Here is a 226,363-nt window from a genome sequence, read left to right as displayed (position 1 = left end):
TGACTGGATGGAAAGAAAAATACCGCCCAGCTCAGATGTCTTCGCGGAGAAAGGGCAGATCCCGGGGATTTTTCCATCCTCAGCAAGGTTGCAGCGCTTCCCGCGAGGCCTCTGGCTTCACTGCCTTGGCCGGGATACGGGACCCAGCTCGGGTGGCAGTGGTGCCCATGCGCTGGGAGCCGGATGCTCTGGGATGCTCAAGGAGGCTGCGGGTCTCCGTTTTCCAGGCCGGGAATGGTCCTGGCCGTGGCTGGGCAGCAGGCCCTGGGGCGGCAGGTTTTCCCCTTCGAAGGGAGAGGCAGCGGTGGAAATTTTGCGGCCAGCCGCCCCCGCGCGCTTCCTGCGGCAGCGGCCACCTCCCCGGCCTGCACGTTTGGCATCGGCTTCGCCAGCTGCGCGGGGGAACGCGGAGGCGCCAGGCCCGGCTGCCCAAAGTGCCGCATGGAGAGAGCTGCGATGCTGCAACGTGGAAAGCATCCGGCCTTCCCAAAGCAGCCCAGCTTTCCCCAAGCACCCCACCATTCCCAAAAGCTTCCTGCCTCCCCGAAAGCCACAGTCGAGCCCCAGCCCCGTTGCCTGCAGAGGCGGCACATCCCTGCGTGCAGCTCCAGGAAGCGTGGGGCATTTTTTTGCACTTGCCACGAGCCAAAGGCCGTGACCGGGCGCAGCAATGATGCACACAGCGCTTCCCGCCGGGAGCATCCAGGCCAAGCTTGGAGCTGGGGCCAGGAGCTTTCAAGTAAACTGGAGGATTAGAGGTTGGACAAGGACCCAGAATCTCCATTTCACAGGAAATCGCATCAGCTTGATCCCCGGGCTTCAACCAAAGCGGAGCAAAAGGTTAAAACACAAATTCCGCATGTGAAAACAAAGAGGGGGCGATGCCCCACATTGCCCCACATGAACCGAGGCCCAGGGAATGCTCAGCTGCTGCATCCCAGGAGAGGGATTGAAGATTCCCTGGGGGGGGGGGGGGTTGAAGATCCCCTGGGATACTGCCCCTCCCCAATCGCACCGCCTGCCCCAGAGCCCTCTGTCCCGGGGGCACCAGCGGTTCCTCCAGCAGTGCCCGACCTCCCTCCTCATCCCGGGCACACGGCTCCCTCTGGAGCCTCCCAGCTCCTGGCACGTCCCCCCGGCAGTGGCAGCCTGCGGCCCGGCTGGCTCGGCCTCACCGCGTGATGCAAGCCGAAAAAATCCAGGGGCCGCTTCCCAATAGAGGAGTCAGCGGCAGGAAGGAGGGAATTAACTCCACAGCGCAGGGCCCTGGGGGCCCCGGGACCAGCAGGGCTGGGCCGAGATTCCAGCGCTGTGTCCTGGAGAGATCCCTGCTCTGCCTGTGAGGGGGTGAACCACGGGCCTCGTGCTCCCCCTTTCCCCATTCCTACCATGGCAAAGAAGCAGGAGGACGGCAGAGCCGGAGCCCGGTGCACCCAGGGCAGGTGCCGGGCGCTCCTGCAGCCAAAGGCAACACAAACTTCCTCCCGCAGAAAGCGCTCAGAGCCGCCCCGCTCAGCCCGTTTTAGAGCCGCTGTTAATGCAGCCGCTCTGGCCATGCCTTAAACGTGGGGATGAGTTAAACCGAGCTGGTTTTAGCCACTTTTTGGAGGTGGCGGGACGTGACGCAGCCTTCTGCCCTCCTGCCTCCACCTGGCAGCGGGAGGAGAGGGAGGGTCGGGCTGTGGGACAGGAGGCTGTGAGATATGGGGATCTGGGATATGGGATGTAAGGAGTGGGATGTAGGACATGGGAATGCAGGACACACATAGGGATATGGGACATGGGGATGTGGGACATGGAGGGGATGCAGGACATGGTGACATGAAATGTGAGCTCTGAGGATGCAGGCTTTAGGGAATATGAGCCCTGGGGATGCAGGATATGGGCATGTGGACCCCAACTCCATTTGCTTTTGACCAGGAGCGCTTTGACTGAGCAAGTCCAAGCAGATGCCTGTGTCGAGGAGCAGCTGTTCGAGGGTGATTCCAGTCGTGTGGATGGTGCATCTTGTGAAACAGGCCAGGAAGCAAAAACAGCTCTTAAAAAACAAACCCACAAACAGGGGCCTGAAGCTTGGGAAGACGTGAAAGGAAGAAGGGGGGGGGGGGGGGCGAGCAGGAAGGCCGGGGCGCTTGGCCCGACATCACTCACGACACGAATGGCGGCGGGCGGCACCCGACCCGGGACGCGCGCGGCGGCGCAGAGGAGCCGCCGATTCCCAGCGGGATCAAAGCGCGGCCGCCCGGCAGCGCCCGCCGTGCCCAGCACCTGCGCGGCCGCCCGGGAAGGGGCCCGGCGCCCCCGGGGATGCCGGGGCGCGGGAAGCACCGCCGCCTTCCCGGAGCGGCTCCGAAGCGCCGCAGCCCTGGGAACAAAGCGGCCTTTCACAGCAGCAACGTGCACAAATAAACCTGGAAATGGCTCCAGCACAGGCTTCCAAGCGGCACGGTACTTTGATCCTGGCCACAGGCGGGATGGGGTTTTTTTTTCCCTTCCTCTCTGCTCCAAGGCACGATTCCCAGCAGTGGCCGTAACCGCTCCAAGGAGCTGCTCGTTGCTGGGCCAGCTGCCGGGGCCTGCCCATTCCTGGTGCTGTCGGAGGCTCCCACACGTGTCCATGTGGGAAGGAGACAGCCCAGGGAGCCCCGAGATGCCCGGCCCTTGGAGCCCTGCTCAGATTAAGCCTCCAGCTGCCTTTAGTGCCGCATTGCCAAGTTTCCTCCCACGGGTTTTGGTGCTAGGATCCGCCCAAGTCTTCACCTCTGCTTTGGGTAGGCTTTTGCTAAACCCTTTCAATAAACCCCAGCCCAGCTGCAAGGCAACAGCAACCCCAGCGATGTGGTGATGAGGAAGAGCATCTTCCTCCCCCTCTCCCAAGCCGCAAAGCTGCTGGGTTTTCTCTTTCCCCACAAAGGAGCTCTGGACCTTGTGCACTTGCAGGGCCATGATACACATGGTCCATAAGTGTCCCCCTCCTTTCCCAGGGCTGTGAGGCCTCGCTGAACGAGAGGGGAAAAAGGACCCGTGGGAGCCCTGGTGCTCCCACATGAGCATGGGGTGGCAGCAGCAGCTGGGAACTGCACAGAGCAACAGGGAGGCAGCAGCCTAGAAGGGAATGGAAGAAAAAAAACTGGGAAGAGTGGCCGACACTCCCAAGGGCTGTGCTGCCATTCGGAGCGACCTAGACGGGATGGAGAGTTGGGCACAGAGGAACCTCATGAGGTTCAACAAGGAGAAGTGCAGGGTCCTGCCCCTGGGCAGGAATAACCCCAGGCACCAGTACAGATCAGGGGTTGACCTGCTGGAAAGCAGCTCCGCAGAGAGGGATTTGGGAGTCCTGGTTGACAACAAGTTAACCATGAGGCAGCAATGTGCCCTCATGGCCAAGAAGGCCAATGGGATCCTGGCTGCAGCAGGAGGAGCATTGCCAGCAGGTGGAGGTGGGTGATCCTGCCCCTCTGCTCAGCTCTGGTGAGGCCGCACCTGGAGTATTGGGTGCAGTTCTGGGCTCCTCAGTGTAAGAGGGATGTGGAACTTCTAGAAAGGGTCTAATGTAGAGCAACAAAGATGGTTAAGGGACTGGAGCATCTCTCATATGAGGAAAGACTAAGCGAGCTGGGCATGTTTGGTCTGGAGAAGGCTGAGAGAGGACCTTGTCAACAAGTACAAATACCTGAGGGGAGAATGTAGGGAGGATGGGGCCAAACTCTTCTCGGTGGTGAGCAGTGACAGGACAAGGGGTAGGGGATACAAACTGAAACACGGGAAGTTCCATCTCCATATGAGGAAAAACTTCTTTCCTGTGAGGGTGACAGAGCCCTGAAATAGGCTGCCCAGAGAGGCTGTGGAGTCTTCTGCTCTGGAGATCTTCCAAACCTGCCTGGATGCCACCCTGTGCCACGTGCTCTGGGTGTCCCTGCTGGAGCAGGGGGGTTGGGCTAGATGATCTCTAGAGGTCCCTTCCAAACTCAACCAGTCTGTGAGTCTGTGTCCAAAGGAGGGCAACGAAGCCAGTGAAAGGGCTGGAGCACAGACCTTACAGGGAGTGGCTGAGGGAGCCGGGGTTACTTAGTCTGGAGGAGGCGCAGGGGAGACCTTATCACGCTCTGCAACTACCTGAAAGGAGGTAATTCTTCTCCAGAATAGCTACTGACAGGACAAGAGGAAATGGCCTCAAGTTGCCTCAGGTTCAGGTTAGGCATTAGGAAGAATTTCTACCTGGAAAGAATAGTCAAGCATTGGAACAGGCTGCCCAGGGAAGTGGTGGTGTCACCGTCCTTGGAAGTGTTCAAGAAACGTGTAGCTGAGGCACTTAGGGGCATGGTTTAGCCCGTGTGGTGGTGATGGGTTTATGGCTGGACACGATATCTTGAAGGTCTTTCCCAACCATAACAGATCCATGGTTCTGTAAACCCGACTCCTCTGGGCCCATCGCCAGGAGCAGGATGCTCCCTCGGGCCCCTGTGCTGAGGAAGGGGTTGAAGGTGAAGACGCCCGGGGCGGAGGATGCTCAGAGGCTGTTGGCGCTAAGGCAGCTTAGCCCATGCGCGCCCACTGGATTAGCAGGCAGACGGACGTGACCATGAGGCCGTCGCCCAGTGCTAATTAAAGAACCGGTATCTTTAGGCACCCGCTTATCCACCCCATTTCATGTATTTTTAGCCCCGGCACGAGGAGGGAAGCAGCCCAGGCCAGAGCTGCACACGGGCAGCAGCATCTGCCTGCGCGCGGGAGCGGGTGCCACATGGCACCGACTGGGCTGGCCGCTTTTCCCACAAGTCCCACGTTGGGAAGCGCCGGGCGGGTGGGAGATGCTCCGTAACGTGGCCGGAGAGGGGGCTGCGGGCGGCGGGAGCGAGGTGGCTGCTCTGCACCTTAGAGATACTGAAACTGAGGAGAAACCCAAACATGGGAGCAGCTGCTGAGGCAGCAGGTTAAACCCAGCCAGAAAGCAGAATTCTGGACTGACGTGTGAGCTGAGGTGGTGTTTAGGCCTCATCCACATGGGGACTTCACACCAGTGAAGCGTTTGCACTCCAGAACAGCTCCCACCCAAGTGCTGTCCCCGGGAAGCCACCGTGTCCACAGGGATGATGGTGGCAAAGCCCCTTCCTGAGGCAGGCGCTTGGCGAGGGCAGCCAGTGCCAGAGCCTTTCTAAGGATCCCCTGGCTCCGGGGACCAGCGCTCTGGCTGGCTCGGGATCCAAATGCAGCATCAGTCTCCTCCCCATGCTTGAGCCAAAGGGATCCCAGGAAGGTCCTGGGCCTTTGCAAGATCTCCAGCGACGGCCCCACGGAGTGAAGAGACACAAAGGGACGAGTTGGGGCTGTCACTTGGTCACTTCCCCCCTCTCTTGAGGGATCAGTGGGATGCAGTAGATTTTGGACAATTTTGCTATTGAATCCTGACTCTCTGCCCTTGGGCAGCAGAAAGTTGAGTTCTGAAGCTCAGGACGAGCTGCAGCCCAAAATCCATGCAGGCACCGGGGGCTGTGTGCTTTGAAGGACTCAGGTTGAAAAATGCAATTACAGAAACATCCCTTGGCCCCAGGAGCCTGAAACCACAGAATTTGGAGGAAACCACAGCTCCGGGCTCGCTCCCGTCGCCGCAGCCCACGGTCAGCCCCGTTTCCCTGCCCCAATGAGGAGGAGCCGCCTATTTGAGCAGTTCATTGTAATCACCAAATAACGGCTTCATCGACAGCATGTCGGACTGTGCAGACCAACTGAGCCCTCTCTTGCCAATTGCTAATTAGCTTAACATTGCTAATCCCTCATTAGCGACTATGAAGTAAGCTCCAAAATGTGAGGTCAGCCCTAAGCAGCGGTTAAAATGTAAAGCTCACTGGCCTGTGGTGGGGGCAGCAGGGACAGGGCAACCCAGGGCCGGTGGGACCGCAGGTATCTCTAGGCCTCAGATTTCCCCCAAATTCTCGTCCTCGAAATGCTGCCCCATTCTGCCCCTAAGGATCACCCCAATGACGAGCAGCCGGTTTGCAGGACGCTGCAAAGCCCAGACTCTGCCCGGCAGCTTTTCTGGATGCAGGACGCAGAGGAACCGGGAGAGCAGAGCCAGTGTCGCAGGCTGGGCCCAGATCCACTGGCGTCACTGCAGCCTGTTGGGCCCAAGGGCAGAAATAATCCCTGGAGGCTTTTCCCAAGGCCCAGCACTAAGGCAAAGGATACCCAGATATCCTGATACTCAGGATACCCCTTGCCGCCTGTTTTCCGCCTTGCCGGATGGTCTCTGTGTTTCAGGCACAGCCGTGTCCCAACTCTGGTGAGAAGAAAAAGGAAAAATCCAAGAAACGAACATAGAGGCTTGAATTTATGTAAAAAAAAAAAAAATTTATTTTGGAGGAGGATTTGAACATCGACATGCAGGTACAACATGAATAAAAATTATTGCACCGCTATTATGTGGCAATTGTTCAAGTTTCTAAAAACACGTAAGTTCCACACTTTTCTCTTTTCTAGCTAATGCCGAGGGACGCAGCTCGGCAGCGCCCGGCCGCAGAGGGGCTCGCGAGCCACCTGGATATGGAGACTGAACACAACGTAAACACACACCGCTGTCAAATCTTCTACTAGAAGTACAGGTTTATCCTTCACAGCCAGTAAGAGAAAACCAGAGAAAGACTTTATCCTCCCCTCTTCGGAAGAAAAACAACAAAAAAATACTCCAAATCACACTTTTTTTGCAAGTGTGGAAACCAAACCCACTGCTCACTCCTACCCATTCCCCCAGCAAGCGCTCTTTAGTATATTAGCAGCCAAAGGCCTCTGACATTCAGACCCAGGAGTGGCCATTACAATGCTAAAGTCTAATATTTACAATAAATATCATCCATTTCTCTTAGTTTGCAACAGTAAGAGACAGAGGGGAAAGCAACACTGAAACGAAGCATGGTGCAGGAATGCATCAGCCGGGTACAGACATGAAGAAGGGCAAGGATGGCAACTGGCTTCTCCGCTGCGGTTCCCAGACCGCCGAGAGGCGAGAAACGCATCCCAACCCGCAGGACGGGATGGGGAAGGGGGCCGGGGAAGCAACACGGAGCCGAGATGGGCATGTGCATCTGTCCCTCCCCAAGCACGCGGCCCCCGCGCGCCTGCCCGCTGCCTGCCCTGCCGCGCTTATCCAGGGAGCGCAGATCCTGCCGGCGGCTCCGTGCGGGAGCCCTGGCCCTCGCCGGGCGCCGGCACCGCTCACTCCTCACACACGGAGCCTTCTGACACCTCCTCACTGCGAGGTGAGCAGAGGAGCTGTTTAAGCAAAACTCAGCAGAACAAGTAATAAAAACTGGTGGACGCGCCTGCCTTAGTACCTCGTTTCCACCTCTAAATGAGAAGTGCTGCTACGACGCACGGTGACACGTGGAAGGAGAGGAGCTGGGAGGACATCCTGGGCTGCAGGGGGCAGGGGCACGAGGCTCCGCTAGGAACAGGCGCTTTCCCTGCTCTGCTGTGTGGCTTTGGCTTCCAAGGAAACAGGGTTTTAAAAATTGCACTGGTCACTGTCTGTACCGTAGCTACAAAGGAGGTGACTAAACATATATCTCACCTCTTCTTTGGCCAATTCAGGCAAAAGCAGCAACAGCTGTGACATACCAAGGTTTTTCACTCATTAAAGAAGAAAAAAAAAAAAAAGGAAAGAAAAAAAGAAGAAAAACGAGGCTAACACTGAAATTCACCACTGGAACTATCGGCTGCAAAGAGGGAGTCAGCAGCTACCACCGCTGGTCCCTCTAGACGGTCACATCCCAATCTGCTCGTCCCATGACAGGCACCATGACCCCAGCGGGCCTGGCACAGACTTCACCCCCTTTCCCGGGCTAGAGCTGCCAGAGCCCTTCGGCACCGTGCTGAAAAGGCGCTCAGAAGCGCTGGCGTACACTGCGTGCCTTGGAAAACGGGGCTTCGGTCCTCCCTTCCCTCTGTCACGGTGCCCCAGACGAGGACTCAAAGCCCCCGCGGGTCAGCGCAGAGAGCACCTCCGTTCCCCGCCGCCCCCTCGGCCCTGCCCCAGCCAGCACCCAGCAACAACCTGCTCTGTGTTCAGGCTCGCCCAGCTAAGGGGCGAGCTCTGAACAACCCCGGCTACAGAGCCCTCTCTCAGGAGCAGCCGTTCGCTTCCCTGTCACCTTTTTAAACCCAAATCCCCTCACGGGAGCTCAGAGGGCACCATGAAGCCCCGTGAGCAGCAGGGCTGAATCGCGTCCTCGCGCAACCCCGGCCTGCTACGTGTTTTATACGGACTTCGTGGGTTACGTCTCGCCACAGACAGCCGCTCTCTAGGGATAAACTCGAGACTCCTCTTCAAAATTAACCACAGCTTCATGATGCCGAATACATTTTTCATTACACTCACAAAATTTATTTTACGCCAATTCGACCTCATTTCTCAGCAACTTTTTAGATCAACCCATCAGGGAGAAAAACAGCCAGATCAAGTATCAGATCCTGCCAGATCTGTTCCTTACTTGCTATTGCTCCAGAATCAGCACAGAATGATACTCATCAGCAAGAGTCCTTTCGAAGGCTGGAAATGCCCAGAACCCTGAGAGGATGGTGGAAATATTGTGGCTTATAATTGCAAACTGAGTGTATACAAATAGCCTACGAATTCCAGCAGAAAGAGCAAAGAGACAGTCCAGCAGGCCCTGCTCTCAATACTGTCACAGCAAGATTTATTTACATGTTATCTGGGAGCTTTGAGGCTTTTGCTAGTGTATTAAAAACACCAAACATGTTCACACAGACACAGAGTAAACACTACTTTAAACATGTTAAAGAAAAGCTCAAACCAAATCAAAACTTGGTCCAGAAATGAAATCCAAGCAGCCAAAAATCAAATATGGATTAGAAAAAACAAAAAAAAAGGTTATACAGAAAGGGACAGGGCAAGATTACAGATATTTTTTGTGATCTGTAGCTTGAGTTGAAATCAAGTCGAAAGAGATGGAAAAAATATATTCCTATATATATAAAAAAACAAAAAACTATTTACATTTAGGGAAAGTGAATCAAAACTTCAAGTTTCAAAGAGGGAAAAGGCAGCAGTATTAATGAAACCAGACCCACAGATGCAGTTTTTAGCCTTGAGATACTGTTGCACAGTCACTCTGCTTCTAACAGAGTAAGCCAGTGAGCAGGACACTAGAGACTGAGGGTGATCCACAGGAAGATTTACTCAGACAAGACTAGATTAAAGCTGAGCACGATCCGGGAGAAATGTTGGGAGTGTCCATAGACAGGAACCTTTAATTGGGTGAAGAAATGGCTTACAGTGCGACAGGCTTCACCATTCAACACATTTACTGGTGTATTATTATTGATCTAATCCTCAGCAAAGAGCACTGTTATCCAGAGCTGGTCACGCTTAAAGCAAAGCAATGGCTAAACCTAAGAGTGAAGAGTAATTTTGAAAGGAACCAAGTGACCTCAGCAGTGGAAATGACCTAGCTGTCAAAGCTGAAATCCTGAAATATCGTATGTGTTTTGAAGTCTGCTTGCAGCTTGTCCACAGAACTCAAGGAGTCAGGACTCCTCAAAGATTTTTTCTCTTTTTTATTAAAAACAGGCAGATTTGGAAAACTTGTTGTGTTTTCCAACCCCTAGTCGAGAACTCTTAAGAAACACCTTAAAATCCCTACCTAGTTAGGCTCACCAAGAGAAGGAAAGGTCTCCAAAGCTCTTTTATCACTGAGGTAACTTTGCCCAAGCCGTATTTTGAAGAGCACATGACTATAAACTTCCCTACTTTAAAAACAACCTACAAGGCACCCCTTTCCTTGGGATCATTTATTCTGAGGCAGGGCAATTTGCAAATTGAGGCCAGAGAAGGGAAGATAAAATGTCATTAAAATTTTAAAAATGCAGGGGGAAAGTCACCTTGTGTCCCATAAAGGATAAGTGAAAACAATCAACCTCCTTCCCCCCCAAAATAGCTTTTCTCTCTGATAATTCCACTGAAAAATATTTGTACTTGGTTTAAAGGCAAGACAGAAATAATCCTCTCTCTGTTCCCCTAGTAGCACAGAAGAGGGTTTGTATTTCCAGAATAACTCGTGGACAAGAAACTCGTGTCCACCTTGTCAAAGGAAATTGGCCTGTAAATTCACAGCAAATACTTGCAATTTGTGAATTTCAATGACATTTTAAAGAGAAGGGTTGAAAAGTAAAGATTTTCAAGTAAGCTGCCTTTTTTTTGCACTCAGAATTTTGGGGATCTGAACACAGAATTGGAGAAGAGCAAAAAGTCTCTAAACTCAGGGCAAAATAAAAGGGCAGGAAGGGAAAAAATCAGCACACTGTTTCTTAAGCCCTGCTTTAAAGATACCCTGTTCTAAAGAGACCTCAAATGGCAAGCATTACCGTGTACAAAAATAGAATAGCAAGGATGAAAAAAAACACAAAAAACAGTATGAAAAAAACCCTCCCAAAAATAGATGTACACAAGTTCTATTTTATATTAGTGTATATTACAAAATTCAAACATGCAGTCTCTATTTTGGATGTGGAACGCTCCAGTCCGGGTGTACCAGGGATGCTGCTATGTTTTCTTCGCAGCACCATCACAGGACAGAGGAAAGTCTGGCACTTTTAACTGACTTCCAGCCTCTTTGTCTTTTCCTTGTGCGAGGGTCCCGTCCTTCCAGGGCCTCGTGCTGCTGTCTGGCAGAGGAGAGGCCCCCAGGGCGGGCTGCCCCGGGGCGTGCGGGAGCTCCGTGGAGGAGGCGCTTTTGCAGCTGCTTCCCAAAGCTTCGGATGATTTAGAACTGCAAAAGGTTGGCTCCTTTTTTGCCCCCATGGGACACGCCGCCTCCCACGTCTTCGCTGCGTGCAAGGACTCTGTGCAGGATCCGCTCCTGGTGGGCAGGCTGCCGGTGCTGGGGGCTTTGGCTCTCTCTTGACACGGTCCTGCTTGCAAAGCTTCCTGCTTTTTTTGTTTGGAATCCCTCTCCTCTTGACAAGAGGCCCCCAAATGGTGGAAATCCTTCCTCTTTTCCGGCTCGCCAGATCCGGCCATGCTGAGCTTCAGAGGGCCCAGGACGCTCTGCGCGAGCGGCGACACGGAGAGCGCTCGTTCCGCGGCGCCGGGGACGGGGAGCGGGGAGGACCCCAGAGCCGGGGCACTGCCCTGGCTCGTTTTGCTAGCAGCTGAAACACTCTCCGTCTGCAATGAGCTGGGCTGCTTTCTGTCGGTACTGGGACTTCTGGGGGGTGTTTCACTCCTGCTTGCAGGATGCAGAAAGGGGCTGCTGCGCTCGACAGGCTGCAGCGTCTCCTTGGGAGCCTCGGCACTGCTGTCGCCGCGGCTCGTTGAGAGCGTAATGCTCACGCTCGCCGTGCAACATGGAGAAAGAACAAGCAGAGGCTTCGAGTCATGTTTTTTCTGACTGATTTCTGGGAGCAGAGAGTCTTTCGGGTCAAGTTTACCACAGGAGGCCCCTGAAGAGTCACCTTGTTCAAGTTTAAGAGGTTTCATAGATGGGTGCTGTATGTGTTCGGTATGATCTATTGGTTTTAGAGTACTAGTAGTTTTCCCTAAGTCTTTGATTGCTTCATGAGATTTGCCTTCTTGACTAAAATGTTCTGATTTTTTGTTTTCTGGCACTTTAGGTTCCTTTGCAGTAGTTTCTGACCTTAGGAATGGCTTTTCTGAGCTGGGTAAGATAGGCAATTTCTCTGGAGAAGTTCTTGGGAGGGCCCCTGATGAGGAAGGGTGCACACTGGTTTGCAGCAGCTCTGAAACAGCCTTGTCTTGCTGATTATTTACCTTTTGCAATTCTTCTGTACCTTTTGGATCTTCAGGCAGAAAGGCATCATCTTCAATACTATCTTTGCTTTCTAATTTAGAAGAAAATTTATCCTCATTAAAAGAATCAGAGCCTCGGTCTCCATTGCCAGGTGGCTTGTCCAGTCTTCTTCCATCCTGACTATCCTCTGAACCATCATCCGTTTCATCTTCTGAGGAATCTACTTCCCTTATGGCCTCCTGCTTTTGCAGGGACTCTCTCCTCTCCACCCTGTCCTGTCGAATAGCACCCAGCTTCCTGGAGCCTGGCTTCTGCAACATGACCTTTTCTGCTAGTCCAAGTTTTCCACTTGTTGTTTCATTCGCAGACTCTTGTAAGCTCTGGAGACTAGGATCCCTCTGCAGCATTTCCTTCTTGAATTCCGAATGAGAGATATCCAGGCTATGCTTCCGTGAGGAACCCAGCTTCTTCTCAGAAGACGACAGCGAGGCAGCCAGTTTTTCTGCCGACTGGACTCTCTTCAGCAAAGGAGACCTAGGGGGCTCAGCACTTTTAGGCCGAGAAATTTGCCTTACCAGTGGTGGAGAGGAGTGTAGTTTCACTGGAAATGACTGAATAACACTGGAACTGCCAACTGAATGCCCTGGTAAAGGGGAAGGGGAGCGTTGCGGAGATGTGGACTGTGGTGTTGGTGATGGAGTGTGAGCTAGTGGCGACAGAGGGATGTTTCCTGCAGATTTACGCCTCGGAGACCGATACTGCCTTTGGAGCTTCGGCGCCAGGCCATGCAGAGAGCTGGGTCGGATGTGTCCAGAGCTGGCTGGAGAATTGGGGACACTGGAACTGGGAGAGCTGCTCTGGGAAGAATTGCCACCAACTTAAAAAAAAAAGAAAGAACAGACCAAAAAGATTATTATATATTGATTAAAACTACTTCTTGAAAACAAGACAGGCAAAGGCAACACAAAATGCCATGTTATTATGAACCACTGCAGTAATATTACAAAGCTTCCACTGAAAATTCACACCATCGTCATGACACCATAACACAGGAAAAAAACATTCTGCTAACATAATATTTTCTCTGCAAAAACTCCAAGCAGATAAGCCATGTGTTTCAACGCTATTCTCAGGATGCAAATCCCGTTATTCTGTCAGCTAATCTAATTTTCAAATATGATTTTTCCATAGTGTTTTGATTCCTTTCTTCAGAACTAATACAGAAAATGTGTCAAACAGCTATAAAAACATTGCAACTTACAACACACATTTGCATCAAGGCAAAAGGATAACGTAGCTCAGCATTTGCATTCTTAAAAGGACATACGGATTTTCTTTTTATTTTGTCACGAACAAATGAATGAGAATACATCCTTACACATACACCTTACGGTAACCTATGTAGCAATTGTAATTTTATTTCAAAAACAGACCTACCATCTGCTGCTGCGTATTTTATTTCAAAAATGAATCAGTAAGTAAACATCAAAATTTTCTCCAAATCTTGTCCATTGGCCCCCTTTCACACCCCTCCGCCCCTGTTTTTTTTTTGTTTGTTTGTTTTTGTGTATGTTTGCTTGTTTTGTTTTTATTTTTACCTGAATGTACAGACTCGGGTGTGGATCTGTAGCTCTGCGTAGGTGAGCGAGGAGACAGATTGTGAGTTGGAGAACCAGGTACACTTTCTCCAGAAGAGAGTGAGCGGTTTAGAGAAGATAAACTACGGCTGGTGTGAAGCAGTGATGCTTGTTTAGTGATCTTCCTGAACAAAGAACTCTTCTTCTTACTGTGGAAAAGCATTAAAACGATGTTTAAAAGCCCCAAAGTCTTATATTTATCAGCACATTTCACTCAATTTAATAGCACTCTTAAAGAACAAAGGAAAACAAAAAGAAAGTAAAAACAAAGAGTGTTCCTGCTGGCAGACATCAGGTGCAAATTGCTTTGACAACACTTCTGTTCCATCATCTTGGTTACCACCTAATTTTCAACACTAACCTTTCCTGCCCATCTTTAGTTTTGCTTTTCTTGTTCCTACGAGCCATCTTGGATTTGTAGCTGGCCTTTCGGGCTGGCCCAACTTTGATCGACGTGTTCTCAAATGGTGTGGTCGAGATGGACACTTTATTTCCACTCTGTCAGAAACACGGAGCAGACACATTTTAAAACACGACCTCTTGAAGCAGATTTGCAGGCTAAGCAGGTAGACAGTTTATTGCTGACTGCCATTTTGTAATCCTATGTCAAACTCCATTTCCCTCTTTGCATTTCCACCTATCATTTATTAGGGAAGAGCTGAGAGAGAGCCCTCTTTAGTCAGGCTTTCACAAATGATTAAATCAGATCCCAGCTGGTGGGTGAAGCTTCACAGAGCAGGAGAACATGGCATCTGACCTCTCCCATTGACATCCCAACCGGCTCAGTTTAATACTCATACAGCATCAAAATGCAATGGTGCTAGACGCTGAAGAAATGCTATTAAATGATACCATCAGGCATCTTCTGTTTGGAAACTTGAACAAAGTGATATTCTGTCACCAATCCTACTTGCTCTTTCCAGTGTGCTGACTGATGGCAGATGTGAGCGTATCAGGCATCTGTCAAGACGAATCTGTGCCACAGAGCAAGGCTTGTCTCACTCAGCTCAGAGTGGGGAAAAATGGCTCCTATATCTGTGATCCCAAAGACTTCTTGGAACTATCTAAAACTTCAGGTTTTATTTAAATAAATGAATTCAGCTTAGAGAAGGTATCAAAATGCAAGTCATTTATCTGGATAATTTTAAAACCAACCATTACAAAGCTGCTTTTAAATACCACTGGGAATAATCCTTGAGAAAGCAGTATTAAGAGCTAATAACATTAGCACAGCCTAAAGCCAAAAAAAAAAAAAAAAAAGCAATTTGGAAAATTTTGAAGGTATTTGTTTCTTAAAGTGATGCTTGAGGAAAGGTATACTTAAATCTCATTAACCTTTCTCGCTGATGCTGCTAACTGTGCATCTGGTGAGCCCTATTTCTCACAAAAGAGCTTGGAATTCTGCTGAAATTACATGCAGACAATTTTGCAGATATAGGGATCAGGTTACATCAGTAAGCTTTTGCAAAACAAAGGCCAGGTGCCGCGTGCTTAGTTTGTACTTCAAAAAAGTGGAAATTAGATAGCTACAGTGTTTAAAAGAAGCTGTTTCATATTTTGCATATTGCCCATCTCCCAGAATAGGCCAGCGCTGAGCACCCACCTTCAGGATCAGCTCCACCACCTCCGTGTGCACCAGGCCGTGGACGGGCTCCCCGTTGACGTGTGTGATGAGATCCCCTTCACGCAGGCCAGCCTCGTGCGCCGGGCCGCCGTCCTCCACGTGCTGGCAGGGAGAAGGAAGCACCGGTTTGAGAGGAGGCAGCTACGAGCCCGCCGGCCGGCTCGTGCTGTGGCCGGCACCGGCCACTTCGCGGGTGGCCAGAAGCCCTTGGCCAGCACAGCTGAACGCTCGTCTCTGCGCCCTTCCTCTCCCTGGTGCTCGTCTCCTGATCCCAGGCGGATTTCCGGGACGGTTAAGCTGATCGAAAGACCAGCTCCTCCCAAAGCAGGAATCTTAACCCACTTTTGAAACTTTTCATCATTCAGAAATGCTAACTCAAGACTCTCAATTTGCAGGTAAGTATTCAGTCCTTTTCAAGACCTTTGCTGTTCCAAATCCAGCAGCTTAACAGGTACTTGCTAGCAACTGAGAAGGCTCCTAAATAAGATTCCATGCCATGCACTTAGGTTGTCTATATTGCATGTAATCCCAAACAGGGTTTTTCCACTTTCCATCCCTTATTAGCCTACACAAAACAAGCCCTTTTCCCTGACCACATTGCCTCTCCCCCACCACTGTGCAGAATGGGGAGCTGCCTTTAAAGTGGCTGACAGTTATGCTTGACAATACTTCAACTCTCCCTCCAGCCAGAAGAAGTTACAAATCAGTATCTTGATAAATTTGGCATTTTCCCAACAGCACAAAGGAATACGGGAAGAAATGCAGCTCCAGATTATGTCTGTATGCACAAATGAGTGTTAAGTGACGATCAACACACATGAAGTCCAAATAATCTAATGAACACAGAGAGACACATGAAAAATAACGAGCCACCTTTACCCAGGCTCCCTCCTCTCTAACAGTTCACATAACATTGCTCCAGGGAGACGATCAGTCCTATAAGTCATATACATTAACAAACAACATAGAGATCAAGTGCCACAATTTATGTGAAGGAAGAGATATGGACAAGGAAACCAGCCCTTGTGAGATAGCACACAGCTGAACCAAGGGCTAAATCCCTAGGCAATCAGCACGGCAGCATGATGCTTGAAGGCTTGTAATCAATTCCAAGCATCTGCTTTGAGGACGCCGGCAGGCTGATGTCGAGCAGACCATCCTTGCTAACACAGGCCTGAAAAAAAATAGCTCTAACTGACCCTCGTGCAACAACCCCAACAGAAATAAAGAGGCCATGTGCAAAGAAACATGCTTTAAAATATGAGTTACAGGAGAAAGGAAGTGGATTCATGTAACCAGGAAGAAAGAAAGAAAGAAGGTGGCTGTGATTCTGTGAGGGGCTTGAAAACTGCTATACTTAAACTCAAAATGCTGTTATTGTTTTTTAAGGATTTCCCCCACCCCGAAAACATATCTTCGGGTCCAAATAAGGATAGCGGAAATAGAGTGACAAAACACAATGTATAAAGCTAGACCCCCCAGTCATGGCAGAGAGCATTTGTGGACCCCAGGGTACTCTTTTGAGAAAAGCAGAGACATACCCAGACCATGTGATGCACAGTGTAGATATCACTGTCACCCATATAGACGCGAATGGCACGGAGAGTGAAACCGTATTTCTTTCCAGCCCGATGGATGATGATTGGTGGTTTCAGGTTTGCGATAGCAGGAGAAAAGTCGCGGCTGGGTGAGGAGTCCCTCGAAGATGGGTTTGAGGATAGAGAATGAGGTGACATTGGACTAGCCAATGGGGAACACGTGTGGTGATCTACAGCGATGACACAAAGGTGTGCAAAAATTAGGAAACCAGGCCTCCAAAAGAGATAAAAATCTTGTTAGAGAACAGCTAGGAAACCATCTCTCCCAACGCCCTTAAGAGCTGGTGGTCTTCACAAGCAGGGCTTTTCCTGCAGCATTAATTAATCCATGCTACAAATATGAAAATCAGTGGAGTTTCCAAAGAGCACATTTGGTAATAGGTATTTAATATAGCAGCTCTGCTCATCTAGAATTATGGCTGGGTTACACTATTTACTTCTTCTGTTTCAGGGATTTATAACCCACCATAAATATTTGCTCTAGGCACAATCTTAGAATACTCCATTTAAAGGTTATGAAATACTGCCCCTCTCCAAAAGATCTGGTACTTTCTAGATCTTGATGCAAATTGCATATTTGTGCTGAGATACGTCAAAGCCAGTTACTATTAAAAAAAAAAAAGGGGGGGGGGAAGCAATCAGACAACACCTGTATCTAGGTAATTTTGGTAATTTTTAAACTCATAGGAGCAAAAATATTTAACCCTAAAAAAGTAGCTAATGCAGGAACACTGTTACTTATAACATCACGAGTGTACTTTAGGGAGCCTTGTGGATCTCAGTTCTCACTGATGTGGCTGTGACTCAGCTGGGCTACTGAATAAAATATCTGACTTTGCTTGGTGACATAACAATATCCACACATAAAAAACACAGAGCAAATACATAACTCTTATTTTAAAGTGAAGCTGGTCAATATCAGTAAAAAAAACCCCAAACAGTAGGAGTATTAAATGCAGCTGTAAAAAGAAATCCTACATCCGTTAAGAAACTGAATCACCCAGCATATATTTACCTGGTGGATGAGAGCAGCTCTGGCAGAACCTTTGCTGGGTGACTAAATACCATTTTAGAGATTTTCAGAAGGCAATTTGTAGTTAAAAAAACAACCATGGCCCAGACCATAGGACATGAAATGTGCATCATCCCAGTGGTGCCAAGAAGCAATTTCAGGGCTGTCTTCATTTGAGTCAGGTGAGCAGGTACTGCTCAACCTGCTGGGCTGGCACTCATGGCCCAAATGCAATTCCCAGCTCCAACCCAGGCTGGGTCAGGTAGAGCCTGGGAACACTGGGAAAGGTCTTTTCCTCTGGAGAGAGGGACAAATCCCTGGTAGGGAAAGTCTCCTGCTGAACCAATCTTTCATAGTTCTGCTTGTCAGGGCTGCTGTTAGCGTCCAGCATTAGGAATTGTCAAGGTTTGTCTTAGGGACAGAGCTGGACAACAGCGTTAAGTCACTCAGCATTAACTTCCTTGGTGAGTCACTTACACTATCGAATTCTTGAACGCTCAATAGCATTTAACCAAGATATCTGAAGTTATGGAAACTTCCCTGTGCATGAATGCACCAGAGGCCCCAAACAACACAGGGATCAGGTGCTGGCGTGTGACAACGAAACAGCACCTTGAGGGTTAAAGGCATTCCCAGGCTATATCCCTCCTCGCTGCACCGCTGCCTGGGGACCAGCTTATGCTCCAGGAGCCAATTTAAATAAAACACTACTCCTGGAAATAGCAAGGGCCAGCTGCCATTTACAGAAGCTGCAGTCAGACCCCCCCAACAAACACTCCTTGTCTTTGCCGGAGCAATATTCGTTATCCTAGCAAGCCATAAATATTCACCAGCTGTAAAGTCGGGATCACTCCCCGCTGCCAGCTATGGCTTTGCCGCAGGAGCGCGGACGGGGGGAGGCCCTATCTGCAGATCTTTTGTTCGGTGCTTGCTGACTCTCGCAATGCCTAACACAAGGCATTTCTTACCTGAGGGAATCAGGAGAGACAAGGCAGTAGCGGATGCTGATTTAATCACTTTATTGACAGGTCTCGAGGTACGTTTCTCCCCTGATTCCCCAGAGAGCAACCTGTGTCGTGCCCGCCGCACTGCCAAATCGCTGATGGCTTTTGGAGTGGTAAAGTCTGGGCCTTCATTGCTATTACTGCGAGCGCGTGGATCAGAGAAATCTGCAGTGCTCCCAGCTACAGTTTAAATTAAAACAGATTAGAACCACAGGGAATTCCTAACAGTCTATTCCCCTACAGGCAAAATACATTAAATCAAAGTCATGTTTACATGAAGTCCAAGAGTAAATTCTCCTAAGAAGAAACCCCAGGGCTTGAATTCTTATTTACAGAAATGGTGTTATTCTGAAAACAGAAAATTAGCAGCTTCTGTTCTGTTGGAAAAGCTTGCTAATGAAATCACATTGCTCAGTAGCAGAGTTGCTTGAATCTTAAATCTATGGCGAAGCTCTGCACATAAACCCTTTCAATAGAATTGTTCACAGATGGAAACAAAGTTTATGGCAAGTGCTCCATTTTTACAACCAGCAAGAACTGTCAATCTTAAAATTAAAACCTGTCTATAATAGAAGAGCCAGGTTTTATTGTACTTGCACATAAAAATCCACTTTAAGAGAATAGTAAGATACTAAATTCAGGGAAAGCAAAAAATCACAATTCAGCTTTGAATTACTTAACCTTCTATAACTGTATATATAAATGCAAAGTAAACTGCAAAATGAGGCCAAGCCTCTCAATCTGGGCATGCAGCATTAGCAGATACAGGAGGGGAGGGTGTCCCCAAGCTCTATGCCTCAGGTCCCCAGCCGATACCTTAAAGGGGCATCATGAAAATACATTAATTAGAACTTGCAAGGTGCTCGGAAATGCAAGCGGTGAGCAACGCAGCAAGTCCATGAGGGAAATTAATCATTCTGTCTTCAAAAGCAAATTTGGAGAGGCGTGCAATAAATAAAGCCTAAGGGCCACAATTTGAACAAGGAGGACAGAACAAAACATTGATCACTGTGATTTAAGCGAGCACCACTGCTCTGCATACTAAAAGCAGGGAGTACCATGGAAAGAAAAATGCACAGCACCATTCCCATAGCCTGCAGTACCAAATGCCAGTTCAACACTTCAGAGCCACAGTTTCAAATTAGGCCCCCACACAATGAGGAACCCAGAACTGGAGGCTGTATGTGAAAAGGCCAAATTAGGCATTAAAGGAGCACTCCGAGGCAGTGATGGGAATGAAATTCCTTTTCCTTCAATCTCCTGCCTCTGACTTTACTTTGCAGGCAGAGGATGCTCTGAAGCAATGGCACTAACTGAGGCACTGGAAGATCTGAGGAGCACGGAATTAAAGACTAGTAAAGCCTGCACAAGGGTGCAGGCTGCCCAGAGAAGCTTCATTTTTGCATAACAACTTCAGGATACTCAGATTTGTAATGAGAGTATTCTTGTATTTTTATTTTCATGTAGGCTTTCAGTATGAAATGGAGAGGCTAAGATCTTTATCCCACACTTTCACCATGACGCTTGCGTCATCTGAGGCTGTTGCAGATCACTTCAATCATACCTAAGCCTTTTCACATGAATTAATGGAATAAGCGTAGGCACTAACAGGCTCTCATCTACTGGCATAGAGAGGCAGTCACAGAGGTGAATGGGACAACTTGTGAGCAAACTACACTCAGAAGGGATTTCAGAGAGGAATAACAAGAGGTGGAACCTCAGGTTTTACTCCAGGCTTGGAAGCAAGCTTGCTCTAAAGTCTTTCCACCTCCTGCCATCCATCCACCATCACAGCTGCTCAGTGCCCCTCACTGTGTTCCTGTCCAGTCTCACTGCCACTCCTTGTTCCCTGTCCCTTTCCTCACCACCCTCAATGCATCCACAATCTCCCTGCCTGCTTGCTCCCAGTTTACTCTAGCAACTTGTTTCTTATTCTCTTATCCAGTTAGCCCTTTTTCCTCAATGCTGCACTCTAGTGCTGCAGTGCGGGCAGAGTCATCTGAGAATCCAAGCACTGATTCTAAACCTAAGCAAGTTGCATGTTTTTCAGCTTATAACTTGGCTGAATTTGGGTATATTCAGCTGAGGTAGCAAAGAGTGTGTCCCTGACATAAGAGACACTCCTTAGGCAAATCTCAAGTCTTTGCTCCAAAGACTTGGAGTCTTTTCAGAGGGAAAAAAAATTCACGGGAAATGCTTTTTCATTAATGAGTTAAACATCCTCATTCTCCAGCCTCAATCAGAAGTGACCTGCTCTGATTACTGCTTAAAAATTTCTGCCTCAGGTAGGTGCAGATCTTATTAAGAGTAAATGGGTCATGAGAAGACCTTAATCAATTTGAAATGACAGGACTGCAATAAGGGATGCAATTTTGACAAGATTAAGCTACTGGCATTACTTTGAAGGCAAGCAGAGCCACCAAACCGTGGTAAAACACTACTTAGCATGAGGCAGTCGCAGCCCCAAATCCACATTGCTACACAGCCTGTACCTACAGAACGAAGCGGGCTTCCTTGGGGCCGCCGCGCCGCATACGTACCCGTGAGCGTGGAGGCGCTGCTGGCGGCCGCGGACGGCGCGGCGGGTCCCGCGTCGCCCTCGAGCTGCAGCTCCTGCTCCAGGGGCTGCTCGGGGATGGGCAGCGGCAGCCCCTCGCGGGCCGGCCCGGCGCACAGCAGCAGCCCCTCGGCCTGCGGCCGCTTGAGCGCGCCGGCCTCCTCCTCGGCCGAGATGGCGAAGCGGGGCATGTCGAGGAGCCCCGAGCAGCGCCGGCGCACCGTCAGCGGCGGGCTCGAGTCGCTCTCCGTGTGCGACGACTCCGACATGGAGAGGCGCTTCCGCAGGCTAGGGGGAAAAACAAGACGGATCTCCTGGTTATGTTACAGGAATGACAAATTTCAACGGCCTGGCGAGAGTCCTGGAGCAGAGGCAGTGAGATGCCCAACTCCCCGTGTGGTCAAAGGCCATTTCAGATATGGCTTGGAGGCCAAGCTATGTCATGAAGATGCAAACCAGCAAAAGGCTGGGGACATTGCCTGAGTTTGAATTTCCAAAATACTCCATTATTAACCTCCTAAGGAAGGAATAAAAAGAAACAAAAGATAATACAATGAATATGGAATCAAGTATTATTCCAATTAATCATAAGAAAATGGCAGATGCAATCATCACCCACATTGCTTTTGGAATTCCATTGCTAATTTTGCTTTCAAAATTACTGTACATTTAAAGCAAGGAAGGCCTGATACAAGATAAAGCCTGTATCAGTTAAACATGTAATCGATAATATGATTTCTGAATGGAGTCATACAGATGAGATCACAACCACATTTTATTATCTTTATAATGCCACATATTAGTATAAAAGCTTTACAGGAGTTAGAAAAAAGTGTAAGATATTCCTTCATAAGATAAGTTTGACAATTATTTCAGTCCTACTGGATGCATGGTGGGGTATCCAAATTCCAAGCAATCACATATTTTATTGACATTTTTACCTGAAGAAAAATTTTTAGGGGTTATATTTAGGGGTTAAACTTCAGAAAATTTGGATTATCTAACAGTTCATCTTCAACAGAGACGAATGCTGGCAACACCAGATTTTGGATTTCTTGATGTTTAAAAAAAAAAATCTTTCGGCATTTTTCTAACTAGCCTGTCTGCAAATGAAAGGCTTTCTTAAGGTTAGAATTCCTTTAATTTCATTTGAAGTATTTACTACAACTTTAGGAGATGCTAGTACTTAAGTGGATATACTTAAGGAGTACATCACTTCTACATATTTGTTTTCTATTTATTCTACTCGCCAAGCTCCACCTTTGGAAATAACACTGTATGAAGCATTTCTGACCTAAGATTGACAAGAAGAAGGCACAAGGCTTTCTCATATACTGCAGGAAAACCAAAAGATTCAGTTCCACTAAACTTACATTTCAGGAGACCCAATGACCCAGCTGCGGTCCCGACCCTTCAAGCCACCAAGGCTGTCTAATCGGTCGTCTTTTTCTTCACTTAGGCTCCGTTTAGTTGGTGGCGGAGTCTTCCTCTCTTCATGGATGGAAAGACGCTCCATGCTGCTGTACACCTGCACATAGCAAAATATTCTTCTGTTTCAAGAATAGAGAAAATCCTATGTGACCCTTCCCGGCCAAGGATATGAGCTCCTCAAAATGGCAGATATTCACTGAAAGCATGAACTTGGCAACGACCCTTGACTGAATAACACAGAATCTGGTATTGCTGTGACATGCTCTTAGTATGCCGTGGAGAAAAGGAAAAAGATAAACTTCAGAAACATCAAATATTCTTTTCTACAACAGTAGCCATCACCTGTTCTCTGTAAACAGCACAATACCATGGCAATAGGAAGACTTTTTAAATAGAGGTTTTTTATTTTTTAAAAGCAATCCTCACATTTAAGCAAAAAAATTGCTAAAATAGGCTCCATGAGTCTGAAGGTTAGCATCTGGATCTTGAAATCTTACAACACAAATTCAATTTGGTGATAGGCATCATGCTCATGACCCCATTTCATTATCATCAGTCTATCAGCGTTGCCCTGAGCTCAATTCAGAACAAAAAAGTCCTGCCCTCCTCAAGGAATCTACTATAACGCTGACAGCTTAATGAAAGTGCCTCTCTTGGTTTTACAGCCGTCTTTAAATAATTAAATGATTAAGCAAAAAAATCCATGCTTTTAAAACTACACTTGACTGTAGACCTAATTTACATAAGAAGAGATTAATGAAAATAATGTTATTAAAAATTCAGAGCATCAACAAGATAACTATTAATAAATCATATGGCTGAATTGTCAGACAAGAATTTCAAAATATAATGAGCCTTTTATGCCTCCCACACTACAAATGCTGTATAATTTTCCAGGGCTTAAAATAAATTCATTAAAAGTGAACTTTTTCTCTTTGTGGCAAAAATACTTAACCCTAAAGAAAAGCCTCAGTCTAACAGATGAATAAATACTCACAGTGAGAAAAGAGGGCAGAAAAGAAAAAAAAAAGAGAGAGAGAAACCTTTAGATACTCATGAGAACTTTTTCAAAAATGCAACTAATGTTCAGGTCAATCTTAAGCATGCTTTTGGTGATGCAGATCAGGAGTAACTCCACAAAATTAATGGTAACTGTTACTCAAAACTACTGCAGCCCAGCTGAGAACAAAGAAGAGTGAACTTATGCTTCAAGTATGACCTCAGTATTGGAAACCTAGAGATACTGCTGTGCAAAAACTTAAACATCTTTCCAAGGCCCTGCATAAAATCCTTACCTCCATGCTTATCTAGAAAAGGAAAATACTGTTCATAGAGTGTTCCCATTCTTCCCTTCCCTGAACATACTTTGTTTCATCCAAGTTAATGGTGGAATTGTACTACTTCAAAATGTCTGGAATCCCAGCTTTTATTTCAGACCATCTGAATAAGAACTTCAGACCTGTGCAGACCTGGATAAGGCACATTCAATGCACAAAGTATGGCTAGAAGGGACATCCTCAGGGCATCCTGTCCATTTCCCTACCTCAAAGCAGAACCATCTCTTAATCACCAGGCAGATGTTCTTCCAAACTGTTCTAAAAAGCCGCCAGTGATGGCAGTTCTACAAATTCCCCAGGCAATTAGTGCCTGTGCTTAATTACATTCCAACACTGCAAACTTTTTCTTACCATTTATCCTGTAACTTCTTTGTGGCAGTTTATGCCCATGATTTCAATCCTGAATAAAATGGGAAAACTGTATTCTCTTCCTTCAGCAATTTTGTGTTTGAAAACTGCTATCTTGCCTTTCCCTCAGTCTTGTGTGCTCTAGACTGAACTCTCTCCAAGGTTTTCTTTCAAGCTTTATGTTTCGTAGACCTCTGATCATTCTTGTTCCTTCCCTCAGGTCTCCCTTTCACTGGTCCTCATTTATTTTCAAGAATATTGCCCAAAACAGGATAGAATGCTCCCCTAAGCACTTCCTACTGCTGAGCAGATGAAAAGGATTTCTTCATTTGCCATGCAGAAAATAATCTTCCTTGTCCAGTATGATAACTGCATTTAATAATTTCACATGCTTAACTCAAGATCCACTATAAGACCAGATTTTTCTCTTTGAAATTGTTGCCTCATCTTTTGTTCCTCATCCTGTATTTGAAATGATGAGAAGCACAGGTCTATACCTGCATACTTCACATTTGTTCTTACTGCATGCGATCCCTTTGATTTTTAATCACTATTCCAAGTTGTCAAAATCAATTTTCATCCTCCTACCATCTTCTCACCTACTGGAAGGCTCTTCCAGAACAATCCTGTCTGAAGGAAATAAGCACATCTCCCTGTGCCATTATATGAGTCTTCAGTGAAAACGCTGAGCAGCATCAGGAGCCGGGGAACCCTCTGCAGAACCCCACACATTAGTGAGACTTAAAAGGACAAGATCTGTCTCTTAAAGCAGTCTTGCACTTCTATTAGCACAGAGTAACCTAGAAGGTACACAGCTCTTTCCTTTCTCAGTGACTATTAGACAATATGTGGCTCCTGTATTATCATCCACACTGTTAAAATTACTTCATACAAAGCAATATTGGTCTGAGAAAAGATGTTCCTCTCTAGATTTTTCTTTCAACAAACCAGCCTGCTCTCACCTTGCTGAACCTTGGCGAGCACGAGGAGAACTGCCTAATTTCCACGTGATCGTCATCATTTGTGTCTTCCTCCTCTTCTGAATCCAGGTGTTGGTACCGTTCTGACCGGGCTGCGAACAAGACATGGCACATTTAATCAGTGCAGGAAGCCTTGATGACTCCTATAATATACCCTCAAGCAGCACATGCTTACGCAAGAGAGTCTTTGCACCAATTCCCACTTGTCTGCCTACAAAGAACTCTTGAGCGCTCACACAACACGAAGAGCATTTTCTTTAAAAGTGAAATCCACCCAGCCTGTTTTGCTCATCCTGTACAATAAGCAGTGAAGAATACTTCATTCTTTATACTGACTGAACTTAGCATAAGCCCCTGGCTATACTAGACGCTGAAAGCAATTGATTCTCAGCAGAAATCATATAGATATCTAATTCTGTAGATCATTCTTAATAAAAATATTTCCTAAGGCAAACAATAGTATGGAAGGAAACAGGAAAGCAACTCACTGTCCCAATTTCCAATGAAACGGCTTTGTAACACACAAAGTCCACTCACATATGAGTTGTTTTTGAAAAACAGAAATATTTATCCCCCAAATAGTTTCTCTTCTCCCCCTCACAACTAGCAAATGGATTAGATTTTGTGAAAGGAAATGGGCAAGTAGCCAGTATGCAAAGCTACTTTTTGATGCAAAAATCTAAAATGCCTCCAAAGAGATTTTGTGCTTTGAGATTTGCAATACTGTAATTCTAAGCCAGCCACACTGGATTTTATGATAGGGGTTAATAAATTTGGCTACAGAAAGCTGATAGCTGTACTGAGCCAAATTTGCTGCACTGTATGAGTCAGAAAGCTACTTTTGTAAATTATGATTTTTTCTGTGTTAGGGTTGAGAACAGCAATGCCAGCTCTTATCGGTGTCCATGTGAGACCTTTCCCAACATAAGGATCTTCCAGCCTTTAGGAAGGACGTGCTTCAAAGCTGCCATGCCAATGTCCCGAGTGTGCCTAGATACTCAGGGAGCTGCTGCGTGGCCATGGAGCAGAGCAGCAATGGGCTCACCGGGGGTCAGCAAGGCCCTGGGAGGAGGATGGAAGAGATCATTTGATGTAGGGCAGAAATTGCTGCAGCTCTGGGTCTGAAATACCCCAATATCATCTTACGCTGAAGCCGGAATAGGGGGAAGACTCCCTGAGTGGAGTCCAGCCTCCCCTCCAATAACTCTGACTCCTTGGCTGGGGCTAAGCTGGAAATACCACCAGCCACACATAACACGGCTACGTAACAATAAAATAAGGTGACTCTTATAATTTAATCAAACAATTTAAGTTACTTTAAAATTGTAAAGAATTTCCCCTTCTGATTTGTTTTCAAAGTTTGAGTTTTTTTCTAAAACCATTTTTTTCGCCTGAAAACAGTCACTAGGAGCTGGACATACCAACCTGCTCTGAAAGTACTGCAACAAATCCCATATAAAACACATTGCACTGTAGGGGAAAGGCAGGCAGAAGGCACCAGGGGAAAAACAGCAGATTTTACAACAATGTTTTCTATTTAAAACTAATTTGCTTTCAATATTTGGCCTTTGACAAAACTTTTTAAAGGAATTCCCATCAAGTGCTTTATTCGATATCTGTCAGTGATTTATACTTAACAATTTTTATAATAAAATAAAATATGCACAAAGAATATGATGTAATTTATGCTGAATCTTTAGTCTTACTGTCAAAATAGCTTGTGTCATCCTCAGATTCCAACTGTGGAATGAATTCGGCTTTCTGTCGAAGTAATCCATTCCAGTCCAAATCTTTAAAGAACCGGTGCTGTTTCACTTCAAAGGCACTACCTGAAATAAGCACCTTTTATTGCAGAGTTATTTCTTATAGCATTTCATAACAAGAAATACAAACCCTAAAAATATCAAGAGCCTGAAAGAAAACCTGAGCACACAAGTGATTCATTTTCCAAGAATTTTGAGAAATAACCTGTCTTTAATAAAATGTGAACAAATTTCGTCCTTCCCACCTCTTTTTCATATTTAATGACAGCACCTGACTAAATTGGCTGGAAGACAACATCTGCCATCACATTCCACACCAAGCTGCAAGATTAAGAACTAATTAACATCTTAATTTAAAATTTCCAAACTCTAAATACCATCTTGTTCACAGCTAAATAAAGAGTGCAAACTCAGAAAGGTACTTAGCCAGTGAATGGCTCTGCTCCAGTCAGTAACGTCATCTGTGTGCTTAAAATGAGGCAGGGGCTTAAATCTCTTTCTGAATTAGTACCTTTGTTATTAACCTCAGAAGCTTGGGTGCCCAGAAGGAAAAAAAAAGGATTATCTATCTGCTACTAGGTGTATTTTTGCTCAAATGAAATTAATATTTATAAAAGATACTACTGTCTTTAAAAAAATAGCAAAGGAAAAGATAAAAGGTTTGCTAAATGCCAGTGGCAGCCAAGTAGAACAGCAATCTCAGCAATACAGGTGTATAAGGAATCAAAAAATCAGCCATCAACTCATTTTATAAAGCAAGGAACTCTACAGCTTTTCCATGACAGCATCATCTTTCAACTAGATGGATCTGAAGCAGAGAAGAACATGTGAACACCATCTGATTATACTATTAACTCATGATCTGTTCATCAGCCTTGTTCGCACATGTGTTAAGTCTGCTGAATAAAAGGGCCTTTTAGAATTGTTACATATTTAGTTTTTATTTTATCCTTAAAATGTAATTTCCAATTAAAAGTCCAAAGTTAAATGAAACAAATGAAAACAACGAAACAGATAACCTGTGCTGTGAAGATGCAGCACTGAATCAAGGATTTTTAAACAGTAGGGTAGCTCGTGATTATTGATGGCTATTTTCGACGGGAAATAGAAAAGCTGCCTTGCAAAAGCTTAAATCTGACATTACAATGCAGAAAAAATGACATATGCACCTGACTTTGCCAAAGACACTATCAGATCTTTGGAGAACTGTACAGCACAGTCTTCTACAAATGGGCATGTTTTCATTTATTTTATTACACTCATGATTTCTCATCAGTATAAGGGACTACTCCCCTAGTCAAAGGGGGAATTTTTGAAGAAATCTGATCATAGACTGTTCAAATTGAGACACCAACCTCAAGCCTGGGATAGCACAAATAACTGGGACAACCCAAATTTGGAAAGTTAAGTTGCCAAGTTGAAGGCAAATTCCCTTAGTGGCTCTTTCCAGTTTCCCAGACAAGACAGCAATATCTGTCTGACTCATGCACAGTCTACACTGATTCTCAAACCTTCATCACAGAAGATTCATTCAGCTTAACAAAAATTGCTTCCCAGATCTAAAACAGCATTTTCAGCTCAATTTGGTATGCTTTACTAGTAAGGTAGACTCTTCAACTGTTTCTTGTGAGTACATTTCTGCACACAAGGTTCCTACCTGTTCCCATTCTTTCCAAAGGATTTTGCCGGAGAAGCTTAGAAATGAGGTCCTGGGCATCTGGAGGCAGCGCATCGTCACCATCTGGCCAGGCAATTTCATCTGGGAAGAAAAAGAGATTTGACATTTTCCACCTTGTTCATGAACGATTTGAATAATCATTCACATTCCTGTACCATAGGATGCAGTGTTCAATACTGCCCCAGAAACACAAATACCTTGAATTCAGCAGCTTGCATACTTAATATAATTCAAGCATTGACATTTTCCAAAATGCATAAAATTCAGCCTCAAATAAAGCTGCTGTCAATCCAAGCAGTGCTTGTGGAGGAAAAAAAGAAAAGCATTAAAAACTCTATTAATAAAGTATGAAATGGGACTTCCACGACAATCCATAAACAATGACAGTGACAATACTGCAGCTGTATCTCGTGCCTGCACATTCAAGCCAGTTATACTTGGAACAGCGAGAACAATTCACAGGTAACCATTTCATGCATCAAATTTTGCCCTTCACTGAAATTCGGTTTCCACAAAGCACGTTTGCAGAGTCTTAAAAAAAAAAATCTTACTGTTTCAGAAAATATTCCCAATAGGAAATGTTTTCACTTCATATTCACAGAGAGAACACAAAGCAAGCATTTGTCCAACTCCAAGCAGGAGACACGTTTAAAAACCCACAAGACATGAAGGTACTGAGCACAACAACATCCATTTGTTCGGGATATTTTTTTCGCTTCTACAGTGATTACTGATTGACTGACATTTGCACCTCCAGAAGGGATAACATAAGATCAAAGTGAATACACTACCTTTTATATTCTGCATTCTATAAATTCACAGACAGAACAGAAAACACCCAAATATTCCCCCCGGTCGCACAAGGAAAATTTCTTGTACAAATGTATGACTCTCATACCATGCACATTGATAGAAGTATCTCAGAAGGTGTTAAGCAACTCAAGACTTTGGGGATTTAGAATGAGCTTAATACTGTTTTTTTGACCCAGAAAGATAAGAACATTATTTTATAGTTAGTCTTTCCAGACTAAACTATCCTCAATATTTTCTAGATTTTATTTTACAGCACACTTGCAAAACCCTTCAGAAACAGAACAAAACTTACCACTGATCACTTGTCCAAAGAGCTCTTCAGGTGTGTCACCAAAGAAAGGGACACAGCCAACTAAAAACTCATAGAGAATAACTCCCATGGCCCACCAGTCCACTGGCTTCCCATAGCCCTGCCGCAGGATCACCTCTGGCGCAATGTATTCTGGAGTCCCACAGACCTCAAGAGAAACAGACAGCAAAGTCATGAACCTACAGATAGCCCAATTCACACGAAATTCACATAAAAGTTCCCTTTGGTCTATTTTATTGTTATTCTTTTTCAACTCATCACTTAAAAGGGAATTTAAGGCTTATCACTAATAATTTGAAGCTGCAAACTCTTTCCAGCAGTAAAAGTCTATACGAGGAACATATTCTGTCACAGAAATGATATCACGTACTACAAAACATTCCTAGTGAACTGGCTAAGCAGTTCCTTGGTGCCACTACAGTAAAGCATATGGGAAAAAATGCATATTCCATGTGCATAAATGTGTCTATATGATGGATTTCTACTGGCATAGCTATAGCTATGAGAGTCTGAACTTTCACAAATCCTGCACATCTGTCCTGGCAGAATTTAGCTCTACAGATGTAGAATCAGCACCAGAGTATGATTTCACTTCAGCACTTACAGCTATATACAAAGGGCTCAAACCTGTGAGATAGAGCTGGCACAGACAATGACTAGCATATCATATGGGAAGAACTAGGCTGCCTTGGGTTTAGAAGCAACAAAATAGTTGTAAAAAGCAAAACAAAAGCCCTAAAAATGCCAGGATGATGATCTAGTGACTATTAAATGTTCCTGCAACAAAACACAGCACTTCTTGGATGCAAAGGAAGCCTGAACTCTGAACGTGTGCTGCTTGCCACAAGAAGAACATGAATCAACACATAGCAAAGTTTAAAATAATGAAAAAAAATCAGTGGCAATCCTAGGATCTTTGCAGAAAAGATTTTTTTAATCCCATTATATAAGGTGAGTCTTCACCTATAGTGGATAGTTCCTCTCAGCTACGCTCAGGAAAGATTAACTCCAGCAGAAACAGGTGCATGGAAGAGCTGTTCATTTGGAAGAAAATTCTATCTTGTTATCTGAAAGAACTTAGTTGGTTAAGCCTAGCAAAATGAAGGCCATGGAGAAGAATGACCCTTGGTAAACATGATGAGGCTAAAAATCAACGTTTAAACCATTAGACAAAATCACAAAAAGAAACATATAGAAACTTGCCAAGGACTTTGTAAGGACCAGAAGGGGGAGACTGCGGAACAACCTTCCCACAAAATCAGTGACAAGTCCCTAAATAAACTAGTCTGTTCTCTGTTCTTGCACTGCAGCCCATAACATACCTTGGAAATGCTAAACTATGATCTGAAGTGCATCACTCCAGAACGAGAAGTTAGAATAAAAAGTAGAATGCAATTTTGTGCAGAAACATGGGACCAGAGTAGCATCTTCCCCCCATCATGTTCTACAGCACACAGCACAACGTCAAGGCAAATAAGCAGAGTTCTTCAAACTCTGATTCTGGCCCAAAAGGTTGCGTCTCTTAAGGTCCCATTTCTGCACCTGAGTCCACTCCAACAGACAAAATGTTTCAGCTTACCTGCTTGTCCAGGAATTCCCTGGTGTCTTTCTCAATGTGTCCCTCATAGAGATTAGTTGTAAGACTCATTAAACCGATTTTAGACAGTCCAAAGTCAGTTAGTTTAATGTGACCCATGGAAGTTATCAGAAGACTGGAAGAAAGAACAGCAGCAAAATAATCTAATACTTGTTTCCCAAAAGGAGTTAAAACAGAAAAAAAATCACAAGATAATGCTAAGCATAGCCTCAGCATAGACAGGTACCTTGAAGGAATCTCCTATGGCACTGAGTATCACAGTGAAGCTGCTTAGACAGCCACAAATGAGACTATCTTCTGGCAAATTTCACCACAGTAACAACAGGTTTGAGATGATAGGTGAACAAAACACTACTGTTTACTCTCATTTTTCTGCTGTAAAGTATAAATGAGGACAGCAAGTAGAGCACAGAGCACTATACATTTCCAATTCTGCACTGAGAGTTTCAACAGCACAGGGAAGAGAGCAGAAAGGACCCATTATAACCATGATCAACAGTTCTCAAAACCTTTATAGACCTTGTTTCCTGTTTTTCCAAAATGGTATGTGCATCCCATTGCTCTTACACTTGCACAGTTTCAAGGGGACCCTCAGACTACAGACAGTATTTTACAATACTGCCCAAAAATTCTTAATCTCCAATACCAACAGAGCTAGACCTGGTGAATTCCAGCCTAACTCCTATCCAAATTCTGTTCCTAGGCCTCAAAGACATTTCTCTGATTCTTTCTCACTGCCAAACCGGTTCTGTACATCAGGAGCCAGAGACTCCCTAAATCCTTCTATATTACTGGTCCCATCAAAACTTTCTTCTACTGTCTGTAGCTCCCATGTCCTCTTTCTTACAGAGAAAACCTCTGATCAACTGGGTCTCTCCACCCTCTTCTGAAGAGCTGAACACTTACTTGTCAGGTTTTAGGTCACGGTGAACGATTCCATAATTGTGTAGGTACTCCAACGCCAAAACAGTCTCAGCAAAATACATCCTGGCCATATCAACAGGTAGGGCACCGATGTTCTTCAGAAGTGTAGCACAGTCACCTCCTAGAATAAAGTTACAAATATGACACAGTGAAAAGAGAAGTATCAGTACGAAGCAAAAGCAATGACAGCACTACAATATTGGAAGAGAGTAAGCTTCCTAAAGGCTGTCTTTCTTAAATCTATTGACTGGGTTTCTAAAACTATCTCAGTTTTGAATCTCAAACAAATTTTAAAATCTTAAAAAAACCTGAGTTCCATAGACACTGGGCATGCTTGCACTCCTCTAGAAAGGCACACCACAGTATATTCCACACAGCAACAGGCACTGAAGTGCTGTTGAAATACAAAATGTAATTCAAGAGCAGATGGGCCTTGATCTCCAATTCCTGGGGTCTCATCTTCATCTGTAGCAAAAAACAGATAGGCCCCTGATTCAACTTTTGAAGGAACAGTGGCCACACATTTCTCTCTACAGCCTTCATCTCAGAAGCGATCAGCCAAGCAAGCCAGGTATACGAAATTAATCCTATCCATCAATGGAAATATATTCCTTACAATAAGATAAAGAGATAAAATCAAAGACAGTAAACAAGAAAAGGAAGAAAGACCACAACACAAAACACTATTTTTGAAAAAGCTTAGAAAGAACAAAGACTGTTTTGCTTGGTTGATGTTTCTTAACTTTCTTTTTCTAACCTTAATGCCAAGCATAGACAGCAGGCCATGGCCTCCTGCAAGAGAACCAAAGGATCTCTTTTCAGTGAAGACTGGAAAGTTCATGCTGACTTCTCACCCTAGCAACCTCTCTATATGTGGCTTTATGTTTCCTAAGCTCTGCTACAAACACATCGCATTAGTCACAGGGGTTTGCAAATGGAGTATCTCCTTACACAAAATCATGCTAGCAGGGTAGAATGACTCATTTCTCCAGCTCAGCCCAAGCAGTCCACACACGTCCTCCCTACATAAGTTTCATAATCTCCCTGCACCCGGGTGGAGGGACACAGCGCTGGCTCTGCTTACCTTACACCAAAAAGCAGCATCACACACACAAGACATTCCTCCTCATTACTTCCAGAGCACTGCTCTAATCAATGTTACACCCAAAAGTAGATATTTTATAAATCATGACGAAATGGCATTTTATATGATGGGAGACACTGTGTATACACTACATGCACATCCTATCTAAGGTCCCTTTGCAAGATTCAGTTATAACAAACATGCCGTCATTCAATAGTACCTTCCACGTACTCCATAACCATGCACAGATGGCGCTTGGTCTCGAAGGAGCAGAACATGCTGACTACAAAGGGGTTCTCAGCAAAAGTCAGGATATCTCTCTCCACAAAAGCCTGTTGGATCTGGTTTCTCAAAATTAGGTTCTGCTTGTTGATCTTCTTCATTGCAAAACGTTGCCGGGTGGTCTTGTGTCGTACCAAATACACCGCTCTAGAAAACCACACACCAAGAGCAAAGGATCATTTTCAGCTCATGCTATTTTAAAGAAATAGTGGACAGTAACTGTTTTGGATGGATTCTGACAAACTTATTTATGAGTCCATAAAATCCCTTCTTAATGCCAAACTCCCTCAGAAAGAAGCAATCCCATGATGATTTTCTTCCAAAAGCTACTCTGATCAGACCTCTTTGAATTAAGTAGCATTTGCATTGATGAGACTAACAAATGTCACAATTTTCCTTATGCATTAATACAAAGGTATTTATTTTTCAACATTATAGTCACCATTTTACTAAAACATTGTCCAAAATGCAAGGAACCAGCACAATTTATTTCCAGTTCCATAACATGGATTTGATGTAACACTGTCACCAGGGACTTCAATACAGCAAAGTATTTCTTACATTTCTATCATTTGCAGATCATTAGATTCCCGCATGTTAATAATATAGTTTGCAAATAAATTTTCCATCCAATTTGCCTGCCGTATTGAATCAATACTTGCTTCTTTTTCTCTGGGGTGTATTACATTTAACATGGTACTCGATCTCAGAAACAGATGACTATGAATTACAGCCAGTAAAAAGGCAGGATATGAATTACAGCAAAACCTCCACCCCTTCCATTTTTACAGAGGTATGTTTAAATTCATGAGGTCTATGCAGAAATATGACTGAAAGCATATAAACTCTTGTGTCCAGCAATATGGCTCTTCAATTGGCTCAACTGTGTTTTCACAGACTAAAAAAATATACTTAAACTCTTTCACATAATTTTTAAGAAATAAGTTGCTGTTAAATGAATGTCCACTTTAACAAAACACTTGAGTACATCCTCAAATTTTGCTGTTACAGCCTACTGAGTTTTGTTGCTTTTCAGTTATGGTCTACAAAATATCACTGATAAGAATTTATAAACTGCAAAGAGTCAGGATCTGTCTTTAATATTCTGGGTAGGTTTGTAGGAACAGTTAAAATTTTAACTTAGAAACTCCATTTTGGATTCATCAACAAGTAAATAAAATCTAATAGTACTTTTATTACATGACTTCTGAAGAAGATCTGCCACCATCTAATTTTAGCATTTATTTCAGTATTTCAAAGCTCACAGACATGTACCTTACATATATAATCTCAATACATGGAAAATCGTAACTTCTTTCAACATTTTTGTTGTTTAAATGAGTAGCCAATAGCATTTGCAACTTGAGAATTTCATCTACGCTCATTTAACGTCTACACAAACACACATCGCAGGACTTAACTACGTATCATGAAAGGAAACAGAGAATGCCCTAAAGCAATAAAAACGGGGTGAAAAATAATTTTCTCAATTTTCTACAGCTACATTTTTCTCTAAGAAATTTCCCAATTGGCTGTCTGACACTACTTCTCTTGGTGACAACATTCGGGTAAAACATTTTTGTCATCTCAGGCCAATGTTGCAGCAATAGATACAGAAAAAAGGTTTGAGGCCACAGCTAGGAAGGAGTTCAGCAGCTGTTCTGAGCGCTTTAATGCAGGGCAACCACTTTTAACAGAGGGTCACTGAGCTGAAGCTGTAAGTCGGCTGAACACAGCATGAGGCCTTCACAGCTGGTGATCACAGCAATGGTACTGCCTAAAAACCCAGAGAAGGTTAAAAAAATAGCATCTCCCGCAAGATATCATGAGTTTTGAACTTTCCTAAGGCCTAAGCACTATTCATTTTGATCTGGATCCAACAGCGAACAGTCATTTGCCTAACTTTGGAATAACCCTTCACTGCATACGATGATAATAGCATTTTCTTCTGAAGTAGACTATAAAAAGCGTTACCCATAAGCTCCATTACTGATCAGTTTAATATTTTCAAATTCTTCCTCAGATGGAGTTTTCTTTGATTGCACAGAGGCACCACGGCTCTGGGGAAGGAAACAAAAAAACAAACATAAACTAAGGAGCTGGAATGGCTTCACACTCTACACAACTTTTTTTGTTCTTCTCTTTTTTTTTAAGCAGAATTCATCCAAACACAACTCAATCCTATATCTCTAGAGTGCTCAGTTTTAGGATAACAATCTGTATCCTTAGGAGCCTTGCAGATTCCCTTCACAAATATTAGCACAATAAGTCACTAGACTATAAAATTCAGGCTTTTCCTCAGCATTATGTTTTTTAAATTAACTAAAAATACTAAGGATCTTTGAAAGCTGGTGAGTTATATAACAAAGCTTTTCGAACAGTCCATTGCTGAAGTCAACTTCCCTCAATTCCCAAAATGTTTCGCATACGCTATATAAAGAATCTTTTTTAGTTGAAATTAATGGAAAATTATTTTTGTTTGCAACTGTAAAGAAACATCAACAAAACTTAATGATAATGACTGCATCTTAAAAAGCATTTCAGCTCCACAGTATAGTCCAGTTTGATGAGTCTGTGCTTCAGTTTTAACATGTACTTTATATGTCAGTTCTTTTTTAATTAAAATTACTCTGCATTATAATTAATTCTTTACTGTAGACTACTCCTTTTCAGAGAAAAAAAGTGCTAGACAGTGTGCATGTATTACTACTTTACCTCAACTGAATCATCTGTCTCAGGAGTGTCTGGGCTGTCATAGCTATTCAGCTGGGCCATTTCTGAAAAGAAAGCAGAAAGATTACTCCTAATAATCTCAATCAAACTGTTCTCTTCATTTATACATGACAAACAGTATTTTAAGAGGTGCTTGTAGATTATGAAATGCATTTTTCCCCTCTGTAAAAAGTCACTCCAATTATACAGTGATAACCTTTCACATCTTGTGAGCTGCAGGCATTATTTTATATAGAGATGAATATAATTAACGGGTTTCTTCTCAGCATGAATTATTCTACATGGTTTCTTTAATAAGTAAAAGCAATAAATGCAATTTTGGGAAACTGTCAGATACTTAATGGCAAAGCCTATTGCATGCAGCCAGGTCTGTATATAGCCTGGGAGCTTCCACGTACCTCAGAAAAAAAAAGCACTACATTTCAAACAACATCTCTCCATGAAATGTGTGCAGTTCTGCAAAATGCAGAGCAGCAAACTGTGAGAAAGACCATTAGTTTAGGCTACTCAGCTGTCTTAGGAGACACTATAAACTTTGCAGAACCAAATCCTACATTAACTACTAGTCTCTGAACAGACATCATTGACATTTCTGGGTGCCCTCCTTACAGAAAGGAAATAAGGCACCTTGACATCTCCACACATTTCTAAAGAAATTTGACTTTAGTAAGGGGAATTAGTGATAGAAAGGTTCTCTCCCATGACAGGGATCAAAGGAAAATTCCCTTTAATGTCAGATTTCAACAAATGCTATTAAATTGCATTTAGCAATCTTCGGTAGAAATTTTCCTGAAGAGCTCTTTACTTGAAGTCAACCTGTCACTGTCATTCTAGTAAACACTGCAAAAGTTAAACTAGTCCTATCCAGAGTACTAATTTATGGTAAATTATGCCCTCCCGAGAAAACAAAAAGTACAGATCAACTGCTGAAATATTCCACAGTCACCTGCACTCTCTTCTGCGCTTCCTATTGCTGCTGAGCAAGCCCTGCCTGGGGCCAGAGTTTGTGCTCATAAAACTTGTCAGAGGGGAAGGGAATCAATGAGTAAAACGCAAGGAGAACTATTAATTCACAGCTTCCAAAGTTGAGATCTTCTGGGACTCTGTACATCTACAGCAGATTCATTTTACCATATGCAATGCTGGGACTTAGCAGAAAAGCTGTCAGATTTTTCTAAGACGTTACTTGTACAGTGCCTGGAAAAGCACTGTCATTTCACAGACCTTTTCTAAATCCAAAGTAATGGCTAGAAGGTAAATTTTTATGACCTTTCTTTAAAATGTATCAAATGTTTAAGTGTAATACCCAACATGTCTAAAAACTGTAAAACTTAAAATACCATCAGCACAAAAATAGTATTGCTCTGAACAATTAACATCTAGGTTAATTATTATAAATTGTTTGGTTAAATATCTTTTGGGACAAGAAATACAAGTTTTTGTATCCAAGTGAACTCCTAACTGAGTTCATGAATACCGTTTGTCCACTCTAGAAAACCATTCATGTATGTGTTTGCATATCCCACAGTAAGTCACAACAAATGCACTTTTCCCAGAAAGAACACAGTGGGATCACTGAATCCTTTCCAACCAGTGCAGGACAGCTCACAGCTTGCAGGCAGTGGCTGATCAGAAATAAAACAGATAAATTTAGCTTTACAGCTAAATTTACCCCCCATCACTACAGAAATATAGTTATCATGTAAAGTCATTTACTAAGAATTTTTCAGCTACAGTATAGGGAGGGATTACTAATCCCTCAAATAAAGAATTGTAACTGCTGATGTGTGATGCTAGCAACCCTCCTTTGAGACATATAGTTGGAAAGGATGGTTTAGAATTGGTCAGCAAACGGGAAAATAACGTGGGGGAAGGAAGTGAAGAGAAAGGCAGCAAAACCTGTATACGATAAAATGAAAGCGCCTTTTGTTTATGTAGTGACCAGCGGTCACTTAGTATCTGGAGATCTGATTATCCCTTTAGTAGTTTAGAGAGCATAAAAAGAAGAGTTCTCACCCTCCAGGGGATCCCTGGTAAGTCCCAGCTGGCTGATAATGTAGCGAGGAATGTCGCATTTAATTCCTTGCCCTTCCTTGGCATGGCCTTCTGCAGCTTCCAACAAGTGGTAAAACTCTTCAGGATCAAACTCCTAGAGCCACGACAGGGAGAGAGGCAGAGAGATGCAAATGATTCGGTCCCACAGTTACAAAAGGATCCTCTCCCATTGCACTGAGAAAGAGTATGGGTTGAGTCACTTGGATTCCTCAGAAATAGCCCAGGTCGATTGTGGGCTCAGCAGAGGGGCAAAACATTGCAGTTACAAAAAGCAAACCAGTGCATTAATCTGCTTGGGAAAAGCAAAGCTCTGTTTCACACATTTATACGGACTGATGGGTGTCTGCTGGCTGCCAATCAAACATTGCAAGGATTGTAGGGACTTTTCATAAACCAAAACTACCAGGTCAATGCAGTCCCAAATACAAGAATTTACTGGAACCCACCTGCTACTTTTGTCAGTCTTGGGATACGACAGCGAAAGGTCTGTGGTGAGGACTAAGTTCTGCCACCCTTGTCTGACAGCTTAGTGAAGCAAAGATGAAGCTCTCCTGATTTCAAACATCAGCTCTGATCAAATCTTAGACCTTCCCATCCAATTCTGTCCCAGTTACGGCAATTGCTAATAAAATAGCAAATTTCTTGGTTGTGCTACTTGGCTCGTATAGCCAAAGACAGCAGTGATTCAAAACACAGTGTTCCCCTCTCACTTGTCCGGAAGACAATTTACTAACTACCTCAGTAAGAACCCAGAGCAAGAACCATACTGAAAAGTACCATGGAACAATTGTAGGACATTTACTGGTAGGCAAAGGACAGTAGAAAAAAAAAAAAGTTAAAAAAAATTAAGCATATTAAAAAAATAGTAAGTTAAATAAATATATTTTATGCTTTCCTTTTGGTAGGATTATTTAATTCTCTGAATACAATTGCACCCAAATGAAAAACAATAGTTCTATAAAGGGACTAAGAGTCCTACGGAAAAGGAACCTGAGAAAAGAATAAACAACATACTTTTACAATCTAATAAGAAAACAATGAAGTTAAAGGTTAAATTACGAAAAATACACATTACAAAATGAAAATGAAACACAATTCCCAGGCTATTTAAGGAGTAGACTATCTATTGCTACAGATCTTGCTCCTTTAAGGGAGCAAAACTTAAGTTCATAGTTAAGTCTTCATGTCAGCAAAACAAAATCAACCAATAAATACCAAAAAAGAGAAAAATGGTAGAAGGATATTAAAGCTTAAAAAGAATAAATAATATACAGATCCACACATGACTTTCAGACTTTGGGATCCAGCCACTTAACTTTCAAGGTTGTCACTACATGACTTGAAGCTCATTCCTAAAATCTCAATGACTTTTCTGCTTCCACCTGCTCCCACACACTCTGCAGAACGGCAGGTGCAGGAGACAGTGCAGGAACCCAGGGGTCTCCTGATCTGCAGCTAAGAGGTGGTTCAAGTGTGGAACTGTTTCCAACTATAGAGACAGGTTCACAAAATCTGCCAAGGTTTTGTGCCTTCCTAGATGATACACTACTAACAGAGTGTGCTCAAGCCTAAAGATCAACCGTAAGCACAGCAAATACCGTAAGTTTTAATTCATTTGCTTTCTTTATTGTCTTCATTCCCTCCCCCCAAAAATTTAAAGACATCTTTGAAGTTAACTGAAATCACAAAACTCATCCAAATCATAAAAAGGGCTTTCAAAGCCAAAGAATTCCCAATACGGATGAAGTTGTGTCCAGGCTTTTCAGTGTAATCTCGTGAAAACCTCTTGCATAGGTAAGTGTAGGCATCTGTCTTATTAGATGGATGGCCTACTTCCTCACTGGAAGTAGTCTTCCTTGCACCAAATGGTTCACACAGTCCACCTGAGGTTGTAGGTGCTTTCTAAAATTAATGTCATTGGAAAGGTTGGACCATTCTCACCTACCTTATCAAGGAAAACTGCAAAATTCATTTATCTTCTCATGAGTCTAGTCATTCAAAACTCACCCCCGATATGCTAGCTTCAACATGCTTCAGTTGTTTGACCACATCTGTATTAATACCCAACCACGATTTGCTAGCTTAGACAACTTCTTAGTGCCTCAATCAGATGCACCTTCCCTCTCATTTTTATGTTAACAGAGGACCATCAGGTCATGGGCTTGGACCGGTCAAATAACACCAGCTAGGGAATTTCATCTGGTTATTCCTAAAATGTCATGTGCAACAACGCCTAGTTTCCAAAAAGCCATTCAGTTTAGATGTAAGGATTTACAAGAGAAAAAAATGGCTACTTCAGGGAAGCGATTTGCTATTACTATCAAAAATATGAATAGATCTATTTTCCATCCTTATGTCTCTGTTACTTGGATATATTTACAAAGCACAAGTAAATTTATCTTCACCCTCCTTCTGATAATGATAAATAGATGAAGTGTCTTAAAATTCCACTGTAAGCTGCTGGCATCTCCCATAAACATTTTTACTGCCTGCGCTCTCCAATCTTTCAACATCATTTTTAAATGCAGTCCCAGAAATTACCACCATAGTCAATTGCTGCAGAACATTGTATATAACACAGATATAATCACCTCTTTCCCTATATATCCAAACATACTAACCCTCTTGCCACCGCTTCACAGCTGGAATGCATATTAATGTTGCTTGTCTACTATATCTGACAAAAATAATTTCAGAGTTGCAAGTTTTTGGCATGCAGTGTCCTGTCCTTTTACCATTTTCTAGAACTAAATAAAGATATCTTCTTATTAGCCCAAAATTGTTGAAATGCATGATGAGACCTCTCTTCCTTCATTTAATTTGATTTTAGACTTATACTAGAACCATATTAGTTGTTGCAGCTGGCACCCTGTTAAAAAGATACTTCTATATTACTGTAAAAACTCCCTTTTTCTAAATGCTGGTTTATTTTTCATCAGTGGTTTCATCACAATTTAAGCTTTCCCTCAAGGCTATATGTTCCTTATCTCCTCAAACACACATCACATCGTGCCCTGGAGATCACGCTTACGCTCTCCCAAAGACCGAACTTACCAGGCACTCAAGCAGCCGAGCTGGTCGCGCAATGATAATCATCAGCTTCTTCACAAGTTGGGTAACGAAAGCAACCTCCGAGCTCTCGGACCGCTCGTGGGCCTGCAGAAAGCAACACAGCAGGTTATGGTCCCAGACAGTGAACTCCTCCTTCCTACACATCAAATACTGAATATGGAGCAATCGTCCCCTCCGTGCCCGTAATTCAGCGGCGAAGGCACGACCGAGGCCAGCCAGGCAATGAGCTCAGCTCGCTCAAGGATGCCAAGTTGCATATAGCTTTTCCATTACATCTGACTGCCTTTATCGAGTAAGACATATTCCAAAAGCTCTATTTGCATTATGTTGCTTATCAGTTTTATTAGATCTTTTTTAAATTGTAATTTAAAAGATTAAAATAGGAATACTGCTTTTTATATATATTCAACATTCCCATGATGCTGAAGTCTAGACAATTATCAACATCTACACACGTTTTGTAGCTTTACATTCAGATAGGATATGAACAACGTATGTTCAACATCTTGAAAAGACTGCCTTTTAATTTCTCTCCATTTCATTCCATAAATCCTGCCAAACAACCACTGCATTGTATGCTGTGTTCTACCAAACACACAACCAAATCTATAGTATACAAAAGCGTAATTCAGAGAATTTATTCTTGCCCATTTCTATTCTTTCACATTATTGGATTTCAGTAAAACTCAAGGCTTAGTTTCAAGGTGTACATGTGGCTGGCGAAGAGGCTTTTCTAGTACAATAAATACATTAAAAACTACTAATTAAAAATATAAATTAGAAAAACTAAAAAAAAAAGTTTTTTTTTTCTTTTTTTTTTTCCTCAGAGACACAACATGCACACTATGAGCCCTAAAGCACATATATTGCATTGCAGGCTAATAAAAGATGGTTACAGTAACATGAAAAACTGAAGCAAACTACAGTCAATTTTCAGAACGGTCTAAAAACAAGGCTTTAGCACTGTCACAGATGTAAAGTCCTAAACCAGCTCGATGACGAGCTTCACCACCAAGCTTTCCAGTTCCTTGCAGGAATGATAATTTAACCAAGAAGAATGCAAGCAGCAGGAAACAAAAAGGTTCACTTAGCATTGTTCATTAGCAACAGAAAGACATATATGTCTGAGAAGTCGAAACACTGATAGTCAGCTCAGTGAGCAATAAAAACACAAGGAAGCACAAATCCTGAGCTAGAAAACCGTAAGCGACATTTTTAAAATTACTTCTCTGATTTTTAACTAAATAAGAGAAAAAAAACAGTTAATTACTTCTTATTCTAACGTAGGTCCAAATAAGAAATTTGTTAGTTGTGCAATTCAGCATTGACGTGCTACAGCCAGACTTAACCTTGAAAAAAATTGTATAACTGCTATTCTAAAAACAATATCAGAGATGCTTCCTGGTTTTAATCATATAAAGAATTTTATTTAGAAAGCATTGAAATAACAAGCTGAGATTTTTGATTATGTAAAAGACATTTTCTAATTAGAAAAAAACAAAACAAAACCAAAAGCAGAAGATTAAAACGAAGACAAGTATTCACTGCCAATAAATTACTCAAACTTATGAATTAAAAAAAAAAGAAATTAATGATTCCATATTTGAACCGCCATCCTAGATCACCAAAGGTTAGGTGAGCTGGAATGAATAAATTACATATTAATATTCAAATATGAGCACACAACTGAAAAGCCCTTTTTTACTCTCCCAGATAAGTTATATTATGCAAAAAATACTAATTCATCTTTCTATTTCTAAGTGTCAAAGCCTACTTATTCTTTTAAATCAAATCCTTTTGTTTTCTCCCCTTCTCCTTTAGGCAAAGCAATGCGAAAATGGGACAGATTTAATCAGGTGCCTATCTGAAAAAATGAGAAGCTAACCCGATTTCAAAACGATATAGAGAAGCAAAAGAAGGGGGGCAAAAAAAAATGAAGCAGAGGGTTGGAAAAAGCGAACACAACTTGTAAGAGCCACTCAGCCATCATCTCCGCGCAGCGCTGCAGCCCCAGGAGCTCCAGGAGGGCGGCCTCGTCCCGCCGCGCTCTCTCGCAGGACAGCCCGGACATCTCCGCTGGCCGCGTCCCGAAATCCCGGGGTTGTGTAGGCACGCGGGATGCTCCCGGCCGCTGCTCCCGGGTGCTGCTGCCGGTGACGAGACGCTCGTCCGCAGGGTGCTGGGCCCTGCCGGGGCCTCCCTCTGCTGCCGCCCCCGGCGCGAGGGCCCCGCTGCCTTCCCGGCCCTCGCGGCCGCCCAGGTAGACGGGAGGCGGAGGAGGGTGATTTACCAGCCGAGTCCCCCGTGTGAAAGCGCCATCCGTCACCAAGTGTGGCTGCTGGGGCATGAAATTAAAATCACTGTCCTCCCCTGGGGTTCAGCAGGGCCGCTACCGGGGATATGCAAGTCACAGCACCGCAATTGAGCTAATATAGCGATGGAAACCAAAACACGGGAAGCGCGAGGCCAAGCTCCAATAAATTCACACTCAGGCTCTTGTTAGGAAAGCAATTGCAATCAGAATATCAATTTTCCGAAGTCAGTAGCAGTCAGCATAGTGTGCTACCATCACCTCCCCTTTCCCTTTTGTTCTGTGTACAGAAACACCTGTAATCCTTCACTCCCCTACCTGCAGAGAACCTGTGTCGACGCCATTACATCTTTTTTGACTAGATATTGCTCATTTTTGTCACTCAGCCAATTCAACCAGGTATTCATAAGTATTCACTAAATTCAACCAAGCAGCCATCGGTCTATACAAGTTCATGTTTTCAGGAATCTTAGCTCCTATCCCATCCCCTGGCCCTTCCCCCACAGTAAAATATAAAGAATCGACTGTCATATATGCCATATAGAAGTACTTTATCTTATTTTTCAATGTTTGTACTTTAAATGTAAAGCGCAACATTCAAGTCCATGTTTTTCAAAATGAATAAAATCTATTAAATTCATTTGTGCTTCAGGATCATTTAAATGATGCAATAAGCAATAGGTTTTTCTAGCGAAAAGACAATACTTCATGCTCACAAGCAAGAGAAATGATCTCATTTGCCATAACTAATGAGGTTTCTTGGTATTTAAAAACTTTAGAAAGCTTTCTGGTTGGGCATATTTAAAGAGTTTGTTATTTACATAACCAATTACTCTGTTTTATGGAGACATTTTCACAACATAAAGTAGCTTTAATTTGCAACACATTAATTTGAGTTTTCTTTCTATGGTTTGGAATGGCTGCACGAGTGTAGCTTGTTATCAAATGCTAGAATTAACTTATTAAAGAATGGAATTTCAGTAGAGTCGGTTCTTACAGAGGACAGCTATATGAACATCTGCATATGCTTCCCTTCTTGACAGTTACTGCTGTGCTGCCAGTCATTTCCTTTTTCACCAGAAAATCACCTGCCCAATCCTTCTGCATCTTATAAAAAAAAACTTCTTGTGATTGAGGTTAGTTCCCCAGAAGCTGTATCATTGCCAATTTCTACCTGTTTAATCTGAAATGCTCCATTGTTTTCTTTTAAAATGCAGCATAAAGGGGAAACACAATTGGCAAGCAGGGAAAAAAAGGAGTCTTTAAATATTACAATAGAAAAGTCAAAGAACTAGGAAAGAAAAAACAAATGAGAAAGATGTGGAAAGAAGTCTTTGGCATTCCTACATTGTCTTTAATTTTTTTGTCCTAATTCCTCCCACCCCAGTTCTATCTCCTTTATAGTTGTCTAGTTCACCTTACTTCCTTGAGAAAAATCAATTAAAATTAAGGATTGGCCCCTCTCCTACCCCAACCCTCAGGAGGTGTTAAGGAAGGAGCAAGGTAGCTCCTGAATGTCAATTACTGAGCAAGCACAGGGATAATCATTGCACCTTATCTAGATGAAGCTCAAAGTCATCTTTCCCCATGATAAGTATAATGAATGCAAGAGGAAAGAGAAAAGGACATAAGCGGATGTATTTTAGCCTTTTTTTTGCGGTTTTTGTTGGGTTTCTTTGAGGAAAGGGTTAAAAGGAAATGGTGTTTTTTTTTTTTTAAACTAAAACATCATTGCTCTACTCCTTTTGTCTATCCAAAACTCTGCACACTACTGAAATGCATCCACAGTGGTTACTGATATGTCATAGGCAGACAACTATAAAAGCCTTCCAAAGATATTCCGTACCTCATTACAGACCTCATCCAGGGAGAACATGACAAAAATAAACATGAGACATTTTTTCTGATACTTGTTATGCGTTACAGAAATGTACACCAGACTCATACAAATGGAGTAGAGTCTAAGATTTTAGCTGATACAAGGGGAGTCGTGGATGTTTTGCAAAACTTTTAAGTATAACAGTAATACATTAATATTTATACTCACTTGCCATTTTCTAATGGCTGGATGGAAGGGCAAATGTGTACAAACTAATGCAATTCACACCAGTTGGTTGACAATTGATGATGTATAAACACATAGCTTAAAAATAGATTAAAAACCACCAAGGAGCATTTCATGTGTTCTATTTCTAAGTCTCTCACTGACATTTGTGATCTGAGACCATACTCTTTAAAAACACTGTATTTTGAGCTTCAGTCAAAGCCAAAGATTAGGACATGTTCCTAAACCGAGGTCAGGCCCCAGCAACAAGGAGGACTCTCCACTGCCTCTTCACAACAGCTACAACATATTCCAGACACACCAGACCCTACTTCCAGTTAAACTGGTTCTCAAACTGCACTGACTTACTGCACAGTAAAGCTGGCATTAAGGAACACTAAATTCTAATGGATTTTTTGATTTTAATATTATTTTGGCTTTAGAGGCAAAGAGTGATTTTTAATGAGCAGTTGAAGCATTGAACATGCATTAAAGTTGTGCCCTCTTGTGTATTTTCATATGCTTTGAACACCACAAAATACATCGAAGCACTGAAAAAACCCACAACTGAATTAAGTTCAGCTCAAGAAAATCTTTTATGAAAAATTTATAGCAACACTACAAACCATGGTGTTTTCACTCCTCGAAGGCACTATTGTAATTAATAAGTCATCCAGAGTCTTGAAGCACATGAAAGAAATTTCAGTAATTTCCTTCATCTGAATGAGCCCAATTTTCCTAAGTGGAAAAGACTGCCTTTGAGTTACTCATATGCATATTCCACTTTTGTACAAACAAAGTACACAGGTGAAGTGACTTGCTCAAATCCGCCCATGATAGGATGCTGCTTCCAAGAGCAGACAGCAACAGCTCAGGTCTCTCGACACCACCACCCACTGCCCTCCCCATGGAGTCTGTGCCACCTCTCCTAAAATCAAAGCTCCAGCTTATTGTTTAGAATTTCAATCAAAATAATATATTCTACTTTCTAGGGAGCACTTACATCCTGGAGAAGTTTCTCCAAGTTTTCCTGCAGCTCATAAAAGTATCGAGAAGTAATAAGACCTTCACGTGATTTGTCTAGGCAGTCTCTGGCCAGTTCAATAACTTGGTGATGAATGAAACTTAGGACCCCATCTGCTAATTGCAGCACGTTCTCAGGAGCATTAGAGGCAATGAACTCAGCCAGCCGTTCCTCCATCTGCGCCGTGGCCTAAGAGGAAGGAATAAACAGGTTGCTTTTTAGGTATTACTGTCCCAGAAACTACTCGGTAAAACACATAGGAATGGCAGGTACTCTGGCCTCTAGAATATACACTCTTCAAAGCTTGAGTCTACAGATTTCAATACTTAACTTTTCAAAAACCTATTCTCATTGGAAATCAATTCAGGATTGAAACTGTTTACTTCTCTGAAAACCTCAGTCTATCTTCATTATTTCTGTGGTACCGAAAGCGCCAGTAGCAAACCTTGCTTTTGCCAAAAGCCCCCAGCATAATTTGGAATGACTTTAAAAGAGAACTTTGTGTTTCCAATATGAAAACATAAAGTCTACCAAAACCGAGGAACTTTGGATCAGTACAAAGCAAACTTAATGCAATTATACATGGAACATTGGGTGGATGTTATTCAACATATTTTTAAATTACTGTTTGAAATAGCTTTGTAAAGTATATATGAAGCTTATCTTTTAAAAGTTTACAGAAAACTAAGCAAATTATCCTTTTTCCAATCTTCATCTGCTTCAAAATTTGAAGCAAAAATCGAGGATTATTACAGAATATACGGAGATCCCCTCCAACAGTAACATTTACACTGGGCAGCCAGAGAATGGCTCTTGTCCTCGATTCTACACACATTTAGCATGCCAATAATGGACGCAAGAAATTTAATAAATATAAAATATAAGCAAAAATACACTAAGCCTTTCACACGCTTCTATCTGAGGCTGTCTACATATTCAATCTATTTTATTCTACTGCAAAATTAACATATGAAGCAGAGAGGACAGCTTCAAGCTCTCAGCAAGCTGCATTGCTTGAAAATAGGAGGTAAGATATGAAATCCTTCCCCCACGAGTATTACAAATTAACTCCGAGTTTTGTCATGAGTTCATGTACTGCACTATTAAAAAAGTGATTCCTTACCTTCGGAAACCTTTCTTTGTACACATGATTCATCATTATTATTTCACCGTCAAAGGAAACTGGGGAGCGACCCGGGCTAGAGAAGAAAAGAAAATACATTATCATTTGACAGCCGTCATATCAGAACTCTCAGAAACCCTGTGCTGGTCACAATGCTGCCAAATTGATAGCAGCCCTTCCAAGGCTTCACTTAAGTAATGGCATATTCTGAACTTCAGAGAAAAACCTAGCAAGAAAAGGCAATTGATACTCTTCCAAAAGTCATAGTTAACTCACTGGAAAACTATTAACACTGCTGTCTTCTTATGAATTCAGGCAAATAACACATCTGTTTTCAGTGAATACAGAACCTACCACACCAACATGTCAAAAATATCACATTTGTTCTGTTATTTCACATGTGTTCTCTTACTGCCCTCCACAGTGGTGGCAGGAGATGTGCACAGGAAACACAGTATCACTAGAGTCTGTAGGGCCAGAAAGGAGCAGAGTAAAATGAAACAAGGAATTTGAGGTGTCTTGCTTTTCTTGGTCTGAAAAACAGTACACTACAGTAGGGATTCACTTCATGAATAGTGTTATTCAGCTAAAAATAATATACTGAGGTACCACAAGCAATAGGAACAGAATACCTCCCTGGATTACACCACGGATGCACACGCACAGATGCACATTGAAAAACCAGGCACTAAATCTTGAAAAGCTGCATTTATATTGCTGTGTGGGTAACGCTAAAAGACGACTTGCATCTAATTGCATCACATCTGACGGCCTCTGACTCGCTCCGTCACGGAGGACGGCCTGAGAGGGCAGCGCAGAAAATCCCCAGCGACATCAGCGCTTACGGCATCTCATTTTTATGGTTACATTGTTTTAATATTCCGGACAAGCAAGGGCTTCAATTATGCGGCATACTACATGATTATTGTCTTTACAATCTTAAGACTACTACATATTGCTAAAAATATTTTCTCTATGTCAAAATATATAACTTTACCTTGAATCAGTTCAGACATATTTGAAAACTTTCTTGTGAAGGATGAAATGAATCGCTTTGAATGGAATAAATATTCTGAACTCTGACTGCATTAAAGCTACTACGTGCTTCTAACCTATTTAAAGGAAAAACATTATCTGAGGAACATGTATTTTCAATTCAGAGAAAATTTAACTCCCTGGCTCACAGAGGATAGCAATAACCACCTCTTTTCATGCAAGGTGCTGCAATTCCACAGATAATGCTCTGTCCTGTTTTTATTAAGGTTTATCCCTCAGCTTGAGAAAATGCACTTTCGACTACATCTCTTATTGAACTCTTATGTTAAAGGAGAAAATAAGCTGATTTTGATGTTCAGTGGTTATGCCAAAATACAATTGCCTTAGTATTTTTGTTGTTAGGAGAATTCACCATTAACAGGGTGAATAGCTATTTTTAATCAAGGAAAAATTTTCTAAAATTTTATATTCATATATATAATTTATATAATCATATATAATGTATGAAAGATAATAAAACAAGGCCAAAAACATTTAAATATAAAGGGCAACTGATGCCATGAAGGAGTTATAGAAAATTAAATATCCCATTCTCTTTCTGTAAAAATATACACACAGACACATGGCATTTGCATTCTGATATTTCTGATGGCTGAAGAATTTGGTAGAGAATTACTGAATAACTTATTTTTCTGTAACAAAACGATTTTCTCGGATGACTTGTGAGACATAAATCACAAGGATATATGAACACTTTGGAACCGACTTCAGAATTACGTAGGCATATGCATCCTTCCTTTTAACACTAAAGTGGCCCTAAAATTACTGCATGCTTAAGTATTTGCTGCCTTCGGGCTATAGTAAAACATGAGCTTTCCCTTCACCGCCAGACTCTGTATTCACGTGAATGTAGGAAGCTCAGAGCCCTGCAGAAAAGGGCTGCCTGGGCTGTCCTGCCAGCACAGCCCCTGGTTTCCTAAAAGCAACCACAGTCTTTTCTTTTTCTAGTTCTGAAACAATGTAATTCTCATTTTCTTTGTAGAAAAGTCTACCAATTAGCAAGAAAAAAAACACTTTCAGCTTTCTTGGGCATTGGCTGTTCTTTTAGTTACCTATAATGACAGAGCTTTCGAGCAGCTCGGATAAAACTTGGGATGAAGGATCATGTTGTCATTCTAAATAAAATTATCCCAGTATAATATGTCAAATTAAAAATCTAGCTGACTACGGCAAAATAACATACTGCACCGTAATCTTTTATGCCAAGCTTAAGCCTGGGAAACTACAGAAGAAATTATATGGATAACTGACTAACTAACCAAAGGCTACCTGCCAGGCACTACTGGTTATTTTTTGAGAAAAAAGAGTCCAGACTGGGTAGATAACGGGATACCACTTAGGGACAACGTAAGGGTGTTTAAAATAAGAGAGAGAAAAAAAAAAAGTGTTTTCAATGTATTTTATTGGCATGACAGCTTTCTGAAACGCAAAAGTTTACGAATCTGTATAACACAAATAATTTGACATACAGTGCTAAAACAGCCTAACATTTCAAGCTTCACAAAGGAATGCTTTTCTTTTTTTTTTTTTTTTCCGTAGGACAGGATACATACTGTGCACGGGCATAACCTTTCAAGACAAAAAGCAGGATTCTGCTGTCTCTTCTCTCGATATAAATGGGTAGGTCAAAGACACGATTATTGGCAGTGAGTTTTTCATGTTAGCAGAGCAGACATTAGAAGAAGAAGATCTGTCCCCTTAAGCTTAACAGCAGAATGAAAAACTACTCTCCCTTCCACACCCTCCCTACACTTTATGAAATTTCACAGCAGCAGACCTTCACTGACACATTTTCCTCTCAAAGGATTCTAGATTGCAACTTGTCAAAACTCATGTGTCTTTATCTGATGCTAGAAAGTGAAAAAAGCAAATAGATAGCTCTGTTTCAAGGAGTAACATTTACAATAATAATTAAGTCCTACAAAATCTAGTTTAACCATGCCTAAATAAAACTGGGATGTTCATGAATATGTAATTTTTCTTTCACTGTGGCAATTGCATTTATTAGAAAAATGTAGCTAAAAGCCCTCTTTCTCCTCTCATTTACCCCCCCCCGCAGGAAGGTTTCATGAGGATGTATGTACAGCATCTTTCAGAAGTCGTTGTCCACAGGAAAATTTAAACTACAGGCCTTTATCTGCAGTCATTTCAAAGGAGTTTTCACACTCTTCCTCTTCCCCTGAGAATTAAATATAGAAGTCTTTGACCTCAGAAAAACTGCATCCATGACAGGAAAAAAGGAGAAAACTCCCCTTGGAAAAAGAGAAGATAAAGAAGAAGCAAATATGGCCAACCCACATGTGCTGATCAAACTACAGAGCAGACCCATAGGATTCGATCCTGCACAAAGACAAGAGCAATCAGGCCTTGGGGTCTAATCCTCATTAGGACTGGGCACGACAGGGATCAAAAGAGAACTAAGCTGAGTTCTAAATTCTGAATACAAACTATATGCACAGTGCTAGCGAAATACTGCTCCACTGTAAGATTTTTTTTGGGCCCTGCTTTCTCACTGAGCACCTGGAAAAGTCAATTCTGAGTCTGCAATAGTGTGAATCTGCTTACGTAGGTTGTGATCTTGTGTTCATTCTGCAGACACTGAACCCCCAGGTATCTTTACTCTATGGACAAACACTGCCTGCAATTGGCTTTGTATATAAGCTGAATTGTCTTCCATAAGCCTTTGTTCATGCTAGGAATATTCTTACAAATGTGAATGAGGATTTAATATAGAGCTCAGAGAATGTTAAGGGAAAGAGAATGTATTTCACTCAAAATGGCTTTGAAAACAAGGACCTCATCAGATTTTTCTAAACACTTACACTGGGACTGCAACTGGCTCTCTTCAATACTACATTTTTTTTTTTAAAAATGTGTGCCAACAAAGACTGGGATTGCTTTAGACAGAAAACAAAACAAAGCTAAAGTAATGGCCAGTACAGAGGGCAAGTAATATATATTTCTTCCTCATAATAGAAAACCATGAGGATGTTGAGTGAAACTGAGAGTTATCAAATTTAGAAACGATCATTTTGAAGAATCCTCTTTTAAATCAAGTTCTTAGAATTTGCTGTTTTGAGAGAACAAAGAGACCGACATAATCCCCAAAACAGTTAGAATACATGTTTGTAAGATACACCCTTACGCTTCAGAATGTGGAACCGTCTCCCTTCTGAGCTGCCTCAGCAGCTGCCTGAGTCAGCACTCACTCGGAGTACGCGATGCTCCTCCTTGGCCTGCAGCAAACATAGGGATGTCTGGAGGCAGGAGTATTAAATGATGAAAAAAAACAAGATTATTTGAGCAGTTAAATCTGAAGCTTAAGTGTACTAAAATGAAAGAGCTCTACAACTTGTAGGACCAAATTTTAAGACAACAGTGGACAAGTGAGCCACTGCATAGTGTCATCCTATTCTTTGTTCCCATCACGGATGCTTAACTGTGAAAAGCTTTTCTTTGGTACTGGTATTCTCTAGGAAATGCCTCTGTATATTCTTAATGGCAAGACCTGGCACATCTGAAGTCAGGTTGCTGAATTGCATTTAACAAGCACTACCCAGCAAAGAGATGAAGCAGCATATCTGATGAAGGAAGATCTCATCCACTTCAGCTACCTAAAAATTCACTGCTACAACCTCCAATCTATTTTCCCTAGACAGCATTACCCCAACAAGCACAGAGAGATCAAGAAAAACGGACGGTTTGGTGGGTAAAGCAAGTGTACAAAGGCAACACTTGATGAAGTCTTTATTGGTTAATCCTGCTTTTATCTCAGAGGTCCTCCACACATTCCCACTTGTTAGCAACTCCTAACGGATGACAAGTGAAGGGAACTGGGACAGGGAGGAGGGCAGCACTGCTCCAACCACCTGAGCAAAGACGCCAACATCATGAATTTACTCTCTTTGCGCATCTTATTCCTGGAAGAAAATATCATTTCCAGGACTGTTCTAAAAGAAGTGAACTAGCTTCTCCCTGTTGGTTTTTGCAACATGATGTTGCAAGAAGAGCAATGGCTGAGATATGGTCCTTAGGAACTCTCCCTCCAAATACACAAATTTGCTCTTCTACTGCAGATGCACTGGAAGCATGAAAACATATCTGATGGGGTGGATCTCGGAGGACAAGGCCTCTGTTTAACATGGGAAAAATGGTGCTTTTGGAGATGGATAAAAGTACTGTCTCCTGGCAGCAGCAACCAGCTTTATAAACATATCACAGTTTTGGATTCCATAATTGGTATTGGGCCACCTCCTTTCCCCTGGCACAGGAAGGTAGCTGGAAAAAAATCACTACCATGGTGTAGAAAAGGTTTATTTACAAAATTGCTCTTCTGCTTCCCCATTCCTTAGCACTTCTTGTGAAAGATTAGCAAGGGACAAAATCCCATGAAAAAGAAGGAACCTGGCTTTTCTGTGTTCAGTACCTTGCTGTTTCTGTCACAAGGAGAAGAACCATCAGCGAAACATAAAAAAGTAACTTCTTTGTCCCCAAATCAAGGTCATGGATTTTCAAATCTCTCCACAACCTCAGCTTTTTTCAGCACAGAGAGGATGCAGACCCTCAGAGGAAGCGTTTTCTGCCTGCCCACTTCTTACTGAATTGGGCAGCATCTTCAGCCCCACCTCCAGCAACAGGGGAGCCCCAAACACATCAGAGTGTATCAGGCAGCGCTCCACTCTCCATGACTAAACACTTGGTTAATATTTTTATCCACCTTGATCACTTCTGTATGAAGTTCTTTAACATTCATCTGCAGCCAGATACTAGAATATTGTAGGCTGCAACTCAGAGAAGCGGATTTTCCCACAAGAGATCTTGGCACATCTAGGCAATACTCTTCTCTATCTAGGAGCATAAAGGGATGATCTGATACTTGTAAATTCTTAGGTTGCAGAAGCCCTCAAAAACCAGCAAAACTCAGCATGTGGAAGGGACATTTGAAAACACCAATTCTCCTTTCAGAAAGAGACAGTTAACTTTGCAGTCAAAGAATAAAAAATGAATTCATGTTAGCAATCACGTAAATATCAGATCATCTTTTAAATTACAAAACCATGACTGCCAATTAAGGCAAACATGCCTGATGTATTTTGTTCATCAATTTTTCATTAAAGTTGGTTAAATATGGGACCATTAAATGTTTATGAAAATACTGCATTTTGGGGAAATTCCTGCTTAATTTGCAGCACAACAACTGCTCAGACTTTTTTTTTTTTAATTTTAATTAAGTGGAAACATCTTACCAAGGGAGCTAACTCAATTGTATCAGCAAAAAAATAAGCAAGCTGAGCACTGAGTAAGGTCTGGTCTTCATACTCCAATATTAATCTGCTTTTGAAAACAAGTTATTCTGTCAAAGGGGGTAATTACTTCTGCAAATACTAATAAGTCAACCCAGCCAATTTTTCTTTTTGTGGTGCAAGGGCTAGTACATATCCCTAGTAGTGGTAGAGGTACTTTAGAGCCACTCAGCATCACAGAACTCCAAGCAATAAACAACATACTAAATAAAAATTAGCTAGCCATTTCATCCTAAGTTTTGGAATATTAAAAGGCTGACCACTGCGACCCCGAAAGCTGAACTAGAGAAAGCGCTCAGGAAAGAAAGCTCTATCACAGTCTTATAGCCTACTGAATTAATCTAGTCTTACCAGAAATTCTAAACCTACTGTATGAAAACTCTGCTTTTAAAGTGGCTCACAGAGGTAAAATTCTCAACAAGTTGATAATCCATGTTAATAGGAAAAAACAGAATTAGGATCTTCATTTTATTGTTTACATCACTCTTACGTTAGCAATTGTGCTTTATACTTCACTATGCCGCCAGTTACTAGGTCTGTGTTAGAAAGGACAATAATTACTTTATATTGTCTACCTACGGTAGCTGTCATCTATAATGAATTAGTATTACTAAAATTACACTAATCAGCAATAGCCAGTGTTAAGAGCAACAGCAACAGGACTGCAGCAAGACTCATTCAGAGACTTGAACAGTGTAGTTCAAATCATGTAACTAATCTCTCACTACATGGCAATTTGTAAAGATCGCAGACTATGTGTGCTACTACCTATAGCACTTACCTGCTCCTGTGGAATACTGTGTAACTACCCTTAGCTGATCCATATGCAATTACCATGCAGCCTGCACTGTGATTTAGAACACACAAATAATTACAAATAATGACGAAAAAACCCCAGCCTAGGTCCTGAATCAGTATTTCCAGCTGGCAGAGTTTCTGGATCTTGTCCAGTGACTTGAATGTGATATCTAGCTCTAATACCCTCTCAAATGAGAGACATAAGGAGGAGATCTCACCTCCTTAGCCCATGAATGTGAAAATTCATTTTGTTTCAAAAAATAGGAGGTGTACATCTCAGACTTGCACTTGCTTGGCACAGCACTAAAAGCATAGGATAACTCAAAGCTTTTATCATGACACAAAAACGTTTGTCTATTTTGTTTCATTTTCTTGAAATAACTAAGGGTTGCAGAGGCATGAAAGAAAGGTGAAGTTCTAGTTGCCTCCTATTTTTATGAATGGAAAAGTAATAGCAGAAGGAAATAACTCCTGATCTTTTAGCAACAAGCTTTCTAAAGCAACAATAAAAATTATTCAACTGCTAATGCAGGAAGATTGTTTTCACCACTATTACAAAATTACTCTTGGGTATTCATGCAATTCTACTCAAGGTTTTGACTTCATATACTCCTCTTTCCATACCCCTTCAGAGGCAGTTCTGGAAAAGTTATTAAAAGTGACTGTAACTATTTCCCTTTACTAATGCAGCAAAATTCCCAGAAGAAACTTCAGGGAATGAAACCCACACCCTGCAGCTTTAGTGTGTGATGCTAATGGATCATTGCATTACAGAGCTATGGTGAAGACATGAAAACAGGCTGTGCTGACCATTTTGCAACTCAGATCCTCAGTGTCATATTTCTTTAAAAAATCCTTTGTGATTACTCAAGATGGGGTAAATATCGATTAAATAATTCTAAAAACATCAGGAAACAACTACAAATTCTTATCCTTAGAACTGAAAGCACACATAAAAATGCAGTACACCTGTGCAGTAAAAAATGCAACCAGCAGCCCCCGGAGCTCACCTGAGACTGCGAGAGCGAGGCCGCAGGGCTGGCGAGTGGCGCCCTTCCTCATCCGTGATGCTCTCCGTACTGAAATGCTTGGTCAGGAAATGAAGCTCGTCTGCCGTGGGCTGAAAGGGCAGCTGGTGCAGCTTCTCCTGAGATGAGCATGATGACTGAGTACAGAAAAAAATACAGAAAAGAAATGCACTAAACGCATGCATAGGGGTCAGCTAATGAATGGAAGAGGAACGGATTCTGCCAGACACTGCACACTCCAGCGGAAAAGAAAGCTACTTATCAGACCAGGTGCCTCTATTGCTCTCATGAGGCCAAGCCAACCCACACGGACAGTGGAAGAGCTGGTGAGATCGGGACAACTTTGGGAGCAGATGGAGGGACCGCTGCATCTCCTTCTGGAATCACTGCAGCTGACTGGGAGGTGATTTACTACAAGGAGATGGGCAGAAGGCCCATGGGCAGCGGCGCTGCTCCGGACAGGACAAGGAGGTTCCTGGAGTGGTGAGCAACTTTCTTTCCTTTTCCCTCATGCTCCCTCTGCTCAGGATTTCACTGGCATGCAGAATGCTATGGAGCTGGGTAGGCAGGAGAGTTCCTACGATCATCGTCTCTCACTGGCAATCGCTATTGGAAATGGTCTGGATTTCACTTTTCCTCCTCTCTAGTCAGGAAGGCAAAAATAACACGAATGTAGCTGACTTTGCAGAGTTGAGAGTTAAACTGTTTCATCTGTTTAGCTGTTACAAAGAGTTACAAGAGTTTATTCATCTTTAAGTAGGTTGATGCACTTATACAACATGTGTCCTAGGATACCAACAGACATTAAACAGATTTAACACTTGAACCTCAAGAAAACTGAGGTTAAAAAAAAAAAAAAAGAAAAAGCTAAGTGGGACATGTGAAAAGGAATTCGAGTTACAAATTGAATATCGGGTCTTCACAGGGAAAAGTTGCAGGTCAACTAGTGAATGCAAGTAATGAATTCTTTGGGTTTTTTTTTTTTTTTTTTTTTTTTAATGCCCCTTGCCATCTTACAAAATCAAGGTGATTTATTAGGTCAGCATAAATTAAGAAATCTCTCTCCTTTTTTTTTATTAGAAAAGAAACAGCAGCACCAAACAATACTACTGGGCCTGAAGAAAAATGCAATTCTAATTTAAGAGCTAAAGCTCCCTATCAATCCGATTAAATTAATTACATATAATTTTCAAGTGGAAAAACCTATCTTTTTGCTACAACAACCCTTGCCCAAACTGGAAAGCAGAGAGTCCTGGTGCCAGAAGTAACAATACTATGGAATTATATGACCAAACTTTTCTCTCAGCTAGTGTGCATTTCTAGCCTTACTTGCTATCGGTGGCCTTTGAAAAAGAGAGCTAACAAGTAGGGCCAAGCAGGGAAAGCCAAATGCTGGCAAGATGTTCACTGAGTCCTGCATCTTTGTAATGCTAATAGCAAAGAGAACATGGCTTGAAATCTGCTAAACTAGGTGTATCCAAATTTGTCAAGAGAATAACAGCTACACATCTGAACTACAAAAAAATAAGCAGGGCACTGCAAATCCCACTACCTTACACAAACCTTTATCCCTAGAGAATCTTAGCCAAGGTGGAGATGGAGAATTGAACGTGAGCACTCATAAGACTATAGGCCACATCCTTTAACAAAAATATAATTGCCTCCAGAGCTCAGATCCCCTCCTTTTGCACTGTGTGGAGGTATTTTCAGAAAAGGGACCCACTGAAAGTCTTAAAACATGCACAAAATCCCCACCCACGGCTGAACAAGGAGTTGGCACTTGCTGCATCTTCCTTTAGGCAGCTCTAGGTACAGGGACCATGTTGGAAAGTCGTCTCCAGCACAGAGTCCCCAGAGTGACAATTATCCAGATGGCAATTCAGTTGACACTGGCCTAATCCACACTGAAGCCAGGACAGAGAATGTGAGGATTTGATGGCCACTTAGCCCACAGCTATTCTGCTGTGCACTCTGCTTATGCCAAATGAAGACTTGCTTTTATATTACAGATTTATGCAAGGCTCTCTGATCACCTGGCTTATACACCAGTGAGAGTGGGAAGAACCACCTGCTTGTGCAAAAACAGCTGCACTTTTCAAGGGGAAGATGTGTTGGACAGCATCCCTGCCATGCTAAATAGCAGGAATGCTGCAACAGGCCAAGGAGTACTAAAAACATTGTCTTACAAAGCACTGCAGTAACAGGTACTCAAGCGTTGACATAACTAATGTACCTCTTACTCAAACCAAAATTAAATTCAAGATATGACATTAAGGATAGCTGGCACATACCAAGTTACTAACATCAAGTTAGAAGGAGAAGACTGACATTCTAGAAAAAGCCTCAAAACCCTTTTGCCTTCCAACAGTAAAATCACTGGGGAAACAACGAAGTACTAGCCAATTTATGGATGACCCACCAAAATCCTCCTTCAGCTTTCTCTCCTTAGTAGTAATCAGATCATAAAGTAGGTAATTCCAGGGAATAATTAAGGAAAACCCTGATGATACAGACTGTGAGGAGAAACAGCCTTTCCTCTGCCAAGGGCTTCTCTAGCCGCCTTAAGGCATCAGCCTTCCACTGAAGCAGCAGGAGAGCAAAGCACTTCTGCATTATTGATTTTTAAGTAATCACATCACAGAATTCAATCTTCGCAGTAGATTAATACAAACATCCCCCTGGTGTCTTAATTACCGACACAGAATTAGCCAGCTCATCTCAAGTAAAAGCTAGTACTACAGTAGTAGAGTCTAGAAGGCTCTGAATCTAGAAAATAAATAGCAAATTCAATGTTTAAAGATAATTATACATTACTCCATTCAATTGACTGTTCTCCATTATCTAACTTGAACAGAGATAGTCTCCAAGTTTCTATTGTACAGAGAAGACAACTTGGCCGTGCCATATGCCTACAAGGATTTAACTTAAGACTATAAGGGCAAAAACAGAGCTCCTTTTAAATGGTTGCTCTCATGTACTTTAATATATAATATTGCTTGGCAGCGAAACCAAGAGGACCTTCTGCATGTGGCTAATGAACTTCTCACTTCACACACGCATTTCTCATACAGGAGTCTGAAATCAGGTCACCTGGCTTCTTACTCCCTTGACAAATTTGGATACACCTAGTTTAGCAGATTTCAAGTCAAAATGAAAAAAAAGAGACTGCAGAATTCATGCAAACTACAGTCTCAGGAACATGTCTAAACATATGAAACAATATAGATGATACAAAGACTGCACAGACTCTAATCATACCAACTCACACCTAAAATCAGTGCAAATTTTTGACTCAAATTGCTTCTCCTCATAAATGTACACACTGAATTTAGCACTCTCATCTCCCAAAGAAAGATAAATTTTATTTGAGAAGCACTAGAAAGTTTACGGACGAATTTAACAGAACAGCCCACAAGGATGAGAAAGATTCTGCATTTCAGAGTAAGAACTGTAGAGCACCAGCTGCTAATTAAATGCTGGTGTTAGTTATTAAGAATGTACTCTCAATAGTAAATATGAAAAAAAATACTCAGTAGAAGAAGAAGCACAGATATGGGACCACACAATTAAAAACAGTGACACATAGAAGTGTGTTGAATTAAATCTGCACAATATCCTTAATCCTAACATTTCTATTCTTTGAATGCTTGGCTTTGTAACATTACTAAATGTTCCCATAACACAGTTATGTGGATAACCACAGTATGTATTTCACATTAACTAAAAAAGAAGATTCACTGTATGAAGTTTCAGAGAGTTATAGGGGTTAAAAGAGTGCTGCTGCCTTACTGAGATTAATGACATATTAGCCTTTTGGAAGTACACTAGAATGCAGGTAAACTGCAGCCAGCCTTTAAAATCACATGTGTGAAATTAAAGCTTTGTTAGGAGGTTCAAATGACTAGAGTTAAGTAACAGATACATGTTATCAGTTTTCCCTCATGCTAGCAGAGGCCTTCACACTAACAACTCGAAGGCAGACAAGAATGTCAGTGCCCAGATATACAAAAATCTGTGTTTGTTGGCAGCTATTTACTCCGTCTCTGAGAGTCCTGTTATTTCTGACACATGGTGTCTCTCAACTGAGCAGTCGAGCCACGTGCTGCACTGGGATTTCACCAATGCTAAAGGCAAAGTGCAAGATGGTAGGAGCTGGGAAATGGAGGAAAAAGCAGCACAATCAACAATGAAAATAATTTTTAAAATAATTAGTATCTTTAAAAAATGTTAGCAAAACAATGAAGAAAGATCAGATATTTTAGTAAAGAATCAGAAGCTGATTTGTTAGGGTGTGTTTGTACAAACTGAATTGTTTGGAAAAATCTGTGCCACTTACTGAAACGGTTGAACTGGGAGTGTTTGTTCCATATCCAGATGAAGGGAGAGAGGCCAAGGACCAGCGACGTCCATCCGTCCTAGAGACAAGAGGCAGAAGAAATTAGTATTATGGCTAATATTTGGGCAAAATGAGAAATTCTTCCCCCAAATCCTCTAATCTCACATTTTGATTAAATGCCTCAAGATATTTAGGCAAACCAGTCATCCTATTTGCAATGAATTTTGTGAAAAAGCAAACAAGGCAAGTTTTTAGGAGCAAAATTAAGTGACCTTGAAAAAAAAAAAATCAAAGCAAATGGACATCAAATTCCTGCAATAGGTAAGTGGCTTGCAAAAAAGGTAGATGCTTGGCACAAAAAAAATGAAGTTGCAAGACAGACAAATGTGATCAGTTTATTTTAGACTTCTTTCAAACAGACATGCATAGGACCATTACTTACACAGTTGCTTAACTTCTAAGTAATGTTTAAAAATGAGGAAGGGAAAAATCCTATCAGATCAAGAAGGAACTAAAAGAGGACTCCTTTTTTTTTCCTGAGTCTAAATGCCTTCTGCCTATAGTGACACTGGTAACAGTGGGGAATTCAAGCTGCTATGGCAGTGCTGCACAGAGCCAATATGTCCTCTCGAAATACAAAGGTGATAGAAATAACACCTCAGGTCTCTTTGCCCTCCAATCACTATAATACTAGTAGTTATTTGCTATTATTAGCCAAGGAAAACTTTTTTCTTTCCTGGAGATAATGAGCATATCAAAAGGACTTAGAACAAAACACAACCTCAGGGAAAACAGCAAAAACACGCAGGAGGTATTGCAGAAAAGGTGGGCTTGTTTTACCGAAGCCAAAGCAGATGAACTGTGCAAGTGTTTTGAGGAGAATCAATATTTCTCTCCTTGAAATCCTCTTCTTCCCCCATCAAAAACATCTCAGGGAGGAAGGAAATTGAACTAATCCAGCACAGTCTTTTTCTGCCTCTGATTTCATTGCAATCTCACCTGCATTTTGTCTCACCAACAGACCAATGTATCCTGTTCTATGCTGGGATAAATGTTAGTCTTTTTTCCTATCAGTTTACATTTGGTTGTTTGTTTTATTAAGGCAAATCATCAGTAACAGATCATAAAGTAAAGCTAACCAGGAAGAGTTAGAACTTCTAACTTACTTTGCAAAGACTTTTTTTTTAAATATATGTAAGAGGTACAGTACATTTATGTAACCACATGAGAAAATAGGATGTTTGGTAGTTCTTGGTACAGGTCTAAAACAGTGCTTAAGAGTTTACAACACACACAACTTATTTTCACAATATCTTTTCTTATCCTACTATCCGCATGCCTAAGGCCTCACATCTGAACGCAGTGCACGTTCAGACAGAAGCACATGTTGCTTTATTTTCCAGAGCTAATTCATTTTACTGTCAGGTACTGACACATGCTCTTCCACTTTGCTATCTAACTTAGATCAAGAGGGAAATAATCCCACTACTTTATACTAGAAGAATATTATATAAAAGAGAGTTTTTAAAGAAGCTCATGCTACGTTCATAAAAAATATTGAAGCTGTGAAGTAGATTTCTATTGCATGCAGACTTTATAGCTAAACCCCATTTAGCCACAGATGATATTTTCTTTGGCAAGACAAACACATCTAAAAGCATGATCTCAAAAAAAATCCTGAAGAGATCCCATTCCTTTCCTAAGCCCCTAAAAGCAGGAAGTGTCAACACTACCAAGTCGCTGCATCATGTGGTCCGTGAAGGAATACCAACCTTCAACAACAGAGATCTTTGCTCACTGTCTGGATGAACTGCCAGTACCTCGTACCAGTTCTGGTACCAGTACCAGAACTCTAGTTCCATGGTATGACTACAGGTTTGTATCTTGCAAAACAGTAAACTGAGATACAAAAATTACTACTTTTTTCTGTAAAAGGAAAGCCTAAGCCTTTTGTGTATGTGTGTCTGTGTAGTCTAAATTGTGTATTGAAACTACTTCTGTATTTCGATAGTGATGTTAAAAAAAATAATCCTTCCCACATAGAAAATGACTTTTCCATCCTTAGTCTATTTTCCACTGATGCAATCTGGGCAAGCAATGTGCTAAGCAGTAAAGGCAATGAATATTAGCACTATATCCAGCACAGAGAAGTGGGACAAGAGTTGAAATCTTTCAAAGCAAAGTCACTGGTAGAAAGTCCTTAAAAAATTCTCTTTCAGGTATGCTAAACATTTCAAAATTATTTCAGTGTTTGGTTAACAACATACTTTTAGAGAGATCTTATGCAATATTGCTTTAAGAAAAGATACTGTGAAAGAAATTTTTAGGTCATTTGTTTTCAAACAACCTCTGCTAGCACACCAAAATCATGTGGGAGTAATTCATTTTGTCATCAAAATGACATTTTAATAAGAGATTTAAGGAAGTATTTTTAAGGCAAATATAATACTATTCAATGAACACTAGCCCAGTTTCAAAACAAGAAGGGGCTAGAAGAACACAGCACCTTCTGCAGAGCGTAGCCTACTAAGCATTTTAAAACAAAATGCAAAGATTTCTCATTTTCATCACCAAAGAATAAAAGCTCAATGCCTAAATGGGGTTATTACAGCACAAATTTGTTAGGGACAGAGGCTAGTGCCCACGTGCAAAAGCAGAGTTCCCCCCCACACACACACACACACCAGCAGCTCAATGCACGTTACCTGTCTGCTCTGTGTCCGTGGCTGTATGGAAAAAAATTGTACAGGGACAGTGAGGGAGAGGGAAGTGAAAGCAGCACTTGTCACTGCAGCAAACAACTCATCTTCTATTACTGGCATTCCTCTTACTGAGTAGGGGCAGGACGAATCATGCATTTTCTTTTACAGAGAAGAATTTTGTAGATATGACACCATCACTGAAAGTCTGTCTAGCAAGTGATCTATGATTAATCACAACATGGACTAAGAGCAGACCTGCAATGGTTTGTAGTGAAATTGGCTTTAAAGTAAAATGTGTTTTCCAAATGGGTTTCCCATTCTGTTCCGAGAACCAGCTCGTCACAGGGCCACACTAAACAAATGAGAACCACAAATGATGTTCAAACAGGATAATAACTGAAGAAATTACTTTAAAAGGCAGAAAAACAGCAACCAATCATTTCCAGGATGGCAAGGAGAATAAATCAGGTAAAATCATCTCTAAGACTAGGACAACACAGACCAAAATGGCACAATGCAATCTCCATTTCCCTGGGATGACAGAGCACAATATTTTCAATTACTTAATATCATCATGCAGAAGTTATTCTGATACAGCTATTTGATAATCCAATAAATATGCATTGGTACTACTATGATCAGTAATCTCCAGGATGCAATGCGAGTGAAAAACAGCTTGTTTGGGAAACTTATTTCTATGCTTAAACATTCATTTCGAAGACATAAAAGGTATACAGAGCAACACAAACAGTATAGAATGAGCTGCAGTGTTTGAAAGGGTAGATTTAATCTTTGATTCATTTCTTTTAAAATTAGGTAAGTAAGGAAGTATGAAAATGGGCTCTATGAAGTTTTATTATTGTAGCATTTAATTTTTACATGAAAATTTGTAAAAGAATAGTAGTAAAACAACTGAAATAGCCAACAAATGACGCAAGTTTTGATAATGGTTTCAGCTGCACATTTCCCCCTGCATTCCAGGATCCAGAACATAAAATGCTGTGAAAACTGGTTCACATTCAGTTGATTTCAGTAGTATGTCTTGAGTAGACCCAGATGAGGCTCAGATACCTCATTAAAAATAAAGGTGGATACACTGAGTACACTTGAATTGCTTCACCAGCAGCTAAAAAATTCATTTTTCTCTCCAAGGCAACAGGAGCAAACATAGCCTGTCTGTCATATTTCACATGATATTATAGTTTGTTCTTCCATGAGAAATAAAGGCTAAAGGCTGCTTCAAACAGTACTCAGAGAGACCAGGTTTTCCAGCAAATCACTCAACTGGAGAAACACTCCAGCATTTACCTGCCATTCAAATACAGGGGTTAACTTCAGCTTCTCTCTCCTATTCCTGAACTTGCCTGTTTCCAAACCTTTCTTCTTCTCGGTTTTGAGACGTGTTTTCTATCTAGTCCTCAAGCTAAATCTTTCATGTTCAGAAAACTTCCTTCCTCTCAGAAGGAGCACATTCTCGCTTTCCTTGATCACCAGATAACTCCTTTCAGCCAGGGAGACTGCAGCAAATCAAAACCACCATCCTCCCAGTGAATGTGAGGATCCCACAGAGATGCAGGTACCCCAGTCACGGCCGTTCTTCCTGCCACATGCCATGCTCCCAGGAGGGGCTTCCCTAGGCTGTCTGCATCAGTGTAATTCCTTGACTTTCTTCTGTGTCTGAAAGCCACCTGGTACCTTCTGGGTGATGCCAAGACCTGAACTAAAGCAAATAAAATAAATCTGGAAATGTCAGAGAAAGTAACTGGGACCAAGGGGCGTTACAGGAATACTCAATAAGATTTTCAGCCCTAAGCCTAAAGATTAGGCTCATGATGAAAGAGAATCCCCAAACTCCTAACCAGTAGCCAACTCTTGAATAAAAATACATGAGCTATGTGCTTGCCAATCCAGGGAAAATACGCACTGACTTACCTTCGGGCAGGAACAAAGGAAAAATGAGCAGGTGCATTTGGAGAGAAGTTCCTGGGACTGTCCAAAGGACTGCTACCTGTTTGAGAAAGAAAACATTTCATTTCCAACAAACTGATAAGTAGCTTTTCCTTGGGCAGAAATGCTTCGGGTTGTAGTCATAAATAATTGACAATATAGAGATCATTTGAGCACTTATTTGATAAAGAGATTTTTTGACCGATGTGGAAGCACCATTTTCTCTCCTTTTAAAATAATCCAAAATGGAAAGCCCACCTATACACAATCTATTCTCTTAATATTTTTTCAGTAATTCTTATATACAACTTCTTTTTAGCACTTCTCAATGAAAACTTGATTTAGAAATAACATTGATGACATTTTCAGGAATAATGAGCTAGAAAGTATCTCTCTACTTCTCTCACAATGTTTATCAATGCTGAATGCAGAACTCACTGCAGAAATAGGACATGCCAAAGGAACTGCACATGATAATGTAAGAATTACACACAGATCTAAGATGATCATGCCACAAGGCATTAGCATTCACTCTAACTACCAATATTCTAAAATAATTCTTCTCCCATGAAAACAAATATTCCAGTGAATAAAATGAGAAAAAAGTAACATTTTTATTCTCACTCAGCACAAGAATCTCCTCTCCAGGCTTTCTCATGTTTAGTGTATACATATGGTTGGTAAGTGGTGTGTTACAATGCATTTTCTTTCAAAGCAAGATGCAACCACTCCATAGAAAGCCTTTCTGAAAGTCAGAATCATTCAGAGAATAAGTGCAGAAACCTTTGAAATTCATAAGATGAATTAGAAGCTTTATGTCAATGAGCTCTTACTATTGGGCATATTCTTAAGTGGTTTGCTCTTTCTGATCCTTAGTACAAGCACAAAGAAAACCATACCTAGAATACACGTGTCAGAAGCAATTTCTCTGAGCTCAGAGAGTAAAATAACATTAAAATAAACAAGACAACAAAGGGATACTGGAGAAGCAATGTATTGCAGGATTCTTTCATCTCTGTATCTTCAAATTTCGATCCCATTTAAAAGGAATTTATTTTTAAAGTCATGTCAAACATGAGCACTAAGGTAAAAATGAGGATTTGTGAGAAGCGAAAGCTCCTCAGTGATGAGTCACCTGCCGAGGACTTGCCCCAGGCGCCGGGCTCCCCAAAGGAAGCCAACGCTGGGTGCACGTTCCACTGCAATGTGCACAAGCCTGTGCTTATGCTGCATTGATTTTGACACTAATTAATCACACACCTTGATTATCAGGCTAAGCAGAAACTGAATATACACACAGCACACAGCTGAGGGCAACTTCCACTCGCGCTTTGGCTATTCGAGTAGTTCCTGTGCAACCTCCTGCACCATGTCCCAACCTTTTCCTTCTCCCCGCGGCCCTGCGGAGCCACGCGGGCAGGGAAGCAGAGGGCAGCAGCCAGCGAGCTCCATCTGGCTGTGGGGCTGCAGGGGAAAGAGCAGCTGGGGGAGATCTCAGCAGCCCCGGGCTGAGCTACCACCTGTCCCGGGGCGATGACAGAACCAGAGGGGCGAGAGAAATCCAGACCACTCCACAATCTGCTTCACCAAGAGCAAGCTGGATTAAAAACAAAGGGTTTGAGCAACAGGTTTGGTCTCCTTTGAGTTGGTTTTCTTTTTTTTTTTTTTTCCCCTATTACGCATTAAAAACAAGTCCAGAGTGTGATATGACACAGTGCAAATCTTCAGCCTAAACCAAATACCATCTAACCATCCTATCACGTCCTAGGTAGAGAGCTCTGGGGACATAGGAGAGGTGTCAAAAATCTGTGATTTTTGCTGCTTTATTTATTGACTTTACACACATTTTAATTCCTCTGGTCACAGTGGAAAAACACGGCCTTTATACTACTTTTGCATTACAACACAACTGGGTGGCTTTGCAGTCTAGGTGGCACTGCAAATTTGCAAGAAAGATGGAAGAAAGCTGAGACAGCTGCGAGTGCACAGGCAGCACATGTGCTGGTAGCAGTACGTAGCTTTGGGTTGCCACCATTTACTTGATAGCAGAACAGAAAGCTTAAGGAGCATTTTAGATCCAAAGGAAATGTAGTAGTGAGGCCCTTTAGCGGCACTGAATATCTCAACAACAACACAAGGAACTAAACCAGTTCTGGTGGGAACCTCAGTCTTCATTCCATTTCTCAAGCTTCCCTGGAGATGAACCCAGCTGTGTGAAGGTGACCTTACCCAATAAGGAGCCCTTTGCTCAACACTGTCACGAACATGCAATGAGCTGTCATTGCCTTTTTTTATTTTTAATCAATCTTTTGTAAACTTTCCAGCTTACGATCAAAATACGACTCAGAATAACTCAAGAAATTGGGTAATGACAGTTTTAAAACTTTGAAATTACCTGTGTGGGTGTTCTAACTCTTCTGCGCCTGCACAATCTGGTACAAAGATATTACTAATATTTAAGCAACATCTTTTTCAGATTTATATGGCACATTTCCTTCCAGACACTGGAATTTTAATTAGATCCCCTGTGAGCTGCTTCTAGTTTTAAAATGAAAAGCAATTAGTTTTTCTACTCAACTCAAGTCTGGATGAAGCTTTTAAAACAACAACAGGGAGAAGGGGAATTCCTACTTTCCTTAAAATTTCCCAATATTACTGCATCTGCTAGAGTTGAAAGAATTTTAATAAGAGAAGCCTTAGTACAATGGTCTCATTCGCCAAGGATGATCGAAAGCCTCTTTACCACGTTAGCAAAGGTAAATTCTCCTGTTGCTCAAGGGTTAAGGTTGGCTACTGCTGAACCTGAAACGACTCGGTCTCAAGAGAGGCCGTTACACAGGATAATTACCCATTAGGTAAATCAACACGCTTACCAGAACATTAATGATTCAGGCATGAACCTTTACATTTCCTGGATACAGGAAGACGGATGTAGTCAGGCTACCCTCAAACACAAGAGCTGGACCCAACTGGCGAAATTTGGTGAAAGCAGCTACCCTCTATGAACATGACGTTCATCAGAGAGACTAATGAGTCCAAAAGCTCAGACTAGAATCTTTTTGTAAAACCTGCTGCTGAGATCTGTAAAAACAAAGATGAAAGGCACTTTTTTTCAGCTCCACAAGGGTAGAATGTTCTGTGCCTGTGCCTCCCAAAACACCATGCCCAGCCTTCCAGGTTAGGAACAGAGCCCTTTCCAGGGTACTGGTGACCTACATCACCTTTTGCAGCTATTAGCCTCAAAATCGTGTGCCTGAAGTTACCACAAGACACACGATTGAAGACAGAAAACAGCTCTGGGAAATGAGCAGGACAGGTTCTCTGACTTCAGAAAAGGCTCCTGCAACCAGAAACTTCACTGGGAAAGGCAGCTCCCTCACCTCCTCGATAACCAAAGTCCTATCAAGTCTAAGGACTCCATAAAGAAGGGAAAGGAAATTAAATTCTAAGAATTTCAGAAGTCACAGTATAAAGAACATTACCAATTCATAAGAAAAATATTTACCTGCTAGCAGACTATTACTTGCAAATAAAAGGGTACTAGTTGTTTTTTGTTGATGCTGGTGGTTTTTTTGGTTTGTTTAACGTGGCTGGAGTACTCCTCATTATTCTTAGAAGACTTTGTACATTTTGAGGGAGGAAGTACAAGGATATTTTAAAATGTATTTCCAGATGGTTTAAAAAGCAGAACTGTTTACAATTATGTGTCTAAATATTTGGGGGAAAAAATAGTAGATCAGCTTTCATTTCGTCCTTCTGCAAGAGAAAACATACAGCATTGCAGACATCCAAATCTTTCAGCAGCTACCATTCTATCTGCGTGAATCACTTGTTTTTTAGCTTCCACTAACCTAAATTCTAACCTTCTCTGCTCCACATCCTACCTTCTTTGGCCAGGTCCTACTTTTACCAAGTCTGATTTCTCAGCATGACTTTCAGTTTATTTTTCAAGCTCCTTCTCCTCCTCCCCTCAACGCTACCCAAATACGCCTCAATATTCTCTGCCAGCTTTGCATAATCTTCATACTGATACCGGCACCAGTATTAGATTTCATTTAAAGATATGAGTTTACTTATTGAAATAAATATTCTTAATAAGAACACCGACTGAAAGAAGTCTTATAGTATTGACACGTCAGCAATTTAACACTAGGGAAAAAGCCTGTGTCAAATGCTCTGCAGCCACTGTCTGCACATGCAGCACTCCACAGTAAATAGGAGAAACGAAGAGCAGCTCATTTTTAAGAAATAAGTGTAAAGCTGCCTCTCTCTTCCATGAACTATAAGTATTATAATATATCCACAGGACATTAATTAAAAAGCAGCTGTAGTCCAAAGATATGTTACCTGAGAGTAACTCCCTTTCTATGCCCAACTAACATACATCAATATAATCCTCTTTATATTGGGAATAGTGTGTAAGTACTAAACAGCTAACTGAAGAGATAACTCAGTTTTACTACAGAGAAAAGAGTAGTTTCAAGGTCCATTTCACTCCAGCAAACGCACTTGCAAGATGTCTAATGGCAGCTTCTCACTGGGATCTCAGCCTTTGCACCTTCCTGCTCTCTGAGCACGGCTTTCACGTTGCAGCTGCAGGGCTCAGGTTCCTCTCCCTGTTTCGGTGTGGGCGTTACAATGTCCTTACTGCATCTTCTTTTCTTCACCTGTTATATCCTATCTCTAGTTACTTACCACCCCTAATGAAAACTATGTATCTGACATTTAAACCAGGAAGTTTCTGCTGTAAGCAGCTCACTGCAGGATCTGGGGCTGCAGTAAAAATACTGAACATTTGCAGGGTCGCTGTGAGAAGAATCAGCCAGAGCACTAAAATTGTTATGAAGTGGTTTTTTTTTTTTCCCCGCCATGGTTTTCTACATAAGACATACAATTTGCTGAATGCTAACACAAATGGCCAAAAAATCTTACCAAACAATATGGAATTACCTGCCTTCCAGCACATATGAATCTTGAACTAATAAAAAAAAAGAAAAGTTTAAGCACTCTGAGTAGCACCTATTTCAAATATAAGGAATGCTGTGATCCTGTCGTGCCATCCTAGTGTCACACATATGAAACAGGAATGACTGATCAGCTTCAGCAACCAGAGGTGTGTGACACCCTTTGCCCACTTCTTCCCCCATCTTCACTGCAGAGACTCGCAGCCACCCCGAGCCCCGCACAGTAGCCACTCTCCAGTGAAGGAGGTTTGGGCCAGGAAGGAGAATCGTGCCTTTCTTTACCAGTGGGAATGGAAAAACGCACAAATAAAGAGAAGCCCTCATAATAAAAGCCATTTTTGCCAGAAGGAGGAATTGAACTTGCAGGGAAAGAGCACAGAAAGTTAATTCAGTGCTGCCCCTGCACACGGCATCGCAGCTGGGGACAGCGCAAACCCACAGGCAGTGACAAGGGTCTTCTCTGGAAGCCAGGGTGCATTACAGCAGTGGAAAATACATTTCAAAATAGCTTGAACTTCAATCCTCAAGCTGTAAGACTCCATCTCATTCCAACCGAATTATAAAGATGCTGTTGCTTCTGCTACTGTTTTGAAGCTTTTAATTTTAAAAAATAATCAAGCAGTAATTTAGGGTATTTCCCCTCCTGATGTGAGATTGCATACTGTAGCGACTGGACCGTGCACAATGTCTCTGCTTTCCAAATTGGAAAAAATCCCGAACATATCTATACATCTCTTCCACATGGAAACTTCAGAACTAATCAGAGGAAGACTCAGAGCAAGTAATTTAAATTACACATTGACAGATACAGAACTCATTTTCAAATAAATGAGATGTTTCAAATGTCAGCAGGTATTATGGGAGTTGCAGCAGAACAACTACCCAGTTTTAAGGGATTGCAGGAGGGTAAAACACAGGTATTAGTATTAAGAAGGAAAGCTTAATGCTGTAGGCTCATAAGAAACTGTTTTTATAGGTCAAATCCTCTCCTTTACAAAATTAACTGGCCATATACTGGGAAAGCATTCACACATGGTAATGCAGAACTAAAATTGAAGATAATAGAAAATTTGGAAATCAATACTAAAATTTTGGTTGGGATAAGAATACAAAAACAACCTTTACGAGGACTGAAATCTAGTAACGTTCAGTCTTCAATGGACTCCTACCACATTCTCCTGCAAGCACAAATTACATTTGAGAGCAAGTTTAATTGGTAGGTTCAGTTCCGCAAGACTAGCTGAGAAGCTCACTCTGGTGCTTCATTTGCATGGACCATTTATTCCCAAGTCCACCAGGTGTAATCTGAACTCATTTACGACATCCAATTGAGGGAGAAACACAAAAATTAAAACAATTTTCAAGCGCCTGATTTTGATGCATCACTCAGCAATCTCAGAATAAAATCATAACCATCTGCCAACAATTACAGGGAGGTGAACAGTTACCGGTTAACACATGCACAGCCGTACAAACTCCTGCAATAAAACTAAGAATAATGTGACACACTTCTCTAAAGGGAGCTAGAAATTCTTGAAAGTGATCGTGCCAAGTAAATGTTACTCCTCTGCATGTGTATGAATGCAGGGAAAAAAAACTCACTAGGGAAGCACTATCAAAATGTTGTATTTCAGTTTCTGCAATAATAGGAATTAATTGAGATATAATGGTTGGCATTTTCTTTTACTGTTTATTATCTGAATAACATGAGTTGTGTTTTTTTAAAAACAAAATTATAGAAATTAAAACAGAGTAATATTATTGATATTAATTTAATTTATAAATAAGTTTATAAAATTCTAAGAGTCTCTTTTGCCATGTGTCACAGTGCAGTAATGTATAAGTAGTGTTTCTCTTCTAATAATGCTGAGTATAACATACCTAATATTATAATAATGAAAGGCAATAAAATAAGCATCTAGGATTTTGATAGCAATAGGTGTATGCAGAGTTCAAAAATCTGAAGTGGATGTTAAGCTATTCTGTAGGGTAAGCAGAGCCCATGGGCAACTAAAATATTTGCAGCACTAAACATCTTACTATATATACAAGTCTCAATTTTGCAATTCCACCCAGACCATTTAAGAAGGACTCCAAGCATATGTGTATACTTTTTTTTCCTCTGATTTTGAAAGATTTAAAATCTGTATTTCTAAAACTTGGCACTTCAATACAAGTTCTCGTGACTAAATAAGCAGAGGGATGTTTGCTTGAAGTCAACAAGATGTAGTTTTCTATACTAAAATCCTAGGTCATTTTGGAAAATATTCAGGGATTACACACAGTTCAAAAACTGAATCAACTCACTTCACACACATTAGGAGCCCCTCAGTGACAAGTGAATTCATGTCATAGTTGAAGTTGCTTGGATCTATTTTCATTCATTTCAAACATTTAAGTCTCTTCACATACTATAGTTTCTTCAAATTTTCAAGCATTTTCAATGTTATGTTATCGCCTGACATCTCATCTTGATGCTCTTCAGATATTTTTTTTTAAATGGTGTCTTCTTGTATTTTCCCAGATCAGGGGTCATTAGGAGGTAGGTTTTTCGGCTAGACAGTTGACTGTCTTACATCACACCCACACATAGGTCGCATACAGAGGAGCAACTTCTGAAGCAGGTGCCATACAGAACTTGTTTTTAGAGTAATTTCAAATAGGAAAATTTTGGATGCCCCTCCAGTTTCTCTGCCTGCTCACGTTTCCTCTGATTCGTAGAAGAGCTTTAGGACAGACACCAAGAGGAGTTGCTCAAGATGGAAACCCCTGAGAGAAGCTCCTGCACTTCTTACCAGGTTAGGGACAGACTGACATACAGAGTTCAAACAAATAACATAGCTTATTCTCAAAGTCATAACATATATACAACATTTCTTCAGAAAAGCACTCGTTACTCTAAATTCCATCTACTTTTGTCTCTTGAATCCATGATTTTTCTCAGGGAAGACTGCTAAAGACATTACTGCACAAGAACTCCAATTGCCAGCACTTTCTCCTCCTGTTCTCTGCTGGCTACACTTGTAGGTCACAGAGGATGTCCTTTTAATTAATAGTTTTAACTCCCACGTGCAACATGAGAACCAAGTAATGGAAACGATTATTTGACAATTACAGCTAAAGAAAGACAACATATCACCCATTAGTCACCCTAGCTTATATGTTACTTAGTTACATCTAAGCTTGCAACCTGACAGAGCATCAAGAAAACTAACTTTTCATTATTAAAATAGACCAGAAAAGCTCATCAGAAGAAAAGAAAATAAAGTTGTTTCCAATATGTACATTTCTGCATTTTTTTTCTGGTCATATTTTTATTGTCAGTTTAGAATTTGTTCATTTCAACATATATATTAACTTTAAGAGCAAAGTAAAGAGCACAAAGTAACTAAGTAGGGAACTTCTACCAGTAAAACTTCTCTGTTAAAAATAAATAAATAAATAAAGTACAATTAAATTATTATTTTAAAGAGTCATTTAAAAAACAATATAATTGAAGTAGTTCCTGAGCCTTCCATGACTGGGTTTTCCAGCATCCCAAGCAAATATGACAATTTTTATGAAAGCTTAAATAACAGTTGTGGCTTTAGTGGGTAACCTTGGACAAAAAGCTAGTCTTTTTTTTTTTTTCCCCCTTTTGACAGGCTGGATGTCACCTCTCCAGATACAACGCTCTGCAAACAGAAGCAGATGGCTCCTGCTGCTGAACTACTATCAATTTGCTGTTTCCTCAGCGTTTCCTAAGTTTCCATCTCCAGAAAGTATTTACAGAACATATTGCCATGTAGTAGGAGGAGAGTCTGAATATAAGGAAAACAAGTTACTTTTGTCCCACACACAACTGTGCTGAGCTTCCAGGCAGGCTCTGCTGTTGATGCCTACGTGCCACAAACGTTCAAGCTGCTTCCTGCTACAGATGGGCGTCCATTAAGGCCACACCAGAAGCCCAACCAACTTCTCTTGTATTTGGAAACAGGAGAAACAAGGTAGTCACCGATCATCCACCCACCTCAGCCACAAGGACCCCAGGAAGGGCTGTTTGGGCAACCTGGAACATCGGCAGGGAGGACCCTTTCTGAGAATCCACAGCAACCACAGGATGAATAACAATTCTTTAATTTCCTTCAGAAAGTATCTCCACACATTCACCCTGACGACTAATAAGCAGTTGCCCAATTGCTTTGAAATGAGCACCTCCTAGCTGCTGAGATGATAAAAAGGGGGTTTTTTTGCAGAATGTGGTGGATCTAAAAGATTGAACCCTCCAGAAAGAGTGGAGGAAGGATAAGGTAGAGAAGTGGAGAACTCAGAACAGATAATGAAGAAGACACTCTTAGATTACTTCTATTTTTCTCAGAACAAAATCAGCTTTTTAGAAGTTGTTCCTTTTCATGGAAGCAGTATTTTTTTGGATATTGTTCATATCTAAAAAACAAAGTCCCAATAAAGTATCCCCCAAGTTTCAGTGTGGTCTAAATCATCTTCTGTATGAGAGCTTGCAGTAACCACAGTCTTAAGCATAACATACATTTATTTTGAAACTACATGGGCATTGTTATAAGTTTTAAAAAGTTAAAAACTTTGGTCAGATAAAGTTTCAAAGAGAGTGCTCTGATCTATCGGCATGTTCAAACTCACTGCAATGACCAAGGACATCACTAATGATTGCCAGGAAAGCCGTCCCGGAGCGTTACCTGTGTGTCCATGAAGAGGGGAGTGCGGTCGCGGGAGCGTTGGAGAAGTGCTGGAGGTCACAATCAAACTCTTTCTGTTGCTTGTCCGACAGCTGCAAGAAAGACATAAATTATAAGGCAGAGTCAGGAGAACGAGCACATCTCAAGGCAGGTCCTGCCAAATGTCTTTTAGCTAATGAGGGATCCCTCAGTATTTAGGTCAATGCCTTCCTCATGCACTGAATTTCGGCACCAAGTCTGCACAGGAGGAAACACGCAGGGCTCAAAGTTACTTGGTCAGCAATAAGAGGCTTAATATGTTGGAAGCAACACGCACCCTCCATCTCCTGCTGCACGGACCGCTCCAGAGAGCTGAGCAAACATTCCTCGCTCACAGCACATGGGCAGCTCACGCTTTCCAAAACACATAAACTCCCCGACTGGTGAAATACTCAAGTGCCTCAGATATTCTTAGCAATGCGCAACACAGCCTGTGAATTCATTACAGTTACTGGCTAATGCGGGGAGAAATTAGAGCACACTCCTTGGAAAGAGTTAAAATGACAAAGATGTTAGCACAAGGCAACAGATGAGCAGGTTTATTAACAAAATTCAAACCTGAGATTCCCAACTTTTCATGGGCACATGCAGAGACACTCAACTAACCCTGTGCAAAGCAAAGTGAGGTCGGAGCCCTTTTCTCATCAGCTCCCCTCACTTTGGCCAAGAAAAAGACACCTCAGCACGAGGGATCTGGGACATTTTTAATCAGAGTTTCAGAATTAGCCAAATGAAGTCGGATGTGTTTCTCCATGTGCTCACCGTAGTATGATTTCTCCTAACAAGCATTTCATTAGCTCTAAAGATCATAAAAGTAATTGGAATGGACAAGGGAAACATTTCCAGAGCAGGCAAGCTGTGAACAAGAGCAACAGGGTATTTAAATCCTGTTCCTACTCCCACTTTCTCTGTTGCTTCAGCTGAACAAGCAGCCTCAGATCCCCAGCAAAACCTCACAACCGGCCATTTACATTTATTAACTCTTAACTCCAGCTTTCTTCCAGGGTCACATGGACGTTTCTGCTTACACCAGGGGCTCTCCAAACAAGCTACAAACCCCACATGGAGCTGGATATGGGGCTGGTGGATAGACAGGAGCAGGGATGCAAATCAAAGCGAGCAAGGCGTGAACTTGCACAACTCGAGACGCGCAACGGGAAGCTCCTTCTTGGTTCAACCAACGCGACGCAGAGCCCGTCTGCTCGCACAGTTTCTCATCCCAACATCTGCCAGGATCCTTCCTGCGTTGCTAGATCTTCTGGAGCAGCCCAACAATAAATACCCTCATCAGACTGCCAATTACTGCGGCTTAATGCAAAATTACTTTGCTGCCACAGGACACAGTGTATGAATAATTACTGAGTCTTTTTTGTTGTTGTTCTATACAAAGATTGAGATCCATAAGTAGAAAAAAGAACACAACTGAACTGCCAGCTATAACAAACTGCAATAAGGCTAGAGCAATACTAACTGCCTTTCTGGCTCTTTAGTGTACTTAAAGCATTCCACAAAATTATCCAACTGATTCCACACCATCTTCATTTACAGTCATGAATTATTCAGCAAGAGTCCATGCAAAACCTGATTACCATTCTGCACATCATAAGCAAAAATTAACAGCCTGATTTTAAGGAGCTTAAAATCTCCGTTTATAGGTTTTTGGTATATCTTTGCTTGCTCTATTCCATTAACTGTTGAAAAAGAAACAGAACAATTCTAACATTAATACCAAACAATCATTACGTTCATGTTACTAGCAAATCTCTTCCACAATTAAAAAAAAAGGCGTGTTCATATACAAATTACCATGTAAGAAATTAAGATTTTGCTCAATATAAAATATTAGTACAATAAGAAAAGAAAGCTCCATCTACAGTCATATCCCCTTATTAAAAAGGGTTCCCAAAATACACTTTACCAGAGTGATGGCTGGAGCCTGCTATGGAAACTTGGTATATTTAAAAGACAATATAATGGGGAATATTAAGTATCCAAAACTCAGAGCTGCTTAAAAAAAAAAAAAAAAAAAGGGAAGAAAAATAAAAAACCTGCTTGCTTGCATTTGCCAAGTTGGACCAAGTTTTACAAACCCATTTTTTCTGCTATACTTGCAAAGATAAGGGACCACAAGAGAACAAGAGAAAGAGTTAAGTGGCTGGAGAGCAAGCACAACTGAGACCCATTAAAAGGTCGGGTTTACACGAACCACAGCAGAGGAGGGAATGGGTTTTGAGTGAAAGCCTAGACCCAATTTAGGAATAAACCATTATTCTCCTTACACCCCGAAAACTGGATAAATTTCAGTTTCCCTGGATCACTAGCCAGGGAAGGGGGAACATCTCTTAAAGCCATTTGGCCACTTCCACAAACCACGTCTGTTGCCAATAAGGAAAAGCTGAACATAAAGGCTAAAAACAGAATGTCCTGATTTCTTAAATCCATGTTACATGATGAGAAAAATATATACGCAGACACAGTATACTCCCTACTGGCTAAGAAAGGCCCTTGGGAAATAGGTACAATCTTTAATAGATCTTCAGGATCCTGAAGAAATTACAGAATAACAGCGATGAAGTTCTCGCACTTACAAAAAGTGAAAAAAAAGAGGAGGGGGAACATGAGGATTTCAACTGTGCCACCACTCCAAGAAGTCACTGTTACTCCATTTAAGAATCTCTCAAATAAAAGCAGCTAAATATTGAAGAAGCACAGCTAGCTTTAGCTAGAAAGTAATGCCAAAGAAATAGGACCTAATCATTTAATCTTTGGAATAGTTTGAATGAAGACAAAATGCTTTCCTGGAAGAGGCACTTAAGCTAGGCAGTAGTCTCAAAACTGAAATACTTGGGCTACGATAACGAGGAGCTTATACAATCAATCCTTTCAATTGCATTAATTATTGCTTACTACTGTTAACAAATTCTTCAGACAACATTAAGTTTCCCTGCCCCAAAACTACACAAAAAACAGCAGCAATGGGAAAAAGCAGAAAGGGAAAAGGTCATCTGTGCCTCACTGGGTATTTTAACGACAAAAATAAGGTTCTCCTCAGGCATTCCAAGCGTTATGATTTGTTTATAAGCCAAAGTTTTGCTATTTTAATTAAATGCAAAGTGAACCTAACCCTGACCTTCCTTCACTCTTGCGGTTTAATATTAAGTATGGGTCTCGTTAACATTTTTTTTTCTTAGATCCCACTTCATAATTTTAGAGACCACCCCCCCACCGCAGCTCTTCTCGTTTAAGCAGAGCCGGAGCTCAGTGGCGCGGGCTGCTCTCCTGCCCTGGCGCTGCAGGACCGTGTTCCCGGCAGCGAAGGCCGTTTGGGATGTGCTCAAAACCCAAACCCCAACTTGCATCGCTGCCCCCCGCCCCAGCCCTGCGCGGCCACCGGCACCTTGCTCGGAAGCTCGCAAACACACGGGCCACCGAATGGGGAAGCCCAGCAGAGCCCTGCAGCAACCCAAGTCTTCGCCATCTGGGGGAAAAAGCGAGATCTGTAAGAAGGCCTCTCTGCCATCGCCACAGAAACCCTGCTGCTTCTGGAGCTCACTTTGCTCCCTGTGGTAAAAATAACATGTGCTCCGTGGCCCGCGGTGCTGCAAGCGCATTCCTGAAACCGAACACTGCGGGACAGGGCACGGGGCGGCGGGAAGCGGGTCCTGGAGCCGCCGCAACGCGCCCTGCAGCTCGCGCCCTCGGAGCGCCGCGGGCAGCGCCCGCCCGCGCACCCGGCTATGCAGTGTTATACCGACCCGCTAAAAAGGGATTAATTATTACAATCTTTTGGCTTCAGCATAGATCAATATTTGATCCTTTATTTTAACAACTCACGGTGCGTCTCTGCCTCTCGCTGATGTTGCAAAGCAAAAGTGATTAATGTCTGCTGAGGCATTCACGTAATGAAAACAAGGGCCATAGAAAACCAATTTAAAAATAAACAACCAGCCACCAGGATCAAGTCATACCATAACATTGCTGGTTATTAGAAATGAACAATACTAATGAAGGTTTTCAAAAGCTATCTAAATTGATAGGCCTAAAAAAATACATCTCGTAGCAGAAAATCCTGAATGTGCAAGTAAACAAGATTAGCACCAGCAGCACGAGCCTGACTGTACACTTTGACAGAAAACCAGGCATCAGGTGAAAAGGATGTACAGAAAAATTACAGCTTAAAGCACTTTTAATTAGCAGCCATTAATATATATGAATCATAGTAGCAGTTTTTAATTACAGAATTTTAGCTTTGTAAATCACCCCAAGTTTCCCACGTTGAATAGATTCATGCATTAACTGCTAACTCTTCAAACGTGAATTTCAAGAGTCAGACACCCAACGTGACCCAGGTCATGTCTGCAATACAGCAAACCACAAAGCCACGGCACAGCTCAGAATGATTACACCTACAAAGGATGTTTGTGATTACTTGTATTGCTTAAGCATAATGTTGCCCAGGCAAGTTTAAGTAGTTTTTCCTCTGATGTTTTTAGAAAAGATTCGTTTTGGTTGATTTGTCTTATAAAGGCTTCCCCATCAGAAACAGCCATTTTGGAAATGAAAATATGCATTTAAAATTTTTGTTCACAAAAGCAAAAAATTTACAAAATCCAAAATCTGCATGTCAATGAATGCAGCAGCTGCACAGCAGTGTTAACTAGATGTGGAAGTTATCATCTTAATTATAGTAATTCAAAGATGGAAGCAATTTTGTAAGCTTTAATACCATCAACAACAGGAATAATTAGTTCTCCAAAATAGACAAGAATAAGTAAGCATCTGGTTCAACTGATCTTTTTTTTTCCATATTCAAGAATAGTTTAAAAGTTATTCATCCTAGAATAACTAGGGAAAAAATAGCATTATTGTTCAGGCTGTACAGATTGGGTAGTTTGCGCATTCCTATAATAAGCTTTTTTCCCTCTCCTCTCTTCCACCAGGTATCGCTGACCTCCAAGCTGCTTGTTCGAATTTATAAACAGTATTTGTAGACACAAATCTCGGCCTGATTTGTGCAAAAATCAGCCAGTGGTTTAATCATGCTGTTTTCTGTCACAGGCTTCATAGAGGTAGGGTTTTACCGACAAAGTCTAAATGCTGTCCATCTCTCCCTCTCCCTTAAATTAAAAGTGCTCCCTCAAATGCTCTCTTGCATTTCCATACCTTTTAGCACCAGAGGATGCAGCCCCATGAGAAAGGATTAAGCAGTCTCACCGTTCAGCCCCATCAAAAGTAGGAAATTCATTCTTCCCTTGCCAGCTAATCTTGCACAAGCTTCATCAGACCCTCCATGTGGCCTGGTACAAATTCATGGAGCATTTTGCTTCTTCAGTGAATTGATCAGGCCAATGAAAGAGGTCTGACCAGTGCCAAACAGGGTGCAAAAGGCAGACTGCACAACGGAGAGCAAACCCTCATTGAGATCAGAGATGTTTTCTTTCGTATGTAGGCTCAGTTTTTAACACTGACAAGTTCGGGAAATGTTATTATGCCCATTTAATACCAGAAGGATGGAAGCACAAGGTCAACAAGCCGCTTTCTAAAAATGGCAGACAGATTTTTCCATCACAACAGAATTAACTTTCCTCTTCCCAACGTTATCAGTCATCCAGCAACCCAGGCCAGGTTTCATCTCCGTAAGTCCCGTTATCAGGAATCACCTCTGACTTGGATCCTTTTCCAGTTATCTGGTCCAGACTAGATGAGTGCAGCTCCTTCCTGCAGTGCCTTTAACAGTCTTTCGCTGCCACACAGATAAACAGAACTCAACTTCCCAACATCCTCGTCTGTGGTGTTTACAAAGGCAAACTTACTCTATCTACAGTAATTAATTCGAAGTGCTTCTACTTTTCCAATTAAAAACATAACTGTTATTACTTTTTCCTTTGCATGCAACTAATGCAACTTTTAACAGCCTAAATCTTTATTGCCCATTTTTCATTGCTTTTTTTTTTTTTTTAGAAAGGGCTCCCTACAAGCATCCATCTAATCCACATGCAGTCCTCCTATAGATCTGTCCTGCTACAGGTTTACAGTGTTTTCCTTGAAAAGCAGCCTATTATAGCTTTTTCAATTGTCCCAGAAAAAGGTCCTGGGTATGACTTTATACCCCGAGCATAACTTTAAAAAGGGTATAACTTTATTACAAGGTCAAATTCTGATTCCTGTGACTTTGAAACAGGGACGTCATCTTCCTATATCTTCCTGCACCTTATCCAAGAATTTCAAATAGGATTTAACTCCGAAGCTGAAAGGAATTCAGCCTTAAAAAAAAACAACATGACCAAAAACGAGTGTAGAAATACATGAGCCTTCTCCACATCAAGCTTGCATGGACTAGTTACTACAGACAGACTGCAGATTCCCAACAGGAATAGCTGCAGTTAGTTCACCAAGGCAGACATGGGGCAGGCCCCACGTGCACAGAGCCGAGGCCTGTTCCTGCGCCTCACCCGGGATCCATGAGGCGAAGCCGCGGCGCGCGCGGCCGCAGGGACCGGCCTTGCCGCGAGACGCGGAGCGCAGAGACAAAACGATGCTGCCGACGAGGGCCGTGTGGGCTGCGCTTCCGCACAGACCCTCCGAGAGGGCCTGGGGAGAGGGCAGGAGGCTGTTCCTTTCCAAACGCCGCACGTTTCAGCGTGCTAACAAGTGCATTAGCTGAAGGGAGTAAGGTGACGGGCAATGCAAGACTTCCAAAGCAGGCAGGAAGTTGGCCATAGCGATTTCTTTACCCTTATTTAAGGAAAACAAATGCCTTAATATTCAAGAATTAATTTATCTTCATACAGAGGATGGTTTTAATTTCATCTAAATCAAGCTGTATGTTGGACAAACGCTGCTACTTCTTCATTTAGAACACCAATTCAAGATGCAGCATCACTTCAAGTTAAGCAATTACAAAAGAAAAGGGTAAAATTGCCAGTTAAGATCTAATTAATGTCCAAATTTCCCCGAGTTTCTGGCTGTCGCACACCTGCTTCAGCCCCACTGTACGGTCTAGACCCTTTGCATTATTCACGCCATGGGAAGGACTGTGCCAAGGCAAACAAAACAACCCGTCACTACGAATTAGAGTCAGCGCTCCAGCCACTCTCAACTCCATCCAACCACTTGGTTCTGAAATACTCCTTGCACACACACTCTAGCTCTAGCTCTTTTTATCCAAGAAAAAAAAATACAAAAATAAAATCTCTGCTAACAGAACAGAGTCCCCAGAGTGAATACAGACAGTATTTAAAGGCAAAAGGCCTACACGAACCTTCCTCGGCATCACCTTCTCCCACTTCAGTTGTGCTAGGCATTATACTGACATGAAATCACACCACAAAGTGTGAAAGGATGGATTTATCAAAAATAAACATAACTGGGTACTTTCATTTTCTATTTCTGTCAACTCCATAATTAAATATTTCACATATCATAAGTGCTTTTTAAATGGGTGTCTACTTGGCAGCTCTCCCAAAAGATAGATTATTACTTTTTTTTTTCCAAAAATTTCAATCAAATTCAAGGCTGATATGATAAAGTGAATTTATACTGTTTCAAATCCTTTCCCCATATAACTTATAATGACATACAGGTGTGCAATAAAACAGATCCATTTTAAACACTCTCCAAAGATGCATCCAGAAAGCTGAGCATACCAGCCAAAAATGGAGACACATTTTTCCAAAATTCAAAAGGGAAGAGTTTTAATATAAAACTTGCATAACAAAATATATGAAAGTCACTCAATTGCTGTAGAGCATACATTGTGAAGAGTTCTCCCATTTTGTCTCATGTCATTTTCTTAAAGTATCGAAAACGAAATAAATTATGTCTTTATGAGTTAATCGCAAGTTTCAAATCTCACTATAATAACGGACTGCATATATCATGTAAAAACTATTCTAGCAGTACTTTATTTTGGAAATAATCTTCAAATCGGACTGTCTCAATGGAGTTGCCATTCTGCACACAGGATGCAGATTTTAACACAACCACACAGTCGTGAGTTTTACATACAAACATAAGTGGGTCAAAGATGTTTATAATTATAAATATTTGCCACATTTTTGGAATATGGAATTTTGGAATATTTTTGGAATATATTCTGCATGTTAGACCAAAAAAAAAAAAACCAAAGGTGTGATAAAATCTACCGTTTTCCCAAATAAAATATTAAAAGCAGAAAGTATTTTTTTTTTCTGAAAGAAACAGTAGCAAGGGTTACTTTCCAGTGATGATTCACAGACAAAACCTTTTCAATAGACTGTTCAGAAGCTCATAACAGATGACGTGGTAAAGATGCTTTCATGGTTACATAGGCCACTCCATAGCCTTGAAAAGCCATCCCTCTAGTTCATGCAAATTATCAGGTCAGACTGAACTTAAATTATTGCCAGGAGAGGCCAGTGATGCAAAAAAAGAGGGAAATATGCATATACGTATGTGAAAAAAAATAGGTTTTTATCACACACGATATTTTTTCTCTTTCTCTATGTTTTTCCTGCAAAGAATCAAGTGTGGACATATTCGGGGCTGAGCAGACTGTGCTCTGGTGGCCATTTATTTTCTTCTTGCCTGCTGTGCGTATGAGCTAAACCCACAAATCTCGCTCTTTGCTTCACTTGGGCTTTTCGATCAAGACGAGGGGGACAAGCGGGGGCCGCGCTGCTGCCTCGGATGCTGCGGCTCTTTGGCCTGACGTCTTTCCGTGCTCAGCTCTCAAAGGGGATAGACGGGCAATCAGCTCTTCTAAAAATCCATCGCACATGTTTAATTAACAAGCACTTTCCAAGCCATTATAGTATAGAAAAACCCAAGCAGAACGAGTCACTGTAGCTGGAAACCAAGCACCGAGGCGCAGGCGGGGGGAGGACGTGTGCTTGTACACGTAAATCCACTTTCCACGGCCTCATCCACTTCCCAACTCCCCAGCCAGTTACGTAGCTTTCGGTAGAGACCCAAAGCTTTTGCAGTTCTACACAGCTTTTGATACGAAGGCTTCCTGAATGTTTTGGATTTATTTCAGAAGTGAAAGCCACCAAAGTATCTGACCTTTAAAAACCATGCTCTTAAGCAGCAGCACATATCACCACGCTGTGCCTGACCAGTGCACACACTCATGCTTCCACCTCGCTGCGTTTCCGACCACCCTTCTCCTCTGGAGTCCCCTTCGCTGCTTCGAGGCGGATGCGAATTTCCATGGGGGAGGAGGGTGGTCGTTCTTAGCCCCAAGCTACTCCAGGCCACCCTTGCAGCTCAGCAACAGCTCATCTAACTTTCTGGAAAAACAGGAGAGAATTTCTTTCCCATTTTTCCCTCCCATCTCTTTCTTAGTTGTGCAGAGCTTCAACATAAACAAACAAATTATTTATTGAAGCTATAAACTATTCACAAGCTCACTCCCTACATAGCAAAAGCACAGTAGATAACTTAGTTAATACAGGACACCAATGCCACAGTCTTAAACCACTTACCATACTGTGATACTTTAAATGCATATGTTTGCTTTCAAACTGCATGCTGAAAGTGTACTTTGCACTTTCATTACACAATACCCTGCCTTTGCTAAAGCAAATGACTGTTTTCTGACTCTCAGCAGCTTCTTAAAATATATTCACCAACCCCATCATAGCAACATTTCCTAACAAACACAGGTTGCATCTGCGAAAAAAATCCTAGCAACGTCCACAGGTGCTAAGGTAGGCTGCAAATAGTCTAATGGACATAACAGGAAAACAACTAGGCCAAGCATAATTGTAGTCTCAGCATGTGATGTACACAATTTCCATCACCATTCAAAATAGGTTGTCTTAGAATGGGAACATGGTGGGCTTCACCCCTCTCCACATGGGCTAAGTAAAACTGTCCCTGACCAAATCAAGAGGAAGGCGAGAAGTACGTGCTAGCACGTTGTTTTAATCCAAAACGAGCATTAAGAGCATGTATCGCTCACTTTGTTCTCCCCAGCTCTGCAAAAGAGAAGCTACATAAGACCTTGCCCATCAATACTTGTTGAATGGCAGACAGGGAAAAAATAGAGATAAGAGGTATCTCAAAAAGCCTAAAATGTTGACGCAAAAGATCTCCATTTCTGCAGACAAAAAATACGCTCAGAGTAGCAAGTAAAACAGATATTGAATCACATACAGAGATATGCTCCAATGGTACGGGTATTCAGCTATTTGGGCCTCACTTGCTTAAAAGGCTCATCTGACAAAGAAAATATACTTTAAGATATAAACAACAAACTGAAAGAAATTAAAAAAGACTTACAAAAGCACATTTCAACAATAAAGCTATAGTTAATGTAAAGTAATGTAGCAACTTACTTTAAAAAAAAAAAAAAGGAAAAAAGGAAAAAAGAAATGACTGCCCAGGCCATTTCAATCAACCCAAGCAGTGGAAATACCCATAGGCAATACAGGAGGCAGTGGCACACGAGGGGGATCCCACCTGACCACAAAGAAAAGGCTCAAAGAATTCACCCAGGGAAAGACTATAATTTTGAGATCAATAAGAACAAATACATGAATGTATGAAAAATACGTGAATGGCAGCAGTGATGACAGAGGAATCATTAAAAAAAAATCATTAAGATCATTGAGCCTTAATTAACATAAATGCTTTTAAAAGGCAGATAAAAATGTCTGTTCTAAATCTAAAATCACTGAAAGCTTCTTGAATGCTTTATGCACTTATTCATAATTCAAACAATTTAGAAGAAATAAGTTTCATTTTTATAAAGGATAAAAAATCGTCACAAACCCACAAGCACAGGAAAACATACCTCCTTTTTTTTTTTTTTGAGGCAAAGTAAGAAAAGCTAGGACTTAAATTTTAATAAAATCAGCCTATTTCTGCATAAGTAGCAGGCCATGTATAATACATTTCTGGAAGTGATGTGCTGTCATCGCCCAGCTTTTTACCCATCACTTTATCCCATCGTGAAGTCTGAAATCAACATGACCAACATGAAATGAAACAAGACCCAAGAAACAGAAGTAAAAAAACGAAGAGAAAAAGCAGCGCAAATGAGAATCCATAACACAAAGTCAGGTCTTCAAATTCCACAGCAAGCATGCTTAATTTAAATTAAGACGGCAAATTATAACATGCTATGGCACCACGCAAGCAAGATCTGAACAAAACGAAAGGGCAGAAATCTACACAAAATTCTGGAATATAAGCCAGCTCGATAAGCATTGCAGGAGTCAGACTAGTTTCCTGGGGACCAAATATTCGGGGAAAGACTATTCTTTGCTGGGTTTGCAAAACATTTTCATCTAGGGAAGCTCAATTCCCCGAGTCCTGAAGGCTCTGCCCTCCTACAGGCTCATGCACAATACCTCATCATACCAAAAGAAACTCCTTCAAAAAATATATATGTGAACTGATGTTTACATCTTCTACGAAGTAATTTACTGGAAAGGCAAAGGAAGATAAGTATTTGGACCAAAATGGCAAAACGTATCAGTTCTTCACAGGCCTTTGAGCTTCTTGACATGAATATAACTCATACAACACTACACAAGCTGCAGAATTTAATATAGGAAAAATATAATTTCTGGAGCCAGCTGCTGTATTGGCCAAGTCTCTATAAGCAAAAGCAACTTTGAAGCAGCCTGGAATAAGCTGAATTGTGAGTTTTCAATACTGAAATGTTTCCTACCCCAGACCTGCAAAGCTACTCTAAAAAGCACTTTGATATTACTGCGCAGTCCTGAAAATAATGACAAAAATTAAATAAAAAGCTCAGATCACGGACTGGGAAAAACTATTGAGGACACATCTTACCTTATCTACAAATGTAAATCAAAACACTTAAAAATGTTTTTCTTTACGCTTTGAAGAAAGTGTAAAGCCCAGTTTCTTCCAGAAGTTTTGCTTTCCATCACAGCATTTTGCCCTGCAGTATCTCGCTCCGCGCCAGCACCGCTCCCGAGCCCGGCGCCGCTGCCCGTCGCAGAGGCCAGGCCGGGAGCCAAGAGCACCAGGAGCCTCCCCAGGAACCAGAGCGGCCAACGCGCCCGCCTGCCGCCCAGCACCCCCGTGCCGAACCTGACGGGCAGCCCGGGCTTCAAACCCACTTGCTGGAGATGAACATCAGCAGAGATGAGCAGAGGTAACATGGTGGAAGGGCTGAGAAAGCCCGAGGCCTCCACTTTGATGGGTGGCAGGAACCGCAGGGCCCGGCCTCCCCGGCCCCGATGTGACCTGAGGGGGAAAGCCAGGCTCTTTGCGGGATTGTTTTGTATTCCGTAACCTCCCTTATGACCAAAATCCAAATAATTCCTCAAATCATCCGCGATTTGTTTGCTGCTTAGTTTTCTCTCCACCAAGGAAAGAAAAACTTGACCTGAAAAACTGGTTTGCACTGGGCAATAGCCAGATATTTGTACCAGAGTTTCCACCTGAGCAGGGAGCTTTCACAGCTTGAAACCTGAGCATTAACCCTGGAAGAGGCGCTGGCGTTTACTCTAATGGGGAGGTCAATGACAACGGTACTCAAAACTGTTTAAAAACCGAATCCCAAATCAACTAAAAATGGCAAGCAACACACGCAACTCCCTAAACCATTAAACATATTCTATATATTCTCTCTATATAATCTAGATTCTGTCTATACACAATTTAATATATTCATATAATATTCATACAGGTATTAGCATGACCTTCCTCCCGCCCATAGTGTTGAAGCTCCTGCACTGCCTCAAGAAGCACCAAGAGCCCGTGCGGGCTGAGCGCTCATCTCGGTTCACCCGCTGTCTGTCTCACCTGCACAAAACGTTTCCTACCTGCTGAGCACAAAAATGCTTTTTATGTCTTCACACAACACCAAAACACTTTGTTCTCATATTAGAGAGATTTCTGGGAGATTAGACAGGCTTTTTTTTTTATTCCTTCCCCCAAACACTGTCAGTGTTTTTGTCCTAAGGCTATACTGAAATATTAGCTGAAGTAATTTAAATGAAATTTCCTCTTCAATTAGGAGTGTCAAATTGGGGGCCATTTAATACTCTGGGCTAAGTCAGGCTTCCTACAAGCCTAAAAAATTAGAGCTAAATATTATCAGAAGTATCACATTTCCAAGTCTTTTACATTCTTCCCACCATAAAGGAAACATTTCTTATTTTACTCATTTGAGCAAGGAAACGTGTGGCATGACAGCTGTCACTTTTTAAGTTAATTATAGCATAGGCTCACATTTTTAAGATTAGTTTTCTGTTACCACATAAGAAAAAGTATTCTGCCAGTGTCAAACTAGTTGTTTTTCTTCCCAGTGACAATGTATAGATGGAGGAAGTGGCACCCTTCTGACACATGCACCTTTTAATGTCAATCTAAATGAATCAGCATAAAGAAGACCCTGAATCTGGTTAAAAGGATAAGGACACACAATCTAGCAAAATCCAGTTACGGCAGCTTAACCGCTTGCCACCAATACATCAATGCATCAAAAAGCACTGTTTGCAGCCCAATGAAAGGTGCCCTTTTTTATTGCTTGCAAATATTTAAGTCATGAAAAGCATTTTTCCTTAGTTCCTGGCAAACTAAGTTTATAATCAAATACGCCCACATTCACAAACCCACCGATTTTGGAAGAGTCTTGCCACTTAAAGATTGTTTTATGCTTGAAGGCGGTGTGACTGCAACGGTTTTGTACAGATTGTGGAATCACTGCAGCACTGGTGGCCTTTTCCTGAAGATAAATGAGGAAATGGAGAGTATCGGCGGCATTTTTTTTTTACATGAAAACAGCATTTTCCTGATGGAAATCCACCTTAGCAACTAAGCAAAGTTAGCTCACAAGTCCACATGCAGCTTTTTCTGCTTGATCTTTGCACAACAAAAACATGAAACAAAAAGGAATAATTCAAATAAATAGCCACGACCTGTTCACCCATGCAGGGTTAAACATTTCTGGAAAAATGAGGTAACACCATAGGTCATCGTTCTAAATCAGTTTGATTTTTTCCAATCCACAGCCATTTGCACAATTTTATATTGCAAAGCAAACTTTAAGAGTAAATTCAAGAGAAGCTACACCCAAAGCCCAGGGAAACAAAAGGATTTTAAAACAAAGGCATTTAATTTAAATATGTCAGAATCATGCTTTATCTTTCCATAATCCGATTTCAATACATAAAGGCCCGGTGCAGCTGATAGCAGCGTATCACCCCGCACGGCCTTTGAACCGCGGGATCCTCGTATTTCTTCTGCAACTCTAAATCATACGTAGTCAGCCCCAACCAGTTTGACAGGTAAATCTGATTTATGTTTACATCACCCCTCCCATGGCAAACTCTTATGTATTTACAGTTTGCTCTTGACTTTCCTATCCCTCTGGGAACGGGCTGGAGAAGAAACAAGCCGGCTCCTTTGACCGGAGGAACAGATGGTTCCCTTTTACCGAGCCATTAGCCCTGCCGAGAACCCCACCAGCTGCACACGGGAGCTCGCTTCCCCGTAATGCGGCTGGGAGAAGGCTGTCGGCCGTGCCATTTGCCTCCTAATGTAGGAAGAGCCATATGGGAGAGAAGCCCTTAAGGATTTTCAGAAGGCAGCGGAAGGCGCCATTAGAGAGAAGCACGTCGTGGGAGAGCGGGCGGAAGAGCAAGAGAAACTCGTCCTTGGGATGCGAAAGTCAGCAGGAAGAAAAATAAAAAGAGAAATTCAAGGTGGAAAGACCCAGAAAGAAAAAGCTTTTGCAGATATACTAGAACCACAAAAGCATTTTACAAGCATAAAAATCAGGAAATTTGTGTCAAACACTTGAGGCAGGAAAAAATCCCTATTGCTGAAGAAGTCCAAAGATTCCAACTCCGTGCAAGACATTTAAGGTGCAATCATAATTTTAAAAGGAAATTTACTAAAAATTTGACCTAACTCTGAAATGGAGACAATTTAAAACAGAAAAATACATAGTCAGTTAGTAAAACAGTACTTCTTCTGAAGGCCCAGATGCCACAATTCTGAGGACATTAAAGCTCAGAAACGCTCAGATCCCTGCTCTGCAAAGACCTAAATATCCAGTGGTTTCTCTCATACCAATAACGCCATTAAAGCACTTACTTGCACACATGTTCATATACAAATACCCACAGCCACAGGGAGTCCAGATACTCCTGGGAGCAGAGTCACCGCGTGGGCAGGTCCCCAGGACCAGTCCCCTGGTGAGACTCGTGTCCCCTCTGCACCAGCCCCTCTACCACAACCCACCTAAGCCCTGGCCAAGCCGCCCACCCACCACCCTAAGGAGAGCGGCTGCCCAGGCAGGCAAGGAGAGCAGGACAGAGGGTGATATCCCCAGCAAACAGCCACATGCCAGGAATGTGTGAAGTTAAACGAAGCTAAAATATTTTATTTTGAAAGCTGATTGAAGACTGGTTTCTGTGCTGCATGAAACGGGATTTCTACGGCATGCCTTGGCGCAGCACCTCTCTGCTATGAATTCTGACACAGCCGCTTGATCCTTTCAAAATACCTAATGTTCATTTATGTGATTAAATCAATAAAAAGTCATCTCTTCTCCATTAAGACGCACAGTAGATTTACAGATCAATTTCTTTCTTTTGGTATTTCGACTGCTAACAAACAAATGGAATGATAAATGTTGAGTAGGAGCTTTTTGACAATATGTCACATCGAAAATTGTGTTTTCTCTCAATGTGAGTCTCCCTCACGGTGTTTCTGATCTTGATGTCTAAGTTTAGATTGAAAATGGCACAGTAAAAAGCTGTTCAAAAATAAAAACATTTGATTTTGCAGAAACACTGGAAATGTCCGTTCTATATGGAAGTCCACAAGAGCTGGATTTTTCCCAAAGGAAAGAAATCATGGCAGCAGACTTTCAGCATGCAAAATGGAGTGAGACTTACAGAAATGAACTTGTATGTGCAATAGCAAGAGACCACCAGCTTGCTTTGTAAGTAGCATATCTAACAAAGTCTACTTTTTGTTAATGAAATAAAGCCCCCTCTCCTTCCCTGGCACTAACATCAACTCCCTTCTCCTCATTCTCCCCACCTAACCTGGGACTTCATTGCCAGCTGCGGGCATCATGACACTGTGCTGTCTGGCCAAGGGGCACCCAAAATCCATGTCCTACCTGTTTTGTCCCTCAGAAGACACTGACCTGCCTCCCACACTCTCTGACCATGTTCAATGCAGCTGGAGGGAAGGATGGAGCTTTCTCTGACACTGCTGTTCCGCCTTCCAACTGCTGTTGCAACCATTCAGTGAGTTTGAAAGCCAGGATGAAATGTGTGTTAGGGACAAACCCGTCAACCTGAAGCTCAAGGAGCTCTTTTCCTTTAAAAGAACAGGCTAAAAGGAACAAAGCTAGTATTTTTAAACCATGATTTCCAATACAATTCTTTGTGATCCCGATCGACATTTAAAATTTATGTTACAAAATCTTTCTGTGCTGTTGGTGAAATTTCTAAAGAAAAAAAGTCAGTGTCACCACAGAAGACAATTACAGTAAATTTTAAAGTCACAAATGGGGAACGATAGCAGGAAATGGTGTTCCAGCATGTAATATCTTTTCTATGTTGGAGTTCCCATCTCCTAAAAAAATCTTTACTTCTGATAGCAGATAAACACATTCTAAAAATCAAGGCAAAGCTTGTATTCTGAGTCGGAAATAGATTTCCAACAGTATCAAGCAAAAAGAAATTCTGATACTAGCTGTAATGGTTTACTCATGAATCCGAATATATAGTTTTAGTCAGGATTAGCTTCTACAAGTCTGTTCTTCCAGCAAGTTCTCAGGCCATCGCGGTGAGCTCCACAGGACACCTGATGAGCAATCCCTACCTACTGGTGATAGTTCCCAGGGTTTAAGGGGTGCCGCTGCCTGCACGGTGGCAGATCTGAGACCATCTATTAGTTCACACACTACAATGTGATTTATCAAAACCATGAGAGTAACATGACTAAAACCTGCCAACATAATAAATGCTACTGTAACTTACCCACATCTTCACAAAAAAAGGCTAAAACTGTTAAGAATGATTAAAAACGTAAGGTTATGCACAATTCTAAGAAAACTATGTACTGTAAGTCAAAACATTTGCAAGCCCTGCCTAGTGATGCCTTCATCATCACCAGACCGTTCTGCTACTTGGAATCCTAAGGAAGCTTATTCTCAGTAAAACATCAAGCCATCAGGTTGTGGAAACAACCCCCCTTCCACCCTCTATGCTATGAGAAAGAAGGAACAATGCGTTTAGATAGAAATCAAAAAAAAGGAACCATCAGTAGATCTGCACAATATGATTTTTACAATGAATACAGTTACAAATCATTAAGAAATCACAACTAATGTACTAGGAATATCCTTTCAAAAAATAAAAAGGAGAAGAAGAAAGCAAGCTTGAGCACTATTAAACAAGTAGCTGGGAAAAAAATATCATAAGAATTAGTAGCAAAAACCTTAGATTACCTTTTGGATCGCCTCAACATGCTGGTAGCAGGCAGAGAGAAATTGGACAGCACTGTCCAAAAGGAGTCAGACATGATCTTTAAAAGCTTTCATTGCTGGGAAAATACAGCACAATCAAGCCACTAGCAATAAATAAGGAACTAAATAATACCAGTGACAGAGCCAATGCAAATTCCCTGTGGACCTTGCAAGCTGTTCCATTAATGTGAGACGGGCAGGCGAGCGTACGTATTGCTGCTGCTTCCAGTGCCTCCCTTCCCTCCTGACTCCATCCTCGCTGCCTCTCTCTTCCTTAGGAGGCAGTGCAAAACACCGTATGTATTCCCTTCCTGCTATACATGCTTCAGCACCAGAGCTTTTTCTGTACATAACACACATGCTCTGTATATCCCATCTCTCTCCGTGCTCAACTGATTATAATCAAGAGAAACTGCAGCAAAAGCGTACCCGGTGTTATATTCTTCATCCCGAGGAAGATGCTGGTTTTAAGCGGTGCCGGCACGGAGCACGGCGCTTACTGCCTGGTTTGGGGTTTTATTCTGAAATGGAGGCCCCTCAGCTTTGCGACTACACGAGGCGCACGAGGGGCACGTTGTTTTTTTAATGAATCTTCCATCTTCATAAGAATCCTACCTTTTGTCTTTAAATATCCCGAATGGATTTTAAGTGAAAACAACAAAAATAACCCCGGCAGCACCCAGTGCCACCTAGGATCAGTGCAGAACCACAACCGCCCTCTCTCCGTGCAGCAGCCGTGCCACAGGCACCACAGCAAACCCCGCTGCCCGGCCCCGGCCCGACGGCACAACGCGAGCGAGGGGCCGGGGTGATGCACAGAGGCTCCCTGCGCTCCCTCTCCAAAGCTCCCCCTTTCCCCTCTGCCAGCACAGGCTCCTCACCGCGTTTTCGTTTTCTTCAAGGTCTAAACAAACGCTCCCTGTAGCTGCCTCCCCGCTCCCCGCTCAATATGCAATCTGTTTGCTCCTCGGGACTTTCTCTTGTGGCTTTTTAAGCACTTCTGCCAGGAGGAAAGCTAAGGACCTTCTCGAATTTCAGTGCTGTTGAGTGGTTCTTCATCAGAGACACAAGGAACAGGGATGGTGACCAATTGCAGGCAAAAACAGGAACTTCATCAAGAAAAGTGTCCCAGTTGGGTCAGATTATCTTCCTGACATCTCATTAAATAAAGCAACATGTTTATATACGTATATTTATAAGCACACCTATCCTGAACCACAGTGTCTGACTGAGCAAACCTCTGCCTCCCATCTGAGTTTCAAAATGAAGAAAAGTGACTTTGCACGCGGCAGGAGCCAAACTGCTGTTCATCAGCATCAGCCTTGCTAGTGCTTTTCTGCATCTGTATTTGCAGTGAATTCTGTTTTCATTTGACAAAATCAATTCAAGTACAACTGGACTAACCTCTGGCACTATCTGCTTCTGAGCAGAAAGAGCAAACACATTAATTTACGTAGCCACATAAGAACATGTAGTAATCAATACTAGAAACCAGAGAATAAACATTTTAACATCACATTCAAGATATTACTAAATGACCTTGCAATTAAGTACTGTTTTTTTGTTTTGTTTTGTTTTTTAAAGGGCATAGAAATCTCCATATTAACTCTGTCAACCAAAACATTAATTGCAATTGTAAAGTAGCAATAGCCCTAAAAAATATTAGTTAAGGTAATTAACAAAATAAACACATCAAAAGAGAATTAAGCTATGGGTTGCTTATGATTAGCAAATAAGATCTCTACCAGCTAAAAAACCAAAAATTATATTTATTGTGGTCTTTTGGAAGATGGGTGCCTAAGAATACTAACACTGCAGGACTCAGCGCTTCTACAACTCAACTTCGACATGTCTTACGGAAAGGATGCAAAAAGGAGAAGCTACTTTGGGAGAACAGTCGCTCCCAATGCTGATGACCAACTGTTCCACAGCAGCATCAACCAAACGCAAACTTCAGTTTTTCTTCTGGAATACAAGGCGTCCAGACAGGGCAAGGTATTGAGCTGTTGCTGCCACCTCCACCTTTTATCTAGTATGATTCTGCAGAGTGATTACCCAGGAAATACAAAAAGCACTCTGCAAATTACATAACGCTGGCTTACAAATCAGGGAAATTTCTTAAGCATTCACTATGCCTGCTTTTGCAAACCTGCCTTCCACATGCCAAAAATCAAAATTCTCATCCTAAAAATCAGCATTTGCAAAGCCCTTATTTGGGGATTGCCTCCATACAGTAAATGCAAAGTAAAGAGAAGTGAAGCGTAACTCTGAAACAACACCAACAACCTAGGACTAAAATCTCCAGAGAAAAACTTCTAAAAATCAGGATTAAAACAAACAAATGAGCTATTTCTATTTGAGGCATCATTATTATTTGAACAACGGCCTGCGCAAATCAGGACTCTCTTTGCTCTGAGGAGACCTGAGGCCTCAAGAAATGTAACAGTCTGACGTATGACATGAAGCTGAATTCAGCTTTAAGGCTCAATTTTCTGTCCCCACTTGCTGGGTTGCACAATCACGTCTTTCTTGCATTTGGCAGAGATCACCCCAACTCCTTTCACCTCCAACTCCCCAGCAGAATTCAAGTTCCTGTTACTATAGCGGATGCCTCAATTTCAGATGAAGGAATCAACGGCCGGTTTTGAGGGGGTGAAGAACAAGCAAACCCACCTCTGGGGCGCCTTTCCCATGCAGGTAACATCCTGGTGGCTGAATTAGTTCAGATAATGGTGCAAAGGATGCAAAGAACAGAACTGAGTCCGAATTGGTTATAAAGCATTATACCCACATCTTGTATATACGTGGGTAAAAACCACTGACTTTTCATGTGACTTAAATCCAGCACTGGCACTGAATTAGCAGGAGCTGCCAGCACACTAGGTATAATAAAATGCCAGCTAATTAATTCACCGTATCACAGCCCAGCCTATTCATAAGCAACCGCCTTGATCTCTTTAGTTCTAAACCACTTCTAAAACAGTACTAAATTAGACACAAAGGGTGCTAACTACAGCCCTATCATAAGGACTAGTATTTTCTATATGAAAACACTACCCAAAATAGCGATAGTAAGCAAGCATTGCCAAAGCACAAATTGTGTCCCAAATGTTACAAATATTTAGTAAGAAATATTCTTTGTACCTCTATTAAAAAAAAATTACTGGTGTGCTAATATTTCATGCTATTCTTCACAAATAACACTAGTAAGGTATTGGGCATCTTCAATATAGCATGCAGCTTAACCTGATTTCAAGCCTGCAAAATTGCTGATTGGGCTTAGATGCCACGGAAAGGTCAATTGTCCTCTTCGGATGAATTAATTGAACTTGCCTTCTTTCCCCAGCTCGGTCTTCTTTCAAGTAAGTGTGATTCAAATGTCAGTTCTCTTATTTAATCAAATGTAACCTCAATAAGCGAGTCAGGCAACATAAAAAATGAGAAGCCATTTTACAAATAACAATACTGAACATCAGGTTTGAAAATCTCTCTTCACATACAGAAATCTTCTACTGTCCAATCCAAAATGTCTGGTACTCAGCAGCACGTGCACGAAGCTCAGCATCAGAATGTGCCATAAGCTCAATATCCCAAACTTCCAGCCTTTCACCATCAGCCAAAATTTAGTCAAAGAAAAGCATAAATTGAGCCCTAGTGGCTTTTGTTTGTCTTTATCATGTATTATTTATTTTGATGCACTTAGAATATTGTAACCGGTAAAAGAGCCTTAGTAAATCCGCTGGGCAACAGCATTTGGAAGAAGGAAGCTCCCTTCTCCAATGAAGGTGTGTTGGCCTCATCACAAGGAGGGCAGCCCCAGCAGCTTGCGCTGGCCTCTGCTTTTCCCGACTTTTTCATCACTCCTTCCACTGCATTGAACAACGAAACCAGGCAAGTGTTGCGTGCTCCCGCAACAGGGTTTCCCATCTGTCCCAAAGACCTGTGACACACAGTCCCTGATGGACCTTGTCGAATCCCTCCAACACGAGGCAAGATCCTTCCCTCCGGCAAGACTGCCGTAACAGAGCAAATTTGAAAAAGCAAGTGTTATTAATCTCTCTTTTATGGGGAAACAACAGCACAGATCTTAAAGGACAATTTAAGAGAAAAGGCAGCTGCCACACGTGGTGCCTCTGGAGCGACTGAGGACTGCAAAACTCCCAGCAGCTTGTTGACACTAAACCACAGCCACGCACCAGTAATTAAAGTCAATCAAACAGAAAGCAAAGAAAGGAAACTGAGTTGTTAACACCCCAGGGAATTAGCCAGTGTTTCTTATTCCAGATCACAACTATTAGCTCGACAAAAAGGGCTCCCTTGCGTCTACAGGCGGCTGTTGACGTCCAACACTGCCCTCCCGGAGCATCAAGCGCCAGCGGAGCTGGGCCTGGGGCTGCGCCGGGGAGCAGCGAGCCCGGCGGCTGCTGCCTGCCTGGCCACGGATGTCCCAGAGGAGCAAGTGAAGCCTGAGCTCCAGAACCAGCACCGGCCTCCAGGCTGGCTCTACGCATGATTCAGGATGTCGGTTCCGACCTGAACCTTCAGCGCCGGCCCTTCCACACTGCAGCTTATTTCCCCATTTCTTGTCTAGCACACCTAGATTCAGCTGAAATGTTATGGATATTGTAAAATCCTTGCATTTACCGAGGCTTTTCTGAAAGAAATTCTTGTTTTGAAGGGTGTTGTTAAGGAGAGTTATCCTGGGAGCAAGTGCAATGCTAATGCAATGAACACACCAAGAGGATGAATTTTACATTTTCAGGCATAAATTCTTAATGAAGTTAGAGCATGGGATAAGAATAGACTTTGCAAAATAACTCATGCTACAGAAGAGACACGAGGAATCAAGACCATGCCAGGGAACACCTTCAGTTCTGAGATACAGATATATAGATACATATGGATAAAAAGTTCATTCAGTTTTAAAGGCAGAATTACATCCTAATTTGACTGGGTATTTACTAACAAAAATTGGACCCTATTTTAGTAATTCCTTTGGAATAATACGAAACTTCATAGCTAAAGCTTAGCATTTAATCTTAAAAGTCTGGGAGAACAGCGGTAGCGTATCATCAGGCAACGGGGAAACAAACTTTTCCAGGCTGCACGCTCCCGAGAAGTATATAATGCACAAGACAAAACAAACATGAGAACAAGTCTGGAATATTGATTTTTATACGGCCATAGACTGATGCATTTTGTTAAACTGTTCCACAGTAACCCTGGAGAACCCACAAAACCAATACATTTCCAAAGCAATATTCCCTAAAATAAACATAATATTCAGAAACTCTTCTAATAAAGACATATACATATATATGCACACACCATTACATAAATATATATGTAAGCAGGGACATACATTTTAGAAGTCTGGAACACAGAAGTAGATTTAATAATTTAAGATAAACCAGCCCAGATGGAATTCTGGCTTTTAAATAAAGATGAAGATTTGAAATAAAATACAAAATAGACAGACATAGAACGCAATGGTTTCTGTAGTCTCTAAAAAAATGTTAGAGCCAGAAATCAGGCATTTACAATGTCCCTGAAATTATTCTTTTCACTCAGGAGGGAAAATGGCACAGCAGGTATCCATCTTTGATATGATGAAATTAGTACTTACTTAAAACATTCTTTGAAAGTATAAATTCATTCTAAAATATTAAACACTACTTAAAAGTTTGCAATTCTAAATCTCATTACACTATTGAGTAAAACATTACAAAATGGCAAAAATAAATCTAGACTAATGCAACTAGCAGCAGAGAAATCTATCTGTGGCAACAGAATTGCTCATACATATTTTAAAAAGAAATATCCCTAACATAATCCCTCTTGACAATGAACTTTTAAAGCATCTCAAAGAAAAAAAAGAAAACGTACATAAAGAATATTTATCTCAATCATTTTACTGTCTTTTCTTCCAAGTTTTTACTAACAGAGCTATTGTTATATGGATTTGGCAAATTAAGGATTAAAGAAATAATAAGAAAGTTAAGCTACATTTAAGCAAACTCAGGAGCTTTTGTATTTCCAAATGAAAAGAAATTTAGGCTTCTGCCCTACCTATAAAAAGGCAGCTGATAACAAATGCAAGAAACATTTCCAGCTCTTCCTCCCGCAGCCCTGCTGATAAGCAGTAGCACGGCCAGGTGCTCCTGTACAAAACAAACTGCAGACCCACCAGGTGAGCGCAGGCAGCCCAGAGCATGCACAGAAACGAGCAGCACCTGCTTGTCCCAAGAATGCGCTTGGATGAGTGGGGAAATTCTTCAGCACAAAACTTCAGGCAACAGGGATCACTTACAAGAGCAGCACGCAGGGCGCGGAGCGCGGCGGGGCGCAGCGTCGCGGGCGGCTGCCCCAGGGCTGCGCGCGGAGGGGACGGCGGCAGGACACGGCCCTGGGATCCATCGCGGCTCGGGGAGGCTGCTCCGCTCAGCCATGGGGCACAGGCTCCAACACGCCTGCCCGGGCCGGCGGGAGCGCAGCCGGGATCCGCTCCATTTTGGCCAAGTTAACTGCAAGTTCTCAGCGAGCAAAATGAGGGCGTTTGCAACTTAAAGAAACCTTTCCGGTAAATATTTGTGTGTCGACTCACTTGGAAAATTGGGTATTTACCAGCAATGTAATCGTTTGATTCCTCATAAGCAGTATGGACAAACAGTTGGACTACAGTGAAGTACAGAGTAAAGTTGATATGGATTTTTGCCAGATTTCTTTGCGTTGGAATGCTCTTGCCCTACAAATTCACTGCGAATTATAACTTGACCTGTTTCGTCATTGTTTTAATTTTTCATCTATTTGACAAATAGAATTGAGAATCACGAGAACATCTAAAGAGGAACAACATAATAGCAAGCACCAAAAATATTATTCGTGTCTCAGACAAACTATAATCCAGGCTAATTTTATCACTCTGGGCATGCGACAGGTCTTCTAAAAGAAGCCAACGTTTTATTTCCAAAACATTTTTTCTTTTTGAGTGAAGTGCCTATGCAAATAAACCGATATGACAGCGATATGACAGTTACACTCCCAAGCATGAGAGCAGGGACTGAATGACAGGATAATAAACACTAGCCAAAGTAGCAAAATTTTAGGAGATACATTATGATAACAGAGAACTTAACTTGCAGCATTAGAATTAACATATTTGGATGAATTAACAACAATAGGAATAAAGAGATACTGGGGGGAGAGGGGGAATACGGATGTAGTCGTTAGAAAATAGTGTTTTAATCAGGAGCCTAAGTTTGAGACAGAACTTCAGGACAGACACAATTTTGAAAACTGTCATGCTTTCCAGAAGTCTACTTCCCTTCTTTTTATTCTGAACTTTCCTTAGGTTTTCAGTTTAATATTGTCCCACTGAATTGCTTAAATTAGACACTGCAACACACAAGTTCAAATGATAATTATTTAGGAAAGCAGTCTGGAAGGAATCTCTTGGTCGCAAGCAGAAATAGTCACCTGCAACTGCAAGCAGCTGTGTCATATAATCTTTGTTTTTCCCTAGCTGAGGCCTATTAAATTCACAGTAATACCCAATGTCAGTATTTCTCTGCCATCAGTAAGGGATGAAAATAGGCATGTCTACACACCACAGACTTTCCAAGTCAAAAAACAAAAATAGCACTTAGTTGCCCAGCAGTACAACTAAAAACAAATTTTGGAAGATACATCAAACTGTCTATGAAGATTTCAACAGTAAAGAAACGTGTAATATTTTTTCCTCCCTTGTCCAAGAGTCTTTCAGCACATATTTCAAGGCCACTGAGGAAGAGACTATGTGAAACCAAGAATCTGGTACAGAACAAAGCATACGGCTATTGCTTGAGGGAGCCAGTGTTATACAAGGATAAGGACAGAAGTAAAAGCTCCGTATGCACAGTATCTCGAGAAGCTTCAGAGCTTTTAGCTTCTCTCTAGAAGCTGCAAGCCTGTTTCCAACAAAAGCTCAAAACTGTTTGTATGGTGCAGGTGTAGTAAATGAGTCACCTCATATTCAGGGGTACAAGCAGAGCAGGGCCCTCAATCACAAGCATATGGAATGAAAAAGTGATGAATCAGTTAGTTTATAGGAGCAGAAATCTGGTAGAGATTTGTGACCCAAAGCAGAGAGACATCCTCCCCTCTGGAGCCTCTGATCTCCCATGCAGAATGACCAGGGCTCTGCACCAGCCGTGTTACTGATGGCAGCCGACGGGAGCTGGTGCCTCGGGATCCCAGCGCCCGGCCGAGCTGCTCCCTGCTGCGCCCCAGGCAGCACGCGGGGATCCCGGCATTTACACAGCGTCTTCACACGCACACACAAAGTGCTGCAGCCCAATTCAGAGCAGGACCGGCCATGTTCCTCCTGAAGACTGCAAGGGAAGCAGCCAGCCGTCCCCTCCACTGATGTTCGCATCCCCGAGAGTACGAGAGAACAAAGTGACTGTGCACAACTGAGATACGTCCCCCAAAACTGCCACGTTTCACTGGAATGGGCACATGCTGTGTCTCACACCCTACTGCTGCAATGAGAAGTGGCCAGTTCTGTGGACATCACAACAAGATGCCTTCAAGTTGTCCAGAAGAAATTACGGCTGATTTCTTGGCTCAATCTCAGCTGCACGGTGACATGAGGGAGCACAGCCATGGGGCCAGGAGCACCGTAAATGCTCTCGTCCAAACACTGTGCACAACACTCCACACCAAAAGTCACCATGTCTGATTATTTCCAAGCACATGGCAAGAAAATGGAGACTTTCCAAGCATCTTGAGAAAGATGGAAAATAATCTGAATCAGACAATTCTCTAGGCATGACCAACACGTCTTTCCTCCATAGCCTACATCTCCTGGACCAGAAGTGTTCCCAAGAGAAACAATTGGCACAAAAGAAAATACTGAAGAGAAAAACCTCCATTAAGAAAGGAAATGAATGGGAAATTCACTCATTCATTCATTCATTCAGTGAGCTCTAGATTAAAATTCAGTAGTCTTATGATTACCTACTCAAAATTCACCGTTGCACATTATGTATAACGATACAGCCACAAAGTTGCTCTATTACTCATTATTCCTGAATTGCTTATCTGCCTTGTTTTCTGAGTGCCATTATACTGTGCTGCAGTCAACTCCGACCAATTATTTAGGGCATTTAGGAAAGCAGAACCTGAAGTGAAGCTAGAATTAAACGCAGAAGATATCACTTGCTGCTGTAACAGAGCAATTTCCAAATGTCATTCAAGCTGAATAGAGTCCTCTTCATTAATCTGCCGATGTTTGTCAAATAGGAAATACTAATTAAAATAAACTCTCAAAAGCTCTATCAAGTGACTTTAAATTAAGAGGAAACTTAAATAGCAGTAGGATTCCATCACCAATTCTTGATAATTTGAGGTATTTCGAAATAAAATTATAAAGGAATCTTATCACACTTGAATTACAAGATTTATTTCATCTTCCTTAAAAACACAGAACTCTTGTTGTTCATACATGGTGTCACGCTCCTCAAACCAGAAGTTTCAGTAAGATTATTGTACAAATTTTGTTTTCCTAAGAGCCTCCACAATAATGGAGATGCGGTGCTGAAGGTCTGCGGAGCTGCCATGGTAGCACCGCAGCAGCCTGGCTTTTCCGGTATTTACACAGTGTACACACAATTATCAGTTCAGTGAAGTCGGCTAGGTTAATAAATGTACTTGCTGACACATTTTAAACACCACAGTTTTAGGCAATCTAATGTACACAGATAAGACATGTTTATTAAAGACTTCTGGTGGTTTCGCTCAAGGTACTTGTTAAAGCCAGGGCTGAATAAGTTTTCCTACTTAAAATGCTTTAATGGTGTGTTTTTTTAAAGACTATTAGTGTTTTAGCTATGCTGGAACTGTGGCCTTTTAAGCTGACTGGTTACCAAACCCCATTCACCATAGCATTAGGTTCACTCTGGTGCAGACATACAGTTAAAACCCAGAAAGCTTCAGAACACAGCTCAATTGGAGAGAAAAAAAAAACAACAACAACAAAAAAAAACACTTCCTTATAATATGGAAAGGATTTTGGGACCTGCCTTGAAATAAGGGGCAGCAAAACTCCTGGGCTGGAGTTACATGACCCTCATCAAGTAATCCCAGAATATGGAAGGGAAGCAAGCTCCGACGTCTGCCCCGAGGCCCCGTGCAGGCACAGGATATTTCTCCCTTTCTCCCAGTCTTCCAGCCCTCGGTGGGGCTGCAGGAGCCGGTGATGCAGGGAAACCCATCTGTTCCTGGGACGCTGCACTGCGCTCAGGCACCCAAACAAGCACAGCTCTAAATATAGGTCTCCCCAGAGCAACTGCAACAGCTTAATCAAGAACGGCTTTAAATAAAGGCAGGCAACTCTCCCGGTACATTTGTTGAATGTCTCTTGTATAATATATTCTTGTTGCTTATTCATTACCTGCTTGTTTCCTAGAATAGGGTTTTTAAAACAAATTAATAGATTCTTAAATTATATCACAGATGTCCATAAAATCATAACTACATAAAATGCATAAAACTGGAATTGTACATACATCAAATAATTATGTACTGTGCTGATATTTTGGGGCAATGTTAGATCTGACCACCATCAATTCAGAAATGGTCATCAGATTTTGTATGAGCTGGAGGAAACAATGAAACTGCAAAGCTACGAAAAATTGCTAGCTATTATCAATAAATTTTATTAGGGCTAGAACCTCCAGTAGAAAACATTCCTATAAAAATAAACTGCAGCATATATTCCTACAAAAACATGTCCCATAACTGGTGAGAATTCATGAAATCAAAATAGCATGAGAAAATATTCTTTAAATTCAGCTCATCACTGTCCCGGCCCAAAAATGATTTCCTTCATTTGCTAGGATAAAGCAAATTTCCAAGGAGAAATTTTCACCTCACCTGCAGTACCCAGAGAGACCAAAACTGAAGCACTTGGCCCCTTTTCACCCTTGTTACCACAAACAAAAATCTTTTCCAACTAAATTTAGATCTTCTGAGAGAGTCACTGAGAGCACAATATCCTTTGAGATACATATTCTTTTAAGTCTCAAGGCCCATCACTTCTAAGAACAATTAATACACATCTTTTAAGTAGTTTAATATCAAGAAATGCAGTAAATCCACATTTCAATTAAATTATGGGACAAGTATGGGTGTACAAAGACCTGCCAAGTCATAAAGAGGACCAGCTGTGAAACATGGCCTCATATTCTTCAGTAATTTGACTTCTCTGCTAACCCCAGAAGAGTACAAGCCAGATCCCCAATACGAGACCCAATACTTCAGTTTAATTTTGGACATCATTCTCTTTTCATCCTAAAGATACATGACCTTAATTCCAACCCACAGTTGCATCAACAGTAACAGTCTTATTTCACCTGCTAGCAATTTATTTTTATTGTAATTGTGCCATCTCAGATCTCCTTTTACTCATTTAAAATGCTAACATTATTTCCAATTGTTCAAAGGTTATGCATAAAATATTTCCAGTCCTAATTAGATTAATTCTTTGAAAAGCCAGGGAGTTTCATGCTAGCTGTAGAACGTGCTTGACGTCAGATGTATCGACAGTTGTTCATCTGTCCATGTAAAAACATCAACCCCACCCGGAAAAAAGGAAAGAAAGGGAAATTATAGAGATCCTTGCAAACGCAACACACTGAGGGTCAAAAAACAAGAAACATTTAACACTAATGTATGGATTTTTCTAGTTAGATTTTCCACCCGTTCGTGATGGCACTTGCAGCACGATGGAAACGAGCCTGGCTAACCTGAGAGTGTTAAGCTGAGTAGATCAATGACAGCAATAACTTGCCAAGATGAACCTTTGCTCTGAGCAAGCGGGAATGGCTATCGCTACTGTAACCAAGTAAACAAAACTACAACAAAGAGTGACAGGATAAAAACAGGATCAAAAGCTGCACAGGTGAAAGCAACAACTCACAGAGGGCAAAAATAAAAAGTTATTATAGTAGATCTAAGCTGCTACACACAGCCACGTAGCTGTGAATCATCAACCATTCAGTATGCAGGGAGCAGATGGCTGCAAGGTGCACATATGTGAAAAATATAATCAAGAAGAGTCATAGTAACAGTAGACCAGAACCGGACACTAAGACTTTTACTGAACTATTCTTAAGAGGAAATTATTCACTGAACCGCATCCGAGACCTCAAGACTAACAGATTCTCAGAAAAAAAGCAGGAAATACCAAAAAGGCTTACAAAAATAAAATAAAATAACCCCCCCCCCCCAAGAAAAAGATCAATAATCATTAGATGTCCCTTCCAAAAAAAAAAAAAACCTGACTTCACCAGTAATCTAGCTTTGATAAATAATTACTACTTACCAGCCAGTTAATTAGTCCCAATGCTAAACAGAAATAAATTGCACTTAATCAGTCTTGCACAGCACCATTGCCCAAGACTGGCTTTTAAACACTAAAAAAAAATTCAAAATTATATTAATAATGATGATATTAAAATCGTGAGAGGCTGTTCCTTAGTCACTGCCATTCACTGCATCGCATGCACTGCCAAAAGGAGCAGTGAGGATTTTCCCCAGCTCCTGCCCAGCTTGCAGGGAAGGCAGTGGCTGGGCCGGGCGACCACCTCTCCGCACAGCCCTGCACAACTGCCCAGGCACAGCTGCTGGCAGCAGCCCTTCCTTCACTGCCACCACATGTAATGAGCAACACTCTCCATAAGAGGGACAGGCCTAGAGAAGCTCAGCGTCACCTTTCCTGTTCGCCAGAGCTGGTGAGCAAGAGCAACCTCCCTCTGAAATAACAGTGTAGTTTCAGGGGCTGCTGCGCTACCATCTCATGAGTTACTGAAATTTGACCAGTTACATCCCTGCTGCAGCAGGAGAGCTTCCAAAGCAGCTTCTGCTGGCTCGCGAGCCCCAGTTTAAAGCAGGCACCACTTTGCTCCAGCTGCACATGCAAAGATCTCCAGCTTGTGCTAGGCTTCATCTCTGCTGCTTTGCCAGGACAATCTCACCGTGTGTCACTAGTGAAGGAAGGAACACATGGTCTCGCATGGTCCATATCATGGCACAAGGAGGATGAAGAGCTAATCTTCAAAGGGAAACAGGTCAGCCAAGCTCTCAAACACCTTAGTACCTTGTGTAGACCTGTGCTCGCAGACAGAGACTTCAGCCTACCCACTTCCATAAAGAGCTAACGTGGATTTAGTGAATAGAACACAGTGCCATAGCGGATCTGTGCAAAAGCTGGATTCTAGGCAGGACTTTTCACAGGTCATACTCAAGGTTAAGCTTCAAAAGCAGTAACTTAGAGAAGCAAGTGCTCATCCCACTGTACACACTTCTAGCACAAATTCGCTACAAAAACTAGAAAGAAGGAAGAGGCTTCCTATCTAGCACCAGGATAGTCAGGTTACACTGATGATTAGGATTCATGCCATACACTTAGGGTATACATAGTTTGTAGCTGTAACGTGTGTTAAATTCAAAAAGGCAAGCTATTTATAGGAAAGTATTTGAGAGAGGGTTTTTAATATTATCTAAAAATAGAAGAAAGAATGTGAAAGAGATAATAAGCCCAGGTCTATCTTTGCAAGCCTGGTGGCTCAACAAACTGAGTTTGCAGAATGACGATTTGGTGCAGAGCATTGGTGGAAGAAAACATGCTAGAGGCATACCTGGAGTGCATCTTCCAGGTTAAATTCGGCCAAAAGGAAGTCCTTTCATATGCTGCAAGCCTATACCCACTACGTGAAATAAAGCAAATTAAATGGGGACAACCAAGAGACTCACTTGATTAATTGTACCCCAGATCTGAACTCAAATACTAATCTCAGATGCCCTCTCACTCCTCCGTACCTAGACAGTGTTTGGAGCAGCAGGTCTCCAAGCACTCATATTTACCAGTTTTTCTGTGAAACTTAAATCACAGTGGAGTGAATTAATAACTAATCATTTAAATTCATAAGGATAAAAGCTTCCATTTTCATATTCAGACATGTTTTTATTTTAAGTTGGTTTTCTTAACCTTTATGATATCTGTGAGGACTCTTTTTTCTGCACATGCCCACACACGCCACCGGAAAAGTACAATTAGCAATCTAGGGACAAACGAAGGTGGGGAGGACTCCATTCCCTTACTCCATTTCCTCTTCTCTATTCAAGGCCACCAACTATTTGAGAACTAGAAAAACCTATGCAAACAAAAATCATCAAGTAAACTATGAAAACAAGACCAGAGCCTTCTGTTAGAGATTATTCTCAAACTACAAAGCTGTTAAATTCATATATGGTTACACCCATGCCAAACTGTTAGGAATTCCTCTTTGATACCTCTCCTTACCTCCACTGAAAAGGCTGGCTGTAGCATGGACTAGACGGATTGCTCTGGGCTTGGGAGTTCATATAAAATACTAGAGGAGAAGTAGCAAGTGCACAGTCAGCACTAAATGGGAACTTAAGGTGCTGCAGACCTGGAGCAGATGTAGGAGAAAACACGTGCTGATGAACATCGCTTCCTCGGCAGTGGGAGTACAAAGGAGAGGAGATTCTGACACGGTACCATGGCAGAAAAGAAAAGATGAGGGTCAGTTAAAACAAAAACACAAAAGAAAGAAAGAAAGAAAGAAAAAAACAAAGAAAGAAAGAAAGAAAAGAATGTACTTTCAAAATGTAAGTTATGCCTTCTTAATAAATGTAGTAAACTAAGTGGTCAAAAGTAATATTCTCAACTGTTGGCCAAACTAGTAACCAAAATTTATTTGGCAAACAACATAGTGTCTATTCAACATTACTTTCCCACTGTGAAAATTTTCTGATCTGGAATTATCCAAATCCTTCTTTGTAGTGATGCCCATGCTTTCTGGATCACACACCGTTCTCAATCCTTAGTGCTGGATGTTTTTACTTGAGAAAAATTAACATCACCATCAGATATGGGTCATTTATATCATACCCCTACAGATCAGTTTAGCTCTGTGCCATAGCTGTGGCAACAAAAAAAAATATTCAACTGTGAAAATGTGAATTACAAAAAGCATTAACTAGAAAACAACATTTAGCACTGGCGGTGTTTTATAACAACAAATAATTAAGCCTGAAAGCTCAATAGGTTTATTAAGCTGGGCATATTAAGCAAGACAGGCTTATTCTAACTTTAGTGAAGGGGAAACTGAGGCAGAGGTTAAGTGGCTCATTCATTGCACATCGATGGCAGCATCAGGACTACAACTGAGGACACTGATGCCCAGCTCTGTGCTCAGTTCTATAAACTATAGTGCTTCGACAAGGTTAGCAGCCAACATATATTCTTACAAAACAGAGAGCAAAGAAAATTTCTGAAAGTAGCTGCTTTCCAAAAAGCTGCGGACAGACTTCTACATAAATGTAAAGAAGAGCTTTAACACCTACTTTATTGAACTATACACGATCAGATGTCCTTGGCTAGAAACAAAGCAAAATTTAACTTACAAATATTGGTATTATAAAGAAACTCTGGACAACTAAAATAATGTATCAGAAGATAAATTTATATTTTGAAAGCATTTTCCTTGATTTTTAAACAGCAATAGGAAAAGTATGTTTGGGGTTTTAACATGAGAATTTAGACACAATCTAGTGAATTTTTCCTGTGCTATATCTAATTTACTTAAAGAGGGATAATTTTGTTTTTAATTGGTGATACCACCATGTTTATTTTTTAAATATAACATATCCGAATTGAATACGCAACTTGACCAATCAAAATATCATCTCACTTTGCAGTATTTTGTTTCTGCACATTACAACTATTGTATTCCAATCATGCAAAGTTATATGTGTAAATTGCAATGGAAAAGGAACTAAACAATAAAGATCAATCTTATAATAAATGTTAATTTGTCATGATTATCAGGAATTGCAAAGTTTGTTGAATCTAATCCTCAAAACTCCATGCTTGTATGTACAATGTCAAGAAGTATGTGTAGAGGGTCACGGCATGAACAGAGCATCTGCCACGTGTGCTTGGCAGCGCTGCTGCCAAGTACTGCTGAGACTTAAGTCTTTGGAGCACAAGTCTCCTTTTTTCTTTTTTTATAAGCTTGGACAGTGCTGAGAAAAATGGGGTCACGTGAAATATTCAGTGTGCTCATGAGCTGAAATACAAACTAACGTCATCACATTTTTATGAAGTATAACCTTGACTATGAGTGTGGGATGAAAAATGTTTCTATTTACCATATCGAAGCAATTAAGTCCAGCAAAAGGGAAACCAGAAATGTGCTTTCGTTCTTGTTTAATATTCAAGCACATTGTATTGAAAGTACAAGTAGTCTGGCATGTTTGTTAAGATTCCCTACTTTATATTTCCTAGTGAATCCAAACACCTCCTATCAGCAAGCAATCTTTGCATCCTGGAAATCCCCTCCATTAGCAATCTCTGCTTAAACAGCTGATGAGCAGCAGAGGCTGCTGACAGAGAAGGTTGACCCTCCTCTCTGCTCCTCCCTGGGATGGATTCATTTACCCTCCTCTACTTCCATGCCTAGTATTTAGTACACAGCGTCCTTAATTTTACCTAATAGCAACAATACTCAACATTGTTTGCTGCATCATCAGTAGCAATTTTCATTAGATTTCAAAGCATTTATAAAGGATACAAGCATTGAGTAGGATTAGCTTCTTTAAACGTAACTGATAAGGCATACATGGGGCAATGTAATTTTTTTTATCTAAATTTAGAAGTTTTCAAATGAAATCTTAATTTAAGAGGAAAATAAAGTTATCAAAGGCTTCTGTGGTTTGAGCTCTGTGACCATAATAGAGGTTCCCTTTAAATCTTGAATAGTAATCAGGCTAGAAAAAAGAACTACTCTAAAAATCCAGTTTTACTGCATTAACTAAGGCTAGTTATGAAACTTAACTACAACGAACCCAATCATAAACACTTTAAAATATATATATATATTTTTTAGCTCTACTTTATGCTTCATAGAGTTAAAACTATGAAGTTTTCAAAATGAGGTTTTGTATACGGCCAAACAAGCATGACTGAGAAATAAAACCAACAGAAATAAAAATGCTGTTTATTGGCCACAAGGAAACTCTATCTCGTTTCCTCGACAGCTTTAATCTACAACATTCAAGCGCGGGGTATTTTGCCCATCAGCCCTTACTGGATCCGCAGCGAAGGGGCTCCAAGCCGCTGCTTCCTCCGCTTCATCATGGTGCTGTGGGATGCCCAGCGCTTCCCCCGGAGCAGAGGGTTAAAGGCGGGAGGGAGCCCTGGTCCCAAGCGCCTCCGACACCCCCGGTGTCACCGACACCTTTCGACGTCGGCCACGGTCCAGCTCGATCACACGGCTCGCGTCAAAACCCTCATTCTTTTTGGAGACGTTCCGCGGCTCTATTTATAGCCGGCGAGAGGGAGCGCAGCCCACCAGGTCAGGGGGCGGCCGCGCGGGGCAGCCCAAGCCCTGAACTGGCCGCCGAAGCGGCCGTGGCGGCGTCGATCCTCTCCTGACAGCGCTCAGGAGGCAGTGCCAAACTTTCCCAGGGGCCTCGAGAAACAGGGACCAAATCAAAAGGAGCCGGGAGAGACGAGGGCCGCCGGGAAGGGCTCCGGCACCGACCTCCCGCAGCAGCTCGCAGCCTCTCGCTGAGGCGGCAGCGCGCGGCGGCCCCAAAGCCCTCGCGCAGCCGCCCGCGGTGCAGAGGAGCAGCTGCCCTCAGGCACCGAGGACACGCGCGGCCTGTGCCCCTCGCGCTCGGATCCACTTACACGCGAGCTGAACGGGGAGGCAGCTTTGGGGCCCGCGATTTCTCATCTCTTACTTTTCCTAACAGAATGCAACTACCAACCGTGCCGCAGCGGCCAAGTAATTTTAATTATAACCATAGTTTAACCATAATTTTAATACAGCAAACAGAGCAGCACAGAACAAGCAGGCAGCCCTGTCTGAGTAGTCTAATACTGAGAGAGGGGAGAAAAAACATTACTTTTTAAGGATGCAGTGTTCTCTGTATAATGAGAATCCTGCATTTTTGCTTGCAATGATAATTTCAATCAAGTCAAAATTGATCTCATGCTACTAATAAAGTTGCCGTAAAATGATGTCCAACAGTCTTAAAACACGGATTTGCAAAAAGCCAGCCTTCCAAAAAAGTTTCCAGATGCACCTCTTCGATAAGTTTTAACCAAACAGTTACCTCACTTTCTTTAAAAAACTTATTTAAAACAGGCATATAAAGCCTGCTATTCACCAGTACTCAAACAAGTCAAATTCCCAATTACAATTCATATCTTCAGATCCTCCCATGATTCAAATCACAGCCAGGTGCCCCATACTACAAGATCACAATCTCTCAACAGCTGAGAGATCTTGGCTTCCTTGGGTGCAATTTTATTATGGTGCTGAAATGAGAATTTGGATTAAGCAGGTGGAAATTTGATCATAGACGCTACAAAAAAGGTGCTTTTCTCACTTTTAAAGCTTTGAAGAAAACCTTCACAAACTCATCTCTGAGCGTACCGTATATGCACAACACCAAAATCCTCATCATGGAATATTCTCTTTTATTAAAACTATTCTTTTAAATGACCGTTCCACCAGGAAGGCTGCTGGTGAGTGCTGCAGGAGGGATTCCAGACCAGCCCCACACGTGGGGTTAGGAACATCAGGCTATTTTTGACTTTTTGCCTGCTCAGCAGGGCTGCATAAAGCAGTGGAGCCCAGAAAATCTTTTCCTGCCATCAGATTTGTTGTCACTGCAGAGGTCCAAGCACCAGTTTAAAACTAGTACAAGCAGAAGCTGATATAATCTGGGATTCAGCATATATCCTCTCAACAAATTTCCTTGGTGTCTATGCTATTTTACTGTCAGGAAGCTTGAGGTATACTTAAAATATTACTAAAACCTGTTTAATGCAGAATCCTATGAGATTTCTAGGGCTAAAGAGACTTAAGTTTTAAAAGAGCAGAAATGAGAGTGAACGGCAGAGAGACCACGAGCCCCACAAGGGGCTCAAATTACCTTACAGTAAATAGAGATTAAAAGGAATTAAGGCTACCATACTAGCTTTGCACGTATCTCTGTCAAACAGCATTGCACTACTTAACACATTTCATAAAGATAGACATAAAAATTTAAGGTAAATCAAAATGACTCTCTCTTCAAATTTAGATGTAATGTGGAAAAACAGTATTTTCTTTTTATAAAATTTTACTTTTAGATAGTACAAGTATTACAACAACCCAAGCTAGGAACCCTGCCTAAGAAATCATGAGGATTTTGGACATAAATCCATATCCTTCCCAAAAGAGCTGAACAGGTCGGTAAAGTTCTTGTTACAAACAACTGACTTTATGAAAAATGGGACATTGAACAAGAAAGCAGATGGCTCAAAGGCAACTCCAACTAAAATTCCTGACTACTGATTAGCCAAGGAGGTGATCAGAAAAAATAGCGAGCACCTTGTGTTGTTTATCTTGCAAACACGCTGAAAATCTGTGGTTTGCAGCCTGGTCTTTTGGATGCTGGGGTCCTGCTACATACATGACCACCCAACCGCTTCATCCAAGCCTCACCATGCTCCGTGGTCCACGAGACTGGAACGTCTCCAGTGGGCTTCACGTGCAGGTGCACATCAAAACCCTTCAGAAGCCAAAGCCAACAGCGCCAAAAACAGGGTCTGTGTAGCGGGAGCAAAGAATTGAATCAAATCCTAATAGGAAGCAGATCAACATTTGGGTCTCTCATTGCAAATTCACTATTTGAAATAATGGAAAATATCCATGAAGGGTAATTATATTTTGTACACACAATCATGGGGAAAAAAATATCTAATATATTTATATGCATCATTTACTGATGGAAAACTTTGAATGCAGATTGTTGAACCAAAGCAGGATAAAACAGGAACAAGTAATTACACTCTAATGCCTGTATTATGCATCATCTTTGCAGCCTACAACTCAGCTGAATACAATTTCCTTTAGCATTTTAGACATGCTTTACGTACTCGTAAAGGTAGAGCCATCACCCAGGCCGCGCGTGTGTTCTCGGTTGCTGCTCCTCACCCATCCCACCACGCACCCTCCTCAGCTTGCACTCGAGATCATCTTCAAGGGACAAATCTCAGGCTCTCTGGCCAAAAATACTGAGGCCTCTAACTCCGCTTCTCTTGCACAGTACAAGCAAGAGCAACCTCAGCTCTTGCCCAGGCCCACAATCAGCTCCCGCACAAAAATAGGGACTACTCATGCTGATCCGGGCAAATACGAAGGGATAAGAGTCAGATACAGAAAAATTTGGAAGCACTGTCAGGAAAGGCTTTCCCTTCTCCTTTCAGCAATGACAAAGGTGCTAACTAATCCACAGTTTAACACCGTTCTAACTCAACAGACAGCCAAAACCACTGCCAGCTACATCCAGGCTTCCTTCAGCTTCTGGGGTGCTGGAAAACATGGACCATTCCTCTCCAAAGACAATCTTTTCATAGCATTTAATGTGCCCCAGCCTCCAGGCTAGCACCCAAGGGAACACAGAGCTCTGTATCTCTCTCTACTGGAATTGCTACTGATTGCAAGGCAAAGGCAGGGTTTGTGCAGAAAATGGATGCACCTCTCGAGGGTCTCTGGCTTTGAGCCAGATACTTTATCCATCTGCCAACGCCTGCTTCTGTCAGCGAACAAAGTCAGTGAGCGACAGTCAGTGAATCCAGACCTAGCTGCATCCTTAACTATCCCTATCCATTAGCTACAGCACCACGTTATCTTTCAGAATAAATTTGATTTTCATATTTTTTAACCATATAAAATCCCCTGTTAATTCAAGCATAGGAAAATCCTTCAGAAGAACTGAGAGCAGCCTACAGTCTACATTTAAGTGCATATTGTTAAGCCATCCTTTTTGACAAGAATGGTTTAACCCATTTATATGTATAATTACTTCCTTCCTTGATAGGAATTTCTCTAATTCCTTATTCAAAGAGTAACGGTAGCTTTTTTTCTTTTTAATCAACCAAACACTCTGATACGGTGATATGTAAATCATGCACATCAGCTTCACAAGACGCTCTCAGCGAGTCTATATGCTAATCAGAATGACATGAGCAGAGATACATAAGCCACAATGCAGGACTGACTTGTTAAATATTTACACTTCTCAAACAAAAATCATTTGGTAGAAGCAACAACAGACTCTGTAACTCCAGAAAACAATATTAAATAATCGATTAGATAATGTCTGAAGATTACTAAACACTTTTCCATTCCTCAAAGATTTCACTCTTGCCAGTAGCTGTAAACTTGTGCTTAAAATCGATGGCATGGACACACACCTAAAATGTGGGGCTTGGACACAGATAGATTACTTTTTTTCTTATACTGATGGCTTAACAAGGCACTCACTCATGGAAGAAGATACAAGCGAAGTCATGAAAATTGAGTATGTTAAATCAAAGTAATAACACTGCTCAAACATTCAGCAAATCTCAGTTTTATTTAGTTGCTATACTACTGAATAATACACTGCATAATTGAAGTACTGTATTTGTATCTCAAATATTTCAAATGTAAATTCATAAGTAGTTTTGCATCATACCCACCTCCATGCTTGACCAAGGGAAGTGAAAACCTTTGGCATCCTCAATTTCAGTTTCAAGCGTTTTATACAAATGTATCTAAGTTATATTAAGGAAAAAACCTGCTGGTAACTCACTACTCCACCGTTCATTTATAATTGGATTGCATTCAGATATTCAAATTCACAGTCTTCAGATCACAAACAGCGCTGTTCTTAAAAATGCAGCGAATATAGTAAAGCTAGCACAGAAGTCACCCTGCTAAATTAATCAGCGAGAGTTCCATGGTCTGCTTTAAATAACTCAGTGACTGGTTTAACATTGTCATATGAACTGAACTAAAAAAGGTTTGGGCATGCCTCATCTAGAAGAAAAGAAAAAGCCTTTTGATCTACGGTATTGTTCAGTGGTGAATCACTGGCACTACACAGCATTTTCCAAACACTGCATCTTACACAAAGGGGTAAGCTTACATTAAAAGTTTGACAATTATTTCTCGTTAAAGCCAGAAACCTGAGGCAGAATTGTGATGTGCTTTTGTGAGCTTCATATTTGTAATATACAAGTTTTTGGAAAAAATTTTAAATCAAAATGCATATATAGCCAGCATGAATGCTTGCTTTTCTATACAGTGCAATCAATAATGCTATTTTGTTCCATCAGAAAACTGTAAGCCTAGCAGAAGCTGTATTACTGTAAATATAGTGATACAAAAAGTATAGCACTAAATAAATGCTATTTGTTTAAAGGACTATTTTAAAGCGTATTTTTTCAACATTTGCTACTTTGTGGACATCTCTGATTACATTAATTGCTCCCCAAACACCTGCATGGGCCAGCAGTTGTGTACTTAGCTACCTGTGAACACGGACTGCTTGAAAAGTACTGACCCAAGTTGTTCATAACACACACAAAAAATCCATGACTTCTGCTGAGTCAGTTCAGTGGTGTCAGCACAAGCAGCACTGAGGACTGCGACTTTGTACGAGGCTGCTGCTGAATGAGGATGAGCTCGAGCTGCTAATTAGCAGTAAGCTTACACTACTACTACTTCTCCTGCTACACTTCGGGAAATGAATGGAGGCTTTAAGCTCAGAGCAATGCAAGGAGGCTTCTCCAGTGTGTGAGAGAGGCTTTCAGAGAGAACGCAGTATCTGCCCATTTATGTCATTTACAACAACTCAACTGCTCTGTATGCTTAAAACAAAACAAGCAGTGAATGATTATTGATTATGATTAAAGAATAATTATACTTACAAGCTTCCTCTTCTGGGGAGACTGAGCTCCTTCTGGAAAAAAAAAAAAAAGAGAGAAAGAATGAAAACCTAGAGTTAACTTTTGTACATTTACTTTGTGTATCGCTCAGCTATTTATCAGTAAATGGCCAAGGCCAAACTAATGATAAACTGGCAATTTCTGAACACATGCTCGGTGTGTAATTGTGCCCTGCACTGCAGCACGTGAGAGGTGAATCTGTCCCACACTGGCGCAGCAGCCCAGGCTGGAAAAAGCTACAAATAGTCATGGCCTTTGCAGTCCCAACAGCACAAGCACTCAGTGGAGCACGCGCGGAGGCAAGGCCTGCGAGACCCAGCTCCCGCCTGGAATCAGCAGGTCTGAAATTCCCACCTCCTGCTGGTGCTTCCCGGCCGGGGAGGCCGCGGCCTGCGCTTTAGCGGGAAGCCGCTAGGTGGGAGCCGGCCCCCGCGCAGCGCCGCGCGCCAGCACCGCCACAGACACTGCGCCTGGCGTCAAGTGCAAATAATGCCCTCCCTTTTTTGGTTTTTTGTTTTGTTTTGGTTTTTTTGTGTGTTTTTTTTAACGCATTTTCTTTCAAATTTCCAAAATATACATTAATTTCCTCTGCACACTCGCAAGGATGACACGTCGAAGTCCAACACGACCAGCGTGTGAAGAAGAGGGCTAAGTTAGCAGGACCTGGAAAAGGCTCCCAAGCTTATGCTAGGCTGCTCGTTCCAGCTTTTCACAAGAAGGAAAAGCATGTGAGGGGACAATTTCCATTTATGATGCCCAGGAAACTGATCCCTGTGTTGTACTTTTCCTCAAAAAGAAAAAAAGAGAAAAAAAAAACTGTATTTTCTTAGAATGTTCACGAAAAAAAGCCAGTGCAAAGACATCCCCAAATTTTGATACTCTGTTCTCCTTAATTAGTTATGGAGTACATGTTGATTTAAGTGATTAAACAGTGTTATTTTTGAACTGTGAAAGATTGGATTGTTAAAAAACATACTGGAAATTACTCAAAGTTCTACAAGCTTTAGATGCTAGAATAAAAAAAAAGAAAGAAAGAAAGAATGAAACAGAAAGAAAACCACGCAAAACCTACAACATTTGTTATTACCTTCAAGTCTTTCCTACCAAATGAAATTCCAGTACAATTTAACAGTACGGAGCAAATTGCATGTGTGAATTATCACAAGCCTGACAGCTTACAGCATCAAGAAATAAATCCCCGTCATCAGACAAACTTGTCAAGATCTAATCAAAACATTTCAAGCATGTAAGATAATAAATCATTAGCATCTATAACAGGTTGTGTGTTTTATATTCTAAAAAGGTATTTCTTCTACTCTCATCTGATAGAAAGACTATGAAGTCTACACAGCAATGAAAGCTTCTTGCCACTGAAAATGGATAAATAGATAATGTCTAATTATTTACTATATACTATTATATGTGTTTGCATATATTTATAGCATACTGCTTACATCATGTGAGAAGACTTAATTAATTTCTCCATTTTAAAGACAACTCAATGTAACGAAAGTCTATTTTATTTCATATTTTAGTTCAAAGGGTATTTTTTTTCCATCTATATGACATATTTCCATTTATTCTAAAACTGTCAAACCCAGAAATTTTCAAAATGCATTTTTAAGCCTTGTAATTTCATGGTGTTGGCTGAAAAAGAAGAACTGTGATCTTTAAATCTCTTTATTAACCTTCAAGCCTAAGAGCCTTTAGGGTTCATGTTTACAAGACTTACTCTGGTCATTAGGGCTGAAAACTCACTTTAAAATACAACTAACACTTGCCGCAAGAGCAGTCTTCCCATAATGGTGGCTCTAAGGTGCAGACCTGATACTACAGGAACCATGATGCAAGAAGAACAGTTGGCAAACCGTGTCCTCTCTTGTACTGTACGCTTGTTTTACTTGTGTAATAGAGCTTTAATACTTCCTACAATTAAACTATTTCAGGATTAAATGCTTAAAAGGTTAAAAAAAAACTTGTTTTTGTTCACAAAATCATTTTTCAAAACCTGTGATCAACTGAATTTCAGGAAGCAAAAAGGTATTTGTAGATGAGATGCCAATGCAATTGAAAGAGAGATTCTTCTCTCCGCTGGTAGCCGCCCCCTGACGACCGCAGGGCAGCTGTGGAATCAACAGGCAGCAGTTTGGATTTAATACCTCCGTGCTCTTGACAGAGAGCACAATCAAAGCAATCAATTTTTACACCTGTTGTTCCACCGCACTTCACTTGCTATTAGCCCGAAAATCCCCTTCCTAAAACCCTATGAGCCATCCACCAAGCTGCTGCCCAAGCCGGCAGCACTTCTCCCGGCTCCTGGAGGAATCCCAAGCTCCCTCCTTCCACCTGCTCTCCCCCGCCTGCTCTTCCAAGGCACAACTGCTAACAGCGCTTCTTAAAATCCTCCCAGCCAAGCCAGGACAGGAGGGGCCAATGCAAAAGCATCAGAGCTGGAAATTAAGTGTCTGTGAGCAGCACGCTTGTGGGCTTGTTTTTCCTGACCCATCAGTGAGTTACGGACTAGAGTCACTTCTCAGGAAGAAGGAAGAAGATGCCTGGAAAAGGAAACAGGGAGGGAGCAGACGGCACTCAGAGCTGAGGACCTATTTCAGGACACTCATTTGGGGATGTTTCAGACAGCAAATGGTGAAGCAAGTGCTGTGCCTTGACTTGCTTCCACCCACTCAGAGGAGTTCAGCATTCCTTGTCCATGTGTCCATAAAAAAAAATCCCATTTAAAGAGGTAAGATAACTAATGCAACACGACTGAGCTGTGACTAAATAGTCTGAAATACTGTTTACAAGGTGCAGCAATAATCCTTGAAGAAAAAATGCTAGCTTATCCTAAGGATGCTTTTCATTTAAGACCGCCCTTCTGTTGAGAATAACTCATGAATATACAAAGCTTCAGACTGCCTCTTCTGCCAGCAGCACCTGCCTCCCTGAGCACTGTTCCTGCCAGCACCTGTACGTATCATGGACATTACTACTATTACTTCAGCCAACCTTTGTTCCTTCTACCCAATAGGTCAACCATGTAACTCCTAAAGGGGGAAATTAACCTTTTGCATTTAATTTATGCAAAGAGATAAATAGCATAAGGATGCAAAATTTCAGAAAGAAGTTTGTCACGCGTTATTCACACAGAAGTTTCAGAAGTGGGAACAAATAGTTACTGTCACAGATCTTCCGTCCCTAAAAACAAGAATTGTATTAAAAATCTTGCAATAGTTAAATGACAGGAACAGACTGTACTGAAAGTTTTTTTTTTGCCTAAGTTCCATATTTCAAGGCATAATTATTAAATGTGCAACCTGATCTCTACATGACAAAAGCAGCAGATTTTCAGACGACTAGTTAGAAAATGAATCTTAGGAAAGAAATGTAGCTGCATGGAATTTATAAAAGGATGGTTCTAATATCTTTCTTCAGCCCTTTATATTTTTTCCCCCTTATCTTCTCAAATTATGCAGACCTAAAATCAGGTGGACACCGTGACATCACGGTTCAGGTTCCATAACAGGACTGGGTTCTCCTCAGCCCTATCATTTTCTTTTGTAAGGTATATTTGCTATGGGAGAGGCAGCAAGAAAGCTAAAAGTGAAAATATATTGGCCAGTTTAAGGATGATTTGCCAGCTTATATGATATACACAATGAAAAAGTATTCCACTGTGATCTTTTGTATGAGGAAACTGTGTTTTAAAATAGAGTGTTTCATGGAGCAGAAAGAGTGCTGGCATTTTTTTTGAGTATACATATGCACGCTCTATGATACAGAAATAAAGCCTGGAAATTTATTTCATTGACCTGCAAGACAACTCACATCTTTTGAACAGAAAGTGCAAAGAAAACAGGAGCCCATCACTCAAAATTGTCACTTTCTCTCAATCTTGTAATTTGTCCTTGAATATGTAAGCTGCGCATATGGCACAGACCCACAGGCAAAGTTGGATGCTAGAGCGTGCACTGATGGCAGCTTAAACGTCGTCCTTTCAAATCAAAGTGAGAACCATCACTCCCGTCAGGATGGTCGGTATTTCTGCCAGAGCAGACGGCTGATTCCTGAGATTGCCTTTGACCTTGCCTTTCTTGCAGGGTACCTCACTATCATACCAGTTGGGACAAAAGGCAAATATTTTTACAGTTATAACAGTAAATACATTTCAGTTAGTAAGTTAATATTTCACAGATGATGAAATTCTACTGACACTCATTGACCTAGCACCGCACACTCATGTTTTAATTTTTTTTTCCTTTGTTGACTTTGTTTGCTTTAGGGTATATTACCAACCAGCAGGGGATTAATTAAATCTCTTTCCATATATAACCATTTGCATTACAGAAATGATATAATGAGGGTTACAATCTCCAATTCTGATGGAAAATACAACCTGGCTGTGCAAGGACACAAACTGTAATCCATCCATCAGATTAACAAGAAGGAATTTTTCATGGTGATTAAAAAAAAAGCATCCCACACTAAGCTTTTCTTTCTCCTATCAGAATCTGTCAAGAAAAATAATTTCCGTCTTTTCACTGTATCATTGTAAACGGTATTAAAAACAGTACCTTTCAATTTCTCTCTCAAGAAATGATTACATCTGAACTTATTTGCCAAACTCATCAGCAAAGAATTTTACACAGCAGCCCTAACACCATATCTGTGTTGAATGTCAGATTAATCTATACAATATACTGCAGATATTATTTTCTATAATTTAGAAACTAAAATCAGAATCATATTGTTATATCACCTGCTGAACTTCAGAAATGGTTAAAATACAGAAAACCGAGACCCAAAAGACTTTCTAGTCTCTTTCAAAATACTGAGTGGATACAGAGTTGAATGCCCAGAGGCTGCTCTGTGCTGTGCAGAGCTGATATCTACAATCGCATTGAACATAAATTACCTTGGATAACGTAGGCCCAGTATTAAGCATCTTCCCATATTCTATTAGCCAAAGGTTACAGAGCAGTCCTCTCCAAAGAAATCCCACCTTCATGGGTGCCAGACCCTTGAGGACACCGTACAACACACTGGAATAGTTATGAGCTTACCTACCTAGTATTCTCCTAAATATCCTATGGATATCAAAGTAAAGTGGATGTAAAACTTGGATTACTTCTCCACTTCAACCAAACTCATATGTTAGTAAAACTGTCATTTGCCAAGTGCATGAACACATTAAACCAACCAGGAAAAAAAAATAACATTTGGCTGTCAGGCAACCTTGTTTCTCTAAGTAATCAGTTTACATCAGCCTTCAAATCAAGAGGTCAAGCACCAGCCTTTGATGCTTTTAAAGCTTTCACCATCTTCTGGCCTTTCTACTCTCTAATTTAGAAGCTTTGGGATTTTCTTTCAAAATATATAGTTACTACAGAAGAAGGTAAGAAAAAAACCCTAAAACTAAAAGAAAATTCCAAAATACCTTGGGAAAACCGTTTCCCCCTCTTGCACCAAGCCCCTCTGTAGGTAAAGCTAAGGATCCGGGTCACATCTGCGTATTAAGATATTAGGACTGTCAAGGATATATGGCTCCAAACATTGCCCATTAGCCTTTCAGACCACTTAACCTCAGGGCTTTCCATAAAATTAAGACTATCAGTCGCTTAACCTCAGATGATTCCAGAATACGTCTCCAAACACATAAAGATCCCTACTTTCCTCTTTTTATTTATTTATTTATTTTTAATTAGTGGGTCCCATGCCCCTTTTCCTACACAAGCTCTAGTGCCCGCTCCTGGGGTCGTACTTCACATCACCCTCTTGGAGCCCAAACCACGGCGTGGTGCTGGCCTCCATCGCAAGCATCAGGCTGCGTGTGCACCATGGGCCAGGCTGAACCCGCCGGGAATGAAAGCGATGGCAGCCACGCGCGTGACAGTAAAAACGATTCGACCCCAGGCCCAAGTGGGCGAGTGGAGCGCGGCCCAGGCACAGGAATACACGGGCTGCCACCACGGAGCTGCCACCCACGCGGGAGCAGGCGCTCGGCGGCCGAGGGGAGGGCGGCTGCAGCGCTCCCGCCGCCACAGCGTGACGGACATGCAGGCCTCAAAGCCACGATTCCTCCTCTGATTTCATCCCTGCGTATCTCAGCACTGAGAGCAAAGGGCCGCTCTAATTTCACGCTATCAATAAAGTCGCAGATTCTCTCCCCGGTAAAGCAAAGAGCCGGTCTTGTATTTGATGTTGAGGCTTTTGGCTGAGGTTACACAGTGAATGGCTTCTCAAAATGACAGACGACCTCCAAGAAGTTTGGTTGAATTAAGAAGATCAGGTAGAGCAACTGAGCTGTTCAATCCTCAAACATCACTAAACTAATTAGCCATCAACTTGATTGGTTTCCTCAAGACTAAAGAAATAAATAGCAGCAGCTGTCTTCAAATACACTCGCCAAACTTATTCTTGAAAAAACCATAATGCATAGAAGATGATGTTTTGACGATGTAAATTCATGTGCAGGAAGAAGTCAGTTTAAAGATTACTGTGTGTAATTAAAAATCCAGAGTACTAGATGTGAATGCAGAAACAGGGAACAAACAACAGAAAATGGAAAAAAAAAAAAAAAAAAAAAAAGGATGCATCTATCTGAAAATAGTCAATCCATAGACCCAGCAGCAGTGGCTTCCAAGGACCATGACAATAACTTATTCCCCAAAATAAACAGCAACAGACACCAAACTGCATGGATCTGCTATGTAAAAATGCGATGTATGTTAGTTCTCTAAATAAAGACAGGTCATGTTTTAACATCTTAGAAATAATCTATTTATTAAATGGTCCAAATCTTCATTTGCATATTACATATTTGCAGAAATTAGCCTAAGGGAGGGGGGATGCTGAGAGGAATAAAGTGCACAGAGCAGACATCTCATTAATTTTTCTCATTAGTTAATTCCAATTGTACAAGGCCATGAAGCAGATTACTGATCCATGCCGTGTGAAGCAGCATGCCCAGCACTGAAGAGCCATCCAAAAGAGTGGCAGCAACTGTTCAAAATCCTCTTTCGTTTTGCCAGACTGCACAAGGTTGAGAAATTAGTCAGGGGTTCTACATAAATTTGGAAAATGCAGATAAAACAAGGGTGCCATCTCAGAAACATGCAGGACTGCAGCTGTAAGGCTATTGTTAGAAGTGCTCTTAAAATTACTCTGCCTTGACTTGCACCAAAAATTCCCTCAAGACTGGGCATGCAACGATCACAAGGAAACAGGCACAGCTGCTAAAAATGCCAAGAGCATTACAAAAATAAACAAATTACTTTTATTCTCTCCCTTGTTCTGGCTGAGGACTAATATTAATCCATGATTAAGTCAGTTGCCACTTCTACCACATATATATCTTCTCCTTAAAAGGTTTTTTCCAAAGGAACTGAGAGTTGACATCCAGGCTACCTAACCAGTGATTGTATTTATAAAAGCCTTGAGACACATGCTATTCAATTTAAAAATGAGTGATCAAGCCCAACAGTTTTGGTGGCCTTCAGCATCCTTCTGGTCTCCCCTATAGAGAAGTTAAATAAACCAAAGAGCATCTCACTCCTGGAGCTGCTCAACAGCTCATACCCATTGCATGCAGTGCAACACATTCTCCAAACAAAGATAACAAGTTACAAAGAAAATTATCTTGTCTGTCAACCTATATATTTCAATATAACACAATATTTGGTCCAAAAAAGTGTACAGCCTCAGCTCAATAGCAAAATTATCATCAATTAAAACATCCTAACAGTCAAAATGGTTCTGTTTATTCTGTCAGATCCCTTTCTCACCAAGTTCCCAGTCATAAAGTGTCTGAAAAGTAGTTAAGCAGAAATGATTTCTTTTCTCCCCTGAAGAGGACTGCACATGTCACAAAATTTGCTTTGCCAATGTTAAGCTTAGACTTTTAACACCCAAACAGCATTTTATCTTTACAACTGCACATTTTCAGCTACTTTAGACAAAAAGAAAATCCACAACATCAAATCAACGTCTCAGGAAGATTAAACAGCTTAATAACCCTGATGTAAGAGCAAGCTTCTTAAATTGTAAAACTCTGCTGGAAATTCCTACGGAAGAAAAACTTCCCAATTCCTCAAAAAGCCCCAACAGAGGAGTCTCTCTCCCTCCTCTGAAGCTGAAGCAAGTCCATTCCACATACATCATGCCACAACACTTTCAGAAATTGAAAGCATAAGCAATCAAGTTTAAAGATATTTAGTAATTAGCCCTAAAAGGAATTCTAAGCATATAAAGCTCCCCTGCCTTCATCTGGCATATGACTGATCGCATGTGTAACCTCACAAGGCATCCATTATGTCAGGAGTTAATCACATCTGCTCTGTACGGACATTATTTACAGAACAAGCACATGCAATTTTTCATTGCTTAGTTGGTCGACCTGAGGCTCTTTAGCTTCCCCCTCCCATATTGCTGCTTCCCAACACAAGCAGGGAGGGAGGGACAGGCAAGAAGTGCCCTGCTCATGTTTGCAAAGGCACAGGGTAAAAATGAGCATTCAGTTTATGGAAAAGGCCATAAGCTGGGCACCATCCAAAAATCTTCGGTAAACAGATACCAACTAGTATTTGCAATTTTGTGAACAGCCAACAGAGGTTACTGAAAAATTTATCCCCCAAAATTTGCTCAAAAGTGAACAGTTTGTCACTGTTCATATCTGCTGGGCCACAAATGACAGCCACACCAAAACACCAATCTCCCAGATGCAGTGAAGGAAAGGGCTCTGCTACTTCATTCCCAGGTAATATTTACAGCAGGAGAAAACAGTCACAGAAGTTTAAAATTTGTATTATGCACATAGGAATGGATTCATCCCCTGGGAATATGAAAAGGTTAGAAGGTGGGAAAAGGAGCAAAAAAAGCTGCCTCACTTCCATAAATTATGACTATTACCACAGCGAGACTTGCTTCAATGTTAAAACACAAAGTATTTCTAGAACTACTTTTTAATAATTAGTCCTGCAAAACGAAGTCTGCAATGAAAAATAAACATTAAATTAAAACATGCTTTCACACCATCTCCACACAGCTACATTCTAACAGTTGTTTTGATTTTTTTTTTTGGAATATTTATATTAGCCATAAAGACAAAAAGTTATTTTGGCACTTAAGGATTCCTTTTAATTTTGACAAGGCAGGAGAACATTAATAGCCACCCACGATACCCTAACTCTAAAAGGAGATCCTCAGGCTGCTCGGAGGGAACGACGCTCCTGGCCATGCTCACACGTGATGAGGTGCTGAGGGCGATACATAAAATGCAGAACGGCAAAGTAGCGCTAGGCCAAACCCAAGATGACACAAATGACACCAAGCGTGGTGAAAGGTTTATACTGCTGTAAGCAAACAAAACTTCAGGCTTAGAGAAGGCAGAACAGACCTTGGGAAAGCAGCGCCTATTTCTTTCAAAGTGAACATTAGCAGGGCCCAGGCTCATGGGATCTGCCTGGCCTCACTCACAGGCATATTCTTAATCAGCAGCTCCAGGCCTGCCCATCAGGTATATCACACACTCTGCAAATGTCCAGAGAATTAAGGGGCTTGGACCTCTAAGATTTCTCATCGGAGCAAGCGTGTGTTACATCTATACACCTTTCATGGATTTATTTCTGAACAATCTTACATTTAATACCATCAGATAACTCAGACTTTCTTGGTGCCAAGAGATCTGTTTCGGAGTAAAGGAAAATTCATTCCCAATTAAAGCACTGGTAAAACACAGACACCCGCTCCCCAAGCACAGATTTGAGAAACTGCAGACCGTGCTTAATGACTTTGAGTTCTGATGAGTGATTAGTGAGCTCTGTAATGGACTGATAGGAACGGCTGATTCTATTACAAGGACATGTTCTGGTTAGGATTTTTATCTCTGTTGCATTTAAACTATAAATACCAACCCTGTAGAAAACATGCAAAGACAAAAGATATTAATCATTCCCCAAGTCTTCCATCTCCTGTCTTTTACAGTACTTCAGATTAGAGCAAACACTGACTTCACCAGCACAAAAGGATTGTCAGGTAGTGAGGGCTCTCTGTACTGTCATTACTCTCCCTTCCTACCAAGCATATTGCTCTCTTCATTCTCAGAGGAAACTGCAAGCTTCATTCTCAGGTACTGGCTTCAGAGGCAGATTTCAAGACATATGTCAGGTTGCACCTATGGGAACGAGTTCCTGAAGTCTCTGTATGACTTGCCCATTCGTCAGAAACTGTCACCGAGCAGCCCCCATCTCCAGATGGGACTTGGAAAGGGCCTTTGCTGAAGCGGATACACCCTAACACATGTCCTTGTTCACACCTTCAGCTTCCATGCAATATATAAAGCACTCTGTAGAGAGTGGCTTCTGGGTAGTCAGCAGGGCTGCTTTTTTTTGAACAGGCTTTAATACACTGTTTTTAACTCCATTTTATTGATGTACAGTAGAACAACTAGAATATCAGAATCTACGCTTCTCTGTTACACATTTCATACAACCTACAAAAAGTTATGTCACAAAGTTATTTGTGACAGTATCATTTGCAGATGTCCAAATTCTTACTTTTCACAATAACCGCTAATGAGATGAATGGTTCCTAAAAGAATCTTTACAGAAGTTTCTGCATTTGTATTTAAGATGGACCCAAATACAAACAGCAAGCTAAAAAGAAAACAGTCTAATACCCATCTGTGGTGAAATTATCTAAATGACTCACAAAGAAAGATCCAAGATCTAACTTTGCAATAGCAATCTTCTATTATATTATGTTTGGTGAAACAAATTGTCTTCTCTATCAGGAAAACTGATAGTTTATTTCATTTATATATTTAAACCATTAACCTCTATTTAGATATCCATGTTTTAACTTACCCAGCGCTGCTACCTGACACACCTGCAAGCTGCACGATTCTCTTGTCTTCTCACAACAAATGTGCAGCTCTAGCAGCCAGAACCAAGGATCACTCGCAGAATTAATGTGATCCTGCTAAATCATTCCGTTCCATATGGAAATTGCAATTTTTCACAAAGTGAAAGCATAGCAAAGAAAAGGAAAGACTGCGATTTCCATTTAAATCATGTTTTTAGCCTCAAGAATATTATGCCAAATTCATCTCAGAATCTGAGAATGTCAGTTAAAATAAAAAGAAAGATATAATAGGAGCTTTCTGGATTTAAGGGTTTATTTTTAATACAGACATTATATTTCTTGAATTTAGAATTTTAAGAGGGGAAAGCAAAAAACACTGTCCAAGCCAGAAAATACACATGATTGGTCACAGGGTGTTTAAGTAATATATATAAAGCCAAAGTAATCTCACTGCAGCTTCTAAGGTTATTGAAGATTTACATATACAGCAAGTGAAATTTCAGAGTTAAGTGAGCCAAAACACTTAAGAAACGACAAAAACTCCAAATTACACTTTTCACACAAGATAGTTTTCACTGTTATTAATTCCGCACTCCGCACTACCTTCTTAAATAGCATATGTCTATGTTTCATGTCAACAAATTAGACTACAAATATTATGTTCTACCCATCATTTACTTCTTTATAGAAGCATTTATCTTTAAAACAACCAAAAACATCAGCCTGAGATTTATTTTAGAAAGCCTGAGGTGGCTTACAGGGAGGCTTGGCAAGGTTAAAAAAAAATAGGCCTTAATAGACATTCAGAGAAAAGAAGTGGCTACTTAGATGCAGGTTATTTAGATCCTTTGCTCTTCTAGAGGATAAGACACTATGAAAATCTATTACTTTCTAAACCTAGTGTTGGAACATATTTCAGCTAGAGGTGAAGTAACTCAAATCATACTCCCTCCCTCTAAAGCTCTGAGAAACTAATCCGCCTTTACACCTAGTCTGCTTAAATTGCAAAGTGCAACTTGTTTAAAAATCAATAGATATTATGTACTACTTATTTGCAAATCAATACACATTATACATAAATTATTCTTTAATTTTCCTAATAATTATAACTGAATAATTGTAAGTCTCTGTCTACCTAAACTTAACAGTAAATGCACATTGAGTATTTAAATTAGAAAGAATTCCTTATAAAACAACTATTGAAGAGTACTAAGTCCTACCTTCAGTCTTACTATCATAAGATTTGCTATTTTTGACATATTTAAATAGTATCTCCCTTGCTGCTCAGTCCTAGAAAGAGAGTAAAAATGATATAACATTAAGGAAGCAAGTTATTGGTAAGGACCTCAATGCAAAAATTTCCTCTCTTTTCAACAAAAAAAAAAAAAAAAAAAAAGGAATTGTAATATCGGAATATCTCAGCCTGTGCTTTTCTTCACAAAAAACGGGCTTTTGCATTAATGAACTGAGATATTCCTATCAAGATACGTGAGCCTGAGAAATGCAGGAAGTGAGAGAGGGAAAAAGAAAAAAAAAAAAAAAGCTAGAAGATGAATAAACAATATGATAGCAATATGTAGGAAAAGCAAATAAAATTACTTGTAGTTCCAGCTAGCTGCTATGTGCAATGCTGAGAAACAGAGCAAAGCAGAACTAATATCTGAAGTCCCCAAAATAAAATGAAAGTATACTTTGGCATAAAGAGACCACCCTGATATAACAGGCATCTCAGACACCTACCTACAGGACAATATCCAATGAGATACAGTGTTGTTCAATCAACTGTTCAGGAACAACATTCTGAGGTGGTTGGGCAGGGAAGTCGATCCATACATGAAATAAGGGTAAATAAGCTACAGAACAGAAGCTTCACTGAACCTCTGCAGGCTGGAATAACAAAAATGTTGTAGCAGGACAGTGGTACCAACTCCCTCATCAGAACAGTGACAACAACTAGGAAAAATTAAACAAGATTTGGGAAGCTGCAAAGTCAAGACAGGTCGTAAAAGTGGGAAATTTCAGTTATTCACATCTAGACTGAGGTAGTGATTCCTTGGATAAGGTGGGAAGGGCACCTTTTGGATGCAATAACTGATTGCTTCCTAGAAGACACATTTGAATCCCAAGAAGATACGCTATCTTGGATTTGGTCTCGAGTGTCCTATGTACTTCTCACTTTTTAGTGCCTGTTGTATGACTGCTTTGATTTTGGTGCAGCCCATTTGTCCTATAAAAAAAACCTTTAACCCCAACAGATTATCAGTTCCTAATGCACCTAATCCCTCCCTTGACACCATCATCTCATCCACACACTGAGGCTCCTGCTCTCTACTTGCCTATGATTTTGATTTTATTATAGTCAAATGTTAGCCAGAAGAACTCAAGTTTTTACAGTAATTCCAAGATTACAGGAGGCATTTTGCACAAGGGCAAGCGTGCAAATTAAATCATTTCTATAAATCTCATGCGGTGTGAGGAATTTATTAGGTAAGTGGACACCATAATGCCAAAACCAATAGACACATAACTAACCATTCACACACCCATATGAGGCTAAACTAACCGCAAATTAAAACAGAAGGAAAACACACCCACCCATGAGCAGACACTGTGGACAGTTCACTGAAGACAATGTACAGATAGAGCTTGGAAAAGAAGAACAAACAAGCTGTTAGTATCACAGACAGGATGGAACATAATATGGAAATTATTATAATGCTATTATGTCCATCAGAAGCACATCAGGAGCTATGATGCCATGTCTGGTCTTGGTCATAACATTCGCAAAGATAAATCCCAGGCTCCTAACTCCTATTCTTAAAATTGATATTCCTACATAATACATAGTTAAGCCTGAAACTAGAAAATAACTGGACAAAACTATCTCCAGGACTCCACCAACCCACTTCAGGGATCAGCTTTTCAGAGGACACTAAATACCCTGTCCTTGCAGCACAAAGAACAGAGGTATTTTCAAAGGTCTGCAGTGTGACAGCAGAGGCACTGGGCACTGTCATTCACAATTCACCATAGAAGCATCTCCACCATGACTAAGAGAAATGAACGTTCAAATACTTGCAGATCTCGTCCCAGGAAAAAAAAGGGTCTTTGGCTGAAGTGAGAACACTCTCTTGGATTCATGGAGTAAAATCAGTGAGAACTCCCTCCCATGGAAGAAAAGCTGTGAAGGACAATGCTGACACAAGAACACATGCCTAAAAAATGGGTGCATGCAAATGGGCTGGAAATGGAGAGTTTATTTTCAGAAGATCAACAGTAGCCAAGTTTCTGCGACAGCAGACATATAGATTGTGAATGACCTATACTCTATGGCCTTGAAGAGACAGAATTGATAGTGTATACACATTATTCCTTAAGTATGTACACACACACACACACACACACATTCCACAAATACACATGCATACATACAAAAAAAAATCCTCTTAGCTTCTTTAAGATATATGGAAAGTTCACACATTTTAATTCGAACATAAGGAAACTTCAGAGAAACCAGAAGCACGATTTTTTTCCAATGTCCTGATGCAATACACCTGCTTTCATAAGTGACTTCTGCCTTTCTGTAACAAAAAGCTTAAAAAACACAGGTATCTGTAATCCATTTTCTAGATGTATAATTTATAGAGGCATTCTAAAATGGCCTACCAAATCTATATATAGCAGGCAAACTGTGACAGATTAGAACAGGAAGAATTTTCTTAATCTGCTTAAGGACAGGATTTTTTTTTTCATGGCAACATGGCTGCTGCTGTATGCATGTGCTTCTCTCTACTAAGCCTGTTCGCTTTTTGTTTTCTGGTTAGCTTGATTCTTTGGGGTGGATTAATTGTTTTTTTCTTTTTTATTCTCATGCTAGGATCAGTCTATTATCTAATTTTACGGCTGCCACGGCCGATTTCCATGGGAGCACTTCTTTGTTTGTTTTGTGGTCCATCTTCAGTGAATCCTCTCTAGTTACATACAACATTTTTGACTTTTTATTCCACTTTGTTAATGAATGGAACTACAAGCTGCCTTAAGACAAAGAAGCTGCAAGACTTTCAATCCCAACTTTCAGACACGAAGACCACAGAAGGAACTGTGTCTGCTGCTAATACTACTGAGGTCCCATCTTAAATACTTTTTAAACTGCAAATGTCTCAATTGGGATGGATGGAGGAAAACCTTCACTTCTCAAGAGCGTGCACTCCAGGACTATTTACCAAGAGAAGAAGGAAAACGGCAAGAATCTAAAGGTTTTCTCATTCGACTCTGATGTCATCAACATGTATTATCAGTAGCTACTCAAGGCTTTTGAATCTCTAAACAGTAAGACTTTCACCGTTCAAAAAGAACTGGCACATCCATGCTAATTAATGAAAATATTTAATATTGACTTGGTCAGTGAACTTCGTTATCCATATATGTATATACAGAGTTTGGAAAGACACTGTTGATTGATCTCTACTGTTAGCACTGCACTAAAGAGAGCTCACCACCCTTCACGATGGATCTCCTGACTTGCTTTGAGGTAAAGACTTTTGTGACTGAGAAAGGATTATGTTTCAGTTGTGCTAACACCAATTTCTGTCCTTGTTAAAACATCAGCATTTGCATTACTACTTTAGGAAATGAAATTCTATATACTTTCAATAAATATATTTTAAAAATTGAGAGGAAGAAGATTCTACTTTGTCCACTGTCAAAACTGAGTCTGTAACTCAGTGAGTAGTGGATTATGATTTTGGTATTAGTCTATCCTTTGTGCATCAAAGAGTGACCTCTCACATCCAAAAAACAATTTCTTGCAAAAGTACAACCATAAATCCAGTGCCATATTGGCTTTCCTTACAAAGGCAATGAACTTTTTCCCCATTGTCTTGAAACTGTCCTTGAGGAGTACCATAAAAAGTCTTATTTCTCTGTTAATTCTCACAGCTTCTTGTTTCTGCAGTCATGCTGTGGTTGAAGTATTGCGAGTGATTAGGTAAGAACAGGACACAGAACTGGCTGAGATGCAGCCATGGGCTCAGCTGCAAGTCCATTATGAGCCTTAGTTATATTATCGTTAATCACTTTCTTAACATTTTCCTGCTCTGGTGAATTCATCTGACGCTAAGAACTGACTTCTGTTTCTATTTTTCCGAGTTTGAATTCCATTACATTCACAGCTATGAATCCTCCAGACCGAAACAGTATAGATGATTTTTTTACCTGGATCAAAAGTAGGAGACCTTATCCACATGGCTAACATTAGTGTTCTTCTTCTAATGCTAGCATTAAGTCATTATTTTTCCTCTTGAGTTAATATTTCCCATGGTCCCCTTACAGCAGCTTCACTTGGTTTCCAGTCAAATCTTGTGGCATTAGGTAAGTATAGCAAACGATCTTTTGCTTACTTGATATTCACATTTTTTAGTTTAATATTTTCATGTGCTGAGCACAATGTTATTATTTTATATTTCTGCAAAACTAGCTATTACATGAGTTCTTTAAGGAATTATGATTCACATTCTGATATCTCTTACACTATTTAACATGTGTCAGAATAAATAGTGGAAAAATCCTTTTTAATGCAAAAGAATTTCTGCATGGATACTGCACAAACCTTTATCAACTAAAACATTATTTGAAGATTTCCATTCCAAAGCAATTACCACTCCTGCAGAAGAAAGTAGCTGATGAAACAGGGGGCAAAAAAGATCAGCACTTAATCCATTATCACATCCCAGTAATGCTAATCTAGGTGTAAGATTAATTTGTACTTCAAACATATTACAGCAGCAAAATAAGATTTGCTTCCAGAAATGTTCAAAAGAGAATATATCCATATGATCAAATTCAACATCTATTGCAACCTTTTTTCTATAATATGCATTTCAATCCAACTCTTTCAGGTTATAATTAGTCCTGGAAGTAAAAGATAATAGAAATAGACATTATAGGATTTTAAAATGGGAAACAACACTTAATGACTACCTAGATCATCATCTTTTATGGGACAATTCCTTTTAAGAAGGAATATTTCTCGAACAATCCTTTTAGGTTTTCTTTCATAAAAAGTTCTAAAATGATTTGGAAGTAGTATTTTGTTTTGTTTCCACTGACAAATTCCCAATTTGAATTTCTTCCTTTTGCATAAGAACTAATTCAAAGCTAAAACCATTTGGTTTAGGCTGCTTGATCTTTGTTAGTTCATCATGTTACACCTAAAGACAATTTTTCCAAACAACAATTCATAATTTATCAGTTTATTCCACAGGGGTTATGATGAATAACCTCTTAGTATCTTACTACTGCTATATTTAAAATTAACTGGTGTCAGTTTTACTCATTTTGCATTTTGGTTTCATCCGCTTTGATTTTGCACAGTTTATAAAGGTGAACACCTCTTAGCTGCTTCCAACAGGTATCTTTGCTATTTGGGATTTGAAACTGCTGGAAGCAGTTTACACAGTATTGATCCAAGAAGTCATTTCAATGTAATAAGATTAATGTCACGTATAAAGGTTCAGATGAGGAAGCCCTGCAGGATTCTGGTCTTCTGTGTCCTTCTGGACTCTCGGAGTACCTGCAGCCTGCGTCAGGTCTTTGTGGATTAATCTTCAGGCTGCTCATTTTCCTGTCTGGTAGAAATACAGACAGACGTTCTTGTGTGTGTGCATATATGTATATATATGTACTTTTTTTTTAATGCTGCATATAAGACCGAAGTCTTGCTCATTATACTCCAGTTTAGACACGCACATCAAAATCCAGTTGTCTTGAAATAAATCTCTTCCCAATTATGCTAATGCCTTACTCATTTGGTTTACCTTTTGCTTCTTGTGCAGTGTTTAATTAGAAGCAATTTTCAGCTGCTTCTGCTAGCAAAAATAGAACACATTCTTTAAACTTTCAATATGAAATAATGTAATGACGCTTTGGGGGAAGGGAAGATGGGTGGTCTTTTTTTACCCTTAAAGCTAGCAGCCTGAGTTTAACATTTCAGTACTCATATTATTCTCATATTATCTCTTTTTTAATTAAAAGATTCTCTCTGCATTTGATTTAGAATTTTAACCTTTAAAAAACAACATCATGTTCAAATTCTATGAATGTTTATCTCTTCCTTATTGCTTTCTCAGCTGTTTTTTATGTTCTTTAGAATTAATTTGCATCTGTTGTCTGCATTTTCCGAGGACAAGTCTTTAAGATTTCCTGTTTGGAACATCTTTACTCTAATCAAGGAATTCTGCACAGTCTTCTGCTGCACTTTAAAATACGTCTACAGATATTTTTATACTTGGTCTGCATCATTTTTCATTTTGTGTTTCTATGAGGCAAACTGGCTGCTATAAAGAAGACATCATGTTAGCACTACAAAAGTAAGCAACATCATAGCTCTCAAAAGGAAGATACAGAAAAAAAAGAATAAAAGAATAAATATTTAATAGTCAAATGAACAATATTTTAAACTGATATAAAAATATCTTGCCCCAATACATCTGTTTGCATGGTTAAATACTGCAAGAGAGGATAGAAACAACATTCCTAAGACACAAGTTTAACAACTTTTGTTATATATATATATATATATATATATATATATATATATATTTGTTTTTTTAAATTGACATGCATTCAAGACTAAAAGTGGCAGAGAATGCAGGACATGGTTGACATTTAGGAAAGAAGCCCCTTCCATCTAAGGCGTTATAATTTTTTCTGTATTTGTATAGCCTAATATGGCCTCCCAACTTGCTCATTTTACAAGACATCAAAAGGAAATGCTTTTCTTTCTTTTTTTTTTTTCCCCAGGGCTCTAGTGGAACTGACCCAGTATCTCATGTGCGTATGAGCATATTGCAGCTGCCGGGTACAGCTGGGGTTCCCCACCCTTCCTGCTTAGCAGCAAGTCGTTTGACACAAGAACACAGCACATGGCTGCCCATCTTTGGCTCCTGAAATTAAACAATGCTCCTTTCATTTTATTAAATAAAATCCCAATCAATAAACTCTATAGAAACATCCAACAAACATCACAACCCACTATCCCTATATAGGGATAGACTATTTTTATATTCATAGATAAATGAGTTGCTCAATGCCTTCTTTGCTTCGGTGTTTACCAAGGGCAGCCCTTTAGAGCCCCAGGCCCTAGAGGCAAGAGAAGAAGCTGGTGGAGAGGAAGATTTGCCCTGGGTAGAGGAAGATTGGGTCAGAGAGCACCTAAGGAACCTCGATACCCACAAATCCATGGGCCCTGATGGGATGCACCCCAGAGTGCTGCGGGAGCTGGCAGATGCCATAGCTAAGCCGCTCTCCATCATCTTTGAAAGATCCTGGAGAACGGGGGAGGTGCCGGAAGACTGGAAGAAGGCCAATGTCACTCCAGTCTTCAAAAAAGGCAAGAAGGAGGACCCAGGCAACTACAGGCCAGTCAGCCTCACCTCCGTCCCCGGAAAAGTGATGGAACGGCTCATACTGGCTGTTGTCTCCAGGCACATGGAGGACAAGAAGGTGCTCAAGAGTAGTCAGCATGGATTCACCAAGGGAAAATCTTGCCTGACTAACCTGATAGCCTTCTATGATGAAATGACCGGCTGGATAGACTAGGGGAGAGCGGTGGATGTCGTCTATCTCGACTTCACCAAGGCTTTTGACACCGTCCCTCACAACATCCTCCTGGGCAAGCTCCGGAAGTGTGGGATAGATGAGTGGACAGTGAGATGGATTAGGAACTGGCTGGATGGCAGGGCCCAGAGAGTGGTGATCAGCGGTGCAGAGTCTAGTTGGAGGCCTGTGGCTAGCGGGGTCCCCCAGGGGTCAGTCCTTGGTCCAGTCCTGTTCAATTTATTCATCAATGACCTGGATGAAGGCACAGAGTGCTCCCTCAGCAAGTTTGCTGATGATACCAAACTGGGAGGAGTAGCCGATACCCCAGAGGGCTGCGCTGCCATCCAGAGGGACCTGGACAGACTGGACAACTGGGCGGTGAAAAACCTCATGCAATTCAACAAGGCCAAGTGCAAGGCCCTGCACCTGGGGAGGAATAACCCCAGACACCAGTACAGGCTGGGGACCGAGCTTGTGGAGAGCAGCTCTGCAGAGAAAGACCTGGGTGTCCTGGTGGACGACAAGTTGACCATGAGGCAGCAGTGTGCCCTCGTGGCCAAAAAGGCCAATGGGATCCTGGGCTGCATTAAGAAGAGCATCTCTAGCAGGTCGAGGGAGGTGATCCTGCCCCTCTACTCAGCCCTGGTGAGGCCGCATCTGGAGTACTGTGTCCAGTTCTGGGCTCCACAGTACAAGAGGGATGTGGAGCTGCTGGAGAGAGTCTAGCGCAGGGCTACGAGGATGATCAGGGGCCTGGAACATCTGCCCTATGAGGAGAGGCTGAGGGAGCTGGGCCTGTTCAGCCTGGAGAAGAGAAGGCTGAGAGGGGATCTAATCAGTGTATATAAATACCTCAAGGGAGGGAGTGCAGAGGACGGGGATGGTCTCTTTTCAGTGGTGGCCACTGATAGGACTAGAGGAAATGGCCGGAAACTGAAACATCAAAAATTCCATAGGAACTTAAGGAAAAATTTCTTAACAGTGAGGGTGACAGAGCACTGGAACAGGCTGCCCAGAGAGGTTGTGGAGTCTCCTTCTCTGGAGATCTTCAAAACCCGCTTGGATGCAGTCCTGTGCCACGTGCTCTAGGTGTCCCTGCGTATGCAGGGGGGTTGGACTAGATGATCTCTAGAGGTCCCTTCCAACCCTAAGCATTCTATGATTCTATGAAATATCTTGTGTTGCTTTTCTCAGGGGAGTGGGAGCTAGGAGACTATTCTTGAAATACCAAAAAAAACCCACATCATTTTAATGCTTTCTCAAACCTACCTCCTATGAGTTTAGGAGCACTAATGCTTCACCATGACTACGTGGGGAGAAATTGAGTTGAATAGCTGAAAAAAATGTAACTATTAAAAACATCACTTCTCCTCTCAAGTGGCCGGCTCCCATTTGCATAACGCACCCCGCTGCCACTAATTTAGCAGCCCTCTAATCATGCACACTTCAGGAGGGGAAAGTAGAGAATATTGAAATGATTGTTCTTAAACCCCAAAGTTTTCAGGCTTTAACAGAGCAGAAGACAAAACACATGCAAGCGTTAAGCCTGACTTGCTCAAGTCCCATAACAAGGCACGGGATTCTGGAGCGGTATTTGACATTGGTCTAACTCTAGGAGCGGCTTGCTGCAGCTTAAGCAAAAATGAATGCTAACAAAGGGAGGCAAAACCTTCCTGTCAGAGACTTATTTGCCTCCGAGGAGGAATCCTTCTAAGTTCAAAAACAAAATAAAAAAAAATACTGGTGTATTGAACTTATTTTCACCTGAGACTAGTGGGCAGCACAGAGCGCCCAGTCAACAGAGGTTTCAGGAACACACGTCAGAGCCAGAGCAAGTTGTTTAAACTATCAGGGTCTGTATTCAGAGTATTTAAACCTTCACTTCAGGAACAAACCAGCTCACCTGAGGGTGCAGGAAAGAATGAACCTGAAATGATGAGGATGAATGATCCTGAAATACATCTCACATAGCCCTGGGGGCATCTTTTTTAAACAGCGAGAAAGCAAATTTGTGTTGAAAAATGAGGTTGGCAAAACTATTCGTTAGCATTATATGGCCTGCCTCCCATCCCCCTCCAAAAATAAAAATAAAAAAAGAATAAAACACACCCAAAAGAAATGGGAACCACTTGATACAGTAAATCACCTGGCAAAAACTAATAGAGCTATTGCCTCTCAAAGAGAAATTGGAAATGAAGAAAAGTCACAAGCCATGCAGTAACTGCTGTAACTAGTCTTGTCTGAAGCTACTCTAAATCCTACTCCAACTTAAGTGTTACTTTATTTTTCCAACAGGAAAAAAATAATAATAATCCTATGGTACAGAAATACTATAGGAAAAGAGTAAGCTACTCATCTCTGCCAGTAACGCATGGCAAATTCTACCCCAAATCCCTCTTCCCACTAAGAACCCCTGCCTTTCATTATGGGCAAGTTGCGTTTGGACTCGCTTTCAAGAAATCATTTTTCTTTAAAAAAGTATGACTTAGACACACAGAAAATTGGTAGTTCCCTGCAACAGCACACAAACTATTTCTCAAAAGAATACTCTCTATTTTGACATGGGATTTTTAATCTGGCTGCAGTCACTCCTCCCCTCCCCATCTCCATCAAGGCAGCTGCATTTTCTTATAGTACCATTTTCAGGTAACTTGTTTCACCAAGATTGCTGCAATCTATATAACCAGGCAAAGTACAAGCTATTTCTTTTGATTCATGGTAAATCAATATTATGTTTCCACACCACACAACTAAATTACACCCATTGCGTCTGCTCCTGAAAGCTATATGTAAGGGCATGGTTTTTCTTTAGTATTTCATTTTTATCAGTCCCAATGGTACTACATTGCGTTCTATGTTATATTATGCCTTAACAAAAATGTTTTTACTATATCACTCCATCATCTGTCTAAACTTAATCAAGCACAACATTGCTTTCTCAAACTCTACACTAGTCTCATATCCCTGAGGGCCTTTCTTCATGGTAGCCACTTTAGAAGAAAAATATCAGCTCAGCACATCAAACTACTAAAATTTACAAGCAGGCAGCCCCCAGCACATGGAAAAATTGTTCCTTATCGGATAGTTGCTAGAGAGGAAAATATGTCATCTTTTTAATATTTCCCCATTTCAGTAGGACAAGATGGGTGCTAGTCTATAAATTAAAGTTTTGAGACACAGGAATTGCAATGGAAATCCAGTTCTAAACTGGGAGCTGCCCAAGGAGCCAACAAGTAAACCACATGAAGCTGCACTACATTCACATTTCAGAAAGAAAGAGAAAATAAGAACTAGAAAATCAAACAGTTAATGACTAGAAACCATTAGTGAGAATAAACTGACAGTCCACAATCTCTGTAAGCCTCAGATCACTCTGTAATTTAAACTCCCTCACATCTGTTTCAGCCATCTCTAATCTTTTTCTTGCCTAACCTCACCATAATCTTTTCTTTCAGCTTTTAAAGTCATCTTTATTTTTTGAGGTCCCACTCCCATCCCAACAGGTGACCAACAGGTGCCCAACCACTAGACCCCGTATAGGAGATGGTCTCTTTTTGGCCAGAACAGTCTTCCACCTCTGCCCAAAGTACTTTGCTCATAAAGGTAAGATGCAAATATTTTCTCTGAAAACAAGATCACCAAATATATCTTACAAAAAAAAAAAAAAGAAAGAAAAAGAAAAAAGAAAAAAGCGTAATACTGGAAATACTTTATGACAGTCTGAGGGCCACAAACTTGCTGGGAAGGAGAAGACCATGGGTTGCCCTGTTTTAAACCAATTCCGCCTATAGAGTCATTACCAGCATCTACAAGCCACAGCTCAGGGAACAAGCGGAGCAGAAAGGGCCTTATTCAGGGACCACACTAACCTACCCCAATGACATCTGATATGATTTCATTTGTTTTGGCTGCCAGTACAAAAGATACTTACTAGCCTGTGCTGATATAAAGCAAGTGATATATGTCAAAGTTAATTAATATTTTCATATTTTGATGGAAGTATTTTAATCATGATTATAACAGGTTACTGTTATTTAAGCTATGCCACATAGTAGGCAATAATTACATTTGTCCTCATTCCAAACATGCTTTTAGCACTGTACTTTCCAAAAACAGTTCTGGAAGAGAAATCTTAGGCACAAAAGCATCTGTTGTTCTTAAATGATCCGATTTAAAAAGGGCAGTGCCATTAGCAAAATGAGTCCCTAAGACTTTGTCAAAGACAGATAGAAATAAAGTTGAACTACTTTCCACGTCCCAAAATATTTATATATTATTTATATTCATTTAGGAAGCATTCCTAAACTTTAATCTTTAGAAATAATGATCTATCCAACTCCAAGAAGAAACAGGAATCCTTAGCCCTTCCTTTAATAAAGAAAGAATTCATTGAAAGAACAGCAACGGCTATTTAGGATTTCCTGCATAAAAAGTAGAATTCAAGTGAGAAAGCAGCAAGAAGTCTGTTCACTACATGATAAAAAGCTTGGAGAAAACGATTTTATCCCAAAGCCTGCAGGAGACAACCACATGTCAGGGTACATGGAAAAACCTTGCAGACACAACTGCTATATCACATCAATTTTATTCATAAGGATAGTGAGGTTGAATGTTGGAATAAAGATGAAAATGTGGAACAACTTCAGTAAATTGTACTGGATACCATTCTTAACTCTTAAAGCAGAAATGAGAAGTTTCATTCACTTAGAAGCATTTATGTATAATGAATGTGATGTATGATGTATTTATGCTATAATATAAAAATTGAATTCAAACTGAAATTAGCTTTCTGATATGGAATAAATTACAGTCAATGAATAGATGCATAAAATTACCAAATAGTCTCTGACTATATATATATATGTATGTATGTATGTATGTTTTTTTTAAGTTCTGAATCACAAAACTGTGCTAGGAGTTTAAGGAAGTATTCTCTTCTCTAAAAATAGTCACCAACACTCACAAACCTTAAAATCCAGGGTAATATCCAGGGAAATAAAGACCTCTGCTCTTTGTCATTCTTCATTGAAATAAAGTGGTTTGAAATAAAGTGGTTTGTAATGAAATTACCCAGCAGGAACAATGATTTCACAACTCAAAAACCAGGCTTAAGGAAGTCTGCAATGCAGTACTTACAAAATAAAAAAAAGTTTAGAAAATAGACTTCTAAAAATTATATTATATTAAACCAAGTCCAATAAAAGTTCCATACTATTTGAAATTTCCCTATTTTTAAAGTAATTTTCATTTTGTTTAATATTTTCTTTTAGATGAGCCATGAGAGCCCACCAAAAGCTACCCTATTTGCCTGCAAGATAATTTAAAAAATCATTCAGTAAGTTGCAATACATGTGCTCAGTTAGCAAAATGTTAGCAAATCCACAAAAACCAACCCTACCTTCTTTTGATGGCTGAAAAAAATACGCAAACTGTTGCATATATTCTGAATTTTCTGAACTGTGAGCATCGATTCAGTTGTACACAAACTATAAGGAATAACTGGTTAGTCTTGGACGCTAAGAGCACAACAGCTACCCCTGCACTGTGCTCTGGTGGGCCAAAAGACCCTGCTGCCCAGGAGCTGCTGAACGAAGCAAGGCAGATACCTGCAGCCACTGCTGCGCCGAGGATGCGCACGGAGCCGAGGAAGCCCAAGGGACACAGCTCAATGCAGCCCATCTGAAGAGACTCAGCATCATCTACTCGAGCCAGCTATCAACTTATAGAACCTGCCAAAATCCAATCAACTTGTAGAAGTCTCATCAATACCAATGACTTGCAAAAAGAAGAAAAAAAAGAGAGAGAACAACAATAAAATCTTAAGGGAAATATGGCTACTTTTTACAACTGACTGTAAATACCTCTTGACATTTAACAGAGACCTTTCAAAGTCTTACTGAAATAACACCCTGATCCTTATTATATTTTTGTCATTCGAATAGCAGCCACCATATTTACCCCTTGAAATTACAAGCCTATCTGCCACCAAATCAATACTGATGATAACTTTTGGAAATGAGATTTTCCCTTGTCGTGTTTTAATTAGGTTTCCTTTTTGAACAATCACTATCTTTCTGTATATTAGAGAAAATGAAGAGGCAGCCATAATCAGCAGAAGTGACAGGAAAATTTAAAAAGTGCTCTAACCAATTTGAACTTCTAGAGTGAAGGCATAAGGCTAGGAGCAAAACGCACGCTGCCTCACTGCAGGACATTTCTTCTCATTAAAGAGGTAAGTGGGTCTGTGTATGCAGCAAAGACTATTAAAGAGAAGCAGATTAAACACAAGTCTTGCAGCATGGTAGCAGCATTTTACATGGCTAGAGGTTGGAGGACTGGATTTTTCTTTTAAGATACGGACTTTCTCGCACTAAGCAAGTGCAGAACGAGGAGGTGTGAATACAAGTGAAGCACCTGAGTGGCAAATGGCCAGGAGGGAAACAAAAGCCAAGCTCTGCACAGCGTCCCCACAGCTAGCTGCAAAGATTGGGCTTTTCTTGTGGGGAGAAAGGAAAGAGCAAATGTCAAAAAGACACTTTCAAGGCAATTGAACATTTTACTTTTATATATATATGTGTGTGTGTGTGTGTGTATATATACAGAAATATATATATCTTCTTCATACCTTCAGGAAGAGAAGTCCTTTGTCCGTCAACTATTTGTGCACAGAAACACATCCATCGATCAATTCTTAGATGCAGTTGCCTGTTTACAAAATCTTTCTTCCCAAAGCAGTAGAATTAATTACTGGCTTTTTTTATTATTATTTTCAGCTTGCATGTAAAGATAAAAGTTTAGCTCAGCTGTACAAGCATTCACAAAGACCTTACTGACCAACTGAAAGCACTTATTTAAGCCCAAGTGCAGCAAATTATCAGACCAATTTAACAATACCCCAAGGACAGCAGCTAAATAGTATCTTTTCTGCCTGAGCAAACCATTTAACCTTTTATCCTTGTTCGTATTTCAAGGACTTTTTATTCTGACAAGCTTTTGCATTTTTCCCTTTGGTAGATTTTCTAATGACTTCCGAGTGCCTGGCAGAAGCCTGCGCTCTGCAAACTCCCCTTCATTTCCTACTTGAGTGCACAGTGGACCACAAGCGCCAATCCTGCAAAAATCAGCCTGGTATGTGTGACCACACATGCAAGCAGCTAGGCACAAAAATGATCATGTTTCATACCTCCCTGAGCACAAATCCTCAAGTCTGCAGTGAGATGCAGTGTACAGATACGTGTCACATGGATACACTTCCCTAAGCAATAACAGATGGCCTCCAACAGGAGATTATGATCATCTCACACATTGCAAAACTTGAGAATTCATTTCTGCAGAATGAGTTCTGTTAAAACGAGTGCCTTATGAGCGGTCTCGTAAGTGAATGCCAGTAGGGCATGAATCTGCAAGCAGTATTCCCCCATCCTGTCTCTACTTGCCAAAAACTGCACCTGAGCAAAAGGCAGCACACAGCAGCCACCTAGTCAGGACACGCACAACTACCGGCCCGTCAAGCTGCACGCAGCAGCTACGTTCAGCTGGCCTTACCTGATGTCCTGTCACTAATTTACATCTCTCCTCTTGGGTCAGCTGTGCCTTTTACACAAGTTGTAGAATTTGCACTGCTTTTAGGACACCCTATCTCATCCAAATTTTCATTAATTTAGTATGTTGGAAAGTTATTGGGAGAAGGAGAAATTACTCTGATCAGAGAAATCTTGTTTCCTTCTAAAATTAGCATGACATTTATAAATTAGGGTTTGTTTTTAAGAAAAGCAGTATAGAATTTTTGCATCCTACAATAAACCTGTAATTTCATTAAATGCATAAATTATTTTTATTTATCTTCTTCTATTAGCATCTCTTCTTCAGATGTCAGTATACCTGGTGGCTGCCTACAGCATCTCTATTGGAAGCCCTGGATCAGACATCTGTTCCAAGGATTCAGTTAAGTTCTTGGTAAGCAGTATAAAATTAGTCTTGTTAAAGCAAGATCCTAAATTAAGAAGCCAGTGTAATTATTTGTTTCACGGGGAAGTTGTTTGTTTGGGTTTTTTTTAAACAAAGTTCTCTTTCCCAGTTTTCTTGGAGTCTTGGGTTCTTCAGGTAACTATAGTGACAAGTAACTACAGAAAAACACCCTAAATTGTTCCAGACTTCAAATATGAAGTTTGACATCCAAATTTACTAATGTTATCTTCAGGGCAACTTTCAAAATTCAGATATCCTCATTTTTTTCTAGGAATAATTTCAATAGAATTGCATTTTTTTTAAAGAATACTTAAGCTTGAGCTTTCAAATCAGGTCTTCCGACTTTGCTTTGATATATTTGTAACATTGTGATTATTCCGCTGTCTTGAGAACAAAGCAAAGCCATTATCCTGCGCATACATGAGAAGAGCACTAGTAATTACAAGATACAAAAATATGCATGAGGGTTTGGAGTAAGAGAAACATGCAGCTTGTATTGTTTATCATTCAATGATTTTAGAAGAATTCTGTTTAAAGTAAATCTCTCAAATATTATGAAGCTAGATACTCAGAACTTTTCTTCAGTAATGCCTTAAGAATAAACTATATTGACATGCAGTTGCCAATGAAATTATTTTCAACTCTAAATTTCAGCAGAAATATCTGTTAAAGACAACTTACATTCTGAGTTAATCACAAATACAGGAGACAGCAAATTGCAGTAGAATTCCTTAAACAGCCTAATAAACCAGGCCACATGTTCACAGACAATCACATTCTACCACCAATAGCTGGCTAGTTTATTTTTTCTGAGTTAAGTTACTATTTAGAATATCAGGCTTGTTTAGGTTTTCCATGTTTTCCACTTGGCATCAATCCTTCATGATTTCCAATCGATTTTTTTTTTCCCTCCTTGTTTATTTTAACACATAACATGGTAGCCCAAAAGGATCTCAACCTGCAGTAAGGGGCTGAGACTGGTCTCCTTCATAACCTGAAATTTCCTTCGGGTTCCGCAGCCGTCCCATTCTCTCATGCCCCCCGCAAGCACAGAGAAAAGGATGCAGTCCAGGCAAAACCCCAAATCAATGTGAAATTTTATGTATCAGATGAAAGCAAATTTTGAATGTGAGATTCTGAAATGAGGATCGGGGATGTGGAGGAGGTTCAAAGTGGCATGCAGAATAGCTCATAATTATCAGATAGTTTGCACAGCTCTGTACAGAATTAGAAAACACATAACTCAAGAAAAATGGACCGTAGGAACCAAAAGAGAAAAAATGAGACTAATCTAGCTAATAATAATAATAATAAAAGGCCAGAGTCAAGTCTCTTGTAAATGCCATGAACTAAAGCCAGAATTCTCCAGGGATCTAGGTGCCACTTCTTCCCACAGAACATACACTGCACCAAGCACTCCAAAAGACTGAAAAAAAAATCTAGAGACCTTCAAATGTCTACATAGGCATGCATTTTTCCACACTAAATTTAAGCCCTTTATTTTTCAGTTGATATGTATTTCTCAAGTTTTAAAAAAGGCAATTTTTTTCAAAAAGGAACTTTGGGCCCCACTTATAGTCATCTTCATTGTAAACAGCTTTTCTTTATAAATACAATTTCTATTCTTAAAAATTTATGAAATTGCTGTAAAAAGCATAAATTTTTACTAGCTGCACACTTAATGACATCTTTGCTTTTCAGCTGCAGATTTGATGACAAGGTCATCAGCTCTGTAACCAGCAAAAAATATTCCTGATATTTATAAAAGACATTCTTAAGGAAACAGCATCAGATTGCATCAATTTTCAGGAACCTTCGATCATGTCCAAGGAAGTTGTCCCAGGAAGGGAGTAAATGGCATAGAAAGCTGAGCACACAGTAACGCTGCTCCTGGCAAGCGAACTGATGCTTTTAGAGTAGGAGGAGTTTGTGTAACCACTGATAACTTTTCCCAGCCAGTGTGTACAACCACAAAAGCAAAACAAAAAGTGTTCAGGCTTCTGAGAACAAAATAAACAAACTCAAAAGGACCAAGTCCAACCAAATATTCTTGAGATGATGTTCACCACGTCCTATCCTTTCTTTCCTGTGAGAAAATATAAGGTTTATCTTTAGAATGAACAACATTCTATCATTTTTAATATATATACGTACACATACATTTTAGCCAACTTGCAGTGCAGTAAGAAACACTAGCCAAGATAAACACAGTAAAGTACTGGGCTGAGGTTTGTGCTTCACATGTGCACTGAAACAAGTACAAAAAGGGGCCAAAGTAAATTAATGAGTTGAATGTAGCTTGGTTTTCAGCACAAAATGAAGGGCAGCTGCCTTTCCATAGCAAAGTGCACTAAACTCGCAGGACTTTAGGGATGATCAGATCACATCTGAACCACATCCAACCACATCTGAACGCTGCTCCACTCATCACAAACACGGCAAATAAGCTCCATGAGAAATACTTGAAATGTGGCAAATCACTCTCCATGCCTTTCCTCACTTGCAGTTACTGGAAAGTGATGCTAAGACAGGAACTCTGCTTTCCAGCACATGTGACAAGAGCAGGAGCGTAAGCGCAGCAGCTATTGTAATGCAAATAATTGCAAATTTCTAATACTAAACTGTGTTCAAGACTCCCCTATGCAGGAGCTCCCTGGGTACTACTGCTTTTCACCTGGCCATGCAGAAATACCAGCTTAAGTGACCCACACGTACCAGACAAACAGCAACAAAGATAAACTCATAACTTGGTAGCTAATATTTTGCACCATTAAAAAAAAAACAAAACACTACACAAGCCACCACACAGACCAAGTATAGCAGAAGCAGCTCTGTCACCTGTATCAGATGTCCCTGTACAGTAACTTATGTCAATAGCTCAGGTTCATTAGCTAAAATGAGATTACAAATTAAAAGAGTTTTCCATTATTAGAAGCCCTTTCTCAGTCTTTTGTCAATACTATCACGCAGCAAAATCAGACAGTGTGCATGTTTATATACACAGAAAATCCGAGTTACCCCTTCTGGAGCTTCATTTCTACATATTTCACTATTACTAATTTGTGCTTAGTCTGTGCTGTTTGAACAGGCTGAACAAATGAGGAAAGTGATTACACAGACAGGCCAGGCACGGGCAAAATATTGACTTAGCCTGTAGGAAGTATTAATGTTTCTTTACATTATCTGCTCACACTATTACATGGTTATTTGCTACAGGATTCCCAGCAGGAGAGGGCAGCCAGAAAAAGGACAACATACACAGGAGCGATGGCAAGTACATTTCCAGCAATGGAGGGAACGAGAAGCATGAGAGAAAAAACATGAATGGGTTTGTTAGAGAACTGGGCAGAGCAAAAAGGACAGGCTTTGGAAAGAGCAGGTCGCCTGGGCAAGACGAGCACAAGGAGGTCACGCAACGCAGGCGAGCGCTGACACTACCAAGGAAGAGATCAGCAATATTTTCAAAACAACCAGAGAAAGTAAAGTGGAAAAAAAAAAACAAAAAACAGAGGGATTAGAGAGGAGTTCAATCCAGTAATGGGCTGCTTAAACATTGCTGTTGATTCATGTGACAGAGAAGTGGGAAACTCAGAATGCAGGTATGTTATGTGAAAGGACTGTACCCAGACTACAGCATGGTTGTCTCAGTAGTGACAGGAAAAAAAAAAGGAAAACAACAACAAGATCAGTTTCCCTTCGTTGGCCAGCAAGAACAAGACACAAGAGAGACACGTAGGTTTGTCACCTTTATGCTGACAACTCAGCTACAGGAAGCAGAGGGGGAATAAAAAGATGCAGAAGAGAAGGAAGACTGAAACATCACCAAAAAGTAAAAAGGATTCCACCATCTAACATGCCAAAAAGAAAAAAAGGCCTAAGAAATGGCAGTCTTAGAAATGAAAAATCAGAATACATACAAATCTGCAGAGCTCAAAAAACAAACAAACAAACAAAAAAAGAGGTTGTCATGATAAAATAGAAACAGTGAAAAACTGAGATACATTTCATTTGTTCATATCAGTCTTCAGTTATCAAATCGCCTATGTTACATGGAATGGTATCGGCAGGTTGAAGAAAGCTTTTTTCTGCAACCAACTAAATACCAAAAAACAAACAAACAAACAAACTTGCACAGTGAGCATGGGTAAGCACAAGAACAGGGGCCCAGAAACGTTGCCCCATGTCCATCCGTGGAGATGCTGAACACTGGCTTGAACAAGGCCTTGAGGAACCTGGTCTACCTGGGGCTAGCGCTGCCTGGCGAGCGGGGACTGCATGAGACGACCACCAACCTTTAGCCTCTGCTGCTCATTTTAAAAGCCACCAACGTGCGGTTGGAAGGGGGAAAGTCATTCGCTGTCACCAGTGGCTTCCCAACACCAAACTATCCCCCAAAGTAGTAAACTCATCGCATAAGTAGTGTCAACATCAACTACCAGCATTTTTTTTCTAGATTTGGTAAACTGTGCTATCAACAAAATGGTCATTTTCTAAGCTGTAAATTCTTCTGAAAAAAAAAAATTTAAAAAAATTTAAGCCCTCCAAAAATTCAGAAATCCTACATTAAGTTACTTCTGGACTGGTAAACTTGCTTTACCTCTTGAAGCAGTGGTCCATGTCCATTTAGTTTATTTTCATGGGTTTCCAGGCGTTTTAGATGTAGATATTAAACACACCTACATGTGTATTCACACATATCTGCCCAAGGAAGCACCTGTACAGATACACCAGCAGGTACCGACACCAAATAGAGTTCCCTAAAATTGTAAGTATTCCACCATACTATACAAGTTCAATTGGTGAAATGCATTCTTACTCCTGGCATCTCTTCTACTGCAGCTGGTAGACATTTGGGCTTCTCTAACTTCCACTCATCTTTCCCTGTTTCTCCGAAGCAGCAACACGAAGCCTGCAAAGGAAGAGCCCTGGCTCTTCAGTTGTCACACTGCCAGACTCTGCAACAGAAGTTACAGAGGAGGAGGGATACGTTATTTAATTTTGAGGATGCCTCATCAGGGAAATCATCCTCCCCCCCAAAAAAAAAAAAAAAATCCAGGTTATTTTAAAATCTAGTGATGCAAAGTCTTTCCTTAAATGACATGATGGAAGTATCTTTTTTTTTTTTTTTGAATTATCAATTGCTTTTAGAAGCTTCTCTGAAGCTCTTTGGGTTAATTAATCCCCTAAATAACCATAACATTGATGAAGGATGAAACCCTTTGTATCACACCTATCCCTCATGATTACTAGTGGTAGTACCAAGATCATGATTTTGTCAATAAGGTGCTAGCATGCCAAACCTGCATAGCACAAACATGTGTTGAATTAAACATTTATCCTCTTCTCCTCCACTCTGAGAAGGCATTAATCTTACCCTTGTTTGAAAGGTTGACAACAGAAAAAGCTAAACATCACTAGAAACACGTTTAGCATGGATAATGCAAAGTAGTCAAGAGGAGCTGAACTTTTAACACGATGGCAATCTCATCTTGAGAGTACTTGCCACATCCACCTCCACCTGAATAAGAGCAAAGCGTACATAATCACACACAACCAGTCTTAAAGAGCAACAGAGAAAACTATTTGGGTTGTTCAGGCATCAAGAACGTCTGAGGCCATTATGTAGTTTTTTATAGTGGACTTAGAAAAAGGAGGAGCAGCATTAATGTAAATTCTTGATGAACCTCACAAAATCCAGGGGTCACTTCTAGGCGTACTGCTGATGGCAACACCCACCAAACCTGAGTTGACCTAATGATAACAGGAACTACACAAAAGTGCTGCCTGCTAAAAGTCTTTTCAAAATACTTTTTAAAATACAGGTACAACAATACATATAATGCATACATAATACATATATGTATGTATATAGTAAACAAAATCAGAAAAACAATACACAATACTCTTTCTGCATTATACTTTGACTAAATAACATTCTATTCTACTTCAAGTAACAGCATGATCCATACAGTTTTTTAAATTACATTTAAAAATCCTTTCTGTCCCCAGGATAGCTTTCTGAATACATCTGACAAACTCCTTTTCTACTGAGTTGTAATGATTTCCTTTCACATGCCTGAAAGAAATGAGATTTCTTCAGTTAAATCCTTACTGCAGTTGCCACTATTCTACAATTAGATTTATATCTGCATTATCAAAACACACTTTCATATGTAAATAACTGCATAGTTTTCTTGTGATATCATGTAATGACATACAAAAGCAAAAGTAGAAGCATATTAGAAAAAGTATTTCATGAGTGGAACCAATTTCTTAGATACCTTTTTTATACAATTGAATTTAGGAGATATTTTACTATATTTTTTTCCTATTAAAAACATCCCACACCATCACAGGTGTAATGGATATAACATTACTGCAAAATTCTAGACTCAAGTAAGCTTTAAAGAATTGGCATAAAAGATATGATTTTTTTTATCTATTATTAGAAATATGTCTTTTTTTGGTTATAAGATTTCAACTAGTTAACTACATGAAAAATAAATGTTGGTTTGCCCTAAAACAATCTTTTTATTTATTCCTACATACATCAGTCAAACAGCCATTAAATAGAAGTAATCTTGTGCTAGGCAAATATCAACTGGCGCATCACTCCATCACACATTAGATGGAGCACTGTGTCAAACCACCTAAGAATGTCAGATATATTAATAAGGTGGCACAAAGAAAATCAAAGCACATATGTACAAAAAAAAATACTCTAATTATCCTCAAGGGCCAGGAAGGTATGAGTGTTGGTAAGTTAAGATGGTAAATTTATTTTCAAAGGAAGTTAAATTAACCATACTTGTCCTTTTCTCTATTGTTTAACAGGAAAGCTTCAGGGACTATAAAGAAATATATATGGTAACAAACAATGTAACGGACTATGTCACATTATAGTGCAGAAAAAGGAATATGATGCCCTCAGGAAAAAAGTCTATTCCACTCCCTGTTCCCGGAGACTTCAGAGCTTCCTCAGTTCCAGTTGTTTTACCTACTGAAAATTAGTTCAGTCTTTGTATGCTATTAGCACTGATTAGCATATTTGTCATAATATTGCAATTTAATAAAACTTCAAACCAGCGCTACAAAATAAAACTTCACTTGTATGTTAAATGAAGTACCGAAGAAAACAATGAAATGTTTGTTTCAGCTATAATGACAGTTGTAGAATTCAATTCTACAATGCAAATAATGTTTATATTTTATTATACATTTGGATTACTGTGTTTTTGAAGTAATAACTAAGCATATAGCTCTAAAACAAATGAAAGTATTCACTCTGCTTTGACATTTGTTTTCTAAACAGGACTCAAATAAAATGGCTACTGTAAGGCAAGTCAGAAAAGTCACTTCCCTGAATTTACAAATATTTGTAAAAGTTAACTTTCAAAACAAAGTATGCCAGCTCCTTTAGACTTCTCATCTTTCCATCAGAATATTTTTAAAGACATTCACAAGACCACTGCATTTACACTGAGAAATTTACAAACCATATTCTATTAATATGCAAAGAAATCTCACTTTTAATTCATAAAATACATACTAGGTTAAAACAGAAAACTCAAATCCACTGTCATATACTCAGTCAACTTGTTTTACTTCAAAAGGTTGTCATCATTTCTGTGGGCACTGTTGACAGTGAGCAGGAGAAAGAAAGAATGAAGTTGCACTTACCTGCAACCCTCTTCTTCGAAGAATACTTGAATCATCCATTTCTGTGACTCTGCTGATCACAAGTTCCTGCTAAAGCTCACTAGTTTCTGGCTAGCTTTGCTCCCTAACTAGCAAATAAGTCCATTATTTTCAATCTTTTCTCCCTCCCCCTGCTCTCTAAAAATAGGACATGGTTTTTCATTTGCCTGTCATGAAGAATTGCAGACAGGGTCTCCGACTATTCCTATATAGCTCTGTCTGCCTCTTTTGTGGCAGATTTAGCAAGTCACATTTAGGAAAGCTAAACAGATTTTTTCCAGTCTTTTCGAGTTTGGATGTCTCTTTTCCCTCATATACACTACAGTCTACAAATACATATTAATCCAAGATTCAATGCAAGATCAAAGCGCAGATTTTAACTCAGATTTTCTCCCTTCCATGTTTTGCTTTATTTCAAATTACTTGAGCTGTTATAAGGCATCAGTAAACTACAACAGCTGCCTTCATTTACTGCATATAATAAGCTCACAAAATCCAGGTCACATTTCCTTAAAAAAAAAAAAAAAAAAAAAAAACTAAAATTCAATTCCCTAGACACCCAGGGTACAACACTATTTAAAAAAAAAAAAAAAAATCTAACTGTGACCATAAGAACTAGAAATTTCAGTTTGCCAAATTCTGAGAGATTCCTCTACTCTTTTTCAAGACAAAGCAAATGTCAGATTCTTCCGATACTGTAGCCCAGTCTTTTGTTTCTGCTGCCTCTGAGCTATGCCGGGCTCCTCACTTGCAGCAGACCCGGCGCATTCTTGACTTCATTGCTGCGATGCTGCGAGTCTTACGCGCTGAAGCCTCTGGAACACATGTTGCAAGTTCTGAACATACAAGAATTCATTCATTTATTCATCGCTGACAGAGCTATCATGTGAAGCCCTTCCCTCTTCGTCATCCACAGCAAAAAAAAGACAGGCAAAAAAAAAAAAAAAAAACGGAAGGAAGGAAAAGCACAGTTCAGCGGAGGCTTTTTCAGTCAGTCCTGCAGTTTCTTTTTTCCAGCTACCTTCACAACACAGGCAACTCCATCAAGGTCAAAAGGGGCTTTGCCCCTTTACATGCAGTATCCCCATCACATTGTAAAATACCATCAGTCGCTTTGTGTTGAAAAATAAACAACGATAATGCTGCTAGCTATTCCAAACATCGTTTTGATAAAAACAATAATCTAGATATGTTCACCTCAGTATTATTTAGATTACTGAGCTTTGCCCTACACGTGTCCTTTCTGAATTTGTAGAGGAAAAAGGAAATACTGTAGCTATAATCCGCAAAATAATCGTCCAATTTTTCAGCAAAAGGCTAAAGCAACAGATTTCGCCTCCCGATAAAGGTTTAGGAAGAGTCTATTTACAACTTCTGAACATAAATACTGTATTTAAAATGGACTTAACTTCAGCCTCTGAAAGATTTCACCGGACACTGAAGCGAAATCGCCAGAGTCTCCGCTGGGTTGCACCCGCGTCTCCAGGCAGACAGGCAGCATCCTGCAGGGCGCGAGCGCAGCGCCGGCTGCCGCGCCAGCTCCCGGGAACGCTCCCGCTCCCACAGTCAGGACAGCTGCAGCCCCAGGAAGTCGCAATAAAAGCCTGCAGGTTGACAGTGCTTAAAGGAGCAGATATTGACACCTACGGTTCTCCGCGCTAAGCGACCCCGTCACAGGAGCTAACCGCATCACTGTAAAGCCAGCTGAAGGCAGACACAACTCTGTCCCGTTCACCGGGCTGCGGCTGATCCTCTGCAGAGCAGCTGACAAATCCTCAATGCTGCCGATGCCTCCCTCCATCTGCCGCGTTCAGCGAGCGCTGGCCGCGCCGGCTCTGCGGCGCCTTTGTGAGCTCCCCGGCGGGGCAGGCGGCCGCGCGGGGCTGCGCAGGCAGCTCATCTGCATGGTCTGTACGGTACCGGCGCCCGCAAAAACACCTCCGCCAGCAGCGCCGCGTTAAAGGCGCCGCGGCCGCCGCGGCCCGGCCAGGGGGAGGCACGGAGCCGCGGGCACAACCCCGCCAGAGAACCCCAACGTCGGCACGAGGAACCGCGAGGTGAAAATGCACACACAGCCCCTTCGAAACCAGCTGGAAATACGAGAGCCTCTCCTTTTCTCACCGTGATACGATGGATTTCACTATGACTTCCTGCATTTTGACATCAAATAGATGCCTCAAGAAGAGTGCTCAAAAGACTAGAGCTTCGCTTATCAGAAGTTCGCGTCAAACAAGCTCTATTTCTGCTAAAAGATTTACTGAAATAAAATATTTCAGCATGCATACTGGAGTATTCTACACTAGATTTACAGCTAATGTATGGTCTATAATAAATTTTAGAAATACATATATTAGGCCATACTCTAACTGGATCATTGGTCTTCTAAGTCCATCAGCATTAAACAACATGTCAGGCAGGGGTAATCAATGAACACTAACAGCTACGCAATGCACCTTTTCCTCCTAAATCAACCATTAAATGGAAGGTTTAAGCCTGTTAACACAAGAGTATATCATCATGCTTATTTCTAGGTTGTAAGTGAAAGCATTCTCATTAGCACATTTGCATTTAAACCTTCCTGGATTATTTACCTTGGTATTCAGACATTGCCAATTCTCAAAATGTCTTCAAAAGTGACTTATAATTGATTGAGGCTGGCACAAGTCTCAAAATACCATGAAAATCATCTGCTCTCTTCCAAATTTCAAGCTTTCTTGGAGAAAATGCTCTCAAATTGGCTGCCTGCCACATTTATCCAGTTTCTGGTATAGAGAAGCCAACCAAAGCTGCGGCAAAAAATGGGCATAGTTTTTCTCTAGATTCTGCTTCCCTCTCTCCTAGGGGCTAATAATCCATATCTATATGATAGACTAAAAGCCATCAGCCAAGAGCACCCAAGTGCAATGACCATCTACTCTTCCCTCCTACTCTGCTATTAACATTCATCTGCCCTCCCTTTTGCTTCCTTCAATAAAAACTGCACTGGAAAAACCACGATGAAAGAGGTGTAAGAGAAAACCGAGTACCAAACTCAATAAAATGAAGGACAACAAGCTTAAAAGCAACTATCATACATTTAAAATTTTACCTACCAAATATCATCTTTAGAAACATATCTGTCATTCCATCAAGAGACTACTCTACCCTGTGACATTCATTTTAGCATGTTAAGACATCTGCACATAAGTCTACCATTAAAGATGAGAATATATTTGTATAAAATATTACAGTAAGAGATGTTATTACTAAAAGATTTCATATAATACAGTTACCAAGTATATAAAAAGTTAATCACAGAACAAATCCCTCAACATTTTTCAGACAGTATTTATAATGGATCTAATGAAACGTCTGCAGTAGAAATGTCAGCTCTTAACTTCACTTTAAAAAATAGAGAGTGGAATAAAAACGAGGATTTCAATGTTTGTTCATCAACAACTTTAGTAACCTCCTAACTATAGTCTTTGCTCCTCCAACAAACAAACAGAAATCTAGAGAACGTTTTACTTTCCTCAGCAGCATGAAAGAGGAGGAGAAAGGGTAGCTTGATACTGGGATCATTTAGACATAATCTAATCAATTCCACACCAGAGCCTCCTTTCCCTCCCACTAGATTTCTAGATTGGGGCACAGCTAGAAAAATAACAAAGAAGTCTAAGAAAACTTACACTCTGAGACAGTACATGAAACAGATTTACACTTCCATTCCCTTGTGCATCTTCAGGAAGGAAAGGGGGAGCTGTGCCAAAGGCTTAACTCCTACCATTCTAGTTCTTTTTCAACTAATTCTGAAAGGCTTAAAAATATACGCATTCAATGCCTTTCTTTCAAAGCCAAAAAAGGCCATCATGTGACCTTTGCATGACTATTTTCTACAACGATCTCCTGCATAGAGGCCCTAACAGTGTTTGGCTACAGTGTATCTAAAAAATATACTCAGTCTCAATTTGAAGAGAAATTTCTATTTCTCAAGAAATAGAAAAGAACCATGAATTTGTAGTAAGTATCTTCGTGCAGTTGTTAGTCTGATGAGTAGGGAAGGCTGCTTATCAACTCTGCCAATAAAAGGAGGAATAAGATAAGGCTAGCAGTGATTTCCAAACAAACTAAAGGAGGTCCTACTTTGTGCAAAGGGCTGTAAAGGGCTTAAAAAGTTCTCACACTGGTATGGCTGAAAAACCTTGGGAAAATACTCTTCCCTAGACACCTGCTATCAGCGATAAACTAATGGGCTAATCTGGCAAATTATTCTATGTTCTCATGTGGGACGTAAGCGCAAATGTGATGCTGGCTGAAAACAACAGTATCTTGCATCCTAAAAGGTATCAAACTCACAAAGGAACTAGGGGCAACAGTGAAATCATAAACTGAAAAAAGTTCTGGAAAAGAGTCTGATAGCTACAACAGTTCATGTAAGCCTTGCAAAAACAGGAAAAAAATACCTATAAACAAGTGAGACAAGTTAGGTTATATTGCTTCAGTATCTGACATTGGTGAAAACATTATGGGATATAGTGCCTGGCATCTACATTTCAAGATGAGTATTGGAAAGGATCAAAATAAACTTATTTAGGCTAGAAAAACACAGGTCAGAGCTAAAGACTTCAGGAAGGTATAACAAAACTTTCAAGAGTACTAAGGGGACCTGGAGATCTACTCCACAAATGCTAGAGATCAACCAGCTCCAGCTGCCACTGCAAAAAGGTGAAAGAGTCTTTGGTCCAACTACTTCCTACTCACCTTCTGCTCGTGCACAAAAGGCACATCAGCTCTAAGACGGTGCTGTAATGAGATTTCAGTCACTTCATACGTTACATGCGTGCAAGCAGACTCTAAAAGCATGTCATTTTGGTTACTAAAAGAAAAAAAAATCCTTTTCATCCACCTTGCTTCAGACCTACTCCTCCTGCTTCCATGACCTGCTACCAAAATCCATTACTCCTCTCTCCTGTGGAGGAAGAATCTGACATGGCAGATAGAGTCAAACAACTGTGTCTGAAGCCGACTGGAGTAAACTGCAGTAGCATTAAAGCGACAATTCTTTCAGTTTTTCTGTTGCCTACACAGTTTTGAATAAAAGATGACCAAAGACACACCAATAATCACAGGAAGAGTCTATGAGGTAGCACATGTTCCCACATGCAGTACATCTTAAAAAAATCATGAATAAGTCATTATCCTGGGTATTAAGAATGAACTAAAAGATGACAAACAGAGCTTTTCATTCTGTCATGACTTACTAGTTCTCTCAGGTTTTGTCACTGCATCCTCCCATCTTTTGTGATCTTCATTATTGCACCTGAAGAGAAACCTACCCCTACCATAACACCCAAACCAGTAACGACTATCTTGGCAATCAAATCACTACACTGTGGATCAAAAGGCTGTAGGCTCTAGGTGAATTCAATAGGCTGTAGGTGGATTCAATAGCTGCACACCTTAAATTCATAGCAATAGAAGTCTTAAGTCCATCTACATAGACAGTTTGGGAGGGGTGTTAAGCCACCAAATGAAGCCATTGGATATTTAATACAGGAGCACCAGAAACCCTCTCCACACAGCTGGGATCCTGCTATGGGCTACCTGGTGCACAGGAAGTCAACACCACCCAATAGTGTGGTCCAGCACTGCAGATCCATTCATGCTTTGCCACACAAAATGAGTACTCTACCAGAAACTGTGCTGAACCAAGGAAACCTGGTCATTTTTATTGTGTACTAATTTTATCACAGACTTCTGAAATTAAGGATTCCCAAATCTAGCATACTGAGAGACGAAAATCACATTTTTCCATGTTTGCTTAGTCTGTAGAGGCAAAAGTAAAAGCAACAGAACATCAAGCTGCGGTAAACCTTAAAGATGCAACGTATCCTTACATAACATTACCAGGTAGTGTGAAAAACAAAATAACTTTCAAACGCTTTCAAAAGATTACCAGCTGACAATTTCAATAGACTTTTATCCTTAAGTCTTCAGTAACATTTGTCTGTGCAAGCAAAATGAGCCAAATATTTCACTGTCAATCTAAAACTTAAGTGTTTGTGGGCTTTTTATTTATTTATTTTGAGGAAGCTATGTTTATCCAGAGATTTTAAAGCGCGGCCCTTTGAGATAAACTGACAGACTACTGAAACGGGGAAGGTTGATGAGGTAACTTACTTTAAAAAGCTTGGCAGTCAACCCAAGGAAACTCGCCTGACAGCTTGTCTGAATTTCTTCTGGATTTCCTGCTTATTTACAAGATTCAATTTGAGAAACTCGACCCTGGCAGCCAGGCAGTGCATTGCCAATGAACCATAACGGCGGCTCATTGCGAGCCGCAGCAACCCCGGCGGACGAGGGAGAAGTAACGCTGAGAAAGTGTCCGGAATCCTCCAGGCTTACACAATAAACAGGCTTTCACAGGGAATTGAGTGTTTCTAGTCTGTTAGATATACGTTTCTGGGCAGAAGCACCCCATCCCCCATGCTCAGGGCCTGCTGAAAGGGGAAACACCCCCTAATCTGCCATACAAATGTAAATCTGCTGTCGGCAGGGCTGGAGGAAAGAGTTCATTCATCTGCAGCCCAACTGCTTTCATGCTGCACTGTACTCAGAAGAGGTACCAGCTTCCACGCAGAAACAAGTTCCTTGACTTGAAGCCCCTGAGAAAGCTAACATCTTTGGGAAGGAATCTTCAATTAAACTTTAATATTTACCTAGGATGTTGAACTTCCCTACACAAACACTCGTGTTCTGAAGGCAAACTGGCATTGGAACAGAATGGAAATTAGCTTCTTGGTTGCTACATTTCAAACACAATACCACTTTCGAAAGAAGCTTTTTTTCTGATAGGCAGAGGGGAGCCCCTTTTTAAAAATAATTTTTAAATACACAAAATTAAACAAAAAGAAGTATAATTTCTATTTAGTAAATGGTTAGATGATCATCATCAAAACCAGGATTCTACTATTTGACTATATGCCAACAATCACACTTTATATTGGGAATTAAACATCAGCAATGAGTATCCCTAAACAGAATGGCCAAAAAAAAAAGCGGCTCAAGGACCTGATATCAACTCTTGCAGGCTTCCCGAAGGGAAAGGTATTCATTTGCTGCTGAAAAGGTTACGGAAACAGCCAACAGCTGGAAACAGCAAAACCTGCACTTTCAAGACGCCCACAGGAGGGGCCATCACAAACACGCTCAGTTGGCCCAGGACCTACTTAGCCGTGAAACCGATTCTGCAAAAACTACAAAGCATGGATGGATATCATGGGTCATGCAAGCAAACAAGAAATACCCCAAATTTACCATCCAGAAGACTTTTCCAACTATCTTCTCAAATTTCACATTTCCAGCTAACAGCACTCTTGCTGCAGTCTCACTACAACAGCAGTGGCTAAACCAACACTTGGTTTTCCTGTGAACTCTTCCCAAACTCTTCTGCTTCAGATTCCTCCTGCATATCAATAAGGTCAATATTTGACTTTCAGGTATATGGAGATATCATTTACTTCACAGAGGTAGACTTTTAAAGACAAGAAAATGTAGGTGTATATAACTGTAACAAGCTTTAGTTCACTGTATTTTCCTCTCACTTCTGTTCTATAGAACATGGCATTTTCATCACTAACATCTTAGAATGAGAACGTGAGGCTTACCCAAACAGAGAGCCTCTTCTCTCATATTACACAGCCATAACATCTACAATTAATGAATTAGTGACAAACTGCTCATTAGGAACAAAAAGCCATGGAGAAGACTTAACAACTGTTCTTTTTCTTTAGGCACTCTGCTCATAGCTAAGATTTTCCAGTCCTGAATTTACTCTTCCAACTTTAGTCACACAGGATTTCTTTCAGTATACCTTCAATACATGGTTTTGCCTTGGTTTCCAGCTGAGACTAAAGCATTGAGGAGAGTCTCCATGCTGTTAAATCATGCTATTCTGCCTGTTTAAGGCCAATGTAATATATATCCAATACTGACTTTGAAATAAATACTTAAAGATAATAAACCAAGGCTTTCGGAGTTAGAGGATTTTACTCTCCCTTGCTCTCTTTGTCAATATTGGACTAAGCTTACATTGCTATCTGGGGAAATTTCTTACAGACAGTTTTTTACTGATGGATTATGAGAGATTTTTTTTTCTTTCTCTTCTGGCCTCATAGACAAACTTTTGATATTCATTTCTCACAGTTCTGTCATCCCACTGAAATGCTAGATAAGTTAAAAGTTGTTCATTTTTAATAGAAATTTTTCTTCTCAATATTTATTCAGTAAAGTAGAACAAAACCTGAAGGATAAAGAAAGGAATTCATTCAGGATTTCAAAGACTTCAAGTGCAGTGACATTTTTTTTCTATTCTTCCTCTCCTCTAGGATCTGTGTCAAGCCTCCCATTTTAAGATTTATCTTGTATTTTTTTGCCTTCTAAAGTTATTTTCCTCAAAAAACTATTATTATGCAGTAGTAGATGCATAATAATTCTGCACTCTTCCATGCATTTTACGAACCAGTTACATTCAGTCAGAAGAGAGAAAACAGTGAGAGATGTTGAATTAAGGCCTCGAAGCATATTTCTCTGATGAAAAGAGGGGCATTCATTATTTTAAAAGGCATGTGAGGAAAATCACTTTCCACTAAAGTAGCAAGTCAAAAAATAATTTAGATCTTGTATTAAAATGCACAATGCAAAAAAGATAATTTACATTTGTTTAATTAGTTATATTTTCATTCACATTCAATTCTAAAAGATAATTCTTACAAACATTAAAACACAGACACCGCAATGTCCAAATTTTCATAAAAACATAGCCATGCTTCATTTCAGCAGTAATGTATTTACAATGTGTATTCTTTAAAGTGTTCAGACACTTCTTGAATTACTCATGTAACACTGAGCTTGAGCTTGGTAGTTGTAATCTTTTGTCCTTTAAGAAAACTCTAAGCTCACCAGTAAGAAATTAAAATAGGACGTTCATGAATCATTTGAGTTGTCACCTGGGCTTTTGTCTCAAGAACTGACAGAGAATATCAATGTGTTAATTGAAACAAGCAGTATGTAATCCACAGGACATCTTTAGCTTATGTTTCCTTCCAAGGGCTGGAAAAGAGCTTTCTTGAATTTTTCAGCACTATATTTGGAGGCTGCCATTTTCATGCTAAAAACATGAACAAAAATGTTGAATGTTTAAATAAATGTTATTTTGTCAGCAGCATCCTTCTAGAAAATCATAGACAACATTGTATCTGCTTTGAAACCTGAAAAAATGAAATGGGAAGATGGTCATAGTGCCATTAAAAAAGGGACCTTATCTAAAGTGGTATTCATAATTCAAAAGAACCAGAAAAAATAAATCATATCAGAAACCTAGCTCTAGATAATAAGAATGATGGAACATTCTTACTGATAAAGGAGAATGAGCTAGTGTATGTAACAAGGCAAAGCTCAATACTCAAAGCTATCATAATTTAAAATTAGATATAATTATCCTTAACAAAACCAGGCACTGTGGAAAGGGGCTTTGGAACAGCTGCTCCTCTTCAATTTAAATGCTCATTTGTTTTACATTGACCTAGAAATCAGTATCCTCCTAACCAAAAGCCAATTAGATAATAGTCTCTCTTTCAAGCTTGTAGAATACTAATTTTTTAATGTCTTTAGTACTGAAAAGCAAAGCAATAAATGGCAGATGATACAAGTATATTCTGCTTCAATATGCACACCAAAAAAAAAAATTAAGTCTTTTTTGTTTTGTTTTGTTTTTTTCCTTTCTAAAAGGTCAGATTTACGATCCAGGACTGACACCTATCACATACTTGTGCTAACCTGTTGGTGCAGACTCAGTGTTTTGAACAACATTCCTTAAATTTAGGATCACCTGTAAAGTGAACTGATTTAGAAGGTGAACACAGGGAAAGAAAAGCTAGCTCAGCTCCTGCATTATAAGACATGGAAAGATGTTCAGTCTGCTGCAGACGTATCCCCTTGATCCCTCCGCAGGTAGAAGCAACAGACCAACCCACCGAACGGGCAAGGCAGCATCACCAGCAACGCTGCACAGCTCTCCTTCCAGTCAGCCTCTCCATGCACACAGAGCGAACAACGTTTTTAGAGCCTGAATCCCTTTTAGACTCAGATGCTTTCAGCATCTGAAAGACGCTGTAGAATAAACAAGTCTCAAGCAACAAAACTAATGACACTTGGTATCCCACTGACTTGGTTTTGTCTTTCAGCATCCTGCTCCCTCCCATCGTCCCTGCAGAGATGATTTCAGTCCTCCCAGTTCGTCCCTGTGATGCGGGAGTCGGCACTTCCCACTCGGAGAGCTGCCCGCTCTGTGCCATAGCTGCGCCAAAGCAGAGCGAACAACGACTTGTCTTTCTGAGAGGAAGTACGAGTCTTTCCCCTACTTGTTTCCAATTTTAATCGTAGTAACAATTATTTTTGACATTTCTTCCTCTTTTCAAATCTGGATGAAATTGCCCAGTGGCTTAGAAGTTTCCAGCAAAGAAGAAATGATTGCATAAAGTTTGATGCGCTGCCACTGATCCATATTTCTTGCAGTCATGGTCATTTACTCCATTACTTTCAAATTTGGCTAAAACCAATGCCAAAAAAATATATTCATCTGTTCCAGCTCTATACAGACCAAATGATAATGATTGCTGGTTTGATTACAATCAAATACAAAGCCATAAGATTTCTCAGTCTTCTGAGTCTTGGCAGCATCCCTAGAGAAAATTATTTCCAGAAAAGCAGCAGCACCTTTTCTAAATGTACCAACAAAACAAGCTTCTGAGAGGGTTGGTATCATACCGAGTAGGACGGGATCTAGGAAGAAACTAATTAGGGCAGGAAATGACATTAAAAAGGAGAATTCAATTCTACTTTAATATTACATCTTTATGGAAGAAAGAACAACACTGGCAATCACCAGCAGTATTCCACAGTTGTATGCTGAAAATTATCTGCTAAGGCAAAAGATAAATAGTTCAATAGTCAAAAAATTCTTCTCAAGCTGAAGTTGTGAAGTAAACAAGCCTATATCGGCAGAATGAATCTGAACAGTCAGAGAAAATCCTTCTCCAGAATAGGCAATGAGGCCACAGAAAGCTGTCTCCCTTGAGGTTTCCTACTGAAACCACCAAAGTAGAAAGCAACACAAAGGAAAATGTGAGCTGGAATGGAGGATACACACAATGCTCTAGTTGGATTCTAAATGCATCTTCCTCATCAAAATTTTCAGGCATCAATATTACCAGTTTATTGCTTTATTCCTTCTACTTTCTTCTGCAAAGCCTCTTTTGCAACAGGAAGCAGAGGAGAAAAAACAGCCATTTCCCTGCAGGGAAGCGTCAGGGATCGGGCAATAAGCAGATAATTCAGGATCTTTCAGGGCAGCTAGTAAAACGTCAATCCCGAGCAAAACAATTATTTTAATCCTTTATGAGCTTTTCCAATTAAAGGACAAAAGTAGAAATAACATCAATTGGAGAGTTTTTATAGAAAATAATTTTGAAGAAAGTTCTTACACACTTTGGGGCTGGGAGGTTTAAACTGACTGCCTCTTCCTAAAATATAGGTATAGATTTCCAACTTAAATTTTTTGGAGCTTTTAACTTGACAGCAAACAATATTTAAATTAAAAAAAAAAAGTATCACTATGAAACAGCAAAAATATTTGGATTAAGAAGTAGCCAATCAACTGAACTTTAAAAAACAGCTATCAAAAGAAGAAACACTATTGATTAGGACCATGCAAAGTCAACAGAACAGCAATACATCCGATATTAATCAGCATTTTAATCAATGACCTAGAAATAACTGTAAAACCACTGATGATAAAAAGTAATCGTATTACAAAGCTTGGCACAGTATAAACAGTGAGCTCAGTGCTGTCGTAGTTATCCGAATGACTTTGCAAAGCCGGTCTATTCAAGTCCTGTTTTAATACAACCACATGGTAAATTATATCAGTAGGAAAAAGGATTCAGGCAACAACTACAGCAAAAGAGGGACACCTGCAGTTCTGCAGCTCGACAGATCTGTCTTGGGCCCTTTTTTAAAAAAATGAGGTACCACATTGGCCAGCTTCCAGTCCTCAACTACGAGAATTATTTTAAGCAACAGGTTATATACAGCACAATTAGTAGTTCAGATGTTTCTTCCCTGTATTGTTTTAAAGCTGTGTTACTATTTCCCTTTACTCATTGAGCCAGCAGTCTACCTCTTTACCCTTTTCTTCAACTGTTTCACTTTTCTCCAACTCTTGCTGGGGAGGGTTGGGGTAGAGACTACATTTTTCTGTGCCTCTAGAATGATGGCTCTTAAGCTGGTTCCAGGGAGACTAAAGATAGAGCTCTCTTAGCTGACTCCCTTGCTCTTCAACAAGCTTTCTCTTGCTAAATTGGTTCGTTTTTTTTTGAAACTGAAAACAGCATTAGTGGCCTTTTGACTATTTTTATTCCTGCAGGCTTTCTGCCTTAAATTTTGAACCAGAATTGAGAATTGAGCTAATCATCAAGGCAGCACTTCCTCCCACAGACTCTTTGCTTTGTTCAGCCTACAAACATATAGTCAGAGCCATTGAACATAAAAGGCTTTTGTCTCATCGCATCCCAACATGACATGTCTCCAGTCTACCTATGAGAGCCGAAATCTCCCACCAATATTTCATTCGTGTTTGAGCGTGTTTGATTTCAGTGTTTGATCATCCCCAGCAGACTACAGCTACTATCACTTACCCTACGTTCCTCACTGAGGATTTGTCTGTCTCTACTAAAAAGGGGAGAAAGTTTCAAGATTTCTTTTTTCTTTAAATGTGCCACCCAGTCACAAGGCCCATCTATTCTGACCTTCCCATATACTTCCTTTAATACTCTTTCCCATATATACTTTTTTATTTTAAGGACACAAGCAACAGTCTTTAATATAATAATGTCAGAATTTGAGTATTTTAAGTTATTAAATAAATTATCTCTAAAACATATCGTACAATATGTAATAATTATATTTAGGCCTGGTGAAAACTTGTGGACACTCTCCACTACTCTGAATTGATGGTTTCAGCATAGGACAGCAACTTGAACAAAAAGAATGAGCTCGATTCTGCAGCATATGGAAAAGGCAGTTAAATCAAATTTATCCATTCTGGTTAACAGAAAACAGACACCTTTCATTGCTTACTCCAGAACATACTGAATAATATTCATACTCCTCTTTGAACCACTGGACTACAGAAGAATTTCTTGATGTGCAAAGAAGACTGAAGCAAATTGTTACGTCAGGTTGTCCATGGTTATTCTCAGATGAAGACAATATAGGCAAAGCTTGATGAGAAGCCTTCTTAAGAACGGGACAAAAAAGAAATCAGAGAGCAGATGGAAGGACATGCATCATTAATGTACTTAATGAAGAAGTTAGACACACCATACCTTTCTTCTGAAATAACTGTAACTTATGTTATCCAAGAACATCACCAGTTTATCTTTCTGTTTATGAAAAAGTCACGTGAATTCTGAGGTTAGAACAGTAGGAGAGATCCATCACGCTATCGTAGAGTTGATTTTAATTGCAAACCCCTCCAGTTCAATGGGTTTTATCTATGCTTGACACTTCCCCAGCGAGGGTGATACCACAGATTTGCCCGACAGTAACATCCCAATGCGAAGATGGTCCTCAAGCTCTGAAACATCTCATTTACATCAAATCTTGCTGCCATTTGCTTTTTAAAACTAATCTCAACATAACTTATTTCCTAAAAACCTTTAGCATTCAAAAGTGAGAACTATCCCACTCAACTTATAATAGTATCCACACTCAAAATCAAGTTGATAAATCAACTGTCTGTTTGTAGGTATTACCTGGCATTTATTGATACTGATGCCAGCCATAAAAAGATCCGATTTCCTTTCTACTTTTTTATAATTTAATTAGTTCCCAGTCAGCAACATTTTAAATGCAGTATGTAAATTACGTCAAGAAAACATGTCAGCATATAACCTGGCACGTTTTCTGCACTTTTTTAATAAAAAAAAAAAAAAAAAAGTCAAATACACCATTTTAAACAGCTGCCCATTTAATCAGGATTGACACTTGATGCCCAGTCAGTATCATCTGACAACGATAACATGGTGCCTTACCTCTCAATTCAGATTTCTTTTTGCATGTACGCGACATTTCATTACTTTCTTTTCTTCAGTAAGCTCGTAAGTTGATTTTGACATAATTCTTCAATTATTTCATTAGCTTATTTTGTTCTAATGTCATACAAGTGTTTCTTGTAAAAGAAATTTTAAATATATCTCGACAGTCTTAAAAACAACTTTCACCCCAAACAGCTTTTATCCTAAGATTCCAGACAAGCACTCCACAGCTCTATGAGCTTATAGGCTAGTTTCAGATAAATAAGGGAAGGAATTCAGGAGGTCACAGTAGAAGTATATAGTAGCAGAAACTCTAATCAGTCTGAAACCACAACCTTCATAGCTACCAACACATCATACAAATTCATTCTTTATTATGGTCTTTTTTTTCTTGTTTTGTGAGGAAAGGGGGGGAAAACCATGAAGAGACATGAGACATTGTGGGAAGAAGGGAGGAAGGGCAGGAGAGCTCAGGGACAACAGAACCAGCACAGATCTTCAAAAGGACCTGGTACAAATCAGGGACAGCACAGAGTGCAAAGCTGCAAAGATCTAGCAGGTGACCAAAGGTAGTGACATGGATGAAATTAAAGCAGAAACAGCACTACGATGGCTTAACCAATGTTCTCATAACTGTATTCAACACATTGGTAAATACAGTATATATTTTCTTCGATAACATCTCATCAATTCAATTATTTCAATTATTGATGTTTGGAAAATTTGACAAGCAATTGTTCAAAACACCTCTGCAGAGTTAACCATACAAAACACACAGATGTGAGTGAGTATCTACTAGAAGTCTTCAAATGAAAAAGAAAGTGCATGTACAGTAATATTTGTGTAAACAAAGTCACATTGCAGTATTCTCTATATTAAAGTTATGCAGGTGCTTTTTGCTAATTTTGAATTTGCGTGACAAATATAGAAGTTACCTTAGGGTTGAATGTTTTGTTTACTCCAAGACAGAGAATTTTAATTCCAAGCTTGAAATAATGTATTATTATAAATTCTGCAATAGGTTTATCTTGTAACTACTTCTACTGTCACTATACCATATGACCACATTATTTTAATGAGATTTGAGCATTTATACCTTCAATTAAAGCTTTGTAGCTTCAAGCACTTAAAGAACAAAGACTGCCATTAACCTAGACCTTATCCCTCAAATATGCACCAAATACATTAGCAATGCTATTGAATCACGAGGTCACTGTAAAAATATAAGTCTCAGTAGATTCCATCACAAAGCAAAATCTGGAGGATTTTAATTGGATATTATTTAAGGTATAAAATTAAAATCTCTCATCAAGTTATCTTGACAGCTCATTTGATTTATCAGCCTCAGAAACTTTTAAAGGGTTATTTTATGTTAATTACATTTCACATCCTTTTATGACCTTGCAACTTCTCTCAATCTTCTGTTACAAACACTTAGACTTTTCCAATAACTTTAAGTCCACACAGACACACAGTTCTGTATGCTGGCACAATGGCCTCCATACGACAGCATTTTATGTTCATGATGTTCACATAATCCCATTTATGTTTTGGACACTTGGCCACTGCAATAACTAACAAGAGAGAAAGGGCATCCACGTCAGTTATTCCAGGCTATTTACTCCTTAGACAACTTAGGTAAGCTATTGCAAGCTCTTAAGGTATCTGAGTCGGATGATTTGGCACGTTTAGTTGGACACGACTAGTTTTCAGCATACAGAAAGCCTCCTCTCCAGTCCCATAAGCAAAGCAGTGAAAACCCAGCATGGTCATTCTTCACTTATCCTAGTGACAGCTCACAAAGGAAAAACCTACAGACACAGTCCCTAAATCGAGCCCACTGGTGCAGTGCTGACTCTGACCTCATTCCTTGCGTTCCAAGAACGTGAGGACTCTGCAGTTCCCCCAGAGAATAGCTGAGAACTCTCAATCCCTGCACAACGGTTCCTGCTGGGAATAAGAATACCACCAAACCCAGGCATTTCCTACCTTTGGAGCGGTTGATTTTGGAATCTAAACAGTACTTTCAACATAATGAGCAAAGAAGAGGGCAATGCAGTCACCCCCTCCCCATAGACTGTAAGAATAGGCTGATTTACAGAAGTGTCCATTTGAGTTTCTCAAATATTTTGCAAGCTTTGGTAAACAGACCTTTACAGACAGTCTGGGAGGTATGTGCTACTTACAGTTTCGCTGATGACCAAATAATTTAACCTCAACGATCAGGTTTGATACACAAGTCTCATGCTTTAATGCTGTGTTTCAATTACAAGGCTACTCATATCTCTGCCAGGAGACTTCGGAAAATTTAGTTCTTCCTCCCAAGTGATCTCAAAGCAGTAAAGACTATAGACTAACTGGTAGGCGAGATTCTGAGCTGCAGCTGCTCAGAGGCGGAGCATTGAGGAAAATGGAAATATAGTTCTTTCTGAGTAGTAAACAGTTGCTGACCCTCCTGAACCGCACCAGATTTGATAGTTGCAAAGATACAGGACAGAGTTCAGATACGCCAAAAGGATGCAGAATAGCACACCAAAAGAGATGGTAGACAGCCAAACAACCAAGATCATGACACTAATTTCCAGAGCATCTCCAATGCTCTTAGCTTTGGCAAAGGGAGTAGGAGGATTTTTATAGGTTCCTTGAAGCTCAGAACGATTAAACATAGTAGTGTAAAACTTACCTAACCAAATTATTTCATGCTTAAAGATCTAATAAAGACCTAAGGATCCTATTTCCACATCCCAGGAAACAATAACTAGAAACATTACCAGACAGAAAAGGCAGACATATTAAGATACTAAATTAAATGCAGACATCTCACAAGGCCTGTCATTCTATGCAAACACTTTGCAGAAATCACTGAAATATGAGTGCTAGTTTTTGAATACTTTAAGATCGAACAGGGTCTTTTTATTGTCTACATTGGTACATTTTTACAGAAAGGTTAAAAAGAATCACAAAACACCTTCATGGAGCAAAGCATGGTCTGAATAATTCTTAATATTCTGTCTTAAGCCCCCCTCCTGCCCAGTTCCCCAAACAAAAAAGCCTATTTTCCATGCACACTACAGCAGTTTCTCACTTTACACCTACAGTAGTGCTGCTGTCAGGAAAAGAACTAACTGCAAGTGCCAAAAATCAATTCGACATTCTTAGACAAAAAGTAACATGCAGCATCTGAAGATAATGAGAAGTGCAATCATTCAAACTGACAGTCTACTGCCTGACAATTATCACAAGGCAAGTTTTATGAATTCATATTTCCTGTGATGACAAGAACCAGGTTACACAGAAGGGTATTCAAATTTTCTTCTGAGTATGAAAATCACTTCTGGGCCAATGAGTTCACTGAAAAACTGAATTCACTTAACTGAAGTGAATAAAAAGATGCTGACCTGAAAAGATTAAAATTTCTTCAGTGCTGTCTCTTTTAAAGTAACATGCACTGTATATTGAATATACATTTTGTACACAAATTATCACAAATATTTACTCTTCTTTAATTATATACACATTTAATACTTGGAATTAAATTTTCAGACATCTTCAGCAACTTTTTTTTTAAAAAAATCACCTAAAATATCAACTAAAATAAACATTCCCTACAACAAAACCTTCAGGGAAAAGAGAAGTAGTTTGTTTCAGAATGCGGTAACGCAAATGAAGCTTTCTCATCAGATTCAAGCTTCTCCTTCGGTAGCACATACCCAACAGAAGGTAGCTCTAAACACTATCCTTCATTAACAGCTTGTCCCCCGACTACTATTATATTTTTCAGTAAAAGGAGAAGAAATACATCTCATTCTTTCGTGAGGTGGTAGAAAGTGGGACTCTATACACTCACCTCGCTTTCAGCATACATATCCAGCAGGAAGGTAGAGATCGGAGAAGAGCAGTTATTTTCTTTGCAAACTAATGTACAATTTGCTAGTCGGAGAGCTGCTAGTCCCCACAGACACTGCTCCTTTTAAACCTCCACTCTTCCTTCCAAGCCCTCGTCACTGTGAAATTCACAGCCATTACCAGATGCCTGCATTAAGCAGAGATCATCAAAAATAAACACTAAGTCCATTAAAAGCATTGCAGAATAAATAGGAGACCCACAGATTGAATTTTCTTCTATAACTAAAAGGTTTTTTGAAACACCAAGCGAATATAAAGAAGCTTGAACTTCTGCTAGTGCTTGCACTTCAGCCAGCATTTTCAATTATTGATTTCTGCACAGAACTGACAATCAGCACAGAACTAAACTCTCCTTTAGCTACATATTCTACAGCAAAGGGAAACACCTCTAGCTCTTCTCCAGGTCGCCCCTGCAGCGCTGGTCTCGTTTTGCATTGAAAGAGTAATTCACGATACTGGAATAAGAGGCCGCTGGTGTTTCAGCACCACCTAGCAGGTCAGAGACCAAAACACAGTTTGGCAACAGAGCCTATGACACAAAATGGTAAAAATAATCATTTATATAATCACGAAAAAATAAAAAATAAAAGAAAAAAAGGTTCCTTTTTATTTTTCCTTAGTTACCCCAATCATCATCATTCTGCTACCAGGAGTGATGTCTGCCATGAAACACGTGGCTTGCCAGGGTCCATCATTAAAATATGAGGTTAATTTACACTCCATCACAAAAAAGGTTGGTCGCCAGCAGTGGTCACTGTGGAACACAACCCCAGAAACAACCGTGTGGCAGTGTGGAATCGCTCACGCTTCCCAGGATCTCCCAGGAACTTCCCTCAGCAGATCCCTAGTCCTGGATTTGCGGATACCTCTGGCCATATCCAGGAGATCGCCAGCAGATGGCAGAGAGGCACCACGCACTCCCTCGCTGGCTCCTCTCTCACACACAGCAGTTAAACATTTAAGGCAATGACCGCGGTTGCTGCACCCAAAGCCGTAGCCATCACCCACTCTTACCTGACCACAAATGCAAGTGCCTGGGCAAAGGGATCGTACGTCCCTTTGTAATCCAGGATGCTGCTCTTAGCGCCTGTGCACTGGAAATCCAAAATTATGAGGGCATCAGAAAGAATAAATTCTACTCCTAAAGTGCCTAAAACTAAATCAAACAGCAAAAGAGCAAAAATTCAGAAATCCTACAGTAAGTAATCAGTCACATGTGTAAAAAGCACACCCTGAGCTGGACACCCATGGTGAGGCGCCACAGCGCGAGGCCGATCTCCGCTAGCAGCCGGCCCACACAGGCTTCCTCGCGGTCCATGGCGATGCCAAACCCCGCACGTGAGCCTTTAAAGCGTGTGAAGGACTGCTCCAAAGCCAAGAGGCTTTGTCTTACCACGACTTGTGGAACAAGACTACTGAAAGGTGAACTAACCAGCACACTCCACAACTGTGGAAAACACTCTGTTGTCCCAGCTGGTCTTAATCGCAACCCTTCCAAGTGAATGCAGGGCTGCAAGTCGTTTGAAACTGTTCTTAGAAGAGAAAACCAGCCCTAAGAGGAAGTCCTACATGTAGTGCTGGAGGATTAACCAAGCACCAACCGCTTAAACGCCAGTCTTAAATAGCTCAAAGCAGGTATGACATGGTACAGGGGGTAAGGAGGTCTGGCTAGGCCACAGGGAGCTGCCACCATCCTCAACTTCACTCTGTAAAATGCTGCATTTTTCAGTTCTACAGCTACTTTTGGACCAGTACAGGCTACAGTTTAGAAAACTGAATCTTGCAAGCATTAAAAAAAAAAAAAATTCAAAGTTTCTTTTGCAAAAGTATAAGAATCAGATTTTCTACTGATAGGCTCTTTCAAAACAATTCCTCCTTCAAGTGTTTTCTTTCTGCCAGCTGTGATGGGAACATGTGTGCTATCATATTCTTAGAACACCTAAGGAGGACATCTTCCACAGTATTATCCTTCTGTTGCTTACATACATATACATGTATACACACACACACACACCCCTCATTTCTCCTACCCCCTTTTTTTAAAGTTTGGGTGGTGGTTTATTTATTTAAGAGTTTTTACTTCTTTGAATTTTGAGAGTGAAGAAAAATCACTGAGGTACCCACAGCAATGCCTATGCAGTCTCCTAATTCCTCCTCAATTTATCTCCTTGGCTAACTCTAAGGAGTTTAACCTGTCTTAAATATTGAACAAAGTCATAGGATGCGCCTCTGCCACAAGTCAATCCAAGAAGATCAAGGCCATCCATCTAACTTGCAGGAGACAATTAGAACATAGTAGATGATGAACTGAAGGTCACCCTCTGAAATCCTCACATATATTTTAGAAATCACACACATCTGATCAACACTGATCATTTCCCAGAGCATTTCACTGAGCATTCAGTCTGGCTTCTTTCTCAAGTCAAGGATCTAGTGACAACTGCTGTGCTGGCACATTAATCCAGATTATCGCATATGTAAGAAGTGAAATATGTTGTCGAACAATGAATTGTACTTATGCAATTCAGCATGTGAGAATTTGATATATTTCCAGTTCTTGAGTTGTTGCTGATAAGCAGTCTAGCCATCAGTCTTGCTTCAAAAACTGCAAAGTAATTTCTATAGGTTTGTTATTCTTATCTTTTTGCTTTGCAAATATTTTCAAAGTTCGAACAAATGTAATTTAAGTACAGCAAGCAACCTGTAGGATTACTAGTGATTAGAAAGTAAAAACCAGGGTATTGAATGTCAGCAAACCTGTTTAGCACAGGAAAATCCATTGATAACTACAGTGCCATAAAGGAGGAGCAGAAATTATACGTGTAGCTTTGAATGGAAGTCTTTTTGGCAACACACTTCTACTTCTCTCTTCCTGTGCATTCGTTGCTTTAGTAACAAATAATAATAGAACTTAAACAGTAATAATAAAGACAAGCATATTAAAATGACACTATTACTGAACCTACTCATCCCTTAACAGAAACATTCTTCAAAGGAGATTAATTACACTGGCAAGAAGTTTTTTGTTGGTGCAATTTGTGAAACACTTTTCAATACTACAAACATATTAAAACAGTTGCAATCACATAACAAGTTCTAAGATGCCAGGATTCACTGCATTTAATTAGGTGTTCATCTTGTGGTAACCTCTCTAGTCATTGCTTTAGTGCACCACTTCATATAGGAATTCTTAATTTCTAGCCTTAGTTAACAGCACTACAATTAACATACAGCCCACCATCAACTATATGTGGCTGTTTTCCTGCCTCTATCTTTCAGTTTTTAACAACTGCAACAAAAAGGGGCAAATATTGGATTGATAGCTGAATATTTCAGCTTTAATTAGAAACATGATTACTTTTAAAATATATCATTATTCTCAATGTATATGACAGCATTTGATTTACAACACAAACAGTACCCTTAGCAACTGGAAACACATCATATCAATACACAGCATTAAGCCTCGCATGCAAACACATCTGAAGCCCACTGAATAGTACGAAAGGGTAGAAGAAAGTAATAGTTGAAATTAAATGCCTGAAAACTATTGCTTTCTTTTAGAGAGCATTTAATTTAATGCTGTTTTCCTTAAATTAAATTATGAAACTTATTGCGCCATTTGTCTTTCTCTAGAGAATGAGCCTGTACGTTAACTTACCACTTATTTCAAATGTCCATTAGACAAATACTTAGATGCCAAGTTCATGTGAGAATTTTCTCTTTGTATTGATACTGTCAAATTACAAGTGTCACTAAGAACAGATATGTAAGGCAAACACTATTAAGACTGTATTTATGAATAGGCACCAACGTAAGACAGAATAAAATTAAATCAGTTCAGAAGCATTTCAATGTACTGATGTGACACGCGTATCCTAAAATCGCTAGTACTGCAAGTACTTCATTGTAAAATCAAAATTACTGGCCATACAAATGCATAGGTTTTTCAGCTTTAAAAATGTTAGTTTCATGTCAAGCTCTCTGGTGGTACAAACCAGCTAAGCTTCCCAAAGAAAGCTCCAAGGGCTACCAATCTAAACTACAGAGAAGGTGCACCATGCAATTTACGGTGTCATCGTTTTTAAATAGTCTTAGAATATAAGATACATTTACTCAGTGTCTTATAGTCATATACCCTAATGTAACTGACACATCAAAGTCACCTCCACAAAAGCAAAACTTGTTAATGCACGCAAACTCTATGGAATTCGGCAAAAAATGCTTTTATTCTTCCATTCATCAGTATTTATATTGCGTATGTGATTGAATAGCTGTCTTCTCCTATTCTTAAACTTTTTTTCTCCTTGCACTTGAGCAATTAAGTATTTAGAGGATATAGCCAGCTGAACTTCCTTTTTTTGACAGAAACCATGCAGAATAGCAGATATCAGCTCCAGCTCTTCAATTCCTTGGCCAGCTACCTGTTCTCTGGGGTAAAAGTTGAAAGTAACTACTCAAAACTGTTTCCCAATTAAACTTGTGAGCAAGAGGGCTTTATGATTTAAAACTTCTTCTTAGAGTTTCAGTGACTTGTTTTCTTTCAGAAATTGGGAGTGTACATAGCATTGAAGGGAGCTTCCCCCAAGATTGAATTATTCTTCACACACACACACACATTTTCCTTTTCAGTTTTTTTTCAAAAATCAGGACGAGTATTTTCATCCTAATTCATGTTCTACCAAACAAAAAAAAAGAAGGGGGGGGGCGCTCACAGGAACTAAAAGGTGGATTCATGGAGCAGGAAAAGGGGGAAACAAAAAACTAAAACACAGGATCACATCACTTCTTATTTACAGCACAAAGACACCAAGACTCATTCCAGATTCACTCACCAAACCAGCAGTAAGGGAAGGAGCAGACTGTCCTAGGCACTGATTTCTCATTCGGACCAGGTTTGAGGTATCTCCAGGTGGCTGCCATACTGTTTGTCCCACTCCACTGTGGACACTATTTGATAAGGGGAGTAGTTGCTTTCCTTTAAAAACAAAATGAAAATACTATCAACTTGTTTAACAAGCTTACAAGTTCAGCATATAATTCTGAAAACAAATATTACGCATGGAGAAATAGTGGTCAATAAAAAGCAGTTTGCAAGTTCTGACAGGTTAGAACGTGTAAAGGTACACTACCTGTGGCCATCATTAAGTTGGATAATTAGGTATTTCAAAGAATCTAGTTTACTCTTGTTATAAGGTGATGTCTAAAACCAGGAAGTTATAGAAGCACATTCCTATCACTTCATACCTTTCTATATTTCATGCAACTTTACAATGATAAATTTGCTGCTAATTAAACAATTTATTAAACTGTAGAAAAGCAATGGTAGTGTTGTAATCAGAACATAATATAATATATGCTTAAGCATTACTTTACTTTGAACTATGGATGGGCTTGAGATAGTAGTTACTACCTCCATAAGTTCACACCACTGTATCTTACCACAGGAAGTACGGCAGCATTTAAAAGGACCTGCTCAGTACGTTCTTTTCTAGGCTATAACACCCCCTTATGAAAAATCTCAAGTAGCGAATTTTCACAAAGAGAAAACTAAAGTTAAAGTAGGCCATATTTTGACTTCATCAAGCTTGGCAGTGTCCTTTTATATGCAATTATGTCATACACAAAAAAGAGAAGAAAGAGTCTTGTTTCAGTCTTCTGGCTAAAACACATGAGTCTGTAAATCTGGGTTCCATTATTAGCCTCCAAATGACTTCCTCTATAACTGAGCAGTCAGCCCTGTGCTTCAATCTCACTATATGTTACAAGGGAGTGAAAAATACCTCTTTCTCTCAAAATCAGGACCGTCAGACTAAATAAATTGGTATTTGCAAAACAAAAAAATGAAACGTGGGCCTGCTATTAGGGCACTAATAGACAGGCTTCATCTCCAACAGTGAAATAGTATGAGACATAGTGGGAGGCACCTATTTATAGCTGGGAAAAGGAAGGATTAGGTAATATAATTCTGTAATCGTATCCCCCTTCTCTTCCAAGCATGGTGAAGATAGTTGCCTTCAAAAAATTATATGCTCAAATACAGCAGAGAGCTAGACATTTGTCGCAATGAATATCAGGAAGAATTCCACATTTCTAATCACATATACTGCAGGAAGTACTTTTTTCTCAGAGGCAGAAATGCATTCTTCTGCAAATTCTTCAATTCAACCTTAGAAATATTATGAACATTACATTCAGCATGTAAAAACAGCTACAATATTTGGAAGACTGTCACACAACACCATTAGTCACGATTCCATTGATTTTTTTTAATGTTTATGTTAATTCTCTGTGAAAGTTATGAACAGTGTATCAAATACACATTAATGTAACAAGTCAAAGTGTATGAGAGACTAAAAGACTCAATCTTGGCTAGCGTATTAGTACCTTTCCCTCAGTTCTACACAAAAGCTGCTTACAGCTGTGAACATCATTTCCATGGTTTGCTCATTATCAGGGTTATTTGCAAATACAATGATCCTTCTTGTCTGCAGAAACCTAAAGCTATAGAAAAGTACATTTCTGTATCTATCTCAGGAGAGAACTAACAAAGATGTCCTATAATACCAATTTAAAGCATATAATTACTAAACCATTCAAAATGCCAGTGCTTAAGAGAACAAGATTTTTTTAAATTCTGCATAATCTAAAATTATGAATATCTCTTTTTAGTTCCACAAAAGTAAAAGCCCTTCCCTGTCATGCTTCAAATCTCACATATGTTCCAAACACTTGCATTTCAAATATATAGCTAAACACCTACATTGCTTGTATTCAGCTGAGTCAATCTTACTGGGGATCTTTTCCCCCTTCATGTACTAGGTTATAGCAGATTGAAAAGTCATTAAGATATAGCAAATAAGCTATGGAGAACATTATAAACTCAGAACAGAAAATTTACAAGAATTTTATATCCTAAGAGTTAGAAAATTTATAAAAAGGAACTTCTCTAACTTCCCTCCTTCCTCCTTCTTATTTTATATTGTCTATTTGCTCTCAAGAAAAAAATATGTAGTATTATCTTCGGCAATTATAGTCACTCAACGGCTGTGTAGTTAATAACTTTGTTATCCTCAAGTGATTATCTACTTAGAAAACCACCTTAACTACAAAACATTGTGAATGTGTGAATGTATCTCCATTTCTGAAAAATAACCCACTTATTAGAAATAAAACATTTGAGAGGACCTACCCAAAACCAAAAGTGCCTATTTTACTGCTTATTACATCCCATTACATCTAGTACCTCAAAAATTTGTGTATTTTTCCTTCTCCAAATAACAGACAGAGGGACAGAAAATGGATGTACTTTGACAATCACTTAAGCCAGGTTCAAGCTGTTGCCAAAAAGAATGGCCTGTTTTACACTCTTCCTCTTTCCCTCCCTACTGAGAATTCCCAAACCCTTTCTCGCACCAACATGTAAATACACAGTTAGCCTAATTAGGAAGGAAACAAGCCCAAAGTTAACTCTCCAGAACAGAAGCAGTATTCAGGCAGGATCAGCTATTTGATTCCAGGCTGGACACACAGCTCTATCTGCTCTAACGCCACCATTGTGAACTTGGAGGCAAGTTTTAAACAACTGTGAAACCATCCCATACCCCACATATAGTGCCTTTGAAAAAGGAAGCTATTGAGCTTGATCCTCCAGTTTTTGACTATTACATAATGCTCCATGATTTTACAGCAGAGGAACACTAAACACTCTGACGACAGAGCTGAAAAGAGCATTCATAGAAAAAAAATATTCAAATTGAAAAAAACATAGTTATTAAAAGGCAGTTTTACTTCAAATCATAAATGTCCACAGTATTTCAAAGCCAAAGAAAATATAATAATTTGAACATGATAGAAAAGTTAGCTTTCCCACATGAAATAATATGATAGAATATACAAAGTGGGCAAGCTTACCTAAAGTGCTCACTTTAAAAGTGAAACCAGTAAGAATAGGTCATTGGTCCCTAAAGTTCTGCCATTACCTTCTTTTAATTTTTCACACCATTCTGAGATTTTATTTTTCTCTTTTGGCAATAAATGTAGCCTAATTCTAAAGCCATTTTTCCCCACTGTGTTTTCTCCCAATATCTCCTCTCCCATCTTTCTCTTACAGAAGTTTTGTATGTCTTCCCAACAAGCTGTCAGCTCTGGTGTTAAAGAAATAAATATCAGAATATTTAATCACAACTGTTGTGCCAATAAGTAACAGCAAGGCTTTAATGGCAATCACTTGTCACACAGGCTTTTCAAAACAGCCTACCTGACAAGGAGCTAGCCAGACTACCTCTCCGGAGCTTGCAGTCATCCTGACTTAACTGACGATGGAGTTTTGTTTTCCCAGCAGATGAGAAGATGTCAGGATTGCTGAGCTTTCTGCAGCGTAACGGAGCCGACTCTGTTATCATTTCCTGCACAAATGGAAACAAGCAAAAGGCTGTTAGTGATGGCTAAGGTATCTATTGTCTCCAAAGTATAAAAAAGACCTGATATTTAGAGGTTTTATGATAATTATTTTATTAAACAAACTTCTTAAAATCGTAAATTTCCCTCTTCTGTGCCACATCTCTGTACAGAAACACAGCAAAAGATCCCAGTCCACTGCAGTTCTTAAACACTGCTGTAAGAAACACCAGCCATAAAGATTGGAAAAAGACAGTTAAGTTACAACAGTTATTTGCCCTTACAGTATGTTGGAAAACAGACTATTGAAAATCAGGCTAAAACAGATGCTTTGACTAAATTTATCTCCTGCTAAAGCAAAGAGTATTTCCTCTGATTTACTGAATGTTTATTCCATCCAGTATTACACCTATAAAGAAATTGCTGTTATGTCTTGTTTCAACCCAAAACTCTTATTATAATACACAGTACAGCAGCTCTACCACAAGACTACACATATCACTATATAATAATCCATTAGGATAGAGATTATTCTTTGTGGAATGTCTTTGTTATTATCAAAACCAAAATTAGACAAGTGTTTGTCAGAAACACTCCCGCACACACAGTCACTTCAGAGTATGCAACAAACACTCCATCAAACCAGAAGGAGGTAGAAGAGTGGCCAACACAACCCCTGTTCCTCTAATGGATTTAATTACTCTGGAGGTGTCAAATTAACTCTGATTTTACATCTGAAGAAAAATTACAAGCATGGTTATCATGCAGGGATTAATGGTTAACACCAATGTGACACTTTCCATTATCACAGATTCAGAGAATGGTTGAGGTTTCGAGGGACCTCTAGAGATCATCTAATCCAACCCCCTGCTCAAGCAGGGACACCTAGAGCATGTGACACAGGAAATATATATATATACATAATAGCCTATACAGATGCACTTGGACGTGTTCTCTCTTCTCTACAGCGTGCAACACGTTGTACATGTTTTAATCGATTGCTCCATTTTGTTTTAAATGCCTCTCATTAGCTATACAGCAGCTCGAGTCATGCTTGTCCTTATAAAATGTCTTTTGAGGCAAAAAATAAACTGCAAGGAACAATTTGCCTAGCATGATACATCATCACATGGTTTAACTTGGTGTCAGCTCACATCTTTTACATCATATTTAAAGCAAAAATTAATCTACCACTAGTGGTTTTTAATTAAGAACTGCAGATTGAAGTCAAAACCAATTTCTGAAATCATTATTCTAAATCTGTTCAGGCTACAGTGTTAAACCTCAAGCTGTCAAATCCAAACCAGTAGTGTGTGCTCTAAAACCTTCAAGAATTTTTGGAGGGAGCAAGGGAGGTAGGAATGGAGGGAAAAGACAGACAGTGCAATAAAGGAAGGAAAAAAAATGAAGTGAATTTTACATGAAAGAGATGAATTTGGGTTTGTTACACGAACCTCACTTAGCTCTAACTCACTCATACCCTTCTTAGAGCCCATCTCCTTTCAATTACAAATCTTTTAGTAATTCATAACAGTAAAAAGCTCGGAAGGACAGTAGTGTTTTGCTCCACATCTGCTTTGGTGGTGCACATTTACAGGTTGAAAGGTACTGCTCTAACTTAATTTCCTCCTCTGGCTATGGTTACACATCCAGTCATAGCACTGCCTAAACAAAATCAAGAGAGAGACTTGAGTAATTTAAGGTAGGTCAGTTCACTTACCCAGTTCATCCCCCAGCTACAAGCAGTTGCGCTAGCACAAGAGTGGGGGAGAGGTAAAAAAACAAGCAACTTAGAGCAAACTGCTTCATCTGGAACAGCTTTAATTAAATCTTAAGGTTTCTCATGCTCATCCTGGAGCAGTTACTCATATTTTCACTCGTCTCAAGCCCTTTTCACGAGTCCACTGAATACTTTAATTTCCATAGCTTGCACTTCAGCTTACACTTCTATTTTTTGTCATCTGGAGTGCTGAAAGGAGATCCATATTCACAGACTTAAGAACAAGCTATATGATTTTAAATTGTGACATTAGCTCTCCCCAGTATTTCTGTGAAAGTTAGAGACAGAAGGAGGAAGCCTTTCTTGTTTCTCTTTGTAATGGGGGATATATATATATATATACACACACACATACTAGCACATACATGTGTACACATATATGTTTTTGTGTGCTCACATGTATGCATACAGACACACAATATCCACATACCTCTCAGCCCTGAGGCCAAACTACAGTATAAGTTGCCTCTTGGAATGTTCTTCCACATGCTGGGAACAGGGAGAAGGCCAGGCAGATTTTTTGGGGGCTCTTTCTTTGCTTCCCTGTCCCATTCACATGTGGCCCACCCACGTTGATGATGTTTCAGGGCAACACTCTTGCCTTGAGGCACACCTTGCATCACTAACAAATGTGCAAGAGGTCTATTAATTTAAGTCATTAAAGATAGGTCTTTCAGCTCTGCAAATTCAAAAAGATTAGAAATGTGTGCTGACCTGGACATTTCTGTTGGTTCAGGGTTTTTATTGTTTTTCCTCAGGTGCACAGCCACGTCCCACAACACACCACACAGTCACACAGCCATGTATATAAACACATATACATCCCTCATCCCCTTTCTCAATCAATTGCAAAAAAAAAAAAAAAAAAAAAAAAAAGGAATATTTGGGCAAAAGTACCAAAGTCAGAAAAGAAAGTACTGTAAGAAATATCATCTTACAAACCAATTTCTGTATTTTTCCCTTCATTTTACACCTCACCAACCAATAAATAGATATGTGCATAACCTCACCAAACAAAGATTCTGTTCATATCCCTCTACAGAGCCTTTTTCTTTTTGGTAAAACTAGTTACAGGTTCCTAGCACTTTTTCCAGAGCTGCATTAAGCAATTTTAGCTACATCTGGTAACTTGAGAATCAGAAGGGCCCTACTTGAAGGGGCCACACGGAGCAACAGCACCGAAGGACAGACCTTCTGCTATCTCGTTATCGGCCTGCACAGAGCCCTCTGCCCTGAGGCCAAGCTGCTGGGACACACTGCTTCTCCACAGGGCCTTCCTTCACAGCTGGACTCAATGATCGTGAAGGGCTCTTCCAACCATAATGATTCTATGAATCTATGCAGGGCATCAGCAGCAGTCCCGAAGATGCAGCTGCTCCCCACCAATCACACTACAAAGATACCACACATCAACTAGTAAATTAAGGTTGCCCAGGACAGCAGAGAGGGTTAGTGCAGTCAACACACGGAAAACCCTTCACAAGTCCTTTCTATTAAGCATTGGACAATATTCAGAAGACTACACAGTTGTGGAATGTTTTGAAGAAAAGGATCCCAGTTGTGCTCTGCAGGTTCACACACCATAAACACTGCCTTTTCCTGACTTTTCAGGTAGATAAAACAAACAAACAAACAAGTATTGCAATGTTGTAAGACAGCCTACAGTTGTTAGAAAAAAAAAGAGTTGGAGTACACCATGGACAATTTAAATTCCATTTTCTAAGTGCTATGCATATATTGTGCCAGCAAAACACCCAAGAGGGAACGTTTTAATTTGACAACAATAGAGTTCTCTTTCATAAGTCTGTAACTTCACTCATCCATCAAAACCAAGCTTTAATATTGCAGTTCATATATGAAATACAGGGGAATAACAGTGTTTAAGTTAACACTGTTAAAACAAGGAGGGGCCAGGGAAGTAGAGAGAAAGCCTTCCTTGCCCCAGAACAAGATGCGATCCATAAAAAGCACAGGAAGATCTTACACAATCTTCCAACCAAACGGGGAAGGAAAACCCCTTGCAGTGGAACAGGAAGATTTTGTTTACACACTTTCAACTGACTACTCAGATTACCAGACCAACTGGTTGAAGAACCAGCTATATAGACAGATTTTAAGGAGTCATCTGCCACTTTGTAAAGCTGTAAGAAATTACACTTTTCAAAATGAAAGCATTAGTAAGCACGTAACAAAAACATATCACTAACACAGGTGGAAAGAAAGGCATCTATGAGCGTCTCTCCCTTCTTTCCAGAGGCAACAGAAAAAGAACTTCTTAGTTTACTTTGTCGAAACAAAAACTAGGCTTATGCAGACAGCTGAACTCCACAAAGCTTACGGCTCAAGATAAGAACGTCATACAAAAGATTTGTTAGGCAAAGACTCCTCCTATGCAGCCCCTGCAACGGTATACAAAGGCCTGCTCGTGTTGCATGAAATAGTGCGATACCAAGAACAGCAGTAGATCTTCCTTCAACAGCAGCCAGCTCCACATTTTGCAGCCCAGCCACTTACCACACTTGCACAGAAAAACAGTTAAAATAGTTGTGGCATGGGAATAAATACAAGTTTGCTTCTCTTGCCCAAAAATCTCACGTTGGGGTTATTGCACTCAGTGAGACAGAGAGCTCAACAGCTGTAGCCAAAAGACAAGAAATCTGATGTCCTTCCATGAAGTGCAGGGTTACACTCATGTGCAATGTTACAAACCTGCTCCACTAGCTTCAGAATAGGGGTACGAGGAACCTGCTGGGTTATCAGATCCTTTCTTTCCATTCCCTCAAGCAGGAAGAACTTCACCAGGAATTCAAGCAAGAGGTAAATATAATCAATTTGCTTTTGTTTTGTTTTCTACCTGCTCATTTAATGGTGCTGGGAAAGAGTAGCACAGTACAGATGCCTAATCTAAAAATGATATGCAAAGACTGCAACTGCAGATGCTCATCAAGGGGGAAAGCCAGTATTTTCTTTGAACTACAGCATGAAGCACCACACAGAGCCTGATGCATCAACAATGGATTAATTTTAAAAAGCAACCCTCAAAACTTGTCTGTAGGGCCTAGGTTTAAGATCAAAGAGATCATACAAAGACATACTCACATGTCACTGTGTTAAATACATTTCATGAGTTATGTTTATTGTTAGCAGCCAATATCGTATGACTATTAGACCTCTTAATTTACCTAAAACTCTCTTCAACAGATAAAATAATTAACTGGGATTAACAAACTTTCAAATATCTGCAGGTGAAGACATGTTAAACTATTAGCTAGGGGAAAAAAATGTATAAAAAATCTTACTTGGATAGGTATTCCAGGAACAAGAAAAATGAGAAATCTGCCTTTTTCTAGGTCTAATGAGCATAGTCATCTAAGGTCAGCTGGAAGTGAATTCTAGCAAACTGCTGAAAAGTAGAATGAAAATTTAAATACAATAACTTGATAAACAGTACACTAATATTACTGTAATTTGTAAGGAAATAACTGAAAAGGAATACAAATCAAATAAAGAATAACTAGAAACCTTCTGAGTATTTTTTAAGGAATAAAAATACTGCATATTGAAAACTCCACGTTCCATTGTTTGAATCCAGTATTGTTTGTCCTTTTTCCTTTAAAAAAATCCTGTTAGGACAGGACTGTGTGCACACAAGCAGGATAAATATTCTTTTTCTTTTCATCCCTTCTTCCTCACTCAGATAGTGTACGTATATTCCCTTAACAAAAGCCACATCCGATACTATCATTAGATCTACACTCTAACACACTTTATAATAAACTGAGAAAGAAAATTGAAGGCCTAGAGAAAAGATCACAAACCAAACGCCTGTGTAAGTACCACTTAAAGCAACGCAAGCATAATATTTATGGTATTATTTAGCACTGAAATTTGCCTTAACTTTCTAGTCTGGACATGTCACAGTGAAGGAAGAGGACCAGCAATTTACCAAGAAGCTGAGGTGAGCCCAAATGTAACCAAAATTGTAGGCTGAATAAGAACTTGAAACTGGGACTCTTCTTAATTACATCTTTTTAACTCATGTACTGACAGCACCATCCTGAAGAATGTCAGAGGCAGCAGAATCAAGGAAAATTACACTAAATCAACATAGCCTCTTAGAAACTATAATATTTTGGTTTACTACATCAAGAGGACAGAAAAGCCTTACAGACTATATTACATTATATTAAACCTTTGGTATTTTTAAGATACAAAAGAGCTTTAATAGATTTATTAGAAGAACTTAGCAATAAATCCCTGCATTCGCACAAAAATATATAAATGTGATTTAGTATTGATATTGTTTCCAAAACGACTAGCAAGTTAAGGCTGTTGTCATAGTAATGTTTTCAAAAAAAAAAGTTTTATAGTTTAATATGCAGACAACTAGCAAATTCTAAATATGGATAGCTTCCTGTGTACAAGCAAAATAAATATAAATCCTTCTTAAAAAAATAGTTTAGAAAAAATACAATGTTTCCAATGAATCATCTGACACTATTGATATTATGAGTCATTATCTCCCCTCTCTTACCTTTCTCTCCTCCAATGGAAAGATTTTTTCTTTTTTAACTCTTCAGAAAACAACTCCAAGGCACATTTGAATAAGACTAACGTTCTACAATTTAACATTGTTTTGCAGGAGAAGTTCAAGTTGATAATTTTTTTACTGGATATCCAGATGAAGAAAAATATTGAAAAGCTTGTTAAAAAGCAGAAGCAAATTCTTAAAACTAAACATGCTATTACTCCATTTCTGGGAATAATCAAGTTGCAGATTCATTTTACTCATAATAGAACCCCAGTCTAGAAAATAAGGACATTTTGTGATTTTATAGGGTATCAGGTTGAATGTTTCATCCTTTCTGAAAAGTTCAAACGGCAGCACAATGACTTTCACAAGCAAAGTACCTGATACTACTTTGTTTTAGGAGAAGAAAGGGCACTAATTCTTAAATACACATTGTAAATGCCTAAACACAGAACTACATCTATGGAAAAACAAAAGAGCAGCCGACTGTACTAAAGCCCTTACCAGAAGCTCAAAGAAACCTCCAACAGACATAGCACTTCAAATACAGACTCACACACTCCCTAGTAGCGGGAAATGGAAGAGGAGATGCTGGGGGCGAGGGAGGCTTGAGCAGCTCCCATATTGCCAAATAGTTATTTATCTACTATATTTGTCTATATTTAATAGTTGTCTAAAAAATAATAGCCATGTATTTGTTAAGGATAGCAATGCATGGCATCACCAAACTAAAGCTTTTCTACTTGACACTTTCTTAAAAAAGAGGCTTGTTCAGAAAATTCTAATGCAGAGAATGGACTGTAACACCTTCTGTTACAATTAAGCAACAAGAAAGTCTACAATGACAGGCTGCTTAAAGAATTAAGAAAATAACTGAAAAACAGCCACCACTTAAGTTGTGCATGTAAAAAGAATTATGATTTCACATGGGCTATAACAAGATAGAGAGTTCTTTCAAAACTCCAAATATATTTATTTTTATTTACAATATAAACATTAGGTGTTGGTCATATTCAGCAAGAAAGAGCAACACAACATAAAATGGTTCATATCTGTGTAAATTCTAGCCAATGGCTAACTGTAATCAAGAAACAAAATTACAGTCATTTTCCTTGGTAATGCAAGTTTCCTTGGGATTTCTACAAAAAGAGGTGAGCAAGACCCAGTGACAGGATAAAGGTCTGTTTTATTGAAACAATTATGTGTTATATTGCTAGGCTCTAGCAATAGAGCCTAGAAGAATGTTGCACCTAATTTTGTATTAACAAACATTACAGACAGAAAGTTCTAGGTCACATCCTCAACCCCCAATAATCCAGTGTCTGAAGTATAATCTCAAACAAACTCTCTGTTGGTCCTATTTCAGATTTAGCTCTTAAAAATTTCCCAAGGCTAAGGGGCTAGTAGAGATAAATTAATGTTCAACTGCTGTTCCAAGGCTTTTTTCCAATTAAGCTTCCTATAAAAACAAGCTAATTGATGAACCAAACTCCGGTGGAGAGCAGCACAGATGACTTTTTACAGGTATGAAACACAGCTTTAAGATCTGATCTTTATAAAATGCACTTGAATAGTGCAGACTTTGCAGGAAGATTAAGAATAGTATGAATATATAAAATATTACAGAAACTTATTTAACCACACCCAGTTGTCACCTGCAAAGTACTAGTAGAATAATTATTTGCAGTTAGATTGATGCTAATGGGATTGAGGCACGGCAAGCAGAATTCCACAAATTTAACATAGGAAAATAAGCCAGCAACATCAGATATGTTAAACAACCCAGAGCATGCGTACATTTAACAATAAAGGTAATGAGATCTCAGGAAATTTGTGGCAAAATAAAACCTGATATGCATGGCACTACAGCCTGCTAAGAGCTAGAGCACTATTTACTAGCACACATGATGAAGGAGAAGCAAAATTCATTTTATTCTGCTGTTATCACCGAGGAAGGTTGTTAATCAAAAAGGAAAAAACATTAAGTGAAAGCTCCAATCCTTTGCCATCAATACCTGTCTCTATCAGCTACCTGGAATATTCTCACTTCCTAGCACAGATAAGCACATCAATACACAGCAAAAATAACCTCCAGAAGAGAAATTCTCTCTAAAACCCACCAGCTGAGCTACATGTATGATATGAGGGGACAAAAGTCGCCATTTATTTGTACGGCTGCAAATTAAACTACCAATGGCTTTAGGACTAAAGGAAAGAGGACAATGGAGCAGTGGAATTGAAGCTAACCTTCAGAAACCAAACGAACACTTAATTTTTAGCCCTTCTCAATAGAAAACTCATAAAACAGCAGATAAAGATAAACTAACTCACAGTTCTTATCAATATCTGCACAAAGAAATAAAGCCCGTATAGTTTTGCACAAAAGCTTCTGCTCACCAGGCTGCATAATTCAGTTCCATCGCAAAGAACCAAGAGCCAATTTTGTTTTCCAAGGACAAGCCCTGTATTGCTTCCCTTCTGCCTGAGAACACAAACAATGCCCAATTGTCAGGTTTGCGAACATCAACGGGCATCAAACTCGAGCTGAAAGACTATAAAAGAAGTGCCTGATAAACTGGAAAAACATTGCTGCTAACAGATTTGTGTCTGTTCTGAAAACAGGGATCAAGGCAAGGGCCAAGTAACTAACTGAATGCACAATTTAACTTTCAGGGTCACATATTTTTGCCATCGTCTTGACACTGCACAGATCCAGTTGAAGACAGCTGACTAATAACATGGAGCAAGAGGTATTTGCTACATATATGTCACTGCATTCACCTATGCTCAAACTTCCTTTACCAAGGGCTGTACTCAGGGTCAACTCACTCACTCTGTAATTCGCTTATTGTCACAGTTAGAGATGAGCCTAACATTTATTTCTCTGCGCTCTCTCTGGTCTTCTGGTGCCTTCTAGAAGATTTAATGAACACTTTAACACTCCATTTTAAAGAATTTCTGACTCTGTGCAATGATTTTTTTTTTATAATAAAGCACCCACAGTGCAGAATGATAAGATCATTTTAGTGACTCAAATCTGGTTTTAATTATGAAGAAGTCCATTTTTAAGATAAAGTTACCTTGCTGCGGGGCCTTCTAAATAACTGGGGTGTCAGTATATTTCAAATGATAAAGAATATCCTCACAAAAGACGTGCATCTACCAGAAGAAAAAGAACAAATGTTAAAAAAAAAGATGTTAAACATCAGTTACTCATATAATTAGGAAAAAATGCACTGATAGGATTGAAGTGTCTGTGACAGTTTTTCAGTCCTTTTTTTCCAAGATTTTCTGGGTGTTTTTTTTTTCTGTTTTTCCAACCCTTTACTCGTATTAGTCTCTTTCTCTTGCACAACTCTCAGCAAGCTCTGAAAGCCACATGCAAATCTGTGTAGTTTTGTTTATTTGTGGATTTCTTTTGTAATGACAATTTTTTTTATTAAAAAAAGCAGTGCAAAGAAATGGAATGTTGATTCTAAACTGTATGTTGTCCAATGAGAAAAGCAATAAATCCCAAATTTAATCCCTGGGATAACTAGAAATAAATAGGCACAGAGAGAAAGCCTTCATGGAAATATAGAACTACATTGTCCTAGCTGATTTTTGCATCATTGTAAAATACAGCACAACTTCCAGACAGGTGCTTATGCAGTCCTTCTGCACCTGTGCAACTGTGTCCTCAAAAAAATGCAGAAACAAAATTATTAATTCTCTTTATTATACATAATACCAGGAAGGCAAGTTAGAAAACTACCTTTTTGCATGCTCATTTTTATTGAGCTGAAAACATATCAGGTATGTTTTTGAAAGATAAAAGGAAGGTGTACTTGGTGCTTTCAAATTGATCACTGATGCTCATGTTCCATAAAAATCTCCAGGCTTACTAAAATACAGCTGCAGCACATTTTCACCTCACAGACCTTCCTGAATTCCCTTCAGCAGTTGCACTATTTACATTTAGCTTTTGTTTGGCTAGGATAAAAAAAGAAAGTGAAGCATCCTGAGTGTGGGTCTCTAACTCCACCATAGTGACTCTTCATTAAGGCTGGTATTTGCTGCAGCTTACAGCATTCACTGAGCATTTTATCCATTCTGCATTTTCTCGTCTTTCACAGAACAAAGAAATATGTTTTAAAGCAGGTTTTAAGGTAACAGCTTAAAAAAAAAAAAAAAAAAAAAAAGGAGCAGAGCTCTCTCATTACAAACCAAACAAGGCCTAAGGCCTCCAGATCATTTTAATATAGTGATATGCCACAGAGCAACTCCCTACAGCTGAGAGGGACATCTACCAAAATATCAATCAAAAAAAAAAAAAAGAAAGGTATACTTTCCTCAAATGAAACACCATTTTGTATTTCCTTGCCAAGAGCTAAGAGGCAGGGTATAGAGTGACCACAAACACTGCTTCTTTCTCCAAAGAACTGCATTTTGATCAGGCTTCAAATAGCACTACATCACCACCAAAGACACTAGTCATAGGAAAGCAGCATTTAATCCACAAGTGAGAATGCACAAGACTCCACATCACTTGTTTGTTTAAATACAGAAGTTCTAGAGGAACAAACTCTTGATGGGTGAATACATCTTTTTCTTTTAGTAGTCTCAAATAATCCACTAAACTGGTGGTCTTCAATGACTCCTTGACCTGACTTAACTCCAGTTCTGTGAACAAGAGCTAAGAAAGGGCAGAAACATCACAATTTAAATAAATGCTTACTGTCATATCTATAATAAATCATAGCATCCCCTATAAGCACTAAAGCTGTCTTGGCTTATGGAGTACAACTTACAGCTCAGCCTTACAGCCAACAAAAATAACTCATCAGAGAAATGAAAGATTGCCTCTTCTAGCAACTCTAAGAAATACCTTGTCAGGTAGGACAACATCTGAATTCTTTGTGCTACAAGAAGGCACAAGAAATAAATCATCATCTAAGATAACAGCATACACCTATTCCTTCACTGCAATACACATGGATGCAGTATGGTTTCCTGAAATGTATAGTAATCAATATATCCACAGGCTTCCTGCAGCTTCTGTAGATGCCTAACCTTAGGCTTGGACAGCATCCCATTCTTATCTTTGGGTACACTGCAATAACTACCAGGCAGCACTTGCTTTTCTCTTCAAGCTAATAATTGATTATGATCATAAAAACAGAGACAACAAATCCCACAACAAATCCTGCCATCTCTGATAAAGAACTTGCGCTGGCTCCTTCACTTGCATACTCCTTAGGACAAGTGACAGAGTACTGCTGAACTCATAAGCAAACAATTTGCAATGTGAACATCTATATATTCATAATCTCTCCACTGGTTGCTTAGTTATTCTAATACATAAGGCAGATATGAAAGTAATGTAATGACACAGTGTTTACTCTTATTATTTGCTTGTGACAGGATATTGAAATCTCAAATGGACAGGCTGAATCATCCCATTTGCAGGTGATGCAATGCCTAACCCGTATTGACTGGAGCAGCAAATGAGGTTCAGTCATTAATATTCAACTTCTGAGGAGGGTGATGTTTTTATGGTACCAGGTCAGAGAGGTACCATATGCCCTTTGGCTCTATTTTGTCATTATCCAACAAGCACACTGCAGAACTGGTCACTTGACTTCACATCCCTTTTGTCTGCTTCTAGATGAGTCTTTTGGCTCAATGCTCTTATTATCTAACAAGCACACTGCAGAATTGGTCACTTGACTCTACATCCCTCTGGTTTGTTTTCAGTCAAGTCTTTTCTCCAGCCACATTATTTTCATGCTTCTAGACACACGTATAAATACCCATGCCAGTACAGAGTGACGTGTTATGAGCAGCTGCCATACTGCCTGAACAAAATGTAAAAAAGCAGAACTGTGGCTAATGAAGAGGCCGAGCAGGAGCAGCTCTGGCACCAACAATTTGAGGATGATTCAACAAGAATTTGCTGATGGAAGGCAGCAGGACATACCTAGAAGACAGACAAGCTTGTTCCTTCTCACTTCTGTCCTTTCCTCTTCAGGAAAAGAGCAGAGAAGGAAACAGACACAGAAGCACAGATGCCATAGGCAACAGCTCTCTTCCTCAGCTAATCTTTGGCTTCTTCATCACCTTTATTTCTACACAGAGGAAAGAATAATTCTGAGCAAGTAAATTCTGACATGAATGAAGATACACACCAAACAGCCATACAAACAGGCTGCACACTGGTCCATTGCATTTGAAGCTTAAGGGGCATCTTTGCTTACAAAGAAGTTGCTTCTTCCTTGCTCACTCACTGAAATGAGAAAAAGGGCTAGAAGACTAGAAAGATAAAGGAGATGGGCAGCAAAATTTGGGGTCCAGCACTAGCAACTCCTAATTTTTGTAGCAAGTCTTGTCCATGGCTAGTAGTTTAGGAGTCTTTACCAATGTCCTCCATAAGCCTCTCCTGTGCCTGTTTCATCAAAGCAGCTAAAGGAGAGAACTACTCTAAAAATTAGCCCTAAACCAAAGTAATAGCCCAGAACACATAGGTAGGAGTATTTATGTAAACAAATGGTTCCTGATCTTCTAAAAGTCAGCAACACATCCCTTCTTTGGTAAGAAAGGACAATGATGCCCATGGAACATATTTGGCTATTGTTATTTATATTTTGCTTTTTTTTTAATGTATTAAAATCTGTACTTTATTATAAGTACAATCTGCATTGCTAAGGATATGCCTGTTTGATACTGTTTATCTGCTTGAACCCTGGAAATATACTTCCATTTTCTTCAGATTAAGTTTCATGCCAGCCTGTAGGTTTCAGGGTGCGGCAGAAGGAACAGCAGTGTTGTGAGCTGCTGAAGGTAGGTTCATGGCTGCAGGAGCAGAACAACTGCAACAGAATTCAGATCAGCAGCCTGAAGGACAAAGTGGTAGAGAAAGTTCAGAAGCAAAACGCAAACTAAACTCTAAAAACCAGCTACTTCAGAAAATAATCAAAGAATTTCAACTGCTAAACAGCCTACATAGTGGGCTCATCACAACAGTATTAAAGGTACCGCCTTTAATAGCACAGATGGCATCTAGTTAGAAAAATAAGAAGAAGAAAAAAAAAAGGGAAAAAAAGGGGAAAAAAGGAAAACTTTATTTGAAGCACAGAAATTCCAACTTGGATGAAAAGAAAGATCTATTGCTCTCCGGGTTTGCCATGCAACAAGGAAAACATGGTAGCAGCTTCTTTGCAGCTGCACAGAAAGCAAATCTGGCAAGGATTCTGGGGTTTGGCCAGTTTCTCCCTGGTGGTCACTGACTACTTTCCAAGTTGTGAAGAGCCTGAAAAGTCAGTGGAAAAGATCCTTTGCCATTCCTTAAAATAAATATGTACAAGATGAGATCAAAGGGATAAGCTTTCTAACTTGCTGTTTATAAGCAGTCTTCGACCAATTAATGTGATGTCCTGAATGCAAGAAGTAGAACTAGCCACATAGGCTTAACATTATAAGACTCTTTCTTGCATGTCATGCCCAATCATGGCAATTCAATCCCCAAATTTGTAAAAATACAAGCACTGAACAGTAGGTGAAAAGTAACCTTGCATGTGATCTCACCATTCCAGGCTGCCACTGGAACACTGCCTGCTCTGGTCCACACACTCCAGAAACACCTGGGGAAAAAGTCCACGGTGCTAGAAGAACATGGGACGCGGCAGAAAGAACTCGGTGCCCTCTGTTCCAGCTGAAGACAGAGCTCACATTTCAAATACTTATATGTGGAAACGATGTCAGAGAGCAAAATTTTTACTGCCCCTGCTAGCATAGGTGAATGCTGGATGTTAGGCAAAACAATCCTTGAAATAAGAGGTGGCTTAATTTCCTAAATGCAGGAATAATTAGCAGAGCTTTCCAGAAGAGGTGACAGACATACTACAATCTAATCCTAAAATAAGATCAATTTCTAAGTGAGATGTTTTCAGCTTATCTCTCAGGACAGTTGCACAGACTGCACATATAGGGAGATCATGCTGGAGAGCCACAATAAGCCATTTTGGCTTTGGGACCTATGAAGCTACAAAGTTTCAGTGAGGAAGAAACATTTTTGCAACCTCCAGAAGGTTCCTAGCATTACAGTTTCACATGATTATTACAGTTAGATGATTTGATTTTAAGCCAGTTATCTTACTCAGATATTAGGGCACACTTTCTATCCAACACAGAGATGGCAAAATTCTCTGTCTAGGGATATGCAAAATCTCAGCTTCTCCAGGTACATCAGAACTCACAGCTGGAAACAGTCTGCCACACAGACTGCCTTATAAGAAAGGAGTCCCCCAGAAAAAAATCACCCAGGAGCCAAGAGATTTTCCACCTTTCTCCATATTATGCATGTGACTTGCCCGCTGGCATCGGCTTAACTGCTCCTACATAATAAATGCACATGCAACAGATGAGCATCAATAACATTTCAGTCTGACTCTTGGCCAGCAGCAGACAGGTTAAACTCTATAAAAGATCAGGGGTCCACCGAACTCAAGATCAAGCCTCTAGCATTTTCCCTCCTCCTCCTAACCCCTCAAAATTCCTCTTGAGATTCTGTTGTTAGCAGCTGTTGATCCCTTTCTTCTCCATACAATTTATGGCTTTGGGTGCCTCCACTGTAATCCCTTAAATCATATTCTTCTAGATACTTAACAGTCCTTTATACAAGAACTTGAACCTTTTCATTTATGTAAAAATTAACAAAAGCAACTGACAAATCGGAATTACGATCCTTTGGGGGTGTTGTTCACAATGAATGTCACAATGTCTTAGGCTAATTAGATAAGCATGATACAGATGATATTGTAATCACGTAATGCCTAAGCAACAATAATTTTCACCTCATCTCTTTCGAAGTATTCAGGATGTAGCATAGGATGATTTAGCAGATACTTCATAGAAAACCAACAGTACCAGGTTTGACAAAGACCCTCCGCCATTAGAGCCCCGATGAAACTACACTATCATGAGATAAGAAAGACTATGAACTAAGGAGTGATCAACAGATACTAAACAAAAGGTTGTAATAATTGGTCTTTCGAAAAAAAATATAAATCCCCAGTGGTACATTTTAAAGAGAAATCTAGCAAAGAAGCTCAAACACTGAGCGATGGAGTTTGCTGACAATACCTCAAGTTACTCAAGGTTGCAAAAGCAATGGCTGACGATCTGAAGAAGACTTTAATGATACTGTGCAAGTAGGCTGTAAAACAGCAGATAAGATTAAACGTAGATAATTATAGAAAGTGATGCACAACGGAAAAAAAAATCCCAAGTTTATATACACAATGACAGACTCTGAACTAGCTGTTACCACGGAATAAGAGCAATTGTGGAATTATAATAGGCAGCTCCATGAAAGCACTAGCTCAATTCCCAAAAATTGTCAAGTGAGAAAAATAGAAGAGAGTGAGACAACCAGACAACTAAAGCAGATATTAGAAGAAATAAGAGCAAGAAAAAAGAGTAAATTCACAGAAGATCACATGCTGAAAGAGACGGTCCTGATTTTTGTTCTCCAAGCCCCATTCCTTCTGATCCTTCCATTCCTATCTCCAAGCTGATCCTGAACTGTAAAATGTACCACATGGACACAGATTGTCAGAACGATAGGGTCACTTCTATCTATATCTCCTCTGAAAAATACATGAGCAAGGGGCTGGGAAATTAAATGAAGATTTACCAAATCAAAAACCCCACACAAGAATATGGATTTTTTTTCACTGCCCCTTCCAATACAAGAATTAATGAACAAGTGATGAAACAAGCAGGTAAAAAGTTCAAAAACAGCACTCTGCCACAGGATGTTATGGATGCTAAAAGCACACATAGCTGCACGTGCTGATTGGACAAATTCACATAAGAGAAAATCCACTGGGGGCACTAAAAACAAATATCACCTCCAGGTCCGGAAGCCTGTGAGCCACAAATTACTGGAGGTTGGGAGAGGTATTTCCTCAATATACACTATACACTTATGCTGTTCTTACGGTCTTCTCTAAGCATCTGCTTTTGGCAGCTGACAGGGACAGGCTAAAGGGATCTTTAGTGTGACAGAGTACAGTCAATTTTATGTACTTATTTATCCTAGTTATTAAGGTTGCCCAACACAAACTTATGCATTTCCAGTCACTTTCTCCATTTACAAAACTTCCACCACTGCAAATGCAAGAGAAGAGGGAAGAGGGGAAAGAGGTTCTCCTTTGAGCACAAGCCAAGTAGAACCTTCACAAATTTTAGCAGCTAAACATCTCAGATTCCATCACACTGGGTTCTTCCCAGCACATAAAGATCTGTTCCTACAGGTTGTATCAGGCCTTAATCAGAGCACCTGAGTCAAAACAAGTTGACAGTTTTTCCCATTAAAAAGGCTTGGGTGTCTCAAATACTGGCACTTCTGAACTTGCAGCCTTTCCTATTTTGCAATCTTACTGCTGTTTTGGTGAAACTGCCCAAGTGAACTGTACAATGTTATACAGTTTACAGCGTGTTCTGTAGGCACCATCTATAAGAAACTCAGCTCCCACCTATCAGCATCATATGTCAAACTTGTGCAACAAGCATCTTGCTATTGCATTTGGTTACTCCATCAAACACCATCTTAATAGGCAGTTGAGCAAAATGGAAAGGAAAAAAAGGCACTTCTGTGCTTAGATGTCCCCCACCACCACCACCTGAATAAGGACATTCGTGTTATTCAGGTGGTTCAGAAAGTGATAAGCATCAAGAGCAGCAGGTACCAGAGCATGGAGGAATAAAGAGGACCAGAATACCTCTTCTCTCTCATTTTATGCCAAAATAAAAGTCTCCTGTAAATTGAAGGCAGTGTCTAAGAATTCTAACAGCATTTTTCATTCTGAAAGGTCAGGGTGGGTTCTAATCATGGCAAGAACATATATATAGATAAAAGTCTCATATATATATATATATGTGAGGCTTTTAGATTAGGCTATTCTTTGTACCTCTTATCTGCCATTAGTAGATTCCTCAATAACTCTGCAGGAAGATTCACAGCTTACCGGGCTAACAGCTTCCAAATCAAGCTTTCAATTAAATCGAGGAGGTACTTCTGTTATATACACCCAGATGTCTACAAGGAGCATCTCTGTTGCAAAATAAACTTTCTTCAGTATCTTAACAAAAACACCATTCCCCACCCTTCGCAGTTTAGACACATCAAATGATAACTTTAGGACAGCCAGCAGTGGTACAGCAAATGCAGACAAAAGATAATAGTAATTCAAAAGACAATGCACTAGAAAAGTTATCCTGGACAAAAAGCACTAATATTTACTCTTTCTAAATATCTGCAATAGTTACAAATGAAATTATGCTAGTCAGTATTCCTTACAGCACTTGTTTAAATTACTGTGCAGTCATTTACTCATCTTCATTCATCTAGTGCAGCTCTTCCAGAACAACCTAGAAAGTGATAAAAACGCTACGCAGTGTAAGCCTGAGCATCTGCAAAGCTGATGTAAACTCAAGACACCTTTTAAAAAAGAGAAGAGATGTCAGACAACACAGTTTTTCACTTTGCTCCTAAAAGTGGCAAAAAAACAATGAATTACTATATCTTTGGAATCGTGATACTTGAGATTTACTTTCTCCTCATCTTCCAAAGGAAAAAAAAAAAAAAGTGCTAGTTGCCAAGCATCACCTACACTTTTTAATCTGCACCCCTCACTTTCTTGTAAAAACAGGGATATCAAAATACATCTAAAGCAAAGTTTAAGATCTGTTGGGTCTCCCACCCCTGCAATGCTAAGAAGTAAATGAGCCCATTCCTCCTTTAATGAGAGGTATGATAAGAGTGGACACGCTCAAGTTATGTGCTCTCATTTGTAGCAAGCCTACACATTTTCAAATAGCTGTAGAGATGCATTTGCTAATTCTTATAACAAGAAGGGGTGTATTTAAGATAGAAGAAGTAAATCAGAACGAGTTACAGTTACGATTAACGTCCTGGGAGCCTCGGGAAGCAGCACAGAGCCGCCGCTCAGGGCGGGCAGCGCAAAGCCCGCCGGCTCTCGCCGCATCCTCCCTCGCCTCCCCACGAGCAGGCGGGCGGGCGGGCTGCCGGCAGCACGAACCTTCCCGGCAGGAACCACCAGCCGCGCTCCCTGCGCCTCCAAACCCCGGGCAGCCCCAGCCCGCGGCCGCCCTCTCCCTCCCCGGGGCAGCTCCCTGGGGAGGCGGCTCCCCGGAGCGGGGCGCCCTCCGCAACGCGCTGCCCCCGGGACGCCCCGCGCCCAGGCCGAGCCGGGAGCCCCGCGCTGCGGCAGCCGCAGCCCGGGCGGGCGCGGGGGGCGGCCCCGCTGCACGTCGCCATGCCAACCGGCGCCAACCGGCACCAACGGCGCCCGCGGGTGCCCCCCGGCCGGCTCCGCGCCCCCTGCCCGCCTTTACCCGCTCGAGCGGCTCCCGGCAGGGCGCCCCCGCGGCCCTGGCGTCCTCCGGCTCCTTCCTGCCGCCGCCCCCCAGCAGCGCGGCTCTGCGCTCCGCCGCGCTGGCGGCCACCGCCCGCCCTGGCTCCCTCTGCGGCGGCGGCGGCGGCGCCGCTTTGTCCCCCCGGGAGCGGCCCTTCCTCATCGCGGCGGCGGCGGCGGCGGCTTCTCCTCAGCGCGGCGCGGGGCCGGCCATGGCCGGCGGCACTCACAGACAGCCGGGGCGGCGCCGCCGGCAGCGCCGCCGCCGCCACCTGCGCGCGGGGCGGAGGGAGCGGCGCGGGCTCGGGCGCGGGGACAGGGACGGGGACAGGGACATCCCCGCCCGCCGCCGCCGCTCCCGCCTGACAGCGAGCGCGCGGCGCGGCGGCTGCAGCGGCGCCGCCCCCGCCGGCGCCGCCTATCGCGAGAGCGCGACGGGAGGCGCGAGATTTGGCGCGGGGGCGCGAGACTTGGCACGCGGGGCGCCGCGGAGGTGCGAGGCGGGAGGGGGCGTGGGGAAGATGGCGGGCGCGGGTCGTCGAGGGGCGTCGCGGGGTCTGCCCCGTCATGGCGACCGCTCCCGCAGGGTCAGAGCTCTCGCTGGCTGTGAGAACGCGCAAGGGCCTTTCCCGTGGCAGCGTCTGTAAAAACACCGCACGATGTTGCTTCCCGGCTCCAGCGTGATGGAGTGGAAGCCAAGCCCGAGCAGCCCAGCCGTGCTCGTGTGGCTGTGGCTTCCCTGGGCAGACCCGTGTCCTTGGCAGGCACGTGAAGCCACGTAGCACACGGGAACGTTCTCACCGGCAGGTATCCGCTGCTCAATCAGCAGCTACCGCACGTTTTATTTAGGGCCAGGCCGGATCAGAAGCAGATTAAGATGTGGTTCGTCATCTCCTCAGCAGCAAAGACAAGCCTGGAGATTCATCACCTCCAGCAGTAATCGCAGCGTAGATCATCATCTTGTGTTTCATCTCAGTAACTCACGCCCTCGCTGCATTTTTGTCCTTGCAAATTATTTCCTGAGGGTATAAGTTACCAGTTTCTGCACTCATTTTTCACAAAAGGAACTTTGAGGTTGTCCATTTTTCTCTTTTATTATAGGTAGTCAGTAACCTTGCTACTGCTGCAGAAAAAAAAAAAGCCCTGTTTACCAAGCTGAAAAAGTTCATACATGTTCAACCAGAAAGCTTGATTTTATACATTATTTATACCTTTTATAGAAGCAAAGACAATAATGTACTTTTAAACAATTTATTGATGCGAATGAGTGGGAGCATTTTAAAATAATTGCTGAGAATGTTTACGTTCTCACTGAAAACTACTCTGGGAAGCTGGATTAGTCACAGATCCTTTTTAATCATAATTGTATATGATGGACAATTGTGTGGAATTTCCCGGTTGGGAAACCTGCCCTAAGTAAATGTAAATGATGCAAATTTATGGAATCTTGGCATCTGTGATAATGTTAGCCTATTAGGATGGCACGGCGCCTCCTCATAATTTAGTTGGATCTTTGCCCCATTGCAACATAGATGCCAATTAGTTATTTGTTGGCTGTGGCCTGTGGGCCACCTTGCGCTGGCTCACACCTGTTCACTTCAAGTGCCAAAAAAGACATGAATAGAGGAAGAAAAATCAAAATGTTAATGGGAATTTGCAGAATACTACCTAAGTCTGAAACATATTAACAATAAATCTTCAGTTTTTGGTTTTAGATAGAATTGAAGATAATTGCATTGTGTTTCAGGATTTAATGCAAAACAACTTTAAAATCTTTTGGTTCAGCCTGAACCAAAAAGCCTTTTGGGATTTTATAGGACACCTTACATATGGAAAGGTTATATTCCAGTTTGCTCTTGGGTTATTTCCTTCTCTCTTTAGTCCCTGTTCAGTATTTTGAACTCAAGATGTCGTTCAAACATTTTTGAAGCAACAGGACAGTAAGGTTTCAGTTTGAAAGAGTATGAAATATTTTTTATTTTCCTCACTCTCTTAAACTGTTCACTGAATATGGCCTGAATGTGCAAACCAACCTTACTGACATTTCTCCACACCATAGGAAGTAGGTTTCTGCACATTTGTTTTGCAGCTTTCAATAAAAGTGACCAAGTGTGAACAGCTTGCCAGAGAAAAGGAGTATACGGATGAATGAGATAGAGCATGGTGTGATGCCACACCTAGGCTCAAAGTGTTTGTTTCCAGGGATATTCCATCACATCTAAAAAAGACAGAAAGGGTAATTAATAAAGGCGCATAAAGAGTCTTATTTTTCATGTTATCTGCTACAGAGGGAAAGCATGGAACTGCGGAGAGCTTTTGTGGCTCACATTGATACTTAGCCAATACTCATTTAATTGTGTTCTTTTTGCAGTTCCAGTATTTCCTTTCTTTGGCTTCCACTTTCATTTATCTCTGTTTAAAAAACATAACAGCATGCACTTCTGATTCAGATAGCTGGATATAGTAGCTGGAATAGTGCTATTGAGGAAAAAAAAATCCCCTATGTCCTTCTCTAGCTTTTTTTTTTTTAAAGGATTTTGGTAAAGCAGACCACAGAATCTAGTCCAGCTTATTCCATAAAATTTTCTGAAAGGACATAAATCCATCTGGAGCCTCTTTATGACTGCTGAGCACACTGCTACAATAATAATTCTTGGAGCTGAAATAGAAATATATGACTTGAAAGTGTGATGTTAAAGAACTCTTCATTGCCAACATGATAGAAAAAGCTAAATGCTTGATGTTAGGATGTTGCAGAGCAAGAGAATTAGCTCTGCAAAATCAAATAATGTAGCTGATCACTTGAAGGTGCATTAAGGTGCATTCCGATATTAAAAAAAGAAAAAAACAGCACAGCACAAAACCCAACTGATCACCTGCATCACTGTTTCCAAGGCAGAACTGCATAGCTAATGCCACCAAATAAATATATTACTAAGGCTTGTCATTTTTCATTCTGTTTATGCTGTTCACCTAATCTTCACTCTCAGTATTTTCTACTCTATATGAGATGGGTGAAATAGCGTTAGCTGTTCTGCGTGTTGAGCTGTCACGCACCTTCTGTAAGTGACCCAGTTCTGGCAGGTTTCACAGTGAAGTTTTGGTCTCTACACTGCTGTACTAATGTCTGGCAATTGGCAATCTGCTGTCAGGTCTCTGGGATATGTTGTCCTGTAACTGAGCAGGATCCCAGTAATGAGAAGTAATTACATAGGATGCATATGGTAACAGTGCCTCCAGGCTACTTCCTTAATTTCACCTCAATGGCAGCAGTCTTTATTTTTAAAGATTCACTTGAGAACTAGTGTGATACAACTAAAGAATGGCAGTTATGAGGAAAATTAAAAATTAAAGGTAAAGGTTAGTTATATGAAATGAAGAGGGAGAGATTTGTTAGGAAAAGGTTTGACCCAGACTAATCAATTAACTTTTACAGAAGGATGCATCATTACACTCAGCAAAAAGCAATGGGCCAGCGCCAGCTCTGCCAGGCTCTGCCCGCATGGCTCAGAGCTGCAGCTGCTGCAGCTGCCCCTACCTGCACCCAAAATCCAGGAAAATGGTAAGAAATACAGATTGTTTTCCAAAAGAATTCAGGAGAAGTTATAGGTCTGGGACTTTGACACAGTCTACACAAAATCTACACATAGTGTGAATCTAGAGGGATATGCTGTTTGAAAGGGTCTGCATTAGACATTTGTGTAATAATAAAATTATATTTACATTAGGATCATTTTTGTAGGAAGGATGTAAGCACTCGTGTTTCAGGGCACAAGATGATCACAATTAAGGAGGATTAGGAAGAAATATATCTTATGAGCAGTGTTTTTTCATAAGAGAATATTATAAATATTCTCCATCTTGCCTCAAACTATCACTCTTAGTCACACTCAGGGACAAGTAATTAAGTAAACCTGTTGTGAGCTTGGTTCAGTATGGCAATTGTTAGATCCACATACAACCAAAGTCCTGTCGCAACTGGATATGATTTCCATTTCCATTATTATTTGCCTTTATACAATCTTAAGGACATCTATCCTTGTTGGTAGCGATGCTGTATGTTGAAGTTACAACTTTGTAAGTGTAGATATGCAAATACACATTAGGAGATAAAAATAAAGCTGTGAGATTTAGAGAGAACATAGTAAAATAGCTAAAGTTAACAGGAGATCTTAGCAGCAAAAGCTCATCAACACATCATGGCTTTAAATAGACAGAAAGAGACCAGGAAATAAGATGCCTTCACCATCAGGACAGACTTAGTTGTACAGTAATTGCTGCAATTGAGCTCTTGCTCTTAGATTAATTTATATTAATTAACAGTATTAATTATATATGTAAATATACATATCTGTGCACCTCTATAGTGCCCCAAATCAAAAAGCTCTAGAGAGCCTAAAATTGAGAAAGTGAGTGAGAAAGCAGCTGCAGTGGCAAATCCAGCTCCAGCCTGAGCAGATGGGAGTGCGGAGAGCACGCGGGACAGCCGCAGTTCCCGGGCAGGATGGAGCCTGCCCAGGAAAACTGGGAAAACCGTGCCTGAAAAGGTGGGATCAGAAAGGGAAGTGCGTGGGGAGTGCAGGGATGCTGGCCGGCGGGATTACCATCAGGTCCAAACTTGTTATGGTTTCTTTGGCACATGCAAGAGAGCGAGCCATGGAAATGCAGCCGGTGTGCAGGGGCGGCTGTCATCAGGACACTCCAAGAGACGTCGTCTGTCTGTACGGAGAGAGGAGTGAAAAAAAGAGGAGGCAAAATGCAGAGGGACATGGAAAAGAAGACAGTTTTTGACTGATGGAACAGAGGGGAATAGTTGTAGGAATAAAACATTAACGGTCTGCATCAAGGACAACACTGTGGGTGGTTAATTCTGAACTATAGGCTGAGCTGGACCTGGATTTTCTTTGTCACTTGTGGGACACACATTACACCATACAGCCAGTAGCCAGCCAAACCAAAGCCGGTTCTTACATCAAAAAGAAAAAGAAAGGGGAAAAAAACATTCAAAGGAGCAAATAGTAACATTTTAGCAAGATCATGAAAGGGAAATGAAAGGCTAGCGTAAAGGAGGTACTTAGTTTTCCAGAGATGCTTTCAACCTAGTAATAAGTTTAAAATGCAGCTTTTTGCCCCTTTTAATTTTGAAAACCCCAACATGGAGCTTAAAATAACATTTCCTACATTGATAATTTTGTTGTTTGGGTTGTGATTGCTTTTTAAATCTACTAGTTCATTACAGTCTCCACTTTTCTTTCCACTGATTCATTCTTTGGTTATATAAAATTACTGATCTTTTTGTCATTCCTGTATCTATTTGGAGAACTAGCACAGAAACATTTGTGTACTACAAAGAAATCAAATAAGTCTTACTTGCCATGATGTATTCCTTCCTCAGACCAAATAATAGGAGAAATCTTGAACCCACTGAAGTGAACAGAACTAAATTACATCTTAAATTGAGTACTGTCAATATTTGACCTCAAATTTTTTCCAGGTTTGGAAGTGCCAGACTGAGCCCACATGCAGTGTCTCCTCTGGCATTCAGCTTGACTTGTGACATGATTCAGTCAGCAGAGACACAATCTCATGGCTCTGAAATCTAACAAAAAATAAGTCAATTATATATACCTAACTGGTCAGCAAATAATATGGTAGTCATGCAACTTTAAATGCAGTTCTGCAAAAAAGCTTCAGGAACGACACTAGATTAGATAATGGCCTGTGCTTCTCATTATACTTTTTTGTTAAGGTTAACAAGAAAAACACTTCCAACTTCTGAGTCTGCAGGCTCGCATTCAGACCCACGGAACAAACAGATTAATTTCAAAACACACATCATGTCTATAATAAGACTACAATAGGCCAAAACCTTTTATGCTCCTGAAACTCCATCTCCCTGCAGCCCTGCTGCTGTCCTCATGCTCTGAGGACATCCCAGAGGGAAACGGAGCTGGCAAGCGCCACTGCTTGGAAGTGCAAACCGTTCTTCCCCTAACCACAGCTTACTTACATTAAAGCTTACTTCAGTCGTTAAGTACGTCTGACTCAAAAAAAAGGAATCACTGTGTTGAGAGAGATGTCACTTGACACAGTTACTAACCCAATTGCCAGGAGCTGGGAAGTTATAACATTACACCAGCAAGTGCTGCTTGCTTTTCTTTGTCTTTTTCTTCCTCTAATTATCTGCTATTGACACCTGCCAGAAGAAAGCTACTCAAAAAGCCAGATGGCTTTTGAGTCCTGGTATTGCAGTTCCCGTGTTTTTGTAATAGATACATACTTTTACTTATATCACAATTCATGATCCAACAGATCATCAGATGATAATATAATAATAATAACTTAATGTTGTGGTGCCTGAATATTATGATTATTCTGTGGTCATATCTTAACACTGTGCATGTTTTAAGTCTATTTAAAAAGTGTGAAAAATTATTAGGAGATACTGGGCACTGATATTCAGGTTGAAATTAAATATAAGTAAGGTACAACATCAAAGAGTACTTGAAAATAATTTCTGTTTTAACAGATTAAGAAAAATGGCCAGTATGGGAAGAGATAAGAAACTTCCCTTAACCCATTTCTCAGTATAGGACATCACACCAAATAGCTACCTGGTGAATAATTTAAGAAAAAAGAATTAAGATTCTTTTCTCTGCTGAGAATGATATATAGCTAAAATCCCTAACAGTTCCTAGGCTGAGCCTGCTTACATATATTCCTAACCAAAGCCAAGTCTGAGAAATCACAAACATATGACATTTTTCCTTCCTGCTGCTAGGAACTCTGCCTAATCTCCGGGCAAGTAGTCCCATTTGGCTCATATTCAAAGCTTGAAAAAGATCAGAGTTTCCTATAGCTTAATATAATTTGTATGCCAATTCCATAAACAGAGGCATTACAAGATACTTTCTGGTGTGCTTACACCTTTGCAAACGTGCATGTATTTTATGCAAACCAAGCAATAAGGCAGAGTTCTGCTCTTTTTACCATGCTGACAAGCCTATCCTCTCACCCCACTATTAAAAGTGAACATTTATATTACACAGTATTTTGTATGAGTACATAGGTCCAAGTACCAAGTAGTATGCACAGATCCTTTACATTATAAATCAGCAAGCGGCTCCATTAATATCAACCAATAGGAAATCAAGGCAAATGAGGTGAAGGCCTAGGTAATTAGTTTTACATTTACTTCAGTTTCTCCTATGATTACTTCATGCTCCTTTAAACTTGTCTTAAATAAGCTCATTCTGAGAAATTAAAAAGCCCACAGTTCCAACTCATCGGAAAAGGCTTTTTTTAGGCTAGCAGCACTCTTGCCTTGAGGCACATACTAGAGCTAGAATAGGAATCAGTGCTTATAGAGATTGTTTTAATATCAAACTCGGTGAGTTTGCTCAGTGAGGTTCATACACCATTTCTATTATGCCATTTTTTCTCCAAGAAAAAAAGGTCTCAAATTGCTGACCCCATAGTACTCTCTGACAAAGTACTGTTCTCTCTCCAACACAAAAACGGCAGATGTTTTGTTCCTTATGCATCCACATGACCTGAAGGTAGTCAGTGGCATTGCTCACTGGAGAATGTCAGTGAGATTTATCTATGGAAGTACAACTATTTTTACTCACTAAGTCTGCTTTATATGATCATTTGTGTTGAGATGCGGAACCCTCTTTGCAGAAAGTCGACCTCGCAATGAAATCCAAGCAGGAATCGATGGCACACGAAGTTTCTTTTAGTGTTTGTGACACCTATTGGAGGTCACATTCAAGGCAGGTGCTTCAGCCAGCGCACACAGCAGCACATTTAAAAGGGATCTTTTGATCTAAGTGCCAAGATGTGGGAATCGAGAGACATGAACTCTCTTCCAGGAGCCAGGATAAATTTAGCATGTAACACAAGGAAAGCTGCCGTATCTATAGTCAAAATCAAGCTAGTTAGACTGAATTATGGCATGTTAATATCTCTATTTAAGTCCTAATCTAATTCCTGCTAAGGAATTCCTAATTCCCGCTGAGGAATCAATGACACTGTTGTACAAATTAAACTAAGAATTAATAACAACAGGAATCGTTGATAAATTCGGGAGGGCAGTTGCATTTGGGAAGGGAGGGTTGCTTTTTTTCTTTTTTTCCTTTTTTTTCCTTTTTTTTTCTTTTTTTTTTAATGCTAACCTTTGTACTTTCCTGTTTACCTTGTCCATATTTGCAATCTATAAAAGGGCATTATGTGCTGGTCATCGCATCGGCTTTTGAGCTAAATCTATGTTAGCACTCCAAAAGGCCAAGGAACTCTTCCAGGGCAAACAACTGCTGGAGCGCTGCTGCCAGATGGTGGGTATATAAAGGGGAAAATGAGAAAAGCAAATTACTGTGTCCCTGTTCCAAGGGGAAGTATCACCCAGAAGGACAGCAAGAGGTGAGAAATTAGTGAGAAAATGTATAGTTTTTTCCTTCTGACATGTTGTTTTCTTTATATCTGAAAATTCTAGGTATGTAGTATTTAACTAAATAAGGAAATGTTAAATTGATAACATGTATAAAAATTAAGCTTTGATTTATGTAGCAGGCTATAGATTTATCTATATAGCTCAATAATATGTAGTCTGCATTTAAAGAAATTCTGGTCTCCCAGACAAAACATTCTTATGTTGCATAAATGCTACAAAAGAAGTGGAAAATAATGGACGAGATTCTGAAGCACAAATTAGCAAAGCCACACTGAAGGCAAGTTATCTACTTAATTGATCCACCTCAGGTGCTGACTACTATTTTACAGCCCATTAGCTCATTTGTAGCTACATTAAATGTATTAATGTGTAGCTGTATTAATGTGTATAAATGTATTAATGTGTAGCTGTATCAAATGTATGGTTGCCCAACATGCAAAGGAAATTTGCAGCTTTTAGAGATGATCAATTTTACTTTCAAATCTCATGAGTGGCCTCTTGGAAGGGGGATCAAAGATAAATTCAAGTGAATGTAACAAATTTTAAACTTTGAAATAATTTTCTTGAAGAGTTAACTCAATTTTACTACCCATTCCTAATATATTACTTGAGGCTTTACTGTCGTATTTATGCCTAAGTGGAAGGAACATCACTTAAAAAAATGCATCCATTACAGAAGCAAGAGTGTTCACTCACTGATGCTACTTCTGAAGAACTTCATAGACAAGGCACAGAAAATGTCTCTTCAGTGGCCAGTGGTAGTAAAATTAAGATGAGAAAGAGTAGAAAAAGAAATGAAATTCTTCCATAAAGAATGGAAAATGCTACTGAAAATTATGACACCCTTTCATAAATAGCCAGGCTAATGCTTTCACCACTTGCTGCTGAACCTCAAAAATATATAGCAAAAATATTTATGTTCAGACCTGAGCAATGAGAAAAGGGACATGTGTGTCTTAGTATATATACGTGTATCTTTGCTGAGCATATTTTAGTTGTGTATATATATGTGGGGTTTTTTAAGCAATCCTTCCTCTAAGCTTATGACTTTTCCTGGAAATAACGGATATAAATAAAATCTTCTTACCATACAGGAAAAGCAACAATGTTGAGGTTTGCTCTTGCCCTCTTTGCTGTTATAACGTCATCTACCTGCAAAAAGTACAGCTGTCTGGATGGGGAAACTCACAAACTGAAGCCAAGTCCTGAGCCAAACATGCAGGAATGCACCCTGTACTCGGAATGTAAGAGTAGCTTAATTTTAGTCTCGAAATACAGCTTTGTACTCACTAATTGTCCTGGAAGTTCCTTTAGTTTCTTGAAAATATATAAGATGCAGTAGAAGTTGCATTTGAAAAGCTTCCCTCGTTGTCATTTTGTTGCATTCGAGTCAAGAGTCAAATCCTGCTTCTTATGAAGTCAATTGCAAAATTTCCATTGCCTTTATTTATTATCTTTTTTATATTCTGATGTGAGTTTTTCTTTCACTACATCTACTTAAATAAGTTTACAGAAAAGATGAATTTAGCCTATTCTGATTAAGTATAAACATATTTCAAAAACATACGTCCGTCTTGGTTGTACTAGTGCATTAGCTATTGTCCCTATGTACATCCCTACGTGGCTTTATTAAAAACAGCATTGTTTAATTTGTTGGAGCAGACACCACCTGAAAGGGGTTAAAATCAAAATTCCATAATAAGCAAAGCAGAGCAGGTATATTTATTACATTAATTTTCTTGTTATGTTTGATAGCTTTCAAAATTAATATCCTTTGCTATATAACACTTGCCTAAACAATACTGAACTACTTGGAGTGGAGGGAGGAGAGGGAGCTGTACATCTTTACAAAGAAATATTGGCGCTAGTTTATCTTATTTAGTGTTTATGCTGCTACTTCGAAAGCCAAAAATGTAAGAGCCTGAGTAGCTCTTCTAGTCAGTACCAAGAGATTTTACCTTGTTATTGGCCAAAAAAGAAGATTTGTCTTAAATTTGTAGTTTTCCAAATATAGTGGTAAAGAAAATCCTTATTGCACGATCTTTGTTTCATTCCTAACAGCTTCCTGTTGCTATGCAAACTTCACAGAGCAATTGGCTCATTCCCCAGTAATTAAAATAAACAACAGCTACTGGAACAGATGTGGGCAGCTCAGTAAATCGTAAGTCAGCTTTGATGTTGTCTATGTCCTGTTTCGTTGGAGATTTGCCGTAGTAGCTACACAGCTAGTGTTAACTCCCCCTGGAATTGCTGATGGAAAGTTGCTAGGTTGCCCTGAAGATGATGGATGCCACCCACTCTAGCTCCCATCATATTTCCTATTCACCAGACCAAGGTCCTGCTCCTCTTTTTCTCCCCTCTCAAAAGTCCTTGAATCCTTAAGCATATACTCTTTGCACAGAGTGATTTATACCTTTTCGTAAGGGTTATGCTTTGTAAAGTTTGCTTTCGTTTTAGAACCAGGCCTGTCTGTTCTTCCAAAATCCGGCAATGCAAAGGGGTCCTAAATCCAGTAGGTAACAACCCCACAGCACCTCTGTAGCTGAGCAAAGCAGCCACCACATACCAGAGCGCCCCGGTTAACACGGGCAAGGCTCCTTCCCGTCTTTAGAAAGCAGATCAGCTACATGACTCAGCCTTGCAAACAAAATGCACAAAAGAGAGCAGAAACAAGACTTCTGAATATTTATAAGAAAGATTCTTGGAGTCCTCTGGGGTTTATAACCATGAAGAATGTCTTCATAATTTAGATTTTTAGTACCCTGTTAGATGTTAGAGCTGTGAAACATGGCAAGTTATAGAAAGAAAAGAAGGAAAGTAGAAAACAATTAAGCAAAAACAGATGTGCAAAAGTAACAGCTATGGCCTGCCCCTCCCAGAAGAGCTGCAACAGTATGTGTTTTTAAGCAACTTCATCTGGGCTGTGGGAAAATGGAAAGAGTAGAGAAACCAGGAGACTACAGCTTAGAAAAAGGTTTGTACTATAGTTTCAAGCTACATTTTATTATTGAGTCATTCTTGCCAGGAAAACTCAAGGCCTCAAAAGTTTATGGAAAGCTTACACAAATAGGGCTGAAATATGCATGGAAACATTTGTGCACTCTTCAGCTGGCTACGGTAATTGCCTGGTCAGAGTCTGTGCATGGTGCCAAAGGAATGAGTTTGGAAACTAGACACAAACAGGGTGAAAGGATGCTTTCCTAGGCTTGCTTTCCACCCCCCAATCTGTAATGTCGCATCCACATGGAAGCAGGTTTGGAAAACAGAGGCTGTAACCTTGATACTGAGAAACAGGTTCATTTGTGGCTTTTCTCACCTGCCACAGCTGTGAAGATTTCACAAAGAAAATTGAGTGCTTTTACCGGTGTTCTCCCCACGCCGCTCGCTGGATCCATCCCAACTACAGTGCTGCTATTCGGTCTGTCCCATTGTGTCAAAGCTTCTGTGATGACTGGTAGGTTCAGCTTTTTATCCAAGTATGTCAATTTAGCCTTAATACCTCTCTATTACTCAGAGCTCCCAGGAAAGTAGCAGCAATAAGTGTTGTATCATCATTATTACTCGTTACTTCGTTTCCTTGTTCGTTGTTTGTTGCCTCTGCTCTTTCCTCGGTTAAGTTACTGTTCCCAAAATGATAATGTCACAGGTTGAAGCAGGCTGGAGCCTGCCTCGGTCGCAGCTTAGGGCCTCACGGGCAGCACAGCCCTGCTCCCAGGGAGGCAGCTGCTCGGGGCATCAGCGCTGAGGGATGCGACGGCGCCGCTCACCCCTCATCGAGGGCCACTCACAGCAGTGGGGGGCTGCAGAAAATCTGTGTCTGCATTTTGAGATACAGATTATGCAGTTAGCATTTTGATTCTAAAAACTTGTTCCTGATAGATTCCTTTTATCTCTCTATGTATGAGGTGCACTACGAAATCATGAAAACAGAAGCTTCCTCTATGGTTTTAAATTCATGTGTCTAAAAAATCAGGTTCATTTTTTTACTTTTGGCCTTTCCTCTTGGTTCCAGTATCCCTCTCTGCTAACACCAAGTCTCAAAGCCTGACTTTCAGAGAAACCATCAGCCAACTAATGCTAAAAATAATGAACAAGCATAGCAGCATTTTATTTTATTTCCCAAATAAAGGGTCAGGGACTCATAAATACTTGGACAGCCCATCACCTGTCTTGGGGTAGAAGCGTTATATCCAGGTGGAGTGCTGAGATTTTTTTTAGTAAACTGTATCTAATGTACATTTCTGCTCACCAGACTGTTGTGAGATGTTAGATCTTAACTAATGTCATCCCTGTATATGTAAAACCCAGCAGCACCTTAATACTGTCTTTTGGGTGTGTGCTTACCCATATGGGTAAATTGGTGTGAAATGTAGTACAAAGAGCACAGGCTGTGTTCACACGATAGGATTAGGACTGCTGGCTTTCCTTGAAAATAATTAACTGTGGATGTCTGAATCCCCTAGCCTGCTTTAAAAATCATGGAAAATTGTTTTAATACAACTAAAAATGTTATACAAGAGCTTTTCTTGGAAGCAGAGCATTTACAGAACACATGGTAGTACATGGCTTGTGCTGTTCAGTGCAGTGCTTTCCCTAGTGCTTATGCAACTTTACTATTATTTGACACATGGATCCATTTTCACTTTCATCTTCTGTCCAAGAGGAAAGTAATGTATGCAGTACAGTATTTTGTAGGATATGTCTTTAAATTTGTCTGCATTGCTCTGTGTCAGAGAAGGAAAAAAGAAACACAACCTGTATTTGCAATGGAAGATAGTGATAAGGGCTAATATATTTATTAGCTTGTCTAGAATTTCCTCTAGTGATGATTTTTATTTCTGTGTTAGGAAAATCCATGTTTATCTGGAACAGATTTGTCATTTGCATATCTCCATCCTCAATTTTTGGTAATCTTTTAAGCTGAATCCAGATTATTGGCTGCCTTGAAGATAAGGACTGAGAATCCGAATTTGACTCAGTACTCAGAACCTTGGAAGCAAATATTATGAAATTTGAAAGGATTTTAGTATTTGGGCATTGGAGTTCCTGTAGCTGTAGATGAGCTCTAACAGACAAAGTGATAGAATGCCAAAACCTAAAATAAAGTAAGTAGAATCCACTTCAGTTGCCACAACAAAGTCAACATCAAGTTACCACATCCAATAGAAGCGTAAAGATGACAGAAACCTGTAAATTCAGATTGCATCCACTGAAAAGTATTTCAATAGTGATAAATTTTATAGTGATTTAAACCAGCCTCAGTATCCATGAGAAATCCCATAGGCCAAAAATGTGTATTGCGGCTCAATATTACACCACAAAACTGAGGATTTTGTGATATACCAGATCCTCCAGGTAAAGAGCATTTTATAGCTTTTGTTATTGGGAAGTATATGCGCTGCAGCACATGGAGAGCTGCTATATGGGAAAAACAGTCCCTTTTCCAGGACTGAGTCTCCTGGCAAAGAGGAGGCTCTTCTCTAAACAAATACTGAACAATGATCTATTGCCCCAGCAGCGTCACGGATGCCCAGCCTGAATCAAAATGTAAAGATGACCCATTAGTGTGCATGCCAGTCTGCGTGCCTGCCAGTGCCAGTGGCAATCCCTTTTCCTCGCCCTGCTCAAGGCCAGAGGCTAGGAAAAAAGCTTGGACAGATTTCCCACTTTTTTCTGGCAATTTAAAGTAACATTTTTTCACGTTCTATTCATTGGAGTCCTTTTAGCGAGCTGTAGCACTGCTAGTGAAGTGACCTACTTTCTCTACATGCCGTGCGTGTGCCTGCTGCATACTGTATGTCTTTGTGGCCAGAAATGTGCAGAGGATTCTGAATGAGCAGTGACTTCATTTAAAAGAAATTCATCAGACTAGCTTAGGGCCTTGCCTTTCTTCCTATTGTCTTAGGATTTCTTGCTCCTACTAGTCCTGAAACTATTGCTTTTCAAAAAGCCTTATGGGCAAAATGCTCTCTGTTCCACCTGTGAAATGACCTTGTGCCATTTAAAAGGCAAAAGGACAATTCTAAAGAAAAAAAAAAAGAAGGAAAAAATCCTTTAAAATAAAAATATCCTACAAGGTGTGCATGGAGAGCTAGTATGCTAGGAAAGGATCTTTCAAATAATTATGTTTCTCACGGGTTTAGATTAATGTTCATAGAAATCACTTAAGGGTTTCTGAACAACAGGACTCATATTTTTCAGAAGTGACAATTTCTCAGCTTAGAGAGTTTCTTAGTTTCATAATTACTTCCTAGATTAAAGAAAATAAAAACATAAAAATAGAATTATGCCTCACTGCCTGCTTATATAACAAACTACAGAGGCAGGCAATGATCCTAACTAGGAAACATGACAATTCAGTAGGTAATAGTGGCTAAAATTAAAAATATCTTACAGACAGACCTATTTCAGATACCATAGGATGCAGATTCCCTGGCATAAATGCTTCAGCTCAGGGAAACTCTGCAATACATATTCCCAAGTTTAAAATGTGTAACTGAAGGTGGCACTGACTTCAAAAGCAGCAGTTCTGCTTCTCCCAACCCCAGGGTGCTCAGAGCAACCCCGATCAGAGAAACCATGAAGCTGAAAAATACCTACCCGAATAGAAAAGAAAATGAACAAACAAAAAACCTCTGGAAAAGGGCACAACTGCTTCCAGTGGAAGTGCTATTATTAGGCAGTTCACAGCATATATTGAGCTACTTTGCTGGAAAGCGATGGATTTAAGTGCATGCTCAAAGTAAAGGGCAAGCCTACATGGCCTGAAAAATCTGGGGTGATTGCTGAGCCTGATGTTGGTATGTGGAGGGTCCGTAAACACTGGTTAACAAAAATTTTATCTTCATGCTCCTAACTATGATGTGCCTTCAAGCAGGTAAAGTGAATAGTGCTGGAGAAATAGCTCTCACGGGGGAGTTACCTCTGTATTTATTTCTCAGTCAGACTATACACAGCAGCTAACAACTAACAAACCAATTATTCCTATAGTCCCTATTCCCAAATTCAGTCATGACACAAACTGGCAGGACCTGCCTATTAGTGTCATATTATGTTAATTTACCAATTTGCAGCCTGTATTTCCAGCAGAGCCCCCAGCTCTGACAGCAAATTCATGGATGAGCACATACAGGAATACCTCTGTCTTCTGCCCCAAACCTGCTTAGCCCAAACCCTGACTAAAGTTCATCTGGCATTGCTCTTTCTCCCACCACTCACTCTGTCCTTGACCTGCCACTAAGGTGAAAACACAGAAAAAAAAAAAAACTGTTTTGGAAAGAAAGCAATGTCTTGTGACCACTGTAATATGTAGGATTCTGTTTTCTAGTGTTCAGGCCACTGTGTCAAAGAGCAGCTTTGAAAAGCTGAACTTTTGCCACGTAGGTGTTTAATAAGTCACTGAGTCACAATGATGTTTTACATCCGATCAGTCCTTCAGCATAAATCTTGACTTTTGAAAGCTAATTTCAACTGCAAAACAAGAGGCAGGAACATTTTAATCCTGTTGTATAGCTTCTGTGTGCGCTGTACTGCAAACACGCTTAAAATCACTTAGCCACCACTTCAATAAAAAGTACTAAAGGTCAGTTTCAAATGCGCATGTAGTGGCCTAAGCACTTGTAATTAGTGCGTGTATTTGTAATAACCAATACCTAGAACACCTAGCCTGGTGCAGGCTGTGACTTCATTCTCCAGGCACTATACAGTAAAGATGGTCTGTAGCACAGAAAGCTCAAACAGCTCCAGCTGTGCGCGTTCTTACCTTTCTACACGTGCAGGTGTGCTGCAATGTCTAGCTCCTGTAGCGAGGTGAATACAGGCTAACCTCATCTTTCACTTCCAATACAAGTTTTGCAGTCCTCATGATTTCAAATCAGTGCTGAAAACATGACCCTGAATATTTAAAAAAAAAAAGGATACAGAAAAACAAGAGAGATCTAAATGCCTTATTTGTAAATATCATATGGAACTTACTTTTTTAAGTCTGTGGCTCATGGCTTTGGGCACTCTTATTTAGTGGTATGAATGATCTGCCTGAAGCCATTGAGACTAAACTAAAAATGTTTATTTATTTGCAGGAGATGATCCTTAGGGAAAGTAAAAGCCAAAAAGTAGAACATATAGAGAAGCTAAAGGAAGGAAATGATCTAAGATAATAAGTCATGTGATGCCACCTTACATAGACCCACCAGTTACATCTCTTACAAGTTTTGGCCTATTTATTTACATTATCACTAAAATAAACCTCAAAATATAAAAAATTTGCACTCTATATCCTACATAGTCCTTAACTTTCCTTCTTCTCTTCCTGCTTAACTTCTTGGACAGTATGATTCTAGGGCTGACGCCCTGTCAGTTTGTATGATTTTCTGCCTATGGGTTTCCCCTTTTTCAGTAAAGCTCCCTCCCACGCAAGAAACCCTCTGCCACTCAGTAACACCCGCAGGCGCTGCCATCAGTGAGTGTTGCTCCTCACAACGTAAGTCCTTCATGAGTATGAAATGCAATGGCTAAACTGTTTAATTTTCACTGGTATTTAGGTCTTCCTAGCCAGTTCAGAGTGTGCCTACATGTAAGTTAAGACAATGTGCACTGCTCAGCTGTGCTGTGTGATCATTCTGCGTTACTAGCATAGCCCATGTAAATGTTTTGAGTTGGAAAACACTGACAGAATAACTTTTCTTCCACAATAATCTCTATGAAGGTATGAAGCCTGCAAAGATGATTCCATATGTGTTCGTAACTGGCTGACCGACTGGGAACGGGACGAAAGTGGAGTAAACCACTGTAAGAATAAATGCGTCCCATACAGTGAGGTAAGAAAACCTGGTCAAGCAAATATGTCTTTAAAAGTCTGGGGGTTTTGCTTGAATGCATGGGTATAAAATGCAACAATTAGATTATTTTTACTTCAGCAATTTCGAGCTACAGCCAGATTTTTAAAAATTATAAATTTTAAAACTTTTATATTTATGTAGCTCTGTCTCTCTAAACTTGTATACACACATTTATCATACATTTATTTATCCCCTATTTGGGAGACAAAAGTAGAAGTCCAGTGACAAATTTCAAACAGTCCCAGGATGTTAAACACAGTGGGGTTTAGGTAGTAAAATATAAATGAACTTTGGTCATACAACAGAAAGAGACACAGAGTTGCATTTTACAAAGCTCCTTACATGACATAAGGCTTTACCTGCCTCTCTCCTTTGGCATTGGGACGTCTATTCCCAAATGACTATGACATTTGTAAGGTTTTCGTACCTATCAGGCATTCCTTGCCCTTTTCTCTATTTTACATTATTATATTCAAGTACTCCATTCTCCAAATTCCTCTCAAATTCCTTATATTCTTCTAATTATCTCCATTTTATTCTCCACATCCCCATGATATCTCTGCACCATTGTGCCTGCAAAGGGCTAGACAGAGCTACATTTGTTCTATCCAGTCTTCTCTGGTGGTTAAAGAGCAGCACTGACAGCTTTCTGGAAGCACAACCCATCATTCTGAGAAAGTTTAGCAGTTGGGATAATTAACTTCACAAACAAAAGTATACAAACTAAGGACTGAAAAGATTTCCAGGAACAAAATTGCCTGGAACCTGATCCACAAACCTTTTAAGTATCAGATAAGAGTTTTTTCTGGTAACATACTTAAGTTTAGGATCAGGGCAAGTTTATACAGTTCAAGTCTGCTATAATTATTTGAATATTAAGAGTTGAGCTTCACTGAGAACAGGCAAACTGTTCAAAACAACATAGGAATAATGTGTAATGGTTAAGGACTGGTGCCTGGGCTTGCAGAGATCTGAGATTCATTGGTTTGAATGCGGTTCAAGTTCTCGTACTTACAGGAGTCAGTTTGGAAACTGATATAAGTGGAAGTCACAGTCAAATGAGTGCAGGGTGGGTGGCTGCCTTACAGAAGTGACACTAATCAGCCTGAAGAAGGTGGCCAAAAAAACAAGTGGCTGAGGAAACTAACAGCTGAGTTTCCCAGATGTGCTAATTCAGCAGTTATTCCAGCTGAAGTAAAAGTCAAATGATAAATAATAATCTCTATAAATAATCTCCAGTCTCTCCTCAAGCTGTTCCTGGTTCAAAGATAGAAGGTTTCAACCCTGAATTCATTTATATTCATTTATTACAGAAAATATACCATACAGAGGGAAAAACATGCAGTAAATCCAGAAGTCTTATCGCTTAAGGCCAGGCGCAGCCATTCCTAAATGAAACGTGGAACCACACCCTAAACTGTCCATGTTTTTCACCCAAAATAAGCTTGTGTGATAAGCGAGAGTAAAGACCATATTCCTTCAAAACAGATTCCCTGCTACTCTACATCAGTTTTCAAGCAATAACCATTTATTTGCAGACAAAACCGAAACATCTTCAATCCTAATATGTATCTTATATATATACCTTCTATATATATATACCTTCTATATCCTAATATATTTAGTTAATACGTGTCCCAGTGGAGCACCTAACTGATAACATTAGCTTAATAATGACATATCCAGACTAGTTTGTGATTTTTTTTGTTGGATGATGAATATTATAAAATTGTTTTAGTTAAAAACATCTCTAAAAGTCCATAACTTTCTCAGTTACCTGAATTATTGGCTGTTCAGACTTGGTCTGCAGATCACAGGAGAGGAAGGCTGGAAATAACACAAAAAGAGATCTTTATATGGCCTTTCGACTGTTCAGCCTCAGACTCATGAAATGTAAGGTCTCTAAGTGGATAACTGGAGCAATTTGTGTTTCTTTGCCTGAAGGTTTCAGATTAGATGTTTCTGAAGTCTCTGGTTCCTTATTCTACCCAGATAAGCCCCCTCCTCTATTCAGAATTACTTTTAACAAGTACAGCACTGGTGTTAGCTTGTTCTGCACCACATTGACAGTTAGTAGCAGCTGACTGTTTTATATAGCTATCTCATAACTCATTACTCCTCATAATCCACAGTCTTAACCCATTTTATGTACTAGTTAACTGTAAGTTTGTAGACATACAGACTTGTCATTAGAGAACAAGAGAAGTGATTGAACTGAAGAAATTAATATATAATAGCTGTATGGAAAAACAAATGTAAGCAGGGAGATACAATAAAGACACAGGGAGGTACAGCGAAGAGAAAATGTGCACCATACTAGGATTAATTAAAATGAGATATAAAATGAATTGCACCTCCAATTGGACCTGCCGAGGAAGGTCACCTGCAGCTGTGTAAACAGGCAGCATTGATAGAGCTGGGATGTGTGCAGGTAAAGACTGTTCACAGAGTGTTCAGCCACCTCTTTCCTGCACTATCTGAAACACGACCTAGCCCTAGCCCTTAGCAGTGCTCCTTATAGACATTAACAGCTCTTTTGGTAACCCTTGCAGTGAATTACATACCTTGTACAGATGTAAATGATGACATAAAGTGCATGGCCATTCTTTTCAATCAAAGTTTCTGCTGGCTAGAATTACCAAATCTTAACTTTTCCTTCCTCTTTTCTACACTAAATAATAACAAAATTTAAAATGCTAATAGCGTAAGCCAAAAGCAGTCTACCTATTTCATTGTAATAGTCAAGAACACTGATCTTTCTCTCCTAAAAGCCAAAAGAAAAAAAAAACACATGTGGAAGGGAAATGGACTCACTTGGACTTATTTATTTGGACTGAATTCATAGAAGGAAAGTTACTATTACATAAAATGCACAAAAGTTACTGTCAGAGACAGTAGACATATGCTTTATTTCTTTAGATGTCCTTAGCTCATATGGAGGAGCAATCAGCAGCTCTATATTTGACATATGTAAGTGGTTGTAAGGAGTATTTGGAACAAATGTTAAATACTAAGAACGTGCAATGGATCACAGTCAATTTTTGCCTAATTTGGTCTGTTTTAAATTTTACGAGGCACACTGTAGCATTGTCTTCCCAGCAGAGCAGGCCCAAGTGGTGTTAGTGCACAGATTAGCGCGTTGTCCAAGAAGCTGAGGAATTAGAAACCTCTGCAGTCATTTAGGGGCAGGTTTGATAAGTGGGCTGTGGACTGTGTTTGGTTGCTGCAGCATTCTGACAACACTCTGGTTTAAACAGAGTTAGCAGGAAGATCAAAATAAAATGACTAATTTAACAGGTAGAAAAGCATGAATACAAGTTACAGAGTCTGTGGGACATGCAAAAAAAATCTTACACAAGGACATAGGAAAACCCATGACAGTTTTTTTTAATAGTTTCTGAACTGATTAACTGGAAACTGTTAGAAATCCAGGATCTGTGCAGAAGCTGATGGATAATGGTTCTTGCTTAAAGGCGCAGGAATAAGAGGGGAAGACACAGCTAAGATCTGCTGGCAGGGAGAACACAAGGAGGAAAGTAGATGTTCTGCCCTTTCCCTTTGTGGCTCCCAGCACAGTAGCAGGACTCTGCTCTCCTCCTCCAGCAACTGCAGTTTCCATAGAGTGAACCCCAGCTAGAGCCAGTGCAAACTGAAGTTATTTTGCAGCCTACAGAGCCTTTGGGGTTATTTGGAATGGACTCTGTATTATCCATAAAGGACAGATTTCTAAGTCAAAAGAGATGGTTATGATCTCCTCTGCCTGCCTGCACAGCCTGGTCAGCGCTGCTTGGCTGCAGGGACACACGGAGACATCGTGTTGGGGGAACTTGCTGTGAAATGTGGCAGGAGCAGGAGCTGCAGAGCTACCAGGGTCCGCTCCCACATCCACATAATTAGCAATCTTTTTTTTCTTTTTCTTTTTTTTCTTTTTTTTTTTCACTCAGAGCCACTTTCTTGCAGAAACCCCCTGCCATAAAGAAAGGGCAAGTTCTCCAGGGTTATGTGATGACAGCAGAGAATCAGGTCTTTATGTATCCTGGGGACAGGGGTGGCCCAGCACACTATCCAGAAACGGCAGCACAGAGAGAAATGCTGTAGGATTAAAGAATCAATGTCATGCACAAAGACTACTTGTACTATCACAGATCAAACACAGCCTCCTCCAGAGAGGTGTTGGTGACACAGGCAAGGTGGCAAAGCGAATCAGTGACACAGTAATGGAGCCCAGCATTCCTGCTGGCCTGTCCCGCTCCATTAACAACACTCCCTGTCCTTAATTCACAAGGCTCCTACTCCAGCCATCATTCCTGCCCCTGACTTTGTTCCTTTGCTTCTGGGAGTACCTGTAGTCTCCTTTATTGAAATAGAAAAGATTGAACTTCAACCACAAACACATGGAAGAAGAGAAAGCGAGATAAAGTGCGTATCCAGGCCTCACTGCAGCTGGACGTGGTAACTGCTAAGCTCAGACTCTTTAGGCAAGCTCAGGCTGGGAGGACAGGAGGTTGCTGTGCTGTAAGCTTGGCAAGCAAGATACTTCCCTGCTGCACGGTCGCGCTGGTGCTATGACAGAGAAGCCTCAGAAAATGAGGTCATATCCAGAATAGGACACATTCACTTACAGAGAGCGCAGGGAGCTGCAGTTTACGTTTTCTTGAGCCAAAAGCCCTGTGCACCGCAAGACACAGCACTTTGAAGGCAGGCTGGGGAATCAGGGTTGTTTTTCTTCTTTCTTCAAGCCGATTTTGAACTTTGTCCCTCCTCCTCACCTGTGAGGTCCTGCCCAGTCATGCCATACACTGCAGCAGTCACAGAGAGATCCCAGAGAGCTGTGAATCCGCTGGGTTTCTCCGGCCTGTAGATAAAAAGATTTTGGTTTTCGAAACAGTCAGGCTGGTGCTTTCAGCAGTGCGCCGATCCCAGGACATGTCAGAGTGTCCTGACACGCTACGAGCTGTACGTCTCACACGGAGCGTGTGTTTGTCAGACCCAGAAAGCAGCCTGGGCTGCCAGACCCTGGGTGGGAACAAAGGGCTGGGCCATCCATCACTTTGCACTTTGTTTAATGACGTGCCCTGGCAGTAGGCAAATATCTTTTGCCAGTGGCGAGACTGAATAATATTTTAAGATCTCTCAGAAGTGATGAGGCATGGCACATAGCAAGAGAGTGTTTGGATGACTGCAGCTTGTTCTTATACATAAATATCATTTAGTACCAATTTTTTTAAAAAGTGTTATCCAATCTAATATAAATTTACTTTACTCAATTATTTTTAAGTATAATGGCACTTTTTATTTGGTATGCAGGTGTATGCAAATGGAACCGACATGTGCCAGAGTATGTGGGGGGAGTCATTTAAGGTGAGCGAATCCTCCTGCCTCTGCTTGCAAATGAACAAGAAGGACATGATGGCAATCAAGTACCTCCTCTCCGAAAGCTCGGAGGAAAGCTCCAGTGTGAGCAGCAGTGAGGAACGGGCCTGCCAAAGGAAACTCCTCAAGTTGGAGAAACTAAAGGAAGAGGAAGGGGAAGAGACAAGATGAATGTTGGTGGATGTGTGTCAGGAGGAGATAAATGTTTATGGAGGCTGGGCTCAGTGCACCGTGCCAGCCTGCCTTATCCCTTATTTCTGAAAACATAATAAATCACTGGTTGGTTATATTAATCTTTCTCTGTTTGTTTTTTTCTTCATCTGTATCACAAAAGTCCCCAACAGGTTAGCACAGGTGTAATCTTGTGACTTGGAGTAAACATCTGGAAGCGAGAGGTAACGTTTAGGGCTTGGCTTTCAAAGGTGAGAGGCACAGGCAGTTCCTGTGGACTTCGGGTGGAGCAGAGAGAACTCCAAATCTCTGGAAAGCCATGCCCTTAACGCGCAAAAAGCTCAATCGAAATCATTTGCGCAGACACAGAGCTTTTCTGTCACAAGCTCCTGTGTGCCAGATTCTGCTCAGATGAAGAAGTGTTGTAGGCAGAAAGAGGCCAGAAGGGACTGGTTGCTGACAACTGAAGATTTATTTATTTTGTATCTCAAACACATACTTGCAAAATGGAGGATCGCTATATAAATCCCTGGACGCAGGTATTGCCATTACATGGTATACACAGACTGTTGTGCTGGGGTTTTACCTTAAACAGTATCCACGCAAAACTCTCCTACAATATGAATTAGAAGCCTAATTTGAGGTGTTATTAATCACACTGAATGGCTCCAAACAGAATTATCTCTTACAAATGCAAATGTTGCCTAGGGAGGACTGCACTCAGGTTTCTCCTGTCAGCAAATTCCACTTCCCAGCATCACTGTTACCGTCAAAGCAAACCCAAAATCTGCAGCACTCCCAGAGGGGCTCTTCAGGTAGAGATGAATGAAATCCTGCCTCCTCTTGCGCTTCCATAATCCCTCTGACATCACTGGAGAGCAAACAGGTCACTCTGTACAGACTTTCGCAGTGACGTCCCCTGGTCAGCTGTGGGACTGATTTAATCTGGGGAGGCCACATTAGCAAACGATGACAATCAGCAGTGCCTGCTGTGCAGTCAGGCACCTCGCAGTCTTTAAGGGCCTGGCCCACAGTTAAAACAAGGTCTTCGCACATCCGGTTAAACTGGGAGAATGTTAAAAATCCGGCACACTCTCTTCTCTGGGATGTTTATTTATTTTTGAGGTTTCACACAGCTGCGATAGTAATTCTAGACCCATTAGGTCATGCTCTGCTTCCCACCAGTTTCTTTAGTATCTTTAACAATGGAATAATTCCTACCAGCACAGAATTTTTTTTAGAATGGTATTTTGTCACATCTGTATTTCATGTTTACTCAATTTGACAGTTCTTCTGTTTTAAAAGAAGGAACAAGAATTTGGCCTTTTGCTAAGCCCTGCTAGTCCTTCTTCCCTTATTTCATTAAATTCTGCTCTTTCTTGTCCTTCTTGATTGAAAAAACATCTGAATCAGAGCAGAAGAGTTCAAACATGAATGATACTCTGAATTCTCAGACCCCAACAGTTCACAGACCAGATTTCCTGAACGAGATGTGGAATTTATCTAATAACTTCAATGGATTTTACTTTTAGTTTTTGTCCAGTGTCCCTCTAATTCACGTAAAACTTCAGCATTAAATAAATATAAGTATGTAAAATTTTAGCATTAAATATAATTACTTAATTAATTGACTACATGTCTTAATTTATTGATTCTAGATTGTCTACTGAAACAGAGTGAACTTTTAGTCCCTATTCCTTATTACCGATCTTTATTATGATTTTGTAGCACTATTGTATTTCTTCTAAATCATCAATTTTTGTAAGTCAAAAAGTCAAGAAACACGTACTTCTTCCTAACATAGAAGCTCTTCCATGCTTATTGGTTACTCCTGGATTGATCCAGATTTGTTTTATTCAAATATACATTACCTTCCAGAAAAAGGTTTGGTCCTATTTAAAACTTCAAACGATGGAGAATTACCCAATACTCTCGACTGTTCCTCAGTGTAAAGATTATCTCTAGTTTAACATTTGTTTTTCTTCAGCCTTCAATGATTGTTTTTGCTAAATCCTCCTACACTAAAGAGTTCTTTAGTATTCAGCACTGTTTTCCTGCTCAGCAGCATATATATGTAATCAAAAAGCTTCTCAATTTTCTTTTTGAAAAATAGCTCCATCTATTTTGTTTATGCTCATCGTTATAAGACATTTCCTCTCTCTTCACATTATATTTATGGTTCTTCTGTGCCTTTACCAATCCTCCCTAAACTGTACACATCAAAACCCTGCTCTATGCCAGCTTTAGAGAGGACGCACAGAGAGGACTAGATTCCTTCATCTCCACGCACTGCTCCCAGACTGGATTGCCCATTTCTGTAATAGTATCATTTTGTTTGTTTGCATGCCTTTAGTGACAGTGTGTTAGGATTTCTAAATCCTTATTGACATTATTTTGTTCCAGGATACAACTCCTGAGTTACAGAATTGTGAACTGTGATCTTACCACTTAGGCTGATTGATTTGGACTTGGCTGCATTTAAAATCTTCATTTAAATGAGCCAGTCTTCCCAAGTCACTGTTTGCTCTGTCTAGCTGCTTTCTACTTGCAGGAATTTACCTCTTTTCTGTCATTCAGAGAAGTTACCTGGGATGCTTTTACATTTACAAACTGTCTGGAATAACTTTGATAAAACAAAAACAAACAAACAAACAAACAAACCCACAAAGCAATAAAAACAGACTACAAAAGCATGCAGTGAAGGTGAACTAGGAAAAAGAAAGATGAAAGCTTCCAAAGATTGCAGACATTCCCAGCTAAAGCTGACCTGATTTGGTAAGTGCTCGCTGTGCATCACAGCACAAAAGCACGTCCTGCTTCTGCACCCGCACTGGCCCACCCTGCTGAAATGTCTCTACAAACGTAGCCCACATAGGTGAAGTCCAAATTACTTTTCTCAGGCATAAAGCACTGTGAGTTGACTATTTTTTTTTGATTTGCACTCACAAATGTTAAATAACAGCAGGCTAATGCTAAACCCCACAATTCTGAAACAATTGCTGCTACTGAATGATGATCTTCCATTGCTCACTATCTTTCAGTTCTGTTCTGTTTCACTCTTTATCCATTTGGCAGGCAGAGTTAGTGATACTGAACTCAGCTAAGATCGAAATCAAAATGCCGCAATGGTAGGTCAAATGCTTTTGAAACATGATGCAATATCTACACTAACCAGTCGGAATCAGCCTAACAACCCTTATCAAGAAATTAATATGGATTTCTCAGCAAGACAATGCTAATAAAAGTAAAGTTGTTGCCAATTATTGACTCATTTACTACCTCACTTCGTATCAGCTTTTGTACTGTGTTTGTTCTACGCTGGTGTCATGTTAACCATAATGCAGCTAGCTGGGTCATCCTGCTTGCTGGTTTTTGCTTTGTTTTAGTGTTTTTTTTTTCTTCCCTTGAATATTGGCTCAATACTATCAGTCTTCTGGAATTTCACTAAAATATCAGGATTTACTACAAATGAGATCTCTTTAGACAGTTGATTTAGAGCTCTTCACTCTGGGTTATCTAAGCCTATTGCTTTAAAAATATTAATGTTACATATGGTAATTAACCTTGTTCTTAATCACTCACACACTGAAAGGGGCTTTTTTTATCTTTCTACAATACAAATATTCCAGTACTAAGCATTATTAACAAAATTTGACCTCTGCATCTTGTGCCAGCATAAGGCTTCCTTGGTCAGGTTATTCAACTGTTCTCACCTTCAGTTTAGTTGCATCAGCCATTTTTTCTCTAGTATTTTTAAGAGTCTGTGGTCTACTTTCATACTTAGCAATTCTTCATTGACATTGACTGCAATATGGCTTTCATTCTAAAAAGTTATCAATAATGACACTTTCAATTTCTACTGCATTTTCCATGTGCAGATTTCACTCACAGTATTTTATAAATATTAATTAGCATTCAAAAATACCTAAAAGATAAGTAGTGAGAAGGAAACTGAGCCAGTGGGAGAGTGTCAGTAAAAGACTTATCAGATCACTGTAAGTATTGCATAACTACTACTAGCATGGACAAGTTTTGTTTCAGAACCTCATTTAGATCTACAAACAAAGCAGTGTTTTTAAGGCAAGAATAAAACTAAAGTTATTATACAAAAAAATGACTTTATATGAAATAGAATATTGCAAAAACTTTAGCATCCCAAAACACAGTAGAACAAATTACTAAACAAAAAATTTCCAAGCCCTCTGAAAGATAAAAATAATCATTATTACTTTATTTAAGATAAAAAATGTCCAAGTGGGCTAATATCCTTCACTGGCAGACAACTGTTCTGCTGAAAAAAAGGAAGCTGTCAATGAAATATAGTTTTTTAAAGGGTTTTGATAACTTTTGATGTGACGTTCTAGTAAGTGAACTGGGAGCATCAAAGTGCAAATAATATCACCATAACATGGATGCACAACTGGTTAAAAATAAAAAAATACTGGAATATTACTATGAGTCCACTGTCTTTAAACTCTAACAGGTCTTTTAACAGGAATTTCAGAAGGCCTGTTCTGATTCTAGTCAACACTCCTGTTTACTGAGACGATATACAAAGTAGATGTTTTGCAAGCACTTTGGATGACAGCACTAGAACACAAATGATCTTTCTAACAGGAGGGCTAACTCAAATCCTCAGAGATGAAAATCCATAAAGGGACATCAAAAATACTTGCATTTGAGCAAGGTAAATGAAGGGAAAAATGCAACCTGGAAAATGCATGGCAATGGAACCACACACAGCAGAGGAGATGGACTTACAGAAGCAAGCTGGGCTCTCACAGTTGAAATGTCACACTGTGGAGGTTTCAGTGTTGGAGGCTTCAGTGTACACAGAGCCCTGGAAGGCCTGACCAACGCTGCAAACCCTCTCAGGACCTGCAGACACCCCACTAAGGGTTACTGGTTACTCACCGACGTCGTGATGAGTCTCGCATTCCACGGAGGCGCTGCTTCTGGAATGACCCCGCGGCACGCACAGCCTCTGGAATGTGGTGGGTATCAGGCAGAGTTTAACTCTATCCATCTTCTCCATGAAGCCAGCTCACAAGTTTTCCCAATGCAATCACAACACTTTCTGGGAGAAAAAAAACATGCCTTTAGTACATATATAATGACTACATAATACAAAAGTAATAAAAAATAGCTGAATTTATGTATATTTAAGAGGTTTTCCCTCTTTTTCTATTCAAATTTTTTGCACAATTTGGAGTGTGTTTAAAACTTGTCACATGCTCTGCACAGCTCAGGGGTCTGTTATGTTTGCTATATTTTATTATCCAAGAGAACACAGTGATTTAGATAAGAACACTTAAGTAAAGAGTCCAAAAAGCATTAGTATTTGGATTACAATTTGAAAGCTATCCAGACTTTATTAATGCCAGGACTGAAAGTCCCATGTGCCTGAAGACTGGTAATTCCCAAGCACAACTCGTTCTTCCTATCAGCAAAAGAAGTCTTGCATTTTTGATAAGGTCACCATAGGGAGCAGGTCTAATTCAGTGCAAAGCTGCAGGACTACACAACTGTGAAAAAAATGCAAAACCAAGAAATTAATCGTCTGCTTCAGATAAGTATTAGGGCACAGTGAGGATCATTCTCCAAAACTCCAACCGCCTTCAACATCTCCAAAAAAGAGTTACAACAATCCCTGGTACTGCAAGGCAACATCCTGGGGAGAAACATTTCATAGCAGAAGGGAAACTCTCCCCTAGACAGTTTTGCTTCCTTTAGCTACTACAAGCAAAACTCTTCTGTCTCTGTTTTAATCACCAACTGTTATCAAATTCTTAGTATTCTTTTGGCCTCTTTCCTTGGAAATGCAGCGAGTCCTCTGTGGAGTTTGCCTTGGTTCCCCTCTCAGACAGCTGTGATTAATTCACTGTTCAAGCTCTTGAGTTAATTCTCTCATTAGATCACTTTCCTTCTTCATGGAATGATTATTCCCACAGGAGAAACGAGAAAGAGTAAAACAATATTGTGCTAGTATCTGACACACAGCATCCAGGATGTTTACTTTAAATCGAGTTGCCTGGAATTACTCCAAACCTATGGCTTAAACACAAGAATCCTCTAACCAGTGGAGAACTGCAGTCGTGCATGTTGCACAACACTCACATTTCTCTGGAATTTCTCCAAACTTCCTGCTAGGTGAGCGCGTTCAGAACACAAACCTCTCCACACAAGCAGGTCCGATGACAGAATGCTTTCGCTGCTGGAGCATATTTTAAGGCCAAAGGTTTTTTTATATTATTTTTTATTATTTTGTATCACACAAAAATGAGTTCTCTACCTGATGCTGGAGAAACTCAGCACTACTTCAAGGTAAAGACTGCAGAACACAACCTCAAAATGTTGCCAGTGCTCTTGAAATCGCAAGCCACAATGTGTGTCTTATTCCCTGGGATGTCACATTCTCTCTGGGGACTCTTACAGCTCAGACATCCTCCCGGGCGACTGTCCTGGGTACGGCCGATCACTGGGGAGGCATCACCCCGCTCAGCTGGACCCTGGTGCACTCAACTTGGGGTTCAGTACCCTTGGAGCAAAGCTCTGGGGAGCTGGATACTTGGGAGAGTGTCTCAATACCCCTCCAAGGACTGGTAAACATGTCTGGAGTGACAACTGATAACCAGAAGTTACATTAAAATCACCCTTATTTGAAGGCACAAAAAAGATTTGTACCTGAAGGCACAAAATTTGTGAGGGTAACAAATACACTTGGTGACTAATTACAAAATAGAAAAGTTTACAACAGCTTATAAAGACGAAGGGGAGGGGAAGAACAATCTTGTAACATGGCACTTCAGTGACCTTTAAAATTTCCCTAACTCTTGACAGTTCAGGTGACAAACGGACAGAGACATCACCACTTTGCTGGCGGTGTGAGAACTTGAAGTTTTCACACAAACACCTTTACTCTGGCGCCATCTGTGCAGAAAGACAAGCTTTTGGGGTACGTCTTGCTCTCTGTCTTTGGGTTAATTCCATTTCAGATCTCCATCCTACCTATGCTCACATGCACATAAGCATCAAGATTCATTAACCGAAGCAGGAAGAGTAATAGCTCCTGGGCCTGTCCCTCGCCTGCCCATAGAGATGCTTGGGTAAAGTCTGGACAACGTGTTAAATGACTGTGAAGCCTTTCCACCGAGATGGGAAATGTTCAAACCTTGAAGGGAAGCTTCTTCCCATTAAAAAATACATTTCACATAAACATGTAAACTGACAACAGCTTTATAAAGGCATCTAATTAGAATTAGTGCCTGTGGCTTGCTAAAGGCTTTTCATTGAGAATAAACAACACGGTAGCCTGTCCCACTGGGGTGATAATGGATTATGAACCACTCTCTCTCTGACAAAAAGCTTCAGAGTAACCAGAAGCGTCTTCTCTTCTGTGTTATGTGGATGTGCAGGAGTTCAACAGCTTCTCTCATCTTACTCCTGCCAGGGTAAGTGCACTAGACTGCACTAGAATTACTTCTGGTCCTCATAAACTCTTGATGGTACCGTACACCTGCAGTCTTGGCCTCCCTGGGAGACATCTGAGCGCAAGCTATGCAACTTTGGGAAATGGAGCAAAAATGATTGTATCCTACGAAGGCTTGGTCACCAAATTAAAAGCTCTTTTCATTTTTGGTGATGGTCTCCAGCAACAATCAAGTACATTAAAAAACATGACTAGTAACTATGATGAGTAATAAAAGACCAGTTAAAAGACAATTGAAAGGTCGTAACAGATGACTTAGCACAGAAGGCAGGGTGCAGAGACACACTACAGTTTGGAATGGGAAGCAAAGATTACCAACCTGCTGGAATTGTGGGGGAGTTTGGCCTGACACGGTTTGATTGACTGTGATGGAAAGCAGCTCTCTGGGGAGCTACTTTCAAAACATTCCATGGGGGTTGAAAACCAAGAAATAGCCAATGCCTCATTTTTGTGTCTCTTCTGCAAGACAGAAATTCAGCAACCA

The 226,363-nt window shown here is 40.5% G+C and overlaps 2 protein-coding genes across 4 annotated transcripts; one reads left to right on the top strand and one right to left on the bottom strand.

Annotated features, from left to right (window-relative positions):
- Positions 1 to 8,572: 8,572 nt before the first annotated feature.
- Positions 8,573 to 195,781, bottom strand: MAST2 (microtubule associated serine/threonine kinase 2). Of its 3 annotated transcripts, XM_088526153.1 has the most exons (31): positions 195,538 to 195,781; positions 176,688 to 176,835; positions 173,263 to 173,405; positions 115,248 to 115,279; positions 106,770 to 106,976; positions 74,932 to 75,023; positions 65,259 to 65,334; positions 63,330 to 63,350; positions 60,625 to 60,703; positions 56,271 to 56,425; positions 48,104 to 48,179; positions 46,960 to 47,169; positions 41,584 to 41,685; positions 38,491 to 38,623; positions 36,457 to 36,518; positions 35,716 to 35,801; positions 33,680 to 33,888; positions 32,358 to 32,496; positions 31,434 to 31,566; positions 29,837 to 30,002; positions 28,711 to 28,812; positions 26,997 to 27,119; positions 25,273 to 25,382; positions 22,568 to 22,722; positions 21,178 to 21,482; positions 18,602 to 18,817; positions 16,565 to 16,791; positions 15,003 to 15,125; positions 13,761 to 13,897; positions 13,361 to 13,548; positions 8,573 to 12,639 (listed from the first exon to the last, which is right to left on the bottom strand). In XM_088526153.1, the coding sequence occupies exons 1-31, from the start codon at positions 195,718 to 195,720 to the stop codon at positions 10,556 to 10,558; spliced, it is 6,222 nt and encodes a 2,073-aa protein (XP_088382279.1). In that variant the 5' UTR covers positions 195,721 to 195,781; the 3' UTR covers positions 8,573 to 10,555. The 3 variants fall into 3 exon arrangements, with proteins under 3 accessions (XP_088382279.1, XP_088382277.1, XP_088382278.1); XM_088526151.1 differs by lacking the exon at positions 106,770 to 106,976 and having other exon boundaries at positions 195,538 to 195,780; XM_088526152.1 differs by lacking the exons at positions 63,330 to 63,350; positions 106,770 to 106,976 and having other exon boundaries at positions 195,538 to 195,780.
- A 7,920-nt stretch (positions 195,782 to 203,701) lies between these two features.
- On the top strand, positions 203,702 to 218,512 carry LOC104577606 (riboflavin-binding protein). The gene is made up of 6 exons (XM_088526162.1): positions 203,702 to 203,978; positions 205,104 to 205,253; positions 206,071 to 206,170; positions 207,335 to 207,463; positions 212,714 to 212,825; positions 218,154 to 218,512. The coding sequence occupies exons 2-6, from the start codon at positions 205,115 to 205,117 to the stop codon at positions 218,388 to 218,390; spliced, it is 717 nt and encodes a 238-aa protein (XP_088382288.1). The 5' UTR covers positions 203,702 to 203,978; positions 205,104 to 205,114; the 3' UTR covers positions 218,391 to 218,512.
- The last annotated feature ends 7,851 nt before the right edge of the window (positions 218,513 to 226,363 follow it).

This window comes from Tinamus guttatus, unplaced genomic scaffold, assembly GCF_059628265.1.
Source record: "Tinamus guttatus ecotype Peru unplaced genomic scaffold, ASM5962826v1 Tinamus_guttatus_pri_ptg000242l, whole genome shotgun sequence".
Classification (NCBI taxonomy): domain Eukaryota; kingdom Metazoa; phylum Chordata; class Aves; order Tinamiformes; family Tinamidae; genus Tinamus; species Tinamus guttatus.
This window is presented reverse-complemented; position numbering and strand designations above follow the sequence as displayed.

What these genes read in the sequence shown, in the direction of transcription:
- MAST2 (XM_088526153.1), bottom strand. Translation starts at nt 195,720, where the DNA reads ATGAGGAAGGGCCGCTCCCGGGGGGACAAAGCGGCGCCGCCGCCGCCG. An exon ending in GTCTCTCCTGATTCCCTCAG is followed by an intron (nt 16,792 to 18,601) that starts GTAAGAAATGCC and finishes TCATCGCTGTAG; the next exon opens with ATCACCACACGTGTTCCCCA. An exon ending in ACCCGAGTCTGTACATTCAG is followed by an intron (nt 12,640 to 13,360) that starts GTAAAAATAAAA and finishes TTTTTTTTTAAG; the next exon opens with TTGGTGGCAATTCTTCCCAG.
- LOC104577606 (XM_088526162.1), top strand. Translation starts at nt 205,115, where the DNA reads ATGTTGAGGTTTGCTCTTGCCCTCTTTGCTGTTATAACGTCATCTACC. An exon ending in ATGCACCCTGTACTCGGAAT is followed by an intron (nt 205,254 to 206,070) that starts GTAAGAGTAGCT and finishes CATTCCTAACAG; the next exon opens with CTTCCTGTTGCTATGCAAAC. An exon ending in AATGCGTCCCATACAGTGAG is followed by an intron (nt 212,826 to 218,153) that starts GTAAGAAAACCT and finishes TTTGGTATGCAG; the next exon opens with GTGTATGCAAATGGAACCGA.